A 288,358-nucleotide genomic window follows, 5' to 3' on the forward strand; every position below is an offset into this window, starting at 1 on the left:
TGAAATGTTCCAATTCCACTGTAAGAATTCAGAACTATCTTTCTTCTGGGCTATGACCTCTTAATTGCCTCTGGACTAGCTGCTTCTTAAAACCATATTCTACTGATAGATTTCATATTCATATTCTCCTAGAGCAGGAGTGATAAATCCAAATTTGCCCTGTCATCCTCTTGCTTAAAAAACTCGAATGACTCCCTCCTGCCCATTAGACTTGAGGCTCTCCTTGATTTGACCCCTCTATTTCTCCAGCTACCCCACAACTTACACTTGCTCATTCTCTTCTCTGTGCCCTGGATTATGCTGGGACCTCCCTGCCCACCTCTCTTTACCTGCAAACTCTCACTCAGCCTTTAAGATACAACTCAGCTGTTATCATGTCCAAGAACCCTCCTCTGAATCCTCAGGTGGCTTGCGGCTCTCTGTCATTTATCCTGTGACTCTGTGTCTTAGGGAGCAATTGGGAAGACCAGTACTCAGTCTCCTAAGTTCTTCCCTCGGTGAGTTTACCAGTCCAGGGTCTGGTACTCAACCTGGCAGATTCAGAATACTGATTCCATCAGCATATTGAAAATGGATCCATCTCTTAGTGGCAGACTCACTTCTTGAAAAATGTATAAAGTCAGAATATCAAAAATTAATTATACTAAGAATTATAACTTTCCTCAGGATGGTAATCCTGGAGCGTCAGAGACCAGTGCCTTCTTTCCCTGCAGAAAGACCCACCTGTAGAGGTGAATGAGAATCAGAACAATGGAAGTTAGATGAATCAAACAACTCTCGGAATCAGGCTGAAAAATCCGATGGCTCTATCTCCACATCAGGAAAGGGCTTGCCAATGGGACTGTAACATTAGAAGTCTGTTAACTAATGTTCCCTTTTCCCTGGCCGAAGCCAGGATAGTCACTGCCAATCCTAGTCTTTGTCATTCCTGTTGTATTTCCCCCGCCCCCTGGTCTGAGTGTTCCTCTCCGTCATTAATTCATTAGTGAAGTTACTGAAGAGGCTTGTTAGCTAAGGCCATCCTTTTGGCTTTTGCTTTGATCCTTTAAGTGTGGATTTCATAGTTTGAGAACTCAACCTTATTTCCAGGTTCTTGATGGCGACCTCTCTGTAGCAGCCAAATAGAAACCAGAAACTCTAACATTATCTGTCATTGTCAGAAACAGGGGGCCAAGGCCTTGGAGGGGAGGCAAGGTGAGGGGAATGGGGAGAAGTTTAAAGATTGATTCCCTCTTCTACCTCCATTCCAGTGCAGATTCCAAAAGCAGCAGGCTTTTTTAAAAAATTAATTTATTTATTTACTTACTTGTTTTTGGCTGTGTTGGGTCTTCATTGCCGCTCGCGGGCTTTCTCTAGTTGCAGCGAGCGGCGGGCTGCTCTTGGTTGTGGTGCACGGGCTTCTCATTGCGGTGGCTTCTCTCATTACAGAGCACAGGCTCCAGGCGCGCGGGCTCAGTAGTTGTGGCTCATGAGCTCAGTAGTTGTGGCACGCGGGCTCAGTAGTTGTGGTGCACGGGCTTCATTGCTCCGCGGCATGTGGGATCTTCCCAGACCAGGGCTTGAACCCGTGTCCCCTGCATTGGCAGGCGGATTCTTAACCACTGTGCCACCAGGGAAGCCCTATATTTGTTTGATTTATTAATTTTATGAGAATTACTTAAGAACTTGGGAAGGTGTGTTAATCGGAAAATTGATGTGTTTGAAAAACATAATCAAATTATTAAATGAACAAATGCAGTTTAAAATGATTAACCAAGTGGATCAGACATCAGTTAGATTTATAAATAGAATAAATGGATATACTTAATGTAAAAACTGATGCACAAATTTTGATTTTGGAAGTAATATTAATTTTAAAAACCAAAGTAACTTCTTAATAAATGTTTCAGGGTGAAAAGTCTTAATGCATTTTTAAAATCCTTTCTTTTATTTTTTTAATGCTACCATAGAGAAAGTTCACAAGGAAATATACAAATCTATAAATGTGAATTTTGCTCAATAGTGAATTGCCAAGAAAGGAGCATTTGAGGCTGTGTGAGTAGGTGGCGAGTGTGCAATTTGGGAAAGAGAGACAGAGGTTAATAAAAATGACAAAATATAAACTCGCCTTCTTTCCAGACTTGTTTCTCTGTTGTCTTCAACTAAATATCCTGCACCACCTTCAACTTTGTATTTTAAAAACTTAGCTCATTCTTCTCTATCCCTAGCTGTCTACTCTTGGCCTCAGCCAACTGCTTCCCTGTAAAAATAACGTGTTTATCGCACCACAATAAGCCCAGATCAATGGGCTGGAAACCTCGTAGCCGATTTTCACTTTTTCTCTCCTCTCCCACTCTAAATCCATCACCCAGTCCTGATGGGCCTTTCTCTGCAAGGTCCACTTTGCTTCCCATTTTCTCAGTCACCGCTGCAGTCTATGACCACGTGGCCTTACACCAGGATTACTGTACCAGCCTTGGGTCAGTCTCCTCTGCTGCAGTTAGTTCTACACAGAGCTGCCAGAGAGTCATCAAACTTTGTTTTCATCTCTAATGTTTTATCTGCCTGAGCTTCTACCAACTCCCCAATGTCTGTTGAATAAAATCTAAGCTCCCCTTGGCATCTAAGGTCTTCTGTCAACTAGAAGTGCTCCTCATCTTAGCATTCTCAGCTTTCATTATTTCTCGATGGAGCCCCTCTATTTTTGTCAGGCTAATTTGCTGACTTTGCTCTCCACACGACACTGTGCCCACAAGCGCATCTCTGCTTGGCCCATTGCCTCTGTGTGGAAGCCTGGGATCCCTCTCGTTTCTGATGCCTTGAACCTAGTTTCTTCCTCTCCTGAATCCTGTTAGGATTCACCTCTTTCTAGGCTTTATAATAGATCTCATTTAGCTGTATACAGTTCATAATCTCCTTGGTATCTGTATACATTCCAGTAATTAATTTCCATGTGTTTACATAACTCTGTAACAATGTCGTGTTTTCCACATGTATTGTTTCCTTAAAAAAACTATATAAATTCTTGAGGGAAGGAATTTTACCATCCTTGTCAATCACAAGGGTTGTAAAGAGATGAAATGAGATAGTTTATGTGGAAGTACTTTGTAAACGACCAAGTTTTATTCAAGTATAGTGTTGGAGTAGCACTGTGGGGTGGCTGAAAAAGACAAGGACTTGAACTTGGAAGTTGGAAGAGTTGAGTTCACTTACTAGCTTCCTCTTTTACCAGTTATGTTGTTTTAAGCAACATTTAATCTTTCCTGAGTTTCTAGTAACCTCACCAGTGAAATGATCATAAGATGCCTTACAGGGTAGAAGGGGTTTTGAAGCTCAAGTAAATTGATATCAGACTTTTTTACAGACTTTAAAGCACCATATAAATGTATGTTTTTCAGTAATGATGCGAGGTAAGCACGTGTACTAATAAATGTTGACATAATGACCAGTGCATGTTGACTTAGTGACTCAGAAAGATTACAAGATGAAGAGCACATACCATTATGGCATAAGCAGCATCACTTCATAGATGGCATATCATAGCAGATGCAGGTAGCTTTAATGATTCAAGCATACTGAACATCTCTGACTTACAAAAGAGGTAAATAGGACTCCAGACAAATATTAATGGAATCAAAGACCTCATACAAAAACAGTGTATTTTTTAGAGTAATTTACTGTGTTTATTAATTATGCAGGACTATTTGAAAGGCATAGCACTTGACCAAATTCTCGCAAGTTCTGGGCACTATATTTGAAATGCGTTCAATATTTGCTCATTCAACATTTTTTGTTTTAGCAAATATTAATTGTACCCCATCTGTATACCAAGCACTGCTTTAGGTCCTGGAGTTATATTAGTGAAGACAGTTCAAGTTCCTGTTCTCAGGGATCTTACATTCCAATGGAAGGGAGAGAACATGTAAATAAACTAACTATAGATTATAATAAAGGCTACAGAGAAAGTAGTAGTGAGGGGGCAGGGTGAGGGAGCACTATAGATGGCACATTCAGGAAAGACATCAAAAAGGAGGTGACATTTAAGCCGAAATTGGAGGATGAAGTAGAGAGCCACAGAAAGAGCCCAGGAAAGAGCCTGCCAGACTGAGAGAAGAGTGAGTGCAAAGGCCCTGAGGCAGGAAAGGGCTGGCTGTGTTAAGAGGCCTATGTGGTTGGAGCCTAGTGATTAAGAAATCTGGAGCCAGATCATGCAAAGCCCAGTGGGTCTTGGTGAGGAATTTGGATCTTATCCTACATGCAACAGAAAGCCACTAATGGAGGTTACATATCATTGAAATTATAATTATACTATTTTTTTAAATCATAGTCAGTTTTATAAATACCTTGGGCCATTTCACAAAGCTTAGCATGATCTGCTTCAAAATGTACATTTAAAAGAAAAAGTACTAGGCATTTTAAAATTTGGGCCTCCTCCATATGGGTGGGTGCACTGGGTAGGAGCTGTCATAGGTTCTGCCTGCTGTTACCCTTACCTGTCTTGTGAAATTAGGATTCTTCACATTCCAGATGCAAGCTATCTCATCAGCAGAGAGGTCACCTTCAGGGATCCTTTATTAGATTCTTAAAGCTATGCAGTCATAACAAAGGAGAATGCTGATGCTCTAATATGAAATATCCCTAAACTATGTTAGGAAGAAAAAGCCTTGTGCAACACAAAGGTGTGCTGTCATTCTTTGTACATGCATAAAGTATCTCTGGGATACATAAGACACTGATAACATTGGTCACACCAACGGTGAAGAGACCTGGGTAGCTGGGGAATACGGTGGGAGAGAATTCTTACTGTATACCTTGTTATATTTTTTAACGTTTTAAATAATGTAAACATATTACCTTTTCCAAAAAAATTTTTTATAGTATAGTTGAAGGATAGTTGATTCACAATGTTCTGTTAGTTTCTCAAAAAAAGATCCTTATCTTAAAAAAAAACGGACAACGTCTCAAAATTGATGAGAAGGAATTTGCATTGCTGAGTAAGCCTAAAGTTATTCTATATAATTAAAAGGAAGTTTAAAATCTAGACCTATGCTCTTCAATACCGTAGTTGTGAGCCATGTGTCTATTTAACTGTAAATTAATTTAAACAAAGTTAAATTTAAAATTCAGTCCTTTGGTCACACTAGCCACATTTCAAGGGCTTAATAGCCATTAGCTGCATGTGACTAATGGCTACCATGCTGTATAGCACAGATATATCGATGGAACATTTCCATATCATGGAAAGTTCTTTCAGATAGCCTGCTATATAGACTGATGCAAAATACCACCAGGGTTCTGATCTAGCTCTCAAGACTTAACTGATTAATACATAGAGACTCAGAAGTACAGTAATTTTAATATATTCCAATGCTAATTCCCCCAAGATGACTCACTGGACTGGTACTTTGAGGTATAATCAAAACTCCCACCACTAGATTTCTAAGGCAGGCAAGGATGTAATTTTGTCACTACAAACAAATCAGTTTGCACTAGTATAAACACTGGCAGTTTTATTTTTCTAAATGTAAACTTAGATTAAGTAAAACTAACATACTTGATATTTACTGAATTTGATATTCTGCACTGATTCAATAAATGAGTCAACAGTACTAACATGATAAGGGCGAGTAATGAGACTCAATTATATTCAACTTCTATAGTACAATTTGTCAACTCTTCTCATTTTTGCTGTCATTTATGACCACAGCTTTTCACAAATTAACACATTTTATTTATTTTTTTTAACACAATTTAACTGACCGTAGTCATCATTTTCCTTCTGATACTCAAATTGACAGAAGTTAGCCAATGAGTGTCCCTTTAAACTGGCTTCTGTGTTCTTCCACCCAACACCATTATCTTTTAAAGCTTTCTTGCTTTCTGGACTAATAAAATGTTTTAAGACTCACCTGTACCTTCCCAGACCCAGACATGAATCAGTCATTCTTCTTAGGCATGTTTTTTTTTTTTTTTTCTGGCATGTTGTTTTAAGTGAAAAGTAGCATCAGACCCCAACTTTTAGAAATTAGGATTGCATAGCGTCAGCCTCGTGATGATGGAGTAATATTGTTCCTTGGCCATTTCATTGAACAGAGCTAGAAAAGATGTATTTTATTAAATGGTGTTAGTTTATATTAATATTTCCAAATTAGTCCTCACATTACAGTATGCCTACCCCAATTTTTTATTCTTCATCCAAATTATATTTCCTTTTTTTATAATTCAATGAAACATTCAATTATCACTCTCAATAAAAATGTTGGATTCCTAACAAAGTTACCACAATCACTCATTTCTTTGATGATAAAAGCATAATACAGTAATATTTAGAAATAGTAATACTAACAGTGAAACTACTACATAACATTCAAATTTTTCTTTGCTTTTGTCTTAGAATGCATCTCACTAAGGATGTCCAGACTAACTATTTTGCCACTCAGTAAGTCTTCATTTTGCATGCTTATATTATACTTACAAGTATAGGCTCTAGTCCTTTTGTCTTGGTCCATCTGAGGGCATCAGTAGGCAGACAACTGACACCTGAGTTCTTGGATGAAGTGGCTTTCAGCTCACTTTTTCCTCTCGAGAAACTAGGATTTTGTTTTTCAAATGCAAATTATCTCATCAATAGTTAATGGCAGATAGGCTAGTTTCACCTTACATATAGATTTTTATATGGAAAGAAATGGACAATGTTCCAAAATTATTAGTGAAAAGGAAATGATATCACTGGGTAAACCTGAAGGAATTCTAACCAATTGAAAGTAGGCTTAAAATCCAAACTATACAGCTATAGTTTTGCAAGTCAGAGACATACTGGACAGGTACCTACACACATAATTTTGTCACTACAATCATTCAACATACTCCTGTGAGGACAGAGGCAGTTATCCATCATTTAGCATAAACAGATTTTCTTGCTTAACCTTTGAATGAGCTCAAAGGAAGATTTCTAAAAGGAAGTTAATCATACCTGGTTGGTTTCCTAGAAGAAAAAACAAAATAAACCAGTGAACCACAGTTACGGAGCTGCCTAATCATTAGTGATACAGAACCGGAACTGATTTTCTACATTTAATCTGGCGGGTAGGTCACTACTGACTCACGAGAGCAGCTGCAGTGCTCTGTCAGGGCCTAACCCAGAGGAGGTGGTACCATCACTGAATGCATTACTAGTGGGCTAGAGGGTAGCTCTGTGCTGACCTTCCCTGGGCCTCTCTTTGCTCCTCCCTTGAGCTGTGTATTGAGTAAAGGAGCTTGGTAAATGGTGGCTGTTATTAAATTAGAGAAACTCAGCCTGATTGCTTCTCTCATGCCCCCGGGCCCAAATGCCCAAAGCTAAGTTCAATGCACCTGCTTGTGTACCCAGAATACTCTGTGCTCACCTACTACTATACCACTTACTGTGTAGCATTGTGATTGGTGGCAATCATGTCTGTCACCCCACTCAACTATATTTCCTTCATGTAATATTTTACCATTATAGAGGTCTCCAGAAAATTTACCTTTCCAATTGGGAGTTGCTATATTCCCTCTTTATTCATATCAAATACGCTTCTTAATCTTAGACTTAAATACCTCATGAAACCCTGATTTATCTTACATAATAAAGTGTATTGTAAGTTTTTTTAGGTGTATCCTAGAGAGCAATAGCTTGAAAATTATTTACAAATCTCTAAGGAAGTCCAATAGTCAAGTTTTCTAGAGAATTTTGCAATCCATTCACTAAGATTAAATAAACATCCACACCAGAGGTGAATTAAATGGTGTTAATGTCATTATACATTCTTTAAGGTAGAGATTCTCTTGTCCATTTCTGTATCTGCAGTGTTTCAAGGTACTTAATATAACACTCAGTAAATATATATTGAATGAGTTAGGTATACATGTAAATATATATACCTCTTTTTAATCACCAATCCAGAATAGGTGTCCTTTAGTCACCTACCAGAGACCTCAGTTTGAAAGTGACTTCAATCTACCTTTTTTTAAAAAGCCCACGGATATCTGAAGTATGTTGCCTAAAGGCTACACGGCCATCATTTTCTATAGATTTGGTAAGCTTTATGTCAAATTCAGCTCTCAACAGAAGAACTTTTTCTGGATTATAACTAGCCATTACTAAAAGTTGACAATAGAAAAGCACCCACATGAAAATTGTTCCTGCATTTTTTTTTTTTGTAAAATCACTAAGACAGTTGCCCAATTTTCTAGAAAGTAAGCTCCACAAGGGTAGAGACTTCACTGGTTTTAATATTTTATATGTAGGCCCTTAAACAAGCATATACTGTAGGCCTAAATGAATATTTGATTTGTAGTGAACAAATGAATGAATTCTATACTTCAGTATCCTTCATATAAAGAGTTACATAATAATTCCTTTTTAAGATTTATTACAGGAGAAAAGTTTGTCTTCCTGAAAAAAAACTTGTGTGCTTCTTTTCACTAGACAGTTAGAACTTGTTTTCTTTGAATTCACTTCCAGGAAGAGCAAAGTGGGACCATTCTAAGAATACCTTAATTGGTCTCTGTCTCTCCTCTTTCGAACGAATACTTTTACACTGCCACCAGAATTACCTTCTGATAAAACACAGGGTCACAAGATTAGATCCTATGCCCCAATCTATTTTTTCCAGTATTAAAGCCCTAATCTATTTCTCTTTGCACTTGCCCCCCTCTTTCACACTCTCACTTACCTTTACCCCTGTTTGTCTGTCATGTTTCAGCCATATGATTTTCTCATACCCTCAACACATCTTGTTTATTCCCACCTCCATGACATTCCTGATGTTATTTCCTCCACCTTCCAATGCCCTTTCCTCTCATTATTCCAAGTATTAGCCCCCTTAATTCCCAGATCAAAGATCTCATCCTTTGATCTTGCACTGCCTGTGATTGAATCAAGCTTATTTGACTTCTTTAAGCCTTGGTTTCCTCACCGGCAGTACTGTAGTTTCCTGTCTGATAGGGTTGTTTTAAGTACTCAATAAATATTAGCTCTTAGTATTAATAAAATTTCTTCTATTTACCTGAAATATATTTTTGTTATTCCTTATACCTTAACTTATATACTTAGATTATTTGTGCCTTAGGAACTATGGTCCTAGAGTAGAATACATTTCAAAGTTCTCATGTTGACCCCCTCCCCACATAATCCACACCCTAGATAGAAATTGATGTTAGTTTTGTTATTGCTGTTGTTATTCATCTAATATTTAACACTGTCTTAATGTAGCCATTGCAATTTTCTATCCTCCAAAGCTAATGCTTAGGACAGTGACAGTTATATCTTTTGTATGTCTGTTTGTGTATGACTCTATGTAATATTTCTGCCATGAATTTGAATTTAGTATCTGCCAAATTGCCGTGTGTAGGTTATATTCACAGAAATAGGAGCTGCTCAGTAAATGGTAGCACTGTGCATTATGTAACTTATGTTTACATATAGTATCTTATTCAGGTCTCACAATAATCCTGTTAGGTAGGTGGTAATATACGTATTGTAGCAGTATCCCTCTTATCATTATGACATACACACTGATTTAACACAGATGGCTATGTCATTAGAAGAGCATCTTGTAAGAAACCTAAGTGTGCTGAGATTTCTTTGAGTTTCTTATTCTCTTCCACAGCAAAGCCATTAATTATCTTTTTCTCCCAAGATTGTTTCTCTGTCTATGAGTCTATGTTTATGACTCTAAGTGGGTCTATGTTTCAAGATCTATGTCTTCTTACTTGGCAGCCATTTTCTCAGAACTACGGTTACATCATCTGACACACAATGTCAGAACCAATTTCAAACTCTTTCATGAATCCCTTTCCTTGTTCTTTTGGTATGAGGAAAATATGTAACGTGTATGGAAGAAAACATAAAATTTGAATGGGACTCTTATAGGACATCTTTCTGATCATGAGCACGACAATTTACAAATTTGAGTAGGTGCTGTTTTCCTCACCAACCATTAAACCAATGAAGCAGATAGCTAATATTCTTAAACATTGTATAATTTGGGTCTTATCATGGACATTAATATTTTTCTATTTCAAGGATCTACAGAAAGTATATCCCTTCAGTTGGGTGGAGGCTATAATATTCCCTTATTATTCAGCTCAAATATATCTCAGGATTACCTAAGATCTTATAAGACCAGTCAACTTTATGTTGTCGTACATTACATGGAATGTTATAAATTATTCTGGATATATTTTGAATATACACTGGATATAGCCTGAAAATTATTTATAAATCTCTAGTGAGCTTCAAGTGAACAAGTTCTCTGGAGAACTTTACATTTTATTTGCTAAGATAAAAACAGGTTAATTGAATGATGTTGATGTCATTAGACATTCTTAGGCACCCACAGAGATGCTGCACATATCAAGACATTATTCTGTCCCACAGCTTGCAATCTAAAATTAGAAATACACAGGGAAGCCAGATAAACATAGACAGCACATTCTTTTAAGACCAAAAAGAAATGATGGAGGGAAAAATGAGAGTGGTGAATCAAGTCCAAGGGAATTGACACATATTCTATCTTCTGCCTTTTACTTGTAGCCTTAATTTGCTCTACAGAAGTGATCACACTGTTAAAGTCAGACAGCTAGGCTGTCTGATAGCCTCTGAAGGGTGACAGAACTCTAATGGGATTGCCATGGTATAGTGTCCTCAGCTTTGGAGGTCCAGAAACTCCTTTTGTCCGGCAGCCCTGTTTGTCCCTGCTTGCCTGACTCTGGGTACTAAAGTCTACCTCCAAGCCCAGCACTGGAAATGAGTGCCAAGCCAATATGTTAGGAAGTACCCCCTCCGGTAGCTGGTGGAGTTCGGAAGTAGTGCACTGCAGCAGTCCACGTGGTCTGGACTTGAACACAGCCCTAGCTGCCCTTGTGAACTTCAGGTTGAGATCTCCCTATTGACCCCTATTCTGTGTGGTCAGGCTACAAGCCTGGCTGGCCCTCTCCCTGAAGTTAGGTTGAAAAAGAAAAAAGCACCTGCAGTGTGCCAGGTTTCATGCTCCGTGATAGGAATACAGACAAATAGGACCTAGGCTCTGTTTTGGAGCTTACAGCTTATTTGGGGAGACAGCTCAAGTTCAGTATAATGTGGTAAATGTAGAGGCAGAGGGGTGGTGTGGGTAAAGGCCAGAGGAAGGGTACCCAGCCCAATCTGGTGGTCAGGGAAGGTGACAGGAGACAGGGGATAGCCTGAGAGCAGGACAGAACCAGGAGAGTTGCAGCCCAGAAGCCAAGGGAGTGTGTTAAAAATAAAGAGACAGAGAGAGAAAGAAGGAAGAGGAAAACAGTCAGATTCTTCAGATATTGAACAAGATGGACTTGAAGAAAGTCCATTGGATTTGACAAATAGAAGAGGGATCATTGATGCCTGTTGACAGGACAGTTATTGGGGAGGTGGGGGTATGAGATGTCAGTGTCGTGTTCATGTTGAGGAATTAATGGGAGGCGAGAAGTGGAAAATAAAATCGTGGCTGTGAAAAGAGTAAATTAGAGAGGAATATATCATTAAGGGAGTTTGTCTTGACTTCTGATCAGAAAAACAGGTTTCTAATCAGAGAGAAAGGAGCTGGTGGAAGAGAAAGAGAAAGAGGTGAATGATGGATCAAGGGAACAGGTTCTTGATTCCAGTTCCAGATCCCATTCCTGTTTCCTGCTGAGATGGGCTCTGACTCCCACTTCTGATTCTACTAGCTCCCTCCCCCCAGGGGTGGACTTTGCTTCTAGTGTCTCTTGTTCAGACTCAGCTGTACCTCCCTGAAATGTGAGAGTGACACCCACTGAATGTCAAGAATCGCAGCTGCATAGAAATCCTGACCAACTTGCTTCCCACAGTATTTATTAATCTACAAAGAGCTGATATACCTTTTCAGTGACTAGAATACTTTCGTCTGCCATCTAGAGCATCCTTCCCTGTGTCAGGGTGCCGTGGTGGTTCAACTATTAACTGAACTTATCAATTGGGAGGTTGCTTGTTCAAACTGGATTATCATAAAGAGAAATCTTTTGAGAGTGATTTAATCCAGCCTCTGGTGAAACCCGAGAGTAAGGTCTTTCTAGTGGCTGGAGTACCCAAATCCACCCTAGAGGGTGCTTGCCAAACTCCTGCTCTCTGACAAAATTTTCTAGACTCCAAGCAGACCATCTTTTCCCCAACTTTGTTATTTACAATGATGTTTTAGTGAGGTTCACCAGAAACCGCACCCTCATCTTTCTCTAACAGAGGTATATATAATCTGAGTAATTATGTATGGTTTTTGGTAGTTTTAGCTCTTGGTGTAATTTTCAAGTTATTGGAGGTGACCCCCTTTCACATTTCTTTTAATGAGTGCACCTCTTCTTTTATTTATCCCTTTTTGTTTTTTCATAGTCTCTGTTCAGCAATTTAATGAAAACACTAAAATGAAGTCAGGTTTTCTTTTAAAGTCCAATAATGGAATTTCCATCCTCTTTTTCTTTTTAAGGAAACAAATTTAGAATCTAATAGAAAATCGTCACAGCCAGATTAAACACTGGGATTGGATGTTTATTGTACTCGCTGTAATGCTTATATGATTACCAGAGAGCTCAGCAGCAGCCTCTTGAGGACAGCAATTTGTGTCTGTCATGTACTTTCCCTACATACAGATACACTTGGTAGGTACTCAATAAACATATGAATGGATTGATTTTAACCACAGAGTTCTAATAGATTGAATGGTGATTTGTCATCTAGTAATAGGTGTGTCTTCCTAATGCACAGCCCTCAGTCTTGCTTTTTTGCCTAATAAAGCACATAAGGCAACATGTTTTCCAAAATATTATCCTCTTCCTACCAAGACAGGGACCAAATAGCACTTATGTGGGATTCTGCAGGTTTAAGTTTGAATTAAATGAGAATAAAGTACCCAGTCCACACCTGGCAAGATATTTGACATGCATTAAAGTTTATTGAGTAAAAGAATGAATTGGGCAATCATTTAACTTGAGACCATTCCCTTAACAGTAAAATAAAATTATTACTACTTGCTCCACCTCCCACACAAGATTGCTGTAGGGAACAAATGATAGGATGTTTATGCAAGTGCTTTAAAAACTGTAACGTACATTACTACGTTAAAGTGGGATTTGTATGCTGACTTAATGTCATTCCTATTAACTGGTATTTTTACTATTGATTCATTACAGCTACCATTCCTATTAAAGACCCCAACTAACCACAAAATTGTTTTAAACATTTTTAATACCGCGTTTAGACTATTTCTAATTTTGCCTGGTTGCAGGTCTGTGGTGCCACGTATGTCTGTGACAGACTCATACTTTAAAGAAAAACATTTATTTTTCTGGAGTCCTGTTTTCTACCTCAAAGAAATTTCTGGCAGAAAGAGCACGAATCAGATTCCAACCTATTACCTTAAGTGAACAGCGATCACGATACTTTAAAAAGGGAAGCGGACAAAGACCCCAAGATAGTTTCCCCCAATTAAAATCACTTTGACCAACGACAGCACCCAGTGGGGAGACCGGGGAGAGTCTAGGGCTCGGAACCGAGAGGACCGGTAGTACGAGGGCCCCTCCTCCCCCTCTTCCTCTATTGGAAGCACCGCGGGGCGGCGACCAGGGTCCAGCGCCAGGACGGTTGAGGGTTCCCGAGCGGGCGGCCAGGATCCGCGGCCAGTTGGGGTCAGCGAGCGCCGCGGCCGTTGGGAACTCCAGCTCCCAGCAGGCACCGCTTCTGCGGCCGAGGCGCGTGGCGGCGCTGCCCGCTGGGACTCGTAGTGCGGTCCGGTAGGAGAACTGGGGAGTCAGTCCTGGCTCCTTTCACCCACGTTTCGGAAACTGGGCCTGGAAGGGATCATGCCGGTCCACTCGTGCCCAGCGTCCCTCAGGGGCGGGTGCGAATGGAGCAGACCTGGCTGCCGCGCGGAGGCCCGGGTGGCCGTGCACGTGGGGGGTGGTTAGAGACGAGAAACCCGAAAGCCCCTCGCGCCGCCCACCGCCTAGGTGACGGTTTAACGCTTCTCCCGGGTGGAGGTGGGGCGGGATGTGTGGGAGGAGGGGCCGTCCCACCCGACTCCTCCGAGACCAGCCTGCGAGCCGGCCCTCCCTTCCCCCACGGGCCCTACAGCGCGTGGGCCCCGCCCCCCGGCCGCGGCGCGTGCGCATAAGCCCCGCCCCAGCCCCACCCCCACCCCCGCAGCGGCCGCCGCCGCCACCTCTCCCTTCCTCTTTGCTCTTTCCTCCTCCTGTTTTCTTTTCCCTCCTCCCCCTCGCCTCCTTTTCTCCTCCTCCTCCGGCGCTGACGCTCGCGTAGGGCCCTGGCGTCAGACGCGCGGGGGCAGGGTGAGTGCGGCGCGGGGTATAAGTAGAGGGTGCAGGAGGCGGTGCTTCCCCTTCTCCCCGGCGGTTAGTGCTGAGAGTGCGGAGTGTGTGCTCCGGCCTCGGAACACACATTTATTATTAAAAAAATCCAAAAAAATCTTAAAAAATCTTTTAAAAAACCAAAAAAAAATTTACAAAAAATCCGCGTCTCCCCCGCCGGAGACTTTTATTTTTTTTTCTTCCTGTTTTATAAAATAACCCGGTGAAGCAACCGAGACCGACCCGCCCGCCCGCGGCCCCGCAGCAGCTCCAAGGAGGAACCAAGAGACCGAGGCCTTCCCGCTGCCCGGACCCGACTCCGCCACCCTCTCTCCCCAGCCGGCAGCCGGCAGCCAGCAGCCAGCAGCCAGCAGCCAGCGGCAGCGGATCGACTCCGTTCTGCGGCTGTTGAGTAGTTTTCGATTCCGGTTGATTTTTGTCCCTCTGCGCTTGCCCCCGCTCCCCTCCCCCCGGCTCCGGCCCGCGACCCCAGCACTCGCTCTTCTCTTACGGAAAGGTCGCGGCCTGTGGCCCTGCGGGCAGCCGTGCCGAGATGAACCCCAGCGCCCCCAGCTACCCCATGGCCTCGCTCTACGTGGGGGACCTACACCCCGACGTGACCGAGGCGATGCTCTATGAGAAGTTCAGCCCGGCCGGGCCCATCCTCTCCATCCGGGTCTGCAGGGACATGATCACCCGCCGCTCCTTGGGCTACGCGTATGTGAACTTCCAGCAGCCGGCAGACGGTGAGAGCCGGGCCCGACGGCGGGCGGGCGGCCATGAGGCTCAGGCGGCGGCGGCGGGCTGGTTAGGCCGGCGGCCCGGGGGGAGGGGGCAGGAGGGCATGTCACCAGCCCTCCCCGGGGCCAGCGGGGCGAGGCTTGGGCGCCAGTACCCCGGTTCCCCGTGCCCGCAGGGACCCGCGCTGCCGGCAGCCGCACGCCCCTCGTACGCCGGGCCACTTCCTCCTTTGCGACCATTTTCTCGGCCTCAGCCGCTCTCAAACTTTAGGGTGATGACGCGCCGGGAGGGTGGGTGAGAATGGGTTCTAACACGACGCTCCCGCCAGTAGCTGCGGGATTCTGGGGTGTTGAGCGCCGAGCCCCCTTTTCCGGTAATAGGTGAAGGCGCTCCCACCACCCGAGGCTCTTGCCGGCGCCCCAGGACGCCCCAGGAAGTGCATTTCGTTGCTCGAAAAATACCACGTGTTGAACCCTGTAACCTCACAGGCCCGAGGCCTGTTCCGGCTACTGGCCCAATCGCCTGGGGGAGCCACGGGGACTTAGAATAAAGTTAATATGGTGGTCTGGTGGTGGTATCAGGCTTCTGATTCCGTTCTTAATAACTTGTCAGTGACTGATGGCTCTGGAAGTATAAAACTACCAATGAGACGTGCATTGGGGTTTTTCCTTTAGTTCAGACATTTCTCACTCTTAACAGCAGGTTAGGAGGGAGGGGATGTGGAAGAGAACCCTTTTGGAGGCCATCATTTTCTCAGGCTAGTTAGGTAGTTGTGATTTTTTTAATCGAGTTAGTTTCGTAGTACTGGTCATTTATTCGGAATATTTTTTTCCCTCTGAAATAGTTTCTATGGTTTTGAGGGATTTTACTTAAAAATGCCGTCACCAATTTTGACTAGAAAATGTTACTTGTGAGTGTCGTGTGGATTGGACTATTATACTTATGTGGCATTCTAATGGTGGTTTCCTTTTTTTTAAAGTAGTCCAGAATATCCATACATCATGGGGAATGATTGAGCACTAGAGTCAGCTTGAAATTTATGGGGAAAAAGATGCAGCTAACCTTGTATTTTTAAAAAGTTAAACAGTTTGCAAAAAATCCAGAATTTGGCAAACAGATATGTGACCTGATAACTTGCCAGGATTTTTCTTTATATCTGGATCAATTGACTTGCAGAAGTCATTTTCACTTGATTTTATGGTCCACTTTTGCCCTTTTTTTCCCCTGGCTACTTGAATATATGTCAAGTGTTATGAAATATAAGGAATTTATTTTTATTTTTGTAGGAAAGGTCTTAAAGGTGGAATTGAAACTTTATTTCATTAACAGATCTGGAGTTATTTAGTGATCGGCTTTTCACTAGGTAAAGTTACTGTGGAGATTTTTGGGTAGGCAGGCTATTGAGTGACAGCAAGCCCGAAGTTGTAAAACTGCACTGCAGGTTTTCTGCCCTTTTGCTCTGTAGGCAGTAGCTCCAAATGTCACTCCATAACGGTTCTTCCCAACTCTGGGCAAGATTTATCGCTGAATGAAAGATCAGGGAAGATAATTTTGGGGCAGGTAATCACAAACTGAAGAGCTGATAGAGAAAACTTGGACAAATTCTAGACAGCATGAAATGTAAACTTCTAAATTTAACAATTTTAAATCCGAAAAAAACAATTTTTAAAATTTCTTGGGGTTAGAAAGTTGAACTTCAGGTTACCGTGGTTACAGAACACTCACTGTGTATTGCCCATCTATTGCAGTAGACCAGTATTGTAACTACTCAAAAGAAGGTAGCATTTTTCCATCTTCCATTTATTTCATTTCTATATATACAAATTATTGTTTTTCCAAATATTATTTTCAGTGGTTTCCGTTTATTTTTCCCCCTATGTATTGCTACATTGATGTATTTGTAGAATAGCTTCTGAAAGTGACCAGTTTCCAATTTAACAGGAAGAGGTGACTCATTCAAAAGAAGCTCAAGCAAAGTCAGCTAAAAAACAGGGGAGCTGAGTAGGCGTGGTCAATTGATAAATGAGCTGACAGTTGTTTGTCACTATCTTCTAGAAACTAAAACTTTCATTTATAGAAAGAAGTGGCTGGAAAATTTGTCCTCTCACTAATTTTACAGTTAACACTAGCATGGAATTTGTGAAAATTGGTGTTTCAGGACTTCAAATGGACTGTGTGTTCCCACTCTTTAGGGACTAGTCTTTTCTACTTAAGGATGTATTTTTCCATTTAGAGTCTAAACTTCTGTATAAGTGTTTCTTTAATGGTACGGGTGCACATAATTTGATCCTTCATAAATGTAATCATAGGGTAGATTTTGAAATTTTCTAGCACTATTCAGAAACAATTGGTTAATCATCAGTTATTAAGTAAATGAATGATCTAAGATAAAATTGGTTTTATATGTAAATAAAGCATTAAAAGTGAATTGTGACTATCATAGACCTGGTATTTCAAAAGTTTTGTGTTACATAGCTAAGTACGTCCAACTTCACTTTAGTTTTGAAAGCCTGATTCAAGTCTTTCTGAATGGATAAAGCCTTTTTTTTAAAACATGGCCATAGGAATTGTGCCATGAATCACTGAAATCCCCCCAATAAGTCAGGAATTTTTTTTAGAAAATGGACTAATTTTTGTACAGTACTGACAGTGATAAGCAAGAAACAATTTTGACAAGTAGTAGAGAAGTTAAAATGCTTTAAAATCCATAAACTGTTCTGCTTGTGGATAATCTACAATTGCTTACTGTCCTTTATATTGCTTTTAAGCAGATTGTGAAGGGGAATCTCGGTTTTACAGTTGACTAGGAAAAGGTGCTTTTAAATTTCATGGCAATTAAAGGAAGAGGTTGTTGCAGAAATAAGTTAGTTCTTAATGATACGTCATCCGTTAACAAATTAACGTGGGAAATTTGGGGTTTTTTGATATTTGTCTTCTCTTTTTGCGTTGTACAGTTTAAATCTAGACTGGTATGAGGCAAGATCCAGCCATCTTGAAGTTTAAAGAGGTAGAGGGACCATGTGCTCTACTGTTCCCTCCACAATAGTTTATATAATTTTAAGTGGGCTATAAAAGTTTTGAAATAATATTTATTTTGAAAATGTCCTTCCTGCAGCGGAGCGTGCTTTGGACACCATGAATTTTGATGTTATAAAGGGCAAGCCAGTACGCATTATGTGGTCTCAGCGTGATCCATCACTTCGCAAAAGTGGAGTGGGCAACATATTCATTAAAAATTTGGACAAATCCATTGATAATAAAGCACTGTATGATACATTTTCTGCTTTTGGTAACATCCTTTCATGTAAGGTAAGCAAAAATATGACAGGTAAACATACTTACAGTGTTTTAGTTACTTGTAGTTTATTCCTTAAGATAGCAACCATGCTCTCTGTTAATGGATATCTTTATTTCCCAAATGCCCAGGTTAGGTAGCTGACAAGTTATCTCTGAGTACTGGAAAAATGCTAAATCAATAGCAAGTAATGAAAAATTATTACATATTTTTCCCTAGGTGGTTTGTGATGAAAATGGTTCCAAGGGTTATGGATTTGTGCATTTTGAGACACAAGAAGCAGCTGAAAGAGCTATTGAAAAAATGAATGGGATGCTTCTAAATGATCGCAAAGTGTAAGTATACATGTTTAGTTAATCATTCTTCAAATGCTTTTAATAGTTCAATTCATGCATTTTACAAGTAATATATTTGTGCTCTTAGAAGAGATACAGCTAAAGTGAAGATTAATAAACCACATCTTGGTAGATTTTATAATTGTCTTTTCTCCACATTCAGTGTAACATACAAGTAACAGTGAATTAATACAGCTGGTCAGCATTCAAACAGAAAAGAAACAGCAGAAGATAGGTGTGCTGGAATATAAAGCTTTTTCAAAAATAAGTGCATATTAGTTGAAAAACTAGAAATCCAGGCAGAAACTTAAGCATAATTCCCAAGGTAGTAATTAGCCCCTTTTACGTTCAAAGCTGAATCTAAGATAACTTGCCTGTATTTACATGCTGGTATGACATAAACTGTGATACAAACCCAGTGGTCTAAATTCAGAGCCCAGGGTGACTCTCTGCTTGGTTTTACTCCCACAGTTTATTGATGGAGTTTAAAGATTGTCATAATTGTTGTTTCAACACCTTTTGGCTCCCTTCCCCATGTAAAGATAAATCGTAATTAAACCAGAAGTCTTCATGATTAATCTTTTCTGAAATAAACTTGTTCTTAAAAGTTGCAAACTTTTAAAATAATGACACTGATAAAACCTCTATAAGACTTTCTGCTACAAGTTGTAAAAATACAGATTTTGTGAGCCTAAAGACATTACAAATCTCAATTTTATCTTCAATGCCAGTGGATTTTGCTTAATTAGGTAAATTCAGCTGTGAGGTCACATTGTAAGTGAGCTGTGAGCTCATGTAAACTGCAGTGATGGCACGCAAATTGGGTTTGGTTCTTACAGGTCAACTGCATCACTCTTAAGGTGTGGTTCTCATAAATCTGCATTAAGTGGGATGGTCAGTCCGTACATGGAGGAGTCATGCACATGGTGTTACCTGTTTGAGTTCCATCAATTACATGATTAAGGAAAGACTTTGTAGTATGTAAAGAACCCCATACAAGTCTTAAGAAAACCGGCAACTCCTCAATGGGAACAATGTTTACAAAGGCTAATTCTTAAAAATAATACATCTTTAAATGAGAAAAATGTTCAGCATCATTAGTATTCAGAGATGAAGCTATCTTTTGCCTGTCAGCAGTGCTTTAGGGGAAAAAAAAGAATGGCTACCCCTGGTGGAGGTCTAGATTAAACAAAGAACTTGATTTATTGCTGTTTTTTGAGTATAAAATGATACAACCCTTTTTGGAAAGCAGTTTGTAGGTATAAACTTAAGATCATTTATATACCTTTCGAGCTGCCATGATTTCTGCAACTCTATCCTAAGAACAAATAACAAAGTTTCAGAACGTTGCGGCATTATTTACAAAAGAAAGTTTTGTTGTCCACAATGGAATATCATGTTCCCACTGAGAACATTTATAAAACTAATTGCATGGAGAAGCAGCACCATATGGGTGGGGGGAGGTGTGGGGTGCGGCTAAGGGAATAAAATGTAGGTGTCTCCTATGGAAAGGAATTGTGCTGGACTAACGTTCTTAAGCACAGAGAACAAAAAGGCCTACGAAAAGTCAGTCATGATTTGGGTGGGATTATGGGCGATGGTTTTTTTTCTTTTAAGATGTTGGGGGCAGGAGTTTATTAATTTATTTTTGCTGTGTTGGGTCTTTGTTTCTGTGGGAAGGCTTTCTCTAGGTGTGGCAAGCGGGGCCTCTCAGTATCACGGCCTCTCTTGTTGCGGAGCATAACCTCCAGAAGCGCAGGCTCAGTAGTTGTGGCTCACGGACCTAGTTGCTCCGCGGGATGTGGGATCCTCCCAGACCAGGGCTCGAACCTGTGTCCCCTGCATTGGCAGGCAGACTCTCAAACCACTGCACCACCAGGGAAGCCCCTGGGTGATGGTTTTGTGATGTATATTATATTGTTTAATGACACATGTACTACTTTTAGGGAAAACCTCAATTTTTAAAACACATTTTGTTGACAATGCTGCAAAGAAATTTGTTCCAGGCTGTTGTATGTTAGAGTACAGAATTCGGTAGCTTAAATTTATATTTTAGGAGATTGCAAACGAAGTGCAAGAGCCATGTTGAAACAGCAACGATAAAAGCTTTTCTGTTTTTTCACTGGCGTGGTGCAGGCATACTCCACTAGTTTGTATTGCTGGACGTAATCTTCTTAACTCTAGGTTAGCTAGAAGGAAGGGAGAGGAGTGTGTATTAAGAAAAATGTTCTTTTTCGTGATTATAGTTAAGAGGTTTGTTCTCACATTTCACTTAAGGCCCTATTTCTGTTTTATAGTTTGCTTTTTATTAGAGATTCTGAAATTATCAGTAACTATTACAGAGTCAACCGTCAGGCTTAATTAACCTGAACTTCATAAAATACAACCTAATTTTATAGTTCTTATCTATTTTATTAGATTTGTTGGACGATTTAAGTCTCGTAAGGAACGAGAAGCAGAACTCGGAGCTAGGGCAAAAGAGTTCACCAATGTTTACATCAAGAATTTTGGAGAAGACATGGATGATGAGCGCCTTAAGGATCTCTTTGGCAAGTTTGGTAATGTGTCTGAATTAAATTTTTATACTCAGTTCTGAGTAATTGTTCAATGTTAGTTTTGGCTAATATTTTATACTAAAAAAGTAAGTGGGACTTCACATATTTTAAAATATTGTAGTTACTTGGGTTAAGCGACTGATAGTCCATTATACTAGCATATAAATAGAATTCTATCCAGTTTAAAGGTTAATAGCATTGTATTAGCACTGTAAGGTGTGACTGTGTAATTGGAACAGATCTTAAAAGCTTTTGCTATGTTAAGAAATTGTGCTGGATTTATGTACTAACAGATCCCATTTCATCAGAGGCATTGCATGAGACACAGCCAACTTAGGTTGGAGTGTAGTCTTTAATTATGGGACAGGAAAGCTGGCCAGCTTTGGGATATTTGGCCAGTCTCAGCATCATGTTTGACCAATTTAAAATAATGACTTTTACAGACAAAGATCCAGATTTTCCCATGAAGTGTGTAACCGGTCTCACTTTAGATAGTTGTGTAGCTGATCAGAAAATGAACTTTAAATTGTACCCTTGAAGGTGATTTACTTGCCCCTTACCTTTGCTTTCCTTTTTGTTTAACTTAAATAGGTGTCCCTTTTTAAAAGCATCTCAAATCATAAAGAATGAGGACATCTAATACTTTACTATTGCCAAGCTGGCATGCCACATTGAACCCTCTAAACAGTTGATGTGTGCCCATACATCTTGCAGATTGCCTGTAATCAGATGTCATTTGTAATCTTTTTTCCCCACCTACCTGAGATAATACTTAGCACTTCTGTTAAGTCTGTTTTATTTGAGGGAGTGGTGGGGGAATATGTGTCTTCAGAAACATGCCACCTCCTCCAGGTGCTTCTGCTATGTCAAAGGTCAAACCCCGTGTTTCCTCTGCTCCTTGTTGAAAATCAAGTGGACCAAGGCTTAAAAATTCTTAAAGAAAAACAAATTGTTTTAAAATAATGCATCTGTTTTGTACTAATGCTAAGAATAAAACTTCATCATCATTTACATTTGTCTAAAACGTATCTCCTTAAATGGAAGGAGGAGTGTTTCAGGGAATAGAGTATTAACTTAGCTTCTTAGTAGAAATAAAGAGAATATTTAGTGCCCATGGTGGGAGAGAAGAGGGTGGTTATAGGAGGAATAAATTTCTGGAGGCTTGGAGTTTTTTTTAATCCCCATTTTTATATTTTTTTTCATGGCTTTGTTTGTGTATTGAAACTTGAAATGTATAAACTAAATGTTGTATGGAATATCTTTGAATCATTAAAAAAATTTTTTTTAGGACCTGCCTTAAGTGTGAAAGTAATGACTGATGAGAGTGGAAAATCCAAAGGTTTTGGATTTGTAAGCTTTGAAAGGCATGAAGATGCACAGAAAGTAAGACTTAAAATATACTAACCGAAGGCAGTGTGGGTTTTTCTGTATTTTATAGTAAGATGTGGGGGTATAAAGTTGAGTTGTTCTTGCATTGAAATACACATGCGTACCAACGGCTAGTCTACATGTTCATCTCCACATATATTGTTTTGAATTACTTGCATTTTATATATTTTGAGGGTATAAATTGAAAACCTCTGTTGTCTTAAAACCTCACAGTTTAGTTTTTATGGTGGGTACATCTTTAGCTTTTATAATCTAACAAATTTTCTTTATTGTTAAAAAATGAATTTATATATTGCAAGTTAGTAATTAAAATTTTGTGGTCTTTGTAAGGCTGTGGATGAGATGAACGGAAAGGAGCTCAATGGAAAACAAATTTACGTTGGTCGAGCCCAGAAAAAAGTGGAAAGACAGACGGAACTTAAGCGCAAATTTGAACAGATGAAGCAAGATAGGATCACCAGATACCAGGTTCATTATTTAACTGAACGAGCAAAAATAAGACAGGGATGAGGAAACCTATTTTATGTTCATTTCAGTTACTGACAGGTAACTGGAGGGTTTGAGAGGGGAAAAGGAGAGGAAACATGGGATAAGATAATAGGAAGTATGCTTAAGTACCACTACAGTTTTCTTTTTCTAAATTTTTTTTTCTTTATTTTATTTTTATTTTAGGGTGTAAACCTTTATGTGAAAAATCTCGATGATGGTATTGATGATGAACGTCTCCGGAAAGAGTTTTCTCCGTTCGGTACAATCACTAGTGCAAAGGTAAAGCATATGATGCACTTTTCTTTTTTTTTTTTTTTTTTTTTTTTTTTGGCGGTGCGCGGGCCTCTCACTGTTGTGGCCTCTCCCGTTGTGGAGCGCAGGCTCAGCGGCCATGGCTCATGGGCCCAGCTGCTCCGCGGCATGTGGGATCTTCCCGGACCAGGGCACGAACCCGTGTCCCCTGCATCGGCAGGTGGACTCTTAACCACTGCGCTACCAGGGAAGCCTGATGCACTTTTTTTTTTTAAGAATTGGGAAAAATCCATGCCCATGGATATATGTATATAAATTTTATATTTCATATGGAGTGGTTTTCTTTATAAATGAATGGTCAAATAGTTTTTGCTTTTCTCTAAAAAATCAGCCTTTCATTTTTCAGAAAATCATATCTTTGCTTCATTACTTCAAAAACTTATATTCAGGGCTTCCCTGGTGGCGCAGTGGTTGAGAGTCCGCCTGCCGATGCAGGGGACACGGGTTCGTGCCCCGGTCCGGGAAGATCCCACATTCCACGGAGCGGCTGGGCCCGTGAGCCATGCCCGCTGAGCCTGCGCATCCGGAGCCTGTGCTCTGCAACAGGAGAGGCCACAACAGTGAGAGACCCGCATACCGGGGAAAAAAAAAAAAACAACATATTCAGATTTGAAGTGGCTGGAAAGGCTGCATTTGATGACCATAGTGATTGATCATCACATGATATGCACTGTTCTGTACTCTGTTAAACTAGTTATTTTACTGGTTAAAGAAAGCAATTTATTAGGGAACTGTAATTGTTACTATTTGAGCTAATCTATATTTGCTTACAGAATTCACTCTGGGGAGTCAAACTTAAAGCCCCCTAACAGTAAAGGTAGAGATCATGTTTGCTTTTACTTGAAATCAGAAATTAAGAAATACAACAGTAAGATTCTAGTTTAAATTCTGGAATTTTGATATAAGAGCCTCTGCTTCAGGTGTTTTTTCTGGTGTCCATGGCCCCAAGAATCCTTCTGTATTTAAAGTTCTGTATGTATGTACCTTGAGGGGTGGGAAGAGTATCTAAAACTTTAAACAGATTCTCAAAAGAGTACAGGAAAAATGAAAACTGAGTGCTCTGGAGAACCTCTGGCTGATCTTTCTATTCTGCAACCCTATTGACCAAGGGAGCTTCTACGATAGAACGTTAAGGAGCATAGTAGAGGAATACACGTAAAAATGCAGGTGATGCAGCTTCTTCTGTTTCATTCAGCCTGTGCTTTTGTAGAAGAACCTGGAGTACGGTAGAATCTATTCCTGAGTTTGTTTATCCTCAGTATGTTCCCTGAAAATCATTTAAATTGAATATTGTGCATCAGTTTATTTTGAATGTATGAAGAAGCATGCATGTTTTACAAAGGAGGGTCTTTTTTAAGTCCTTTTCAAAAAGTCCTTTGTGGATCATATCGCTGTTAGCAAGGAGGTGAAAAGGTTTCGCAGGAATTCTGGGAGAGGAGGTCATTATGTTAATTTGATAATGCTTGCTGAAAAACAAATTGGTCAAGACAGAAGTGTAAAAAGGTGACCCCTCCATTTTTCATTTTCAGTCTTGAAAAGGAGTTTGGTTGGCCTTTCCAGATAATTTTCCATGCTTGTATACATTTTGTATACATATAAACAGTTTTTATAAAACAGGATCATAGTATACCTATTCTGCAACTTGTCTTTTTACTTAACAGATCTAGGTACATATTTATTTCCGGCATTTGCTCATTTTTTGCTAAGGGCTGAATATTCATGGTACAGATGTACCATAACTTATTCTACTGTGCCTGTATTATTGGTATTATTGGTCGTTTGGTTTGCTTTGCATGCTAACACTGTTAGACCCACCACTCTGATAAACATCTTTATACATATATTTTTGCACACACACCAGTATTTCTGGAGTTCAAGAATTGAAGTTTCTGGTTAGTGGGTGTGTGTATTTAAAATTCATACAACTGAATTGTCCCAAAAAGGCTGAACAAATTAAATTACTACTAGTCTTGTCAATTTAGTAGAAAGTGGTATGCATCTTTTTAAATGAGATGTACTTTTTATGTGTTTACTTGTTTAGCCTATTCTTTGCATATTTTTATACTGCGTTGGTTATCTTTACTGATTTAGGGGAAATTTCATGTCAGCGCTTTGTTTTATGTTGCAAGTATTTTCTCTAAGTCTTCCAGTTAGGACTTTGAGGGTCTTGTGTCATCTTAGTTTCCCTGTATTTTTGCATCTTATGTTCAGATATAGAATCTTATCTGGCAGTTTGATGTTTTTCAATGTGATGTGAATAAGAGCTGTAAGTTAATTCAGAATTATCCCTTTGTACCACGTACTAGATAGTCCAAAGTCCGTCTTTCCCCCACTGTTTTAAAATGTAAGCTTTAACATATGAAGTTCCCATAATTGCATGGGTATGTTTCTGGACTCTTTTTTGAGATATAATTGACATAAACATATTCAAGTATATAACATAATTGTTTGATATTTGTATATACTGCAAAGTCATCACAATAAGTCTAGTTAACATTCATTACGAAACATCTTTTTTCTTGTAATAGTAACTGTAAAGATCTACTCTCAGCAACTTTCAGATGTATAATACAGTATTATCTGTAGTCCCCATGCTGTACAATACGACCCCATGACTTGCTTTATACGTGGGAGTTTGTACTTTTTAGCTACTCACCCTGTACCTCTCTGGCAACCACCAGTCTGTTCTCTGTATCCTTGAGCCCAGTTGTTTGTTTTGTTGTTTTGATTCTGCATTTATGTAAGATCATTGGTCTCTGATTGCTGTTTTGTTTGTTCTGTGCCACCAGCATGCTGTTTAATGTAGCTGTATAGCACGCTTATGTATATTGCAAGGCTACTGAGAAGTTCTTTGCATCTCCTCGTTGCTTGTTTAAAAGACTTTGAGTCATTGTGAGCTTCCTGAATATTGTTTATACTCCAATGTTTATGGCCCTTATGGTCTTGAATGTGAAAGTTTAATTTTAAAATGTGGATACTGTGATATTCAACTGCTTTTTCCTCTCCTCTAACAAGTAATGAAAGCATCTTGTCAGCTCGAATTGCTAGAATAGTCAAATTTTAATTGTGCATGTTTTTAGTGGTGCTAAAATTTAGTAGGCCTTGATTGTATTTAGAAATTAAACCTTAATATTGAAAATCTAAACCTTGAACAAAGTTGCTATTGGACCTCCACCCCTTTACTTCTTTTGCTTGGCTGGGATAATGCATGCATGTAGTTTACCCTTAATATTTGGATATCAAGGGAAAAATTGTGGGAAAAAGTGATGAAAGCATTGACAGGGTTTAGTTAAATGTGAGTCGGTGGCTATAGTTGATACTCTGCTTTTTGTGCCTCATCTACCATTGCATTAATCATGTGTTTTCTTCCATTTTCTTTTAATAGGTTATGATGGAGGGTGGTCGCAGCAAAGGGTTTGGATTTGTGTGTTTCTCCTCCCCAGAAGAAGCCACTAAAGCAGTTACGGAAATGAATGGTAGAATTGTGGCCACCAAGCCATTGTATGTAGCTTTAGCTCAGCGCAAAGAAGAGCGCCAGGCTCACCTCACTAACCAGTATATGCAGAGAATGGCAAGTGTAAGAGCTGTGCCCAACCCTGTAATCAACCCCTACCAGCCAGCACCTCCTTCAGGTTACTTCATGGCAGCTATCCCACAGGTAGGTTTTAGAAGAGAACAAAAACCTCATGAAGGCTTTCCTCTTCAGTCATCTTTAATGTTTTGTGCCCCACTAAAAAATAAATAAAGCCCTAAGATGAAGAGATGTTAATTATGATTGGATCTGAAAAATGCTTAGAGTGTGAGGACCTGCTAAATGTTTTGAGTGCATAACTAGTTGCATTATTTGCTTTTTTCTTTAGCTGATACATTTGCTTGCTTTCTACAGACTCAGAACCGTGCTGCATACTATCCTCCTAGCCAAATTGCTCAACTAAGACCAAGTCCTCGCTGGACTGCTCAGGGTGCCAGACCTCATCGTAAGCTTTTTTTTTTTTAAGGTTGCAAAGTATTTGAACTAAAAACATAAATGAGGCGAATTAGCTGTTATATCCCAATGGTATATTAGCTCTTGCTTTTTATAGTTTATTTTTATGGGTGTTCATTTTGGGGATCCTAGCATTTTGTTTTTAAAACAACATTGTAAAATGTTTCACCATTCCTTAAGACAGCAATATCTATGCCGTTTTGATTTTCCTTTATGACAAGTTTGGGAATGCATCCAACTCAATTTCATATTTGGTTAGGCAGTAGTTTTAAAAGATCTTGTTCCATGTATGAGGACCAGGGTCCAGGCATTTTCAGCCTTATCCTGTGGAATAGTGCTGTATTGCAGGAACACTTAGAATCAGGTTCATGTATCATATTCAGATATTAATAAGTACTTGTTCTTGTATGAATGAAAACTTTTTATTTACTGATGCTCTGATATGATTAAGTCTGGAGAAATGGCATATAGGAGCCTAAGCTTTTAAAAATGGTTTATGTTTGGTCATCTATAGCCTTTTGTGCAAACCTCAGCTCTGAAAAAGCGTCATGAACACTTGGTGAGTTTCTCCCAGTTAATGTGTGTTCGTATCTTTAAACATAGCATTCCAAAATATGCCCGGTGCTATCCGCCCAGCCGCTCCTAGACCACCATTTAGTACTATGAGACCAGCTTCTTCACAGGTTCCACGAGTCATGTCGACACAGCGTGTTGGTGAGTCTTAACCCTTCCTGTAAAAGTTGGTCTCCAATTTTAAATAGCAAGATAAATACGAAAATCTTTTTATTTTTTTAGCTAACACATCAACACAGACAATGGGTCCACGTCCTGCAGCTGCTGCAGCTGCAGCTACTCCTGCTGTTCGCACCGTTCCACAGTATAAATACGCTGCGGGAGTTCGCAATCCTCAACAACATCTTAACGCACAGCCACAAGTTACCATGCAGCAGGTGTGGATTTAATGATTTCTTTATAAAGATGACAGTCCTTGATCTCAGTCAAAGACATTGAAGACAACTGTATGATATATGAGAGCTTAAGCTATGTAGAATATCTTGTTGAGGTGCCACTAATTGATAGTATGTAATTGATAGTATGTAAAAATGTCTTCTGTGTGCTGTACTCTAGGAACTAGATAAGCGTTCAGCAGTCCCTCATCCTGAATTAATTATGTGAGAGTTTTGTCTGGCATAGTTGTAAGAAAGGGTGAAATAAAGTTTAGTTTGTGAGATTTGGCTTACCTTTTTCTTTTTGACCCTAGGACCAAAATCGTTGTTAATCATAGAAGTATGATTCCAAAGAATACTCCAGATAAAAAAGAAAATTCAACATCCCCTGTGCTTACATTACTTGAGCACTTAGGTGTTAGTATAGCTACCTTAGGCTGTGTTTCCGAATCACTCAGCTTCTATTTATGTTTAGATTATAGTCTTTATCCAGTTAATTTCCAATGATGGCTGTATTTGTACTTGCCATTACTTCTGTACTTTTTAAACTTAGGAATTCTCCCGTTTTCTTTCTAGCCTGCTGTTCATGTACAAGGTCAGGAACCTTTGACTGCTTCCATGTTGGCATCTGCCCCTCCTCAAGAACAGAAGCAAATGTTGGGTAAGTACCTTTGTCCCACCTAGTCAGTTACAGAGACACTAGAGAATAGGAAGACATTTAGACCTCCTCTGTACCTAAAAATGACAGCCAGGGTGGCAGGATGTGCATTGGCATGAATGGTTATGATGGCACAGTTTGTCTGCCTGGAAAAGCTATTAAAATGTTGCCTTTGGTGGACAGCGTAATAGGGCATTGCTTGCCATGTACCCCGCCACATTTTTGGAAGAAGGAATTTGAACCAAATGAGTAACCACTTTGATTTTGCCTGAGTACAGATTTAACATTTTAATAGTAAACATAGCTTCAGTTCCTCTTTTTTTTTTGGCAAACTGACAGCTGCCAAGAAGTAATTGCCTTGTGGTAGATCTTAATCCGTTTTATAGCAATCTTCTCATGAAAGATACTGAAGGGGTGGGTTATGGGTTAGCATTTATTTGCTGTATACAAAAGATTCTTAAACCCCAGTTTTAATATGGTAGATGCCTTAAAAATTTTTTGTTTTTTTGATTGGAGTGTTTGTTTGAATGTTTTTGTTCCTAGGTGAACGGCTCTTTCCTCTAATTCAAGCCATGCACCCTACTCTTGCTGGTAAAATCACTGGCATGTTGTTGGAGATTGATAATTCAGAACTTCTTCATATGCTTGAGTCTCCAGAGTCTCTCCGTTCTAAAGTAATTTAAATTTTATCATTTATCTAGTAGCTTCTTATAGTACATATTCCAGGATGTTTTGTAGGAACTTAATTTTTCTAGGACATTTATAAGTGCTTTATACAAGTCGTGCACAGTTCTAAGAGTTTTATAAATATTAATTGAAAATCCTCATAATAACCTATGGTGCTGTTATCACCATTTTATACACGGGGAAACTGAAGCATAGAGAGGTTAAGTAATTTGCCCAGTGCTCACAAAGCAGCTAGGGAATGGCAGAGCTTGGTTTCAAATCCAGTCTCTGTAACTCCAGCGTTCATGGTGTCTTAACTGTGCTGCATCTTAAAGGGATGTTTGCTGATATTTCTCAACTTTGGGGGATTTTTGGTGGGGAGAGAGTTAAGAAGTGCAAGAGGTTCATAATTCTAGAACAGTGGTGGAATGGAACCCAAAAGATACGGATATAGTTGGAATGTTTTTCGATAACAGTTGTTTCCACTTTCACCTGAGGAAAGGAATTTGCCTTTGTTGGACATCTGTGTGTTGTCCATTTGAAATTATCGTCTAATTATTATTTTTCAGAGCCAGTTTCTCTTTTTTTCAGGTTGATGAAGCTGTAGCTGTACTACAAGCCCACCAAGCAAAAGAGGCTGCCCAGAAAGCAGTTAACAGTGCCACTGGGGTTCCAACTGTTTAAAGTGAGCCTGCCCCCTATGTTTGTTTCTTATTTTATTTTAACAGTTTGACCATATTTTGAAACATAGCAAAAACTCATTTTACCATTAATTCAAATGCATTTAAAATTTTTCGAAGAGAAGTAGAGATACAGAGGAATTAAAGGAAACTTTACCTGTTACCCTGGTATTGACTTGAATTTTTAAGATCAGAGCCCTTTCAAGCATTTTGTATAGTAATTTGTATTAAATGGCTGTAATAGGGGTTGGCCCTGTATAGCTGTTCTTGGAGGTCTTTTCATAGCTTAATACATTTTCTTGGGTGGCAGCGATGACGGTTGCCTTTTGGCCTCTGCTGTTGCCTTTCATTAGCCCCAGGAAATGGGCTGATGTAGCTGTGTAGCCAGAGCCAGGGATGGGCAAAGCTTTTCTGTAAAATAGGAAATAGTTGGGGCTTTGGGGGCCGTGGTACATGTTGAAGCTACTCTGCTCCACCGTTAGTGTAAGAACAGCCACAGACAACATGTAAACCAGTGGGTATGGCTGTGGTCCAGTGGAGCTTTACAGAAGCAGCCTGTAAACAGGCTGAATTTGGCCGAGGGCTTTACATAAGTGTCAGTATTGGTCCTGTTATTTTTGTTTTGTTAAAATATTTGACATATAACAGTGTGTAAATTTAAGGTGTGTAACATGTTAATTGGATACATTTATATATTGTAATATGACTGCCATTATAGCTATAGTTAGCACCTCTGTCACTTAGGTAAAGATCCTTTCTTTTTAGTGGTTGGAATCATTAAATTCTGTCTCGTAGATTTGATGATTATAACCTTTTTTCCCCCCACATTTACAGATGATCAGGGACCATGAAAAGAAACTCGTGCTTCACCGAAGAAAAATACCTAAACATCGAAAAACTTAAATATTATGGAAAAAAAACATTGCAAAATATAAAATAAATAAAAAAAGGAAAGGAAACTTTGAACCTTATGTACCGAGCAAATGCCAGGTCTAGCAACATAATGCTAGTCCTAGATTACTTATTGATTTAAAAACAACAAAAAAAAACAAAAAAATAGTAAAATATAAAAACAAATTAATGTTTTATAGACCCTGGGAAAAAGAATTTTCAGCAAAGTACAAAAATTTAAAGCATTCCTTTCTTTAATTTTGTAATTCTTTACTGTGGCATATCTCAGAATGTCACTTCTGTTTTAAATAACAGAATTGATAACTGAGCAAGGAAACGTAATTTGGATTATAAAATTCTTGCTTTAATAAAAATTCCTTAAACAGTGCACAGTGATGTTATGCTATTTTATTTCTCTTTGTAATTAATTGGCTTGGGTAAATAGGTGATAAGCTGGCATTGGTGTAAGAACCTCTTTCATGAGAAAGTACTTCAGAGGTTTCTTAGTTTTATGTAAAAGAGGCATAAGACAATGTCTGTAATGCAGTTTATGAATTTAGATTTCCATGTGAGTTCTTGAATCGAGGCATATTTTATTTGTTAAATGACCTAAACGTCTTTTGAGATGATGCCAGTATATGACTGACTACGTTAAGCGTTCTAGGCTGGCAGATAACTAGCTTAAACTCTCATTTATGTGGTATAAAACAGTAACAACTACTGTATTCGTTGGATAGGGTATAGATAACAGAAAAATTACACTGAAGACTAGACATATTAAGTGTACAAAGTTTAGGATTCGTTTTTTTAAGCCTTCTTTTTAGAAGTCCTTTAATTTGATGATTGTGACTTATCTCAATGTAATACCTTATCATCCAAAGTACTTGCGAATAACGAAGATACAGGGCTTCTACATCTAGAGAACAGATGTAGAAGATCAGGAATGGGGCCCAGGATATATGCATTAAACCAGATATTCCTGGCCATTTCAATGCACTTTAGAGAATGGCCTAGTTTTAACTCTATTCCATTCTCTACATATTGCTGCCAGAGTTAGCTTTCTAAGTTGCATATCTGATTATCTCATCACCATGCTAGAATGATCTCAACTCTAAGCTCTCTCACCTTTGGGAGCAAATAAATAAATCCAAATAAAACCTTGGCTGTGACAATGGCAGCCCTCCCTGCATGTTGAAGCATTATGATGCTTCTGTACCTGGATTGCTTTTCACCTTGGCTTCATTTGGAACTGGATATACCCACACCCCACCTCCTATCCCATGGCTTAAATCAGTGCACCTAGTAGGCATTACAGTGATGATTTTGTATTTTGCCTAGCCATTGTCCTATTCTGACAGTTTGCTGAGATGAAAACAATCTTGGAGTCATCATGAACGCGTTCCTCAGTGTTTTAGGAAGGCAGAGGAATATATACTATGTTTCTCAAAATTTGACTACAAAATGGTTCAAGCCTGTAGGTTTTAAAGGAGCAACTTCTAAGATGCCTCAAGCTAAAGTTCTCACAGTTGGAAACCATTCCAAATCTAGAGTTACAGATAGGGTTTGCACAGACAGTAGTTTGCTTTATACATTGGATAGCTGGAATTCGGTATTTCTTGTGTGATAGGAAGATAACTCATTTCTATTTTTGAAATGTCTATTTTCTTAGAGGAGGCCACAAAACTCAAGTAATTGTCTATGATCTACTTGCAGGAATTGACATCAAAAAAAGTCTTCATTATTTGATGATTTTGTATTTGCAAATTCACTAAAAGTTACTTGTAACGCCAAAAGTCTACTTGTGCAAACAATAGATTTCAGTCATTTGCAGACATGCACAGAGCATCAAATTTTGAGTCACCTGAAATGCACATGTTCCCAGCTGAGGTCAAAAAAGTCTGCCTTCTTGTTTCAGCTCTCATAAACAAGTATCCTTTTCAAGGTCATTCGTGTGTGTGTGTGTGTGTGTGTGTGTGTGTGTGTGTGTGTGTGTGTGTGTGTGTGTGTGTGTGTGTGTGTGTGTGTGTGTGTGTGTGTGTGTGTTTTAAATGACACATAAAACAAAGCTATGTATCAGTTGATGAAAGTGTGACAGGCTCACAGGTATCTAACCCTGTTATTTCCCCTAGGAGCAGTGATTCAATATTAACTAATTTCAGTGTTAGCAAGACTTCACAAAACAATTTCCACAATTAATGAGGACTAGTGTCTGATAAATGTATGGCTCATCATCGACAAGTTATTTTAAACCGCCTAACTTCATGCAGGATTTGAGGTGAAGCAGAAGAAGGCAGCTGACACTATACCATACGTAAGGCATATGTACGGCTGCTTCTGTTGGAAGGTCTGAGATAAACTGAATTGATTACGTTTTTCTGTGGGTAGTAGATATATAATGGCTATTTGGAAACTGCTTTTTTAGCCTAGAATCTCCTTTTCTCCAATTCATGTACAGTAAGACTTGCATGGATAAAACAAGCTAACGTAATGTGACTTTACAGAATGCTACCTTTGATTATACTTACTTCTCTCCTGTCAGACTAATGGTTCACAAGTGAATGGGTGACGTTTTGGAGAGTACTTTGAAATTTTCTTACTCATGACGTAAAACCATGGTCCCTATTCATTTGCAGTGAGTAAATGACTGAAGAGGAGGACCTGGATAGTTGTGCTTAATAAGTGCATTCTCCCTGTAAGACCAGTTCTCATGGAAACAAAATAAGTTTGGTTCAAGTTGGAAGCAAAGTGGGTAGAGCTGGCCACCTCTGACCAGCCGTGATGGTCTGACGCGTGCAGCTTTGCTGGAGACCAGTGCTACACTGATGAGTTCTGGCCTCCCTTTTTCTAGGCTTCACATTGACTCTCTTCTGTGAATATAACATATCTTCAATGAGACAATCTAGTTAAATTGAAGGGTTTTTTAGTTACTTTGATACATCTTGGATGTTGCTGTGTCTTCTCAGCCACCTGGTTGCAAGTACTATGTGTAAACGTGGCAGAATAAGAAGGTAACTATTTCAGATTTTACATGTTACCTTATTTACCTTTTTATCTGTCCACAATTGCAAGTTTGTGTGGGGGGGAATTGTCTTATCTGCAAAGGCAGAAAAACATGCAGTTTATTTACTGACGTTACTGACATATTCCCCAGAAAACGTGAAACAGGTTATTCATTAGCCTAAACTAACATTCCCTCTGTAGAGAAAAAGCTCTTTACATTGGAAATCAAGAATCTCTTTTAGATCCACAAAATGATAAGTTGATAAGGTAAACATGAGCAGATGGATTTGTGATTGGTGATGGGGTTCTGTTTCTGTGTACCCCCAGCCCCAAGTAAAATGTGGTACTTGGAATATTTTATTTTGATTTTCAAATTGCTAAGTAAACATGCCAGACTGACATCCAAAAAGTTAATATTTCCCAAACTACTAAGACATTTTGACCATTTTCTTGTAATAGCATAAAAAGTTATAGTGATGTAAAAAAATGACTCAGATCCTCAATTGTATACTAAAAACATCCTTTCAATTTTTAAACTTGTTAAATCTCATTTTTTGTAAGTAATCATTTGTAAATGTTGGTGATTATTTACAATACCAATTATGATACAATGATAATTTGGTGGTACCATAATTATGGGCAGCAACAAAAATCGTGAAATAAGTGTCTGAGGAATGGAGATCATGTGCACTAAGTGATGGCGGTTATGGGCACCTCTGTAGAGCAGGGATTCTTAAGATGGGTGGGTCATTGTTTGAAAATCAGAATTTCTTTAAACATTGAAAAGCTTGCTTTTGAATATTGAGCATGTGCTACATGTTCACTTATCAAGTGAACTCTTTACATGCACTATATCTAATTCCTATTACCATCCTATAAGTTTGATTCAATCATATTCTCATTCTACAGATGAGGAAACTAAAGCTCCAAGAAGTTTTGTGACTTGCCCAGAGTCACATAGTAAGTTGTAGTGAAGCTAGGATTAGAATCCAGACCTACAGTTCATGCTCTCAGGTTCTCTGTAAACTGCCTATGAACTACGAAAAAGTAAAGTTCCGTAAAATCTCAGATGCTCGGGCTACCTTCAGCCTGGGCATGGGAGATGGGATGATACAGGTATATCGGAGCACATGAGAGTAAGCCAAAACATAAAGGTGCTTTTTTGTTTTCACATTTTAGGGCAGTCAAAAAACAGGGAAAGAGAGTCATTATTTAGAAAGTTAAAAAAGAGGTCTTTGACCAAGCTGAGCCTAAAATTCTAAATCAGAATATTTTCCTTCTGAGCATGTTGGACTGCCTGAGAATAGCAGACATTTCCTTTATCAACCCTGTGATCATTTTTCTGAGCTTGTTCATATTCTCATTCTAGGTTTCCTTGGAATTGTAAATGGACTTAACCAAAACCTTTAAATTATCCAGAGTTTTTATAAAATTTGTGGAATAAACTTCTGGCTCTGTATTGTACTTCTGTGCCAGTTAGGAAGATGTCAACCTTTTCTCAACAGTTATTAGCAAATAGATAAAATGCCACTGGCTGCTGCTAAAGAAGATATTTCGAACAAATTAGGTATGTTTATTTAAGTAACGTACTGCCAGTGAGTGGCAAAGCCAAATCTAGAACTCCAGGCTTTCTGACTCGAGTCTGTGCTATTAACTTTCATTTTGTTTTGGTTTAGTTTTTATTTCTCTTGCTAATCCTTTAAGGTGAAAAAACTTTGACAGGAATTCTTTGTATTTTCTTTACCAATTATTTTAATGGATAACAACTTGTAAAGACATTTTTTTTTTTTGGTCATCATTTAAACTTAGTTTTCACCTGGTCTCAGAGATCACTGAAGTGATGTCAGAATCATGGCAGTCTTAGTCATTCTTCTTTTCTCTCTCCTTTTATAATAACAACTAACTAGACTTCCATAATAGAACAGAAGTGCCTCTGCACATTACACCAAGGGACACACCAGCCCACCTGTGCAAAAATAACAGGCCCGTAGTAACGGCTGTGGATCCATGGGGTTTGGTGAACCTGCCCTACCCACCACCACTTGCCATGATGGGGGAAAAAAGCCTGGAGAGTGCAAAACTGGGCAGATATTCACAGGTGAGAGAGAATTGGTGGAAGTCCAGCCCGCCTTGGGAGACTACAGCACACCATCAGAACAGCATAGACACAGAGATGAGTTTGGATGCAGAGAAGAGGGAAGAACTCACACAGGCAGCTGCCTTCCCCAAGAGTGCACTGCAAGGGGCTGGGCTTTTGGTGGCAGCAGTGGCAACCTCTAAGGTAGAGGAAGTGGAAAGTGGGGACCTCGCCCATGGAGAAGGTAGGTGGAGAGCAAAAGTGGTGAATGAATGCCTGACTACCACAGTTGAGCAGAGTGCCTCGAGAAACCCATCTCTGTCCAGCAGCACCAAGTTTTCTGAGAACAGACATCCATGACTGGAGAGGAAAGAGAAAGGTAAGGATATCAAAGGGCATTAAAGGAGCATTTCCTGGTGTCTGCTTCAGGACTTTAACAGAAAGTCCACCAACAAACCTCTGGGAGTATTCCACTCAAGGATCCTCCCACCAGGCTGTGGGCACCACCATTGCCTCAAGTGCCAGACTCATCTCCACCCCACTCTACTGCCAATTCCTTGTGCACACTCCTGAATGCATCCCAAGAGCTAGCTCCAGTAGACACAGAGGATGCCCAGATAACAGGTCAAGCTCGGTGAGCAAGGGAGAAAGCCACAAACTTGAGCTTTAGAACCACAGTCTGAAATACAAAAGAAAGGATTCCAATAGCCAGCCTGTTGAACTGTAAGAACCAAAGAGGACATAAAACCTTTGTTAAGGTGACTGCTGCTTCAAATGTGAAAGCAGGAGTTCATACCTACAAACATGAATAATCAAAGTATGGTGTCACAAAAAGAAAAATCTCCACCAACTGAACACAAGGCATGGTAGATTGCAATCTAACTGTTAAAGAATTCAAAATAGCTTTGATGAAGAAATTCACTGAGCTACAAGAATAAGATAATTGAATGAACTAGGGAATAGAATGAACAGAAGGAGGTTTTTGTAAAATTAATTTTTATTTTATATTGGGGTACAGTTGATCTACAATGTTGTGTTAGTTTCAGATGTACAGCAAAGTAGTTCAGTTATGGAAGGAATTCTTTAACAAAGAGATTTAAATTATGAAAAAAACAAATTCTGGAGCTGAAGAATTAAATAAATAGATGAAGAATGCAATAGAGAGCATCAGTAACAGGACAGACCAGATGGAAAAGAGAAAAAGTGACTTGGAGAATAAGAATATAGAAATAATTCAGTTAGAAGAGGAAAGAGAACTAAGATCTAAAAAGAGTGAAAAAATCTTATGAGAGTTAATTGAATTCAATATGAAAGACAAGATTAATTGGTGTACCAGAAAGAGAAGAGAGAGATAAGAAGACATTATTTAAAGAAAAGCTGAGAACTTCCCAGAACCTGGACATACATACCATAAAGCTAATAGAATAGCCTGTTACTTCAATGCAAAAAGACCTTCTCCAACACACATAATGAAACTGTTAAAAATCAATGATAAAGAATCTTAAAGGCAGACAAGGAGGAGAAAAATAACCTACAAAGGAACCCCCATTAGTCAAGCAGTGGATTTCTCAGCAAAAACTACAGGCCAGGAGTGAGTGAAATGACATATTCAAAGTGTGGAAAGATTAAAAAAATACCAGCCAAGAATACATCAGGCAAAGTTATCCTTCAGATATGAAGGAAAAATACTCTCTCAGACAAAAGCTGAGGGAATTCACCACCACTAGACCTGCCTTGCAAGAAATGCTCAAAGGAGTTTTTTCAAGTTGAAATTAACATGCTAATCAGAGACATGAAAACATGAAAGTATACAATACTCTGGGAAAGGTGAAAAATAGAAAACTAACTCAGAATGGTGTGTTAGCCATTTAACTATAGTATAAAGGTTAAAGGAAAAGAGTATTAAAAAATAGCTACTATCATTTGTTAATGAATACACAGCATAAAAGAGGTAAATTATAACATCAGAAATATAAAAGGGGAGGAACAAAAGGGTAGAGCCTTATATATAAAGACATATATGAAGACATATGAAGATAAGTTGCTATCAGCATAAAAAGGACTGTTTATGAGATGTTTTAAGTAAGCCTTATGGTAAACACAAAGCAAAAAATCTAGAGTAGATTCAGGAAACAAAAGCAGGGGAGAGGAGGCAGAGCATACCACCATGGAAAACTGACAAAGGTAGGCAGAAAGGGAGGGAAAAATAAACAATGGAGATACAAAACAACCAGAAGTCTAACAATAAGATGGCAGTAGTAGGTCCTTACATATCAATAATCACTCTAAATGTAAACGCATTGAATTCACCAATCAAAAGACCAAATGGCTGGATGGATTAAAAAAAAAAAAAAGACCCAAATATATGTACTGCCTGAAGGAGACTCATCTCAGCCCTAAAGACACATAGGCTCAAAGTTGAAGGGATGGAAAAAGATATTCCATGTAAGTGGAGACCAAAAGAAAGCAAGGGCAATCATACTTATATCAGACAAAATAGACTAAGCCAAAACCAGTAATGAGACAAAAATGGTCATTATATGATGATAAAGTCAATACATCAAGAAGATATAATAATCATAAAACTATATGCACCCAACATTGGAGCACCTTATATATATTAAGCAAATACTAACAGATCTGAAGGGAGAAATAGACAACAATACAATAATAGTAGGGGACTTCAGTACCCCACCATCAGCAATTGATAGATCATCCCCACAAATGTTAAGAAAACACTGGAACCATACTTTCAACCAAATTGATTAACAGACATATAGAACATTTCATCCAACAGCAGCAGAATACATTTTGTTATAAGTGCACACGGAACATTCTCCAGGATAGATCATATATTAGGCCACAAAACAAGTCTTTATAAACTTGAGAAGATCTAAATCATCTAACTTTTGTGATCACAACAGTAAACTAAAAACAAGAGGAAAGCTGGAAAATCAACATGTGAAAAGTAAACAACATATTTCTGAATAACCAATGAGTCAAAGAAGAAATCAAAAGGGAAATAAAAAATTATCTTAAATGAAAACACAGCATATCAAATCCTGTGCTGCAATAGTTCTGAGAGGAAGGGTTAAAGCAATAAATGCATATATTAATAAATTAGATCTCCAATAAACAACCTAACTTGACAACTTAAGGAACAACTTCAGAAGAAGACCAAATTAAGCCTGAAATAAGCAAAAGGAAGGAAATAATAATATCAGAGTGGTAATAAGTGAAATAGAGACCAGATAAAAATAGAAAGGATCAACACAACTAAGTGCTGGTTTTTCCGAAAGATAAACAAAATCAACAAATCTTCAGCTAGAATAAGAACATGAGAGCAGACTCAAATAAAATTAGAAATGAAAGAGGAGACATTACAACTGATTGCTACAGAAATACACGGGATCATAAGAGACTACTATGAAAAATTATATGCCAACAAGTTAGATAACCTAGAAGAAATGGATAAATTTCTATAAACACACAACCTACCAAGACTGAATCAGGAAGAAATAGAAAATCTGAACAGACCAATAATGAGTGAAGAGATTGAATCAGTAATCAAAACCTCCCAACACAGAAAACCCCAGAACTAGACAGCTTCAATGGCAAATTCTACCAAATATTTAAAGAAGAATTAATGCCAATCTTTTTCAAACTCTTCCAAAACATTGAAGAGGAGGGAATACTTCCAAACTCATTCTACAAGGCCAACATTACCCTGACACCAAAGCCAGATAAGGACACTACAAGAAAACTCTAGGTCAATATCCCTGATAAATATAGATGCAAAAATTCTCAACAAAATATTTTGCAAACTGAATTCAAGAACATACTAAAAGGATTACACAAGATGAGCAAGTAGGATTTATCACTGAGAAGCAAGAATGGTTCAACATAGGTAAAACAATAAGTAATACATCATATTAAAAGAATGAAAGATGAAAATCACATGTTCATCCCAAAAGATACAGAAAAAACACTTGACAAAATACAACATCCTTTGAAGACAAAAACCCTATGACCCAGCAATTCCACTTCTGAGTATATACCCAAACGAAATGAAAACAGGATATTGAAAAGATATATGCACTCGCATGTTTATTACAGCCTTGTTCACAATAGTCAAGATATGGAAACAACCTAAATGTCCATCAACAGATGGATGGATAAAGAAAATGTGGCATATATACAATGGAATATTATTCAGCCTTTTTTAGAAAAGGAAACCGTGCAATTTGTAACCACATATATGGGCCTTGAGGACATTATGCTAAGTGAGGTAAGTCAGACAGAGAAAGACAAATACTATATGATCTCACTTATATGTGGAATCTACAAAAGCCAAACTCATAGGGTTCCAGTTCAAGATGGCAATGTAGGAAGATCCTGAATTCACCTTATCCCACGGATATACCAAACCTACAGCTACAAATGGAACAATTTCCTCTGGGAAATTACCTAAAACTAGGCTGAGCAATTCCTACACATCAGGCAAATGAGAAAAAAACCCATACTGAAGCATGTAGGAGGGGTTGAGACACAATGTTACCGTAAACCCCACCCCTGGCACAGAGAACCCTGAATTGGGAGGAAACCCAAAATCTGGAGCTGCTTCTTGAAGAATGAAGGGTTTGAACCCTGTATCAGACACCTCAACTTTTAAGAGCACTTTATAGACGAGCCCCCCAAACATCTAGCTTTGAAAAACCAATGGGGTTCATATCCATAATAAATACAAGAATACAGTGAACTGAGAAATGACTCCTAAAGGGCTTGTGTGCTCAGACTCACCCACTGCAGGGACCAGCACAGAGGGAGCCAATTGAGAGGCACTGAGACGTCCTGTGATAAAGGTTTATTTGCTTACCTTAAAGCATTGACTTAAGGGGCAGGCACCTGATTTAACACACATCTAGGGACCTGCTGGGGTACCCTCTGGAGATGGCGCTCGTGGGTGCTATCTTTGCTCTCTCCCTCTGCCTCATGTCAGCTTGCTGGTATCTGGGAAAGGAGCTTGTACCCTCCTCGAACACTGATTTTTGTGGCTGCCACCAGGGATACCTTTGAGATTGACTGGCTTTGGTGACCAATCAGGCTTACACTGGCAGGTCCCATAGGCATGTAACCAATGGAGAAAGTGTTCTTAACTGGCTAACACCCCCAGAGCACAAGAAGCAACAGACTGAGGCACCCAGTTCTACTGTGAAAGAAGCCTATTGGCTTATCTTCTTAGGTGTGACCTAAAGGGCAGGCTTCTAATTAAACACACATGTGAGGGTCCACTGTACTCCTCTCCAGAGACCCCAAGTGTGGGCACTATCTTCATGCTCTCCCTCTGCTATGCTCCAGAGTGCCCATGTCTCCTGGAGAGGAGCCTGTACACATATCTGGTGCCCTGGTTTTTGTGGCTGTTGCCTAGGGGATGCCACTTGATTGCCTAGCTCTGATGGCCAGCAGGGCTTGTGTTCCTGAGTCCCATGGGATTGAAACAAATGGAGACACAGATCATGGCTGGCTACCATACCCAGGGCACTGTTCAGACAAGTGGACTGAAACACCCCCCCAACACACACACTTTCTGTGAGACAGACCGGTCTGCTTATTCTGGAGCTTCAACCTGATGGGCAGGCTTCTGGTTTGACACAACTAGGAGCCTGCTCAGCTCCAGGGATGGAAGCCAGTGGATAACATTTTCCATTCTCTTTACCTTGCTCCAGGTCACCAGTGTCTCCTGAAAGGAACTATTGGGTTGGTCAAAAAGTTCGTTTGGGTTTTTCCATCAGATGTTACAGAAAAACCCGAATGAACTTTTTGGCCAACCCAATAGTATACTCACATGTTGCCTCAATTTTTGTGACTCCCACCCAGGGGACATCTCAAGATCACCTGGATCTGGTGGCCAGCAGGACTTATGCTTGCAGTTCCACAGGTCTGTATATATCTGCATAGTTTAAAAGCTGCTGCCTGGGTCTCTAGCTTTCAATCAGCCTGAATCTAGGTACTGAATGAGGTCGTTCCCTTCGGAGTACTGACAGGTCTTGACATACCCTCAACTACTGGGAGCCACGAAAAATAAAATAGGCTCCTTGGACAATCACAAACGTTTGAGAGACAAATAAAAGATAGGGCAAGGTTGAATGATAAGGCTCATCTCCTACACAAGACTGCTTCCTCAAGACAAGAAGAGGTGGCTGTTTTATCTAATACATAGAAACTAACACAGAGTGTCAAGGAAAATGAAGAAACAGGAATATGTTCCAAAAGAAAGAACAAGACAAAACCTCAGAAAAATCCATTAATGAAATAAGAATAAGTGATTTATCTTATAAAGAGTTCAAAATAATGGTCATAAAAGTGTTCACCAAATTCTGGAGAAGAATGGATGAACACAGTGAGAATGTCAACAGAGATAAAAAATATAGCTCTTGGCCTTAGTGCCATCTTCTGAGAAACCTCCACACCATTAGGGTGAAGTGGAGGAAGAAGCAAATGCACAGGCTGAAGCGCAAAAGAAGAAAGATAAGACAGAGGGCCAAGAAAACTTGTACACCCATGGAAGCCACAGGAGCAGAAACAAGGGCAACCAGAGGCCAGGGATGCTGGTGCAAATTGTTGGACTGCATGCCTACCGTCTAGAACTTGTCTCAGTGGATCTAGAACATCTATGGCCAGTCTGGTCACCTCTCCCACCTTTGAGAGACCCACCTTGCTCACATCAAAATTGTCCCTTTGCCCCAGACCCGTGACATTCTGGACTAGTTCTGTTCTCAGTTGTGGCTGAATATAACACATATACAATAAATGAAATCTTTTGCTGTCTTAGCTGAAGAAAAAAATCATTAAAATAAAACATATGATAGTATCAAATAGAAATCATGGGGCTGAAGAATATAATAACTGGACTGAGAAATACACTAGAGGTAGAGGGGTTCAACAGCAGACTAGATGAAGAAGAAAGAATCAATAAACTCAAAGACAGGAAAGTGGAACTTACCCAAGCAAAGCAGAAAAGAAAAAAAGTTAAGATAGCTTAAGGGACTTATGGGACAATATCAATCAGACCAGTATTTACATTATAGGGGTCCCAGAAGAAAGGGAGAGAAAAGGGGGAAGAAAACTTATTTGAAGAAATAATGGCTGAAAACTTCCCACTCCTGGAAAAGGAAACAGAAATCTAGATCTAGGAAGCCCAGAGAGTTCCAAAAAAGATGAACCCAAGAGAGCAACACCAAGATGCAGTATAATTAAAGTATCAAAGTTAAACAAAGAAAGAGTCTTAAAAGCGGCAAGAGAAAAACAACTTGTTATATTCAAGGGAACCCCCGTAAGACCATCAGTAGATTTTAATAGAAACTGCAGGCCAGAAAAGAGTAGCACAATATATTCAGGTGTGAAAGAAAAAAAACTGCCAACCAGTAATACTCTACTCAGCTCCACAAAAGCAAAAGCTAAAGGAATTTATCATTACTAGACTGGCCTTATGAGTAATGTTAAAGGGACTTCATTAAGGTGAAACAAAATGGTGCTAATGAGCAACAGGAAAATCTACGAAAGTATAAATTTCACTGGTATAGGTAAATATACAGCAATATTCAGAAAATCTAATGTTGTAAAGGTGGTAGATTAGTTACTAATAAAGCTACTATGAAGGTTAAAATAGAAAATAAGATACAAAATAAAATTAAAAATACAAATAAAATAAATACAAATAAAATACAAATAAAATACAAAAATACAATACTTTTTAAAGGGAAACACAAGATAAAAAATGTAAAATGTGACATCAAAACATAAAACGATGGGGGGGGAGGGGCATAGAATCAGAATGTAGACCTCCAGAATGTGTTCAAATGTAAGTTGTTATCAGCTTAAAATGGACTGTTGTAAGTTGTTATTTATAAGCATCACAGTAGCCACAAAGCAAAAACTTATAGTAAATACACAAAAGAGGAAAGAGAATCTAAGCATACCACCACAGAAAAATCATCAAATCACAAAAGAAATCAAGAGAAGAAAGGAACAGAAACACTACAAAACAGACACACAACAATTAACAAAATGGAAATAAGTACATACCTATCAATAATTAAATGTAAATGGATTGAATTCTCCAATCATAAAACAGAGTGGCTGAATGGACAAAAAGACAAAAACAAAACAAACAAAAAACCCAAGACTCAATATATGCTGCCTATAAGAGACTCATTTCAGAAGTAAGAACACACACAGACTGAAAGTGATGAGATGAAAAAAGATATTTCATGCAATGGGAACCAAAAGAACTGGGGTAGTTATATCAGACAAAATAAAGTTTAAGACAAAGATTGTAATAAAAGACAAAAAAGGAATTACATAATGATAAAGGGATCAGTCCAACAAGAAGATATAACATTTGTAAATATTTATGCACTCAACATAGGAGCATATATTTTATATTTATTGACAGACATGAAGGGAGAAATAGATAGTAATGTAATAATAATAATAGTAGGAGATTTTAATAATTTGCTTTCATCAATGGATAGATCATCCAGACAGAAAAAAAAAAAAAAAACGGGGATTCCCTGGTGGCGCAGTGGTTGAGAGTCTGCCTCCTGATGCAGGGGACACGGGTTCGTGCCCCGGTCCGGGAAGATCCCACATGCTGTGGAGTGGCTGGGCCTGTAAGCCATGGCCCCTGAGTCTGCACATCCGGAGATTGTACTCCGCAACAGGAGAGGCCGCAGCAGTGAGAGGCCCGCATACCGCAAACAACAAAAACAACAACAACAACAACAAAAACCCACATTGCCTTAAACAACATATTAAAGCAGAAGGACTTAACAGATAAAAACTGTTACAGAATTCATTCTATCCACAAGCAACAGAATACACATTCTTCTCAAGTGCACATGCAACATTCTCTGGGTTAGATATATGTTAGGCTAGAAAATAAGTCTTAATAAATTTAAGAAGACTGAAATCATACCAAGCATCTTTTCCGGCCACAGTGGCATGAAACTAGAAATCAATTACAAGAAAAAAACTGGAAAATTCACTAATATGTGAAGATTAAACAACATGCTACTGAGCAACTAATAGGTCAAAGAAGAAATCAAAAGAGATCAAAAAATACCTTGAGGGGCTTCCCTCGTGGCGCAGTGGTTGAGAGTCTGCCTGCCGATGCAGGGGACATGGGTTTGTGCCCCAGTCTGGGAAGATCCCACATGTCGCAGAGCGGCTGGGCCCATGAGCCATGGCCGCTGAGCCTGTGCATCTGGAGCCTGTGCTCCACAATGGGAGAGGGCACAACAGTGAGAGGCCCGCGTACCGCAAAAAAAAAAAAAAAAAAAAAACCTTGAGATGAATGAAAATGGAAATACAACAAACTAAAACTTATGGGATGCAGTAAAAGCATTTCTAAGAGGGAAGTTCGCAGCAATAGATGCTTACACATCAAGAAACAAGAAAGATCTCAAATAAACAACCTAACTTTATATCTCAAGGAAGTAGAAAAAAATAAAATAGAGGTGATAAAGGAAATAGAAAAGATTAATGAAACTAAGAGCTGATTTTTTTAAAAAGAAAAAATTCACAACCTTTAGCTAGACTCACTAAGTTAAAAAGAGTGAAGACTCAAAATCAGAAGTGAAAGAGGACATGTTACAGCTGATACCACAGAGATACAAAGGATCATGAAACATGATCAATTATATATATCAACAACTTACATAACCTAGAATAAATTGATAGATTCCTAGAGACATACGACTTAGCAAGACTAAATGAAGAAGTAGGAAATCTGAACAGACTGCTTACTAGTAAGGAGATTGAATCACTAATCAAAAACCTCTCAAAAAACAAAAGTCCAGGCCACATGAGTTAACTTATGAATTATACCAAACATTTAAAGAAAAATTAACAGCAATCCTTCTCAGGCTCTTCCAAAATGAGAAGAAGAAACACTTTGAAACTCATTTACAAAGACAGCATTACCCTGATACCAAAACAAGGACGCAAGAAGAAAAAATAATTACAGGCCAATATCCCTGATGAACAAAGATGCAATAATCTTCAACAAAATATCAGTAAACCAACTTCAACAATACATTACAAGGATCATACACCATGATGAAATGGGTTTTATTCCAGGTATGCAAGGGTGGCTCAACATAATATAATCAGTGTAATACATCACATTTACAATATGAAGGATAAAAATTATATGATCATTTCAATAGATACAGAAAAACATTCGACAAAATTCAACATCTATTTATGATAAAAACTCTCAACAAAGTGGGTATAGAGGAAACATACCTAAACATAATGAAGGCCATAAATGACAAGCCCACAACTAACATCATATTCAACAGAGAAAACATGAAAGCTTTTCTTCTAAGGTCAGGGACAATATAAGAATGCCCACTATCCCCACTTTTGTTCAGCGTAGTATTGGAAGTTCTAGCCGCAGCAATTAGGGAAGAAAAAGAAATAAAAGACATCCAAATTGGAAAGGAAGAAGTTAAAGTGTCACTATTTGCAGATGACATGATATTATATATAGAAAAACTTAAAGACACCACAGAATACCTGTTGGAACTAATACAAGATTCTATACACTAATAATGAACTATAAGAGAAATTAAGAAAATAGTCCCATTTATGACTGCCATCAAAAATAATAAAATAACTAGGAATAAATTTAACTATGGAGGTGAAAAACCTGTATACTGAAAACTATAAGACATTGAGGAAAGAAACTGAAGAAGACACAAATAAATGGAAAGATATTCCACGCTCATTGATTAAGATGTCTATACTACCCAAAACAACCTACATATTCAATGCAATCCCTATAAAAATTTTAAAGGCATTTTTCACAGAAATAGAAAAAAACAATTCAAAAATTTTTATGGAACTAAAACACACACACACACACCCCAAATAGCCAAAGCAATATTGAGAAAGAAGAATAAAGCTAGAGGCATCATGTACTCTGATTTCAAACTATATCACAAAGGTCTATAATCAAAACAGTATGTGTTTCTCTTTATGCCAAAACCAGAGATCAACAGAACAGAACTGAGAGCCCAGAAATACACTCATGCATATATGACCAATTAATTTAGGACAATGGAGTCAAGAATATACAGTGGGGGAAAGGACAGTCTCTTCAATAAATAGTGTTGAGAAAACTGGACAGCTCCATGCAAAAGAATAAAACTGGACCACTATCTTACAGCATACCCCCCAAATTAACACAAAATGAGTTAAAGACTTAAATGTAAGACGGAAATCATAAAACTCCTAAAGGAAAACAAGTGGTAAGCTCCTTGACTTTAGTCTTCCTTCTGTACATCAAAGGAAATAACTAACAAAATGAAAAGGCAACCTATAAAATGAGAGAGAATATTTGCAAATCATATATCTGATAAGGGGTTAATACTCAAAATATATAAAGAACTCATACAACTCAATAGTAAAAATATAAACAATTCTATTAATTATTGGGCAGAGGATCTTAAAGACCCAAAGCAGACATATAGATGGCCAACAAGTACATGAAAAGGTGCTCATCACCAATTATGAGGGAAATGCTAGTCAAAACCACAATGAGATATCACCTCACTCCTGTTAGAATGGCTACTATCAAAAAAACAAGAAATGACAAGTGTTGACAAGGATGTAGAGAAAAGGAAAAACTTGTGCACTGTTAATGGCTGCACCAATTTACATTCCCACCACAGAAAACAGTATGGAAGTTCCTTGAAAGATTAAAAATACAACTACCATATGATCCAGCAATTCCACTTCTGGTTATTTATCCAAAAGAAATGAAAATGCTAACTTGAATAGATACATGTACCCCCATGCTCGCTGCAGCATTATTTACAGTAGCTGAGATATGGATGAATGGATAAAGAAAATATAGTACAGTCATCCCTCTTACCTGAGGGGGATTGGTTTCTGGACCCCCCCACAGATACCAAAAGCTCCAATGCTCAAGCCCCTTATATAAAATGGCATAGTATTTGCTTATAACCCATGCACATCCTCCCATATTCTTTAAATCGTCTCTAGATTACTTACAATACCTAACACAATGTAAGTGCTTTGTAAATAGCAACCAGCATGCAGCAAATTCAAGTTTTGCTTTTTTAAACCTTCTAGAATTAAAAAAAAACTTTTTTTCTGTCTCAGTTGAATTCATGCATGTGGAATCTGCAGATATGGAGGTCTGACTGTGTGTATGTGTATATATTCAATATATATATGCATATATATATATAATTTCCCACATATATAAAATGGGAAATTATTCAGCCATAAAAAAGAAGGAAATCCTGCCATTTGCAACAACGTGGATGGACCCTGAGGGCATTATGCCAAGTGAAATAAGTCAGACAGAGACAAATACCATAGGATCTCACCTTATATGTGGAATCTAAAAAACAAAAGCAAATAAAAAACCTGAGCTCACAGATTCTGAGAACATGTGGCAGGTGCCAGAGTCAGGTGTGGAGTGGGTGAAATGGATGAAGGGGATCAAAAGGTACAAACTTCCAGTTATAAAATAAATAAGTTCTGAGGATGTAATATACAGCATGGCGACTATTGTTAGTAATACTATATTGCATATTTGAACATTGCTGAGAGTAGATCTTAAAAGTTCTCATCACAAGAAAAAATTTTTTAACTATATGCGGTGATGGATATTATCTAGACTTATGATCACTTCAAAATAGATACAAATATCAAGTGATTATGTTCTCCATCTGGAACTAATATAATGTTACATGCCAATTATACATCAATATGAAATTAAATAATGTTCTTAAAAAGCCAATCTCATGTAGCCACCAACGGTGTGGTTACCAGGGGTTGGGGGTTGGGGGGATAGGACGGATATTGTTTAAGGGTAAAAACTTGCAACTAGAGGTAAGTAAGTCCTAGAGATGTAATGTACAGGGTAGCAAACGTAGTCAACAATAATGTATTATAATCATAAAACTTGCTAAGAGGCTAGAACTTAATGTTTCCAATCACTAAAAAGAAATGGTAATTATGTAATATGATAGGGGTGCTAACACAATGGCAATCATAATATATAAATGTATTAAATTAACACATTGTACACCTTAAATTTATACAATGTTATATGCCAAATAAATTTCAATTTAAAAACTTATAGATGACCAATATATATGTTTTGTGACATTTGAGTGTAAAACATAGATCTCATCCCAGCTCTCCCTATGAAGAAACAAACCAGTGGATTTATGGAGAGATGGTGTATTTATCATGTGTGAGTGTAGCCAGGAGACTTTTAGCATACTGTAAACGAGGTATCCTTGGTGTATTTCCTTCTAATAACATCTCTGATACATGGCAATTTGGGAACATTACCCCATGCCCTGCCTTGAGGGTTTTTGTTGTTTGTTTTTACTACAACCAGATTTCATTTTTACATGAATTCTGTTTTTTTATACTGAGGTATTTATATTCATTTGGGTGCAAAAATCTAAAGAGTACAGCTTTATGATTTTTAGCCAATGTTTATAATCACCGTGTAATCACCACCCACACCAGGAAACAGAACACTTTCAATACCCTAGGAGGGTCCCCTGCAACCCCACTCGGTTAATATTCACCCCCACACCCTTTCCAAAGGTAAACACTTTTCCTACCTCTCTCACCGTATATTTGTGTTAGCTGCTTTTGAACTTCATAGAAAGGAATTCACACAAAATGGACTCTTGTGCTTGGCTTCTTTTGTCCAACATTATGTCTGTGAGATTTATCCATATTGTGTGTAGCAGTAGTTTGCTTACTTTGCTGTATAGTATTCCACTGTATGAATATGCCATAATTTATTCATCCCATTGTTGATGGAAACTTGGGTTTTCAGTCTTTGGCTGTTACAAAAAAACAAGCTTGTGACCAGGCCTTTGAACTACAGAAAATCCAACAAGTGGGATATCATACACTGTAGTGACAATTGCTCTGCTAAGGCCACCAGCAAACTACAACTTGATTTAGTGCTCTAGAACAAGCCCCAAACTCCAGAGACAATATAAATTCATTGTTCATTGCAATATAATCATTGTTTACATGGTGATCCCCAAAACAAAGGGAAAAATGTCTTCAAGGTGCTGCAAAATCAAAGCAAATCTTAAAATATGTACTATTAGTGTCTTAATAAAATGAGATGTCTTGAAGTGTATATTTACTGTTATGACTTTCAAACAAACCTACATATAATTTCCTTTCTCTTTATTCCCCTTTTCTCAACTGTTGGGAAGGGCTTTTGCTCTTTGAAGAAGTGGACTGCAACAATGATGATAATAACAAAGGCAGTGATGACGATTCAGGGATTTGCATTGAAATCCGACCCTACTGCTAAGATCCTGGATGAAGGTGACTTCAGCAAAATAGATACAAGTAGATAACAGAGCTGGATTTCCCTCTCTGCTAGGGCACTTAAGGGGAGGGTCCTTACCGAGTGTTCTCTCTAGCTTTAGTGCCTGACACATAGTGGGTATTCAGTAAATACTTGCTGAATCAATGGTTCAAACATCAAATACTCTTTCTTCTTAGGTTATTACTTTCTAAAATGAGAAACTAATTACTTGAAGGATGGCATACTTTTAGTTTTTACTTTTCATTGAAATAATCCCAAACTTACAGAGAAGTTGCAAGAAGAGTATTGAGAATTTTCACATACTCATATTCACTGAAATTTAATATTTTACCTCATTTACTTTTTTTTTTTTAAAGACTTTTTGTTTTAGAGCAGTTTTAGGTTTATAACAAAATTGCTGTGGCCTCACACATGCACAGCCTCCCTCATTACCAACATTGCTCATCAGAATGGTACACTTTTTAATCAAGGATAAACCTATATTGACACATTATAATCACCTGAAGTCCACAGTTTACCTTAGGATTCACATGGTATGTTCTTGGGTTTATATTCAATGGGTTTGGGCAAATGTACAATGATGTATATCCATCATTATAATGTCATACAGAGAATTTTCACTGCCCTAAAAATCCACTGTGCTCTGCCTATTCATCTCTCCCCCCCACACACACATCCCTGGCAACCATTAATCTTGTTACTGCCTCCATAGTTTTGCCTTTTCTAGAATGTCACACAGTTGGAATCATACAGTATGTAGCCTTCTCACATTGACTTCTTTCACTTAGTAACATGCGTGTAACTTTCCTCCATGCCTTTTCATAGCTTGATAGCTCATTTCTTTTTATCACTGAATCATATTCCATTGTCTGGATGTACCACAATTCACTCATCCATTCACCTACTGAGGGACACCTTGGTTACAAGTTTTGGCAATTGTGAATAAAGCTGCTATAAACATCCGTGTGCAGGTTTTTGTGTGGACATAAGTTTACAACTCATTTGGGTAAATACCAATGAGCATGATTGCTGAATCATATGGTAAGAATATGTTTAATTTTGTAAGAAATGACCAAACTCTTCCAAAATGACCAAACTATTTTACATCCCCAATAATGTATGAGAGCTCCTGTTGCTCCGCATCTCCGTCAGCATTTGGTGGTGTCAGTGTTCTGGATTTTGGCCATTCTAATAGGTGTGTAGTGGTATCTCGTTGTTTGACTTTGCATTTCCCTGATTATATATGATGTAAGCATCTTTCCATATAATCACTTGTCATCTGTATATCTTCTTGGGTGAAGTGTCTGTTAAGATCTTTGCCCATTTTTAAATCAGACTATTTGTTTTCTTATTGTTGAGTTTAAAGAGTTATTTGTACATTTTGGTAACAGTCCTTTATCAGGTATGTCTTTTGTAAATATTTTCTCCCAGTGTGTGGCCTGTCTTCGCATTCTTTGGACAGTGTCTTTCACAGAGCAGATTTTTTAATTTTCATGAAGTCCAGCTTACCAGTTATTTTACATGGATTGTGTCTTTGGTGTCGTATCTCAAAAGGCACCACCAGGGAATTCCCTGGCAGTCCAGTGGTTAGGACTCAGTGCTTCCACTGCCAGGGGCCCATGTTCAGTCCCTGGTTGGGGAACAAAGATCCCACAAGCTGTGCAATGCAACCCAAAGAAGAAAAAAAAGAACTAAAAAAAAATTAAAGGCACCACCGTATCCAAAGTCATCTATGTTTTCTCCTATGTTCTCTCTGTTATCTCCTAGAAGTTTTATAGCTTTGCATTTTACATTTAGGACTGTGATCCATTTTTAGTTAATTTTTGTGAAGGGTGTAAGTTGTGTGTCTAGGTTCTTTTTGCTTTGTTTTGTTTTGTCTTTTGCATGAAAATATTCAGCTGTTCCAGCACCGTTTGTTGAAGAGACTATTTTGCTCCATTTTATTGCCTTTGCTTCTTTGTCAAAGAACAGCTGACCATATTTCTGGGAGTCTATTTCTGGGTACTCTATTCTGTTCCATTGATCTATTTGTTTTTTGACCAGTGCCACACTATCTCGATTACTGTAGTTTCATAGTCTTAAAGTCAGATAGCATCAGTCCTCTAACTTTGCTTTTCTCCTTCAATATTGGATTGACTATTTTGGGTCTTTGGTCTCTTCACATATCTTCACAATCATTTTGTTGTTATTCCCAAAATACTCACTGGGAATTTGATTGGGATTGCATTGAGTCTATAAGCCAAGTTGAGAAGAACAGACACCTTTGACGATATAGACAATATCATCCTATCCATAAACATGAAATTTCCATTATTTAGTTCTCTGATTTAATTCAGAGTTTTATAGTTTTCCTCATATATTTTGTACATATTTTGTTAGATTTGTACCTAAGTTTTTTGTTCTAATGTAAATGGTACTGTTTTTAATTTCAAACTCCACTTGTTAATCATTGGTGTACAGCAGAGTAATTGGTTTTTTTCTTTTTTGGCTGCATTGGGTCTTCGTTGCTGCGCATGGGCTTTCTCTAGTTGCGGCGAGCAGGGGCTACTCTGTTGCGGTGCAGGCTTCTCATTGCAGTGGCTTCTCTTGTTGCAGAGCATGGGCTCTAGGGTGCATGAGCTTCAGTAGTTGTGGTGTGTGGGCTCAGTAGCTGTGGCACATGGGCTTCGTTGCTCTGCAACACATGGGATCTTCCCACACCAGGGATCAAACGTGGGTCTCCTGCGTTGGCAGGTGGATTCTTAACCACCGTGCCACCAGGGAAGTCCCAGTAATTGTTTTTTTCTGTTAACTTTGTATCTTTAACTTTGCTATAATTAATTAGTTACAGGAGTTTGTCAATTTTCTTTTCTACATAGGTAATCATGTCATCTACAACCAAAGACAGTTTTATGTCTTCCTTTTCAGTCTGTATACCTTTTATTTCCTTTTCTTGTCTTTCTTGTGTTAGCAAGGAATTCCAGTATAATGTTGAAAAGCAGTGGTGGGACATCCTTGCCTTGTACCTGGTGGGAAAGCTTTGAGAGTCTCACCAGTAAGTATATGTTAACCACAGGGTTTTTGTAAATAAGCTTTATCAAGTTGAAGTAGTTCCCCTTTATTCCTAGTTTGCTTTGTATCAAGAATACGTGTTGGATTTTGTCAAATGTTTTTTCCGCATCTAATGATGTGATCATGTGATTTTTCTTTGGCCTATTGATGTAATGGATTACCTTAATTGAATTTTTAAGGCTATCCTTTGATTCCTAAGTATTAACCACCTACAGTCAATTATCCTATTTTACTTTTTTTTTCTCTTTCCCTTCTCTAAATTTTTATTTTCGTCATTTTGACCTTTTTGACTTTGGAAATTTGTACATGTATACAAAAATAAAGAAAATATTATAATAAATCCAATGTTCCCATCACCCACTTTCAACAATTACTAACACTTGGTCAATTTTGTTTCATCTACCTTTCCCTGAACCCACATGCCCCCAGATTATTTTGAAGCAAACTTCTAACAGCATATCACTTTATCTGTAATTATTTCAGAGGGTATCTATAAAAGAAAACTCTTAAAATAACCACAATGTCATCATTCTAGCTAAAAGAAATTAGCAATATTTCTTTAATACATAAAATATCTAGTCAGTGTTCATATTTATCCAATTGTTTCAGTTTTGTTTTTTTTTGGCAACATGTTGTCTGTTTGAATCAGGATTTAAATAAGTTCAGTTTATTGGTCTTGGTTGACTTGTCTCTGACACATCTCTTAAGTCTCTCTTGATTTAAAGCTTCCTACCTACTGAGCACTAGTGATACTAGGCACTTTTTCCTTGCTTATTGGCCACTTGTATGTATATCTTGTTTTGTGAAATATCTGTTCAACTCTTTTGCCCAAGTTTTAAAAATTGGGCTTATTTTCCTCCTTATTACTGAGATGTAGAAGTTTCCTTATATGTTCTAAGTACAGGTCCTTTGTGTGTGTGTGTGTCTCAATTATTTTTTCCCATTCTGTGATTTGCCTATTCTTTCTTTTCGTGGTATCTTTTGATGATCAGAGGTTTTAATTTTTATAAAGTTCAGTATATCAATTTTTTCTTATGTGCTTCATCCTATTTAGGTCCTCTCAGTACTCAGTAAAGGTATTATACTTAATATTGTTAAATTCCTGTATGATTGTTGGAGCAGGGTGATGAGGGACACTAAGCGGCAAAACCTTAGAGGCTAAGACAATAAGTTACGGCATTTAAAAAATCGAGATGTAATTAACATATTAGTTTCAAGTGTACAACGATTCAACATTTGTATGTACTATGAATTGATCACAATAAGTCTAGCTGACATCCATCACCACAGGTAGTTATAATTTTTCTTGTGGAGAGAACTTTTAAGAGCTCCTCGCTTAGCCCCTTTCAAATATACAATATACTGTTATTAACTGTAGTCACTATGCTGTATATTACATCCCCATGACTTATTTTATAACTGGAAATTTGTACCTTTTGATCCTATTCACTCACTTTGCCCATAGTATGTGTTTTAAAAAGTGTCTGTATTATTTTGTCCTTTGCTTATTCTAAAAGTAATAGCTCCTCTTAAAAACTATTCAAAATAAAGCAGAAAGTAAAAGCCTTTCATAACTGGGTGGAGGAGGGGTGGAGGAGTGTTGGGGATGGGGAGTTATGAAGGAAAACTTCGAAAATGTCTCTTACACCCTAAAAGAATGGTTCTAACTTTTTTTTTTTTTCCTGTACGGGCCTCTCACTGTTGTGGCCTCTCCCTTTGCGGAGCACAGGCTCCGGACGCGCAGGCTCAGCGGCCATGGCTCACGGGCCCAGCCGCTCCGCGGCACGTGGGATCTTCCCGGACCGGGGCACGAACACGTGTTCCCTGCATCGGCAAGCAGACTCTCAACCACTGCGCCACCAGGGAAGCCCTGGTTCTAACATTTTTGAGCAAGAGATTGACATGGCCAAATCAAAACACTCATGTCCGTGAAAAACCTCCAAATCAAAATATGCCCTGCAATGGAGTAGCTAGAAGGAAATGTATGCTATACTGCTGAGCATATTGTTTTTTAAATCAAATTTAAATGTTTTATACTTTGAAACAATCACAAGTTATAGAAAAGTTGGAAATATAGTACAAAGAATTTTTTTTTCTTAACCATTTGAGAGTTAGTTGCCAACCGGATGCCCCTTACCCTAAATACTTCAGTGCCTGTTTTCTTAAAAGTTTAGGACATTTTCCTGCAGAACCATAATACCACCATCCTCGAACCCCATGTAAGTTTCTCTAATTGTTTCAGTGATGTCCTTTATAGCAAAAGGGTCTAGTTTAAAAGCACGTGTTACATTTAGTTGTCATGCCTTTTTGTCTTCTTCGATTTGGGGCAATCCTCAGTCTATTCTCAGCTTCCTGAGCTGGACACTGTGGGGCATGATGGACCAGTTCTTCCGTAGCATATCCTTCAGTTTGGGTTTGTCTGATGTCTCCTCATTATGAGATTGAGAGTATACACATTTTTGGTGGGTCACGGAACGGGTGCTTTCTTCTCATCACATCCTGTCAGGTGGCCCACAGTTTCCATTTGTCCCATGACTGATGATGTTTATTTTGAACACTTGATTAAGTTGGTATCTGACCCTGTAAAGTAGCTATTTTTCCCTTTGTAATTAATAACTATTTTGTAAGGAATATTTTGAAACTATGTACATACCCAGTTTCTCCTCAAACATTCCATTTATTCATTGATTCATTTATATCTGTACGGAGTCATGGTCCTTTATTTATAACCTTTATTCAATAGGTTATAATCTGTTACTCTCATTATTAATTACTGTGTGGCAACTGTCCATGAGGTGACTAGTAGCAGTCCATCCAAGCTGACTTACGTGTCCTTTTGACATGTTCCCATTATGGTTTGAGCACTTTCTTGTTTTGGGCCACAAGATATTCCAGGCTTTTCTTATCTTTTTCCTGCTCAAGCCCTAAAATGAGCCATTTTCTCTAAGGAGCCCTGGTTTCTTTTAGTGGAAAATAGCATTTATAAACCAAGACCTGGGTGTATATATTATATATATGCCTGTATATATTAAGAGGGTCTCTGCTCCTAAGCTGTCTCAGTGAAAAGTACTAGGGAATATACCCAAGACCTACTGAATTAGAGTACACATCTTTAACAAAACCCCAGGGTGATTCACACACACATTAAAGTTTGAGACACACGGCCCACCTATAGAGTAAAGACTGCCATGTCCTAGCCAGCTGTTGGCGTGTCAGGTGTCACAGCTGCATCGAAGCCATTGGGAAGGAAGAAGAGGCAGAAGGACTCACCTCCCTGTTGCGTCACCTTCCTTTAATCCCAGAAAACCCTCACAACAGTCCTGCTCACAGCTCATTGCTTCAAACTTATTCACCTGGCTGCATGCAAATGAGGCAGGAAAATCTAGATTTTCCAGCTGCGCCCATTGCCACCCAGAGTAAAATTAGCAATCTGTTTCTAGGGGTGAAAGGGAAGGATGCATATTGGGAAGGTTACAGGAATCTGTCCCTCTGGCCTCATTTGGTAATCCCTCTGTGTCCTCTCAGCATGTAGGGAAGTTGTTGGTAGCACAAGCCGACACTGGGCAGAGCTGCCAATCACTCATATGTGGACAGCAGGGAGGTCACCAGGGCCAACCCAGAGCTGAAGCACAGAGGTAAAATCTGCCTTTCATTCGGGCTCTGGTACCATCGTGCCTGCCCACCCCACCTTCCGCCCAGCAAGGACGAGAAATCAAGGGGCAGCAGGGTAGAACTGAAAGAATGGGGGGCCTAGTTTATCACAGTGTCTTAGGCTGGAAGACTCTAGAAGCAGACCTCCAGGTTCACATCCCAGCACCATCACTTACCAGCTGTTAGGCCTCAATGGCCTCGTGTTAAAATGGGGATGAGTGTAGGCCTACCTCGCAGGTTCTTGTGAAGATGTAATGGAAATCACCCATGCAAAGCTCTTGGAGCACTTGGCCCATGTGAATTCTCCACAGACAGTAGCTACTATTACTGAGCAGAGCTACCACAGGCGAAGACATGACCTCCCTGGAGAAGGCCGCCTACCCTGACAGTGGGCTTGGGCGCAGAGACCCGTCGCACAGGAAATGTGGAAACCACCAGCTTGGAAGTGCTATCGATTTACTCAATACTTTTACTCAATATTCCCACCATCTTAGAGAAGAAGGCAACTAGGTTCATTTACTATTTAACACCTTTGTGACAAATCCCCAGGACTTTCCTGTTTGCTGTTACTTTACGGCACAGTATCTTTTCTTTCCTTGAGTTTTGTTTCCCTTCTTGACTACTTGAACTGCTCCCAAAGCATTTTTTTGGAACAACACTTAAACCAACATACTAGATAGAGCATTTGACCTTACACTCATCTTTTCCACGATAAAGCCTGCAGCCACTACTGTCCCTTCACAAGGACTTAGCGAACCCTGGCAAATCCACATTCGTCACTGGATACACGAAAAGGGACACTATCATTTTCTTAGACAAACATCCTGGGCAATCTGGTTTCTTTTACTTTCTCATTAATACATCTGGTTTTGCTGAGTATCTTAGGGGACCTGGAAAGACCAGTTCTTGTTATTTTAATCTCCTCACTGTCTTATCATTTGGGTTTGTAATTCTAACATATTTGCCAATGGCTTCCAGGTATCACTGAAAGAAATTCCTAGGATAAAAAAAGAGCATTTTTTCTTCCAAAGTCTGTGTCACCGTGATGGGGAAAGAGCTGAAGAATGCCAACAAGTGTGTGAACATGTGAGCAAGTGTTTATGCAAAACCAGAACTAAATGTCCCTGGCAGCTCTGCTTGAGCTCTTTCTGCCACTTCCCAGTTTGGCTGAAATGGTTGGAAGTAATCTCTCTGCCCTCTTAACCTGTGATTTAAACTGGGATCTAAATGACACCTGGCTGGCCACCTCAGGAACCAGAGAAGTGAGTGAGAAGAGTAACACCACCCCCTACAGGTGTGTGTCTGTGACAATGAACTTGACCATCGGAAACCTCTCCCAGGGGCTCCCTGAAGCAGCCGGATTGTGTCCCTTGGTATCTGGCCTGATGGCAAGTGCAAACTAGTGATTAATGGAGAAAATAAGCATGACACTGATTGCCAGTGTCTCAAGGAGCCCAGAGACTGGACCCTCCATGTTGTCTCTGCCGTGGGCTGTAGTAGCTACAGCTGGGGTCTCTTCGGCCGGCTTTCTCATTCCTCTTTTCCTGGTAACAGTACCCCCTTTCCTTCAGGAAATGTCCCTCCAACTCCAGGTGACTCTAGTGGGTTTGACAAGCCACTGTGTTTGATCCTGTCTACAGGGGTAGGTTATGACCCCGCCAGGCCAGTCTTGGACCTGCCCACCTTTGGACATTACTGAGCAAGCTGGAAAGCTGTATGTCATCCTTGACACCAACTGCCCCCTTGCCTGCCATATCCAAGCTGTCAAGGCCTTCCAATTTCACCACCTACATCTCTTTCCTGTCCATCTCTCCTGTCGCCCTAATCCCAGCTGTTACTGTCTCTCCCAAACAACTGTATAGCTTCCTAACAGATGTTCCCACATCCACCATGGCCACCTCCATCCAGTCTACTGCAGCTGGAGTCCTTCTTTCAAAGGACAAACATGATTGTGTCATCCCATCCATTCCCCATTTCTATCCTGGCTTCCCATGGCCTTAGGATAAAGACAAATTTTTTTAATGTCACCCACATGGCACTCCGTGGACTGCTACCTCCCCGTTTCTCCTGTCTCACATGAACTACTCTCCACAGGGTACTTTCGCTCCAGCTACTCAGGCCTTCTTGCAGCCCCAGGCCCTGGTATTAACATGCTGCTTTGTACGTGCTGTTCCTTCCACCCTAAATACCTCTACCCTAACGCTGCACCTAGGTTACTCATCCTTTTGATCTTAGCTCAAACATCATTTACTTAGGGAAGCTTTCCCTGACCTCCAAGGTCCAGTCCTCATGTACACTCTCATAACACCACCTATCTCTTTCTTAACGCACCTGCCACAGTGCAATCTTGCACTTGTGGCCATTGATTTACATTTGTCTCCCCCTACTGATTATGAGGTTCACAACTACGGTGTCATTTTGCTCATTATATTTGTTGAATGACTGACAATGAATTGGTCCAAGTGGCGGGCACCCAGCACAGGCTGGGCTGACTGGAGCCTTTCCCCAGATTTCCCAAGTCAAAGGTGAAGGAGAATTGCTCTCTTTTGTCTTGGGCTCGTGAGCTACCAAGAGGCAGGCTCTGGGTTGCAGATGACCATCTTCCCTGCCTTATGGGGCTTATCTGCCCACAAGATGAAACCTGGCAAGTGGAGGGGAGACAGGTCCTGCCAGAGTGGCATCCCTTGTTCCATCCCAAGCCCTGAGCTCGGAGCTCTCCCCCCGGTTCTCCAAGCATCCCCAAGTCATTCCCAGCTGTGAGAGCCAGTAAAACCCCAGGTTACACAATCTGGTTGGGGTTTTGTGACTTGCAACAGAAAGATTCTTGGCTAAGGCCAAGTTAACCTGGTGGCATGAGCCAAGAGAGCTAGGACTGGAGGGACATCATGTTAGGCCTTTAACAAACAATCAGCCTAAAGCCAAGTTAAAATTGTATTTGCTAAGCCAAATTTTGCCTGCTACAATTAGATGGCATGAATGCTGACGGCCATCGGCCATAGGGAAGTTGGCTGTAACCTGCCAGCAAGCATTTGGGGCACGGTTCAAGTATTTCACCCGAAGGCTGAGTCCGTTTCTGCAGCAAACAAGCAGCAGCCAATCTAACCAGCCATCCGTTCTTGCAACATACATGTATTGTGTACCTACTATGTGTACCAGAGTTTCCATAGGGAACACAGATGGATAGGATCCAGTCTCCTTGAGAGACTTACAGTATGGTTTGTTAGGGGATGGGGCACAGTTGTGGACAGGATAGAAAGTGCTCAGAACTACTGTCAGGTATTGGGCTGGCCAAAAAGTTTGTTCAGGTCTTTCCATACCGTCTGAGGGAAATAGCTAATTTCTGACAGGCTGCATGATGGGTAGGGCAGCAGCATGCTGGTAAGAGTCAGACAGCCTTGGATGTGGATTTTGCCTCTTCTGCTCACTGACACTGAGCCTTACCTTGTTTCCTCTGCTCTTAATGGGGATAATAATACCTTTGCAGGTTATCAGGAGGATTATAACAGAGAGAATATATAAAGTGCCAAGCAGAAAGGCTTTCAGCAAATTGGAGTTAATGTTATGTGTCCAGATGGTACTTTGAGAGCCACCTGGAAAGAGCCTCTGTCCAAAATTATCCTTCCACACATCAGCCGGAGCACTTGAAATCCCAGCTTTAGGGATTCAGGTTTTGAGTTTATGGTTTGATCGCTAGAAGGTCCCTGTAAAAATGCAAATGTGTTACTTGAAAGTGCTAACACAATGAGTCAGTAGAAGACATAAACACTTAACAAGGATGAATCAAACTAAATCAGCAAAGAACAGAATAGAACTTGGAGAATAAGGCAAAGGATAATGTGACCCAGCTGCACGCGGGCACTGTGGCCTGTGTTTTTCACACCCAATTTCCCTCAGATAATTGAACTAAGCCTTGGTGGCTCAGTGTCCTTGTCTGAAGACCCTAGTAATAACCGCATCTCTCTCATAGGATTGTTTTGATAGTTGATTAAGTTCATACAGGAAAAGCACCTGCCAACATGCTCAGGCACGCCAGAACTGGAGCCCGGGCCTGTCTGAATGGTTAGAAAGCATGTGGAGCCATGGTCCATCTAGTAAGAAAGGAGACAGCAAAAGGAGAGGAGGTTCATCTGCCAACAGAGGAGTTAAGATGCTGTAGTAACATGACCACGTAGTACTGCTTCACCAACTAACATCATTTCCCCTGGATATAGGCCCAGGAGTGAGATTACTGGATCATATTGTAGTTCTAGTTTTTGGGGGAACCTTCACACAGTTTTTCTATAATGGCTTTACCAATTGGCATTCCCGTTAGTGAAGTTATAAGGGTTCCCTTTTCTCCACATTCTCACCAACGTTTGTTATCACCAACTGAAAATGGCCAATGAAGGGATAAGGAAAACCTGAAGGAGCTGGATCCTTTTGTGATGGCAACAGGAAAGAATGAGATGTGACCAGATCTCTCTGACCTTGAGGAAATCTGTTCTTGAAATTCCACCAGTTCTGTGAATGTCACCTTTTAAGGTGTGTTCTCTCTTCTTGTATTTCCAAGGACTAAGATGTGCGCTGTCTCTAATATTCTAAGACAGGTGAACTGACAAGAAGATGATACCAACAGGAAAGGTTGAGTTAGATGGTTAAAATATCTGAAAGCAATGTAAACACTGAGACTTCTTGTTGCAATAGTCCACAGGGGGGCATTGCATGCCAATTCATAATTTATGGAACTTTCTGTTCCGTCACTAGACACCTGAACGTCACAAACAACTCCTACACACAAACAAATGACAACTCTGTTTTTATCTCTTGTCTTTATTAACTTATACTCCTCTTCTGATGGGAAGGGTTGATTTTTTTTTCCAAAAAAGGTCAGACAAAGGCAACAAAAGCAAAAACAAGGGGGACTACATTAAACTAAAAAGCTTCTGCACAGCAAAGGAAACCATCAACAAAATGAAAAGGCAACCTGAAAAATGGGAGAAAATATTTACACATCATGTTTCTGATAAGGGGTTAACATCTAAAATATATAAAGAACTCATACAATTCAATAGCAAACAACCAAAAAATCTGATTTTTTAAATGGGCAGAGGATCTGAATAAACATTTTTCCAAAGAAGACATACAGATGGTCAACAGGTATACGAAAAGGTGCTCAACATCAATAACCATCAGGGAAATGCAAATCAAAACAACAGTGAGGTTTCCAGTCACAATCAGATTCCCAGTGAATAATCACAACTTAGATTTTTGTGGAATCTTAAAAAACCAAACCAAACTAAACAAACAAAAAATTGAGCTCAGGGGTACAGAGAAGAGATTGGTAGTTGCCAGAGGTAGGGGGATAGGGAGTGGGCAAGATGGGTGAAGGGGTTTAAAAAGTACAAACTACTAGTTATAAGATAAATAAATCCTGGGGATGTAATGTACAGCATGGTGACTATAGTTAATAATACTGTATTGTATATCTGAAAGTTGCTAAGAGGGTAGGTCTTAAAAGTTATCTTCATAAGGAAAAAAATTTGTAGCTATGTGTGTTGACAAATGTTAACTAGACTTATGATGATCATTTCACAATATATACAAATACTGAATCATTATGTTGCATACCTGAAACTAATATAATGTGACATGTCAATTCTCTCTATATATATATATGTGTGTGTGTGTGTATATATATATATATTTATAAACAATAAAAAAATATATATTTAAAAACAGAAAAGGTTAGGGAGAGATCAAGATGGCAGAGTAGAAGAACATGGAGCTCACCTCCCCTCACAAACACATCAAAAATACATCTAACACGTGGAACAGTTCTCACAGAATACCAACTGAAACCTGGCAGAAGATCTGTTATACAACCAAAGCTGCAAGAAACATCCCCACGTAGCTGAGTAGGATGAAAAGGGGAAAAAGAAAAAGAAAGGAAAGAAATCAGGACAGGACCTGAGCCCCTGGGAGGAAGCGGTGAAAGAGGAAAGTTTCCCTCGCCCTGGAAACCTCCTTTGCAGTGGCTAGGTGCTGAAACTCAGGCTTCAGCTAACAGACCTGGGGAGAGGACTCTGTTTGGCTGTGCTGGACAGCCTGGAGGGCCTGGAGTGTGGTCTGGGCCTCCACTGTGGGTATGAGCAGGACAGAGCATGGGTCCACCAAAGAAGCACCATTATCAGTGCACAAAGAGTGGGGTGCAGGTCCACCATAAGAGACTCATTGTCAGCATGCTCATGGCAGGGCTTGGTTTGGGCCACCTCAGGCTTTGTGAGTGGGCATGTGCTGGGGGGGGAACAACCTGGGAGCCAATTATAGCCAATTATAGCCAAGACTCCCACAGCAGGTGGGGCTTCAGTGGACTTCAGAGGTAGGACTGACATCTGAGCTGAGTACCAGCACTCCTGCGGGGGGCGGGGGGGGGCGGGTCTGGGGGCAGCGCCAGCAGCAGCAAATTTTGTAGGCGTGCACACCTGGTGGTGGGTTTTGCCGCAGAGTCGCACCTCCTGGTGGACAGCCCCTGGGGGGGACACACAGTGGCTCCTTTCCCAGTGGGAGTGCTCCAGTCCTGCCTACCTCACACTGCAGCTTAGAACTGGATCTGGGGGCTTCTACTCCAACAATGGGGGAGCAGACCCTGCCCCTGAAAGGGCTGTGTCAGCCACAGAGCAGAGGAGGCCCCGCCCAATGTCCAGTGCAAGCTCTGGTCACTACAACACCAAACACACCCCCTATCAAGGGGACAATGGCCAGTATACTCTGAGGAAAGATGTGGCAGGGATTCATACCAAAAACAGCCCTTGCACCAAAAATATTAGACTCACAGAGGATAACAATAGATAACTGTTTCTCCTAAATTCATAGAGCCAGAGAAATTTAAGTTAAATGAGAAAACAGAGGAACTACTCCCAATTAAAAGAACAAGAGAAATCCCCTGAAATAACAAACAATGAAATAGACCTCACCAGTCTACTAGACTCTGAGTTCGAAAAGCAGGTTATAAAAACGTTAAAGGAATTAAGAAAGACTATCAATAGAAAGGCAGATCACTGTAACAGTGAACTAGAAACTATAAAGAGGAACCAATCAAGTCACCCAATCAGAACAGCAGATAGAAAGACAAATAAAAAAAAAAAAAATCAAAGCAACATGTGAGATCTCTGGGATAATATAAAGCCTGCCAACCTACACATAGGAGGGATTCCAGAAGGAGAAGAAAGAGAAAAGGGGATCAAAAATGCATTTGAAGACATTATGGCTGTAGACTTTCCAAACTTAAAAGAAGGAAACAGATATCCAGGTAGAGGAAACACAGAGGGCCCCAAACAAGATGAGCCCACACAGACCCACATCAAAACATAACGTAAGGGCTTCCCTGGTGGCGCAGTGGTTGAGAGTCCACCTGCCAATGCAGGGGATACATGTTCATGCCCTGGTCAGGGAAGATCCCACATGCCATGGAGCGGCTGGACCTGTTTGCCATGGTCGCTGAGCCTGCGCGTCCAGAGCCTGTGCTCCGCAACGGGGGAGGCCACAACAGTGAGAGGCCCGCGTACCGCAAAAAACAAAACAAAACAAAAATCATAACGTAAGTAAAATGGCAAAAGTTGAAGAGATACTTCTAAGGGCAGCAAGAGAAAAACAAAGTCAGTTACAAGGGAACCCCTATAAGGCTATCAGCTGATTTCTCTACAGAAACTCTGTAGGCCAGAAGGAAGTAACAAGATATATTCAAAGTCCTGAAAGGAAAAAACCTGCAACCTAGGATATCCTACCCAGCAAGATTATCATTTAGAATACAAGGAATTTCTCAGATAAACAAAAACTAAAAGAATACAGCAATATTAAACTTAAACTAAAAGAAATATTAAAAGGGCTTCTAGAAGAGAAACAAGAATCTATAGGAAAGGGAAAAATCACAACAGGAAAGGCAAATATATAAAAGGATTGAAGATCACTTACATAAGCCAGTATATAGATTAAAAAACAATTTTTCTGAAAACGATTATAACTACAATGAACAGCAAAAGGATAAACATGAAGACGTAAAATATAACATCAAAATCACAAAATGTAGGGGAAGGGAATAAGAAAATGTAGATCATTTAGAATGTGTTTGAACTTACATGACTATCAGTCTAAAAGCAAGTAGATATAGTTATGGCTTAACATACTTGAAAACCAAGGTAACCACAAATCAAAAACCTGTAATAGATTTGCGAAAACCAAAAAGAAAGGAACTCAAGCATAATACAAAAGAAAACCATCAAACCACAAAATGAAAAACAAAAAGAAGAAAGGAAAAAAGAACTACAGAATCAACTAGAAAACAAGGATCAAAATGGCAATAAATATATACTTATAATTATTTTAAATGTCAATAGACTAAGTTCACCAATTAAAAGACATAGAATGGCACACTGGATAACAGAACAAGAACCTACAGTAAATAATAAATGATGGAGAGGGTGTAGAGAAAAGGGAATCCTGATGGGAATGTAAACTGGTGCAGCCACTATGGAGAGCAGTATGGAGGTTCCTTAAAAAACTAAAAATAGAGTTACCATATGATCCTGTAATCCTGCTTTTGGACATATATCTGGAAAAGATGAAAACTCTAATTCAAAAAGATAAATGAACCCCAATGTTCATAACAGCACTATTTACAATAGCCAAGACATGGAAGCAACCTAAATGTCCATAAAGAAGATGTGGTGTGTATATATATATATATATATATATATATATATATATATATACACACATACACACACGCAAAGGAATATTACTCAGGCATATAGAAAAATGAAATATTGTCATTTGCAGGAACATGGATGGACCTAGAGATTATTATTAAGTGAAGTCAGGCAGAGAAAGACAAATATCATATGATATCACTTATATGTGGACTCTAAAAACATGATACAAATGAACTTATTTACAAAACAGAAATAGACTCAAAGACATAGAAAACAAATTTATGGGGGGGATAGCCAGGGGGAGATAAATTAGGAGTTTGGGATTAACATACATACTACTGTATTTAAAATAGATAAACAACAAGGATTTACTGTGTAGCATAGGGAACTATATTCAATATCTTGTAATAACCTATAATGGAAAAGAATCTGAAAAAGAATATATATATATATATATATATATATATATATATGGAATCACTTTGCCATACACTTGAAACTAACACAATGTTGTAAATTAACAATACTTCAATTCAAAAAAACAAAAAAAGGGAGACCAGCCTTGACAATTCCCTGATCAGACAAAACCAGTTTAGTCAAAGAAATAAAGCTTAATTTAACCTATTTTTGGAGGCTAATGTGACCTGGATCATTTCTTACATGTATCTCTGGAAATTGTGGCAAAACTTGGACTGTTTCCCTAGGTTGATATGACCTAACCACTGAAAATTCTAATACTGTAACCAACCACGGTGAAGAATAAATGGTAATGTTTTTTCACTATATAAGCTGCTTTATAACAGTATACCCCTGAGACCCATTCCATCTTTTGGTTTGAGTGCTCCTGGTTTGCAAGCTATCTTTTTCATATGTGCACAATATACTTTTACTAATTAAAGACAAACAAAAAAAAAACCCAACCAAACAAAAAAACCCAAGAACCTACAATATGCTGCCTACAAGAGACCCACTTTAGGGTGAGAGACACACATAGGTTGAAAGTGAGGGGATGGAAAAAGATATTTTATGCAAATGGAAATAAGAAAGTGGAGGTAGCAATACTCATATCAGGTACAATAGACTTTAAAAAAGTCCATAAAAAAATAAAAAGAAGGATGCTATATAATGATAAAGGGATCAATACAAGAAAATATTACTCATTAACATATATGCACCCAGTATAGGAGCACCTAAACATATAAAACAAATACTAACAGACATAAAAGGAGAAATTGATGGAAATACAATAATAGAAGGAGACTTTAACACCTCACTGACATCAATGGACCGATCTTCCAAACAGAAAAATCAGTAAGACAGAGATCCTAAATGACACAATAGAACAGTTGAACTTAATTGATATCTACAGGACACTACATCCAAAAAAACAAAAAAAAAAAACCAGAATGGAAGTGCACATGGAACATTCTCTAGGATAGACCACATACTAAGACACAAAATAAACCTCAACAAATTTTAGAAGATAGAAATTATTTCAAGCATCCTTTCTGACCACAATGGTATGAAACTAGAAATCAACTACAGAAAGAAAAACAAGAAAGTTCAAATGAATTTATTTACAAAATAGAAATAGACTCACAGGCATAGAAGACAAACTTATGGTTACCAAAGGGAATGAGGGGAGGAGAGAGATAAATTAGGAGTTTGGGGTTAACATACACACACTACTATATATAAAATAGATAAACAACAAGGACCTACTGCGTAGCACAGGGAACTATACTTAATATCTTGTAATAACCTATAATGGAAAAGAATATGAAAAAGAATATATGTATAACTGAATCACCTTGCTGTACACCTGAAACTAACACAACATTGTAAATTAACTATTCTTCAATTAAAACAAGAATTAAACTATAGCCTAAAAAAAACAGAGAGAAAAAAATGATTACATGGAGACTAAACAACATGCTACTAAAAAATACCAATATGTCAATCATGAAATCAAAGAGGAAATCAGAAGATATCTCGAGACAAATGATGATGAAAACACAACAATACAAAAGCAGCTCTAAGAGAGAAGTTCATAGCAATACAGACTTCTCAAAAAAACAAGAAAAATCTCAAATAAACAACCTAAACCACCACCTAAAAGAATTAGAAAAGAAGAACAAACAAAACCTAAAGTAAGCAGCAGGAAGGACATAAAAATCAGAGAGGAAATAAAGTAGAGATTTTAAAAATAGAAAAAAAATTAATAAAACTAAGAGCTGGTTTTTTGAAAGGATAAACAAAATCAACAAACCTCTAGCCAGGCTCACCAAGAAGAAAAGAGAGAGGACCCAAATAAAGTAAGTAAGGAAAGAGGAGAAATAATTGATACCATGATACCACAGAAATGCAAAAAAAAAAAAATCATAAGAAAATACTATGAACAGTTATATGCCAACAAATTGGACATCCTAGAAGAAATGGACAAGTTTCTAGAAACATATAGGCTGCCAAGACTGAGTCAAGAAGAAACAGATAATTTGAACAGACTAGTCTCTAGAAGTGAAATAGAGTCTGTAATAAAATAAATAAATAACCCAAAAAACCTCCCTGCAAACAAAAGTCCAGAACTTGATGGCTTCACTGGGCAATTCCACCAAACATACAAAGAAGAACATTCGCCTATCCTTCTCAAACTCTTCCAAAAAATTGAAGAGGAGGGAACACTCCCAAAGTCATTCTATGAAGCCACCATCACCCTTATACAAAAACCAGACAAAGACACTACAAAAAAAAGAAAATTATAGGCCAATATCTTTGATGAATACAGATGCAAAAATTCTCAACAAAATATTAGCAAACCTAATCCAACAACATATAAAAAGGATCATACACCATGATCAAGTTGGATTCATTCCAGGGTTGCAAGGATACACAAATCCAGGATTCAACATACACAAATCAATCAATATGATACACCACATCAACAAAAGAAAGACAAAAACCACATGATCATCTTCATAGCTGCAGAAAAAGCATTTGATAGAATTTGACATCCATTCATGATAAAAACTCTCACCAAAGTGGGTATAGAGGGAACACACTCAACATAATAAAAAACAATTTATGACAAACCCATGGTCAATATAATACTTAACGGTTAAAAGCTGAAAGATGTCCCACTAAATTCTGGGACAAGATAAGGGTGCCCACTCATGACATGATACTCTATATAGAAAACTCTAAGGACTCCACAAAAAAGCTACTAGAACTAATAAATTCAGCAAGGTAGCAAGATACAAGATTAACATATAGAAATTTGTTGCATTTCTTTACTTTCTCTTATATTTTATTGTTAGTGTAAAGAAATAATCCTATTTAAAACTGTCAAAGAAAGAAAATACCTAGGAGGTGAAAGACCTATATGCTGAGAACTATAAAACGTTAAGAAAGGAAACTGAAGATGATTCAAAGAAATGGAAAGAATTGGAATTGGAAAAAATTAATATTGCTTAAATGGTTATACTACCCAAAACAATCTACAGATTTAATGTGATCCCAATCAAATTACCATTGACATTTTTCACAGAGCTAAAATAACCCTAAAATTAATATGGAACCACAAAAGACCCAGAATTGCCAAAGCAATCTTGAGGAAAAAGAACAAAACTGGAGGCATAACCATCCCAGACTTCAGACAATACTACAAATCTACAATAATCAAAACAGCATGGTATTGGCACAAAAACAGATGTATAGATCAATGGAATGGACTAGAGAGCCTAGAGAAATAAACCCACACACCTACGGCCAATTAATCTTTGACAAAGGAGCCAAGAATCTACAATGGAGAAAAGACAGTCTCTTCAGCAAGTGGTATTGGGGAAGCTGGAGAGCCTCACGTAAATCAAAGAAGTTAGAATATTCTCTCAACACCATATACAAAAATAAACTAAAAATACTTTAACTTAAATGTAACATGACATGATAAAACTCCTAGAAGGAAACATAGGCAAAACATTCTCTGACATAAATTGTAGCGATATTTTCTTAGATCACTCTCTTAAGGCTAAATGAATAAATAAATAAAGGCAAGCAAAAATAAACAAGTGGGACTTAATCAAACTTAAAAGCTTTTGCACAGTAAAGGAAACCATCATCAAAATGCAAAGACAACCTACGGAATGGGAGGAAATATTTGCAGATGATGCAATGCAACTGACAAGGGGTTAATATCCAAAATACACAAACATCTATACAACTCAATATCAAAAAAAAAACCCCAACAACTCAATAAAAAAAAATAGGCAGAAGAGCTAAATAGATATTTCTCCAAAGAAGACATACAGATGGCCAAGAGGCACATAAGATGTTCATCATCACTATTAGAGAAATGCAAATCAAAACTACAGTGGGGTATCACCTCACACCAGTCAGAATGGCCATCATCAAAAAATCTACAAATAATAAATGCTGGAGAGGGTGTGGAGAAAAGGGAACCCTCTTGCACTGTTGGTGGGAATGTAAATTGATACAGCCGCTATGGAGAACAGTATGGAGTTCCTTAAAAAACTAAACATAGAACTACCATATGACCCAGCAATCCCTCTCCTGGGCATATATCTGCAAAAAACCATAATTCAAAAAGATACATGCACCGCAGTGTTCATTCCAGCACTATTTACAATAGCCAGGGCATGGAAGCAACTTAAATATCCATTAACAGAAGAATGGATAAAGAAGATGTGGCACGTATTTACAAGGGAATATTACTCAGCCATAAAAAGAAATGAAATTGTGCAATTTGCACAGATGTGGATGGACCTAGAGACTGTTATACATAGTGAAGTAAGTCAGAGAGAGACAAATATTGTATAATATTGCTTATATGTGGAATCTAGAAAAATGATACAGATGATCTTATTTACAAGCAGAAAGAGAGACACAGACATAGAGAATGGATGTATGGATACCAGGGGAGGAAGGAGGGGTGGGATGAATTGGGAGATTAGGATTGACATATATACACTATTATGTATAAAATAGATAACTAACGAGAACCTAGTGTATAGCACAGGGAACTCTACTCAGTGCTCTATAGTGGCCTAAATGGGAAGGAAATCTAAAAAAGAGGGGATATATGTATACGCATAGCTGATTGACTTTGCTGTACAGCAGACACTAACACAACATTGTAAAGCAACTATACTCCAATAAAAATTAATTAAAAAAATGCTTTGCTGAAACCCATTGAGGAGTTCCCAATGTTTCGAGCACTAGCTGTCTGGACTCCTCACTTTGTGCCCTGCAATAAACGCCACACTTTCCTTCACCACAGAAAACAAAAACAAAAACTACAATGAGGCATCACCTCACACTGGCCAGAATAGTCATCATCAAAAAGTCCACAAATGATAAATACTGGAGAAGGTTAGAGAAAAGGGAACCCTCCTACCCTGCTGGTGGGAATGTAAACTGGTGCAGCCACTATGGAGAACAGTATGGAGGTTCTTTAAACTAAAAATAGAGTTACCATATGATCCTGCAATCCCACTCCCAGGCATAGATCTGGAAAAAGTGAAAATTCTCATTCAAAAAGATACATGGACCCCAATATTCAAAGCAGCACTAGTTACAATAGCCAAGACATGGAAACAACCTAAGTGTCCATCAACAGATGAATGGATAAACAAGATGTGGTATATACAGACACTATGGAATATCATTACTCAGCCATAAAAAAGAATGAAATATTGCCATCTGCAGGAACATGGATGGACCCAGAGATTATCATACTGAGTGAAGTCAGACAGAGAAAGACAAATATTGTATGATATCACTTACATATGGAATCTAAAAAGTGATACAAATGAACATAGTTACAAAACAGAAACAGACTCACAGACATAGAAAACAAATTTATGGTTACTGAAGGGGAAAGGACTGGGGGAGGAGTATGGGATTAACAGATATACACTACTATATATAAAATAAACAACAAGGATTTACTGTAGAACATAGGGAACTATGTTATATATTCAATGTCTTGTAATAACCTATAATGGAAAATAATTGGAAAGGTATATATAATTATGCATAACTGAATCACTTTGCTGTACACCTGAAACTAACACAGTATTGTAAATCAACTATACTTCAATAAAAAAAAAAAAAGGTCTGTGGCTCAGCCTGAGTTTTGGAGAGAACCGTGGGGCTGGTGGAGATTCCCAAACACTGGACAGCTGGACAGCTGCATCAGGATGACATCGGAAGTTTTCAACACATGCCTGATTCTCAGGGTCTGCTCCTTATAGAACCTCACTCAATAGTTCTGGGATAGGAAGTGAGTGAGCACATGTGGCAGAGACTTCTTTTTTCTTTTGGTTAACAGCTTTATTGAGATATAATTCACATATTTTACAATTCACCCATTTAAAATGTACAATCCAGTGGTTTTTTGTATATTCACTGAGTGATGCAACCACTTCCATGACCAATTTTGGAACATTTTCATCAGCCCCTAAAAAAAACCCTGTGCCCATTCATCATCAGTCTTCAATCCTGCTATCACCCGAGCCCTAGGCATACACTAATCTACCTTCTGTCTCTATAGGTTTACCTATTCTGGACATTTTATATAAATGGAATCATAATATGTTGTATTTTGTGACTGGTTTCTTTCACTTAATATAATGTTTTCAAGGATTCATCTATACTGTAGTATATATCAATATTCAATTCCTTTTTATGGACAAATAATATTCCATGGTATGGACAGGCCACCATTTATTTATCAAGTCATCATTTGATGGATGTTTGGGTGTTTCCAGTGTTAAGCTATTGAATAATCTGCTATGAACCTTCATGTACAAGTGTTTGTGTGGACAAGAATTTTTTTTTTTTTTTTTTTTTTTGCGGTACGCGGTCCTCTTGCTGTTGTGGCCTCTCCCGTTGTGGAGCACAGGCTCCGGATGTGCAGGCTCAGTGGCCATGGCTCACGGGCCTAGCCACTCCGTGGCATGTGGGATCTTCCCGGACCGGGACACAAACCCGTGTCCCCTGCATCGGCAGGCGGACTCTCAACCACTGCGCCACCAGGGAAGCCCAACAATTATTTTTAAAGTGCTCCCCTAGATCAGTGGGAGCACCTTCTCAATCAGGGGTAATTTTGCACACCAGGGCACCAGGCAATGTGGAGAGAGATTTTTGGTTGTCACACCTGGAGGAGGAGTGCTTCTGGCATAGAGTGGATACAATTCCCTAGAGTGCCATTATTATGTGCAATTGCTTATATGCAGCCAAGGGTTACCAAAATTAGTGCTTTGCTAGTGTTTCCTAAGGACTGATTTAACATTCAATGGGGGAGCCTGGATGGCAAACCCTGTTCGCAGATGTTGCCATCTCCCGCTGTGCGTGTGCATAGCATAGCTGGAATTCCTGCCAATTTTAGGTGGAAGCTTTGTTGTTATTGCATCATCAGTGTTGCTTAGAGAGGATCATGGTTTTCTCTTGCAGTTTTTCCTGCATTTTAATGATAACTTTTTGTTTCTTTTCATCCTTGGCAATCTGGTTCATTGTGGGTTTGTGTTGTCAGCCCTGGAGGTTGTGGTAGGGAATGTTTCATTAACAGTACTCCGTCACTTAGGTTCTAAGTTGTGTGTATTTATTTTTGCGCCTAATTGTCACTTTAGCCTATCCAGCTTCTGCTTTCATGCAGAAACAGCACTCCAGTTTTACTTTGGGGACCCCTTCCCCAACCCTCGTGTGCCTAGTCGGGCTGTGTAACTTGGAGTCTTGCCTCCCCTGCCTCCCTCCTTGCCCCTGCCCCAGGGGTGTTCAGCTACCCAGGCTAGCCAAGAAGAGCACATCCTTCTTCTAGCCATAGTGAGCCTGGGTTCGGGGATGGGGTCCGACCCATTCTAGACGATCAGGGTCCTCACTATGAGTTGGCAAATGGATGCTCATTAGGAGGGAGCAGGCTGGCCTCTTCCTCTAGGACAGTGGTTCTTAAAGCCAACACTTCCTTTTTATAAATAGTTTGTTATTATCCCTTTAACACACCAAAAGGGAATTCATAGATAATACATATGCCGTTAAAAAAATGTTACTCTAATGCAAAAGAGAAAAATCGCTCATAAAAAATAACAATAAAAATAGTTTATAGAAACAGTTTATAATGGAATAATAATGCATCAATATATACATGCATGGGCATGCCTACACTAGAAGATATAAGATAATTATATGCTTGCCCCAAACATATAGAATCACTGTGAGCAGAACAGTGACAGACGGAGACATGTACAGGTGAGCTGTATGGTATCTCTAATACCATTAGTGACATTACCACTGGTGATGTGATACCTGAAATAGTGAACAGCCCTTGTTAAAATTCCAAACAAAAGAAAGTACAATTTTTCCCTCACTTTACACATGGTAGCATTCATGGACAATTCAGTGTATATTAAAACTGTACAGCAATGGGAATATATGTATACATATAGGTGATTCACTTTGTTATACAACAGAAGCTAACACAACATTGTAAAACAATTATACTCCAATAAAGCTGTTAAAAAAAAACCTGCACAGCCTATCTAGGGGCCTACCAATGTGCTCTCTCGGGACGGGGGCCAGGGTACTCTATCTTTGCTCTCTGTTCTTCTGCCTCTTTCCAGGTCACCAGTATCTCTCAGAAAGGAGCTTATATACCCTTCTGGCCTGTGATTTTGGTGGTTGCCATCCAGGGGACTTCTCTAGATCACCTGGCTCTGGTGGCCAGTGGGGTTTATGCTTGTGGGCCCCATAGAACTGTAAAAATGAAGAGTTCTTAACTGGCTACCACTCCCAGGGAGAGTAGAGCAGCAGAGACGCAACAGACTGAGGAGCCCAGTCTTTCTGTGAAAGAGGCCTATTAGCTTATCTTCATAGCTATGACCTGAGGCTCAGGCTTCTAATTAGACACACACCTAAGGCCATCCGTAATCCTCTCCAAAGGCCTCAGAGTGTGGGTGCTATCTTTGCGTTAAGTTCTCTGCCATGCCTCAGAGTGCAGGTACTCTTGGCAGTGCCCCAGTTTTTACATCTGTTACCCTGGTTTTTGTGGTTGCCACCCAGGGGACATGCCTATATCACCTGTCTGTGGTGGCCAGCAGGGCTTTTGTTCACAAGTTAAATAAGATTGTAGCAAATAAAAAAGCTATTCTTAACTGGTTATAACCCCAGGGCTCAGTGCAAAGGGAGCAGACAGAAACAGCCATCTTAGTCTTCCCCCAGAAAAAAAAATTTACATACTTTAAAAGCTGCAGCCTGAGGATCTACTCTTCAATCAGCCTGAATCTAGGTGCTGACTGAGGTCATCTCCTCTGAGACACTGACAGGTCTTTGCACACTCTCAACTACTAGGAGCCACTTAAAAAAAAAAAAAAAAAGGCTGTACAAAGGTTTGAGGACAAAAAAGAGCTAGGCAGGGTTGAACAAAAAGGCTCACCTCCAATACGAGGTTATTCCTTTAAGACTGGAAGTGGTGGTTGCTTTATCTAATGCATAGAAACCAACACAGAGAGTCAAAGCAAATGAAACAGAGGAATATGTTCCAAATGAAAGAACAAGATAAAACTTCAGAAAAAGGCCTTAATCAAATGGAGATAAGTGATTTATCTGATAAAGAGTTCAAAATAATGGTCACAAAGATGTTCACCTAGCTGAGGGGAAGAATGGATGAACAAAGTGAGAATTTCAAAAAATACATAGAAAATATAAGATATTACCAAATATAAGTCACAGTGCTGAAGATACAATAACTGGACTGAAAAATACACCAGAGGGGTTCAACAGCAAACTAGATGTAGAAGAAGAAAGGATCAGTGAGCTCAAAGAAAGGGCAGTGGAACTTACCCTATCAGGGTAGCAAAAAGAAATAAACAATGAAAAAGAATAAAGCAAGCTTATGAGACTTATGGGAAAACATCATGTGGACAAACATTCACATTATATGTGTCCCAGAAATAAAAAAGAGGGGAAGAAAACTTATTTGAAGAAATAATGGAGAAAAACTTCCCACACTGGAGAAGAAAACAGATATCCAGATTCAGGAATCCCAGAAAATTCTAAATAAGGGGAACTCAAAGAGACCTACATGAAGATACATTACAATTAACATGTCAAAAGTTAAAGACAAGGAGAGAACCTTAAAAGCAAGAGAAAACAACTTGTTAAGTATAATACAAGGAAACCCTCATAAGACCATCAGCAGATTTTCTTTTAGCAGCAACTTCACATACCAGAAGGGAGTAGAACAATATATTCATTCAAGTGCTGAAAAAAACAAAAAGCCAACCAAGAATACTCTACCAGGCAAAGTTGTCATTCAGAATTAAAGAGATAGAGTTCTCCAGAAAAGCAAAAACTAAAGGAGTTCATCACCAGTAGACTGGCCTTAGAAGTTAAAGGGACTCCTTTAAGCTAAAACAAAAGGGTGCTAATTAGTAACAAGACATGTGAAATTAAAAATCTCACTGGTGAAGGTAAATATTAGTAAAATTCAACATAATCTAATGTTGTAAAGGTGGTGGGTTAATCACTTATAAAGTGTGAAGGTTAAAAGACAAAAGTAGTGAAACTAATTATAATAATTTAAGGGATACACAAGAAAAAAAGATGTAAAATGTGAAATTAAAAGCAAAATGTAGGGGTGGGGAGTAAAAATGTAGAGCTTTAGAATGTGTTCAAACTTAAGTTATCAACTTAAAATAGATTGTTATAAGTTGTTTTCTATAAGCATCATGGTAAACACAAAGCAAAAACATAGTAAATACACAAAAGAGAGAGGGGAATCTAGCATACCACTATAGAAAATCATCAAATCACAAAAGAAGAAAGCAAGAGAAGAAGAAAGGGACAGAGGAACAACAAAACAGCCATAAAACAATTAACAAAAAGGCAATAAGTACATGCCTATCAATAATAAAATATAAATGACTTAGATTCTCCAATCAAACAACAGAGTGGCTGGAGCAGAAGCAAGAAGAACAGAAGCAAGAAGAACTACAGAAGCAAGAAGACAGCAGAAGCAAGAAGGATTACAATCCTGCAGCCTGTGGAACAAAAAACACATTCACAGAAAGGTAGACAAAATGAAAAGTCAGAGGGCTACGTACCAGATGAAGGAACAAGATAAAACCCCAGAAAAACAACTAAATGAAGTGGAGATAGGCAACCTTCCAGAAAAAGAATTCAGAATAATGGTAGTGAAGATGATCCAGGACCTCGGAAAAAGAATGGAAGCAAAGACTGAGAAGATGCAAGAAATGTTTAACAAAGACTTAAAAGAATTAAAGAACAAACAAACAGAGATTAACAATACAATAACTAAAATGAAAAATACACTAGAAGGAATCAATAGCAGAATAACTGAGGCAGAAGAACGGATAAGTGACCTGGAAGACAGAATGGTGGAATTCACTGCTGCAGAACAGAATAAAGAAAAAAGAATGAAAAGAAATGAAGACAGCCTAAGAGACCACTGGGACAACATTAAATGCAACAACGTTTGCATTATAGGGGTCCCAGAAGGAGAAGAGAGAGAGAAAGGACCTGAGAAAATATTTGAGGAGATGATAGTCAAAAACTTCCATAACATGGGAAAGAAAATAGCCACCCAAATCCAGGAAGCACAGAGAGTCCCATACAGGACAAACCCAAGGAGAAACATGCTTAGACAAATAGTAATCAAATTGGCAAAATTAGAGACAAAGAAAAATTATTGAAAGCAGCAAGGGAAATCAACAAATAACATACAAGGGAACTCCCATAAGGTTAACAGCTGATTTCTCAGCAGAAACTCTACAAGCCAGAAGGGAGTGGCATGACATACTTAAAAGTGATGAAAGGGAAGAACCTAAAACCAAGATTACTCTACCCAGCAAGGATCTCATTCAGGTTCAATGGACAAATCAAAAGCTTTACAGACAAGCAAAAGCTAAGAGAATTCAGCACCACCAAACCAGCTCTACAACAAATGCTAAAGGAACTTCTCTAAGTGGGAAACACAAGAGAAGAAAAGGACCTACAAAAACAAACCCAAAACAATTAAGAAAATGGTCATAGGAACATACATATCAATAATTACCTTAAACGTGAATGGACTAAATGCTCCAACCAGGCCTGCTCCACAGGCTTGCTGAGTGGATACAAAAAGAAGACCCATATATATGCTGTCTACAAGAGACTCACTTCAGACATAGGGACACATACACACTGAAAGTGAGGGGATGGAAAAAGATATTCCATGCAAATGGAAGTCAAAAGAAATCTGGAGTACCAATACTCATATCAGATAAAATAGACTTTAAAATAAAGAATGTTACAAGAGACAAGGAAGGACACTATGTAATGATCAATCCAAGAAGAAAATATAACAATTATAAATATATATGCACCCAACATAGGAGCACCTCAATACATAAGGCAACTGCTAACAGCTATAAAAGAGGAAATTGACAGTAACACATTAATAGTGGGGGACTTCAACACCTCACTTACACCAATGGACAGATCATCCAAACAGAAAATTAATAAGGAAACACAATTAAATGACACAATAGACCAGAAAGATTTAATTGATATTTATAGGACATTCCATCCAAAAACTGCAGCTTACACTTCCTTCTCAAGCACGCACAGAACATTCTCCAGGATAGATCACATCTTGGGTCACAAATCAAGCCTCAGTAAATTTAAGAAAATTGAAATCATATCAAGCATCTTTTCTGACCACAATGCTATGAGATTAGAAATCAATTACAGGGGAAAAAATGTAAAAAACACAAACACATGGAGGCTAAACAATACGTTACTAAATAACCAGGAGATCACTGAAGAAATCAAAGAGGAAATCAAAAAATACCTAGAGACAAATGCAATGAAAACACGATAATCCAAAATCTGTGGCATGCAGCAAAAGCAGTTCTAAGAGGGAAGTTTATAGCTATACAAGCCTACATCAAGAAACAAGAAAAATCTCAAATAAACAATCTAATGTTACGCCTAAAGGAAGTAGAGAAAGAAGAACAAACAAAACCCAAAGTTAGCAGAAGGAAAGAAATCATAAAGATCAGAGCAGAAATAAATGACATAGAAACAAAGAAAACAATAGCAATGATCAATAAAACTAAAAGCTGGTTCTTTGAGAAGCTAAACAAAATTGATAAACCATTAGCCAGACTCATCAAGAAAAAGAAGGAGAGGACTCAAATCAATAAGATTAGAAATGAAAAAGGAGAAGTTACAACAGACACTGCAGAAATCCAAAGCATCCTAAGAGACTACTACAAGAAACTCTATGCCAATAAAATGGGCAACCTGGAAGAAATGGACAGATTCTTAGAAAGTTATAACCTTCCAAGACTGAACCAGGAAGAAATAGAAAATATGAACAGACCAATCACAAGTAATGAAAATATGAACAGACCAATCACAAGTAATGAAATGTGATTAAAAATCTTCCAACAGACAAAAGCTCAGGACCAGATGGCATCACAGGTGAATTCTATCAAACATTTAGAGAAGAGCTAACACCCATCCTTCTCAAACTCTTCCAAAAAATTGCAGAGGAAGGAACACTCCCAAACTCATTCTATGAGGCTACCATCACCCTGATACCAAAACCGGACAAAGATACTCCAAAAATGAAAATTACAGACCAGTATCACTGATGAATATAGATGCAACAATCCTCAACAAAATACTAGCAAACAGAATCCAACAACACGTTCAAAGGATCATACACCATGATCAAGTGGGATTTATCCCAGGGATGCAAGGAATCTTCAGTATATGCAAATCAATCAATGTGAAACACCATATAAACAAATTGAAAAATAAAAACCATATGATCATCTCAATAGACGCAGAAAAAGCTTTAGACAAAATTCACCCATTTATGATAAAAACCCTTCAGAAAGTGGGCATAGAGGGAACCTACCTCAACATAAAAAAGACCATATATGACAAACCCACAGCAAACATCATTCTCAATGGTGAAAAATAAAGCATTTCCTCTAAGATCAGGAACAAGACAAGGATGTCCACTCTTATCACTATTATTCAACATAGTTTTGGAAGTCCTAACCACGCAATCAGAAAAGAAAAAGAAATAAATGGAATACAAATTGGAAAAGAAGAAGTAAAACTGTCACTGTTTGCAGATGCCATGATACTATACATAGAAAATCCTAAAGATCCCACCAGAAAACTACTGGATCTAATCAATGAATTTGGTAAAGTTGCAGGATACAAAATTAATGCACAGAAATCTCTGGCATTCCTATACACTAATGATGAAAAATCTGAAAGAGAAATTAAGGAAACTCTCCCATTTACCATTGCAACAAAAAGAATAAAATACCTAGGAATAAACCTACCTAGGGAGACAAAAGACCTGTATGCAGGAAACTATAAGACACTGATGAAAGAAATTAAAGATGATACCAACAGATGGAGAGATATACAATGTTCTTGGATTGGAAGAATCAATATTGTGAAAATGACTATACTACCCAAAGCAATCTACAAATTCAATGCAATCCCTATCAAATTACCAATGGCATTTATTTTTACAGAACTAGCACAAAAAAATCCTTAAAATTTGTATGGAGACACAAAAGACTCCAAATAGCCAAAGCAGTCTTGAGGGAAAAAAATTGAGCTGGAGGAATCAGACTCCCTGACTTCAGACTGCACTACAAAACTACAGTAATCAAGACAATATGGTACTGGCACAAAAACAGAAACATAGATCAATGAAACAAGATAGAAAGCCCAGAGATAAACCCACGCACCTATGGTCAAGTAATCTATGACAAAGGAGGCAAGGATATACAATGGAGAAAAGACAGTCTCTTCAATAAGTGGTGCTGGGAGAACTGGGCAGCTACATGTAAAAGAGTGAAATTAGAACACTCCCTAACACCATACACAAAAATAAACTCAAAATGAATTAGAGACCTAAATGTAAGACCGGACACTATAAAACTCTTAGAGGAAAACATAGGAAGGACACTCTTTGACATAAATCACAGCAAGTTATTTTTTGATCCACCTCAGTGGATCAAAGAGTAATGGAAATAAAAACAAAAATAAACAAATGGGACCTAATGAAACTTAAAAGCTTTTGTACAGCAAAGGAAACCATAAACAAGATGAAAAGACAACCCTCAGAATGGGAGAAAATACTTGCAAATGGATCAATGGACAAAGGATTAATCTCCAAAATATATAAACAGCTCATGCAGCTCAATATCAAAAAAACAAACAACCCAATCCAAAAATGGGCAGAAGACCTAAATAGACATTTCTCCAAAGAAGACATACAGATGGCCAAGAAGCACATGAAAAGCTGCTCAACGTCACTAATTATTAGAGAAATGCAAATCAAAACTACAATGAGGTATCACCTCACACCAGTTAGAATGGGTATCATCAGAAAATCTACAAACAACAAATGCTGGAGAGGGTGTAGACAAAAGGGAAGCCTCTTGCACTGTTGGTGGGAATGTAAATTGATACAGCCACTATGGAGAACAGTATGGAGGTTCCTTAATAAACTAAAAATAGAATTACCATATGACCCAGCAATCCCACTACTGGACATATACCCTGAGAAAACCATAATTCAAAAAGACACATACATCCCAATGTTCATTGCAGCACTATTTACAATAGCCAGGTCATGGAAGCAACCTAAATGCCCATCAACAGATGAATGGATAAAGATGTGGTACATATATGCAATGGAATATTACTCAGCCATAAAAAGGAAAGAAATTGTGTCATTTGTTGAGACGTGGATGGATCTAGCGACTGTCATACAGAGTGAAGTAAGTCAGAAAGAGAAAAACAAATATCGTATATTAACACATATATGTGGAACCTAGAAAAATGGTACAGATGAACCGGTTTGCAGGGCAGAAATTGAGACACAGATGTAGAGAACAAACGTAGGGACACCAAGGGGGGAATGCAGTGAGGGGTGGTGGTGGTGGTGTGGTGAATTGGGAGACTGGGATTGACATGTATACACTGACGTGTATAATAAAATGGATGACTAATAAGAACCTGCTGTATAAAAAAAATAAATGAAATTCAAAAATTAAAAGTTTGCCCCCCCCAAAAAGAGTGGCTGAATAGATACAAAAAAAAGACTCATTACATGCTTCCTACTAGAGCTTCACTTCAGATATAAGGATACACACATGCTAAAAGTGAAGGGATGAAAAAAGATATTCCATGCAAATGGAAACCAAAATAAAGCTGGAGTAGCTATACTTAGACAAAATAAACTTTAAGATAAAGGCTGTAATAAGAGACAAAGGGCATTACATAATGCTAAAGGTATCAATCCAATAAAAAGATATAATATTTTTAAATGTTTATGCACTCAACATAAGAGAACCTAAATATAGAATATTAACAGACCTGATGAAAGAAATAGATAGCAATACAATAATAGTAGAGAAATTTAATACTTCACGTTCATCAATGGATAGATCATCCATACAGAAAATCAATAAGGGAACATTGGTCATAAACAACACAGTAGACTAGATAAACTTAAACACTTAGAGAACATTCCATCCAAGTAACAGAATACACATTCTTCTCAAGTGGATGTGGAACATTCTCCAGGATAGATCATATGTTAGGCCACAAACAAGTCAATAATTTGAGAAGATTGAAATCATGTCAGCATCTTTTCCAACCACAATGGTATGAAACTAGAAATCAATTACAAGAAAAAAACCTGGAAAATTCAATAGTACGTGGAGATTAGACAACATGCTACTGAACAACCAACGGTCAAAGAATAAAAAAATACCTTGAGATAAATGAAAATGGAAATACAACATACCAAAACCTATGGGATGCAGCAAAAGCAGTTCTAAGTGGGAAGTTCACAACAATAAATGCCTACATAGAGAAACAAGAAAAATCTCAACTAAAACATCCCAATGTTGTATCTTAAGGAACTAGAAAAAGAACAAATGAAACCCGTAGTAGAACTAAGGAAAAAACAAGGATCAGAGTGGAAATAAATGAAATAAAGCCTAAAAAGACAATAGTAAATATAAAAAAAACCTAAGGTTTTTGAAAAGATAAAACTGACAAAACATTAGCTACGTTCATCAAGAAAAAAAGGACTCAAAATCAGAAATGAAAGAGGAGATGTTTCTACTGATACCACAAAAATATAAAGGATCATAATTACTATGAACAATCATACACCAACAAATTGGACATCCCAGAAAAAATTCCTAGAAACTTACCAAGATTGAATGATGAAGAAATAGAAAATCTGAACAGACCAGATAGTAATAAGGAGATTGAGTCAGTAATCAAAAACTTCCCAACAAAAGTCCAGGACCAGGTGGCTTAACTAGTAAGTTCAACCAAACATTTAAAGAATGCCAATCCTGGGCTTCCCTGGTGGCGCAGTGGTTGAGGGTCCGCCTGCCGACGCGGGGGACATGGGTTCGTGCCCTGGTCCGGGAAGATCCCACATGCCATGGAGCGGCTGGGCCCGTGAGCCATGGCTGCTGAGCCTGTGCGTCCAGAGCCTGTGCTCCGCAGCGGGAGAGGCCATGACAGGGAGAGGCCCGTGTACTGCAAAAAAAAAAAAAAAAAAAAAAAAAGAATGCCAATCCTTCTCAACTATTCTAAAAAATAGAATGTACACTTCCAAACTCATTTCATGAGGCCAGCATTACTGATACCAGAATGAGACAAGAACACCACAAGAAAAGGTCAATATCCCTGATGAACATAGATGCAAAAATCCTCAACAAAATATTAGCAAACTGAATTCAACAATACATTAAAAGTATCATACATGATAAAGTAGAATTTATTCCAGGGATGTAAGAATCGTTCAGTACCCACAAATCAATGTGATACCACATTGATAAAATAAAGGATAAAAACCATATAATTATCTCAGTAGATGCAGAAAAAGATTTGACAGAATTCAACATCCATTTATGATAAAAACTCTTAACAAAGAGGCTATAGAGGAAATGTACCACACATATATGGTGCATTTAATAAAGGCCATATATGACAAGCCCATAGCTAACATCATTCTCAACAGCAAAAAACAAAAACCAAAAACCAATAAACCAAAAAAAAAAAAAAAAGTGAAAAAATTTCCCCTAGAATAAGAAACAAAACTTTTCCCCTAAAATCAGGAACAAAGCAAGAATCCCCACTCTTGCCACCTCTATTCAACATAATATTGGAAGTCCTAGCTGCAGCAATTAGTCAAGAAGAAGTAAAAGTTATCCAAACTGGAAAGGAAGAAATAAATTGTCATTATTTACCAATGATACGATATTATGTACATAAAATCTTAAAGATACCATCCAAAAACTTGTTGGAACTAATAAACGAATTCAGTAAAGTTGCAACATCTATACACTAATAATGCACAGTCAGAAAGAGAAATTAAGAAAAATCCCATTTAAAATAACATCAAAAAGAATACCTAGGAATGCATTTAACTAATGAAGTAAAAGACCTCTATACTGAAAACTATCAGATATTGATGAAAGAAACTGAAGACACAACTAGTTGCAAAGATATTCCATAAGAATGGATTAGAAAAATAAATATTGTTAAAATGTCCATAGTACCCAAAGCAATCTACAGTTTCAACATAATCCCTATCAAAATTCCAAAGGCATTTTTCACAGAAATAGAAAAAATTCTAAAATTTGCATGGAACCACAAAAGGTCCTGAGAAAGAAGAACAAAGTAGGAGGCATCATGTGCTCTGATTTCAAATTATATTACAATGCTCCAGTAATCAAAACAGTTTGGCATTGACATAAAAACAGACACACAGATCAATGGAACAGAATAGAGAGCTCCAAAATAAACCCACACATATGTGGTCAATTAGTTTATGGCAAAGAAGTCAAGAATATACAATGGGGAAAGGACAGTCTCTTCAATACATGGTTCTGGGAGAACTGGACAGCCACATGCAAAAGAATGAAACTGGACCACTAATTTACACTATACCCACAATTAACTCAAAATGGATTAAAAACTTAAACATAAGACCTGAAACCATAAAACTCCCAGAAGAAAACATAGGCTGTAAGCTCCTTGACATTGGTCTTTGCAATGAATTTTTGGTTGTGACACCAAAAGCAAAGACAACAAAAGCAAAGACAAATAAGTGGGACTAAGTCAAACTAAAAAGCTTCTGCACAGCAAAGGAAACCATCAATAAAATGAAAAGGCAACTTACCGAATGGGAGAAAATAATTGCAAATCATATAATCTGATAAGAGGTTCACATCCCAAAATATATAAAGAACTCATACAACTCAAGAGCAAAAAGAAAAAAATTTGATTAAAAAATGGGCAGAGGACATTCTTTTCCAAAGAAGACATACAGATGGCCAACAGGCACATGAAGACATGTTCAACATCACTAATCATCAGGGAAATGCAAATCAAAGCCACAATGAGAGATCGCCTCACTTCTGTTAGGATGGTTATTATCAAAAAGACAAGAAATAGGGCTTCCCTGGTGGCGCAGTGGTTGAGAGTCCGCCTGCCAATGCAGCGGACACGGGTTTGTGCCCTGGTCCGGGAAGATCCCACATGCCGCGGAGTGGCTGGGCCTGTGAGCCATGGCTGCTGGGCCTGCGCGTTCGGAGCCTGTGCTCCACAGCGGGAGAGGCCACAACAGTGAGAGGCCCACGTACCGCAAAAAAAAAAAAAAAAAAAAAAGACAAGAAATAAATGTTAGTGATGGATGTGGAGAAAAGGGAAGTCTTGTGAACTTTTGGTGGGAATGTAAACTGGTTCAGACACTATGGAAAATAGTATGGTGTTTCCTCAAAAATTAAAAATAGAACTACCATATGAATCTGGCAGTTCCACTTCTGGGTATTTATCCAAAGGAAACAAAAACATTAACTTGAAAAGATATGCACTCCCATGTTCAATGCAGCATTATTTACCATAGCCAAGACATGGACGTGTCCGTCAATGGATGAATGGATAAAAAGATGTGGTGTACACACACACACACACAGAGGAATAATATTCAGCCTTAAAAAAAAGAAGGAAATCTTGCCATGTGGCAACATGGATGGGCCTCGAGGGCATTATGCCAATGAAATAAGTCAGAGAAAGACAAATACCATATGCTTTTACTTATTTACGAAATCTAAAAAAGGATAAAAGCCTGAGCTCACATATACAGAGAACAGATGGTGGTTGCCAGAGGCAAGGGTGGAGGGTGGACAAAATGTGTCAAAAGGTACAATCTTCCAGTGATAAAAAAGTCATGGGAATATAATGCGATGGTGACTATAGTTAATACTATATTGTATATTTGAAAATTGCTAAGAGCATAGATCTTAAAAGTTCTCATCACAAGGAAAAAATGTGTAACTATGTGTGGTGATAGAAATTAACTAGACTTATTGTAGTGATCATTTCACAGTATATATAGGTATTGAATCATGTTGTAATGTTATGTCATTGTTATATACATCTCAATTAAAGATAACCCCATTTTATATATAAAGTCATTTGCAGAGTCTAGACTCAGTTCATTATAGATAGGCTTTCCACTGACATGAATGTCCAGTGGGATGTTAGAAATTTGTGTAGAACATGAGAATTCTTCTTTGTATAGGAGTGCCCCGTACTCTGCAGGATGTGTAGCATGAAACTCAAGCACTAGCTCCCCACCAACTCCAACCATCCCCACAGATTTCCAAGATGACTTCTAGGGGGGTGCTGCTGCCCCCCACCCAAACTCCTCTCATTGAGTAGCACTGTTCCAAGATGGTGAACTTTACGCTAGGGCTGCCTGCGGTCCTCTCTTCCAGCTTCATGGAAGCAGCCATTTGTGGAAGCTACGTATGAAGCCAACGTGGAGAGGATGGCAGAACAGAGAGGGGGCAAGAGAGAAAGGCAGAGTCCTCAAGATATTATTTGAGCTCCTGGATCCAGCTATGCCTGAAGGCAGTCTAACATCTATACTTCCCCCTTCACATGAACATTAAATGTCCTTTTTGTTGCGTTTGGTTTCTGACATGTGCAAACAAAAATTTACTCTAACACATGCTTCAAAAGGCAGTTGTAGACCAACTTTTTTTTTTGCTTGTTCAGTTTTATTTTATCATTACTACTGACTTATTTTTTTTTCTCCTGCAAAGTAGGAATAGAAAGGGAAGGGGAACTCTAGGGTGTTACGTTCCACTAGGTCAGACTTAGTGAAGCGTGTGAGCAAGTGACTCTACCTTCACTTTTTCTCATGGAATTGATCTACACCCCGCCCCGCACCCCCCCCACACACACACATGAACTCTAGCAGGCATATTCATACACTATGGTCACGTTCTCTGGGTATAACTGATTGGACCAGGGATGCACCACTCAAATTCTCTTTCCCTGGAATTTCAACCCAGGGCCTGGTGGACTGAAGCACTGTCTCCACGGCTGGAACTCTTACCAGGTAACAATGAGCACTAGGGTCGGGGAGGGGGAGAGCTATAAAGCAGCTTTATTCTGCCAGGTGACTTCGGGAAATAGGGGAAACTGATTAGCAGATACATAGAAAGAAGAAAAGAGACAGTTTCAGGAACGTTCTAGTTCCAAGATCCACTGCTTCCCAAGATCCAACTCTAGTCTGCTCTTGGGCTCTTTAAGAAGCCCTGTATCTTAAGTGGATTCACTTAAGTGAATTTCCAGTCTTTGTTTACATCTCCAGTGGGTTTCTATTACTTGTCTCTAAAGAATTCTAATCTAACACTTTATTCTTATAGGTATTCTAAGTTCTCTCCTCACATCTAATCAGATCACCAGGAAGCCACACTGCATGGTGAGGGTAAGGGGGTGGGTCGTCCCTGCAGAACCAGGGGGTTGGGAGAGGTGGTGGGGAGCTAAGTGTTGCCCTTGGCTTTATTTTTAATTTTTTTTCAGAGTTTCTTTCATTTTTTTTAAAAACATCTTTATTGGAGTATAATTGCTTTACAATGGTGTGTTAGTTTCTGCTGTATAACAAAGTGAATCAGCTATATGTATACATATATCCCCAAATCTCCTCCCTCTTGCGTCTCCCTCCCTCCCACCCCTCTAGGTGGTCACAAAGCACCGAGCTGATCTCCCTGTGCTTTGCGGCTGCTTCCCACTAGCTATCTATTTTACATTTGGTAGTGTATATATGTCCATGCCACTCTCTCTCTTCGTCCCAGCTTACCCTTGGCTTTAATCAAAGGTCAACACAAGAAACAACCACAGGCTTTCACAATCAAATCTAGAAATCCAGGCTCTGAGCCTCATCAGCTGTCTCTTTGGGTAAGTTACTTAACTCCCCTGATCTTTAAACTTGGGCAATAATGACAACCTACCTCCCAGGGTTGCAATGGCAGCTCAGTGAGATGAAGACAGAAATGTGCTCAGCACAGTCGTCTGTGCTCAGTAAATATTTCTCCTACGTCCTCCCCTTTCCTCTTTGCCACCTTGCTCTTAGCTATTAACCAGTTCCTCAGTGTCGGCACAACAGGTAATACCTCTCTTGCACTTGAATTTTAATCTGAAATTCTGACAAAGCACAGAATGATAGAGGAGGACTGGGTCTTAAAGGTTATCTAGTCCAATCCCCACCCTGTTTAATTTAAATTTTTTTTAATTTTTAGAAGGTTAGAGTTGCATATAGGTTAGAGAGTCAACTAATTCTATAAGGCTTATGAAGGCGAACAGCAGTCTCTAGACCTCACCACCATCTTACCCTCCCTAGAGGCAATCTTTCCTTGTATCTGGCTGATAACCTCCATGCCACCAAATACCACGCTTGTAATGCCACATGTTTTTCGGGATCAGGCATCCTCTATTGACCTCTCACTATAGAAAATGAGGATCTGCTCCGTTATGTTGCAGATCAGGAAGCTGAAGTGGTTCAAGACCAGTGACTTGCCTAAGGTCTCACTTAGATAATTTGAGGTTGAGGTCAGAATTGTTTGTTTTTTTTTTAAAAGCTTCTAAGCATTGTCTCACACTCGATGCAAGTTTGAGAGTCGCTGCCAAGGCAGTGACAGCTTCGGAGGTGGAACTTCAGCATTCAAGTCTTGGCTCGGATGCCTCTGGCTATGTCCTCTTGAGAAAACATGTTCTGAGCCTCAGTTTCTCTCTAAAATGGGCACATTTTTAAGGACTTACAGGAATAAAGGGGGACGACATGGTCAAATGCTGTGTGAAGATGAGTGATGATTGCGAGTTCCAGCTACCAAAGCATAGGCACAGTAGGGGCTTCCCAGAGCCTCATTTTCCTCATCAGCACAATGGGCCTCACCTGGCCCCATCTTACCTCCTGCTCCTTCACTCCAATTCAATGGCCTTATTTCTGTTTCTCCAACCGAACTAAGGGCTTCCTCACACTTGCCCATTTTTCTACCTTAAACACTTCTCTTTCTCACTCTCTTCACAGGCTCTTCATCTGACTAATCCTGACTCACGCCTCAGGTCTCAGCTAACTGTCCGTGGTTCAGGGAAGCCCTAGCCTTTGCCCCTGACTCAGGGATGACCCCCCCCCACCCTTCCCGGACCCCATGCATGCTCTGTGCTCTATGCTTGTCCTGCATAGAACAGATCGTGCTTAGAATCTATTGTGTTTTTTTCTTGCTGAATGTCTGAGACTGTATGAGCACTGAAACAACATCTGCACGATTGCCAGGTACCCACAGCCCGGGCACAGGGCAGACACATGGTAGGTCTCCACTAAACATTCTCTCTCAGCTGAATACCAGTCCATCTTGCTGGACCAGCTCACTGCTGGAACCACCAGCTCAACCTTGCTCTTTCAACTCCCCGACTAGAGATGCAGAAAAGCTGGTTGTCCTCAAGTTCATGTTTATTTCAACAAAAGCTGAACAGGAAGACAGGCTCAGCAGGCAAGGCATACCCAGGCAGGTTATTGTTTACAGGGTGTCCTGGTCTGGCTGGTAACGCACTGCCTTCATCGCCAGCCATGGACCTGTGGCTCTCATTTCCCTTGAAGGAACCAAATCTTCTTTATATGACTCCTTAAACAATAGAGGGTCAAGTGGCAGGGAGAGCCCAGCTCTGCTGCAGAGCTGCGGGGCATCACTGCAATTCACATAGTATCCTTGCAACTGAGGAACGCGAGCCAAAAAGAATCAAAAGCAGCAACACAACTTTTCCGAAAACGCATTCCAAGAAAGCCCTGTACCCTCAGAAAAGGGTGGCTTGAGTCATTTCCAGTTGTACTGTTGGGAAAAGAGTTGTCTTTTTAAACTTTCAAATACAAAGATACTATTCAGTGGCAATCATGTGTTCCTGATTTTTGTTGATTTTCAGAAGTCAAAAGTATTCTTTTAAAAAGATAAGGCCAACCGTGTTATGATATTCTATCATTGGAACAGAAATTGCTAGTGCTAAACAAATTCATACCTAGAAATATTTTCCATTCAATGAACACCTGAAATAGATGTTGTAAGGGGACTTAAGCAGGTGGTAGGACCATTTAGATGACAAATGATGGCAGTTATTAAAAGCCTGGGCACTGGGCCTCCCTGGTGGCGCAGTGGTTGAGAGTCCGCCTGCCGATGCAGGGGACACGGGTTCGTGTCCCGGTCCGGGAAGATCCCACATGCCGCGAAGCGGCTGCGCCCATGAGCCATGGCCACTGAGGCTGCGTGTCCGGAGCCTGTGCTCCACAACGGGAGAGGCCACAACAGTGAGAGGCCCACGTACCGCAAAAGAAAAAAAAGCCTGGGCACTGAAATACAAGGTACAAGTGCCGTATCCCCACCCCGACATATGACAGAGGTGGCTAAGTTTTGGTAACAGTTAAGCAGGACAGTTGAGAATATTGGCTCTAGAATCACGCTGTCTGGGTTTGAATCCGGGCTCTGCCCTTTAACACCTGCAAGACCTTGGGCAGTTTACTCAACCACATAGAGCTTCAGTTAGCTCATCCACAAAGGAGGAGCAGAAGAGCACCTGCCTCATATTGTGTGATTGGCTGAATGACTAAGTGATTTGAGATATATATATATATATATAAAGCACTTAGAAGGGTGTTTGGCCCAAAGTAAGTACTCAAAAAATAGTAAGCTCTTAAGTCAAAAACTAGACACAACCCATGTGCCCATCAGCAAGCCAATGGATACATTGTGGTATATACATACAATGGAATACCACTCAGCAATGAAAATACAAACTATTAACACACACAAGAAGCTGGATGAATCTCCAAATAACCGTGCCGAAGGAAAGAACCTAGACCAAAAAAACTACATGATTCCATTCACACAGAACTCGTGAAAAAACGAACACATCTATAGTGACAGCACATCAGAGGTTTCTTGGGACTGGAGAGGTGGGAGGGAAGAAAAAGGGGCACAAGGGAGCTTTTGATGGTGATGGTTATGTTTACTGTCTTGACTGTGGTGATGGTTTCAGGAGTGTATGCATATGTCAATACTGATCAAATTATACACTTTAAATGTACGGCTTGTATGTCAATTATGTCTCAATAAAACTTCTTAAAAAGAAGTCAGCCATTACAATTTCCCACTAATCCCACCCTTGCTCACACAGTGCTCCAGGTGGTCACTAATGGATCAGAGCCACTCAATTCTAGTCCTATTTGTTACCCCTGGTTTAGATGAGCTTTTCTGATTCTCTCCTACTTTTGAGAATTTACGATTTTGTAACTTACTAGTGCTCTGACCTTAGACAAGTCCCAAACTCTGAGCCTCCGTGTTTTCCATCAGGAACATGGAAATTATATCTACCTGCCTGTCTGGATAGTTGTGAAGGTGGAATGTGGAAATGTTCATCAAAGTGCTCCAAAACACAGTACAGTGTTAGGCAAACACGAGGGACTGACACGTGCTGTATCCGTTTGAATATCTGATGTATTTGCCAGGACTTGCTCTGCCAGCAGAGCTGGATACTAAGCACCTCTTAAAGCAGCCCTCTTTACAAATACTACTTGGATTTATGGTGTTTGTATGAATACCATTTTAGCTCATTTTTATGTTACTCATCAGGCTGTGAAGAGGAGGGATTCAGAGGTGTCAGAGAGTCTTGAGGGACCCAGGCCAGGCCACCTGGAGAGGTATGGCCAGTGTTAGCTGGATCATCTGATACAGGAATTTTCCAGGTGGAGACTCTGCTACCTATCAAAGCTTATTCCTTCTGGCCAGGGCTCCTTGCCCTTTGATGAGTTAAAATTGGCTGCTGAGTGGTGTAGCAGGGCCTGGTTTGATCCCCTTGTGTTAGAAAAAGACGATTGTTTAGTATCACTCCAGAGAGCCTGCAGGGGTGTTTGCAAGAAACAGCACTTGTTAGAAGACCTCATTTTACGGGTGAGAGGGAGTTTATAAACCGGGAGTGAAAAACACTGGAAAGATGCAAACTAAAATTTTACCAAGTATGTGCCAAGAGGTATAAACAAAAACACTAACGGTGGTTACACTTTGACTTAGGGTTAAACTTTTTACTTTCTTCTTTCAGCTTAACTGTATTCTCTAAATTTTCTACGAGTGGACATCACTTTTTCAATAAGAAACTTAAAAAAAGAGCCAAACCAAAGTATTTCTGGTATGGAATTGCTACCTTTGTTCAGAAAAGCAAGAAACATTCTTGTTACCTCTAACCAATAAAGATAACATCAGCTGTAAACAGAAAAAGAATTAAAATGCCTAAGTGTGATCTGTCAGCTCAGACATCCGCCTCTGAAAGCTGTACCACTGGGTAGTTTCAGGAAGGTCCTGCTATGCCCCTTGACACCCAAATGAAAAAGATAATGCTGTCCCCAAGCCTCCTTATGTCCCTTAATGCTAGATCTTGCTCTGTAATCCATACGTAAATCTCAATTCATCTTGAACCCACATGTTTTCTACCTGTATGACTCAGCTTGAGACTAATCCTATTGTATCCTGAATTCCCCCAAGACTATTAGTCACTGGGTCCCACCAAGAGTGATGAAACGCTGTCACCGGTTCATGGCCATCCCTGCTCAAACCGAGACCAGAAGCCACCACAAAGAACTTTCTAAAAAGTATGGTCATCCCAGGAGCATTTCATGTGTCCACTTTGGCTATGCCCCACCATTGTCCTTTTGGTCTTACATTTCACTGCAGAGCCCAAACAGTCGAATTACAAATCCTGGGATTTACCAGCTGTGTAACTTTGGGTGAGATACTTAATTTCTCTGTATCTCAGTTTCTTTATCAGTAAAATGGGCACAATAATATCTCTTTCTTAGGACTGGTATGAGAATTAAGTGAATTGATGTTGAAAGTGCCCTGAGTAGCGCCTGGCACACGGTAAGTACTCATACATGTGAACAATTTTTGTTCCTGCCCAGAGCCTCTGCTCAGCTTTTGAGCATCCACTCACCTCCCTCAGTAGGTCCCCAGCAGCATGGGAAGCGAATCTTCACTCTGCAGATGGATGAAAAAAGACTTTGAACAAAATCCCAGGCGATGCTTCACAGACTTCAGTTTTATCTCAGCAAGCAGCTTGGGTGAAGCTCTTAATGCAGCCTCCTAGGTAGCCGTCTCTTCAAGACTAGACATCATCTTGCACAAAGCAAGTTGGAGCCAACCTCAACCTTCAGAATCCTAAAAACCTCTGAGGGGCTCTGACTGTAATGGCTTTTATTCACCCTCCCGTAACTTTCACACCTGGGAAGTTTTAAAAACCGGATGCCCACGATGTATCCTCCAATCAGGATCCCTGAAGGTGGGACTTAGGCTTCAGGATTACAAGCTCCCCAGGTGATTCTTCTAATGGGCAGTCAAGGCTGAGAAGCGCTGCCTGGGTCTAAACCAAATGTCATGGGTTTATGAATGTTTTCACAGTAGTAATGGGTCACAGGTGGTGATTAATATGTGTTGATATTTAAAGATATGCGATGCTAATAAACTGGCAAGATTGGGGGCAGAAAAGGTTCAGGAATGGAGCCCTTTAATGAGACAGGCTGGGACTTGGGAGCCTTTGCTGCAGTGCTTGCACCTGGACAGACAACTCTTTGAGCAACAAACTCCATAAGATGTTACGGATAAAACCCGAACGAACGTTTTGGCCAACCCAATACAAAGACACTATAAGGGACTAAAAATAGCTGCCTGAATGCTCAGTTAGGGCAAATTATGAACAACAGATACAAAAAGACAAAAACCCAGCTTCCACTTCTGAGGAGCTAAAGCAGGGGCTGCGCAGGATCCCTGCACACGGCACCACCTGGGGGCGGGCAGACCACCTAAGCTGCCCCTCTGGCCTGACCCACCAGTCCTCCCCCACCCCCCCAATTAAGGGACCAGCCCACCCCGCCTCGGGGGGCAAGCAAGGGCACCTGTTACTGGTTTTCCCTCCCTCGTGCTGCAGCAGGAGTCCCAATAAAGCCTCGCCTGAAATCCTCATCTGGCCCCTTAGCAATTTCTATTGATTAAAGGGTCCAAGAACCTAGATCAGTAACGTTAAGATGTCAAAGCTCCATAGTATTTGATCTCCTTTTCAAAAGATGCTTGGTTTGGGGGATCCTCAGGTAGTACTGCTTGTATTCTTGTAATTTACAGCGCTTTAGGGGAACAGTTCCCTCTTGTTTGCTAACACCTGTCCTGCTCTCAGAACCTCCTACTTGAACCCAAAGGCAGGGCTGGGCAAAGGCAAAGCTGAGCCTCGCACTTCTGACATGGCCCTCACGGAGGAGAACTGATGTATAAAGGGGAAATGACCAACCCTCCCGCACATGCTGAAGGTGCAATGGGAGCTGCGCCTGGAACATAGAGAGAGGGGGCTATGGAGAGCCTCTGAAGAGGTGAGAGGAGGCTGGAGGAGGCCATGAGGGAGGGACGAGGGGTGTGTGTCCCTAAGAAAGTTTCTCAACCACACTGTGCCTGTTTCTTCAAAGGTCAAATGGGGATAATAGCATGTATCTCAGGGTCACTGTGAAGACTGAGTTAATACCGTATATGGAAGGTAGATAGTGCTTGGCACTGAGAAAACCCTTACAGGTTTAGCTGTGCTTATTATTATCATCAATATTAAGTAGCAGCGGTTATTCAGACTCTTCTACAACCTGGATTAAGTTTTCCTTTGAGAAACTTTTGAGAGGCAGCAAACTCCTTTCCATTGTACCTTTTGGGTCATGCTTTGGATGGTCTTTGAACTCTGATGTCCAAGGTCTGTGTTTGTGTCATAATCATGGTTGCCATCTACACCACCTGTAATTTAACAGTATGCTTTCACTTGATATCCCATTTCTCTCCAAAAGGTCATTTGTTCTTTATCCCCTTCAACAAAACATCTATCTTTACCCCAAAAGCTGCGCTGCCCTTAGGGACAGTTGCCAAAGTGCGTGCTTGTGGCCTGCCCCCTCTGGACCTCACACAGTGTCATGGCAAGCGTCTCCCGTGGTCATCACGGGTGTGCCTGGTACCTAGAATTGGTCAGGCTCACAAAGGACATATGAACCAGGCTTGCAGGAGGCCGATGTACCAGCCAGGCTCTGATTTATTGAACTACCAGTGGGAGGCCACTTCTCGGTGATAGGATACTGCAGGCTGGGCTCTCCAGGGCACCGCCCCCTTGCTGGCAGCCCCAGAAACCCAAATTACTAATCAGAAGTTTGTGTGGTGACGTCAAGTCAAAGCAGAGGAAACTGGATGGTCTTGAGTGACACCTCGTCCTGTCTGTACAAAAGCCTGATAATTGTCCCCTGTCTCACAGCTCCAGCAATTAGGCTCCCCATAGGTACAGGATGTAAAAATCACTTCCTGCCCTGGACAGAACTTGAAGGAGGGACAGGAGCAGGAGGCTGGGCTTGTTGGCTGCTCTTCCACGAACCAGAGGCCTTAGGACTCTACATCCTTTTGCAGACACTCACTTCAGTACAATTGGCTAGGTTATAGCTCTAATTTCATTCATTCCAGAGCAAGTCTTCTAGGTGCCTTGACCATCCCTACCAGGCTTTTATGAAGTTTCCACGAGCCCACTTCTCACCCTCTGTGCCTTTACCAGGTGACCACATCCTCTCCTGTGGCACTGGCCTCCACCTGTATTCCCATCTGTGGTCTCATCCCCCCTCTCCAGCCTGGATATCTGAGCCCTCTAACTGGCTCTCTCTCTCCAGCACATCCAACTCAGCACATCCAAACTCGACTTGGGCTTCCCCATCCCCTATCTGCTCTTTCTCCAGATGGCGGCCCCACTGTCCATCAAGCCTCGACCGCCCAAACCCCAAGGCAGTCTTGGGTCTCCTTTACCTTCTTTTCTTCACCTCCCATGCCCCATCAGTCTGAGTCCTGCAACTTTCCCTCTTCCCCCGCTGCCCACAAATTTTTTTTTTTTTTTGCGGTACGCGGGCCTCTCACTCTTGTGGCCTCTTCTGTTGCGGAGCACAGGCTCCGGACGCGCAGGCTCAGCGGCCATGGCTCATGGGCCCAGCCGCTCCGCGGCATGTGGGATCTTCCCGGACCGGGACACGAACCCGTGTCCCCTGCATCGGCAGGCGGACTCTCAACCACTGCGCCACCAGGGAAGCCCCTGCCCACAATTTGACAGAGTATTGATTTATTGCAAGGTATGAGGTACACTGACATGCCATCCTTTTGTCTGGTGAGCATCACTAGTGAATAAAGCAAGTGTTGGATGTTTGCTCTTGTGCCTTCATTTCTTCAAAATTCAGTCTCTAGTTCATTTTTTCCATAGGCTTAGCTACCAGACTGGGACAGAGCAGGGTCACATCAGTGGATGGTTTTTAGAAGCAACCCTTATCCATGAAGAGAGGATCCAAGAGAAAGGAGATAAAAGCCTACAAATTCCTCTAAAATTTGGATCAAGTGTAACTAGCCAAACTTTGCAATATACTGTGAAAGGATGACAAAGCAGTTGAGGGTCAAATAAAAAGTTACCAGTGCCTTGAATGTATATCCCTTGGCTGCTTGAGAACAAGAGCCATTTCTAGCTAATTATATAGTTTGTGCTGTACTCCTTCATATCTTACATCTATCCCTGTGGACACTGCCCTGTCTTCTCTGGCACAATGACAGCATTTCCTGGGACATCAGCTCCTCAGCGTGCGAACAGGGAAGACCTAAAACAACTCCAGGTTCCTCTGCTGTAGACTTCTCAGAGTCCTCTCTACACTAAAGCACCATGTCAACAGCCCAGGAGGGGATTGTCACAGCCGTGTCACCCCAAACTCTTAAAGCAGGGCACCCAGGTTTCGAAGAGCACCTTACAGGACCTGAGATCTAGAATCTCTTCTCGCCAAAGACATCCTTGCTGGTCTGCCTGTAGTGGCGCAGTCACCAGAGTGATCCATCTGAAACACACCCACTGTACCCTCTCCCTGTTAACAAACCTTCAGTAGCTCTTCAGCTACAGGACAAACTCCAAGCTTCTTGGCCCGATGGCTACGCCTTTCAAATCTCGCCTGCCTCCATCTCCAATTCAACACGTACCCCTTCGAGGCTCCCCATCACAATAAATTCCTTGTTTTGTTTTGGTTTAGTTGCTTGACTTGGCTGGTTTGTTTCTCCGGATCATCCTAGGTGTTTGCTGCTCCGCCTTCCTGGGATATTCTCACCAGTTAACTTCTCCTCATCCTGAAAGGACCCTGGCAAACCTCCTCTCCTCCAGGAAGCCTCTCCTAGCGTCCCCGCTCTCTTCGTGCTGTTGCTGTGCATGGGGCGTCCCTCTGTCCTTGAACTCACCGCAGTGCTGGTATCTCAGAGTTTGTGTGTCTGTCCCCTCTGACCAGGCAGCGAGGCCTCGCAGTCAGTCCCATCCCTCCGTCCATCCCAGCCCCTGACGCAGTGCCTGCACGGAGGTACCGGAGCAGAACGGAACCTCTCAGCAGCGCGTTCACAGGCCCCCTTGAGGCGCTTAGCTCTGCAACACCTGCTTCCCAGCAGTTTCATATCCACAGGGTAATCTCTTCCTGATGTCAGTGCACGAAATCTGAAGGCCCTTGACTTTCTAGAGTTCCTTCCATTAGCAGGTCCCGACTGAAAAGTTATTTTGGTTTGGAGAAATGCTGGGGAGCAAGGGCTCTGGAGCCAGATCACCTGAGTTTCATCCTGACTCCACTCTTACAAGCAGTGTGACTTCAGACAAAGGTTAAACTCCTTGTACCTCAGTTTGGTCTCCTGTAAACAGCAGTGACAGTTGCACCAAGCTCATACAGTTGTTACAGGGGTTAAGTGAGTTTGTATGTGGAAACACGTAGAGTCACACCTGGCCCAGAGTGAGCGTCACTTAAGGGTTAGCCTGTGTTGTTATAATTTTCACAGGGAAATAGTTCCTCGCTTCTTCCAGTTTCTGGTGACCTCAGACATCCTTTGACTTGTGGCAGCAAAACTCCATTCTTTGCTTCTCTCCTCACATGGCCTTCTATGTGCATGTCTATGTGACCTTTTCCGTGCCTTGGAAGGACACTTTAATGGGATAAGCCACCCTAATCCAGAAGGATCTCATCTCAACTCTTACCGGAAATGCATCTGCACAGATCCTGTTTCCAAATAAGGTCACATTCAGAGGTTCCATGTATACGTGAATTTTGGGAGAACACTATATCCAACTGATTACAGTCAGTCTCTGGGTTTAGGTGTTCCAGCTCAGAAAAGCACCCAGGAACCATGGATATTTCATAACTACCCATCAGTAAGATTTTGCAGCTCTTATGTTTTCTCAAGTTCCAAAGGACCCAAAACACTCAACGTAGCCCAATACAGGTAGAGTCAAGACAAAGACAGACACACAGCCCAAGCTCTCCAGTTTACCTTTCTGACTCACCTGTCTGAACCTCAAAGGACTAAAGAGAATGCTGACAAATGAAGAAAAGTAGGGTGGGAAGATTTCATTCCACACCCCTTGTCTTATGCCTCTTATACCTTGGTATATTTGCTCAAAAAAGCTGCCCACCAAACCAGAAACTCTTGCATGTTTGCTCAAGTGCCTTTGTTCTCATGGCTCACGGCTTTGACTTCTGGAGCCCAAAGACTGGGCTATAAGAAAGGAGGGGGCAAAGAGCACTTATGCCCACACTGGATGGGTCCCTGCAGTGTACATGAGAGCACCAGCCATTAGGAACCACCCAGCTGGCTCTCTAGGGGACCCCACGACACTGCACATCCCAGAGGCCCAAGGGCGTGAAGGATTCAGGAGAGGCAGAAAGCTAAACCTCATTATCCACACCCTCAAAAGGGCGTGGGTACCATACAGCAAAGGACCAAAAACTTACACAACGTAGATAAGGGGCTATATGCAAATAACATTTAAAAGGCTTAAAAAGCAGTAGACGGATTGCCACAAGCATGATGCCAAAACGAAAGAAGCAGAATCAGCAGCCGTCGACGCCGTAGCAGCAGTCCCCCCACCCCTCCCCACTGCCAGAGCGGGAAGAGCCGGGAGATGAGGATGAGTCCCATTGGACCCCCCCAGCATTTTAGGCCCTCCCCCAGGGCCAGTGGAAAGACCGGTGACCCCAAGTCAGACAAATTCGACCGCCCTGTCTGCCGACACTTTGCCAAAAAGGGCCACTGTCGATACGAGGACCTCTGTGCCTTCTATCACCCAGGCGTCAATGGGCCTCCTCTGTGAGACTGTGCCTTCCCATCCACACTGGAAGGAGCTCTCTGACCTAGCGGCCATATACTTCCTTGTGGCTACCGTGAGGCTGTTCCACCCGCCGTCCTCAGTCAGTCCAACCCCACCATCATGTCCCTTACTTGGGATCCAGAATCGTGTTCCATCACTGGTGCACGGTGTGCACCCTTTCTTCCGATCCGGCCTCTAGAGACTCACCTCCCGGACTCTATCTTTGCTCCATTCAACTGCCTCCTGGATCCTCTTCCCCCTCGCCAGCTGACTGTGGAACAGGAAACCTCTTTGGCGCCATGTCTTGTGCATCTATCCACCCAGCCCTCGGTATTGCCCTGGATTCCTAGAGCCCTGGAGCATTCCTACCATTCCCTTCTTCAAGCTGCTTGTTCTAAGTCCTTTTTATGTGACACCCCCTCCCCCCGCAATGTTGTCAGCTGCTCTGTGCCACTCACCAGGTTGTCTGACCTGGGGTCAAGTTGGGATGACTGGTGCAGTTACTCCTGAGAGGCCACGCTCCCTGCTTTTGGATTTTGTGGTTTCTGTGTCAGCAGCGTGATCCCCACCACTGTGGTCTGTGATCACTGTACCTTGTGAAACTGTGCATCCCCTCAAGGCCTTTCTCCTTGTCCGCGGCATTTCTGTGACTTCCCAACACTAGAGTAAGTTTGTCTGCCAAAATGCGTGGGGCTGTTAGTGCCCTCTAAACCTTCCCCACCTCCTGACATGGGAGAAGTGTGTCCACAAGACTGCCTCCCTGGTCCTCCCCATTCTCCCGGTGTCAGTTTCTCTGGGTTTGACACAGGCCCGAGAGAGGTCCTCTAAAAGCTTGGATGGGCCTACCCTATCTCCTCTCCAACCCATTTTAGTTAGACTACATTATTGTTAGGCCACCAGCCCTTTCGTTTGAATTCAGTGAATCTCCACTTGGTCTTCCTGTGGGGGAACTTGGCGACAGTACTTTTGCCCTCTTCCAACCGTCTTCCCCTACATCCCTGGCACTGGTTATTTCCTGTGAAAATGGCAGTGAACAGCTTCAGTTTTGAGCTGGCCCTGATGAAATGTGTCGGGAGTTGTGTAGGCAAGAGGGAGGGATGAGAGCTTTTGGAGAACTGGGAATTAATTTTTTTCTTTTTAACATTTTTTATATTAGTAATAAAGGCAGTGGGAACAAAAAAAGAAGTAAATGGTGTATATGTTTGGTAATACTACGGATCACACTACAGAAATAGCCTTTAAAAAAAAAATCTATAAACTAGGCTGTAGGTTCTATGAGGTTGGGATACTGAATCTGTCACGGTAGTGCCCAGCCTACAGGAGGCATTCAATAAATAGTCCTTGACTGAAGGAATGTTAAGCTTTTTTTGAATGCCTACCATGTGCCAGACACAGAGTAAATTAAAATACCCCTTAAAAATAATATAGAGTTGGGGCTTCCCTGGTGGCACAGTGGTTGAGAGTCCACCTGCCAATGCAGGGGACACGGGTTCGAGCCCTGGTCTGGGAAGATCCCACATGCTGCAGAGCAACTAAGCCTGTGCACCACAACTACTGATCCTGCGCTCTAGAGCCTGAAAGCCACAACTACTGAAGCCCACGCACCTAGACCCCATGCTCCACAACAAGAGAAGCCACAGCAATGAGAAGCCCGAGCACTGCAACAAAGAGTAGCCCACGCTCACTGCAACTAAAGAAAGGCCTCACGCAGTAACGAAGACCCAACGCAGCCAAAAATAAAAAGTAAATAAGTTAATTAATTTTAAAAAAATGTCCATACAACTCAAAGCAATCTACATATTTAACACAATGCCTATCAAAATTCCCATGGCATTTTTCACAAAAATAGAACAAACAATCCTAAAATTTGTATGGACACACAAAAGACCCCAAAGAGCCAAAGGAATCTTGAGAAAGAACAAAGCTAGAAGCATCATGCTTCCTGATTTTAAACTATATTACAAAGCTGTAGTAATCAATACAGTATGATACTGGCACAAAACCAGACACACAGATCAATGGAACAAAATAGAGAGCCCAGAAATAAACCCACACATACAGGTGAATTGACTTACTACAAAAGAGTCATATAATGGGGAAAAAACAGTCTCTTCAATAAATAGTGCTGGGATAACTTGACCACTATCTTACACAGTACCTCCCAAATTAACTAAATATGGATTAAAGACTTGAATGTAAGACCTGAAACCTTAAAACTTCTAGAAGAAAACATAGGTGGTAAGATCCTTGACATTGGTATTGGCAATGAATTTTGGATGTGAAACCAAAAGCAAAGGCAGCAAAAGCAAAAATAAACAAGGGGGCTACATCAAGCTAAAAAGCTTCTGCACAGTGAAGGAAACCATCAATAAAATGAAAAGGCAACCTACCAAATGGGAGAGAATATTTGCAAGTCATATATCCAATAAGGGGTTAACACCCCAAATATATAAAGAATTTATACAACTCAATAGCAAAATTTAAAAATCTGATTTAAAAATGGGCAGAAGATCTTCTTTTCCAAAGAAGGTGTACAGATGGCCAACAGGTGTAAGAAAAGGAACTCAACATCACTAATCATCAGGGAAATGCAAATTAAACCACAATGAGATATCAACTCACTCCTGTTAGAATGGCTATTATTAAAAAGAGAAGAAATAACAAGTATTATTGAGGGTGTGGAGAAAAAAGAACACTTGTGCAATGTTGGCGAGAGTGCAAATTGGTGTAGCCACTGTTGAAAACAGAGAGTTTCTTCAAAAAATTAAAAATAGAACTGCCGTATAATTCAGCAATTCCACTTCTGGGTATTTATCCAAAGGAAACAAAAAACACTGACTTGAAAAGACAAATATGCCCCCATGTTCACTGCAGCATTATTTACAATAGCCAAGACATGGAATCAACCTAAGTGTCCATCAATGGATGAATGGATAAAAGAATGTGAAATGTGAAATTTGTAGTGAGTATTGGTGTTGATAGTGGTAGTTATATCATGGAATATTATTCAGCCATGAAAAAGAAGGAAATCTTGCAGGGGGTGGGGTGTTGGTGGGCACAATGGGTGAAGGTGGTCAAATGGTACAAATTACCAGTTCTAAAATAAATAAGTCATGGGGATGTAATGTACAACATGATGACTAGAGTTAATAACACCATATTGCATATATGAATGTTGCTAAGAGAATAGATCTTAAAAGTTCTCATTACAAGAAAAAATATTTTGTAACTATGTATGGTGATGAATGTTAAGTAGACTTACTGTGGTAATCATTTCACAATACATATATGCAAATATCAAATCATTATGTTGTACAACTTAAACTAATGTAATGTTATATTTCAGTTATATCTCAATAAATAGAATGGGCTTAAATAGATATTTTTCATAAGAAGATATACAAATGGCCATCAGGTACATGAAAAGGTGCTCAACATCACTAATCATTATGGAAATATAAAACAAAACCCCAATGAGATATCACCTCACACCGTTAGAATGGCCGTTATCAAAAACAAAAGAGATAACAAGTGTTGGCAATGGTGTAGAAAAAGGGAACTCTTGTGCAATGTTTGCCTGAAGGTAAAGATATAGCTACTATTGAAAACATGGAGATTCCTCAAAAAACTACAAATAGAACTATCATATGGTCCAGCAATCTCACTTCTGGGTATAAATCCAATGAAAATTAAGTCATATCTCAAAGAGATATCTGTACCTCCATGTTCATTGTAGTATTATTTACAATAGTCAAGACTCAGATACAACCTAACTGTCCATGAATACACACACACACACACACACACACACACACACACACACACACACACACACACACTCCATGGAATATTATTCAGCCATAAAAAAGGAAATCCTGCTGGTGCAAAAAACATGGATGAAACTTGAGGGCATTATGCTAAGTGAAATGAGTCAGACAGAGAAAGACAAACACTATATGATCTCACATATGTGGAATCTAAAACAAAACAAATTCATAGAAACAGAAAGTAGACTGATGGTTGCCATGGGCTGGGGCTGGAGGAATGGGTGGTGGTGCTCAAAGGTATAAATTTCCAGTTATAAGATGAAAGAGTTCTGGTGATCTAATGTACAGTATGGTGGCTGTAGTTAATAATCTGTACTATGTACTTGAAGGTTGCTAGGAGAGTAAACCTTAAATGTTCTCATGAAAAAAACAATGTAGTCCTATGAGGTGATGGATGTATTAATTAACTGTATTATGGTGATGTATATATGTGTATCAAATTACTACGTTGCACACCTTAAACTTGCACAATGTTATATGTCATTTATATCTCAAAGTTGGGAAAAAAATACTCTAGCCAAAAAATGCTCACTGGCAATGAGTGATTAAGAGCTGCCTGTCAGGGGCAGAGATTGGGGATGGAGGAGGGCAGGGACTTACACAGAGGCCAGTACTGTTTTAGTTCAGATTCAGGTGTGGCATTAGTTAAAGGAAGGAAATGGCCTTGTTTGGACATAGCCATGGGGTTGAGTCAGGGCCCAGCCCCTTCACAGGTAGAAGTAAGTTCCCAGGAGGAGGAGCCTGACCAGGATGCTCTGCTTTGCTGCCTGAAGACTGGACCAGATCCCAGAGCATACCTGATTAGCCTCTAGTCAAGGGGACACTCAGGGACACCCCTGCCTTGCTAGAGAGCGGCCCTCCAGATCAAAGATGGCCCATAGGCAAAGGATGGAATGAAAATCCTCTTGAAGTGGGTAGAGTGATTAACGTGATTTCATAGGAGGACAGTGCCGTTTAAGAATCCACTAACATGCCCGAGGCCCCTGAGCCAGAGGCTGCTGAGCTGGGATATGAATTCCTGCTGCCATTCTCTTAGCCGCTGCCTTATACAGTCTCCCTAACTCTAAGGCCCTAAGTCTCGATTCCCTTTTCTGAAAAACCAGAAGAGTCAAAGTTTCCTAGCTCAGAGTTACTGGGGAAATTAAATGGCATCATGTACATCAGAGCCTGGCACCCAGCAAGCCTGTGAGAATGAATGGGGGGCTCAGTGGTGCTGTTCTCCTTCCCTCGTCTCAGATTCCCATGTCAGGCCCTCAGCTCTCACCCAGTGGTGACCTGCATCTTTAAGGACTTTCCATGATTCTGATGAAATCCTAGAATAAACTATTCAGACCTATGAAAAAGTGATCTGTGACCTTGGAAAAGTTACTCCACTCTCTGGGCCTGTCATTGGTAGGATGTTGCTTTTACTGTTTACCTGAAAGGGTTACAGGAGGATTAAAGGGCAGGAAGCACAGAGAGAGCCCAGTGCCTGCCTATGACGGACACACATGTGACTGCTGCTTCCCTCCAGCCTCCTTCCACCCTGATGACCACCGTAAGGCGGGAGGAACGCCATCTTGGTTTAACTAAAATAACAGAAATAGGATTACTTTCCACAGCAACTAAAAATGAGAGACTGTTGAAAGAACTTGGGATGGTTAGTCCAGAGAACAAAGGGTTTATATGAGCGCAGCTAACTGGGTGCTGACACCTATTTGAAACCAGGGCTTCTTGGGGATCAAGAGTTGCCCAAACCACTTCCAGTTGATGAGGTTTCTGGTATATTAAGGGGAAAACAATTGTTGAAGTTTCTCGTATATTAAGGAAAAAAACGATTTTTTAAAAGGAAAAATATTTAGTATTTAAAAAATACTAAAGCAGGGTTATAAATGCTGCGGCATACCTTAAGTATTACATTTAACAAATGTTAACACATAAAACTGAACCTAATAGAAATGTTCTAGTCATAGGGTAATTACTAGATGTATGCATATTTTGAAAACCTTAATTCACAGTGTACTGCAGGCAGTGTTGGCAGGTAATGGGACAGAAAATTTTTTCAACCCTGTCAGGGCACTGACTTGCAGAAAATGTTAACATTTTGAGTTTGAGGGTCGGTCTGAATGTGATCTGTCTCTGTCTCTCATGCCAGACCCAATGGAAGGCAGACTGGACATTCTGCAGGGCACAGAGATCAGAACGCGGCCGTGGGGCGGGCACTTGGAGAAGAGGGGCTTCTCCTCAGCTGTGCCTCCCTCACCCCTAACCCCCAGCAAGGAGCCTGAGCCGAGATGCTGGGGCAGTGTGGGGAGTAGTTAGTGAATTACTCATCAGGCAGGGGTACGGGACATCTATGCAGCTGGAGCAAGCGATTTTTAACTTTTGTGGGTTCGAGGAACCTTCTGAATATCCGACGAAACCCTGGACCTTCTCCCCAGAAGAATTCCATCACCTCACCCATCCACGCACAACTTTCCCCAAAGAGCCTCCAGGAGTCCATAGACCCCAGGGTGAAACCCCTGGCCCGAGGGAGGCACTGGCACTTTCTAGAGTCTCTCTACCCTGAATTGCGTCTCAGGCCCCGCCTCGCACCTGGGAGCACTGCCTGGGGCGCAGGCCTGCCTGGGGTCTGTGCACGGGGCCCCGGCCCTTGGCCGTGGCCGCGCTCATCTCCCTCCCTTCCCGGGACCCGAGTGGCGCAGCCGGAGCGGGGCGGCAACCAAGAGGCCGGCCCCACCTGCGGACACTAGAGGCGAGGGGGCAGCGGGAGCCCGGCCCCGCCCCGGACCGCGGGGCCAGCCTACTGCACCCAGCGCCGCGGGGCTCAGAGCAGAGCACCGCGCCGCCGCCGCCACAGGTCCGGCTCCCCCGCCGACTGCGGAGTCCGGATTCTCTAACGGCGCCGCCGCCGCTGCCACGGGTCGGGTTCCCAGCGCCGTTCCGGAGCCCCCGCCCAAGCCATGAAGATGCATTTCTGCATCCCAGTGTCCCAGCAGCGGCACGACGCGCTGGGGGGCCGCTACGTGGTGCGCCGGGGGTCGTGGTCCGACTGGGCAGGGAGGAGGAGGCCGGTGACAAGGCGGGGGCGGGAGCTCACCTCGCCCGGCTAATCCGGACGTGATGACTCTGTTTGCAGTTGTACTCGGTGTACCTGGACGGGTTCCTGTTCTGCAAGGTGCGCTACAGCCAGCTGCATCGCTGGAACGAACAGGTGAGCGTATCCGAGGCGGGTACCAGCCCGCCCACCTGAGGCAGGTGAGGAAACGTGCGCCCAGGGGGCTCTGGGTGCTTGACTCTGGCAGGACACTGCGCCTCTTGAGGGCTTCGGGCTCTTAATCCTGGTCGTAGTAACAATTAATTGTGAATTGCTTGGCACACAGCTCAATGAATACATGATATCGCTCCTAATCACCTATAGCTGTGAAATGAGGGAATAGGGCGCAGGCAATTATCCCAACCCGTTCCAGCCCGGTGATCCCCACCAGCCCCACCTGGGCTCTGTCTCAGTGCCAGCTGCTCCCCCAGGACAATATCCCTGTTCAAAATGAGCAAACCAAGTCTAGATCAAGGCGTAGTCTTAGGAATCTTGTACATGGGTATTTAATCTCCTTTCTCCCAGAGTTTAATTTCCCCCTCTTTAAAAAGGTGTGTCTTTATTTTTGTTTTCAAACGAGGGTATTCATAGGTTTCAAACAGGGGCGGTCTGGAAACCCAGGAAACAGACGACTTATCAAGTCAGAAGGCCATTTCTCACTCTAGTTTCTCACAAGTCCTGATGGCATTTTCTTCCTGGAGGTAGACTGATTTATTAGCCTGCCCTAATGGGTTTTATTTTCCTAATAAGGAAGTGTTTTAAGTCTTTAAAGTGGGTTAGAGGAGTACGTGGGAGTTTGAAATGAACTCCGCCCTTCCCCCACACTCATGCACAGTGTTTTTTTGGTTTTTCTTTTTTTAAGATTTTGTGTACTGATTATAAAGAGCACATACCTAAAGTTGAAAGAAAGAAAGAGAGAGAGAGAGAAAAAGAAAGGAAGAAAGAGAGAGAGATGGAGGGAGGGAGGAAGGAAGAGAGGAAGGAAAAGAAGATGCTTGCCTAGGCAACAGCTATTAACATTTTTGGGAGAGTCCTTTCAGACAATCCTGGTTTCTAGTGAGTAGATACATCACGTTTCCTTTAAGACCATTTTCTGTTGATAGACAGCTCAGTTCCATTGTTCTATTAAAAACATCATTGCAGTGAGCCTCCTTGCTCATACATCATAGTGCATTGGAAAAGTCCATTTTCAAGGTATGACTAAGTTTCTTTGGAGTCAACAAAAACAGGTGTAATGTGGTTGTTAGTTAATTTTTGTGCTTGTCTTTGAATCGGTAGCACCTAACACAGTGCCTGTGACCTGGTAGGTCCTCAGGAATGATTGTCAATGGCTGAATAAAAAGGGCATGGATTCAGACTTCTGAAGGATGACAAGCTACTTGTGACCGAAACATGTCTGGGGAGTTGGGAGGACTGCACAGGAAGGCAGATGCGGATCTCGAAGGAAGAGAAAGTACAGGTCGTTTAGGCATTTGGAGGAGGAATTTGAGGGTCATATCCCGCCCTCATCTGTCTTCCTGTGTGTGAGATGTGATCAGGGAGGTGACTATCACAGGGGAAAAGCAGGAGACTGCCGGGAGGAGCAGGGTGGGCGTGGGATTGACTGACCACTCTCTGGCTGGACACTTCACCTCTTCTCTGATCTTCAATTTCCCTTTCAGAAATAATCAGGTAATTGGTTATGGATGTCAACTTCACAAGGCACTTATGAAGATTAGGGTCCAGTTTCTCCCAGAGCGTGGCACATAGTTTACGTGCTCAGTAAACATTTACTGACTCAGATGCTTGGAGAATTCCTGAATCTGGTCCTTATTAATCAACAGACACAGGAAAATGCTTGTTTTCAGGAAAATTCGGACCTATCCAATCTTAGAAGGTCCAGAAGTGGAGATATAAAGCCAGTTCTTTTGACCTTCTATTTTGGAAACCATGAACAAGAAACTGTCTGTTATTCACTGCAGTGGACTTTTTTTTGGTTTTTCTTTATTTTTTTGGCTGTGTCAGGTCTTAGTTGCGGCACGTGGGATCTTCGTTGTGGCGTGCAGGCTTCTCTCTAGTTGTCGTGTGTGGGTTTTCTCTCTCTAGTTGTGGCACGCAGGCTCCAGAGTGCTTGGACTCTGTAGTTTGCAGCACGCAGGCTCTCTAGTTGAGGCATGCGAGCTCAGTAGTTGTGGCGTGTGGGCTTAGTTGCCCTGCGGCATGTGGCATCTTAGTTCCCCAACCAGGGATCGAACGCTCGTGCCCCGCATTGGAAGGCAGATTCTTTACCACTGGACCACCAGAGGAGTCCCTGCAGTGGACTTTTACATATGGAATTGCCACAGCCCAGTGCCCTCTGTGAAGTATACAAGAGATATTGATGAATACTTCATATCTGTCCCAGGTTTTTCAAAATTCTAAAGCGGGGATTTCTTTATCCAGTTTCTAACTACCTTACACGTGTCATTGTTTCTCTTTTCTGTACGAACAACTTCATTTTAAAGAAACTATTTAGATCTTAGGAGGTGGCTATTGGTATTATTATTAATTTAAAACAATAACTAACATCAGTTACTCTGTGCTAAGGTTGGTGCCAAGAGCTTTCCATGTCATATCGTGTTTAAGTTTTACAACAGTCTTATGAGTTAGGATTATAATTAGCCCCTTTCAACAGATGAGGAAACTGAGGTACAACTTGCCCAAGGTCATACTGCTAGTAAGTGTTGGAGCCAGGATTTGATCTCTAGAACCTGCTCTAACCCATTACATTTTGTGGTTCCTTATCAAAGTTGACAAAATAAATTGCATCAGAAAAACAATTGCATCCTAAACTACCATCCTGTTAGGCATAACATAATAAAATTCCCCAATTTTATGTATTGTGTGATGAATTTTGATAAATGTTTACAATTACCACCACCATAATCAAGACAGAGAACAGTTTCCACACGCATAATGTTCCCTTGTCCCCTTGCCCTTGGTCCCCTTCCTCCACCTCTAGCCCCAGACATCTGATTTCTGTCATTAGAGTTCCAGGCACAGGATTTTATTCCACCTGTCCAGGAAGCCCCTGTAAGTTTGCTATTGCAAGATGAAGAGTCCAAGTAAGGTTGCTAGATTTAGCAAATAAAAATACAGGATCCCCAGTTAAATGTGAATTTCAGGTAAACAACAAACACTTTTTAGTATAAGAATGTCCCATGCAGTATTTGGGGTACTCTTAACTGGTCATCCTCTATTTTATCTGGCAACCCTAAGTCTGAGACTGAAGGGTTGGGTGACTTCTCCCAGCCACTTCTCAGCTAGTTTTTATTCTTCCTATTCCATGGAAGATGTGAAATGGCTCAGAATTCTTAATCTGATTTAATACAAAGCACTATAAAAAAGGGAAACAGTATAAAGGCCCCATCTGTGTTTATGTGTGTGTGTGTGTGTGTTATGTGTATGTTTGGTGAGTATAAGTTCATTTCCAATTGATTTTTTGGGAAGTTCTGCATCACAGTAGAACAGAAATTTCATCTTAATAGAATTAACTGATTTACTTAAGAATATTTACTAAGTACCTATTAAATACCAAGCACTATGTTAAATTAAGTGAAGACTCTGACTTTAGCACGTGTGATTTTTGGATTTACAAGTTGGATTTCTGTTTTGTATATTGGAGAACTCTGCAACCAAGGAGGAAGAACCTGGTCCAGTTGAAGTGGTCCCTGCTCCTCTCAGCCAAGCTGTGCGGAGGCTAATGCCCATAAGACTGACCTGAGGAGAGATGGGTGTGTTTCCCAGAGGTCAGCTGCGCCCTCTGAAGCCCTGTCCCCACTGAGGTTCCCTTAAGGTCTGGCGGCTCCCCTAGCTGCTGAGTGCTGCCCATCTCTCTGCTGTGTGAACTGCCTGACCTGACTGCTTTCTGTGCCTTTCGATGAATAAAACCAGTTTGATCTATGCCCTTGTCTGTACCACCTCCCTCAAGGGGACTTAAAGAGATCTGTAAAAGAAACCTTTGACTAGCTCATTTTGGCCATCCTGTGTGAGTGACGCTAGACTCTATGGAAAGGATGCTTGCTTCTTTGAAAACACCCTGCTAGTGCCAGACGTGGCAATGCAGACAAGCCATGGGAGCTTGTAAAGGATCCTTCAGTGGGAGAGGAGGGCTACGCACCGCCTCAGTCTTCCTCCCTGCCGAGTGCTGACTCAGCCTCGCTTCTTCCCTTCTTTCACCTAATCTCCCCTCTTTCCCCCACTCAGACCCTCTGTTCTCATCAAGCAGCCCATTGCCTCTGCCTGGCTCACTTCCCCCTTCTGGGAAGACCCCTGCTTTCTGGCCCATGGGTTAGGGACCAGCCCTTTCTCAAGGTTCACTTTAAGCCTCACCTCCTCTGGGAAGTCCCCCTTGATTGCACAAGATGCCTTTCTCTGATTCCTGTGCCACTTTATGTTTAGACCTTGTCACGTTCCTTTTGTGTGTGTGTGAAGATCTTGTTTCCCCTGTTTATTTAGTTGAAAAACCCAAGTACTTAAATGAAGGAATGAATGAAGGCTGTAGGCATAGTGTATCCAGCACAGAATCCTGCTTTAGGAGATGCCCAAGAGATTTGATGGAGGAGGAAGATGGGAGGAAAAGAGGGCAAGGAGAAGGACAAAAGAGTAAAAAGACTGTGTCCAAGTTCTGCGCTGTAGGATCTTGGTTTAAGTCACTTCAGCTGCCTGAGCTTCAGGTTACTCATATTGTCAAGTAACCTTGTTGCCAAGGTGGAAGGATGTGAGATTGCCCTCGTTGTCAAGATGGGAGGATGACAATGTTAATGGCAGCGATGATCATCTACCTCACAGGACTGTTTTGAGGAAGAAATAGAATAATATACAAGACTAGTGTTCTTTGGTACAGGATATCACAGTCCAGATTGCTTTGAGCTTGTGGCCCTTTATCTGGAGAATCTGAGATTTTTATTACCAGGGGCCTTGGAGAGGTGGGATGAATGAGTCAACAGTAGAAAAAGAGACTGTAAAAAGGACAGCATTTGTGACTGTAATTCTACTTGTCCCAGGTCACCACTGTGGGATAGGAATAGGGGGCTGTGAGTGCATGGGATGGGGAAGGAGGTGACATTTTCAATTGGCCGGTAAAGTTCTCTTCATGTTAAGAGGCAGAACTGTATGATAGAGAAATTAGAACAGGAGATTGTGCTGGGATTTAAAACATACGCTATCTGAACATGGTCTTTCAAAGCAAACAAACAAGCAAAAACACCTCATAATAAATGAACAGAAGAGGTGTGTTTTCCTTTTGATCTCTTGAAACAGTTTTTGAAAGAGTGATGGAGCTAAACTCTAATGCCAGATAATTCTTAGTATGTGAGTGCTTTTAATAGCTCAACTGTGTGCTATTTGAGACGAGTGGAAAAGACTGTATTTTGATAGAGTTGAAGAACTTGTGGAGTCGGTGATTGACTTTTGGTGGACTTAACTGCTCAGTTTATTGTGTGTTTATCTCCCCACTTAGACCAGTGCTCAAGAAAGGAGGGGAAAGATTCCTTGAGAAGTCAGCTCAGGTTGTAAAACCTGCTGGGAGAGTTTTTGCTCTGGGTTGGGTATTAGGACCTTAATCCTTGTTGACTTTTTCCCCAGCTCTTGGCCTTAGGGCTCCCCACTCCGGATGCTCCCCTGTAGATGGGTAACCCAGGCAGCCCTACTGGCTCAAGGCTGCTGTGATTCCAACCAATTTGGGAGCATCTGCTACATTTAGGAATACATGCCAAGGAAGACAATTGCCTTTTAAAGATCACTCACTCAGTTCATCAAGAAATAATTGCATGCAAAGAAGACAAATTTCTGCTTCTACTTCATGGAATTAGCAGAGATGGGGTGCATAAATTCCAGGTCGTTTGAGCAGCCCTACCTGGGATGGTGCTGTAACTGGGGGGCCTTTGGACCATCTCTGTCACAGCAGGAAAACTTCCTTGAATTTAAAAGAAACGTATCATTGCTCTAATATTTTATACTACTAGATTTAGAGGAAAGATGGCAAACTAAATGGCTACTGGGGTCAGGCAGGTAATTTAAATGAGAGGCACGGATCAGGTGAGAGGCAGTGGTGGGTGGTGGGAACAGCCTGAGAGAATAGAAACTTGGTGATTCCAGACCTTCCGATTCTTCAAGAGAAGCCGGAACATCAGTTTTTCTTTTTTTAATAAACATTATTTTTGTGGCCCAATCTTAGATTTATTTTAAAAAATCGTGAAGATAGTACAGAGAGTTCCCATCTACCCTGCACCCAGTTTCCCTTGTTGTTTTCCATGAGTATTATACTTTGGTTACAGTTAATGAAGTATTGATACCATGTTATTTATTCAGACTTCTTTAATGTTTACCCAATGTCCTATTTCTGTTCCAAGATCCCACCCAGGTCCCACATTACATTTAATTGTCATGTCTCTTTAGGCTCCTCTTGACGGTGACAGTTTCTCAGACTTTCCTTGTTTTGAATGATTTTGACAGTTTTGAGGAGCGCTGGTCAGGTAGTTTGTGGAATGTCGCTCTATTGGAGTTTGTCCAATGTTTTTCACATGACCAGACTGGGGTTATGGTTTTGAGAGGAAAACCACAGGGGCCAAGTTTACCTTGGTCACCGGGCTGAGGTAGTGTTTGTCAGGTTTCTCCATATAAAGTTACTTTTTCCCCTCCTTTTCCACAGTGTGCTCTTAGGAAGGAAGTCACCATGCACAGCCCACACTTAAAGAGTAAGGATTTATGTTCCATACTTGTAGGACAAGTATCTACGTACTTGTGGGATAAGTATCTACGTACATTATTTGGAAATTTGTCTATTCTCTCCAATTTGTTTATTTATTCAATATTTATTTTTAAAAATACATTTATTTATTTATAGCTGTGTTGGGTCTTTGTTGCTGCGCGCGGGCTTTCTCTAGTTGCGGCGAGCAGGGGCTACTCTTCGTTGCGATACATAGGCTTCTCATTGCGGTGGCCTCTCTTTGTTGCGGAGCACGGGCTCTAGGCGCGGGGGCTTCAGGAGTTGTGCCTCGCGGGCTCTAGAGTGCAGGCTCAGTAGTTGTGGCACACGGGCTTAGTTGCTCCACGGCATGTGGGATCTTCCCAAGTCGGGCATCGAACCCGTGTCCCCTGCATTGGCAGGTGGATTCTTAACCACTGTGCCACCAGGGAAGCCCCTAAAATCGTAATTTTTTATACACGGGTTTTTAAGTCTTCATGGGAGGGATCAGCCTGCATTCAGTCTTAGCTTTCAAGGTAAGTTGATCAAGTGTGGGTCCCAAGAGGGGGAGGGCAAGTTCTTGCTAATTAACAATCATCATTTTGGTGAGTTAACATTTTTCTGGAGCAGTAGGAGGAGCAGTGAGGCAATGGATCAAGGGGCTTAGGAAGAGGAGCCTTAGGGACCAGGCCACGTAGGGCCACAGTGGACATTCTTAGTCCTTACATGTCCCTCACACTGCCCAGAACAGTGAGCGGGTCAACCACATAACAGGGCAACAGGGACATCCTGAGGTGGGTATATAAAGAAGATGGACAGGACATTGGAAACAAATCACTGCATATGGCAGTGGAGCCAGTGTCAAATCTGGGGTGACACCAATGACCCAGTCCAGAGTGCCTGGCTTAGTGCTGCTGTCCCTGTGGAGAATTTCCCAAGCAGGAGGGTGTTTCCGGGAGATGTGTACTGGTAAAAATGAAGCTGGAGACCTGGTGGCGATGCAGATGTCAGGTGTGGGTAGTTCATGGTCAGGACACAGCAAATGGAGGCCCTGCTCGGATGGGCAGGAGAGAAGCCAGTGGACGTGTGCAGTGTGTAGATGAACCACTCTCATCAAAGCCCTGGCAGTAGTGACGCCTTGTGGAAGTCCCTCAACCTCTCTGAGCTGGACACCCCTCCTTTCATAAATGGCAATAATAATAACTGAATCACAGCACTGGTTTGGTTGGGTAGATAAATGGAGTCAGTCACAGGAAAGTCATCAATATTGGTTCCCAGAGAAAAGATAATCCTGTCCATCAGCACGGGGCTGGGGTATGAGCAGGGCTCCTGGTGTGGGGATCGGCTGGCAGAAGTGTCAGGATGGACAAGGTGTTCTTTCAGTCCCCAAACCTGGGTGGGGGGCAGGGAAGGAGTCAAGTGACCAGACTCCTGATATCCTGAACCAGGCAACCTGGCATTGAAGCCCAGATCCCTGTCCATTTCTGGGAGATCACAAACAGATGACACATCATCTCTGTGCCTCAGTTTCCTCTCTAGAAAGGGTCCATTAGCTGCACAGGTTCTTCTTATTCTCTTACCACCTGAAACTCCTCCAACATCACTGCCGGCCATATGTGTGATATTCATAAGGCCCTTTCTCCAGTGGGAACTCTCTGATGTTTAATCAAGTGGTACCTGTGGGTGAAAGATTTACCACATTCCTTGCACTCAAAAGGCTTTTCTCCAGGGTGGATTTTCCTATGGATGCAGAGGATCTGTCTTTGCTTAAAGGCTGTCCCGCATTCAGTGCACTCATAAGGCGTTTCTCCAGTGTGAACTCTGTGATGATCATAGAGAGAGGATCGAGTAGTAAAAGACTGCCCACATTTACTGCACTCATAAGGCCTTTCTCCACTGTGAACTCTCTGATGACGAAGAAGGCTAGAGCTACCAGTAAAACATTTCCCACATTCACTGCAGTCATAAGGCCTTTCTCCACTGTGAACTCTCTGATGATATTGGAGGCCACTCCTAGCAACAAAACATTTCCCACATTCACTGCACTCATAAGACCTTTCTCCACTGTGAACTCTCTGATGATACCAGAGGCTACTCCTGGCAACAAAAGATTTCCCACATTCACTGCACTCATAAGGCTTTTCTCCAGTGTGAACTCTCTGATGTGCAAGGAAATTGGATTTGCAGGCAAAAGATTTTCCACACTGGGTGCATCAATAAGGTTTTTCTCCAGTATGAACTCTCTGATGTTCAATTAAGATGCACTTTTGGATGAAAGATTTAGCACATTCCTTGCATTCATAAGGCTTTTCTCCACTGTGGATTTTCCTATGTGCTCTGAGGTGCTTCCTTAGGCTAAAGGATTTCCCACAGTCACTGCAGTCATAGAGCCTTCCGCCACAGTTAACTCTCTGATGTCCAAGGAGACCAGATTTGCAGCTAAAATATTTTCCACAATGGCTGCATTCATAAGGCCTTTCTCCAGTGTGAACTGGCTCATGCTGAATAAAGTTACATGTTTGGATGCAGGCTTTCCCACGTTTGCTGCACTCACAAAACCCTTTACTAGTAAGGACTCTCTCATCCTGAACAAGTATTTATGTGTGACTGGAGGCTTTCTTGCCTTCTCCCCAGCTGTGATGACCTGTTCCACTGTGAAAAACAGCTTCACACTCCTTACTGTTCTGTTTCTTCCTTGTATTAGTGGCTGTGGCTGAAGTCCCATGTTGGCCACGAGGTCGTTCCCAATCTCCATGTAAGTAGGTAGATTCCCTATTGTGTGGATTGTGCAGCTCTTCCAAAATGAGGGTCTCCCCATGTCATATCACATGGGATTCTCTCTAATATGCGGCTTCTGGTGCTCTTGAAGGTTTACAGTGAAATAGAATTGTTTCCCGCATGCCCCACATATGTATGCTTTCTGCCCCCTATTTGTTCCTTGCTCCTCAGCCAAGTGCAAAATGTCTCTCAAGACTGGGGTGCACATCTTACAGGGCTGGGTCTTCTCAGGAGACAAACCTGCCCTGGGGGTCCTCATCTGTGACACTCCTTCTGCAGATACGCTCTGTTCAGAAGGTGTCTCTTCATCCTCAACTCCAGGAAAAGAACCTGCAGGAATTCCCTGGCAGTCCAGTGGTGAGGACTCAGAGCTCTCACTGCTTTAGCCTGGGTTCAATCTCTGGTCAGGGAACCAGGACACTGCAAGCCTGAATCCTTAGCTGCAACTTTGGGGCTACTGGTGTTAGGGCACTAAGGAGTAGGGATGCACTCTGGCTAGCCATAGTAACCACAGCACATGACCAAGCAGTTGAAGAAGAAAGCAGTATCCATGGTCCAGATGTGAGAATGACACAGCAGCCCCTAGGGAAAAGGAGAAAGGCAGAACCTAGCTCAGAGGATAGGGGTGGGTGTGAGGGTCTTACCCAGCATGCATACAAGTGCAAAGCTCTCCACCATGACATCAAGGTACAGGTGTATCTGAACCTCATCAAGAAGACACCATTCCTCCCAGGAGAAGTATACGGCCACATCCTCAAAGGTCACAGTGCCCTGAGGTGGGTCGGTCAGTGCAGGCGCCGCCATCAGATCCTTTGCACGGAGCAGCAACAGTCCAGCAACTGGGTCAGACTCGGCATGGTTACTCCCCACCTATTCAATAATTTATATCTATGTAGACTCCTAGATATTTAATTTATACTTTAGGTTGTACTTCAGTAAGACTTTATTTTATTGTTCAAATTGTTCCAGCTTGTCCTATGGGAGCTCTTTCAGTTTGCTCCTGTGTTTCTTTGACATACCCCTATTGTTGACTTTTGTTTGTTTTGTCCACTTTCTTATTTTCTGGTGTACAAGATGCCCCAGGCTCACCTTGTATATTTCCTGCCTTGGTCCTAGAGTCAACCATTTCTCCCTGGAGCGCTTGTTGCTTTTTGGAGAATGATATTAGAAACCAAGATCTGGGCACCAGATGTGTTCCCTGCTACTGCAGTGTCATTGCTTCTAGCCCCTCTCAGCTGACACAGCAAGAAAATATATGTGTATATATGCATGTCTGTAAATACTTCTATGTGTAACCATCTGTATGTATATTAAGTTAAACATGAGTTCATACCAATATCTCTGACAATAATCCATTACCACATGGCTTACTCTAGCCTATTCCCTTTACTTACCTGAAAACTCTCATTCCAACAGTGAGAAACCTGACTCCCACTATCTGCCATCCATTTACTTAATTATTCCATTCTGTACACACATATAATGGTGTTAGAATTGTTAACCTGTACCTGTGTAGGAAACAACTTTATCAGCTAAAGCGCAATACTTCTGTACAGCTTCTTTTGCCTTTACTGTTACAGACTCCACTCATTTGCCAAGTGACTTAGGTCAGCACCTTTTCTCTCACCCCCTTCATTGCAGTTGTTTCATATATTTGTAATATAGTTAAGTTGTTTACTCACATTCTGCATTCCATCCTGGGTTTTTCCCCACTTCCTAAATGATTTTTTAATATATTTGGACACATTAAAGTTGTATTGTAAAGTTCAGTAGATTTGACAAATGCAGAGCCTCATGTATCCACAATGACAGTATCATACAGACTAGTTTCACTGCCCTAAACAATTCCATGTGCTTCACCAATTCAGTACCCCCATCCCAAGCTCCTGGTGATCATTGATGTTCTCACTCTCTCTATAATTTTGCTTTTTTCCAGAATATCATATAATTGAAGTCATATAGTATGTAGCTTTTTCAGACTGGCTTTTTATTTATCAATATGTATTTAAGATTCCTCCATGTCTTTTTATGGCTTGACAACTCATTTCTTTTTATTGCTGGGTAATATTCCATTGTAGGGATACACCAAAGTTTGTTTATCCATTCACATACTGAAGGACATCTTGGTTGCTTTCAGCTTTTGGTGGTTATGAATAAAGCACCATTTGTATGCCGGTTTTTATGGACATAGTTTTCAAATCTGTTGGGTAAATAACTAGGAGTGTGATTGCTGCACTATGTGGTAAAACTATGTTTACTTTGTAAGAAACTGCCAGACTATCTTCCAAAGTGGCTGGACCATTTTGTATTCTCTCCAGGACATAACTTAAAAAAAATTTTAATTGCAAAAATAAATGTTGGCATCAAATGAAAATTCTTTAGTAGTCAAACAAACAACCTAGCAGACCAAACAAAACAAATCAGGGAGCTGTATCTTCCCTACAGGTAGGCAGTTAATAACATTTCTAGGTGTTAGATCAACACTGTCCAATAGAACTTTATGTGCTGGTGGAAATGCTCTATATCCTTTGTGTCCAATTCAGTAGCAACTTGCCACATTTCCAGTGGCTATTGAGTATTTAAAATGTGGCTTGTATGACTGAGGAACTGAATTTTAAATTTTATTTTATTTTAATTTAAGTAGTCACAGGCAATTAACGGACATCTTATCGGATGGTACAGTTCTGGGCCACTCTAAGGATTTTGACTTGTACTTGAGTGAAATGGGATGCCATGAAGGATTTTGCACAGGGAAGAGGAATGATCTGACTTACATTTTTAAGTTATAACCTCAGATTCTGTATTAGGAATAGACAGAAGGGGAGCAAGGGCAGAGGCAGAGAGATCTGTTGGAAGGCTACTACAATAAACTGGAAGAGATGACAGTGGTTTGGGCCAGGGTGATGGCAGTGGGGGTGGAGAGATGTGGTCAGATTCTGGATGTATTTTGAAGTTAAGGCCTATGCAAGGTAAATATTTGCCAAACACACACTGTATTTTTGACAAAGGTCATGGAATGAAAGTTCTTATTTGTTTGCAGTCTCATTTCTATTAGATCTGCTTTCATTTTCTTTAAGCCACTGAGCCTTCCTGCTCCAGAGGTACCATGTTAAAATCTCAGTGGGTTTCTTACTGGTTTCCTTTCTCCTATTTTAAAGAGAATGTTGAGGTATCTTATCTTCAAGCTATCACTGTAAGCGTAAGGCTAGAATGAAGGAAGATGCATTTTTGGTTATCTTAATTTAAAAATTATTTTTGACGCATCCACTATGAGCTTGCATAAAAATAATTTCCGCCATGGTCTTGGGTCATATGTGGGTGGGGAGGAGGAAGGGGCCTGGTTGGGTTTCTATCAGGATCATATGTCAGCATTATAGGAATTCTAGAACCCAGCGCTGTCCACTAGAAATATAACGTGAGCCACGTATGTAATATAAAATTTTCTGTTAAAATTTTCACATGTTAAAAAGCATAAAAAGAAACAGGTGGAATTAATTTTAAGAATATATTTTATTTAATCCAACAGATCCAAAATATGATTTCAACAGGTAATCTATATAAAAAATTATTAACGAGATGTTTTGCATTCTCTTCTCTCTGTACCAAGTCTTCACAGTCTGGAGTGTATTTTACAATTACAGCACATCTCAGTTCGGACTAGCTGCATTGTCAGTGGCTACCAAATTAGATAGCACAGCTGTAAACATCTGCTGTTATGTTCAGATTGGGTGGGGGGCATGGTGGGGGAATTAAATTCCTAACTCTCATCATTGACATCACAGATACTATTGGGGAATTAATTAAATATTAATATTGTATGATGTAATATTAAGATTGTATTGTATGAATATTGTATGATGTGACTGGTGGGCAGTTTTGTAAAAACAAATGAAAAATTAAAATGTACACCATATCTATCAAACTCAGACTGGAGTTGTCAGTCCATGATATTTCTAATAGTGTTCTAGAAACCTTTCCAGAAATAAATTGCTCCTTAAGAAAATCGAGGTATCTCCTTTTGGGCACCAGGAAGGGTTCATTTTGAATAAAGTGCTGGAGAGAGACTTGCCCTAAGAGGAGGCTTTGGTATCTCACCAATCCTGAATTTCAGGCGCTTTGCCTTAACCGTGTGTTTTCTGGATCTTTCAGCTGAGGCGGGTGTTTGGAAATTGCCTGCCACCCTTTCCACCAAAGTACTATCTCGCAATGACCACATCTATGGCTGATGAGAGAAGGGACCAGTTGGAACAGTATTTGCAAAATGGTATGTATTTGGATTTTTTAAAACAGATTTATCGAGATGTGAAAGTCACCCATTTTATATATTTACTCAGTGGTTTTTAGTATATTTACACGATTGTGCAACCATCACCATAATCTAATCTGAGAACATTTTTACCGCCCTGAAAAGAAATCTTATACCTATTATCAGTCAATCCCTGTTTCTCTCCTCCACCAGTCCCTGTCTTTATATACTAATTTATGCCTTTATAAATTTGCCTGCTCTGGATATTTCATGTAAATGGAGTCATAAAATATGTGGTCTTTGTATCTGGTTTAAAAATGCTTTGTTTAGATTCACCACGCCGCAGCCCCTGCCCCCGGGGGCTCTGTGTTGGCTTTGATTGTAGAAGTCAAAGAAATATCTCTGGATTAAGACTGAACAAACGGATAAAATGAACTGCTTACGTGAAAGCTCTCAGGAGATAGCGGAGATGTTTACTGGCAGTGCCAGAGTTGGTTATTCCATCTCTGTCTTCCCCAGGAGCCATGCTAAGGCACAGGGATACTCGGAGGTCTGCTCTGGCCCTGTGAGGCTGGCAATACAGAGGTCCTGGCCCACTGCTGGGTTCCTGAAAAGTGTTGTGCACAACAGGACTGAGCTCTCACAAACAGAAGGGGATGGGGAGAAATAGAAACATTGGCATTCAAATATTTAAAGGTTTAAAAAGCGGGAAATGATATAGACATAAAATGTTTTAAAAATATAACCCGTCCAAAGAGTATAAAATGAAAGGTACATTCCCTTCCACCTCAGATCCCCAAGCCTCTAGAAAAAAACACTATTACAAGTGGCTTGTGTATTTCTCAGAAACCATCATGTGTATTCTAGTGTGTGGGTACATCCCTGCTGCTTAAACACAAATTGAAACTTACCTTATACACGTTTCTGTATCTGAGTATTTGAAACTTTTTATTCTGAAAGAATTTCTGATTTACAGAAAAGTTGCAAAATTGATGCAAAATTTTCTGTATTCTCTTTACCCAGATTTCCCAAATGTTAACATTTTATATTTGCTTTATCATTCTCTCTCACTTTCCCATGTCTCTGTTTGTATTATGAATGTGTGCATACATATATATTATATATAATTTTTTGAGATGCTTGTTTTTCATATACAAGCCAGTTTACCCTTAAATACATCTATGTGTATTTCCTAAGATCGAGGACAACTCTTCTGTAACTACTGTATAGTTATCAAAATCAGGCAATTAGCATTGATATAATAATGCTATCTAATATAGAGACCTTATTCAAACTTCACCAACTACCCCACTAATGTCCTTCATAACAAAAGAAAAAAGCTTTTTCTTCTATATGCTATTTTATTCCTTTTAAAATATTACTCTTACAGGTCATTCTAGGTGAGAGATTATAGATTTACCTCATTATTTCTCAGGGCTGCACATATTTTTTTTAAACATAGTAAATAGAAATTCTAGAAGTCATTTATTTTCCATTCATCTTTTGTAGTGGAGACTATACCTCTTTTAGACCTGTTAAATAAACGCTTTCAAGCTCAAAATGTAATATCGTTTGAATTTTCATTCCTTCTTGGTTTGTGTTCTCATATCTTCATGAAATACTCCTTTTAACAGTTGGCCTTTTCACAAATGATCACACTGCTTAAAGGGTCACTTCTCCAGGCCTGGCCTTTATCTGTAGTCAGGATGCTTTGTGAATCCTCTTGGAAGGTAAAGGAAGGAGACAGTGCAGCATAGTGCTGTGACTGTGAACACAGGCTCTATTCAGACCTAGAGTCAAGTCCCAGGTTTGCACCTCACTGGCTGTGTGACCTGGGGCAAGACACTTACCTTCTCTGAGCTTCAGTGTCTTTATCTGTAAAATGGAGATACTATTTACTTCAGGCAATCTTCTTTTGTTGTGCAGATTAAGTGAGCTAAAATATACCAAGTGCTTTGCTAGTACCTGGTACTTAACAGTTGTACAGTAAATACTAGTTGGATGAACACTTTTTCAATAGCTTTCCCCATCCCCAATGATTATATTGATTAGTTTGCATACATGGCACACATATTCCAGAAAATATATATTTTCTGGAAATTATATATTGACAATTTGACAAAAAGACACTCAATCCTTTGTCAATTATATATATATATTTTCTGGAAATTATATATTCCCCATCCCCAATGATTATATATCCCCATCCCCAATGATTATAATGATTAGTTTGCATACATGGCACACATATTCCAGAAAATAAGACAAGAGCTTCTTCCCCCTTTAGAAAAGAGGGAGTACCTTTTATAAAAAACAGTTTCTCCTGTTACAGAGACACTCTCTCTCTTAGTTACTTTATTTTGAAAAACATGGCATCGTTTGGGAAGCACTACCTCAAATGACCTCAGTCAGTGCTAGTTTTGAATGCTGGTAGAAGTTGTTTGACAAAATCAGTAAAACAGCACCAAAAAGAAAGACATTTAATACAGATTTAGAAATTGGATAAGTTTAGCTCAAGTGCAGGGTCCAGGAGAGGACTTGTGGGGAGGAAGATAAGAAGTGAGGAAGCCGCTGAGAAGCACTTCACGTGTGAGTGTGAGGTCCTCAGGGGAGAGCCTTGGCCCATCTGCTCGGGCCACAGCGCTGGGTATTGGTATCTGGAGCTTTAAAACTAAGGGGCAAATTGCTCTTATAAGTATAGAAGAATGAAATTTTAAATATCTGACAGCCTTATAATTGCTTTTTTTTTGGTAACCTCTTGAGAGCTCCCATCGTGAAAAGAGGTCCTCTTAATCAGTGTTTCTTGGTTGATTTAAAATTTTCAAATTACCAAGCATCCTGCTAAAGTGGGAGTCTAGGTCCAAGTTTTTAGATCTTATTGCTACCTCGTATTAACCCCATCATCCTTCTAGTAGGGGCAGCTAGATAGATATTGGGCCAGGGGTGTGCATGAACAAAGTAGGATTCCTGGAAACAGTCAGCTGGATTGGTGTGATGGGTTCATGCTGCCTGCGAGGCTGCCTGGAGGAGGCGGGCTTTGTAGATTTTCTTGAATTTGAGAAGTCACAGGCTCCATCGCCTTCAAGGAGGCAGCGGTGCACTGGCAAGGCCTGGAAGGCTTCCTGGAGGACAGAGCAGTTTAACAGAGCAGTCAACCCAGCCCAGTGGTAACCTGGCTCGCTGTCCCTGTTTTTCAGTAACCATGGACCCAAACATGTTGAGAAGTGATGTCTTCGTTGATTTTTTGAAACTGGTGCAGCTGGTAAGCTTGCTTTTCTTGACTAAGGTCATTATTTCACTGCAGAATATGTCTCCATGTGTGCTTTTCTGGTCATCAGCCCTACAGAGCCTGGATTCAGATAAAATACATTCGTTTGGAGTAACAGGAAAATGGTTCCTATTTTGTTGCTTTGGAAGTTGAGATTCTAGATGGAAAATTAAGTGTGTCACTTGACCTTTTGCCCACTTTGTTTAAGCAGATACCTTTTTTCCTGTAGCTTAAGCATTGTGCATCTCAAAACTGGCCGTGGAGGAGAGAACGTTTTACCATTAAGGGCCCCCATGACAATTGTGGGACCCTACTTTTGTAGCTGGGACTTCCAAGTGTGCCACAGTGAAGACCTCAGGACAGCAGTAATAGCCATGCCAGCTATCACTTGTATATTCTCTGCTCCTGACTTTATCGTAAACGGATCATGGAGAAAATTCAGTCTCAACAGAATGACAGACAGCACCTCCCTTTCCTTTGTTGGTCTAAAGAACAACTGTCCTCTTGTCCCCTAGAGGCTGGAACTTGGCCAAGTACATTTGTTCAGCACGGCACCCATTCAGGTGGTACACATAGGAACATTTTTATGCCTGCATGTACATTCTTTTTTTTTAATATGTAGATTTAATTAATTAATTAATTTTTGGCTGCGTTGGGTCTTCGTTGCTGCGCGTGGGCTTTCTCTAGTTGCGGCGAGCGGGGGCTACTCTTCGCTGTGGTGCACAGGCTTCCCATTATGGTGGCTTCTCTTGTTGCGGAGCATGGGCTCTAGGCGTGCGGGCTCAGTAGTTGTGGCACGCGGGCTTCAGTAGCTGTGGCTCGTGGGCTCTAGAGTGCAGGCTCAGTAGTTGTGGTGCACGGGCTTAACTGCTCTGCAGCATGTGGGATCTTCCCGAACCAGGGCTCGAACCCATGTCCCCTGCATTGGCAGGTGGATTCTTAACCACTGCGCCACCAGGGAAGCCCTGCGTGTACATTCTTGACTGAATGCAAGAGCTTCAAAAGGATTGAAATTGCACAATGACGTGATATTACTGAACTGGCTCCTTAGGTCAGGGAGGAATGATACCTTGATCAGACGTGTAAAAACTGGGAGCAAATTTGCATTTACTCAGTTGTTCAAGTGTGTTGACAAACTTACTGGTCCAGCCAACTGAGAAATGCCCCTAGAGTCTCCCCTCCCATTGTATAATTGCTCGTACTTTCACATACACTTAATGGTATGTGTGTATATATATATGTACATGTATATATACTTTTCTTTTCTTTGAAAAGGTTGTTTTTGAGGCAGTGCTAGTGGTAACATTCCAACAGCACAAAAGGGTCTATGATGAAAGTAACCTCGCTTCCACCATGGGTCTCCAGGGCCCCCCCTCAGAGACAACTGTTGTTTACAGTTTAATGTATGTCCCTTCCATGCATTTCCATGCACATGCAAGCATTCCTATGTATGCATATCCTTTTTTGCTTTGCAGAGAAGCACACACTCTACCCACTTTCGGAACCTTGTTTTTCAAAGTTTACATCTTGCAAATCATTCTATGCGAATGCATGGAGGTACAGTCAGCCGTGGTTCTGTCATCTTTGTGTGCATTATGGTTTTTACTTTCAATGCTTTCTAAAAATCATTCAGAGGGTGGCAGTGTTTTGGAGCTTTGTTTTGAGTGTCTTTTTTTCCTGATAATTTAAAGGGGTTTTTTTTTTTTTAATGTGTTTTTCTTTCCTCCTTTCTTTTTAATTGTGATATAGTTGTTTTACAATGTTGTGTTAGTTTCTACTGTACAGCGAATTGAAGTAGAGTTCCCTGTGCTATACAGCAGTTTCTCATTAGTTATCTATTTTATACATATTAGCGTATATATGTCAATCCCCATCTCCCAATCCATCCCACCCCACCTTTCCCCACTTGGTGTCCATACATTTGTTCTCTACATCTGTTTTATTTGATTTTAGTGCTCTCAGTATTTTTGTATCTGTATAACTGCACAGAAACCTTTTGCCCCCGCTGCATTTTGCAGCGTCTCTTCCTGCTTCTTCTGATGAGATTTTCACTTTTGCAATGGCTTTATTTTTCGCTCCTGTTGCTTCCGTGAACTTGGCCAGCTTCCTTTCACGTCTATTCGCTTACCTCTTTTTGGAGACCTTGATCTGTTCTTTGAGGCCGGAGTTCAGAGAAGCCTTATTTTGATTAACACAGCCATTGTTTTCATCTCCTTGGTGGCCTCACTTTTGGGGGGGATATATTTTTCACCCTTAGTTGGTCATGTTTCTTTCCTCCTTTCTTGCGGGATTTTTGTCTCTCGTTCTCCCAGGTGATCCATCAACTTTGAAAGGGGTGCATTCAGTAAGCCAGCTGGCCCACGGTGTTGGAAGTTGCTGGAGCTGAGCTGGTAGAACCTGTCTGCCGTACTTCTGGATCTTGCCTCTCCATCTCTGAGGACTTTCCCACTAACACTTTGCCCCAGACCAGAGCGGCATGTCTGCAGTGAAACCCAAACCACAGTTTCTCTTATCAAGATCACATCTTCAACCATCCTGCTGACTAATCAGCCTCAGAACTGGCTTAGTGGTTAGGAGTGCAGGCTCAAAGTGAGATGGCCAAGGTTTAAATTTTGGCTGCCCTACTTTGGATTTGTGTTTACTTGGTCTCTTTGTATGTCAGTCTCCCCTTCTCTAAAATGGGGAGAATGACTCCTCTCTTAGTGCTGTTGGGAGGATTAAGTGAGCCAGTGCTCTTAAGGCACTTAAATGTAATCTGGCCAATGTTATAACACTTATGTGGTCCTCCTGCTATTACCAATGCCAGTCCTTTTTCCTCTTCCCAGCCTGCTGAGAGATTGCTTCCGGCAAAGATGGCGGGCCAGCACATCTCTCCCCAGACACTAGGTGGTGTCAACTGGGCCCAGAGTTGTGCTCCCAGACCTGCCTAGTGCTTCCTGATGAACTGCTTTAACACAGCTTCTATGTGGCTTGAGTCCTGCCCGCTGCATCTTTGTACCTCTGCTTCCCTTCTCCCTGACCAGACCCAATTTTCACCAGAGACAGCCCCTCTGAAAACCCAGTTGTCCAGGCTTGGGACCATTTTCAACTTCTTCAAAGATGGCGAGGTGTGGGTCTGCCAGACCATTCAAGTAGCCCAAGGAGCAGGGATTGGGAAGTTTCCCCACCTCAATATTATACAGACCCCACCTAAATATTTTCACTGCCTTTGATAAGTGCCTGGCCTGCAGTTTCCCAGTGGTTATTGCCAAATAATCACACGCTCACGGGCGTGGCTCTCCAGGGCTCAGCAAGTACAAGCAGATCTTCCTGTCTCTGGGCAAGGACACACTGTGTGAGAAACGTGAATACATGTGACCGCGTAGGAGCCTTCCGAGGAGCCTCTATCAAGGATGGCCAAAGGCAAGCTGCAGTCATCAGAGGGGGTTGCCTCTACAGGGCATTCAGTCTGGGCCAGACCCAGTGCTTTCTGTGTGGTATCTCATTTATCCCTCACAACTTGTTGAGGACGGTGCTGTTAGTGTCTCTTTTTCAGGTTAAGTAATTTGTCCAAGGACCCACATCTTCATAAGTGGAAGCCCAGCGAGCCTGGATCCACTGACGTCATGAGATATTTCTAGAGTGGTGGCAGCCCCCCAGCCCCGCCCCCTGCCAGGTACCCCTTGTTGTGTGTGTCTAGCCTCCACCCCCCGCCCCTGTCCCCGACTTACCATGCTCTGTGCTTTTGCCCTGCAATTGCCTCTGAGATGAAGGGACTTTTGAAAAGGCAAAACCAAAGTCTTTAGACTAAAGACTTTTTATGTTCCTGGTTCTTAATCTAAAGTGTGGAAAGCATGTTTGAGAAAAAGGAGACTAAGAAGGTATTTGGAATGGCTTTTGTATACTTGGGAAGTTAGGGGCAATTTATGTATCTGGGAAGTGTCGCCCACCATAGCTCTGGGGGCTCTAGGAAATGACTGTTTCCCCATTTCCTCTTAAGAATGTTTTCCGTGTCCCTTGGAGTGGAATGATTAGGACCGATTATTAAGTATGATAGAAATTTAGAGGTTGGCGAGTCCAAATATGGATTTTCTTGGATAATAAAGCTCAGGATAAGCACCGTGGCTACCAGACATTCTTCTGCCTCAGAGCAGAATATCAGTAAAGCACACTGATGGAGCTTCTTCGATAAATTAAACAATTTCTCAGGGTGTTAAACATTCGATTTGAAAAGAATTAGCACATTTCAAAATGTGTTAAAGCAGCCCATGGTATTGGAGGATTTCGAGGTTTCTTAAAAATAAATGCATTCCGTTTACTACTGTGAATTGTGTGTTTTAATTCCTGATCTGCCCTAGATCAAGATGAGTTAAGTTTTGTTTTCCTACAATCCGAACCCACCACTTTGGTTTTTTTCCTCTCATTGCGTTTTTGTATGGCTTTTACATTTTATAAATTATATATGTACAAGTAAAATTCAAGTATCGCAAATAGAGCCACATTCCTCCTTGATCACCACTCCAAATGTTTTATCTGTTGTTCACTTGCTTTTATTTCATAGTACAAAGGTTTTTCAATGGTTTATTTCTCCTATTTACCATATTGTTCTAAAAATGTTTATTTATTTTTATTTTTTTGCGGTACGCGGGCCTCTCACTGTTGTGGCCTCTCCCGTTGCAGAGCACAGGCTCCGGACGTGCAGGCTCAGCAGCCATGGCTCACGGGCCCAGCCACTCCGCGGCATGTGGGATCTTCCCAGACCGGGGCACAAACCCGCGTCCCCTGCATCGGCAGGTGGACCCTGAACCACTGCGCCACCAGGGAAGCCCCCTTTTGCCTTTTTAAATAAAATCCTCAAGTGTCTGATTTCAGGGCCATCTATAATCTGACCCACTCTACCAATGCAATCTGCTTCCTCACTTTTCTTTTGCAGAAGAATTTAATATGGATATGCGTTTCTATTATTTTAACTGTTTATATAATTTAGATATCTATTGGTCTGCAATATAGTTTGAGTTGGGAGTTGCAGTGAAGTAACAAATTAATGGTAATTTTTCCTTAAATCATCTCCAAAGGCAATGACATCTTTCCGTTCATTTCAAGAGTGTTTTTCCTCAGAGGTAAGAAGTGTTTTTGAGGCCAGATACCTTTAAGAACCTAAGACCTAGGCAAAGGTATACCTAGAAAGGGACTATTTGCAACAGTTGCTCTGGGGAAACCCCTGACCCTTGACTACTCTGCTAGATATGGGGTCTTGGGAGCCCTACTGTTAGCAGTTATCATAACTGCGGGGAAGTGGGGAAATCTGCCAGAATTCCCCCAGGAAGGTAAAAGTGAAGAAAGTGTGGCTGAGGTTGTGTAGGGAGAGCTCAGGGCCTGTGCTATGGAGGCGGGAAACCAGTGCCCCTGACATGCTCTGGGAGGGCTTGGAGTGATTTTCACAGGATCCCAGGAGGTGGGTTGTCCCAGCACTGGATGCTTGAAGGGAAAACCTGGCAGGTGGTTGGTTTAGCATCTGCTGATTTGGAGGCTAGTACTGACAGGGAGAAGCCACAGGACTGTTTGAAAAGTGACCAACACAGTGATCAATAAGTGGCAGATTGACTCAGGCAGACAGACACTTACTGTACATGGAGGGGGCAGCATAACATGGTCCCTTATGCTGGTACTATGGTAGTAACGTGGCAGCCATATAACTTATCCAAACTCGGACACTTTTGAGAGTGGAGGCGGCACTCTGAGTGTTATGATACGTTAGTCTGCTCGGGCTGCCATAACTGGGAATCTTAAAGAACAGAAATTCCTAAAACTGTGAGAAATAAATTTCTTCTTTGTGCGTGTGTGCAGAGAGAGCAAGCTCTGTGGTGTCTCTTCCTACAAGGAAACTAATCCCATCATGAGGGACACTTAACCCTAATCACTTCCCAAAGGCTCCATCTGCAAACACCATCACATTGGAGGTTAGGGCACGAACCTGAATGGGGGAGGAGGGACACAAACATTCACTCCAAGGCAATGCTGGACCAGCCAGGAGATGAGTCCAACCTAGTTGAGCCCAGGCTGTAGAGTCTCGAGGAGCTGGCCTTGAATCCTGCCTCTGCCACCAACTAGCAGTGTGTCCTGGAGGAGTAATTTAACCTTCGTAGACTTGTACTTCATCTGAAAAAGGGGGCTTAATGAGTGTATATCCCTCATGTAGTTGTTATGAGAATTACATGCGCTACCCTCAATATATGTGAAGCAGTTAGCACAGAGCCCAATTATCAGTATCGTGATCTAACAATATATTTGTATGTAATAAATAGTATATTTACTCATAAATGAGATGCTATCTCTACAAGTTGCCTGTATGTGTGGATATAACACCTTCACAAACTGCTGCTTTTGTGGACGAACCCTTTGAATTTGGGAAGCAGCAGCATTTCTCTTCTAAAGTACTTAGGTTCAGAATCCTAGACATTTAGTGATTGTAAGTAAGTGGGTTCAGGGCAGGCGTGGTTAAGACGTAAAGTCAAAGCTTGCCCTTGGATAACAAAATTAGGAAAAAATAAGCCTGTTACTAACATGATGGACCTTTTGAGGTACTTGGGCAGTGCGATTGGGTTGTTGGATTTCCCGGTTCCCTACAAAGCCTGGTGCCTAATCCTCTGTGTCTGTGAATGGCAGGGGGTGGTCAGGAGGACTAAGGAGGGCGAGGTGCTGCCTGTTGAGGGGAAAGGGGTCTCACCCGGTCAGCTGACCTGAGCCCCAACCCCGTGATCTCCCAATAATCTTCTGATCAGTCATCAGGATCTTCCCTCCCCCAAACCGATACCAGGAAGGAGGTGACCTGGATGTAAATTTTCTGGTCACTAAAAATAGATACTGCCTCTCCCCCCATCCCCCCCGCCCCCATCCCCACACACTGTGTTGCTAATTACTAATATTCTGGCTTATATAGCAGGCTCAGAACACAGAAAATGATCTGAATGGCTCTTTTCTCATTTCTCCCAAGGATGACACATCACTAGTGCCGTTCTAAATGCCTAGGAGAGAAGGGAACGCACTGCACGCAGAGGCTGCGTCAGGGTTTAGTCCATCGTGGAACCTGAGATGAGAACGCCGTGACCGGGATCCGCCTCCCAGAGACAAGCAGCTCTGTAGACTGACAGGGTCCCATTCAGAGGCACTGAGAACAGCCACCCCCAGATGCAGCTGCCCTGGAGGCCCGTGTGGGCAGCCACTGGCCCTGCCTCCCCGTCAGGGTCACTCTCTCTGAGGAAACTGAGTGCCGACCTCAGCCTCGTGCTTTCCTGAGCTCGGACGGGCTTCCCCTGTCTGTAGCATGTCTCTGACATCCTAGAATGCTCTATCCGAGAGCTTCACAGGTCCCCGGATTCGCAGTCCCCTCTGGCACACACGCATCCCCTCACAGAAGGCCAGAATGCGAGAGTGCGGGCAGGGCTGTGCTGAGCTGGGGTGTTGGCCCCTTAGCTGGGTGCCCATTCACCAGATAGAGACCTGATCCCCACACAGGCCTCAAAGTTTGCAGCTTCAGAGTTTTGCTGCAGCAGAACCATAAATTAGCGCATATTACAAATTTTTAGGGACGCCTGGTAATGTTGAACATAAGAGTTAAAATCTGGGATGGCCAAGAGTCACGTGGATGGTTTTCTCAAAAGCTTTTTCCCTAAAGCAGGTGCCTTGTTTATTGGGAAATTATTCAAGCTGCATGTCATTGCTTTGCCTGAGCTCCTCTCCACCCTCTCCTCACCCCCACCCCACCCCCAAAACCAGTCCCCCAAATCTCTGCACTTGGCTTGCATTTGCTTTGGATACTGTATGCCCCAAGGGCCCACCGAGAGGAAGATGACTGTCTCCTGCGTCCATGTGCCCCACGGAAGGGCGCCACAGCTCATTGTGCTTCCTTTTGCTTTTATAGGACACATTTAGCATCACTACCGAGAAAGCGTCTCTGGATATATTTCTGCCCGATGGAAGGAGCATTAAAGTCGAAATTCTAACATCAGATACTGCTGAAAGAGTCCTGGAGGTAAATTCTATCCAAATTCCAGCCCCAGAACTGAATTTAGGAATCATTCTGTTTGAAGGCAGGGACTAGGATACGGTTACCTTCCAGAAGCTTCCTGCCTATCCTTTTACTCTGGATGACTTATCTGTAGAGATGCTGGCTTCTGCTGACAGACTGGTGGAGGAATCTCAGCTACAGCCGATCCCCAGGGTCTCTTTGGGTTTTTTTCCCCCTCTGTGGGCATCAACTTTCCAGGTCCTTGCTAAGGCTGTTGTTGGTTCTCTGGAACTCAGCCAGGGATGTGTCCTGCACATATGCCAAGTGCTTTATTACGGGATATCCCTACTCGGGAGCAGGAAGGAGGGTGGAGCCCAGATGAGACTACCCAGGTGGGCTGGTGACAACTTCTGGCAGACAGTGACAGTGGGGTTGTCAAAGCCAGAAAGAGTGGTCCCTCCTCCCTCACAGGGGAAAACCCCTGAAACCAATGCCCAGCACTTCTAATCCTGGGTCCACAGGACCAGAACCGAGTTCTGGTCAGTTCTCTGAGGACTCAGAGGACGAGACCCAGAAAGCATCCTTCCTTCTCCAGATGCAGCCATTACCAGCTCTGTCCCTGAGGCCTTTCCTTCCTCGAGCTGGGCTTCAGAGAGGACTCCGTCTTCTCTCGCCCACACACTGCTGTAGGGCCAGCTCCCAGGTCCCTTGCCTTTGGAGGGTTTTAGTTTGTCAACTTAAATAAAAAGGTAAAATGAGGCAGCTCAAAATTGTCAAGAAGATGAGCGTGTTCAGGAATAGCAGAGGAATTGCAGCTGGGGACGCGAAAGCTGGAAAGGCTGCCGGCGTGTCCGCTGAGGGCTTGGGGGAGGCTTTATTTATGGGCTGGGAATGTAAAGAAGGGAGAGTTCAGTTAGAGTCTACTAAAATCAAAACAAATGGAGACCAGATTTGAAAATTCCCCCAGCAGACAAAACCGGTCTGGTCACACAAACAAAGCTGAATTCCACTTATTTTGTGAGACCAACCTGACCTGGGTCATATCTTGTTTGGGTCTCTGGAAACCAGGAGCAAAATTTCCCAAGGCTGATATGAGGCAACCCCGGACTAACTCTCTATCATTTAAGAAAATTGCAATATTATCTGTTTTCTGTGAATTAGGCATTTACGGGAAATCAGCCTCTCAGTCCTTAAGTCTTGTCTTCCTGAGGCACACTTGTGGGGCTTTCCATCTTATATCCTCCAGTTCCATTTAGATTGAATTTCTTTCACAAATTCTAATCCTCCAGAGAAACATTCAAGGGAGAATAAGAAGTTATAAACAGGAGGAAGTCGGAAAGTTTCTAGGACCTTTCCAAGGACGGAAATCTCTTGTGCTAGGGTCCCGGTGTCTGCCGCCTTCTGAGCCAATGACCGGAAGTACTCCCTGCTGGGCGCCCAGCTCTTGATCCCGCCTCTACCTGAGACTGTGGGACCTTCCTCCTGCATTATGGCTCCCCTTCCCAGCCTGGAGATCTGAGCCCACCTACGCCCTCCTGGTTGAGTCCCCAGATTAGGAAATACTCCTTCTCTAGATCTTGCTCTGCTCGAGAGTGATTATTTTGCACCTTTCTTCCTACTAAAGTCACTACATACACCCTTTTCTTGGCTCCAGGATTGTGACCTGGTTGCCAGGTATCAGCAGCCACCTGGTTGCTGAGGCCATCCGTTGAGAAGTTACCCTGGGTCCTCCTCCTTCACCTCCCAAATCCGACTGACACTACATCCCAAGTCTCTCTCCTCTTCATCCCCACGCCCCTAGCCGCTCCCAAACTAATCTCCCTGCTTCCAGTCTTGCTAAGCTGTACTGATTTCTAGAATGATCTTTCTAGAAATTATCAAGGGCCCTTGATGCTTAACACTTGAGTGGATTTATACCAAGAGACCCCAAAACACAAAACACAGTTCCCTAAATTGCCCTCCCAGGACTTACAAAGTGGGAGATAGACACATAATAGAAAGAGGAGACAGTAATAGTGAGGGTAGGGACCACAAACTCAGGTACTCAGTGGCCAGGCAGGTAAGTCAGAGGTGCAGCTGTAGGATATAAGCTCATTTGGAAATGGTTGGGCCTACAGAGAACCGGAGAGCAGCTGCCCTGCCCAAGGACACCATTATTGACATGTTTTACACACACTGGGCTCGCCGGCCAAACTAGACATAACTGTAGCTGAAGTTGGCTGCTGGTGGGAGTATGGGGTCTCCTGTCTGCTGGGGTTAGGACAAGTCCCAGGTTCAAATTACAGAGCTGCTCCATGTGAGTTTGGGTAAGTTATTTAATTTTTTGAAATGATGTCTAAGTAATTATAGCAATAGCTCACAATCCATCAGCAGTGGCGAGTATGGTTCTTATCATTATTAGTATGATGTTAGAGGGAGTGCTGAATAAGTATTGAGTAGGGCAGTAAGTCTAGGGTTCCACAGTGCCACTTGTTTTGTCCAGTTCCCCTTGTAACTGATAGCAGAAGTTGAATGAGGTTCATTAACCTCAGAAAAATGTACTTCCCCTCTTCCATCACATTGGCTCGTGAGAAATTCAAATCCATAGCATGGACATCATTAGCACTGGAGGTAAAATGAGGTAAAGGAGTTTCTGTATAAGGTAAAGCGAGCACTTGGCCAGGCACAGATGTGAATTCTCTTCCAGGGGCTGGGAAATTCTCTAGCTGACATAAAAATGTAACGTACATTTTGTAATTAAAAATTATTGTCCGTATCTTCTCAAGCATACTTGTCACCACGCTCACTTTGCTTCTCCAGCCATCCTGATGGGCCCTTTAAGGACCAGCAACAAACTAAAATCTCGTTTTTGCTTTCTGTGCATTTGTGCTAATGTAGTTGTATCGGTGGTGTTCGTGTTTTGAAGTATCATTAACATTTGCTAAGAAGGAAATACTACCGTGTCTCTTTTTGTACTGCTTTCTCGTCCTCGAAAGGTGTCTGTATTTATGTCTTTATAAATTATAGAAAGTGTCTCCGTTCCCACTCCTCTCTCTTCCTTGGCATGTAAGCTTGCTGTTTTCACTGAATGAGTCAGAGAAGAGAGAAATCTAATTTGAGTGGGCATGGGTTCATATTTACTCTAGGAGAAGATGACTTTGCAATCTGTTACCCCTGGGGCACACTCAGCCCCACACACAGAGGTGCCCTGTGTTTTGGTTCAGGGTTTGCTTTGTTTTGTTTTTGTTTTTATTTCGCAAGGGCACGGGGAAGAGAGTAAGGTAGAAAGGAGAATGGGGATAAACATCGAGGAAAAGTTGTGAAAAGTTCCCAGGCTCTTCTTTATTTTCAGAGCTATACTGAGAACACCTACTCATACCATCCACCTAATCAGACTGTCTCCCAAGGTAATTTACAGACCTCGGACAAGAAAGTGCCCTTTTCAGCCTTGTACAACTGCCACCTTGAGAACTTGGAGCCATGGTCAAAGGGTCAGCTCACGCACAGAGCCATACAGGTGGACCCCCGCGCAGAGGGTTGCAGAGGTGATCTAGCGAATTCAGACTAGGCATGCAAAGAAGTCACAGAAACCCAGCCTTAAAGAGGGGGTGGGCTGGCCGAGCGGAGAGGGAAAGAGCCTGTGGAAGCATGAATGTTCCTACTAAGGGAGGGTGAATGGATGTGAAATGTTCCGAGATTACAGCCTCATGACCAGTTGGTAAAAACGAAAACACTGGTGTTGAAATGAAAGCTGTTTGAGGTAAAGGTCAACGAGGAATATGAAATGAGGGCAGCCTGTGCCCGGGATCTGAGGTTTCACTGAGCAAAAGCCACACCAATTAGACTTGAGCATCACAGCAGACATCAGAGAGAAGCAGGCCTGGAGTGTCATAGGCGGACATTAGCCTGTACACTTTTATATGCCAGCCAATGGTGGGGAACATCCCTTTTCCCAATATCTGGTAATCCAGCCCCCAGGGAAGGTAGATTGGAGTGTGGGCCCCAGGGGCAGGTATTACAGAAGGGCTGATGATCCTGGAGAATGGCTACTGCCCTCCAGTGGACAATAGAGACCAAACCAATCTGGGAGACGAGTCCTTATCCCAGATGGGACAAACCAGTCTCAGCTGGGGCCAGTTCATGTCTATTGTTGGGGGGACTGATTATTATTTTTTTCACTGTAATTTTTTAAAATTTCTAAATTTTCTAAAATGAGTATATACCTTTTTTAGATTCGGGAAAGATTTCTCTTACTCTCCACTGGCCCCTTAAAGCTCTTTTTATTGATATTTACAGGCGGACACTCCTAACTTTTCCCTCCTTTTTCTCATCTTCGGTTAAAGGTGGTATCACACAAAATTGGACTGTGTCAGGAGCTGCTGGGATACTTTGGACTGTTTCTCATTCGGTCTTACAAAGAGGGCAAGCTGTCTGGTAAGGAGAGCAGGAAATGCAGGCAGCCTGAGATGGGGTGGGCAGGTGTGGGCAGGCACTCAGCCAGGAGGTGCGGGGTTGCAGCTGAGGGGCCAGTCACCCCCCAGGGGAACGCCCCAGTGTGTGGTCTCTACTACGACTCTCGGCCCCCGAACCGGACATTTGGGGATGCGGGCTGTGCCTTTGTTCAAGGTGAGCTGGGGCTGAGCAGCTCTAGAGGGGCAGCGTGGTCAGGAAGAAGACATCAGTTCTCTCCAGTAACCACACTTCCTCTTGTGCCTCCTGAGCCCCAGCGCTGCTGTCCGGTGCACCTTTATCCCTGCACGCTGGGGGCTGCTCTCCAGTCACGCCACAACCCCCTTGTGGATGGAGTGCTGGACTCCGGGCATCAGCAGATCCCATCAGACCTTGTTAAGGAATATCTCCTTGTTAAGGAATATTTGCTATGAAATGTGGATGATATAAATAAGTTCTTAGGTTCTTTAAAAATACATACATGCAGCGAGATAGTGACCAATGACATTGTTTCGTATAGCTTTTGCTTTTCTCTACAGTGCATTTCTAGATATTACAAGTTTTTTTGTTGTGAGATGGCATCAGTTGTCTTCAGGTAGTTTACATATGTCCTCAGAAGCTGTGGGGAGGTGATCTGGAGGTGGAAGTTAGCTTGGCCACCAGGAGCTGTGCTGTGCTGGTGATGGCACTGGACCTCTCTGAATCCCAGTTTCTTCATCTGTATCACAGTGAAAATGTCCCCTACTCAAGCCATTGGTCTTTTATGAGGATCAAATGCTACTTATTTTTTAAATGAACTTCAGAAAGTTAAAAATCACATATAAATGCAAGACAGTATTAATTATTCTTCCAATAGTAATGCTTATTTTATCATTTTAAAGCACTGCACTGTATGAAAACTATCTGTGCTGTTTCAACCAATAAGACTCTTTTCCCTTTCTCTAGTCATTAAAAAATTGGTGGACTTTGAACTCCCTTATGTTAGCCTTCGCAGTTCTGAAGTGGAAAACTTCAAGGTTGGACTCAGGAAGTGGTGAGTAAGCTTTTACTGTGACAGAAGTTTTCTCAGGATATCTTAGCTTTGCAGATCAGCGCTTGTCAGAATCTCCCACATCCAGCTCACAGCCTGACAGCTCCAGGGAGCTCAGGAGCTTGGGGAAGGTCCAGGAAAGCAATGAAGAGGAGAAAGGAGCGAATGAACCAGAACATTTGTCCTAAAGAACAGGATGTTGAGGATGACTTTCACTGGTCTCAAGTTAAAAGCTTGAAGGATATTATCATGAGGGTGGCAGCCATGAAGGTAAGGCTGTGGGTAGGGGGATTGGGGATTGAAGCTGGTAATGGTGAGGAATTATAGGTCGTGTGTTTGCTTTGGAATAGATGACTGACTGTATTTAATTGAAGGACTTTGTTGATGATTACAAGCAGGTCTGATTTATCTGTTGAACTGTGGTATTCCCTGAAGGCAAAGAGTGAGTGGACTCAGCTGATTTGCAGTGAATTTTTTTTTTTTTTTTGCCATGCCGCACAGCTCGTGGGATCCTAGTTCCCCGACCAAGGATTGAACCTAGCCCCCCTCGGCGGTGAAAATGCAGAGTCTAAACACTGGACCCCCAGGGAATTCCCCCACAGTGAATTTGAACTCTACGTATTTGGTTTATATTCCTAAAGGATTCCAGCAATACATGCTTATTTACTAGAGCCAGACATATTTTCTTCGGTTGATAGGACACAATCTAGGGAAAAAATCTGCAGTATCTTTGCAGAAAATACTTTTATTTCTCTCGGAAAAAAGGGGTCCTCTGAAGAACAAACAAAATAACAATGGGGGAATGGGGGAATGAATCTGTAATTCCCAATGTTTATTACTGTGGCTGTATTGGATTGTTTCTTTGGCTCACTCTTTGCCCAGCCCAGTTAATCTGTAATCTGAACACAGAGGTTTTTAAAGAAAGACATTTTGACATCGAGGAATAGTAGATATCTTGACCTTGTGATGCCTTGCTAGAGCTCCAGGCTGTGGCTTTGAATTTTGGAAGAAGATTCCCAGCAAGGCTAGAAGTTCATATACTGCTATTCAAAAGTGTTCTGAGAAATGGTCAAAACCTGTGGCATGGAGCCCTGAGAAGGGGAAAAGTTTGCAGTTCTGTCTGAGAGTTTAGAGAGTAGTTATTCTTCTGGAAGCTGCCCATAATAACAGGTGACTAAGCATAGTTGTTCCTGGGATCTGAGTATGTGAACTGCAGGGTTTAGCTGAACTTTAGTCAAGTTATTCAAGCTCTCTAAGCCTCAGTTTCTTTATCTGTAAAATGGGAAATAATAATAATAGGGTCTATCTCATAGGATTATAGTGAGAGTTAAATGAAGTAATCCTATATGCTCAATAACTTTTGGTCATGTTTATTACTGTTATATTGATGATAATTATGATGATAATAGTAACCACCACCACCTCCCAAATCCCTGGGGCTTAGACTGTTTTGTCCATGGGCTCTCCAGAGAACTTGAGATCAAAGAAGAGATGAGGATTCTGTCCCTCACCTCGAAGCTTGAATTGGAAATTGGGCTTTGCCTATGTCTTCATTAGATAGATAACTTCTGGATCATAAGTGCAAGACAAAATGTCTACCCCATCACCAGCCTGTATCTCAGATCCGGGCAGGTTGCCTTTGCTCCTGGGGACTGGGAGGAAAGGAGGTCCCACTTCAGCTGTTAGAGCTGAAGATGAGGTCACTGGAAGGGGAGAGCCTGGAGGAAGGATCGCGCAGGTGCCTGGCCCTCTGTCCAGAGTGAGGTCTTATTGGGTTGGAGCAGGGAGGCTCGCTTGACTGACACTAGCTGTGGGATTCCCAGCTGGAGAGGCCTCGCAGTGAGACCTAGTCAAGTTTTAGGGATTTTTCTCTGTCTGTGAATTCCCTGGTGCATCTCTCCAAAGATGCTATAGTTCCTTCCAGACCAGAGGGTACCTGCCCTGGCCTCGCAGGGCTGCAGTCTGGGGTGGGTCTGGGAGTTCTCCAACTCTGGTGCAACAGTGGCTATTCTCTGCCACATAGGGCACCTGGGGAGAAGGGGTGAAATAGGTAAGTGGAATACAGGGAGGAATACTTCAGCTTCTCCTCCCCAGTCCCTAGAATGAAGCTGATCTTCAAGCGACATTTTCATCCTTTTCCTGGTCTGTGCCAATCCCACTGTCTCTGCCCCCTCCACTGCTGAGTGCCCTGATTCTGCTCACCTGTGCCTTCATACTGGTGATAGAGCAGCCCCGGCACACCCTCTCTTGGTTGTTTCTGTCGGTTCTTAGCATGCCACTGGGCTCACACAGTACTTGTAACTTCACTTCATGCTGACGACTCTAGAGCTGTTAGACAGACATGAGGCCCTGCTATTTGCAAGTCCCTTTGCCACGGTCCAGAGGGGCAAGTCTGAATAGGACCCAGCACTGATCTAAGGGGTCTTCACACCTGGTGTCAAGATCAGCTTGATCAGAGCAGCAATCAGGATAAACTCAGCGTGCTGAGGAAGCACGGGGCTGGGGGGGGTGGGGCGGGGTTTGCTAACACAGACTTGAGGAGGAGGGACCAGAGGAGGGCACATGAGGATGAAGCTTGTGGGAGAGGCGGGTAAGGCCGGGAAGCAGGCTGCTGAGGCGGGTGGTCTTCGGGGTGGAGGGAGAGAAGAGAAAACAGGGTTGGAATGTAGAGTGTGGGGGAGGGGAGAGAGGCCAGAGATGTAACTGGAAATGACATTGGGGTCTTGGGAGCAACCAGGATAAATGCTCTAACTCCTGGGACTATGAGAGTCTGAAAAATTACTTGGGAAAGACCACTCCAGTTAGAATGTGGAGTGTGGGACTGAGGGAACACAACCAAGGCAGAAAGTCTGGTGAGGAGGTCACCGGAGCAGCTCAGGCAAGAGATGAGGTGGCCTGGGTACCGAGCAGTGATATAGATGTGGGTACAGGGCAGATCGTTATGCCAGGAATTGCAGGTGGGGAGAGGGCGTGAAGACTTGGTGGCCAAGAGGGGAGCTGGGTGTGAACAGTGATGTGCACCATTCCCTTCAAGATTTTTTTTTTTTTTTTTTTTTGCATTTCTATTCTCAGAGCCCACCAGGTAAGCTTACAATATGAGGACAATAGGAAACAGAAGAGATGGGAGGACAGTTGAAGACTAGGCAAGCAGAGGGTTGTGGCTCTGCTAGAAGAGGGGGCCTTGGTTCAAGGCGTCGAGGACCACCACTTCAGAGAGCATGTACTCCCAGGTGTGCCCATTAGCCGTGTCATGAATTAACTGAACGCTCCTGAATCATGCAGGTACCTGGACCCATCCCTCGACTCCAGGCTGATGGACTGCAGAGCAGCTGTAGATTTGATCTACATGCAGGTGAGGCGAACCAAGAGCTATCAGAACACCAGATACTATAGGCCTTTTGAGTTTGAAAACATTACAGAACCCGTGTGGCAGTTCAGAATTCTACCTCCATACCTAGAAGAGGCAAATTCATATAAACAGAAAGTAGAATAGAGGTTACATGGGGCTGGGAGGAGGGGAGGTGTTATTGTTTAATGGGTATAGAATTTTTGCTGGGGATGATGAAAAAGTTTTAGGTATAGAGAGTGGTGATGGTTACACAGCATTGTCAGTGTTTTTAGTGCCACTGAACTGTATACCTATAGATGGTTAGAATGATAAATGTTATGTATATTTTAACCACAGTAACTGAATAAATGGAATATAAATAGATGAATATTCTTAAAGGAGTAGAGTTTAGAGGGAAAAGAATTCTACCCCATTCTAACAATCTCTCCGAAGCGGCAGCTGATACTCCATCACCTAGGCTAATTTACATGAGAAGGGAAAGGATATCCCTGCTAATTTAAAGTCACGCATGGTCCCTAAATCTCACTTTAGCATAATCTTCTTTTTCCCTAAACCAACAAGTAGCGTACCCGCCCCCGGGGCCAGCCTCATGGGCAAGTGGCCTGTGGGGCTGCACTGCCCCTGCCCTCCGTGCTCAGACGGCCCCAGGCTTGTTGAATGCTCTGCTGTCACATCTTGAAATTCTTAATTTTTTAACAAGGGACCCTGCATTTTCATTTCGTACTAGGCCCTGCAAATTATGTAGTCGGTCCTGCCTTACCCCTGCCCCTCAGTCTCCAGAAAAGTAAATTTAGAGTTTGGCCTCCTTTCCTTGCCCGACTTAATGTGGTGAAGGCTCTGCTCAGCCGTGCTCAGCAGAGGCTGCCTCTGTGATGCACCCCTGGTTACCCCCATCTCGGCTCCTGCCTGCTTCCTCAGCTCCCCGCCACTCTTCACCCTCATGAGGCAGCATCTTCGGAGGCCTGATTCTTTCCCAGGCCTGGCTAGCCAGTTGTGGGAGGGAGGTTTGGAAACTTCTTTTAAGGTGTTCCATGAGGTCATCCCTCAGTTTGTTCTCAAGCAGCAGAATGGTGGGTCGAACTCCTGGCCTGTTCAAACCCTCCCACGGTTTTCTATTCCCTCAGACTAAACCCCACATCCTGACGTACTTGCTTTATCTTCTCCTTAGCATTTCCACCATTCCACTATATGTAACATTTTTGTTTACTGTCTCTGTCCCTACTAGAATGATTTCTCCATGAAATTGGGAATTTATTTTGTTCACTGCTGTATCTCCAGAAACTAGAACTATTCCCAACATGACCTTAGCATTAAGCCTCCTGGGGGGCCCCTCATAGTACTAACTGTTCTAAATGCATTGTTTCATTTAAGCTTCATAATAATTCTGTCAGGCAGTTGGTACCATCTGCATTTTTAAGAAAAAGAAAAAATAACGTTTGCTGACAAAGGATTGAGTAGGCTTAGACGTGGAGGATTTAGAAAAGGGATTTAACACATTTGCAGGTGGCTTTTATGTAGTGCCGTTCTAAGCTGCTGTAGTCTGTGGCTTTTCACAAACTAAGGAGGTAAAATTGAAGAGAGGGGAGAAGTGTCGGGTCAGACATTACTTTTAATGAGCTTTGCAAGGGGACAAGGAAACATTGATAGAACCTCCTGCAGTACTTTGGTTGTAGCAAAAAAGTGAAAGGGTGGATTTTGATGCTTTGGTTTATGAAAGAGCATAGAAGAGGAAAAGTACATACTTCCTTAGGTGACTTCTGGTTTTGTTTTAAGCAATTACATTGCTTTAATTGGATTATTTTAAGCAAGTCTTCATTTTGGAGTTGTTTGTTAGGCAGCAATAGCTAACTGATACATAGCTGTTCATACTGTTTTCCCTTTAGTTGGATTAGGTGTGTTGTTGACATATGTGTTGAGTCTAATTGTCATTTAAACTTACTTCGTAGAGTATGATTCTGCATGGAATGGGAGTTATTGCTTACACAGAGAGGCAAAGAGTGGGTGGCAGTGTTCCCTTTTATACTGGAAAAGCAAATGTTCATCTTTGAAGAAATGACCGCAGTTCCATGTTTCACATTTTCTTGCAAAGCAACAACCAGGTGCTTTTTGTTCCCAGAGAGAGGAAACTGATCCGTTTTATACCAAGATTAAGCAAAAGGACTGCCTAGCACAGGCTGAGTAGTGCTGCTGAAGGGGAGAGAATTTGCCACATGCCTCAGAAGAAATGAAAGCAATTACCAGCTGGGAGAGACTGGCATGAGCAGTTCATGCACTGCACAGGACTGCCACATGGCACTGTGTTATAATTCAATTGGCAGTGTTTTTTCTTAGCGTCACACAAGACCATTGTATTGTAAAATCAACGGAATCGTCAGCTTGACAAAATAGAGCATGATTTGTGTATATATCTCCCCCACTAGACCACCAACTCCACACAGGGACCCTGGCTTTTTCAGCACAGGGCAGAGAACCTGGGAGTATGACTGAACAGACACAGCAGACCCCAGCAGCCAGAATGTCACAGGACTCACAACCTTAACACACATTTCTCCTTAGGTGAGTTTTTAAGAGACCAAGACCATCTAGTAAATGATTTCCACAAAACTCTTCTAAATTCTAAGAAGGCAAATCAAAATATCACTTATGAAATAGTTAATGTTCACTATGGTCTTTTTTATGGCTAGGATATAGTTTTGAGCTCGTTTCATATCCCACTTTGATCCATGTATACCCATGTTCAGTGTACTTACACCCCTGTTACATGAGCTGGAACATAATTTACCATTTTAAATGTTTACTGAGGCTCTGCGCCACTGTATTCTTGCTGTTATTATGATACATTATTAGTGTCTGGTTTATTTGCCAGCACATCCTTCATTGAGAATGCATCACCTAATTCTAATATTGTTTCTGTGGCATGGTTTCCAGGGATACAGAGTAGTGAGAATTAGAACTGCTAGCATCATAATACGATATTTACCTGTCTTCATTAAGGAGTTGTAAACCAGAGAGATATCGATGGTGTCTCCTCCTCTCATAGCTGGGGGAAAGATGGCTTCATGGAAAGCACACTGAATTGTAGTTTCAAAAACGCATTCTATCCCTTGCTCTGTCACTGGCTCTCTCTCTCTCTGGGTGACCTGTCACTGGCTCTCTCTCTCTGGGTGACCTTGGTACAGTCACTTCATCCTTCTAGAACTGGAACTACAATTTCTCCCTGTGAAGCGATGAGGCTGAACTAATAGTCTCTAAGTAAGTTTTCTTCCAGCTTTAACAGACTGACATTCAAACCTTAGCTCTTTGCCTGGCAAAATCTTCAAAAAACTGTAGTTGATGTCATAATAACCTGTGCCATTATCATTCCTTGAATTCGAGCAGAGCCACTGAGAAATGGAAAGGGGGCCCCAGGCCAGCAGGAGGGAGGGAACCACAGTGCTGCCTCCTTTGGGAAGCCTACTTGCCTTCCCCCTCCCCACGCCCATGGTATTTTGTTCTGCCCTCCATTATGGTGCCTGCACCTGGTATTGTGAATACTGGTTCACATAGTTATCTCCCTAGCTAGACTCTGAATGGCCAAGGGCACAGACTGTGTCCTGGGTGCTTAGGATATGTGAGTGAGAAGCAATCATCCTTTTAAAAAGTTAATGGAGGGCTTCCCTGGTGGCGCAGTGGTTGAGAGTCCGCCTGCCGATGCAGGAGACACGGTTCGTGCCCCGGTCCGGGAAGATCCCACATGCCGCGGAGCGGCTGGGCCCGCGAGCCATGGCCGCTGAGCCTGCGCGTCCGGAGCATGTGCTCCGCAGCGGAAGAGACCACAGCAGTGAGAAGCCCGCATACCGCAAAAAAAAAAATAAAAAGTTAACGGAAAAATTTCTGAGGAGTTCTGATAAATAACAGTGCCATCATAATTAACCATTAAGGAATACTCTCAATATTTTTTAAAGCAAGCGTGTCCAGTGATGTCCCACAAGCCAAGTGGGCTCGCGCAAGGTGTTCCCTTCCTCCTTCTTTATAAAAAAAATTTTTTTTAATTAATTAATTTATTTATTTTTGGCTGTGTTGGGTCTTCGTTTCTGTGCGAGGGCTTTCTCTAGTTGCGGCGAGCGGGGACCACTCTTCATCGCGGTGCGCGGGCCTCTCACTGTCGTGGCCTCTCGTTGCGGAGCACAGGCTCCAGACGCGCAGGCTCAGTAGTTGTGGCTCACAGGCCCAGTTGCTCCGCAGCATGTGGGATCCTCCGAGAGCAGGGCTCGAACCCGTGTCCCCTGCATTGGCAGGCAGATTCTCAACCACTGCGCCACCAGGAAAGCCCCTCTCTTTTAAAATTTGACATTTTAAACAAAATGGAAGATTGCGTATAAAAGTATAAGTTTCTGGATTTTCTAAAAAATACTGAAGGCTCAGTCAATTCTGGGCCTACATTCAGCAGGGCCACCACTGGCCCATTTACAATTTGTGCACATTAGGAAAAGGTGCCCCTTCCCCCAGGCAGGCCCAGCCCTGCATCAGGGCCCATGGTACGATACGGGGAGTGTGGGCTGACCACTAGCCTCCCAATACCCCCATGGCTCAGTGCCCTTGTATGGGCCCAATCTGCTCCCACATCCCTGGCCTTGCTCTGCTCAGCCTCAAACACCCAGAGCCAAGTGGCTGATGCCTTGTTTAAAAAGGCCTGCGCTCTCCACTTCTCACTACAAAAGCCTCTGCAGAGGGCACTAGCGTATGTGTGATTGAAGCTCATGAAAACCTTGACTTACGTGATTTCATGCAATTTTAAAAATTAGGTTCCGCATGAGTCTCCATCAGCCAGTCTTCGGGGAACCATCTAACTGAATAGAGACATTTATCTAACCTTGACTCTCTCATTGCCTGGAGTGAGGTACTGTATATAATACATCTGAGTGATGACTTCTGAAGTCATAATCAGGGGCAAAGGTTTTCAAAGGTATAAAACAAAAACAGTTATGTTACCTCTCCTGTAGGACATGTAAATCTCTGTGTTTGAGACTCCCAGATCTTCTAATGATGAATGATGTATCTTTGGTTAGTACTTACATACTAACCGCCATGATTGCTATTTGCCTTGTATTTTTAGCCATGTTTCTCTTTGACATCGTTGCCCTGTTCTAACAGTCCTTACAGGGCTCTAAGATCAAGTAGAATTCTGGAAAGAAAAAGGTGTTTTCTTCTTCATACCCATGCTGATTCCATTCTGGTGTGGTATCTAGGTTCAGTTTTGAGAATAGTTGGCAATGAGGAGAAAGCCTTGGGGTGTGTAGCTGCCTACGTGGTCAGAATTCAGTGTCTTGGGCAATAGGAGAAGGGATTGGTGGAGTGGTCAGATCTGGGTTTTAATCCAACCCTTGCCACTTACTTACTGGGTTGTCTTGAAAGTCATAACCTCTCTGGACCTTGATTTTACCCATTTGTAAAATGGGGGTAAATGTTCCTAACCCACAGAACAGTTTGGAAAAAGTCAATGAGAAAACTTATGTAAAACAGGTTCTCAACAAATAGTAGTTATTCTTCTTCTCCTCTCTAAATCCATCTCCTTTCCTCCAACCTAAAGAACAACATCAAAAATTTATTCAGCTTTTCTTTCTCCTCTTGGAGATAAGGCATAACCTGTCCTTCATTGATACAAGGGACATAACACATAGACTTACATTCAGACTAAGATATAAATAAGTGCTGATAATTGGCAAAGAATTGTCTGCAGTTTTGCTGTATGTAAGACACTGGACAAGATACACTGAGGTAAAGGACTCAGGCTCTTTCCTTGAGGTGTTAACAGCCTGAGGACCACTGGAAAACTCTTTTAAAGCATGATGGCAGCATAGCACAGGCTAAGTGTATGCAGCTGATGAGATGGAAAGCTGATCTCAGAGCCTGCCCTGGGGCCAGGCGGGATAAAGGGGTAAGGGAGGCTGGGTGCCAGGAAAAGAAGGGAAGAGTACAGAAGAAATTGCTGAGGGCTTAAGTTGTCTTCAGGTGATTTCTCTCTTTAAGACCAGTGTTGTTCTGCTTAAATCATCAGTGCAGATTAGGAAACAGAACTGAACAGCCCATCAGGGAGGTGGAGTTTGGGAACACTAGCTGGTGGCAGTTACCCAAAGCTGAGCAAAAAGGGCCTAACAGTATATTCATTTTTAATTGTTTTTCAATTGTAAGATTGTTTTCATCTTATAAAAATATGCAAATATGGAAGAGCTCAAAAACAAAAGTAAACATCATCCCAAATCTTAAATCGATCATACGTATAAACTCAACTTTTTTGATGTGTTTATTTCATATACTACATTTCGCTCATATGTACATCCATTTTCTTGACTCCTAAGTGTGGATGCAAGGTCTTTTGGCTTTTGTTTTATATATACTTTTTGTTTTATAAAAATCAGGATCTGGGCTTCCCTGGTGGCGCAGTGGTTGAGAGTCCGCCTGCTGATGCAGGGGACACGGGTTCGTGCCCCGGTCTGGGAAGATCCCACATGCCGCGGAGTGGCTAGGCCCGTGAGCCATGGCCGCTGAGCCTGCGCGTCCAGAGCCTGTGCTCCGCAACGGGAGAGGCCACAACAGTGAGAGGCCTCCGTACTGAAAAAAAAAAAAAAAATCACGATCTACTACTATGCCCTTATTTTGTAACTTGACATTTTTTCATGTATCAATGCATCACAGACTTTCCTCATGTTGTTAAATATTCTATATAGTTTTAAATGACAGCATAAGCTATTATTTGGTTGTACCTAAACTCAATCACCTATTTTTGGGCATTTCATAATAGTACCTATTTCATAGGGTGGCTGTAAGGGTTGACATTTTTCTTTATGCAGGGGGGGCGGGGAGGAGCACTAAAATAATAGAAATTTATTCTATCACATTTCCATAGGCCAGAAGTCTGAAATCAAGGTGCTGGCAGGACCATGCTCCCCCTCAGGGTGCTGAAGAAGTTTCTGTTCCTTGCCTCTTCCATCTTCTGGTGGCTCTGAGCATTCCTTGGCTGGAATACTACTCAGCCATGAAAAAGATGAAATCCTGCCATTTGTGACAACATGGATGGACATGTTGTATTTCACTCAGTATTTTGCTGAGTGAAATAAGTCAGATGGAGAAAGACAAATGCCATATGATTTCACTGAAATATAAATGAAATAATCAATAAATAATATGATAAAATAAATGAACAAACCAAACCAAACAAAAACACATGCATAGATACCGAGAACAAATTAGTAGTTACCAGAGGGGAAGGGGGTGGGATTGACTTTTGTTTTAGAGCAATTAGAACATTGCCTGACACATAGTAAGCACTATACATGTGTTTGCCACTATTAATAGCTGGAAAATTTTCAGTATTACAAACAATAGTAGTAATAGCCTTATCAGTACATTTTCCCCACATCTATGTTTGTCATGCCTATAGGTGGTTTTAGATTTATATGCCAAGTCACCTCCATAAAATGTTACCAGTTTAAATTGCATCAGATCTATATGAAACTTCCTGTTTCTCCAAACCCTTGCCAACTCTGAATATTATATATATGTTTTGTCTTTGCCAATTTGAGAGGCAAACAGATTCTTTGACTACTAGTGAGGTTCAAGCTATATTTGTCATTTGGAATTCCTTTTTATTAATTGCTGATACGTATCCTTTGTCCATTTTCCTATTAGGGATGTTTACATTTTTACTGTGGGTTTACATAAATAAGATCAAGTTTTTGCCACATATGATGTAGTCATTTCCCTTGGTTTACCATTTGCTTCTTAGTTTTGTTCTTGGTGGTTTTAGATACAGAAGTTTTTATATTTTTATGTAATTATACATTCATTTATATGACATTTTATCTTTGTATCTTAGAAAGGTATTTCCTAGCACAAGATCAGATAAAAATACCTTTTATTTTCTTCTGGTTCTTCTATGGTTTTTACATTCGAATCTTTAACCTATCTGTGTTTATTGGATTGGGTGGTGTGGGGAAAGAGCAAATTTTATTTTCTTTCCTAAGTGCTACCACTTGTCCCCAAACCATTGAGAAATTGCTTCCCATATCCAACTAATTTAAAAAGTAACCTTTATAACATGCTAAATCCTTATATGTGTCCACTTGGGTCTGTTTTTATAGCCTTTCATACACGAGTATGTTTTTGTCAGATTAATTCATTTCTGTTAATTTTGCTAATTTTACAACTTATATTGTTTTAAGGCAATACAGGACATTGAAAAAGAATGGGCCAAACCCACAGAGGTGCAGAGGCGGAAATTAGAGGCTCTCCAGAAAGAAGACAACCAAACTAAGGTGAATGAAATATTGCTCCAAGAGAAATCTCTTGGAAGGTAGTTAAAGAAACAGACTGAAATTGAGCTGTTTCTGTAATTTATAAACCCGTGAAGCACTAAAAATGGGGCCTTTTTAAAAACGAGAATACCTTCATTGATTTTTCTTTTCATAAAATTAATAAAGGCTTATTGTTTAAAGATTCTAAAAAATACAGAAAATATATTGTGAGTCCTTTGCCAGGTTCATTAATATAGACCTTTAATATCATTTTTAATGACACAGAGTATTCCATTTTATAGTTATGTTATCATTTAGCCAACCGATTTCCTATTATCGGAAGTCAGGTTGTTTCCAGGATTTGCTGCTATAAATCACGTTGGCAGCGAACATCATGAGGCCCAGGGCTGAGTCTAATTTATACATACTCTGTGTGTTCCCAACACCTGGTACGGTTCCTGGCTGAAAGTCCCTGAACACAGCAGCCAACATCCTCTGTCTTTGAATACATGTTCTATTATTCTTTAGGATGTATTTCTAAATGTCCATTTTAAAAACTTCCATAAATATGGTACCAACTCACATTCCCCCAAGCAGTGTATACAAGTCTGACAAGTTATATTTTAACAGAAGAAATGGCCTTTGCTTCATTGTGTTGTCTTTTTTTTTTTTATCCTTTATACTTAACCAGTGTTCACCACCAAAGCACTGATTTTGAAGAAAATGCCAACAAATTTAGAGGACTCATTTATACTTAGGTTGATATAGAAAGTAATTCTTCAAAATCTACCATGAGAATTTTAATGATGAGCTGCAAAAAAGAAAAAGCATATACTGCCATGATTTAGTATTTCCCCCCTTAGTATTCCACCCCAGCTTTGTCTGAGAAATTTTGAAGTTCAGTTTCTCTGTGTATTTGTAAATTTTTATAATTACAGCTTCTATTTTGATGGACAGCATATTGCTACTACTTTGGATACAGTTACCAATTCTAAGGACATTTCTGCTCTATAAACTTCTTAATTTAGTAAGAATGCCGTTTTTAAGCATGCTCCTTTGCTCTACCAAAATTTGTATTTTTGCCACAAAACAAATTTTCTTTTCTTTAAAAATGTTTTACTTATTTATTTATTTGGCTGCGTTGGGTCTTCATTGCTGTGCGTGGGCTTTCTTCTGGTTGTGAGTGGGGCCTGCTCTTCCTTGCGGTGCGCAGGCTTCTCATTACGGTGGCTTCTCTTGCTGCGGAGCATGGGCTCTGCTGCAGGCTTCAGTAGTTGTGGCTCGTGGGCTCTAGAGCGCAGGCTCAGTAGTTGCAGCACACGGGCTTAGTTGCTCCGTGGCATGTGGGATCTTCCCGGACCAGGGCTCGAACCCGTGTCCCCTGCATTGGCAGGCGGATTCTTAACCATGGCGCTACCAGGGAAGCCCTAAATTTTATTTTCTATGTTGAATGTTTTACCTGATTTTATCATAATATTTTGATAGTGGTCTTTTAAAAACCTCACTTTGAGTGTATGAATTTAGTCCTCTAAATTTTCTTTGCATTTTGTTCAAAATCAATGCTTTAGTGGTTGGCCAAATATAAAGAATAAAAAAAGATAACACAATGAAGCAGAGGCCATTTCTTTTGTTAAAATACGTCTTGTTTGTCAGACTCGTCTATACTGCTTTGGGACAGGGTATGTGTGGGGTTTTTTTTCATTTGAAAAAATATTGAACCATTATTCAAGTTAACAAATGATTTTCTCTTGAAGCATCTGAGAATACTGCTATAAAACCAGCATTATTTAAGTGTTTGTGAAGTTCTGCTAATGGAGTGAACACATTAACAACTATTGCTTAATTTTATGCACATGTACAAGAAAACTTGGAATTGAAAATGAGTGAAATTAATCTAAAGGAGCAGTCATTTGCTCTAAACCAGAGAGAGGCTAACTATGGCCCATGGGCCACTGTTTGTGTAAATGAAGTGCATGGGCACACAGCCACGCTCATTCATGCATGTATCGTCAAAGGCTGCCTTTGTGCTAGAGTGGAGGAGGTTAGTAGCTGTGATAGAGATCATATGCCCCACAATTGAAAATATTTACTACGTGGCTCTGCAGAAAAGTTTACCAGGGCTTCCCTGGTGGCACAGTGGTTAAGAATCCACCTGCCAATTCTGGGGACATGGGTTCAAACCCTGGTCCGAGAAGATCCTGCATGCCGCCAAGCAACTAAACTCTGTGCCACAACTACTGAGCCTGAGCTCTAGAGCCTGTGAGCCACAACTACTGAGCCCATGTGCCACAGCTACTGAAGCCCGGGCACCTAGAGCCTGTGCTCCACAATAAGAGAAGCCACTGCAATGAGAAGCCGGCACCACAATGAAGAGCAGCCCCCGCTCGCCACAACTAGAGAAAGCCTGTGTGCAGCAATGAACACCCCATGCAGCCAAAAATAAATAAATAAATAAACTTTTTAAAAAAAAATAGTTTGCCAAACCCTGATCTAAATGAAAATACATAACCATACCTTCAGCAGTTACACATGTTAAATTATCTTTTTAAGGCTTTTTTTTTTTTTTTTTTTTTTTAGGCCACGCCATGCAATATGCGGGATCTCAGTTCCCAGACCAGGGATCAAACCCATACCCCCTGCACTAGGAGCACAGAGTCTTAACCACTGGACCGCCAGGGAAGTCCCTTTAAAGTACTTCTTAAAACAACTAATTTTCAGGAATTCCCTGGCGGTCCAGTGGGTAGGACTCTATGCTTTCACTGCCGTGGCCCATGTTCAACCCCTGGTTGGGGAACTAAGATCCTGCAAGCTGTGTGCCACAGCCAAAAACAAAAACAGAACTAATTTTCAAATAGGTCATCCTTTTAGATTTCTGTCCTCTGGTTTTCACACAGTCAGTAATATCAGTGCACCTCCTTTGAATGGCAAATGCCAGCCAGCATTTTGAGCATAGTACTTATTCATCAACAACTTTCTTGAGTTGTTAATTTAATTTAGTTTATTCTTTTTAGTTTATAAAAAGAATAAACTAAATTAAATTTATTTTAATTTAAATTAATTAAATTAAAGATTTATACCACATAATAAAAAAGAGCTTTTGTAGTAAAAGCCATGAAACTATTCTAAATGCTCTGCGGCAAGATTGCTCAGCCCCGGTCCCCACCCACACAGGTAGGTAGCATCTACTTACAACCTGTCATTTCTGTTGTTGCCCACTGACCCAAAGGGAGGCCCGGCAGCTTAACGCATCTCCTAAGCTGAATGCATGGGCTTCAGCACAATGAGCTGGTCCAACATGTGGCCGGGAGGGACAGTAGCCTGGAATCCTCTGCCACCTAGTAGCAAGAGTCAGCTGTCCCTCACCGCATATGTCTCAGCAGGTTTCCCTTTATCAGAGAGCGCTCACGTAGTCCTTGAAAGGGAGGTGTAAGTTACCTTGCTTCAGGGAAGGATTGGGAGAAAGCCAGGTTGTCCCTGGGTGGTCCTTCTGACTTAACCATGTGGTAAAGTGAGAACTACCTATTCATTCGATTTCCTTCTACTCTTTTCTTCCTTCTTCATTCACACATCGAATATTTTTATTTCCACTATGTCTGAGCACTGTAACAGGAGCAGGGAGACAGTGGTCAACGAGGCAGGACACACCATGAACATGGGCAGCGTTTGTTGTCAGCACAAGGGGCATTGTCTTCATTTGTATCGTCCAGAAGAAAAAGGTGCTTTCACTGTGACTCCATTCCATGCGTTACATTAGAATGGTAGTAGCTTCTGACATGAGATTTTCATCTGCTTCAAGCAGTCTTTTGCTTCCTCCATCCCCCACCCCCGCTTTGGAGCAGTTTTTGGAGCTATCCCAAGAGGTGTGGCACTATGGATACGTGCAGCTGGATCCCTGTACCTGTGACTACCCAGAACCCGGCTGTGGGACTGTTCTTTCTGTTGGCAATAATGAGATCAGCTGCTGCATAACCCTGCCTGATAACCAGACCCAGGATGTCACTTTCCAGATGAGCAGAGTGAAGTGCTGGCAGGTCACTTTCCTTGTGAGTATCTTGGCAGCTTGCCTTACCCATGATTTAAAGCCTCCACCCACGATTTTAAAATCCTAGTGTTCTCGATGACAACAGTGGTATTGGGGACACAGATTTGCCATTCGAATCAGTACCTTGAGTGGACTGGCATCTAAGCCACAGTAAACATCACCTAGTGGTAAAAACCTGTCTATTGTCTGGTACAAGTTCCCCACCCTTGCTGTAGAGACAACCATCTTCCCACCTTCCACCTTCAGGCTTCTTTACTGCTTGAAGGGTGTTTAAAGTAATAACGAGTAGCAATAACAGGTACCATTTATTGAGCACTCAGTACGTTCTCAGTACCGACAAGATCTCTATGCTTGGAAACTGAGCGCTGCCCATCAGAGCTATTTTTAAGGAGCCCTGGCATCATACCTACCTTGCCATCTCCTCCCAAGAGAAACCCTTTTGATCAGACTTATTGAGTGCCTACTTTGTACCAGGTGCTGTGCTGGGCAGTGCCACATCTGATATTTAATTAAGTTCTTAAAAATAACCCAGTGAGCTAAGAGGGATTATCCCCTTTACACAGGCAATGGAGGTTAACTAGTAGAGGATGGATGCTACTAGAGCAACCATGATACCCAGTTGCTAAATCCATGAAACCCACAGGGATTTTTTAGCTGGCTTGGTACTAGGCCTGTCTGTGGCATTTGATACAGTCAACCACGTCTTCCTTTTCAAAACTTCCCCTGCTTCCTCCCCTAATTTTGTGGGCTGCCTCTCCCTCTGACTACTCCTGAAATGCTGGTGATTCCTGGGGTTCCATTTCTAGCATCTTTCCTCTACATATTCCCTGAAATCAATTACAGATGACTGGTTAAAAGTCCAGTATTTCCTACTGCATTCTTGACATCTTCACCAAGTGTTTCATAGACACCTCAAACTCAACCTTTCCCCAAACCAGACTCATCTTTTCCCTCTCATGCCCATCCTGAGGTTCTTCCTCCTGTGTTCCCTATCTTGATAAAGGGAACCTCTACCACCACTCCTTAATTGCCAAACCAGCAATCTTGAAATAATCTCTGGCTTTTCTCTTACCTTACATGTTTTTTTTAAAAAAAAAATTTTATTGACGTATAGTTGATTTACAATGTTTCAGGTGTACAGCAAAGTGATACAGTTTCACATATATATATGTATATATTCTTTTTCAGATTCTATTCCATTATAGGTTATTATAAGATATTGAATATACTTCCCTGTGCTATACAGTAGGTCCTTGTTGTTTATTTTACATATAGTAGTGTGTATCTGTTAATCCCAAATTCCTAATTTATCCTCCCCCCACCTTATATCTGATATAGAGACCTATCTATTCTATGACCCTGCTTTCCCTCAAAACTCTCCCTTTCTCTCTGCCCTCACAGCTTGGTCTCAACATTTCCTGCCTGGATGAAATCCACAGCCTCCTAACCCTTCTTTCTGCGCCACTCTTTCCCTCTGGGGGTCAGAAAAAAATATATCATATGATTTCAGTCTTTTTGAACTATGGGAACTTGTTTTGCGGCCCAAAGTTTGGTCTATCTTGAAATGTCCAATGTGCACTTGAAAAGAATGTAAATATATGCTGCCAGTATTGGGTAGAAGAGTCTATAAATGTCAATTATGTCAAGCAGTTGATGGTGTTCAAATAACCTCTGTCCTTACACATTTCTCTCTACTTGTTCTGTCAGTTATTGTGAGGAGTGTTAAAATCTTCAACTATAATTGTAGATTTGTCCATTTCTTTGAGTTTTATCAGTTTCTTCCTTCTTTTCCTGCCTTCTTTTGACCGAGTGACTATTTTATGATTCTACTCATTTGCACCATTGGTTTTTTTTTTTTAGCTATACCTTTTAAATTTATGGTGATTTAAGGGTTTGTTTTTTTTTTTTTTTTTTTTTTTTTTTTTTGCGTTACGCGGGCCTCTCACCATTGTGGCCTCTCCTGCTGCGGAGCACAGGCTCCGAACGCGCAGGCTCAGTGGCTGTGGCTCATGGGCCTAGCCGCTCCGTGGCATGTGGGATCCTCCTGGACTGGGACACGAACCCATGTCCCCTGCATCGGCAGGCAGACTCCCAACCACTGTCCCACCAGGGAAGCCCATAGAGATTTTAATATATATCTTTAACTTATTACAGTCTACTTTCAAATGTTACACTATTTCACAAAAAGGGTAAAAACCTTACAAGAGTGTACCTCTATTTGTCCCTTCTGTCCTTTGTGGTATTTGTTGCTATACTTTATTTCTACATATAAGCCTCATGCTATGTTATAATTATTTTTGCTTTAAACAGTTAATTATTTTTTAGGTAAACTTTTAATTTTGATGTAATTGTAGATTCACATGCAGTTGAAAGAAATGGTACAGAGATCCTGCATACGCTTGACCCACTTTTCTCCAATTATTACATCTTACAAAACTATAGTACGACATCCCCACCTAGGGTATTGACATTGATACAATGAAGAGTCAAGACATTTCCATCATCACAGGGATCTCTCATGTTGGCTTTTTATAGCTGCATCCACTTTCTCCCACCCCCATCCCTCCTTAAACCCTTGCAACCACTAATCTATTTGACATTTTCATATTGTATCATTTCAAGAATATTATATAAAACTTTTGGAGGTAATGGATATATTTATTACTTGATTGTGGTGATGATTTCATGTATATGTGCATATGTCCAAACTCTTCACATTGTGTCCATTAAATATGTGCAGTTTTTTGCATATCAATTATACCTCAACTGAAAAAACAAACACACATAAAACAAGGTTATGTATTGATCGGTTGATGAAAATGTTGTGACCAGAGGTTCACAGGAACCTAAACCTATATTTCCCCTTAGGCTGTTTTTCAGTACCCACTAATTTAGTGCTTATGGTATCATTATAGAACACGACTACTGTGAATAATAAGAATGGACTGTGTTTAGGAGGTAAAAATATAAATAAAAGCAAGGAATTGATTACCTTAAAAAATAAAATAATATTACATGAATATAATCAAACATTATGTAGCTTTTTGGGATTTCCTTTACTTAGCATAATTCTTTGGAAATTCATTCAGCTTGTTGTGTATTTCAGTAGTTTGTTTCTTTTTGTTGCTGAGCAGTATTCCATGGTAGTGAATGACTAAAATTTGTTTAACCACTATCTGGTCGTTTCCAGTTTTTAGCTATTATGAATAATGCTTCTATAAATATTCATGTATAAGCTTTTGTCTGAGCACAGGTCTTCATTTTTCTAGGATAAATGCCCAGGAGTACAATTGCTGGGTCATGTGGAAGTTACATATTTAATTTTTTAGGAAACTGCTAAACTGATTTCAAGGGAGCTGTGCCAGTTTACATTCCCACCGGTGATCTATGAGCAATCCAGTCTCTCTGAATCCTCCTCAGCAATTGGGTGTTTTCACCATTTTTTATTTTATCCACCCTGATAAGTGTTTAATGGTATTTAATGATTTGATTTGATTTGATTTTCTCTCATGGCTAATGATGTTGAACATCTTTTCATGTGCTTATTTACCATCTGTGTATCTTCTTAGGTGAAATGTCTTCATATCTTTCACCCATTTTCCAATTGGACTGTTTGTTTACTGTTGAGTTTTGAGAGTACTTAAATTTATTCTAGATACTAGTCCTTTGTTGGATATGCGGTTTGCAAATATTTTCTTTCACTTTGCAGTTTTTCATTTTCTTAATAGGGCCTTTTGCAGAGCAAAAGATTTTAATTTTGATGAAGTCTAATTCATCTGTTTTTTTATTGTGTTTCTGGTGTCAAGTCAGAATTCTCTGCCAAACCCTAAATCCTGAAGAATTTTTCCCCGGGTTTTTTTGTTGGGTTTTTTTTCCTAAAAGTTGTATAGTTATAGGTTATACATTTAAGTCCATGACCCATTTTGAGTTAATTTGCATATAGGGTGTGAAATTGAGAACATGGTTCCCTTTTTTTGCCTATGGAAATCCAATTGCCCCAGCACCACTTGTTGAAAAGGCTATCTTTTCTCAATTGAACTGCTTTTGCACCTTTGTCAAAAATCAGTTATGCACATTTGTGTGGGTATATTTCTGGATTCTCTGCTCTGTTCCACTGATCTTTGTGTCTATCCTTCCACCAACACCACACAATCATTCTCTTCCTTTGTAACAGTTTTAGTGAGATATAATTCATAAAGCATGCAATACATGTGCCACCCTCCAGGAGGGCAGCATTTCCTGACAGTCCTACCTAGAGAGCCACAGCGAAGATGGAAAGTTTTCGCAAGGGAATTTGAAACTCCAGTACTAGAAGAGAAAGGGATAGATGCTGTATAGCAAAAACCACAGGGGCTTTCTCCAGGCTTTCAGATCTGGCCCTACCCTGCTTCTCTAAGCCCCTTTTCTCACCACCCCCCATGCCTCACAGGCTGTGCTTCAGCCACGCTCCAGTGTGCCAGGTTCCCTCAGGCCTCAGTGCATTTGCACTTGTTTTTTCTTCTACCAGGAACCACTTGTCACCATCACCCCCCTTCCCCCCAAAAAAACATACAACAAACTTGGATAATTTCTACTTCTGCTCAAATAACACCGCCCCCTCCCCCCACCCCCCACCCCACCCCCCCACAGCCTCTGCCAGCCTTCCTTTACATCCTAGTCTGGATTAGGTGTCCATCCTATTTACTTCCATAGACCTGTATTCATTTCCCTTATAATATTGATACTTATTATATCACACTATGATGATTTGCTTTAATGGCTCCCAAATAGATTGAATTTATAGTTTCTTGAGAACAGGAATAGTCTCACTTGTTTTGATATTTTGCCCAGCACATAATAGCCACTTACATTCCTACTGAATATCAAATAATATCTTTTCCTTTATAGGGGACTCTGCTGGATACGGATGGGCCCCAGCAAACTCTCAACCAGAACTTAGAGCTCAGGTTTCAGTATAGTGAGGAGAGTCACTGGCAGTGGTTTGTTCTTTACACCAAACAGGTAAGTTCTTAGGGCAGAGCAGGAAAACCTTCTGTGCTAAAATGCTCTCTTGCACTCCGGGGTGGACAAAGCCCTAACCCAACTGGAGCAGAGTACTAGAGTGTGCTACACATGCTCCTTTGAGCCTGTAATGTCATTTATTTTGTTTTATTTTACTAGTCACCAAAGCTTTCATATCACTTAGAAATGAATTTAGTTACCAAGTAGCAGAAGACTTGACAAACAGTGACTTAGACCATGGGTCATTAAACTTTTTCTCAAAGAACCAGTTGGTAAATATTTTAGGTTTTGAGGTTCATATGGCCTCTGTTTCAACTACTCAACTCTATTGTAGCACAAAAGCAGCCACAGACAATACATGAATGAATGGGTGTTTCAATAAAACTTTATTTATAACTAGAGGTGGGGTGGCTAGATTTGTTTGCCAACCCATGGCTTAGACAATACAGATATTTGTCATCTCATTTAATAAGAATACTGGAGGCAAATGATTGGCATCTCTATAATTCTTTTGGCATTTTCCAAGTAGATAAAAACTATCCCTTTTATCTGGAAAGCAAAAGCCTTACCCCAGAAGCCCCCCAGTAGACTTTCCATTTTGTCTCATTGGCTGGAACTGGGTCACATGAGCACTCCTAGCTGCAAGGGAGTCTGGGAATCAAGCATTTGGCATAGAGGAACTGGATTCATGATCAGTTTAGAATAAGCATCACTGCCTAGAGCTGGGTACTTCCAAAATCAGTGTTCTGTTACGAGGGAAGAGGGAACAATGGCTGTTGGGTAGCAGTAATTAAATTTGAAGTAAATTTGAAATAATTGAAATAAAAAATCCATTAAAAAATCTAATTTTCTAAATGCCAAATCCAATTGAAAATTCTTTTTACCGAGATAAACTATTTCAATTTGGAGTCAAAATTACAAAAGTTCTAAAATGAAACCAAAATATCAAAGTAATCTTTGCATCAACATTATATTCAACTTGAGTCCCTGGCGATCATACTCACTTCTGTGTTCCATGGAGCATTCTGGTCTCAGGCACAAAGCTCCCTTTCAACTCCCTACTGGTACAGTGCTGATCAGGAGATAATAGACATCAATGTCCTCTGAAAAACACAAAGTACTAAACCAACATCCTAGGTTAAAGAAATGTCTACCCAGGTTCACCTTAAATAGAAAACATTCTTAGGGAAATGATAGTATGGTTTGCCAAGGCGAGATCTGCAGTCACTTGGACAGACACAGAGAGATTTTGGCAGTGAAAGCACGCCCTTCCGCTAGAATGTTATGTGCAGTAGTTAAATTTTATTATGGTCTTTTAATCTAGTTTGAGGCAAATGAGTTTAAGCCACTATAGAGAGGTGCAATAAACATTCTTTTAAAGGATTCCTGGTAAGGTCTTATTTCCTTTGGAGTGTGGGTTTTTTGATATGCACCCAAGGGCTACTTCTGCAAAATACAGAAATGTGGCTTGTGTGCCTTGCAAATACAAATGAGGGCTGGGGCCCAAATCGTTCCCGATCCCTTTAAACGGAAGCTCAGTCCCTTCATATTTAATAAACCTTACCTGGCTTATAGCAGAATCCTAACCTACATATTTCTGTAACTTTGTATAGGAGTTCAGTGACCATCCTTGAGCACAAATTTATACTAAAGTTCTATAGCCTCAAGCTTTGAGCTTCAGTTGTCTCAAACCTCAGTCGGGCTGAATAAGAAAAGAACAAGCCAAGAGTTGAGAGCAGAAAAAAGAGGGGAAAAAAAGGATTTGTGGGAAAGGAGCAAATGGGAAAATCACAGGGAACCTTAAATTTGGCACATGGGGTGAAGTTCCTGGAAAAAGGAAGCCCCGGTTTTTGTGCAGCAAGATGGATGACACGTGTGTCTTAGCACTAACAGTGATGAGTCAGCAATAAGCTACAGGTGATGTTGGCGGAAACTGACAGTCTTGACAGTGAATGATTAAAAATACCAGAAAATTTAAAAATGAAGAGAAACAACTAATTTTGTCTTTAGTTCAGTAAAAGCCATAAGGTACTAATATATTCTTTCAAACAGGTTAGTATGTATGCCTAATAATAGGTCTCTCGGTCATTATGCATACAGTTAAATATAAGGTTGACCATCATCAGTTGATTTATTGCAATTATAAGCAGTTTTTATTATTTGTTGCTCATAGACATGAGCTGTTTACAAAGTAATAGAAAAAAAATGGGATGTAAGGGGAGAGTTTTGAAAGGGAAAAAGATTGATAATGAGATTCTGGTCATTTTTAATCTACCTTTTAAAAAATTACTGCAAATATATCCATGTAATTGAGAAAATTTATGGTTATTTGCTAATTATATCTTATGCAAATTAACAAAAGTTAAAGAAGAACTCTAAATTCTTAAAAGCATACTGTTGTAGGTCAGAGCACAAAATCTGCTTTGCTGTATGAAGAGGGAAGGAAGAGAATAAGGATCTCTTCAATTGAGAGAGTTCTTTATTTCTTAGGCTTTTTTGCTGAGTAGCTGCTTGAAAAAGATGATCTCAGAAAAGATGGTAAAGCAAGCTGCAGAGAATCCAGAAATGGTAAGTGCTCTTATCTGTGTATATGTTTCACTTGATTTCCACCATCAGCTGACACTAAACTACACTGATGAATTCCCTGGGCCAGCAAGTCTGGTCCTCAAGGGAAGAACCCAACTGCCCAGAAGTGAGCTTCCCTGCCTTCTGGGAGCTCAGTCTTCAGAATGCAAGCCATGTTTTCCAAGGAGAAGTCGTCCTTGGATTGCTGAGAACTCTCTAATCCTACACTCTGTATCCTTGTATTTCTGCCTTCCCCCAAACGGAAGACTCCAGATTTACCACAAAAGCAGCATCATAAAGACAGCATCTTAAGAGGTCTTTAACACAGCAGCGATGAGCTTACATAAGCTCTGCAGTTTTGTCTCTAGAAAGAACTCACAGCCTCTTAAAACTTCCACTGTGCCAAATGAAAATGCCTTTAGCAGTTTGGAGAAGCCATTGAGTAAAAGAAGCTCTCAAGGCTATAATTTTTCCTCAATGTAAAATTTACTTTGTTTTTCTAGTCTTCATCTCTTCAATAAAGGCCTAATTACTCACTGAAAGTGTTGGTGCTATAAAGAGAGTTCCTGAGATTTTAAACTTTCTACTTGCCTTGTCATCATCATTAAAAAGCTTGTCCCAAATAAGATAGTACAGTTTGGTTTTAAATAAAAAAATGATTACAAATACTAATGCTTGGTTGATATTTATAAACATAATTCTCTTGCAGAATAGTACACTGGTCTTTAAAAATACAACAGAGGGGCTTCCCTGGTGGCTCAGTGGTTGAGAGTCTGCCTGCCGATGCAGGGGACACGGGTTCGTGCCCCGGTCCGGGAAGATCCCACATGCCGCGGAGCGGCTGGGCCCGTGAGCCATGGCTGCTGAGCCTGCGCGTCCGGAGCCTGTGCTCTGCAACGGGAGAAGAAAATATTTGAAAACTTTCCCTAATGTTTTCATTTAATTTTAGTGTTTTATAAAAGGGTGGATAATACCATTAGTTTAACATTGATCTTTACTTGACTTAGCAGCTTTTTTCTAAGAAAAAACGTGCATTTTATACTTACTTCTCTTTCTTCTAGAACTGAAAATATTTTCCCAGGGAAGATAAAATTCACTGCCCCTTGGTGTTCGAACGCTTCAAAATGTACTAGAAAGTAGCAAATCAAAGCAATGAAAGAATCAAGGATGCTTTTTTATTTTTTAATTAAGCACGTGTCTTTTTTTGGCTGTGTTTTCTTTTTTTGGCTGTTTTTTTCTTTTAAGTAAGCACGTGTCTTTTTTTTTTCTTTTTTTGCACATGGGCTTTCTCCAGTTGTGGCTAGCGGGGGCTACTCTTCATTGTGGTGCGCGGGCTTCTCATTGTGGTGGCTTTTCTTGTTGCAGAGCACAGGCTGTAGACACGCGAGCTTCAGTAGTTGCAGCACACTGGCTCAGTAGTTGTGGCACACAGGCCCTAGAGCGCACAGGCTTCAGTAGTTGCGGTGCACGGGCTCAGTAGTTGTGGCTTGTGGGCTCTAGAGCACAGGCTCAGTAGTTGTGGCACATGGGCTTAGTTGCTCCACGGTGTGTGCGATCTTCCTGGACAAGGGATTGAACCTGAGTCCCCTGCATTGGCAGCGGATTCTTAACCACTGTGCCACGAGGGAAGTCCCAAGGATGCTCTTTTTAAAAGAGTAATAAAATCTAACCTCCTAGGCAGGATGGACCCTCTTAGGCTCCAATTTACATATTTACATATATATATGATAAATATGTATAAACATAAATATATCATGTCATTATACATATGTGTGTGTATATATATGTAGGGAGAGAGAGAGACAGATACAGAGAGACAGAGAGAGAAAAGTAATTAAAGTAGCCCCATTAAAAGGGAGAACTACTCTCAAACGTGGTTCAGTAAAGTGTAAGCTATTTGATGCAGGAAATACTTGTACAGTGAATAGCAAAAGAGTTTGCTCTATAATAGGAGAAGGTAGTAGTCTATTTAAAGTTTTAAAGAAAAACAAGCACACTACCACATTCCTTGGATTTACACGCAAATTAAAATCTATAGTTATCCCAGTGGCTGACAGCAAAATCAGCATGGTAGTCGATAAAACTTGTACTGCTTTATCCAAATATTCAAGTTTTATTTCCACGAAGTCTTTATTTCTTCCCTTATTTTGGTTCTTAGAAAGAAAAGTTAAGACCCTTCCTCTTGAAAATTGGATGTTGTAGGAATAGTCCACATTTTAGTCTGGAATTTCATGTACAAACCCCTGGGTAGAATGAGACCCTGGAAGGGAAATAGAACAGACAGATCAGCTGTTTGAACTTCGACTAAGTTCTAGACCTCCTCACAAAGCACAATTGATGAGAACAAGTCATTTTATGGAGCTTAAAGTAGCCATATAAATATTTGACTGTGACATTCACTCATTTTCTAGGTAAACACATAACGTCTGAACTGACACCTATCGCTTATAGAAGGCTTGTATGGACTAAGAAACAGAGGTCTCTAATTTGCAAGGCAGAATAAATTCTATAATTTGCAAGGCAGAATAAATTCTAAGATTTTGATAATTGTGAAGAATTGGGGGAAGGAAAGAGAAATTAAGAAAACTGTAACCAAATGAGCTCCATAAATAAAGCAGATGGTCCCTAGGGAGATTAAATAGTACTGTTTTATCCTGGTAAGAAGGAAGGAGTGAAAGAAGAAATTTAGTGCTAACAAAGTTAATTAGCTTAGTTAGCTTTAAGCAATGCTTTCAAAGGTAAGACTTGAACAATTTATGAAGAGATCATTAAAATTTGAAGTCAAAAAATGCACTAAAGAAAAATGTAAACACCCAACAAAAAACATGTTAAATTCTTCAGACAGTATTAATTGAAAACCAGAAAGGGAAAAAGAAGTGTAACATTCTTCTTAGAGCTATGCTCCTACAGAAAAACCTAAATTATTTTTTTTAATATTTGCTACTTGTAACTAGAACAGAATTAAAGGATTATTTTATTTGAAAATAAAGTCTATTAGTTAGGAGTAGATTTGGCTTCCTGTAACAAAAAACAAGACAAAATAAGTGTCTTGGAGAAAATAAAAGTTTGTTTCTCTCTCATGTAAAAGAAGCCAAGAAGTAGACAGTCTGGGGCTGGGATGGTGACTCCATGATGTCACCAGAGACCTTTCTGGTCTACCGTCTTCAGTGGGTCTGAATCTCTAAATTGGTTTTCCGAAAAATGGCAAAGAACGGGTAGCATTCTGATTCCAGCTTGCCTCATACCTCCCATCCCCTCCCCAACTACCATTGCCATAAATATTTCTCTCTCCACTCCTCTTTCATTTGGGGCAGGATCAGACTATGTAAAAGGCCATTGGATTCAGAGATGGGTGCTTTGAAGTGTGCTTCTGCTATGTGATGAGAATGGGAAACACCAAGGGCAGTGCTATCTGATGTCCCAAGAATGGTAGCCTTTGCATAGCTGGTCCAGTTCAGAAAACGGAAAATGTACTGACATTACAGTCATCACAAGAATGGTCTGAGCACAGCAGGAGGACAGAGTTTTAGAGAGCCAGGGGGAAGTTACTGTGCAGGAATGAAGGGTTATATTATTAACAGAAATTCTGTTGTTGAGAGAGAGAGTGCAGGAATACTGCATTATGAAAAAAGGATTACCTTTTTCCTCCAACTTTATTACCCCAGTATATAAAATATATAAAGCCTATTGAAATAAGTCAAGGAAACTGATTATATCAGAAATTGCTTAACATTTGTAGTGGGTTCTATTTTATTTCATTTCTACATGGGGAGGGGGAGGGGAAGGAGACTAGGAGAGAGAAAAATTCTGGGAGGTTTCTCCTAACTTCTGTATTTCGTCACACAAGTCTACTTACAAACTATAATGTAATATTGTAAAATAATAATAATGAAGCACATAAGATATCAGAACATTAATTTCTCATTTACCAAGACCTAATAATGATTTTTTGAAACTATTGAAATAGGCTTCAACTATATAACTATCTCTGTTGAGAATATTAACCTAAAGGAAGTCCTACGTATCCTTCAAAGCAATGTATTTTATGGCAAAATTAAGTTAAAAGATAATGCTCTTTTGCAGTGTCATGTTATTTATCCCACTTATCTTGTAATGTCCCACTCTATAGTCTCACGAATAATAAGCAATAATAAACAACTTAGTTAATTCAGCCCCTCATTCTGTCATTTACCAATGCCTATGTTTACCATACAGTGGCTAGAAACTGAGAATCCAGTGTTAAGAAGTTTATTTGTGGAAGGAGAAAGGCAATTAGTACAGAAACATTCAGGATTACAGAGTGATAAGATGAGATACGCACATAATGCATAGTTGTTTAATAGCTGTTCTTTTCTTTTTCTATAAGGAGAGTCTAAGAGCACTTTCCCCTAAACCCTGGCTAGGAGACTGACCTTTGTGTGCTGTGGCCTTGCCCTCTGACCTCCAGCCTCCGACCGACCGGTGTCACCCAGGGGGAAACCCAGTGAGGTTGGAGAGTGGGAGAAAATGGAGACTGGGGTATTTATTTCTCCAACTCTGTCCCAGCTGGGTCTCTGGGGTTGGCCCGGCCCTCTATTGAGGGCCACAGCTCCTGTAGGTGACCTCTCCTCCCTGCTGCAGCGGCCACTCTGGTTCCAGTACCAGCTGCTGCCCTCGCCCCTTCAGACCTAGAAGCGGTAAGAATTACTCCCACCCTCCCTAGCCCCTCACTGCTAGCCTCTGAGGGCTCCCACACCCCGTCACTGATTCACTTGAATCTTCCCCACACCTCCATCAGGCAGTTCCTTTTAGAAACTCCCCTCAGCTGCCCCAGGAGTGGGCCATCTGTTTTCTGCCGGGCCCCTGGCCGTTATAGTAAGTTTACCTTATGTGCATGAGATATATTCAAGTATTTTAAACTTTGGTTTGATTAATGATGCTTTTTGATTAATCAAAGCCCCATCTGGCTTTGGTTCAGCATATGGATTGGAGCTCTGTGGCTTATTTGTGGATTTAGGAGTTCATTTCGTGTGAAGTCCTTTTAAAAGCTGTGTTAAATCACAAAATCCACAGGCAGCCACCAATGTTAAACATTAAGCTTCACTTCACTTTTGGGGACTCAATTTCCGCAACGCTGAGATACTGGCAAACGAAGGGGGCCTGTGCAGACGATGAGCAGGTGTCCTGCTGACTGGCAGCCTTCGGGACCATTAAGAGGATTATTGTGGAAGGAGAAATGTGCTGGTTAAATAGATTATTTGTGTGCTCGCTTCTCCGGCTGTGCTGACTGACATTTCACTAATCTGTTTAGCAGATTGAAGTTCCAGAACAAGGCAAAAGTAAAAAACACCACAGTCAACAAAGCCAGGTCTGTGAGTAAAATTATGTAATGGATATATTATAATTCTGATAAATCTGCCCGTTTTTCCCCTTTAAGTAACCAGTCATTCTACTTTTAAAGTTAAGCCAGAATTGCCTTTCACAGAAGCTCCTCCATATACGCTGGTCCAGTTGGACAACCATCATAGAAATAGTATTTTTTACCGTGGCACCCAGTTGGGCGAGGAGAAATACTTTCCTGAATTAATATATAGAAAACTTCCAAGAAGCATACAAAATTCTTCAGTAATTTTCTTCCACACTCCATACATTTTTTAAAAATCCTCTTTCTAGTTTGTATATTTTAGTTTCATCGACTTTCTGTGGTGAACTCTGTATAAAAGAACTTTTAAGTTTATAAACTACTTTTTCAAGCATTTGGGTCTGCTGTGCAGATAGCAATAACAATAAATATCATAATAGAAAGCATTAATAGACACTCATTGCCAGGCACTGTTCGAAGCACTTTTCTGTGGATTAATGCATTTATCCTTACCGTGATCCTGTAAATCAGCTGAGGAAATTGGGGCACAGAGAGTTAGGTGACTTGCTCCAGGCTGTATCAATGTATCAATGTATCAATGTATCAATGGCAGGAGGAAGCAGGCAATCTGATTCCAGAGCCGTGCCCTTAACTAACTCTTCCTTTCAAGGTTCAAATCCTAGTGTGGGTGAACAAAATAAAGGTAGCCTCTAAGTAGCGTTTGAATGGGATTTATTATTGGTCCAGCTCCTGTCACAGAGTCTGCTGTGTATATAAAGATAGTATATAAGTACAGTATTTATAAATATATAAGGTCCTTCCTTGAGTGAATGAGCTCAGAGAAAAATTTAAAAAACAGATTAAATGCAGAGCTGTCCCTCCTACATAATAACAGCATTTCTGGCTGCTTACATCAGAGACGGGAGGTGAGAACTCCACCAATTCCTGGCTGTGTGTCTTCAGGCAGATCAAAAAACTAAATGTGTATAAGGGACTCTTGGGGTACTTACTGAAATGCAAATTCCTGGGCCTCACCCCAAAAGATGGATTCAGTAAATCAGCATTTATAGCAAGAACTCCAGTGGGAAACACTGCACCAAGCTTCAGCTTCTTTAACTGTAAAATCACTCCGTCACTTAAATTCATCCATTTCGGCAGCATAGTGACGGCATAGAGCTGTGGTTCTCAACCCTGGCTGCATATTGTCTCCTGGAGAGCTCGAAACACTAATGATGGCTGGGCTGCACCCTCAAAGATTCTGATTTAACTGATCTGAGGGGCGTGGCAGCAGAATTTTTTAAAGCTCCCCACGTGGTCTAAAGTACAGCCAGGATTGGAACTATTATCCTAAAACAGTGGTTCTCAGAGTGGAGTCCCTAGACCGGAAGGGTCACCATCCCTCGGGAACTTACTAGAAATTCAAATTCTCAGGCCCCCAACTTACTGGATCAGAAACTCTGGGGTTGGAGGCCAGCAATCAGTATTTAGCAAGCCCTCCAGTTGAGTCTGATGCATGTTTGAGTTTGAGAGCCACTATCCTAGAACAACAGACAACACAATAGTCAGCATGGGTGAGCAGCAATGCTAAAGGAGGCAAACCTCCCTCATGCTCTGAGCAGGGCCAGCATGTCGGAAGGGGGCCTGGTGTCCAATTATATTGAATTCCAACTTATTTTAGCCAACCTTTATAGAGAGCTTATCCTGAGCTAGGCACTGTTATAGTTGCTTTCCACATATAACTCATTTAATCTTCACAGCAACCCAAGTATTATTATTATCCTTGGTTTGTAGCCAAGGGAACTGAAAACACAGAAAGGTTAAGTAACTTGCCCAAGGTCACACAGCTCGTAAATGATGGAGTTAGTATCCGTACCCAAGCAGTCTTTATTTGTTACTTAACAAATAAAGTTTATTTGTTCCTTTAACCACTCTGCCATGGGGCCTCTCTATCAAGACAAATATCTCAGAGAAAAAAAAAATTTAGCTGCTCTGCCTGGTGAGCTGCCACACATTTATCTCACCAGGGCCAAAGCCCACTCTCCATGGCCCTGTCTTAGAGATTTTATAAACACTGAAAGCCAACTGTTCACTTACTGAAGGTTTGCAGCAACCGTAACTTCTTAAAATATTTTAAAATAACTATAATACTTTTTAAAACTTTGTGTGCACTAAAGGTTTTGGGTGAAGTTAACAATTGAAAGTCACATGTCTTTAAGAGAGGGGAAAAAGACAAGAGAGGCAGAGTTCAAGTGTTACCTGGAGAGATCCCAGTGCCTGGAAAGGAGCTCTGGACATGCATACCCCTCCATACCTGTAGAAAGCACTCTCAGCACTAACAGATGTATAGCTACTTCGGAAACAAAGCTTCTACACGATAAAGCCATTTAAAACAACCAGTGCTTAACAGATACAACCTTTTAGTTGCCTTTTTTATATTATTTTAAACTTTGGCTTTTTAACTATTATTGTTGTTATGGAAATTATTTCCTCTCATATATATTTCTAACCTCTCTGTTTACTTCGTAACAGAAAGACTATTCTAGTTTTCTGCCAAGAAAAAGCAAGATTAAGACAGCTGAAGTTGAGTGTGGTTTGGGGACCATAAAGGAAGAAGGTCTTTGAAGAGAAAGTCTAACTTTTTAAAATGTTCTCAAAGGCTGTCTTGACCATGAGAGAGCTTGGGGGTTGAAAGTAGGCTTCCTACCACCAGTGGAAGAAATGTGACTCCATCCCATTTTTTTTCACATTAAGATGGACCATATTCATCAAGACTACTTCAGAACTCTGCTCATCTCAAGATTAAAGGGAAATGCAAAACGAAGTTATATAGTTTGTTTTCAGTGACTTATATGTGACAAATGGCAAATCTGAACCAATTAGTACAAAGCTCGTTGGGGTTTTTTCCCCAAGATAGATATTTACCTGGCTTCATGAAACCTTTTATATGTTCTGATATTGCATGAATGAAAGGCTTAATATAAAACACTAAAAATGCATTTTGGTTAAGATCTGAAGGCATGACTCATCAGCTGTGGCTCTAAGAAATGGAACCATTGAAAAAGAAACCTGGACTTCACTAATCCATCACCAGAGCAAGGAGTTGATGAAATACCGATTTGTTTCCTTATATAATTCTGAGCCTACCAATATGGATGTGCTCCAAGTAATAGGCTGCCCAGTTCTCTGTTTCTCCACTGTTGTAGTTGTATTCTGTTCTTAGAATACTGAATTCAGCTCAATAGTCATGACACTATTTTGAATATTTTTATTTTGGAAACCAATGGGGCCCTGCAGTTGATATCAGATACCTTAGCTTTAAAACTATGTATACCTTTTCTCTAGACTTTTTCTTATCCAGTTTCAGTTCATCATTAATTAATAGAATTATATATAGAACTAAGATTGCAGTAAGGGAGAGGGACAGAGGAATCAATATAATTAGGTAAAGTGTGATATTATAATGTTCTTTTCTAACTGGGCTGTGTAACTATATAATAAATATGAAATATATTCTAGTGAACATAGAATTTATTGATGAAGACTCTGTGAATCATTTTTTGAAGTGTAGAATCTGTTAAAGCCCTATAATATTTATAAAGCAATGTCTCTAGCCATAACTTCTAGCGCCGTAAAGTTTTATATTTATATTTTAGGCTGTAGTGGGACATTTTTGCAAGGGGGAATCATAAACATCCCAGATCACCCGTGGTGAGTGTATTAATGGGCTAGGATACATGTTCAGATTAAAATAGAAGCTTATCCTCTATTTCGCCAGTTTAGCAATAGTCAAGGTCTATTTAATAGCAAATGCCTACACTGTGTAAGAATCTATTGAAGACCCTAGGAATGCAAAGAGAATTTGTATTTGGGGTGAGAAGATGCATATATTAGATTGAACCATATGTAACTGCTGTTTTGTAGGTCAAAAATAGTTGAATGTTACCCATTTCATATGTTGCAACTTGACACATAATTGCGAGTAATCCAAGACAGCATGGAGTAGGTGTCCAATGTGTAGTGTGGACCTGTGTGTCATAGGAAGTTGGTGGGTGGGGTGAGTCAGGAAGGCCTGAGGGGAAGAGGGACTTTGAAGAAAGAGTAGAGACAAGTAGAGGCAGAGATGGGGGCACACATGTAAAAGGAAAGGATAGACACTGATGGGACAGTGAGTACAGTATTTAGGGAAGGATAGGCAACTGTGCTAGCAAAGTTTGAGATTAAGGGAGTGATTAGGAGATAAGAGGAAAGAGGGATCAGTATATATGCGTACACGACTGCAGCATCCCTATAATATAATAGAGCGATTTAGCCCCATTTGAAGATGGCCAAAATTGAAACGTTGAATTTAATAGTTCTTTTTCAAGACATTGAGATTATCATCAATATCAGAATAATACAAGTGAAGAAAAATACAAGGGATGAAGTACATTCCACAGTATATAACATGAAGAATAAAGGAACTGAGATAGCAGAAAATAAAATTCCTCAGCAGCTATGCAAGAGAAGAAGGGGCTGTTAGCCCCTTTGGGGGTTACTGGGCCTATCTTTCTCTAGATGGCGTTGGGAGTTTCAATCACTTGTGGATTGAAGCACTTCCATCGTTGAGTAAAAAGCCTAAGTTCCACCTGTCAGAGCGTCCTGCCCTGCTGCAGCCTCTGAGAGAAGATGGAGAGTGAGACCCCGTCTCTGCTGGGGGTGATGCCTTCACTCTTCAGGTGCTGTTGCTGGGTCGGGACCTTCCCAACAGCACAGCCATCCAGCAGGGGAGAAGACATCATGCAGGGCGTGAGTTATAAAGGTAGGCAACGGTTGAATTCCTTCAAGTAACTCCTAAGGGGTGCGACATGGCTTTGCAAATTAGCATATGGTTTAATCTGTAGATTCACCCCTCATGGTCCCCACTCAGCCAGATTTTCTCCTGCTACATCTACATTCACCAACATCACTTCTCTCCACGTGTAGACATACGTATTCGTTTCTGCTGAGGTTTAAACTCCTAAAATAACTGTCATAAGCACTCTGCCTGCGGGCAAACACACTTGGGTTTCAAAATTTCACAAAAATAATTATGAGAAAAAAAGGACACAGATAATTAAATTGTAGTCAGGCCCAGAGGTCCGAGCCCCTTTGCGTCCCATGGAGGGAAGCACGCGCGGGCTTTGTTTGAAGGGCTGACGTGCTTGCCAAAGCCACCAGTATGTGGTGAGCTTATGGCTTGCACAGGTCCCCATGTGGACAATCGGGAAGCAAATTTCATGTGAAATATGTAAACTAGAAATTATCTTACGTTCCCCCTCAGAGTGATTTTAAGAAGAGCTAAGGGATCTTAATTTGCAGAAAACCAAATAGGTTACCCAGACAACTGCTCTACAGACCCCATCAAATATGTGCTCATGTGGACAGATGGAAAACCCATTAGGAAGTACAGCCAACTCTGTGTTCCCACATTTCCAGGAGAGAAACCACATTTGGTGCAAGAGCAGTGCAAAACCACTAGGGTCAGTGCCTTTAAATCAACTGAATGTCTAACCTCTTCTAAAATATTACACAAGCAAAGCCCATATGGTTAGCTAGAGACGACCCTACAAAACGTACATGTGCTGGGCTTCCCTGCTGGCGCAGTGGTTGAGAGTCCGCCTGCCGATGCAAGGGACACGGCTTCGTGCCCCGGTCCGGGAAGATCCCACATGCCGCGGAGCGGCTGGGCCCGTGGGTCATGGCCGCTGAGCCTGTGCGTCCGGAGCCTGTGCTCCGCAACGGGAGAGGCCACAACAGTGAGAGGCCCGCATATCGCAAAAAAAAAATTTTGTGAAGATGAAAATGAAACCACAGGATCAGTGTTTTGAGAGAAAGAGAGTGGAATTGAGGCCAGTTCTGATAAAATTCACTTCCTGGAGTATATTTCAAGACTAAAAAGATGTGCTTTGCTTCTGTTTGAATGATCACCAGGAGTTTGTTGTGAGACTGAGATGAGAGTTAAGATCCCTCAGCCTAAAATTTCAGTTTGGTTTGAGCCTCTGGGGTGAGCTAAGTGTCATTCTAGGGCTGAAGCGGACCCTTTAACAACACAGATTGCTGGAATCTTCTAAACTGCTTGTTATCTGGACCAAGAAGACATCTCAGAGCCTTCTGGGATCAGTCTGAGCCCTTCCTTGGCTTTTCTTTGGCCAGATGTAACAATCCCTGAACTAGCGTGGTTTCTAAGGAGTGAGAATATTAAAGGGTTAGAAAGGAAACCCAGCGCCAGAAAGGAATAGAAAAAGGCAAAGCTAGCCTGGACTTTCCCATGTTATCTCCTTTTACCCTTCCTTGTCCGTTTCCGAAAAAATTTACAAACCTTTGACTTGATGAGTTTCTGGTGCTTGTTTTGAAGTATAAAGGAAATGATCAAATATATGGACATCATAATTTCTTAGGCACCTTGCAGAGTTTTTATGGATGTTTTCTATGATACGCAACAGTGCTGTCTGGGCAATCAATTCTTAGGTGGTTTGGAATCCAAGTTCTCACATAATCCTACACCCCAAGTAAGATGACCCATCACATGCCTAATAGCTCGTATCTCATCACTCAATGATCTTGAGATCTGGTGGACACAGGCATAACTTCTTATCAAAGAGCCCCTGTAACCCAGATGCCCAGACATAGTCTCGGCAAGATAGTCTGATTTATGCCTAGTGATGGTACACTGGCTACTCAAAGACTCTTAGCCTATTGAGGGAACTCAGAAGTGATGCATGAAATTTTTCTACCGTTTTCTTGAAATACTTAAGTACCACAGAGGATGAGAGGCATGATAGTGGAGTGGAAGATTACCCCTCTGACTTGAATTCTGAGTTTGCTTCTGCTTTGAGATAGTAATGTGAGTTTAGGCAATTTACCTATGTGGCCCTTAGTTTTCTCATCTGCAAAATTAGTTGTTAAGAGCCTACATGTGTGCTGCTTTCTTGTTTTGTTTTGTTTTGTTTTGTTGGTCAACTTGGTTAATGTGGGAACTATGTCTCCCAGTGCCCCCTCTCCGGTATGATTCCAGTTTAAAATTAGCACAAGGAGGACTTTCCAGGAGAATTGGGAGACAGAGCAAGGCAAAGGCCGTTATCTTCTGACAGTCTTTTCACAATCAGATACAGTGACATGGAAAGGCAAGTTCCTGGCAGTTTCTGGCATGTCCTTGTCCCCCTCCACTTCATGTCCAGTCCTTCTTGCCTTCTAGCCCCGCTGAGCAACACAGCACAGGCCCACCACCAGATGCTTGGTGGGGGACTCACACAGCAGTAGCTGGCTGCACAGAGGCAGCAGGTCCTAAAGATCCCCTTTGTGGTCCCACTTCAGCGGGCCCCCTCAGGCAGACTAGTTTGTAACTTTTTATATAAGCCTCCAGCATCTCCTTCCAAACCTTCACTTCCTGGACTCCTCCCCCAGTTGTGTGAGACGGAATGCCTGCAATAAATCCACTATCCTGTCACACAGATGTTCTCCCTCCCTGACTGAACCCACCTCTCACCAGTCACATTTAAAGGCTTTGCAAAGCAATGCATTTGCTTAAACCTTTGCAAAAGGTTTTCCCTTGCTAACGATCAGTTACTTTACTTTTGGAAGGGAAGGTTAATTAGAGCTAGGCACTATATACATTCCCATCACATACATTATTTCATCTAACGTATGTGTGAAACCCTGTGTGGTTCTGCCATGTGTGGGTAAATGCAAAGAAAAATAACAATTGGGTTTTCAGCAAGTAGCCAAACTCGTTCCTTATTCCCGAGGGGTCTAGCTGTTATTTTTTTTTTTTTTTTTTCAGTACACGGGCCTCTCACTGTTGTGGCCTCTCCCGTTGCAGAGCACAGGCTCTGGACGCGCAGGCTCAGTGGCCATGGCTCACGGGCCCAGCCGCTCCGTGGCACGTGGGATCCTCCTGGACCGGGGCACGAACCTGTGTCTCCTGCATCGGCAGGCGGACTCCCAACCACTGCGCCACCAGGGAAGCCCCTAGCTGTTATTTTAACTCCAGAAATTCAAGGAGACCTATGATGTTTTCTTTGCAATTAACAAAAGACAAGAGATGTCTTTCCGAAAGATTTGCTTGATACTTCATTTCCAATTGTACTGTCTGCTGAAGGAAAATTTTCCTTAGTTTTGCAAATACAATGCCTGAAACACATACATGATTCATTTTTTTTTTTTGGTGGTTTAAATGCTTAAACTGTTGGAGAACTGAAATGAACCTAACTCTGGCATAGATAAATATATGCTACCTATCTCTAATCCTGTGACATGCTCACTCCATGGTTATGCCTTGAGAGCGCTCAGTGTCGTTAAAAACACCTGATACTTGTTAGCCTGGTGTAGACTAGAGACTGGGGGAAGCCAAGCTTTCTGGGAGCATGTCTCCCTCTGATGGTCATTCGTTAGTACTACCAAAAACTGGAATGCCTTCTGGGAAACAGAGCTCAAAACCAAGAAATGCCCTTTCCTTTGTAGATAATGGTGTGTTTTTTAAACACCTCTCCATTCCAACACATCTCTTTCTACTGAGACAACTGGTTACACTGGGGTGGTTGCTAGATCACTCTGAGTCTCTTCTGATAAGCGTTCTATTACAAAGTGGGTTTTTTTCTGTTTAAAAAATTGAGGTATAGTAGATATATAAGTTACAGATGTACAACACAGTGATTCACAAATTTTAAAGGTTATACTCCATTTATATTACAAACGTTATTTATCAAATATTGGCTATATTCCCATGTTGTACAATATATCCTTGTAGCTTATTTATTTTAACAATGTTTTTGAAAGACTTTTCTGCATTTTCTAAGACTGAAAAGGAATGTATAATCAAGATGGCCCAAACCCTTCTTTTCTTTAAACAGAAGAAAACCTCCTTAGAGAAAATCCTATGCCAAGCAAATATTTTCTGTCATTCTTACATTCTTTACTCCTGTGGTTGTATCTGACACGGTGGCTCTTAACCCTGACTGCACATTAGAATTCTCTGAGCACCTTTAAAAACTATGGATGTTGGGCCACACTTCTAAACAATTCTGACTTGGTCTCGGCTAGGGTGTTGGTATTTTTAAAGTCCTGTAGTGACTGTAATGTGCTGCCAGGGCTAAGAACTGCTAAGCTAGTAATCTTGAGTACCAACCATGTGCCACTCATTGTGGTGGTGCTGAGGATTTGATGGCAGGGACACAATTCAGCCACACTGACCTTCTGACATCACTATTCCCAGGCCACACATGCTGTCCCCTCTGTCTGAAACACTCCCCCTGTTTGTTGTATAATTAATTCCTCATCCTGTGTATCTCAGTTAAATATCACTTATTCAAAGGCATTGCTGCCCTTCCATCTAAATTAGGTCCTGGACAGTTTGCCCTCATATAACATCTCTCTTCTTTTACTTCATAACACTTATCCCAGTTATAATTACAGGTATTCCTCCCTGTTGGAACTCTCAAAATCAGAACTCAGGACCAAACAGATTTTGGTAATGAGGAAGAAAAGGTAGATTTACCTGAAGGAAATGGAGTTTAATCTTCAGGGCCCTTGTGGTGGGCTGAATAACATTCCCCTGAAGGTGTCCATGGCCTAATCCCCAGAATCTGTGACTATGTTAACTTGCATGGTAAAAAGGACTTTGCAGATGTGATTAAAATTAAAGACCTTGAAATGGAGGGACTGTTCTGGATTATCCAGATGTGCCCAACATAATCCAAGGGTCCTTATAAAGAGGCAGGAGGGTCAAAGTTAGAGAAGATGCAAGGTTGGAAGCAGAGGTCAGAGAGCTGAAAAGATGCTAAGCTGCTGATTTTGAACATGGAGGAAGGGGCCATGAGCCAAGGATTGTAGGTGGCCTCTAGAAGCTAGAGAAGGCAAGGAAACGGATTCTCAGAGCCTCCAGAAGGAAAGCAGCACTGCTTACACTTAACGGTCTCTATATTTTTTCAGATCAAACAAAAGCAGTAGTTCATGAAGGTGGAGAGATTCATTTGAACAGAAGTAACAGAACAGGCTCTTGGATTGTTTGATAAACCAATTAATGAAAAGGAGGTAACTGTATGAACACACTAGGAGAAGGCTGAAATTCTTTGCTGATTTGACACAATTTACAGGCATCAATGAAGATATAATAAACTTAACACAGAACCTCAAGGAGGACATCAATGACAAATTGGTTAATAAATGTCATCAATTCAAAGAGTATTTAATATTTATGATTAGTCACTGCACAAGAAAATGTGAAATGCCTGAAATCTTTTTTTTTAATTAATTAATTTTTGGCTGCGTTGGGTCTTCATTGCTGCGCATGGGCTTTCTCTATTTGCAGCGAGCAGGGGCTACTCTTTGTTGTGGTGCGCGGGCTTCAGTAGTTGTGGCTCACAGCCTCTAGAGCACAGGCTCAGTAGTTGTGGCACATGGGCTTAGTTGCTCTGCGGCATGCGGGATCTTCCCGGACCAGGGCTCGAACCCGTGTCCCCTGAATTGGCAGGCAGATTCTTAACCACTGTGCCACCAGGGAAGTCCCTGAAATCTTATTCTTATGTGAAAGAGATGTGATAGAGGTTTTCTCAAATTTGACAATAATCCTAAACATTTACATGACATTTCCAGGAGCAAACTGTTAGACTGAGTAGTAGCCATTGAATGGAAGGACTTGAGACCCCCTAGAGGGTGGCTTGGCTGAGCGAGTATGCTAGAATTCAGGGGAGGGAGGACCACTGTGCAGGTCAAGTCTTCTTGGCTGTAGGACTGGAGTTGTTGGTTAAGCCGAAAAAAAAAAAAAGTTTCCAGTAAATGAACTTCCCACGACCTGCCACCTTTTTAGTTCGGGCTGGACGCATGTTGCATTTCGTCTGGGAATTCTAAAAAGTGGGATGTAAGTATTCAAACCCTTTTAGAAAAAAGCTCAGGGTCATATTTTAGAATTAGAGCAGCCAGTCGGTAGTTGCTATTACTAATACATCAATTTGGATTATAGAGAAGACTTACCTAAATTAGGCCAGCAACTATTAATTGATGCCTACAGCTCTTGGTAAAACTGTCCTTGCCTTTGAAGCCTGCATTTAGCTTAGGGGTGGGATGTTTCTTTAGAAAAAGACGTGAAAAATGCAAAATGATCCTGGACTCAAATCGATGAAACCTCTTTCAGTTGTCTTTCTCTTCTCCCCCGTCGCAGTTTTGGTACTTTGCCTAGTTCACCGCGGAATCACTGAGTTTCTGATTCAGAGCCGGCAGAGCCGCCGTGCGGGCTGCCCGCCTCCAGGGGGAGCACCAGCCGCGGCGTAGTGAGGCCGCTCTGGCCAGCTGGGGCCCCGACTCGTCTCAGTGGTCAGCCCTTCCCCTCCGCCCGCCGCCGCAGGCGCCGCCGCCGCTGGGACGGTGCTGCCGCTGTTACCGCTGCTCGGCCGACTTGAAGGTACCTGGGCCTCGGCCCGCGAGCGGCCTCCGGACGGAAGCCACTGACACCTCTCCCGCCAGCCCCGAAGCACTGGAAAGCATCGGCCCGGGGCCTGGCTGCAGGGAACCAGACCCGTGGTGGTGCGACGGGTGGCTTCCTGGTGGGTCTGTGCCGCTCGCGAGAGCTGGGAGGGCCTGCGAGGGTTCTGGGGGTTTTGTGGGTAAAGGCTGCGCGGTCGGCCGCGGCGGGCGGAGCTGGGGCGGGCGTGCTCGCGGGGCTTCGCAAGGTCGGAGGTCCGAGCCGAAGCCCGCGGCCGGCTTCTAGGCGCCGGTCCCGAGAAGGTGCGCTGTGTCTTGCGTTGGCACAGATAGTACGTGGCCGTTTACTAGGCGCCCGTAGTCTAGGCGTAAACAGAAGCTGCTGAGAGGTGAGTGGACTGTCCCGATGGCACACGACCCCGGGTGTCCGGGTTAAAAGACAGCATTGCCTCTTATTCGCATGCAATGCTGGAAGCAGATTGTCTTCCAGTACAGTGCTCTGCCTCGAGAAAAACACGTTTATTCTTCAGAACGGTCCACAGTGTTCAGAATTGGCTACAGAACATAACGAGGTAAAAAAAATATACCATTGAATAGTAACCCTTCTCACTCTTTAAAAAATGACGGTGGTACCAAGGAGCTCCTAGCTTAAAGAGCTGTATTATCAGTGATGTAGAAATTATAGTAATAGCTCTCTTCAGTGCTTACTATATGTCATTGTGCTGGGTGCTTTAAAACCTAGTACCTTTATTTAATCCTTGTAGCAACCGTAGGAAGTACCATTTACATTTTACAGGTAAGGAAACTGAGGAACAGAGTCTGAATTTACTTGTCCGAGGTCAGACAGCTAGTAAAGGGTGAGATGGGATTTGCACCTCATTCATCTCCCTTACTCCAGTGCTTCTGCTTGTTACCTATCCAAACACGTTCCCTAAGACTTTTATTTGTTTATTAATTTGACTTGAACCAGCTTGAACTGATTTCTCTCAGGTTTAATTTTCATGGCTAAATGCAAGAGTCCTGTACCAACTTATTTTTAGTTTAAAAGGAGTTTAGGGCTTCCCTGGTGGCGCAGTGGTTGAGATTCCGCCTGCCGATGCAGGGGACACGGGTTCGTACCCCAGTCCAGGAAGATGCCACATGCCACGGAGCGGCTGGGCCCGTGAGCCGTGGCCGCTGAGCCTGTGCGTCCGGAGCCCGTGCTCCGCAACGGGAGAGGCCACAACAGTGAGAGGCCCATGTACCGCAAAAAAAAAAAAAAAAAAGGAGTTTAATGAGAAAAATGTTTACTCATTAAGGAGAATAGTGATAATAAAGTTAAGCATGAACTAGGGCCCTCACTGCTCTGATGCACTTTGATTTGAAGTAGAGTTGGATTTATTTGGTTGTTAATGAGCTTCATTACTTTTCTTCATTATTTGCATTTTGATACCATTTGTAGTGAGTTCACTTTGCCTTTGCAATATTAGGTACAGTAGTGTTGAAGGGAAATGAAAGATTTTTCGATGACAGAAAGTTAATATTTTAGAGGATGTAGGAAAGACTGAAGTAAAAAGGAATTAAGAGGTTTGGGGCATGTTATTTAGAGCAGATTGTGTTACTATATGGAAGAGAAAGATTTCCAGTTTCTGTCAATGTCAGAAGGGAAATGGTATTTCCGTTTGTGGAAAGAAGTTAGATACTGTAGTGTCCTAAACACTTAGCCTTATCAGGATTTAAGAGTTTGCATATTAAGCATTCCCGTAGCAAATGTACACTGAGTGCCTCCCAGGGCCAAGCACTGTTCTAAGCATTGGGGATGCAAGAGGAACAAAAGAAAACAGCATTCTTGTCCTCCGGGAGGTAACATTCCACTGGAGGAAGGTGGGGATGGAGACAGTAAATAAAATACTTTATAAAAATTAAAATATATCCAGTCAGATGGTAACAGTTGCTTAGAAAAAAAATAAAGCAGTGAAGAGGGATAGGGAGCACCAGAGAAGGAGCAGAAGCAGTTTTTTTTGTTTGTTTGTTTTTGTTTTTAACATCTTTATTGGAGTATAATTGCTTTACCATAGTGCGTTAGTTTCTGCTTTATAACAAAGTGAATCAGTTATAAATATACATATGTCCCCATATCTCTTCCCTCTTGCATCTCCCTCCCTCCCACCCTCCCTATCCCACCTCCTAGGTGGTCACAAAGCACGGAGCTGATCTCCCTGTACTATGCAGCTGCCTCCCACTAGCTATCTGTTTTACGTTTGGTAGTGTATATATGTCCATGCCACTCTCTCACTTTGTCACAGCTTACCCTTCCCCCTCCCCATATCCTCAAGTCCATTCTCTAGTAGGTCTGTGTCTTTATTCCCGTCTTACCACTAGGTTCTTCATGACATTTTTTTTTTCTTAGATTCCGTATATATGTGTTAGCATGCAGTATTTGTCTTTCTCTTTCTGACTTCCTTCACACTGTGTGACAGACTCTAGGTCCATCCACCTCACTACAAGTAACTCAATTTCATTTCTTTTTATGGCTGAGTAATATTCCATTGTATACATGTGCCACAACTTCCTTATCCATTCATCCGATGATGGACACTTAGGTTGCTTCCATCTCCTGGCTTTTGTAAATAGAGCTGCAGTGAACATTTTGGTACATGACTCTTTTTGAATTATGGTTTTCTCAGTGTATATGCCCAGTAGTGGGATTGCTGGGTCATATGGTAATTCTATTTGTAGTTTTTTAAGGAACCTCCATACTGTTCTCCATAATGGCTGTACCAATTCACATTCCCACCAACAGTGCAAGAGTGTTCCCTTTTCTCCACACCCTCTCCAGCATTTATTGTTTCTAGATTTTTTGATGATGGCCATTCTGACCAGTGTGAGATGATATCTCATTGTAGTTTTGATTTGCATTTCTCTAATGATTAATGATGTTGAGCATTCTTTCATGTGTTTGTTGGCAATCTGTATATCTTCTTGGGAGAAATGTCTATTTAGGTCTTCTGCCCATTTTTGGATTGGGTTGTTTGTTTTTTTGATATTGAGCTGCTTGTAAATTTTGGAGATAAATCCTTTGTCAGTTGCTTCATTTGCAAATATTTTCTCCCATTCTGAGGGTTGTCTTTTGGTCTTGTTTATGGTTTCCTTGCTGTGCAAAAGCTTTGAAGTTTCATTGGTCCCATTTGTTTATTTTTGTTTTTCTTTCCATTTCTCTAGGAGGTGGGTCAAAAAGGATCTTGCTGTGATTTATGTCAGAGTGTTCTGCCTATGTTTTCCTCTAAGAGTTTGATAGTGTCTGGCCTTACATTTAGGTCTTTAATCCATTTTGAGTTTATTTTTGTGTATGGTGTTAGGGAGTGTTCTAATCTCATACTTGCACCTGGCCAGTTTTCCCGGCACCACTTATTGAAGAGGCTGTCCTTTCTCCACTGTACATTTCTGCCTCCTTTATCAAAGATAAAGTGACCATATGTGCATGGGTTTATCTCTGGGCTTTCTGTTCTGTTCCATTGATCTATATTTCTGTTTTTGTGCCAGTACCATACTGTCTTGATTACTGTAGCTTTGTAATATAGTCTGAAGTCAGGGAACCTGATTCTTCTAGCTCCATGTTTTGTTCTCAAGATTGCTTTGGCTATTCGGGGTCTTTTGTGTTTCCATACAAATTGTGAAATTTTTTGTTCTAGCTCTGTGAAAAATGCCAGTAGTAGTTTGATAGGGATTGCATTGAATCTGTAGATTGCTTTGGGTAGTAGAGTCATTTTCACAATGTTGTTAAACCAAATAAAGAAAAAGAAAAAGTCTTTTCTTATGCAACAATTAAACTAAAGCGGATGTCTCCTAGCAATAATGGATTCCAGGAAGCAGTGGAGTGATAGCCTCAAAGTGCTGAGGGAAAGTAAGCGTCAGCTACAATCTTGTAATCACATGAACTATCATTCAAAAATAAACTCAAAGTCACTTTAAAATTTCCAAAGACTGAAAGAGTTTACTACTCATGGATCCTCATTAAAGGACTGAAGGATGAACTTCAGTCAGAAGAGTGAATCTACAGGCATGGGATTTTTTTAAAAAGAGTGGTCTGATTGATAAAATGTTGATAATTTAGTTAACCATTCTTTTAAAAATTGGGTTTTTTTTTTTAAAGGTAAAAGTAAACGCTAGACAACAATCATGAAATGGAATGTTCTGTAGTGGTTATAGTGGACTCAGAATAAAATTTCTGGATAATTTTAGAATTTGAGAATAAGAAAAATTATTAGCATGTATGTCAAAATAACATTTGTTAGTAATCCTACATTCAGGTGGAATAGGGAATGGCAAATAATTGTTACTATGAAGACTAAATTTCGGAGACTTGCCATACAAGATACCAAAAACTATTATAAAGCCAGAGTAATTAAGACAGTGTGGTATTGACACATATATGTTCCATAGACTGTGGGAACAGAATAGAGATACACATAAACAGAAATTTGTTATATGTTAGAGCCACATTGTCCAGTAGCTACGACTACATAAGGCTTATTTAAAATTTAAATGTATGGTACCTAGCATTAATAACTGCAACACTGGCTCTCAGCAGTCTGGTGTTCTCATATTTAGTGCTATTTTAAAGTATTTTTGAAGATATATCTTTGTGGGGTTTGGGGATATTTTTTAAAACCTTATGTATATATGCCTTGGGACATAGCCAGGGAATTATATTTTCTAATTTCAAACTGAATGCTGCTACATGTGTTTTAAAAAAACTTCTCTTCTGTATTTCCCTTATCTCGAGAGGAGAAAGAAAATTGTCACATCAAATCTGTTGTAAAAATAATCCTAACTAATTCAGAAACTTTCCAAATAAGCAAAATTTAAAATTGAGAGTACTGAAATTGATTGAGCTATCCCTGATGAAATTAAGAGATGGCAAATTGGAAATGTTTTCTCTGACACAGCTAAAAGCTCATGAGCAATAATAAGATTGCAGTTTCTGCAAAAATAAAGAAGTAATTAAAAGAAGAGAGGGACCTCAAAGAAGAGATCAAACGATTTGAAGATGGAGTCAGAAGATGTGGAATTATATTACCATTATGTTGCCTCAAGTTAATATAGAGAGATTTTTCAGCAGCTGGAAAAATTTGCACAAAAATATGCTCACAACTCATTTGCAGTGCTAGTAATGCATTTGTAAAATTATGCTGTCAGAAAAAATCAAATTCATTTTTCGTTTTCAATTTTTTGGGATTCTTGCCATTTTTATTACTTCATGTGGTTTATTTTTAGATAATATTTCACTTTATTTTTCTGCTGCATTGTATTAGGATGATAGTGTATGCCCACTTATATTTTTACCAGTTTATATTTTTATTTGATGCTCTGAAATGTTATTAATGTTTTTGAGGTGTATTGAACATTTAATTTTACTTGTTAAAACATGAATTCTGAATTAAAAAAATAAAATAACCAGTATTTATGCTAATGTTTCCGTATTATATAAAATAAGTATTGAAATATCCATACTTTCATTTTGCTTTAATATTTCATTTCTAGCTAACATGTGCCTGCTATGGAAGGAGGTAACAAATATTGGTTTATTATTTCTAAGTAATTCCTACTTCTTAGACATCAAAAGACTTTCAAGAAGTAGTCATATGAACATGGTTTCCCTTTTTTTGTGTGTGTGAGGTTTTTTTTTGAAAGTTTTTCAGCTTTATTTGAAATCAGTAGTAGACAAAGTAAAACAACATTTTATTATTTTCACCTAGAAGATTAACAAAGGTCAGTCTCACCATGTTGATGAAGAGTCACTATCTCTCTCTTTTTTTTTTTTTGGTGTTTCATGTAACTTTTTAAGAAATTTTATTTTATTGAAGTATAGTTGATTACAATGTGTTAGTTTCTGGTGTACAGCAGAGTGATTCAGAGTGATTATACACATATATATACATTCTTTTTCATATTCTTTTCCATTATGATTTATCATAGTATACTGAATATAGTTCCCTGTGCTATACAGTAGGACCTTGTTATTTATCTTTTTAGTGTAGTTATGGTCTGTGGCCACCTTCAGTGGGTGTCTTCATTCCTAAACGGTTGTCACCATTTAGACCTTACGTATGCTAATTTCCAGACTCCACTGAACGTATGTTTGAATGCATACTTTACATTACATTTGTACCATACATTCATTTAACCATAAAAGTATGAAATGAGCACTTAGTTTGCAGTAGGCACTGCTAGACACTGTGGATCATGTTATCAAGACAGGCAAGCTCCTGCCCTCAAAGAACTTATTTTCAAATGGAGATATACAGGAAATGATTAACCAAATAAGCAAATAGTAAAATTATAGATTGTGGTAAGAACAGGAATGAAGTAAACCGGGTGATGTGAAAAGTAAGTTGTGGGGATAAGTACCTTTGAGCTGAGACCTGAGTGCTGAGAATGAGCCAGTTAAGTGAAGATCTATCTTCACTTAAGAGGAAGTACATTCCCGTAGAGGGGAGAGTAAGTGCAAAGGCCCTAAGGTAGAAAAGAGCTTCAGGGAGCATGAAGGAGGCAGGCGGGGCTAGAGCATAGAGAGCAAGAAGCGGGGATGGTGAAAGCTAAAATTGGGGAGGTAGGCAGGAGCGAAATCATGCAGGGCTTTTGTAGGCCATGGTAAGGGTTTTAAATGTTATCTTAAATGTGTTGGGTTGCCATCGACTTATTTAAAGCAGAGGAATGACATGAAGTGATTTGTGTTTTTGAAAGATTTTGTTTACATGTGGAAAATGAATTGTACAGGGGTGAAGGTATAAGTGGAGAATGGTTAGGAGTTTATTGGAGTAGGCTAGATAAAAGGTCATACTTGGACCATGGGAATCACTAAAAAGTTTTTTTTAGCTTGGAAGTGATGTTCACAAAGAATGAAATGAGAAAATGAACATGGCAACCTAGTGTAGATTGACTGGGATGGGGGTGATAGGGGAGAGAACGAGACTGAGAGACCAATTGGGAAAGCATTGGAAAACTTCTCATATAAGGTTGTTTGTCAGAATGCAAAGTAAGAGTTGAAATAGTATAAATGGAAAGGAAAAAATTTGAGAGACAACGAAAGAAGAGTTGACAGGACTTTGTGTCTGATTCAGTGTCAGGAGAAAAGAAGGCATCAAGGATGGTGATTAGAAACGTGGTTTACTAGAGTCCCATCTGTATATCTTGCCTTCACCTCAACATCATATCTGCGTACACACACACACACACACCAACAAAAACTCTGTACCACTGACAGAAATTTGGAAGTGTTTCTGTTGGGGGGGGAGCAGTGTGGAGTGTTGGGTGTTAGATGTGATGCGGAAGTGGAAGCAAGATATCCAGATGGGTCTGTGTATAGAACTGCCTTGTGTACTCACATTCCAGTGTACAGTACTGTTACTATCTCTTTCGATTTCTCTGCTCACACTGCCCTTTCAGAGCACCAGATTCTTAAGAATTGCCTCTGAGTTCCTGCAGGGCAGAAATCTTTTTACCTGTTGTTACCAAGATGGGGAAATACTTTTGCCCTTAATTCAGGCTGAATTTCTTTAAGGGGAACTTTCACTAGGAAACTAAGCAAAAAATCTAGCATTTTATATTTATATATTGCATTATAGTTTTCAAAGTCCTTTTGTAGATAGGGCAGATATTATTATCCCAATTTTACAAATGAGGAAACCAAGGCTCTTAGAGACTGACTGCTTAAGATCGTACCGTAGAAAATGGCAGTTAGGACCTAAGATGCAAATCTTTTGATTAATATGTAGCCCTCAGTGCCTATCATAAAGAATAGTTCTTGATAAATTCACAGAGCAAAAATCTCTTGATTCAAGTCTTTAGGTCTGCCTTTACTGTTTATAGCTTATGATCACCTAACTGGTTAGGTTTCTAGCTTCAATCTTACCTAGATTGAGAGGGAAGTGGTACCTTTAGGTTAGCAGAACCCTGACACTGAAATTTGATAGAATTCTTCATTTTTTCTGGAAGTTTTTTTTAGTCTTTTATCCAGTTGTCAGTCCCCTTAGGCCTTCCCCTCTGACCTTACACTTACACACATTGTCTTTGCTTCTATATGTCATGGTCCTCTGGATGGGGAAGGCACCTTCTTCCCTGGTGGAAATGGGAGTGAGCCTTAGAAGTGAGTGAGCCTTAGAAGGAACCAGAAGCTGGCTGAAGAGATGGACAGTTGTACAGACAGATTTCTTCCTGCTCGAGGTAGCCAAAAGGGGGCTAAAGAAGAGGTTGAGAGATGTAAATGGGAGACATTTTATAAGGCGTGATAGAGTAGAAAGGGTAAAAGATAATCCAGAAATAGTTGTGCTAAGAGAGAGTTCAGGGTTAGGATCTGGGTGGTGGAACCAAGTTCCAGAGGACAAAGTCCAAGGAAGGGAGCCTGAAGTGAAGTGGAGATAAAGATATTTGACATTGAGAAATTTGAGGAACTCTTGGGTTAAATCTTTTTTAAGTGATAAGTTACACACAGGAAACCATCCAATAAAATATAATTAAAAACTAAAATTTGGGCCAGAGAAGTTAGAAGGCAAGTGGTATGAAAAGGCAGTATATACTGTAAAAAATTTTAGGTTCATTTGTATTTGTATTACTGGGGGGGATGGTGGGGATGTGCTAGAATATCAATAAATTTAACAGTTACTTTGAACTCAAAAGTTTGCCTCTAGTTTGTTTTTGTATCTGTTCTTATGCTTTTCTGTAGTTTTAAATGCTAAACATTTCATTTCCTAGATCATTTTCCCAAATCCAAAGCTTGTGAATTCTGAGAATGTAATTTGCTTCATTTATCTAAATATAAGAAATTTATCCTCCCATCTATTGTTTGAAGACCATGAAGTAATCATCTTTTCATAGTATTTTAAAGAATAATTTTCCTATCATAATTATCTTTGCTTGACAATGCAGTTCTCTTGAGTACAAGGACAAATGTTCAAAGTAGCAATTGTTCAAACTTAAAAAAAAAAGACTCTTCCTAACAGTTTTATAGTACGTCATGACACTATCTACAGTTCATACAGAAAAAAAAATTTGAAATGAAGACATTTACCATATTATTCCCAGTTTCTTTAGTATTTGTCACAGACCAAATGACAAAATACTAAATCATTTTAAGAGACTGAAAATAAGGACCAGAAGGAAAATGAGGTTTGTATTTGCTAAACCTAACAAACAATTTTAATTGACAATGTTAAGAAAATCACTCTGCTGAGAAGACATTTCAGTGCATCTGGAAGAGCCATGTATCTATTAAAACTTGAGACCTTAATCACTGACCACTCTTTCCCATATTGGTCACAATGGCCTGGTAGGTCTTTGGGCAGTCTATAAAAATAGTTCCATGGGAAACTGATACAGGGATTTGCCAGCCCCTATTCCTGTTTCTGAAAGATACCCTAGAACCTGATTACACCAGACCTAAGTAAACTGAGCCAACTCACAGATCCAATGTGTGGGAGCCAGGTCTCAGTCAGGAAGAGGATTGCTGTGATGCATTGTCCCTCTATTCAGAATTGCTGTTCTACTGAAGAAGCTACCAGGACTGCTGATTCAGTTCCACTTTACAATACTGGCATTTCCCACTTCTTGCCCCACATCTTAGGATCGTAAGTGGCAGCATGAGGAAGACTCCAGCCAAAAATTACAGCTTCTGCTTGTAATCCTATACTTATTTTTATCCTCATAAGCTGGGCTAAAAAACCAGAAAAAACCTAGTGGGAAAAAAAAAATCCCTATTTCTCTTTCTTGAACCTAGAGCCATTTCTAAGCATATAACTCACTACTTTCTTTTCTCAGGGTATCAAAAGATGCCTCCCGAAATAGGTTACCCACAGTCCAAAGGAGAGACAGCAGGAAAAGAACCAAAGGCTCCCTTTAAAGCCTCAGACGCTCCTCAACTTTCTTATTAGAACTCTGTACTCACTTCCTACCAAAGGTCTCATCCTTAATTCTTATTTCCAGTGGGGAGAAAGAGGAAATTACTACCCCATATGGTATCTATACAAATAAACATGCCATTTTTGAAGGTTCGGCTACGTGAGCCCCTTAGGCCTGTCTTTAGTCACTTTTTCATTGCGCATTCTTATTATTTACCAGGGTCCCTAGAGGTTGGAATGAGTGGAGTAGGATGTGGGTCTAATGATGATGTGTAAGGAGTTCCCGATTTTTAAGGGTCTACCTAGGCCATAAGTGTAAGCATCATGGAGCTCTAGACTAGAGTGATTTGCATAGCCTTACCAGCAGTCAGACCACACCTCAAAGTCCACTAGGTCCTCTCTTGGGTTGTATAGCTTAGGGAGGGTCCTGTGTCACTAGAACGGGTGTTTTATATTAAGGATGCAATACATGCTAGCTTCCATTTAGCACATAATTCAGAGCATGAATGGAAACAGATTATAGGAGAACTGTGAAAGCCTATTATGTTGAAGATGATGTACCTTATATTTCTACCATAGATGATGAATAGGGCTAGAACCTTAGAGGTGAGGGTTGGCATGTAAAGTTACAGCCTCTCTGGTTCTCAGTATCCTTATTTGTAAAACAGGGAGATTGGGTTCGATGATCTAGGTTAGATGATCCTGGATGGCCCTTCAGCTGTAAAAATTTCATAGAAATACTTAAGTTTCTCCTAAGAACACAGTCTTGTGCTTTCAGATTATTTGAGGTGAAGTCTGGTTAAATTTTGTGAACTATTTAGGAAATAAGGAATAATTTACAAAAGTTGTAATTCCTATATTTTAAAATAACACCAAAGAAATGAATAAGAAAGTCATTTTTGTAGCACTTTAACAATTCTGTATAAATGAAGTCTGATAAGGTGGGTTTAATGAGGTTTAGATTTTTTTAAAGGCCTGGAATCATATTTATGCTATTTATTTGCTTGGTAAACTGGTCTTTTTTTTTTTTTTTTTTTTTTTTTGTCTGTGTTGCACGGCTTGCGGGATCTTAGTTCCCCAGCCAGGGATTGAACCTGGGCCAAGGCACTGAAAGCGCTGAGTCCTAACCAGTGGACTGCCAGGGAATATTCTCTTCTCTTTTCTTTTCTTTCTTCATTGAGATATGATTGGCATACAACATTATATTAGGTAAACTTTTCTTTTTTAAGGAAAATTGAACTTCATCCCAATTCTGAACAGTTTCAAAATTAGTGAGAATTATAATAAGTGACTGTGAAATGGGACAAAGGGAAACTTCAAAGGCCCTCACTCCTCTTGGTTGTTCTAGATGCTCACATTGCTCTTGAAGCCCAGGTAGGCCACATGGTGGCACCATTAGTTCATGTAAATAAAATACAGCTGTGTCTAGGAAAAAACTGATTTTTAAAAAAATCAGATAACTTTATTACAGAAGTACCACATGTGCATGAAAGACTTCACGTTGCAGTGGGCCCACAACTGGAACAAGCCACCAACCAGGATGGGCCACCAACCGGGATGGGCCACCAACCAGGATGGGCCACCAACCGGGATGGGCCACCAACCGGGATGGGCCACCAACCGGGATGGGTCACCAACTGGGATGGGCCCACCGTACCCCAGCGGCTGCCTCCTTGAGAATGGATGGTGGTCCACTGTCTCCATGGAGCTGGAAACAAGACATGGCCACAGCCTGAAGTAGGACTGTGGGCAGCTTCCAGTCCATGCCTAAGATGGCCTTCGTCTCATTTCCCCCTCAGTGGAGATATGATCTGCTGCCACAACTGCTTTTCCCTCCTCCCCTGAGACGTAACGTCAGTGAGGTCAGAGGCCCAGGAATTGTGTCACCTTCACCGCAGGACTGAGGGGTCACTCTAGGCAGGTAACATCAACCTGCTGCTTCCTTTCCAGAACCTCTGACTGCCTCGGGCGGGACATCTGACTTTCTGATTCGCCAGGTTGTAATCCTTCCATTAAGGTGCCTCTTAATTAATGACACCCGTTTGCTGGTTTGAAAATAAATTAAATATTGACAGATTCAAAAAAAAAAGACTTCACATTGACCTCTCAGTGCTTATTTAATGTCTTTATTATATAATTACAGATTATAAATTGGAAACTTCTATGGGAGGAGGTTCCTTGCTAAGAATTTTAAACACGGTAAACAGTAAAACTTTTGGAAAATACTGAAAGGCATTAGAGTAAAATAAAATATCCAGGGCTTCCCTAGTGGCGCAGTGGTTGAGAGTCCGCCTGCCGATGCAGGGGACACGGGTTCGTGGCCCTGTCCGGGAAGATCCCACATGCCGCGGAGCGGCTGGGCCCGTAAGCCATGGCCGCTGAGCCTGCCCGTCCGGAGCCTGTGCTCCGCAACGGGAGAGGCCACAACAGTGAGAGGCCTGCGTACCGCAAAAAGATAAAAAAATAAAATATCCAAGATAAACAATGTTCTCTTTGTGAAAAGTTAATTTTTATTTATTTTAAACCAGTATCTTTCTGAAATTTGAATTGTAACTAAATTTAAATAATGCAAGAAATAATAAGTAATATAAATATTGCAGGAAATATATATCAGAAACTCTTGTTTGGTGTGTTTTGATTTCCTGATAGAGAAATAAAAACTTAGGCAAGTGTTTTCTCACTATCCCAACAAGTAAGAAATAGTTGAGAATAACAAGTCCAGGAATGTAGTCACTCCCTGTAAAGTGGAAAGTATTTCCAAATATTTTTATTTTTCTCACACTTAAAAAAGTTTACTTTGTGTGAAATGACTGCAAAGAATTAATCAGAATATATGTGTTAGACTGATGCTTCCTGTAAAGTAAAAAACATTTCCAGGTATGTTTTTGTCTGTTTTTCCGCAGTTTAAAAAGTTTACTTTTAATGAAATAATTCTGAGTTAATTCGGAGAGTGTGGGCTAGTCTGATGTTTCCCTTTATATAACCTTTGATGAAAAGATTTGCTAAACTACTTCATTATGTAAAAAGAATCTTACAAAAACAAACTTAGGGACTTAGTTTTTTCACCCATAAAATGAGGATAACAATAGTACTTACCGTATAGGTTTTTTTCATGAGGACTAAATTAGTTATTACAGGAAAAACCCTTAAACAGTACCTGGAGTAATAATAACTTAATAAATGTTAAACATGTTGCTAAGCAGTTGTTTGCAGAGTAATAGCAAACATACAAATAAATCATTTTTCCTTTTTAATTATAAATAATAAACATAGCAATAAATATTTATAAACATAAATAAATCCTTTGTTCCCTAAGAGCACCACCTAAGTAATACCCGATTAGCCTACTTTTAATTATTATATGAACTTAAACACAACTGGCCTTTCTTAAGGTAGCATCTGTAATTCACACATTTGAAATTAACCTCCCCTTTAGTGCATTAAAACATTTTTAATTATGAAGTAATTGATAGCTTGGCATTGAAGAAATCACAAGATTAAAAATTTTACCAGATTCGACTTGGAAATACCATAAAACATGTGTTCTCCACAGATTTAAATATAAAGTAAACATGTTTCTGTGGTGGGTCCAGATTTATCTAAAAATTACTCTTTTTGAACTTCTGTTAATTATTTTTGAGCCTTGGAAGTAAAATTCAGAAGGTTCTACTTATAAACTTTCTCCTTTAAATGTTCTTCATGGTACTGCGATAGCCTGAAAGGATAGTATTCTCAATTCTTTTTTTTGTTTACTTACTACCATGCTTTCAAAAGGGGGGCTACCCTTTTCCTTTTTTTAAGAACTCAAATATTTACATATTTTTTGCCTTTGTTTTGGTAGATACCTCAAAGGTTGAAATATGGAATCCTACCCGTAAGATTTATGTGAATCTCAGACCCAAGACAATCTTCAAAAAAACAGATAAATAAGGATCCTAAATCCAACTTAGTTTAAGATGAACTGTAAACCAGGATGTTGGAAGTTTTATAGTGAGCAAAACGAGCATTGCATCAAGATTGCTATCACAGTAAAACCATTTGCCAATAAAAAAATGAAATTGGTTCCCCAGCCTTACATTATAGTCAGATCCATCTGTGTCACATCTTTTAAATACATTGCCTGAAAACCCATTGTGATAGTCAAATTTTGACCAAAAATATTATTTTAAAATTCTCTTAGGCATCTACATTTTGATTGGCTTAAAATGTCAGTGAATTTGAATTTGTGTAATAATTAGAAAAGTATAGGGAAAATTCTTTTTTAGTGTGCTAAGAAATTCAGTAAGAAAATTATGGTACATGCATACAATATAACATGACCATTAAAAATTGTAATAGAAGACTGGTAACATGGAAGCATGTTCACAGTATAATTTTAAAAGTTTAACATTAGTAAGTATATTATGAATTTAAAAAATATAGAGAGAAAAAAGCTGTGAGACCATAGCACCAAAATGTTAATGATAGTTATTTCTAGTTGGTAGGATTATGAGTAACTTATTTTCTTCTCTTTGTTCATATTTATTTTAAGAATTTCACAATGAACTGTAGAATTAGTCATAAGAAAAAAAATGTTACTTTAAAATCCTGTTACAATGAACTTAATTGAGTGTACATTCAGCAAAGAATTATTGGATTCTCTCACGTCTAGATTTCAAGAAATAACACGTCAGGCACTGTGTAATCTGCCAGGGTGCACAGACAGGTCAGACCCATTTTTTATCTTCTGGAGGAAGACTGTCAGGAATTTTAGAAAACGGTTCTGCACAAGTAACAAAGCTTTGTATGAACTGTTTTCTCCTGGTTATCTTCATAACTGTATAGAAGCTGCATGACATATTGCAAATATTATAGACTAAATTTGAAGTCCACTCTGCCACGTACAGTAATATGGCCTTAAACACATTAAGGCCATATTAAGGCCACTTTTCTGAGCCTTGCAAATTATTAAGACCACTCTATTAGAGAAGTATAGCTGCTGAAGATAAACAGACTGAAGAAATATATTATCGATATTTTGGGAAGGGGTTTAAATTATTGTTAAAATGTTTACTTGCTCACAGCTAAATTTCTTTTAGGTTGAGCTTTTTTTTTTACCCTTTCCTAATATCTGTGGAATCTGTGCAGTGCTTAGGTTTTAAGAACAGTAATTGTAAAGTGCAAGCAGTTAGGATTTAATGAATTCATTGGATGTTCTTGTTTTATGGTTCTTTGAGGTTATTTTATATTTTAAAAACAACTGTATCCTTTTAAAAGGGTAAGAATAACTAAGTGAGGTATAGTGAATCCAGATTTGGGGGTTCCATTTACTGTATGTCATTCTCAGATTTAGTACTTTGACATTAGAATATGCAGGCATTGAGATCTGATAGCACATCTCTTCAGGTGTGCCATTTTTCCCTTGAATTTTGTTGAAGTGTCTGGTGCTTTGATCTCTGACCAAAGTTGCTATATAGGCATAAGGCTGTCAGTCCATTTGAACCATTTGTAGCACTTAGTCTTGCCTTTCCCAGTGACCTTTCAAAATGAAAAATAAATCAATACATTCTGTATGGTTGGTGATATTTGGTATGGAAGACCAATTTAAAGTTATGTTATAATAAGTATATGTTAAAATAGAACACGGTTTCTCCATTTGTTCTTTTTTTTCCCATTTTTTTAAACATCTTTATTGGAGTATAATTGCTTTACAATGGTGTGTTAGTTTCTGCTTTATAACAAAGTGAATCAGTTATACATATACATATGTTCCCATATCTCTTCCCTCTTGCATCTCCCTCCTTCCCACCCTCCCTATCCCACCCCTCTAGGTGGTCACAAAGCACCTAGCTGATCTCCCTGTGCTATGCGGCTGCTTCCCACTAGCTATCCATTTTACTTTTGGTAGTGTATATATGTCCATGCCACTCTCTCGCTTTGTCACAGCTTACACTTCCCCCTCCCCATATCCTCAAGTCCAATCTCTAGTAGATCTGTGTCTTTATTCCCGTCTTGCCCCTAGGTTCTTCATGACCTTTTTTTTTTTTCTTAAATTCCATATATATGTGTTAGCATATGGTATTTCTTTTTCTCTTTCTGACTTACATCACTCTGTATGACAGATTCTAGGTCCATCCACCTCACTACAAATAACTCAATTTCGTTTCTTTTTATGGCTGAGTAATATTCCATTGTATATATGTGCCACATCTTCTTTATCCATTCATCTGTTGATGGACACTTAGGTTGCTTCCATGTCCTGGCTATTGTAAATAGAGCTGCAATGAACATTTTGGTACATGACTCTTTTTGAATTATGGTTTTCTCAGTGTATATGCCCAGTAGTGGGATTGCTGGGTCGTATGGTAGTTCTATATGTAGTTTTTTAAGGAACCTCCATACTGTTCTCCATAGTGGCTGTATCAATTTACATTCCCACCAACAGTGCAAGAGTGTTCCCTTTTCTCCACACCCTCTCCAGCATTTATTGTTTCTAGATTTTTTGATGATGGCCATTCTGACCAGTGTGAGATGATATCTCATTGTAGTTTTGATTTGCATTTCTCTAATGATTAATGATGTTGAGCATTCTTTCGTGTGTTTGTTGGCAATCTGTATATCTTCTTGGGAGAAATGTCTATTTAGGTCTTCTGCCCATTTTTGGATTGGGTTGTTTGTTTTTTTGATATTGAGCTGCGTGAGCTGCTTGTAAGTTTTGGAGATTAATCCTTTGTCAGTTGCTTCATTTGCAAATATGTTCTCCCATTCTGAGGGTTGTCTTTTGATCTTGTTTATGGTTTCCTTTGCTGTGCAAAAGCTTTGAAGTTTCATTGGGTCCCATTTGTTTATTTTTGTTTTTCTTTCCGTTTCTCTAGGAGGTGGGTCAAAAAGGATCTTGCTGTGATTTATGTCATAGAGTGTTCTGCCTATGTTTTCCTCTTAAGAGTTTGATAGTGTCTGGCCTTACATTTAGGTCTTTAATCCATTTTGAGTTTATTTTTGTGTATGGTGTTAGGGAGTGTTCTAATTTCATACTTTTACATGTACCTGGCCAGTTTTCCCAGCACCACTTATTGAAGAGGCTGTCTTTTCTCCACTGTGTATTCTTGCCTCCTTTATCAAAGATAAGGTGACCATATGTGCATGGGTTCATCTCTGGGCTTTCTATCCTGTTCCATTGATCTATATTTCTGTTTTTGTGCCAGTACCATACTGTCTTGATTACTGTAGCTTTGTAATATAGTCTGAAGTCAGGGAGCCTGATTCCTCCAGCTCCATTTTTCGTTCTCAAGATTGCTTTGGCTATTCGGGGTCTTTTGTGTTTCCATACAAATTGTGAAATTTTTTGTTCTAGTTCTGTGAAAAATGCCAGTGGTAGTTTGATAGGGATTGCATTGAATCTGTAGATTGCTTTGGGTAGTAGAGTCATTTTCACAGTGTTGATTCTTCCAATCCAAGAACATGGTATATCTCTCCATCTATTTGTATCATCTTTAATTTCTTTCATCAGTGTCTTATAATTTTCTGCATACAGGTCTTTTGTCTCCTTAGGTAGGTTTACTCTTAGATATTTTATTCTTTTTGTTGCATTGGTAAATGGGAGGGTTTTCTTAATTTCACTTTCAGATTTTTCATCATTAGTGTATAGGAATGCCAGAGATTTCTGTGCATTAATTTTGTATCCTGCTACTTTATCAAATTCATTGATTAGCTCTAGTAGTTTTCCAGTAGCATCTTTAGGATTCTCTATGTATAGTATCATGTCATCTGCAAACAGTGACAGCTTTACTTCTTCTTTTCCAGTTTGGATTCCTTTTATTTCTTGTTCTTCTCTGATTGTTCTGGCTAAAACTTCCCAAACTATGTTGAATAATAGTGGTGAGAGTGGGCAACCTTGCCTTGTTCCTGATCTTAGTGGAAATGGTTTCAGTTTTTCACCATTGAGGATGATGTTGGCTGTGGGTTTGTCATATATGGCCTTTATTATGTTGAGGCAAGTTCCCTCTATGCCTACTTTCTGCAGGGTTTTTATCATAAATGGGTGTTGAATTTTGTCGAAAGCTTTCTCTGCATCGATTGAGATGATCGTATGGTTTTTGTCTTTTTTTTTTTTTGCGGTACGCGGGCCCCTCACTGCTGTGGCCTCTCCCGTTGCGGAGCACAGGTTCAGCAGCCACGGCTCACGGGCCCAGCCGCTCCGCGGCATGTGGGATCTTCCCAGATCGGGGCACAAACCCGTGTCCCCTGCATCGGCAGGCGGACTCTCAACCACTGCGCCACCAGGGAAGCCCAAGATGATTGTATGGTTTTTCTCCTTCAATTTGTTAATATGGTGTATCACATTGATTGATTTGCGTATATAGAAGAATCCTTGCATTCCTGGAATAAACCCCACTTGATCGTGGTGTATGATCCTTTTAATGTGCTGTTGGATTCTGTTTGCTAGTGTTTTGTTGAGGATTTTTGCATCTATGTTCATCAATGATATTGGCCTGTAGTTTTCTTTCTTTGTGACATCTTTGTCTGGTTTTGGTATCAGGGTGATGGTGGCCTCGTACAATGAGTTTGGGAGAGTTCCTCCCTCTGCTATATTTTGGAAGAGTTTGAGAAGGATAGGTGTTAGCTCTTCTCTAAATGTTTGATAGAATTCTCCTGTGAAGCCATGTGGTCCTGGGCTTTTGTTTGTTGGAAGATTTTTAATCACAGTTTCAATTTCAGTGCTTGTGATTGGTCTGTTCATATTTTCTATTTCTTCCTGGTTCAGTCTCAGCATTTCTAAGAATGCCCAGTGCATTTCTAAGAATTTGTCCATTTCTTCCAGGTTGTCCATTTTATTGGCATAGAGTTGCTTGTAGTAATCTCTCGTGATCCGTTGTATTTCTGCAGTGTCAGTTGTTACTTCTCCTTTTTCATTTCTAATTCTATTGATTTTAGTCTTCTCCCTTTTTTTCTTGATGAGTCTGGCTAATGGTTTATCAATTTTGTTTATTTTCTCAAAGAACCAGCTTTTAGTTTTATTGATCTTTGCTATTGTTTCCTTCATTTCTTTTTCATTTATTTCTGATCTGATCTTTATGATTTCTTTCCTTCTGCTAACTTTGGGGTTTTTTTGTTCTTTCTCTGATTGCTTTAGGTTCAAGTTTAGGTTGTTTATTTGAGATGTTTCCTGTTTCTTAAGGTAGGATTGTATTGCTATAAACTTCCCTCTTAGAACTGCTTTTGCTGCATACCATAGGTGTTGAGTCGTTGTGTCTCCATTGTCATTTGTTTTTAGGTATTTTTTGATTACCTCTTTGATTTCTTCAGTGATCTCTTGGTTATTAAGTAGTGTATTGTTTAGCCTCCATGTGTTTGTATTTTTTACAGATCTTTTCCTGTAATTGATATCTAGTCTCATAACGTTGTGGTCGGAAAAGATACTTGATGCGATTTCAATTTCCTTAAATTTACCAAGGCTTGATTTGTGACCCAAGATGTGATCTATCCTGGAGAATGTTCCATGAGCACTTGAGAAGAATGTGTGTTCTGTTGTTTTTGGATGGAATGTCCTATAAATATCAATTAAGTCCATCTTGTTTAATGTATCATTTAAAGCTTGTGTTTCCTTATTTATTTTCATTTTGGATGATCTGTCCATGGGTGAAAATGGGGTGTTAAAGTCCCCTACTATGATTGTGTTACTGTCGTTTTCCCCTTATATGGCTGTTAGTATTTGCCTTATGTATTGAGGTGCTCCTATGTTGGGTGCATAAATATTTACAATTGTTATATCTTCTTCTTGGATCGATCCCTTGATCATTATGTAGTGTCCTTTTTTGTCTCTTGTAATAGTCTTTATTTTAACGTCTATTTTGTCTGATATGAGAATTGCTACTCCAGCTTTCTTTTGATTTCCATTTTCATGGAATATCTTTTTCCGTCCCCTCACTTTCAGTCTGTATGTGTCCCTAGGTCTGAAGTGGGTCTCTTGTAGACAGCATATATACAGGTCTTGTTTTTGTATCCATTCAGCGAGTCTGTGTCTTTTGGTGGGAGCATTTAATCCATTTACATTTAAGGTAATTATCAATATGTATGTTCCTATTCCCATTTCCTTAATTGTTTCGGGTTTGTTAATGTAGGTCTTTTCCTTCTCTTGTGTTTCCTGCCTAGAGAAGTTCCTTTAGCATTTGTTGTAAAGCTGGTTTGGTGGTGCTGAACTCTCTCAGCTTTTGCTTGTCTGTAAAGGTTTTAATTTCTCCATCAAATCTGAATGAGATCCTAGCTGGGTAGAGTAATCTTGGTTGTAGGTTTTTCTCCTTCATCACTTTAAATATGTCCTGCCACTCCTGTCCTGCAGAGTTTCTGCTGAAAGATCAGCTGTTAACCTTATGGGGATTCCCTTGTGTGTTATTTGTTGTTTTTCCCTTGCTGCTTTTAATATGTTTTCTTTGTATTTAATTTTTGATAGTTTGATTAATATGTGTCTTGGAGTGTTTCTCCTGGGATTTATCCTGTATGGGACTCTCTGTGCTTCCTGAACTTGATTAACTATTTCCTTTCCCATGTTAGGGAAGTTTTCAACTTCCCTAATCTCTTCAAATATTTTCTCATTCCCTTTCTTTTTCTCTTCTTCTTCTGGAACCCCTATAATTCGAATGTTGGTGTGTTTAATGTTGTCCCACAGGTCTCTGAGACTCTCCTCAGTTCTTTTCATTCTTTTTTCTTTATTCTGCTCTGCACAATATTTTATCTTCCAGGTCACTTATCCGTTCTTCTCCCTCAGTTATTCTGCTCTTGATCCCTTCTAGAGAATTTTTAATTTCATTTATTGTGTTGTTCATCACTGTTTGCTCTTTAGTTCTTCTAGGTCCTTGTTAAACGTTTCTTGTATTTTGTCTATTCTATTTCCAAGATTTTGGATCATCTTTACTATCATTATTCTGAATTCTTTTTCAGGTAGACTGCCTATTTCCTCTTCATTTATTAGGTCTGGTGGGTTTTTACCTTGCTCCTTTATCTGCTGTGTGTTTTTCTGTTTTTTCATTTTGCTTAACTTACTGTATGTTTCTCTGTCTTCTCATTTTGCTTAACTTACTGTGTTTGGGGTCTCCTTTTCGCAGGCTGCAGGTTCGCAGTTCCCTTTGTTTTTGGTGTCTGTCCCCAGTGGCTAAGGTTGGTTCAGTGGGTTGTGTAGGCTTCCTGGTGGAGGGGACTGGTGCCTGTGTTCTGGTGGATGAGTCTGGATCTTGTCTTTCTGGTGGGCACGTCCACGTCTGGTGGTGTGTTTTGGGGTGTCTGTGGCCTTATTATGATTTTAGGCAGCCTCTCTGCTAATGGATGGGGCTGTGTTCCTGTCTTGCTAGTTGTTTGGCATAGGGTGTCCAGCACTGTAGCTTGCTGGTCGTTGAGTAAAGCTGGGTTTTGGCGTTGAGATGGAGATCTCTGGGAGATTTTCGCTGTTTGATATTACGTGGAGCTGGGAGGCCTCTTGTGGACCAGTGTCCTGAAGTTGGCTCTCCCAGCTCAGAGGCACAGCACTGACTCCTGGCTGGAGCACCAAGAGCCTTTCATCCACACGGCTGGCACAAGGTGGCCATCCATGGTTTCATGTCAGCATCATCTCAGGCACAAACCTCCTTGTTTTTCCATTTTGTCTTTAAGTTACTTGTTGAAACAACTGGCCCGCGGTCCCAGGACTGTTGCGGCTTCGGCCACCGGGGCCCCTCCGGAGCTGGCATCCTCAGTGAGGCCTCCCTCCCCTTGGGCTCCGGGGCAGTTCCGTGACGGCGGAGGGAAGAGACCCTGAGCCGGGAGTTCCAGCTCTGCAGAAACGCGGGCTCCGTTCTCTCCATTAGTTCTTAATACTTATCTTAAAGTTCTGTAGATTGACCTACGATTAACATAAAATAAAATATAAAGGAAAGAGAGTATTAACTAGAACTTTCTTATCAAGTTGGGGACTCACAAGCTTTCACTAAAACCTCCTTATTGTTATGTGGGTTGAGACAAGTGCTGTTTGGCGTTCGGAGCTCTTGTTACTGAGATCTGGGTGACTGCCTTGTCCCAAAGGATGAGTGCCTGCATCCTCATGACGTTTCCTGGGCAGTGCCACAGAGCGTGGAGTTGGAGTTTTAAATACTAAGCTGTGCCAGCCCTCTAAGATCTGACCCCCAAAGTCCTGCTTTTAACAATCCCAGGGAATTAGCCTCTGAGCCAGTCATTGGACACTGTCCCTTATGGACACTGTCCCTTAGGAATCAGAACCAGGCCATGGTGAACAACCAGAGGACTTTCTGGGGCTTGACTATTCCCATTATTGGCTGTTCTTGTGGTTTTTCTTCTGCCAGGAGGAACCAGGTCTCTTTTTCTTTCCTGGAGGTCTTTACTCCCCACTAGAGGTTACCCAGTTGTTAGTAACTGCTGTGTTACCAGAGGATCAGTGCTCTATGCAAGCTAGAGCACAGTTGAGGACTATACCCAGCCCCAGGAGAGTAATAACTGTTATTTTTTGGGTGCTTAAGTCATACAGCTAGTAAGTAGCTGAATTGGGATTCTGACCCAGGCATTCCAGCTCCAGATACATTCTGGGTGGAGTAGCCACACTCTTTGAACATCTGACAGTAGAGAAACTGCCTCTCTAGAGTGCTGTTCACTCCTGAAAGTAGCGCCTCTCAGGACAGTCAGACTGTATCACGTCTCTCTCCCTTCTGCTTTCCCCACCTCTAAAGCAGCCTCCAGTATGCCCATATCCGTTCACAAGGTGACAGGCTCAGCCTTCTGTGAATCTTGAAAGATATCACACATTAGTGCCTCTAACTCTGCTTGTGGAATGGTTCTTATGACACATTCCCTTTGGTAAATACCAGGGCTTCTACCTGAGCCCTTCCAAATGGTAGGTCCTACAAACTCTTCCATAAATAATCTCTTACTCTCCTAGCACCCAGAGAAATGACTTCAAAGAAGACCTTTCTTCCTTCCTTCCTTCCTTCCTTCCTTCCTTCCTTCCTTCCTTCCTTCCTTCCTCCCTCCCTCCCTCCCTCCCTCCCTCCCTCCCTCCCTCCCTCCCTTCCTTCCTTCCTTCCTTCCTTCCTTCCTGGAGAAGATGAGCACATTTAGACTCAATAATCTTTTCATCAGAATCTTTAGGCCTCTCTATGACCCAGACATTGCACTCCTGGCCGTTTATCCCAGAGAAATGAAGACTTAATATAAAAATATGTACCTGAATGTTTTTAGAAGCCTTAACATAATGCCCCAAAACTGGAGATAATCAGATGTCCTTCAGTAGGTAGACAGTTAAACTGTGGTACATCCATACGTTGGAATACTACTCAGCAGTAGAAAAGAAACAAACTGTTGATACAGGTAACAACCCAGATAAATCTCCAGAGAATTATGTTGAGTGAAAAAAAAAGATCCTCAAAGGTTACATACTGTATGGCTCTATTTATGTAACACTCTAGAAATGACAGAATTATAGTAATGGAAGACAGTAGTGGTTTCCAGGGGTTAAGGAGAGGTAGGGGCAGGAGGGGAGTAGGTGTGGCTGTAAGAGGGCAAAGATCCTGGTGGGGCTGGAAATATTCTGTATCCTGACAGTATCAATGTCAATATCCTGGTTGTAATATGGTGCTACTATTGTTTTACTCTGTGTTACCATCAGGGGAAACTGGGTGAAAGGTACACAGGATCTCTCTGTATTGTTTCTTACAACTGAATTTGAATGTACAATTATCTCAAAATAAAAGGTTTAATTTAAAAAAATCTTTAGTCCTCTTCACCCTTTGGACAATAGTTAACGTGTCCCGATTTTTATTCATTTCTATTATTTCTTGGGGAATCTATCAATAGCTTTCTAGTGGTTTATTTAGGGTCTTCAGCATTTTCTTGGCAGGTTTCTAGTAATTAGGTCTAATGCATTTATATAGCATTAAGTTTGAAATCACATAAATTTGTAATTTGATCGTTTATTTTCTTATGTGACCTTGTCATATCAAAAGAAACTGGCAGAAAATGGTCTTTCTTATGGATTTAAGGAAACATTAGGATTACTTTGGGGGCACATAACTATATAATCGATAATTCTATCTCCAAATAAACAGCTACACTTGTCCTTTTCATAATATAAATCCTACTATCTTCAGAATAACCCCTGTACCATTTTAACAGTGAAAAAGCCACATCTTAAATTAATATATTAGACTTTAGTCATGAAGACTCAGCTCTAGTGGGCAGGACATAAAAGGAAAATAGTAGGCTTGGGTGAACGCAGACTATTTGTTCAGGGAAATCAATTAAGTGGCTCAGTGATAATGAAATCTGTCTAAACTGGTATTACAGACTTGCAGAAATATAAGGGAACAGTTGAAGAGGGTTGGATGTTTTGCATATTATCATGTCATCTTGATATTTGCTGAACTGTTGTGGGACTGGTCCTCACATGTAGTTTGTCTTCACTTCCAACCTCACACTGATAGCCCTTATGATACAACCCGACTTACATATGGTAAATGGAGCTTTATAAAATGCCATTGATTATTCCCTATAAGTTTATTTAAAGGGACTTGATGACAGCGTAAATGACTAGTAAAAGTCATGAATTTCAGCTGGAACTATAAATTTGGGATTTAGACTTTATATCCCAAATTTACCACTTAGCATATTATCTGGAACATTTTGGGCACACAGTAAATGTTTGCCTAACAAATTACTATTGATTTTTTGTGGTCCATGCTGCCTGTCCGTGACCCCCTTGCTTCCACGTTTCCTCAAGAAAAGAGTGCAGTGGAACTGATGGGGGACTCTTCAAATGTCTGTCAGTGCCCTAAGGGGAAACCTGAGGGGGGTCCCAGTGAAAGTGTGAGTGTGGGGCTGCAGCGAGATGCAGGAGGGGTGGGGTCAGGCATGTGGAAAAGACTGCAGATAGATTTGAGCCAGTTTTCTTTCACACTGAAAAGAAAAGGTAGTTGGACAATCTCAGGAGGAGATTTAAGTACCAGTATTCAAGACAGATTAGACATTTTTTTTCTTAAATGTACCTGTTTGGTTTAAACACAAGTATTGGTTGTTTTTAATTTTTTCCCCCACTGCAAATAGCATTTGATTTCTAAAATTGCTTTAGTGGGCTAACCTGAGATGTAGCCACCATTTATAATGGGAAAAATATGCATTCCAAATTCTGGTAAGTTAGAGTGAATTTTCAGAGCGCAGTTTCTCCTCTATTGATGGTAACATAATCTGACTCTCTTTCTTTCATCTTTCTGACCGTGCTTTCTTGTTAGTGGGCAACAGAGCTTCTCCTTATTAAGCCCTTCTTTCCTCCTTTTCACCACTTTATTACTCGTCATTGACTTTAGTAGCCTCATAAGTTGATGCCTTACCCATAGATTTTCTGGAAAATATCTACAGGTCCCTGTACCTTGCCTGTGTTTAGTAGAATAGCAAGTCCTTTTTCACACCACATCTTTGTTATAACTGAATTTTCTATTTATTATAGATCCTTGCTTGCACATTTCTGGATAGTCTGTTGAACCTTCTTAAGAATTCAGAGAAACTGCCGTGGGACCACGGAGAGAAAGATCTAATCTTAAGGCTTACGTGAGTATTTTCTACTGTGGACTCCCTCACAACATGTGAAAGCTTCAGTGAACTGTGGCCTTGCTTTGGGGCAGATTCAGTTCTATAGTCAAGATGAAAAATGTTATCTATCATTGGGCTTATTAAATTTGGAGGTTAGTAGCTTCTCAAGGGCACAAAGAAATCACAAAATAAACCATGCTTATTCTCACTTAAAAAATAGACAAGAAAGACTTGTCCTTTTTACTGAGCTGATGTTCGAAAGAATCCCAGTCTGCAAACCACAAGAATTCTTAACTGTTTGAACCAAAAATACCAAGTAGATTGTTTTTCATTATCTATACTTAGAGAATTTAACCGAAACACGGTACCTCGTGAAAAGCACTTGATATGTGGTATTTTAATTTTTTAAAAGCTTGTGATACCTCTGTCTTTTTTATGATCCAATCCAATGACTACTGTAGGGGAAAATAGGGAGATTACCCTTGAAAGAGAATTCTTGACTGTTTTTTTGAGAAACATCTTCCCATTCGGTTAATTTCTTTAAAAAGCATTATATAGTATCATAATCTGAGGTTTATCTTATCTTGATCCCTGTAATTCTTAATCATAAACATATTTTCCCGTTATTTAGAATTATCCTTAACAGCTCCTTCTCACCCTTTATATCCAACAGGTCATTGAGTTGTGTTCATTCTATCTAGTGTATCCCTCTCCAGTATGCCCCCTTCTCTCTGCCACTGCCTTAGATCAGGCTATCATCATTTCTTGCCTGGATCTCTACAATGACACCAATTGATCTCCCTGTCTCCAATCTTGACCCCCTCCAAACTAACCTCTCTGTATTGCCAGAAAGTCATCTTTCTGAAAGACTAATATACTAAGACCATGCCATTTCCTTGACTTAAAATCCTTCAATGACTCCTTATTAAAATTCAGGTATAATAAATCTTACTATGGACTTGTTAGGAAGATTAAACAAAATTCATTAAGACCCCTTAATGCAGTGCCTGGCTCGGAACAGGCTCTCAGTCTGTGTTAATGTTTCCCCCTTGCACGCATGGCAGCAGCAGAGCTTAAGGTGGCCCAGGAATAGAGGGACAGTGGCTCTGCTGGAAACCAGGCCAAAAGGAGTGGGGGCCAAGAATCTCACCGAACTCCAGAGCCAGGCTTTCCTAAATCCCTGGGAGGTTAGGCACAATAGATTGATCTAGCATCCAGTTCCATCTGTGTTCCAGGAAGACTTTGCCTGATAAATTATAAGCCAAGCTCATCTGTGACTAAGCTTTTTTAACCTTAGAGTAAGGGAGCCATCTTAACAAACACATCGGTCTCTGCCTTTGTGTTTTCTTGTTTGGGTTTGTTTTCTCTTTAACTTCTTAGTAAAGTTTCTTTTGTCAGGCTTTAACTTTTTCTTAAATGAACCAAGGAAGGGACAATTGCAGGTGGGGTGGAGACACACCCACACACGCACGCATGCACGCGCACGCACGCATGCACTGAGAGACCAAGAAATTGCTGAGGGCAGGGAAGTATCAATGAAGGATGTGTGGAAACACCTACTGGTGAACCGAGGCTACTCAGATGGGTGAAGTATTAGCATGGACACAGCTGGGATAGCTGCCTTTGTCCTGCCTCTGCATCCCCACAGAGACCTGTTTTTCCTCATCTCTCCATCTTCAGACAGGGGGAGTTTGGCAAAATCAGATATTTAGATAACCACAGAACAAAGCAGAATAGGATCAATACTGTAAAAAGGACAGAATTCTTAATTTCATGATACTTCCAGTTTTTAAATTTAGTTTGTTGCCTTCCTTAGCTTTTCTCTTTCTATGAAATATTTGAAGTTTGTGCTCTAAACACATTTAGCAGGTCCTTATTGAGTGTGAATTAAGTTATTGTTTTTTTCATGCTGATTTAGTTAACTTTTGAGCTGATAATTCTGTTTTACCATATAGAATATCTCAAATACAATAAAAAGCAAATATATGAAAGAGAATTACTTTGTTTTAAATAAGAATCTCTACCAGTAGTAGCGTTTGTGTGTGTGTATGTGCGTGTATAGGTAGTTTTATGAAGTTTAAGGAACATACTGTCTTTGTCTTCTGATGATGTACTAAACTTAAATCTAAGCACTTCTGTCTTTTTTTTTTTTTTTTTTTTTTTGCTGTACGCGGGCCTCTCACTGTTGTGGCCTCTCCCGTTGCGGAGCACAGGCTCTGGACGCGCAGGCTCAGCAGCCATGGCTCACGGGCCCAGCCGCTCCGTGGCATGTGGGATCTTCCCGGACCAGGCCATGAACCCATGTCCCCTGCATCTGCAGGCGGACTCTCAACCACTGCGCCACCAGGGAAGCCCTAAGCACTTATATTTTGCTCCACTTTAAAAATATCTCAATCCAGGGACTTCCCTGGCCGTCCAGTGGTTAAGACTCCATGCTTCCAATGCAGGGGATGCAGGTTTGATCCCTGGTTGGGGAACTAAGACCCATGTGCCGCGTGGCGCGGCCAAAAAATAAAATCTCAGTCTTTTTATATGATGAAAAGTGAAATATGGCTTTATGGTAATTTAATTGCAATTTTGATTCAACAGATATGAAAAAAATGAGATATTTTAATGGAAAATAAAATATAATAATTGATAACTGTTGTTGTTTCTGTTTGGTGAGGTAATTTATTAGAGGCAGGAGGCCAAGAAGAAAAAGAAATAGCGCTTTTCTAAACGACTTCATTGTCTTGATTTAGTTGGCTTCTCTGAATCTTGTTCACCTCGTATTTCATTACAGGCACATTCCGTCACCACATCTGAACAATGTCCTACGTTTTTGTGAATGATTCCTCTCAGACTAATGTGCCCCTGCTACAAGCCTGTATTGATGGAGACTTTAACTACTCCAAGAGGCTTTTGGAAAGTGGCTTTGACCCAAATATTCGTGACACCAGGGGCAGAACAGGCCTTCACCTCGCAGCAGCCCGAGGGAATGTAGACATCTGCCAGTTATTACATAAATTTGGTGCTGATCTCCTGGCCACAGATTATCAGGGAAACACAGCTCTTCATCTCTGTGGCCATGTGGATACTATTCAATTCTTAGTTTCCAATGGACTCAAAATTGATATTTGGTAAGTTGTGTGGTTTTTGAAGTCTTGTCACTTCTTCCCATTAGTCTGTCAACCAATGATCTAATCTTGGAGTCCATTGATTTTGTTTCCTCACTGATTGAGCACAGCAAGTTCAGAAGGGTATTGAGGACAATGAGTAAGGGAACAAGAGGCTGACTTCTAGATTTATGCTGAAGCAGTGTATGTTTTTCTATGAAGATAGTGGCTAGGTTCTGCTACTAATTAATTGTGTATTGTAAGACAAGGGCACTTGTCAACAATCTGTTGCAGCCTGGGCACTGCACATACTGTGTTTAGCTCATTTAATCCTCAGAATGAATAACTCTTAAGGTAGGTATTCATTTTATAGATGAAATAATTGAGACAAGCATTCTGAGTTAAATGACTTAACAAAGGTCACACAGCTGGAATCTGAACCTAGTTCCACCTGATTCCAAAGCTTGTTTGCCTTCTGTCGTATAATATACCATGCTAGCTTCATAATCTCTCTGGGGCGCTCACAGTCCTTTTGATACTGAACAATTTGAAGAAGTAGTGGTTTTTTTGGTTTGTTTTAGTGATTCCGTCTCTTGAGTGGGAAAGATCAGGCCACTTTAAAAAGTGACCTTGACCTTTAAGCCACAGTTTCATGTTGCCCTAATTTATTGGTGCTCTAGTGTCCCTAAATTTGAATAAGACAGTAAATGGTTCTGCTGCTACAGAACAAGATGTGGTGGGAATTAACTATAGGATTCAGTGTTACTTGGGCTCTCTCCTGTTGTTAAATAACTAGGTGAACCAAAGCAGCTTATTTGATTGCTTTTGAGTGTGGGTGGTTTTTTTTGTTGTTTGTTTAATTCTTAGACATTTAAAAAATATATACACCCTTCTCATGAACTATATAAATGTCAGATAAGGGTGAATCTAGAATTTTCCAATTAATTTCTAGGAAGATGCCCTCCTTTTCTTTTATTTATTCTCATTTATCTACTCTTGCCTGTATTTTTTTTTTTTTCCTTTTTCTCTAAAAGGAAAAAAAAAAAAGGTTAACTCAAAATTCAGGTTCCACCTCAACCGCTGGTTCTGCTCTGAGTTTTAATTTCGAGTTAATGGGGCCCATGCCTTCCTCACTGAGATCTACACAAATGGCTACTAACAGTATAATATAACCTCTTTATTTTTATGAACTTTTTAGCAATCATCAAGGTGCTACACCCCTGGTTCTGGCAAAGCGCAGGGGAGTGAATAAAGATGTCATCCGATTGCTGGAATCTTTGGAAGAGCAGGAAGTAAAAGGATTTAACAGAGGAACTCACTCAAAACTGGAGACTATGCAGACAGCTGAGAGTGAAAGGTACTTTGCTTTGATACTTTCAAGTAAAGTGCTTTGATACTTTCTTTGAACTTATATTAGTCCTTATGGCTCCAGATTACAATTGAAAAGCTATTAACGGAAGTAAAGTACTATGTGCCCACATGCACAGAATGTTCTGTTAGCCACTGGGCAAGGGCAGCCTGCTGTATTGGTAGTACAAGTGAAAAGAGCTGAATAAGAGGGAGGGAAACAGGAGTCTGAGAATTTAAGTACAGATCACAAAAAGAATGGAATTTCGAAAAAGGAGGAGAAAGATAAGTCAGGACAAGAACTTGGACAGTATTAGAAAAAACCAAAAAGCTACCTTTCAAAGGTAGGGAATTAAAGTGCTGAGGAAAAGTAAAACAGGAGGAGAGTAAGACAAGACTTAACACATACACAGTTCAGTGATGTGAAAGTGGCTTTTACGTGAGACGGAACAAATGAAATTTGGGCTCCTGTAAGTAATTGAAGCTAAGATGTAGTGACTGACAGGGTCTCAAATATCTCATCATTTCTCATCTAGAAGCAGTTTAGAACGTAGTTCAGGGAGCTCTGGAAAGGTGACCAGGCATCTTTTCTCTGGCATTACGGGCTCAACAGGTAAAGTCTCTAGGCCAGACTTAGTTGAACTAGCATGTAGTTTGGTTGACCACCATGGAGTTTAAGCTTTCCAGGTATTACAGGGGAGGAAGGATGATGAGCTTTATAGTCTCCTCCCACAATTTTCAGTGGACTAGGGCCCTCAGTAGCTATTGACTCAGTAGCAGATTGACCAAGACTTGGAATTAGGAGTATATGGTCCACTTAGACTGTTGGGATCATTGTTTCTGTGAGTTCCAGATGAAATCCTCTGTTTTTCAGAGTTCACCCTTAATTTGATTCTTCTGTGCCCGTGACTCCTTTCCTCCCTCTTCGTGGACTGCCTGGTGTACTCCTTGGGGACCATTAATTCTACTCTCAAGTTTAGGATTATTTTGTTTGTTATAAATACTTATTATTGTCCAAAGAAATTAAACAGTTTTACTTCTAGAACAGTGCATGCTCCTTATGAGTTATCACTGAAGGCTGGCAAGTACATAAAATGAGAAGCCAGAGGTGCATTGCAAGCCCTTCTTTCATCTGTGTGCTCTGGATTGGCAGTCAGGATGCTATAAGCAATTCAATAACATTGAGTTATCTGTTTTTTATTAAAGATCATGTTCTTGCAAAATAACTTAAAATTTATTTTCAAAGCTACTTTAAGCTTCTTTACTGTGAAAAATGTCCGAGGATGTGCATTTTCTTGGTATATATTCAGGACTTTGCTTGGTATATTTTGTTAATAGCCAATCTCTTGGCATCTCTTTATTAGAAATGTACTTCATTTTGCCTCAGGTGTGATTACTTATTAACTAAGAAGTGATTAGTCATTTGCGCAATGCAACATGAAGTATTTATTCCTACTTCTTTCACGTACCTGCCATTGCACTTCAGCATGAGAATTTGCATTATTTACGGCATTATGTAAAGCCTGTTCTTTAAAAATTGAATTATTAATACTTGTACTACCTAGTTGTCCTATCTTACTCCTGCCCTTCAGTGTCATCGTAGGAAGGTGTGGTTGAAGCTTAAATTAAAAAGCTTAAAGCAGCATCATTGGTTATTAGGGAAAATGCAGATCAAAACCACAGTGAAATACCACTTTATACCCAATAGGATGGCTACGATCAAAAAGATGGACAACAACAAGTACTGGCAATGATGTGAAAAAATTCGAGCCGTCATACATTGCTGGTGGGAATGTAAAATAGCATAGCTGCTGTGGAAGACAGTCTGGCAGCTCCTCAAAAAGTTACACAGAATTACCATACGACCCAACAATTCTACTTTTAGGTATACACCCAAGAAAATTGAAAACACATGTTCACACAAAAACTTGTACATGAATTTCATAGAAGCATTATTTATAATAACCAAAAGGTGGAAACCACCCAAAAGTCCATCGATGATGAGTGGATAAGCAAACTGTCATCTATCCATCTAGTGAAACATTATTCCACCATAAAAAGGAATGTAATACTGATATGTGCTACAACGCGGATGAGCTTTGAAAACATGCTACATGAGAGAAGCCAGGCACAAAAGGCCAAATATCATATGATTCCATTTATATGAAGTGTCCATAATCAGCAAATAGAAAGTAGTGGTTGCCAGGAGCAGGGGAAGGGGCAGTGGGAAGTGGCTGCTGAAGGTACAGAGTTTATTATAGAGGCGACCAAATGTTCTAAAATTAGATAGTGGAGATGGTTCTACAACTTTGCGAATTTACTAAAAACCACTGAATCATGTACTTTAATTTTTTAAATTTTACTTGTTGCTGTGTGCAGGCTTTCTCTAGTTGCAGCGAGCAGGGGCTACTCTTCATTGTGGCACGCGGGCTTCTCATCATGGTGGCTTCTCTTGTTGCGGAGCATGGGCTTGAGGCACACGGGCTTCAGTAGTTGCAGCATGCGGGCTCAGTAGTTGTGGCACGTGGGCCCTAGAGCAAGTGGGCTTCAGTAGTTGCAGCACACGGGCTCAGTAATTGTGGTGCGTGGGCTCTAGGGCACGTGGGCTCTAGGGCGCACTGGCTTTAGTAGTTGTGACGTGTGGGCTCAGAAGTTGTGGCTTGCGGGCTCTAGAGCACAGGCTCAGTAGTTGTGGCGCATGGGCTTAGTTGCTCCGTGGCATATGGGATCTTCCTGGACCAGGGATGGAAACTGTGTCCCCTGCATTAGCAGGTAGATTCTTAACCACTGCACCATCAGGGAAGCCCCTGAATCACATACTTTAAAAAGATGAATTTTATAGTACATGAATTACATCAATTTAAAAAAAGTGAGGGAGGGACTTCCCTGCTGGCACAGTGGATATGACTCCATGCTTCCAGTGCAGGGGGCCTGGGTTTGATCCCTGGTTAAGGAACCAGATCCCACATGCATGATGCAACTATGGAGCTGGTGAGCTGCAACTAAGGAGCCTGCGAGCCACAACTAAGGAGCCCGCCTGCCACAACTAAGACCCTGTGCAACCAAATAAATAAATATTTTTTTAAAAAATAAAGTGAGGGAAAAGTTTAAAGGGATTGGCTAGTACATGGCATTGTGGCATAGCTGTGTAATGATTAGCCTTTTCTAGAACAGGAGATAAAGCAAGATTTTGAATGTGTTTAGTATTTTCCAGTCCCCTTATGATTCCCTGAAACATAGCATAACTTCTTAAGGGCCTATCAGTCAAGTTGATGAAAAACATTTCCCCACACCCCCTTATATCCTAAGTTTAATTTAGTTCCTTTTTACTCTGTAGGTATGGGATGACAGAGACAGTGTAGGTGACACATGTACAAAAAAGATTACACACGCACACACAGACCATCATGCTAGAATCAGGTATTTCCTAGACAGTAGAAAACATTTCATTGGATCAGGTTGCTATAGACAGTTCTGATTGGCAAAACTTCATGGGCTCCTAGAGAACGTGCAACTGAATTCTCATTTTACAGATCCCTACCCCACCCGCCACTATCCAAAAGTAGAGTGTTTCCTTAAGCCGAGATGGCATAAAGCAATTGCCTTAGGACTCATCTTACTAATGGATGCACAAAATAAATCGAGATAAAGCACAGATGCTCACAGACACAGTTCAAAGATATTGCAGCTGGATGCTGAGATGCTGAGTGTAGTTCCTGGGGAAGGAGCTTGGTGGTGCCACTCTTCCTGCAAAATAAACATTAAACACTGTTTTTGCTTTTCGCCTTTTTTCGTATAAAAGCAAAAATCCTCTTGGGATTACTTTCAGTTAGCAAATACTGGTAGTTTTGTAGATGTTTCTTAAAAGTGAGGAGGCATAAAGCAAACTTTCAAAAAATGGGGGATACCTGTATATCTAACACTTTTAAGTATGAGAGCATGTTGACTCAGACGTAGTCAATAAATTTCATGTAAGTCAAAATTAACCTCTCCTGAACTTCTTAAAGTTCTAATCTTATTTTTGAACTTGCTTGAGTTTTCTTTAAATTTTTGTGTTGTTGTAGATTCCCATTGAAAATGTCTTCTCCTATTCAGAAGATAAATATAAAAAAAAGTTTGGATGTCAAACAGATTGGCCCATTAAGAAATCACCTTCCCATGATTAGAGAAGACTCTAAATGCCAGTAAACGAAGTGCCTTTGTTTAACAGTGTCAAGAAGTAAAATAAAGTTGTAGGTTACCAAAAAAAAACACTGTCAATTTTGCATGATGAACCAGGCTCTTAAGACATTGTTTTGTGCTGTTTCCATTGTTCTGCCCCAAGATGGTTGGAAGAATATGAAGAGAAGGAGTTTAGGAAGGATAATAACAGCAGTAGATAGTTGATACCAGTGATTATGGTCATTGTGGCTTTAATCTAAATGATACCCTGTTGTTGGTCCTGCATGTTGTGACGTAATTGTGGGTGCTAATCCCTTAGAGCTTCAAATTCATCACTGTGCAGCCTTCCAAATACCAGTGTCAGATATACTCTATTTGTAGTGGTCATATTTCTCGCTTATATAGTTACAAAAACCTGAATCAGTGTTTTTATGGTATTTGTGCTACCTTATTTTCAACTAGACTCAGCCTTTATATAGAAGAGAAATAAACGTATATTATGTTATTGTACAAGATGGAACTAAAACCAGTAGGAGGAACCTATTAAGAGGAATTCCTAATGGTTAGCCCTGTCCAAGTGTACAACAGACTGAAGAGTAAGCATCCATTACTAGAGTATTACAGTTTAAAGAAGGAATTCCTTCATTGGTCAGATTATTGAACTAAATTAATAAAAATTCCTTTTTCACTTTAAGATTCACGTACTTTATAGAACAGTTTTTTAGACTTGCCCATCTTTGCTTATTTCCATTAACATGAGTTCTTAAATTTTGAATCATCATGTTGAATTCTAAATTTCAAATAACCAAAATGTGTTTTGCTTTAGTACCTGGTGGAAACAATTCATTTGACCTACTTCAAGACTTCTGCTTGGGACGTTTTTATTAGAAAAGGATTTTTAACTGACTCTTCTAGATACTAAACCAAGAAACATAATCATTACTGTTTAGCAGTTTATAGTTAAAGTTAGATTGTCCAGATACCTGCACGTATATAAATCAGTACACAGATGGGTGAGAATATATATATATATGTCAGTTTTCTTCTTGTAAATATTGTATTTTAAGGTTGGTCTTTTCTAAACGATGCAGTTCCTATGGTTTTATGTTTTTGAAATGTGTTATTTCATGCCCTTTCTTTTCCCTTTGCTTCTCTCACAGTGCCATGGAAAGCCATTCCCTCCTCAATCCCAACCTGCAGCAAGGTGAGGGGGTCCTGTCCAGCTTCCGAACCACGTGGCAGGAGTTTGTAGAGGATCTGGGCTTCTGGAGGGTGTTGCTCTTGATCTTTGTCATTGCTCTGCTGTCTCTTGGCATCGCCTACTATGTGAGTGGGGTGCTACCCTTTGTGGAAAACCAGCCTGAACTGGTGCATTAGAAGAGCCCATGGGAGAGGAGGCAGATGCCAGTGTCCTGGCTTCCGTTGTTTGTTCTCAGTTTCTCAAAGTTTTCTCTCGGTGCAAGGCAGTGAGGGCTGTACATTTTTTCTTTTTGCAGTTTTACACATCGTAATCCTTGTAGGAGAACTAACTACATACTGTAGTCAAGTATACTGTCCTAAAGCTACCTCCACCTCAGCCTGACTTCTTAGGAAAGGCTCTGCGTAGCCTTGTTTGATAAAAACATGGAAGTGACTAAAGAATGAGAGATAGAGGATGAGACTAGGAAATCCTTGCTCCAGAAATCTTACCCTAACATAAGACCAACTAAAGTGAAGTGTTTGAAGGTTGTCTTATATGATTAGTTTTCGTTGGTAGTTTTGTTTTTGTTTATTTTTGCAAGAGTTGCTTTTCTCTTTTTATTTACTCTCTCTGGGGAATATCGGGGGCGGGGGCTAGGGGAGAATGAAGCATTCAGCTTAAAACTTGAAGTGCTTTTTTCAAATCCTGTGTAGAGGAAATCAGTATTTTTGGAATGCTTGGTTTGTTTTAATATTTTCAAGTCTAGTCACATACCAAACAGAACTTTTGAAAATGAGCTGTAGTTTCCTCAAAAATGACTGATTTGATCTTATATTTATTTGTTTTTAGGATAATTTTAATTTTTTTCTAAGCTGCTTTGCTTGTTGTTGATATCTGTGACAAATGAACTTGAGAAGTTCATTTTGTTCATTTGTCAATTTCCCCTAGTGTTTATTTCAGAGATATTCTATTCGTCAAAAATGCAGTCAGAAAACTTTCTCTACTCAGTAGTTAGCAGGGGAAAATAATTCTGATGTTTAAACGTCACTGTAATTCTGTAGTACTATTATTATGGTGAAAAATTCAGTTCTATAAGCTAGCTGTGTTGTCACAATTGTATCATAGTTCATAATTTTTTCATTTTATGTGCAATCCTGTTTAGAGGCCCTGTTAGAATTGTGGTGACAATCCCATACATGTCAGTTGTTCTCTGATGGCAAGAATGGATGGTGTATTTCTGAATTAACAGTGTTGAACTCTATTGTACTAGGTGTCATAAACTCTTTCTGAATGCTAATATTATGTAAATTGAAATATGGCCCCCAAACTGTATTGCAGCTTTTAGCAGTTGTTTGAAGGCCTCTTTTGTTAATGATTCTGCTATGTTTAAGTCATATTCTTGGGTTATTAAAAAAAGGATATGAAGACTTGAGAATTAATTCATTGGGTGTAGTCAGAAAATTATAGTGAAAGAACTAACGGTTTTATTTTTTAGAACATAAGTCATCTAAGCTACCGCTAATTGAATTGTTGCTAGAATTAGAAATTATAATTTAAAGCAGAATTGGTATTTCTGTGATTCTTTTCGCTTCTTAATATTTTCTCTTTTGCATTTATATATCTAGGATTGAGGCATTTTTCTTTCATGTGACTTTATCCTGTCTTAAAGAGCTGTTCTAAAATTCCTGATTTACCTGGCTGCCTCAGGATCAGCTCATAGCATCTTGCTTTTAGGTTAGATACAAACAAAATTAATCATACTTGGTGTAAATACAGCAAACCGTGGATGTTAGAATGGAGAACACTAGAACTCAAAATCAAAGTATATTCAGATTAAAAGCTTTGGAATTAGCTTTGCTTTTGTTTGTAACTCTAAACAGATGTGCAAAATTGGTTAACATGTATGTAAATATATTGCATTTTTTAAAGATTTATGTTTCCTTTTAAGTGCTGATTTCTTTGTATTCTATTCTCTGCATTCAGTATTCAGTAATACTACCAATAAACGTATTTATAATCTCTTAATCACAATCTGTTTGCTTAGGTATCATTGTTTTTCTTTTAATTTAGGATTTTTTTAAATGGGTTCCAATTGGCTGTTCATAAAAACAAAGTTTTTTTTTCAAACCTGATGTAATAGGTATATCACGTTTCACGTATGTTAGCCTTATAAATGTTCTGACACTAATTTGGGTGAATTGCTTTTGGATTTAAGCGTGATAATAACTACCATGATTAAGCACCTCCCAATTTTATAGGTCAGTTCACGTGCCTCATCTCATTTCATCCTTGTGTTCACCCCACCCCTGCTGTATTTTCCCTATTTTATAAGATGAGGAAACTGATACTAGGAGGTTTAAGTAACTTGTCCAATATCAGACAGCTAGGACATAGTGGAATAGGGATTCCGCATTCAGGCTCTATCCCCAATTATAAGTTTGCTTCTTCCTCCTGCCCTGCTGTCTGTCATGAGTCTGGCAGTGGAACCATCTAGAATCTTGCCTACTGCCATCTCAGCAACACCTGTTACTAAAATTTTCACTCCTGTTTCTAAATACTTATCTTTTCCTTCTCCTATAATGCACCATTTTTCCACATCCTCCCAGGATTACTAACCCTTCATATTGAAGCTCAATTCCTGGCATGTTCAGAAAACCTAACATAGTTAAACGTATCTGACTGCCCACTTCTCTCCCTCTCATTCCTCATCACTTACCGTACTCAGTAAACAGGTACAGTTGACCCTTGAACACTGCAGGGGTTACTAGCAAGTAGGGGCACTGACCACCGCACAGCTGAAAATCAGCGAGTAACTTGACAGGGGGCCCTTGGTATCTATGGTTCTGCGTCTGCAGATTCAGCCAACAGTTGATGATCTTGCAGTACTGCACTACGTATCTTTTTTTAAGATTTATTTATTATTTATTTATTTATTTTTGGCTGCGGCTGGGTCTTAATTGCGGCACTCGGGATCTTTGTTGAGGCGTGCAGGATCTTTCATTGTGGCGTGCAGGCCCTTTGTTGTGCTGCACGGGTTCCTCTTCTCTAGCTGTGGCGTACAGGCTCCAGGGTGCGTGGGCTCTGTAGTTTGCAGCATGTGTGCTCTAGTTGAGGCACAGGCTCAGTAGTTGTGACGCATTGGCTGCAGCATGTGTACTCTAGTTGAGGCACAGGCTCAGTAGTTGTGACGCATGGGCTTAGTTGCCCTGCGGCATGTGGGATCTTAATTCCCCGACCAGGGATCAAACCCACATCCCCTGCATTGTAAGGCAGATTCTTTACCACTGGACGACCAGGGAAGTCCCTGTACTACGTATTTAACAAAAAAAATCTGGGTATAAGTGGACCCATGCATTTAAAACCCTTGTTCAAGGGTCAACTGAATTTTTCTTTTTTTAAAGCCTGGTGGGATTTTTTTTTTTTTTTGGCTGCGTTGGGTCTTCGTTGCTGCACGCAGGCTTTCTCTAGTTGTGGTGAGCGGGGGCTGCTCTTCGTTGCGGTGCATGGGCTTCCCATTGTGGTGGCTTCTCGTTGCAGAGCACGGGCAATAGACATGCGGGCTTCCGTAGTTGTGGCTCACGGGCTCTAGAGCGCAGGCTCTGTAGTTGTGGCGCACGGGCTTAGTTGTTCTGCGGCATGTGGGATCTTCCTGGACCAGGGCTCGAACCCATGGCCCCTGCATTGGCAGGCGGATTCTTAACCACTGCACCACCAGGGAAGTCCTCAACTGAATTTTTTTTTTTTGGTCTTTTTGATGATAAGTTTCATGAGAGCAGGGACTTCGTCTGTGTTTCCTTTCCTATTTGTTCACAGTGCACCCTGTACAACTCTTTGAACACAAAGACTTTTTTTTTTACAATAACTGTATTTTTTCTTTTCAGATTTAAACGTGCTTTTCACACATTTCCTCCAACAGGCTGCATGTGTGAATGTGCTGACCATTCTTCTTCCGCAGTATGCCTGCCACTGGATGGAAGGGCTAGAGTCTTGTGCCCCTGGCTTCTTTATGTAAGAGCATGCAGGCTTTCCACTAGGATAGCCTGCCTCACATTTACCGCAGGTTTTTTAAAAAAAGCATAGTTGCTCTCTATTTTACCACATGGTATTAGAAGTCCAGAAACAATAGTCACCTTTTGTTGTTGTTGTTGTTTTATTTTAACCAGACCTTAGTCTTTGACTTGTGAAATTGTTTATGAATGTTTCAAAGTGCTTTCAGCTGCAAGAAGCCAAAATCCAAATTCAAAGTGGCTTAAACCATAGGAAATGTATTGACTTATGTAACTGGAAGCCCAGAGGTAGAGTAGACCCCAAGGGTGACATAATCCAAATCTAGCTCAGTTACCCTCTGCTTTTCGCACTGTCCTCCCATTTGTTGGTTTCATCCTCCAGTTGGATCTGAGATGAGTCCAGAATTTTCAGGCCTGACATGCATTTGTGACCATGTAGAGAAGAAGAAAGAAACCATCTTTCCTCTGGTGTTCTCCTAGGAAGCTTTCCTGCCGAGTCCCCAGCCGACTTCCTCTTGGTTTCGTTGGCCAACATTACATTGTGTACCCTATTCTCAAACCAGCCAATGCCATGCACTGATTTACTAGGCCTAGCTTGATGGATCAGTCATCGGGGAGGGTGGGGTTGGTAGGATTAATGTGATTGGCTTGGACCAATTGTTTTAGAAATGATGGGAGGTGCTTCTGGCAGTAAGTGGGCAGGGCCCGTAGATGTTTTATGTCTTACAGAACATGGGGCAGTTTAGCACAACAAAGAATCATTCCACATCCCACATGATTCTTGAATGTTCTACTGGTCATCGATATGGGTGGTGGTTTTTTTTTTTTTTAAGTTTGTTATCTGAGCCTAAACCCTAACTCCATTTTACATTTTAAAGTATTTTTTCATACGGTTTTAATATACCCTGAATTTTCTAAGAATACAACCACAAGATAATTGCGGGGAGATTCTACTCTATTTTGTTCAAAGCTTGACCAGGAATTATACCTCTTCCAAGAAATCTTGTTATTGAAGGCGGTGTTACTGATGATAATTGAGTCCCCCATATAATTCTCTGTGTGGCTACTGATGACGTCACTGTTTCTTCTAGTGTAGCTGTGCCTGGGTCTTCACATATTGAAATGCACACTTTGTTATCAATTACTTTCCCTTTAATTTTCCTTTATACTACATGATTTATATTAAATCATTTTATTTCAGCAGTTGTTACTCACTTTTATCTGGGATGTATACTAGAGCTTCTTTTAGTCATCTTGGTATACCTTTTCCTAGTAGTTTATCTTGGAGGGTACACTAGGAAGTAGCATTTCTCAAAGTTAATAGAACACTGGGGAGAAGAAAAGAAGCCAGCATCTGGTTAAACCTTTTAAAATTGTTCAAGCTGAAATAATCCCAGCTGTGCTAGATGAAGTAGGACTTTGGGATCAGGCCCATTCCTTTGAGCTCTGAAGTCGATTCAAAACAGTTTTCTAGGGAGGATCTTGGCCTTGCTATGGGTACCTCCTTGGCTTCCCTCAAAGTACAGATAGGCTGGCACTCTGCTCAGTCGCTCATGTGTTCATTCTGTTCATTTTACATCACAAACGGACAGCTCCCCATAAGGCATAGGGGTCTATGCTCATTAGGCAACAGAGGTTTGGTCATGCTCCAGTTAGATGTCAAGGAATAATACAATCTGGAGTTCTTGTTGCCTAATACTCCTCAAAAACTTAGCTGATAACAGTATTAAGAGAGTATTCCTTGGAAGCTCTTTTAGGTCAGCACTGTCCAAATTTTCTGCAGTGATGGAGATTTTCTGTTTCTGTGCTGTCTGGTGTGGTAGCCACTCATCACTGTGGCTACTCAAATTAATTTAAATTAAATTAGAAATTCAGTTCTTCTTTAGCACAGTTATCTGAGCCTGAAACCCAACTCCATTTTACATTTAACAAAACTAGCCACATTTCTAGTGTTCAGTAGCCACAAGAGGCTGTTGTATTGGACAGCATTTTTGCAGAAACTTCTTTTGGACAGCACTGTTCTCAAATCTGCCTTGGGCTCGTCGGGTCGGGGTAGTGCTAGCTGCGGAACTGTATTAAGGCAGTTTCCACTGCATTTGCTTTTACTGAGCTCTTTGTTATCAAGTGGTAACATTGTAACAGTGCTTATTAACTCACTTAATCCTCAGCAAATTGCTGTTGTATCCCCACCTCACAGGGCAAATGAGGTCACCCTAAGGCAGGTTGGAAAAACGCCCCAGGTCACACAGCTATTAAGTGGCAGAGCTGGGGTTTGAAGTCTGACAGGATAGGACTGGAGTCTCTTCTAACCGTTGCGCTGTGATGCCTCCGTCTGCTTAGTTGTGGTGCCACTCTCTTGAAGTACGAATTGTCTCGAGGACTAGCCCAGTGTGTTAACCACTGCATCTATTCTAAGGAAAGTTACTGAGCATGCTGTTGGCACAGCTCTTCAGTATGAAGACCCCGATTGCTTTTTACAACCACAGATAACTGCATTTCTGCTGAGCTTTACTTCCATCTTATGTTCTCTATGAATTATGTAGTTGATCAGGTAGAATCTCTTTCACATCAGATGCTGAAAAGCTTAATGCCAAATTTGGATTCCACCAGAAGCAATTGTAATCCTGGTCATTATGGTGATTTATTAGAACCTCATTCCTGGTTTATTTTATATCTTCATCTTTAGTTTTATTTTCCTATTCTAAATGTTCACTCTGAATTTATGCTATTCTGTATTATTTAAGCCCCCTTAAATCATTTTTGGATCATGATGGGGGGATGGATAGTTAATTAGACAGTTATGAGTTTGGACTGAAAGAACTACCACAAAACTACCTGTCAGTTTCTGGAAACTAATGACAGAAAATGCATTGACCTTTTGCAGTTGGAAAAAATAGTTTGTGGCCTCCTATTCAAAATGCAGTTATGGTTTTTGGCATGGCTGCAGTTGTTAGTTTACCTCATTTATATGTCTCTCCTTGTTCCAAAAAGGATTTGAGTTCAGCTGAATAAGCAGGTATTAGTCTAAACTTTGGAAATCAAATGTCCTAGTTCTATTCTAGCATTTTGGTGAATCATTTGAGTGAAGCCTGAAAAATCAACATTAACAAGTACTATAATCATAGAATTTTAGAGATAGGGGGCCATTAGAAATCACCTGGAGAGGGTAGAGGACCAAGAAGAACTCAATGACTGTGGTCCCTCAAGTAAGAAAGGGGCAGAAATGTTAGGTGAATCCACTCTATTACTCTTACCTCAACTACACTGCCCCTTACTCACATGGTCTCCATCCCTCCAACCCCCACATGCTATTCTAAATGTTATTTTAAAATGTGAGTATCTGGCGTTAGATACATAAAGATAAACCTTGCATTGTGTTCTGTGTATTTTAATAATTAACCAAAATACTGACCTGTTTAGTAAGCTGTTGCTGTCATAAGCCAAGGATGTATTTTCCTGTCACCCAAGTCTCCTTTTTTTTATGAACAGGAGAATCACCATAAACTATCATCTTCTCTTGATAAACATTTTAAGTGAGAAATCTTTTCAGTTCTCAAAAAAAAAAAAAAAAACCTGCAGCAAATAATGGACTTCTCTATAAAGTACCTTACACTGTGGAAATGCTGTGAGAAAGCTAAGTAGAAAGTTCCAGAGTACCACTGTGTCCCTGGTAAGTCACAGTACTTCTTCTTTTGTTGTTGTTTTTTTGTTTTGGCCACACCACATCGCTTGCGAGATCCTAGTTCCCAGACCAGGGATTGAACCTGGGCCTTTGGCAGTGAAAGCGCAGCGTCTCAACCTCTGGACCACCAGGGAATTCCCCACAGTACTTCTTAGTAGAACAACTATTTCTTCAATACTACTGTCTGCTACATGCTTTTCATTCAAGTTAGGAGATTGATGGTTACATTTGTACATTGAATGTACATTTGTACATTGATGGACCATTTGTAAACTCAAGCCCTAGAGTTATAACATGCCCTGCCTGATGGTGTTTAACAAGGCCATTCACTGCCTGGTTCCCTAGTGTGTCAGGGATGCCTTGTGGGTGTTAATTGAGCTGTTCAATAAGTGTTCCTGTGTGTCCTTTCCCACATCTTTGGAAGCATCTCTAAAGAGAGAAATATGTGAAGATAGGAAAATAACCCACACCAGGATAATACTATCACTGTATCTGCTTAGGAATCACTCATTTTAGGGGTATTCACTAGACTCTTCTCCCCCCTTTCTTTTCCCAAAGGTTTTGTTTTGTTTTACTTCCGGGTTACTTTTTTCACGTCCAGTTAGTCTGAGGATCAACTTAATGATAAGCTCTGACCAAGGATAATTCCAACTTGAAATGTGCAATAGTAAATCTATTCCTGAGATTTAAAAAAATAATAATAAATGGATAATTTTTTATTTGCTGGAATCATTACAAATTAATGTATACGTATATTATTTTATGAATAATATATTTCAGCAAATTTTAGTTGTTTTCTTTTTCTCTTTTTTTACAGTACCCCTTGATGGGCTTTTAAAATTATATGGTATGCAGTGTTAGCACTACAGAATGCTTACGTTTTGTGTGTGTCCATAAGCCAAATTCCTTTTTTTGGAGGTTCAAGGATAATTGCTAGCCTAATTCTCTTGCATCTTCATGCTATAAATTGCAAGTATTTAGAAGTGCGGCATTGCAGAGATAGTTGTTTCTTCCTGTAATTGGGCTATGAGAAGGTTATTCTTTGTGACAATAAAAATTAATATTCCCTTTCTTTGGGGATTAATTTCTAAATTTGAAGACTCTGGGTCGGAGTTGGCCGGACTGTTGCACTGAAATTTCAGCCCCTAAGAAACAAAAATAGGTTTTGAAATAGTTTCTAGGTTACTGGCACAGAAAGCTGGCTAAAAGCTGTAACTTACTTCGGGTAAGTCCTAGTTAGTACAATTCCATCAGCACAGGCTGTGCTTTCTGACTCTGACTCAAATTTAGGAGAAAATAAAATGTAAGGTTCCTTAAATTCTTATTCTGTAAGTTTAGGCTTGGGTGATTCTCCTTTATTTTAGTAGAGCCCCTGATTTGGGGAGGGGAGACATTTAATCAGTTCTGTATTTCACCTTACTGAACTATCCACATTCATTTGTTATTTTAGTTTAAGTTATAGTTTGGATCAGATGGTGCAGGCTGTAGTTATACTGGAAAACATAACTGCTTTAATAATTGCTTTATTAATTACAACCCTCATCCATTATTTTTCATACCAGTGGCCTTATAGAACCTTCCATGCATCATCTCATTAGCTCTGTGAACTCCCTCCTCAGTAAAGGAGCCTCTCAGCCATCAGTAGAGCCCAGAGACCTCTCCAATGATAGGGAGAAGGGAAATGCCCCCGCTCATAACCTCTGAACTGTCCCATCTCAGGTATACATTGGGAAGGGAAGTACCTTTATAAACACCTGTGACATTTAAAAATTCCAAATGCGCACCTTGTAAGACTCAAGAGGGTGATTTCCACTGAGTTCCATGAGAAAAGATCCAGATGTTAGTGGCCACATTTGCTAAATTCTTTTTGAAGGGATTCCTCTAATAGAAGTGCTCTTGTTGCTAACTTGGAAATGAGAATTATGGAAGCTTCTATTTTCTTTCTAACTGAGCTTGTTTTCTGTTTAGGAAGCATGAAACTTTTCTCTCCTGGTTTTTGTATCTGTGATTATGTTGGTGCTGTCATGACATCATCTTGCCTAACTACAAAAATGTTTTCTTGGCTGAGCTTAGAAACCCACTATACTTCTACGATCTTCAAAATATATGTGCTGGTCCATGGTAGGGGAACACACTAGGTCCTCAGTCAGCAAACCTTCAGTCATTCTGGAATTCCCATTCTGGAAAGTGGCAGCCCCGGCCTCCAACACAGAGAAGCAATGCCCCTTCTTATTTCTCCTTTGACAAACCCTGTACCTTTCCAAGGCCTGCCCTGCCCTAGTCTCGAGCTGTAGTTAGAGGAAAGAGAGATTGAGACTTGGAAGGCAAGCAATTATCTTGTTCTCTGGTCCTGACTCAGATAATGCTATGAGTAGAAGGGGCCCGGAGCTTCCACTCCCCTAAATTACAATTCTCTTTCTACAAACTAAACGTCTGCCCCTGCTTAGAATACAACTTCTATTAAATCAAGAGGCTTATTCTTTTTTTTTTAATAGTGTTTTATTTGTTTTTACTTGTTGACAGTTTGCTTCATTTATTTATTTATGGCTGTGTTGGGTCTTCGTTTCTATGCGAAGGCTTTCTCTACTTGTGGCAAGCGAGGGCCACTCTTCATCGCGGTACGCGGGCCTCTCACTATCGTGGCCTCTCTTGTTGCGGAGCACAGGCTCCAGACGTGCAGGCTCAATAACTGTGGCTCACGGGCCCAGTTGCTCCGCGGCATGTGGGATCTTCCCAAACCAGGGCTCGAACCCGTGTCCCCTGCATTGGCAGGCAGATTCTCAACCACTGCGCCACCAGGGAAGCCCGAGGCTTATTCTTATTAGAAAGAAATTATTCCAATTCCAAAGTTACGTGGCTGTACCCTTTTTCTCCTGCTGGTTGAAATTCTTTATTGTCTTTAATGGAGTCCTAATGACCCAGACAGTGGTCCAGTTTTGGTTCCCTGGCTTACAGCTGCTCAAGTAACGTTCTCAGCTGTGGAATAAATGTGGACTGTCAACTTATTTTAAATGTCATCCTTTTAAAATATGTATGGATATATGATATTTCTTGATCATTTAATTCAGATAAAATAAGTTGTAACAGAGAGTCGATCGACATGGTGCTTCCAAGTGGCAACAATGGATATGAAAGGAGATGAGGTGCCCCACCTTCAGCACCCAAGGGAGACACACACACACACACACACACACACACACACACACACGTCTCCCTGCCCTACCATTTATCAGATTCATATGAAAACAAAATAAACAAGGCACACCTTTGCACAGTCAGCTTCTTTTTGTGACCAGTAGGCAAAATGGTGTGATGGTGAAACACCTGGGCCTTGGGGTCAGGCAGACCTGGTTTGGATCCCAAGCCCACCGTTAGAACTGGGTGGCCTTGGGCGGGTTACGCACCCCCTCTCCCCAGCCTCAGGGTCATCGACTGTTAGCTGACAATAGTAACAGTAACTGGAGGCTGAAGGACACAACGCACGTCAGAGGCTCAGAGTGGGGCCTGGTGAGCAGTGACTCTCAATTGTAAGCATAATTATGCAACTGCTTCCCCTTTAGGCCAACTGCTACCTAGAACTACCTCCACTTTAAAAAGCTTTTATTTGCAGAAGGAGAGGACAGCTTCTGTTCTCTTGTGATTGGTCAGGCCCTCAGGTGCTGGCCGATTGGGTTCGCAGATGACCGGATGGCTTCCCCTCTTCTTTGAGCTTTCATTAAATAATACCTTCCTTATTAGCTCAAGAGGATGTGCATCACAGTCGCTGCCAATCCCCCCAGAACCCTCCTGTAGGTTTCTGTAAGGAAGCCGAGGGTCTTGTAGCTGAGAAGCTGCACAACACTTCCCTCTGAGTGTTGAGAGATCTGAGGGCAAGAACAAAATAGGCCTTGTGCTTTCCAGGTCCACACACTTATTCTCTTGTTTGGTCCAAGAGCATCTCTGTAAGGTAGCAGAACTGGGTTTTTTTTTTCCCTCCCCACCTTTACAGAGGGGGAAACTGAGGCTTAGAAGTTCTGCAAGGCAAAACGGAAGCTGAATCTAGGCCACCTAACCCTCCAGGTCAGCTCTCTCTGCACCTGGCTGCCATCACCAGAGCATTGGAGGCTGAGAGAGGAGGGACACAGGGGCTAGTATCCCTGGCAGGTGGGGCTGTCCCCGGCACAACTTACGGAGCAGCATCTCTGCAGTTAGAGAGACCTCCCCACCGGGCTCTCCCTGTCCAGGCCCGCCCGGCAGGCTGCTCAGCACACCTGCCACCCTCCTCCCTCCCAGTTCCTCAAGGTGAGCTCAGGGGACCATCCCCTCCTCTGCCAGGGCAGGATGTGAAGACCTCCACCAGAAAAATCACATCCATTTGATATTGAATAAAAGGCTGCTACGGTGTCTGAAGTGACAGCTCCCTGGTGGGTGATGTCATGCTGTTTTGTTTGTCTCCATGAACTGTGGGGATCCGATTTCAGTTGTGAAGAAAATAGTCTGGGAAAAAAAGTTACTTCATTTGGAAAATTCCAAGAAGCCATAAATATAGTTTGCAGCTGATGAAAGTGTAGTCACAGGTGGACAATGGCTTTGGGATAGAAGAAGAGCTCCCAAGAGGCTGGGTCCTTCACCCCGCCACTGCCATCAGCAGCCCTGCTTCCCTGGTGCTTCTGGCAAAATCCCCAGCAATCCCCTCTCTGCTGAGCAGACCCCATAACCCAGCGGCGAGCTGCCTGGGGACATGCTTTCCCTGGTCTCCATCCTAAATTGCCTCCTGCCCAGTCCATCCCTGGAGTATCTGGCACAATGGGGCCTGCTTCCCTCTCGTAAATGGTTGACCTGCATTTCTGAGTTGCTGTTAAAGCAAATGAAAAATAATATCTTATTTTGTTGTTTTCCTTTCTTATACACTTTCTGGCCTTGCAATCTCTTGCGAATCCTTTTTGCTTTTCATATTCTTCTTTTTTTCCCCTACAGTTGGCACAGTGAGTGAGAGAGAGAAAACAGAGGATGAAATTCTATTTTGCTTTTCATGAGAAACTAAAGAGTGTAATTTCCAGTCCAGATCCCCAGCCCTGAGTCAGGAAGGAATAACCACTTAATAGCCAGGCAAGACCAGAGGCAGATTGCTTACATCCAGGGGCAAGTTTTCAAGAAATGCATCTTTCTCTCTCTCTTCAATTATATAAAAACAATATGGCAAGATTACAGAATTATGGAAGACAGAAGAGTCTCCCCAACTCAACCCCTCCTTCCATCCTTGTGTCTACCTGGCGCCAGGTCCCTAGGTCACTGAGCCACTCATACTGTCTTCCCTGTCACCCCAGCCTCTAGTTTTGGGGCATTCTCCGCCTGGGACCTGGCCTCCACGATATTCCCAGGCTCTGGGAGCTAGTCTTTCCTGACCCTTGCTCACAGCCTCACATCTCCATCCCTGAATCAGTTAGCAGCACCCGGCCCCTTGTGCTCGTGCTGATTACAGGAGCCCTTCCCTTTGGCCTAAGGTCCCAGCAGCACAGGTCTGCCAGCCTGGGTGCCCACAGTGGCGGCCTACCACTGCCATCCTGTAGGTGTGAGCTGGGGGCCACCCCAGCTTTGACACTGCCCCAGGCACAGCAGGCGCCTGCCAGGCCACAGGGTCAGGGCAGGGGCTCTGGGACAGGGCATGGAGCCAGCCCTCCTCTACCTCCCAATACCCTCCTGTTCCACCCGGTTCCTGGACACGTGGGACTTCAGTAAACATCTGAGGAACCACGGGGGAGACCATGTGTCTCTGGGAGGGCTTACAGCCCCTCAGGCAAAGCATAGCCAGATGATAGAAAAATAAAAACAAAGCCAAGCTTCTTTAAAAGTCCCCATTAACCCAATTAGTCAAATCCTGAAGGGGCCTTTGTCTTAATGGAATTCTACTATATCTCAATATGACTTGAAATAAAGGAGCCGTCAGTTTGCATTTAGGAAGTGTGGATTTTCAAGCTCATGGGATTTGACCTCTAGACACGAGCAGTTTTTCCTCATAGATCAGGCTGTCCCGTAGAAATACAATGCAAGCCACTGAAGGAATTTTAAATCTTCTAGTAGCCACATTTCTAAAAGGTAATAAGAAATGGGTGAGCTTAATTTTTAAAGTATATTTAACCCAATACATCTAAAATAGTAAGATGGAATCAATATTAAAAAGCATGAATGAGTTATGTTACATTCTTTTTTGTACCAAGTCTTTGAAATTTTACCCTTCCAGCACGCCTCGGTCTGGACCGGCCACGTTTCACGTGCTCAGTACCCACATGGGGCTAGTGGCTCCTATTACTTGAACAGTGCAGTTATAGACAAATGTCACCCATCCGGGGAAGGTTCCCTTGAGATATGACCCTAGGAAGTGAGAACACAGCTGCAGCCCAGCAAACCAGAGGCCCTACTCTGAGACCTTAGGACACAACCAAAATCAGCAGGAGTCCAAAGCCTCCCCCAGTTTTCGCAGTCCTGACATGGGGTGGGATCCCCCCAGATTCATCTTTTCTCTGTAGTCTCTTGTTCCAGCCTCGTCAAATATGGGTTGATAGGCCAGGAGTGGGATGTTTTCTCCTTCTGGAGAAACTTCATTAATTTACTCAACAAGTCCTTACTGGGCAGCTTCTATGTGCCAGGCACTGTTCTAGGACTTGGGATACAGCAGTGAACAAAACAGATTCCTGCCCTTGAGTAGACAGACAATAAAAAGTAAACAAAATAAGCAGATCGAAGTGTCTATTAGAAAGTCATAAGTGCTATGGAAACAAAGGAAAAAATAGAGCAAGGTAAGGAAATAAGTGCCGGGATGGGGCAGGTTGAAGTATTCAATTTCACGGTCAGAGTAGGTCTCCGTGAGAAGGTCAGTTTTGAGCAAGTCTGTATGCAGAGATTTGAAGGAGGCAAGGAAGTTGGCCACTAGAGCATCCAGGCAGAACAACTAGAGCAAAGACCCTCAGGTGGGCAGGAATATACCTGACACTATTGTTCGGGAAACAGCAAAAAGACCAGTGTGTCTGGGGAGGAATGGCAAGAGGGAGAGTATGAGGAGATGAAATCACAGGGACAAGGTGGTGAGGGGCTAGATCACGTAGGGCCTTGCAGATCATTGCAAGGACATTGGCTTTTCTGAGAAAATCATTATAGAGTTTTGAATAGCATTGCTCTGACTTAAATTTCAACAGGGCCACTCTGGTTGCTGTGTTGGGAATAGAGTGGAGGAGGGCAAGAGCAGAGGCAGGAGGGCTAGTTAGGAGTCTGTTTCAACAATCCAGGTGAAAGATGATGGTGCTTGGACCAGGGTAGTAGCAATGAAGATAATGAAGAATAATGTTTTCAAGGTAGAGCCGATGGGAGAAAGAATAGTCAAGGATGACTCCTGGGTTGTGGTTTTTTTTTTTTTTTTTTTTTGGTTGCACTGGGTCTTAGTTGCAGCAGGCAGGCTCCTTAGTTGCTGCTCACCGGCTCCTTAGTTGTGGCACGCGGGCTCCTTAGTTGTGGCATGAGAACTCTTAGTTGTGGCATGCATGTGGGATCTAGTTCCCTGACCAGGGATCAAACGTAGGCCCCCTGCATTGCGAGCATGGAGTTTTATCCACTGTGCCACCAGGGAAGTCCCGACTCCTGGGACTTTTTTTTTTTTTTTTTTTTGTGGTACGCGGGCCTCTCACTGTTGTGGCCTCTCCTGTTGCGGAGCACAGGCTCCGGACGCGCAGGCTCAGCGGCCATGGCTCACGGGCCCAGCCGCTCCGCGGCATGTGGGATCTTCCCGGACCGGGGCACGAACCCGTGTCCCCTGCATCAGCAGGCGGACTCTCAGGCACTGCGCCACCAGGGAAGCCCTCCTGGGACTTCTGACTTGAGCAGATGGCAAGATGTCAGGGCCATCGACAGAGATAAGAAAGGCTGAACATGGGCAGGTTTGTGGGAGAAGACCAGAAGTTCAATTTTGAACGTGTTGAATTTGACATGTCTGTTCAACATCCAAACAGAAATATCAAGTAGGCAGTTGGAATTATGAGTCAAGAATTTGGGAAAGAGATCAGGGCTGGAGATACAGATTTGAGAGTTTCCAGCATATGGGTGGAATTTAAAGCCTTGACTCAATGAAGTCATCTGAGAAGTGAGTACAAAAAAGAGTATTCCGAGGCACTCCAACATTAAGATGTTGGGAAGGTAAGGAGAACCAGCAAAGGGGATTGAGGAGTAGTGAGTTAGGAGGAAAACCAAGAGACTATTGTGTCCTGGAAGCCAAAGGAAGAAAGTGCTTCAAGGAAGAAGGTGAGAACTGTATAGAATGCTCCTGACAGGTCAAGTAAGATGTGACTGAGAAATGGGATTTGGCCATTGGATTTAGCAACATGGAGGTCACTGCATTCTTGATGAGAGCAGTTTCCAAGGCATGACGGGAACAAAAGCCTGACTGCTGTAGACTTAAGATAGAATATGTGGGACAGAATTGGAGACAGTGAGTACAGACAGCTCCCTCAGGAGTCTTGCAGAAGGGTAGCTGGCAGGGTAAGTGAGGTCAAGACAAAGCTGCTTTTAAAAATCAACTTTAGGCAAATTCCCTGGCGGTCCACTGGTTAGGACTCGGTGCCTTCACTGCTGGGGCCCGGGCCCAGGTTCAGTGTCTGGTCGGGGAACTAAGATCTGCGAGCCATGCAGCATGGCCAAAAAATAAATATTGAGGCATAATTTACATGTAACACATTTGAAGTATACAGTTCAATGAGTTTTGACAAATATATACACCCATGTGACCACCACAACAAACAAGGTATATAACACTTTGATCATCCCCCCCAAAATTCCCTCGTGCCCCTTCATGGTCCTTGTCACCGTAACTACCCCCGTCCCCAGCACCACTGATCTGCTTTTTGTCACTGAGATTAGTTCTGCCTTTTCTAGAATTTCATATGTTAAATCATACGTGAGGTACTCCTGTGTCTACCTTCATATGCTCAACATATTTTTGAGACATAGCTCCATCTTTTATATTGTTAAGTGGTATTCCATTGTATGGATATATCACACTTGATTACCATTCACTCGTTGGACATCTGAATTGTTTCCAGTTTTGGGCTATTATGATTGTTTTGGCTATGAACATTTGTATACAAGTCTTAGTTTAGACATAAATTTCACTTTTCTTGGATAGATATCTAGGAGTAGAATTTCTGGGTCATAATGTATGTTTAATTTTATTAAAAAATTACCAAAATGTTTTCCAAAATGACTACATAATTTTACAGCTTAACCAGCGATGTATGAGTTCTAGTTGCTCTAGAGAGTTACCAAACACTTGATACTGTCAGTCTTTAAATTGTAGACGAGGTGTGGTTTGTTTGTTTACAGAGAGCTCTGGTATACTGTTGGCCCAGCTTCCCCTAATGTTACCATCTTACAAAGCCGTGGTATATTTGTCAAAACTAAGAAATTAACACTGGTATGATCCTAATAGCCCAACTACAAACTCTAATCGGATTTCACCAATTTTATCACCCATGTCCTTTTCTCTTCGACACCACATTGCATTTAGTCAGCATGTCTCAGTCTTCTCCCATCTGTGATCATTTCTCTGTCTTCTCTTATTTTTCATGACCCTGACAGTTTTAAAGAGTACCGGTCAGGTATTTTATAGAGGGTCCCTCATTTTGAGTTTGTCTAAGGTTTTCTTATGATTCAACTGGGGTTATGGGTTTTCGGGAAGAACACCCCAGGGTGAAGTGCTCTTTTCATTAGCTCATACCGGGGGGTACATGGTAACCACGTGGTGATGTTACCTTCATCACTTGGTGAAGATGGTGTCCACCAGGTTTCTTTCCTATAAAGTTACTGTTTTCCCCTTTCCATATTCTACTCTTTGGAAGCCAGTCACTAAATGCAGCCCGCCCTCAAGGAGAGGGGATTTAAGCTCCACCTCCTGGAGGGGGGAGTAGCTACAGGTATTATTTGGAATTCTTTTGTAGAAGAGACTTTCCTTTCTAAATTAATTTATTATTTATTATCAGTTACCAATATTTAATAATTTGTTGAATCATTTATTTAAAGAGAAAGCTTTCTTTATAAAAGATGGGGAAAATAACAGCCTATCTGTATGCTGCTAGAAATGATCCTGTAGTGAGCAAAATATTGTAAGAGTATCTTTGGCTTCTTCAGTAAGCATTGAAAAATTTTTTCACTCTTAGAGTCTCTGCCATTGCTCATAATAATTTCACTTTTACCCATAGTTAATTTCCTTAGGCTCTATTGGAGGTCAGGCGACCTGAAATCAGGGCAGTTTGCCCAGATGACCCCTCGCTTGCTGAGAACTCCACGGGACCAGGCGTCAGGTCTGGTCATCCAGCAGAAGCCCTTGGTGCCTGTGGGAGCGGGTGGCCTCTCTCCCAGGCTCCTGAGCCGACAGGAGCGCAGTGCAGCAGGGAATTCCAGGGCTGGGGAAGAGCCCGTGTTTTCCTTTGGGTAGGAAAGAGCGGGACACCTGCCATGGGGAGCTGTAGCAGCTGGAGCCCTCTGGAGGGGACTGTGAGGGAGAATTCTAGGAGAAGGAAACAGCAGATGGAGCCCCTTGGCTCCAACTCAGAATCCAGAACAGTGGGCCCTGTGTGTCTTCTTTTCCCTCATTGGAAGGATGGAGCTCTGGGAACAATGGCCAGGGCTCCGAGCTCTGGCTGGGGGCTCAGGGAAAAGGGAAATCTGAGCACCCCAGGGCAGGGGATGAGAGGGGCATGAGCTTGGAGGCTCAGGTTAGAAACTCAGTGAGGGAAGAGACAGCCCGGGAGAGAGAGGCCCGGGACAGGCCCTTGGTCTGTCCAAGGGACAGCCAGCTTACCAGCCCCGCCTCTGCAATCCCTGCCCTCAGAGAGCTCTCCTCTGGTTCCAACTGGGGAGCTCCAGGCCCACACGCCTGGCACCGCAGGGTGCAGGGGTGGTGGAGAGAGTGCTGGGGACAAAGGTGACATATCCTGGGCGGCAGAAATGACCTCCAGGCATGTGTTTTGCAGAGTCTAGCAGTATGGTGTCTGCATAGACGCGTGTATCTGTAGATGAATCAGTCCACACCCTGCCATGACACCAGCACTGTCACCATTGAAAGAAAGGTGGTACATTCCCTCTCATTCAGAGAATACCTCTCTTTTCAACCAGTGGCCCACGGGTTTCTCATCAAGATAGTAATTCATTGTGCAGGGAAGGGAACTTACCATGTGGAAATTCCCACTTCCTCCCGAGAACAGCGAATGCAGTGTGAACCTCGGTAAGAATCCACCCCACTGCCCCCGTGCCTCCGAGGGCAGCTGTGCTTTTTGGAAGACTGCAGCCACTCTAGGTCTTATCCAAAGTCTCAGCCCAAGTCTGAAAAATGCCTGGGACATACCTAGGAGCCAGTCTCCCAAGCACCAATAACCTGGCTGATTGGAGCAGGTACCTAAGGTGCTTCTGCTCTGCATCTCCTTCTTCTGACAGCAGCGCTTCGGCTTTCCGTGGGGAGCAGCGCTCTTCAACCTTCTCTGTTCCTGTGCTTCTGTAGCAGTGCATGGCCCAGGCCCCAGGGGTGGACACAGAGCCCAGGCTGGGCCAGTCAGAGGCAACTTCGGCAGGCACTGCTAGACTCGAGTTAGGGCACAGCCTGCCCGAGAGTGGAGCTGATGCTGAGGGAAGGGAGGCCGAGAGGAGGGCAGAGTCCTGAGAGCATCCTCGGAGCTCCGGCTGCAGCTGGTCTTTTCATTAGAGAACCAAGCAAGTTCCTCTCCATCTTCCCCTCCCTCCCTCCTTTCCTTCCCTCCCTCCCTTCCTTCCTCGTCCTCCTCATTCTTCTTCTTCTCTCTCTCTCCTACTTATTTTGGCACAGTCCAGTTTGAGTTTGGCTTTTGTCTCTTGCACTAAAATTGTTCCAAAAAATACTCTAATGGCATTTCCACCTCCTGTGCCCGCAGAAGCCCCTCTCCCACCTTCGACACTGAGAAAGGCTTACGCTCAGGTGCCATGAGGCTACTGAACCATCACCAGCCCACAGCCCCTTTTGTCCCCTACAGTGGGAAGTGAGAACATGTTTTTAAATTGAATACACGTATCTTTCCATTATACAAATAATACAAAAATTTATTTTTTTAGTTACAGAAGAGGGGGAGAATTACTCATAATCCAGCTACTGTGAGCATTTTAGTTTATTTCCTTACAAAGGTTTCCCCAGACACACTTACATAGTTACAGCCCCAGCACACACACAGTATATGCTGCTGTTACCATTGTCATCATCATCATCATCATACAGGTATTGTCATTAGCATTTCTCTCTGTGGTTTTTCAAAGTCTATTTTTATCCGCTTCCCTTCAGTTGTTGTAAGATTGGAAAGTAAGTCAATCACAATGTAAACCCACTTGTTTAGGTGAGAGCTATTAACTCTAATTAACCATCCTTTTATTGTTCCCAGGAACGTGGGTTTCATCACCTGGAGTTTTATCCCGATGCCTCGGTCGCACCCCTAGAGATTCTGATTCGGAAGGACCCAGGGTGGGTTCCAAGAATTTGTATTTCCGAGCAGCTGCCAGGTGATGCCACTGCTGAGGTCTCAGCGTGTGAAACTCACCTGGGGCTAAAGTGCATTTGCTGTTCAGTTGATTCATAAGCAGATTCAAGCATGAGAAGCCCAGACGTAGATGAGTCCCAACTTCCAGGCTGAGTCATTTACTAAACCACTAGCTCATGCACCTGTGGTCTCTCAGAAGCCTACGATTTCTTGGGGGCCAAGTTTCCAAGGGGGGTATGACCTAGAGCTTCACGCCTAAAGCCTCTGGGATCCCCCAGTTTCACAGAAGCTGAAAAGGGGAAACATTAGTGAAGGGTTTCTTTCATTGCTCTTTTCTAACCTTCGCCCAGTCGGTTAGAGGTTAAGGGGCAGGCTGTGGGAGATCGGAGCCTTCAGTTCACTTTCATATTTATTTAGTGTTGGGGACTATTCAGGGGATGCGATGATGAATAAGACATGGTTCCGGCCTGTAGGAGCTGATGACCAATGGAAAGATGAACACAAAATAAATAAATGCCATGTAACCTGAGAAAGTGAGGGTCGAGCGAGGCAGGGTTCCCTGGCAGCACAGAGGAAGGCACTCGGGCTGCCTCAGGGGGTCGGGAGGCTGAGCTGAGTAAGAGTTAGCAGTTGACCACGTGAAGGGAGGGGGAAGGGCACCGTGGCTGGTGGAACAGCAAAGCCAAAGAGGTAGGAAGCATCGTGGTGCTGTTAGGTGAGGGGTGTGAGAAATGGGGCTGGAGGACAAGGTGGGGCGAGGCCCAGACAACCTCAGCTGGAGGGCGGTTTGGAACCTGTCGTGTTTCTGGTCCTTGAGCCCAAGAGCCCAACGTGGAGCTAGCACGGGACCGTTTGAGGATTTTCAACCAGTCCACTAAGTGGAATGACGTGTTCTCCGCTCAGAATTTCACCTCGAAGGCAACACATTTGTCAGCCGTTCCCTGAGCTCCTGCACACACCCAGCCACCACAAGGCCCCGTCAATAGCTTCTGTAGCGGGAACCACATGTCCGTCTAAGGACCAGGTATTGGATTGGCTTGCTAGTAATAGAGAACCAAATAGCAGTGGCTTAATTGAAATACAGGCATATTTTCTCTAGAAAGCAGTCCAGGGTTCACAGAGGGGCCCTGTGGTCAAACTCAAGTACTTCTGCCATTAGAATCCACTGTCCTTGACTGCGTTGCTACTCAAAGCATGGCCTGATGCCCAACAGCGTCGGCATTGCTGGGAACGGGTTAGAAACACAGATGTGGCCTCCTCTATAGCTCGGAACCACAGTCTGCCTTGTAACTAATCCCCAAGTGATTTACTTGAATAGCTGTAGTTGAACAGGTTGGCCTAATCACTTACTGCAGCCCAAGTCCCCAGATGGCTCACCCTGGGAACTTGGGCTTTGGTTAGGGGAATTTGGGGTGGGTCCAAGAGAGCAGAGGTTTGCTCTGGATTGGGTGCTGTCAGGAAACAGGGCAATTCTATGGTCAAGTATCTTAGTTTTATCTGTAAGGAGGGCAGACCAGATCAAAGCTAAAGTTACAAGTGGCAAAGAAGCAGCTGTCATTCATATTAGCCAGGAGAGGGAGATGTTCAGTATTTAGTGGTTGTTTCTGTCTGTGTTTGGATAAAATTATGAAGTGGTCCATTTGACTCACTTTATTACAGTCACAGGATGACCTTGTCTGACATTGGTGTTCTGTGAGATGGTTTATATCTAACAAGAGACATCTAGGGACTTCCCTGGTGGTGCAGTGGCTAAGAATCTGCCTGACAATGCAGGGGACACAGGTTCAAGCTCTGGTCCGGGAAGATCCCACATGCCACGGAGCAACTAAGCCCATACGCCACAGCTACTGAGCCTACACTCTAGAACCCGCAAGCCACAACTACTGAGCCCACGTGCCACAACTAGTGAAGCCCGCATGCCTAGAGCCTGTGCTCCGCAATAAGAGAAGCCACTGCAATGAAAAGCCCACATGCTGCAACGAAGAGTAGCCCTTGCTTGCCGCAACTAGAGAAAGCCTGCGCACAGCAATGAAAGCCCAACACAGCCAAAGATAAATAAATAAAATAAATAATTTTTTTTTTAAAAAACATCTAGACCAGGTTCTAACAAAACTAAGGCCTAGCTGAAAGTGTCAGACCAGTTTTCAGATGTCAGGGGCTGCTTTTTTCTTTCTCGACTTCAGAGACTGAGAGCCAGTGTTTTTGTTTGTGGCTTCCTTTTTCAAAGTTGCCTCATAGTCCAATATGGTTGCTAGAGCTCCAGCTATCACATTAGTGTTCTGGGGCAGAAACAGGGGAGGGGAGGGTGGGGAGACATTTCCCATCTCCCTTAAAGAGGTTTTTAGGAAGCCCCACCCAACCCCTTGCATTTATACCTCATTGGCTGTCCCTAGTTTCAAGAGAATTGGGAAATATAGTATTTTAGCTGGGTGTGTGGCTGCCCCTCCCCAGTCAGGAACTTTCAGTAAGGCAAAAGGGGAAATTGGGTATAGAGTTGGCACTGGCAGTCACTCTCTCAGAAAGGGAAGCCTGGGCTCTGGAATGGGGAAATTCTAGGGCCTGGAGGGTGACGAGATTTTATCTTCTCCTCCTTATCAATATTTAACATTCCTGCTACTGGTTGGCCAGAATCTTCACATTGAAGAAGAATAAACCTGTCTCCAGGGTCAGCAAGAAATTCTTGCAAAGTAGAATTTGCTTCTCAGGTTTTCCATACCACTCGCCGGAAGAGCGGGAGGGGTGTAAATATACAAGTTGCAACTCCCCCCGCCGCCACAGGTGGGAGAGCTGTTGGAACCGGAAAGGAGATCTAGGGGAAGAGTTGTTCTGCTCTAGCCCATCCTTAGGGAGGATGAGCAGTGGGAAGAAGACAGCTGGAAACAAGGTATCGGAGCTGAGGAGAAGGAAGCATGCCTTCTTTTTTATTTCATAAACCAGCATAAGAGTGGGCATCCCGAAGGTCAGCCGTCTACATACACAGTGGTGTCCTAGTAATGCCCACTCACAGTGACGCACCCCACCTCTACCACACATGTTACCACCAGCTCAGGTAGAACTCCACTCCCTTCAGAGTGTCCCCAGTCATTTTCCGGAAGCCCAGAAAGGGACTCCTCACCCGTGTCCCTTTGTAGTGCCAGTTGCCAGGTTTATTGCCTCATTTAACAGAAGTTTACTGAATGCCTTCGAGACACCGTGCTCATGATGTCATATGAATGATTCAGGTGTCAACAAGAGAGACACATCACAGACGGTAGAGGGCTGACAGCTTACTGAGGGAGACCCAGAATAATCTAAAAAATATACCCTCGTAAATTACGGAAACGCTGTGATTAAAATAATCTGACAGTGACCAACAGGAGATGGGGTGTTCCTTAAAAATACCCCAAGCATCCGTGTGTGTTCCCGCTTTGGGGCACAACTTCTTTCTGCAGGAAGGAGTTTCCGCCTACACATGCCCGTGACTCAGTCCTCACTTCCTTCAGGTCTTTGTCCAAATGTCACCTTCTCGATGCCGCCTTCCCCGGCACCCACCCGCAGCCCCTGACTCCCTAGTTCCTGTCCCTGCGCTATATCCCCGCTCTAAAACTTCCTTCTAAGAGATGAGGGGTTTTGTCTATTTTGTCACTGCCCCCAAGGTCTAAAAACAGTACGTGATGGGCCTTCAGTGAGCGTGTCTTGGATGAATGAATGAGAGAGTGAATGAATGCATAGCACAGGAAGGGGCCGCCAGGGAGGATCCCCGGGGCCACATGGGGAGTTTGTCTTTCCCTCCTTGGGAAGCTGGTGAAGCAAGGGCCAAAGTGATTTGGTTTGTGTTTATCACTCCTCCTCTAGCTCTTTTGGGCAGAATGGCTTGGAAAAAGCCAAGGTGGAAATGGGGGCGTGGGTCAAGGTGGGCAGCCATGGCAGTGGCCGAGGCAAAGAAAACGGCCCTTGGATAAGACCACTGGACGTGGCGCTGGAGGAAACCGGGTAGATCAAGGGACCGTTTGGAGGCGGGTGGGACAAGATTGTGCTGAATGGGACGGGTATGGGAGAGGAGTGGAACCTGACCCCTAGAATTATGGCCCCGGCTGCTTGAGACACGCAGATGGGAGGGAGAACAGGTGGGGGCAAGTCAGGAGTCTCCCTTGAGAGGTGTTTTCCCTCTCCTGCTCTGCAACACCCCCCCCCCAACATCTGCAGCCTGCGAAGGGGCGTGGCCAGAGCCTCAGCGCAGCCGCCAGGATGGTGTCCACGGCGGGGTAGGGGGTGGGGGGTCCTACAACCGTTCAGGTGTGTGTGAAAATGTTGCCTTGTCACATCCGCCAGCCGCCCCCAGCTGTGCACCCTGAGGGGATTCACGATGGAGAAAAGCAGGATACCGGCCCTAGATCGCTAAGGTGCACATCAAAGGCACGATTTCAGTGAGCCCAGACTCTTGCAGCTTCGCATACATTAGGAAAGCGCTACATTCATTAACTTGAGATGTCTGGTTTTCTCTAATTAACAGTAATCTCTTGGTGTTCTGACTACCTAGTTTTTGTTGCAAAAACTCTGCAAAAACTCCTGTATACCCTGGCCCCTCCCTTACCCTTGGGAGCAGTTCCTCGGGGCTATCCAGAGAGGCTGTCTTCCAGGCTTAAGTCCTCAGTTGTGTCTGCCAAATAAAACATAATTCTCAACTTTTAGGTTGTGCTTTTGCTTTCAGGCTGGGCCTTGACCCCTGCTGAGGCAGCCATGCTAGGTTCCGCGCAGGTCGGGGCTCTGCCCATCCCCCCACCTCTCTGACCCTCACCCCTCTAAGGTCCAGGGCTTCACCCCAAACCCTGTCCCCCTCCCTCTTTCCTCTGCAGCGTCCCTGCTCCAACCCAACCTACCTGGCTCCACTGACGAGAAAGACCTGCTTTACACGCCAGTGTCCCGGGGACAGACGCCTGGCCCATCCGCTTGGGAGCTGTCCAGATAACACTCGGCCCCCAAGGCGACCGCCAGCCAACACTGAAGACGGTGCAGGAGTCAGAAGGAGCAGAGAGAACTTGCCAGAGCATCAGGGCCTCCCCAGAGCCAGGAACCCACAGGTGACACACACTCCAAGGGCCCAGCCTCCTCCCAGGGCTCTGTCCTCCGTTCCAGGGGGACCAGAAGAGGCCTCTGATGAGGCCCCGTGCCGCAGGGCAGAGTCCAGTCTCAAGGTGTGCACGCTCTCACTTTCTCCACCTTCCTTCCTGGCCCTGCCTTCTATTCCCCAGAGACGCTCCCATCCCATCCCCACTCCACCTCCTCCTTGTCCTTTGTGTTCTCCTCTGGGCTCTTTGGCCTCTGTATCCTTATTTCAGAGTTTGGGGCTGTGTGTTTCATCTCCTGCTTCTTAATTCCTACAGGCTGGAGGGTGTGTGTTACACTACTACACAGTGGAGCTGGCGAGCACAGACTGCAGCTGACAGGCCTGTGTTCAAGTCCAACCTGCTGCAGTGTGGCCTTGGGCAAGGAAATTAACTTCCCTGTGCCTGTGCCTCCCTGAGAAGTGAGGACACTAATGCCTACTTGAGAGGCTCCTGGGAGGGTTAAATGAAACCCCGTTTGCGAAGCACCCAGCCCGGTATCTGGTGTGCAGTAAGGACACAGCTGTTATTCTAGGGTGACAGTGCTCGACAGCACACCAGGCATTCAGCAGGTGCACAGTGAGTGCTCTGTGGCCGATGGGCTGAATCTGGGTCTTTGGTTGCCTCACGGGGGTTAGGCACTAGAGCATTTGTTTCCATTTTTCTCTGGACCTGTCTCATATCTGCAGGTGTGGAGAAGTACAGGCTGACCTCTCATTTCCTCAGAGCCTGAGCCGGCAAAGACACAGCAGGTCAAGTTCACGGATAAGTGTAAAAACCGACACTGGCCCCTCTCAAGGGGTGGAGAGAATCTTTCTCACAAAATTTTTCACTATTCCTCCCACGCTTTTTCTCCCTAAAAGCATCCCTAAAGCAAGAGCAGGCTTCGAGGCAAACTTCTGCCTCAAAGACAGATTTTAGAGACATTCTTTGAAGATCTTTCTGGTCCCATGTGACCTGTTGCAGTGACTGAGTCCCTAATAAAGAGCAATGGGCGGGCTTCCCTGGTGGCGCAGTGGTTGAGAGTCTGCCTGCCGATGCAGGGGACACGGGTTCGTGCCCTGGTCCGGGAAGATCCCACATGCCGCAGAGCAGCTGGGCCCGTGAGCCATGGCCGCTGGGCCTGCGCGTCCAGAGCCTGTGCTCCGCAACGGGAGAGGCAACAACAGTGAGAGGCCTGCGTACCGAAAAAACAAAAAAAAAGAGCAATGGGCATCTCCATAGCAGGTCGTCATCATGACACCTCCCTGATCGACCCTGACCTGGGCACCAGGTCCCGGACCAGCCCCAGGCATATTTTATATCCATATGCGTCCTGTCATCCCCATGATAACCCCATTCTACAGGTGAGGAAACTGAGGCTTCGCAAGGTCACACAGCTGGTCAATAGCAGAACCAAGTAGTGCAGTCTGTTTGACCTGCCCCAGCCCACACTCCCGCCATGGGGCCACTCCCTTTTGTACTGGGGTGAGCACTGGCCTAGAGCCTGAGGATCCAGCTCTGAGCCAGGGACACACGCTCTCCCTGGAACCTCAGCTTCATTACTTTCTAAACGGGGGGGAGGAAAGGCCACCCTCCCACTGCCCAGGTGAGGGTTCTGGGTGGGGGCAGGAAGAGAGTAGAGTGAAAATAAATTTCTTTTTAATTTATAGCTAACCAGATTTTCTCTTGCAGCAATTTATATCTGTTTCCCCTAATTCAGGCAACTGTGAGTATGAGAAAAGCATTCAGCCGTTTGAAGAGTGCTATTTAACTCAGTACAAAGAACAAATCTTTTGAATCTCTGAAAATTTTCTGGAAGTCACATGTCATTTTCACTTTCACCTATTAAAACTGAAGCTTACATTCAGCGTTTTAAAAAGCGTCCCGGTGCAGAGGCAGCCAGCAGCTGGCGGCACAGGCTGCGTCTCGGGCCTGAGTCAGAGGTCATCCCTCCCTGGGAGCACAGACCATCTCAGCAAGTTGCCGTCTTAGGCTCAGACCTGAACTTATTTTGAGAGAAAGAAAGACCTGAAAAAGATCACAATGAACCAACAGAAAATCTTCAACCTCTGTCATTATCTTGACTCACTGTGGGCTTGGGAGTGGGCTGCACACATTCCAGGAGCCCAGCAGGAAAAAGCTGGGCCGTGAGGAAACGGAGTTCCTGGGCTGGAGTGGAGCCCAAAGCCTGTATGAGATCCCTTCACACATCTGCTTCCCTCATAAGGGATCCCTAACTCCCAGGCTCTGCCAGGTAGAAACCAAGCTAGCACTGGGCCAGGAGCCAGAGCAAGGGCTTACCTGGTAGGAACATCTGCTAAGCTCTGAACAAAATGCAAAAGCTGCTATTTTAATGATCATAAATTCCTACAGCAGGTTCCCCCAGTACCCTGGCTACCATGTTAATGGAATCATTTTTCAATTTACTGGGTACAGAGGAGACCCAGTGCACAGGGCCGAGCAGAGGGTCTGTGTGTGTGTGTGTGTGTGTGTGTGTACACGCCTGCATTTTTCAGGAGTAAGCATATTTGCATAACACAGATATCGTTGCAGATACCAGATAAACAGGAAGTTTCAGAACCGATGCTGTTTCCTTTCGCTGTGAATCAGCAGCCTCTTTCTTCGCATACAGAAATGGTGAAAATCACAGGGTATGGCTCTGGAATGTGCAGTACAGGAGAAAGAGCACAAAGGTTTCCAGTCCCCTTTTTTGGTGGAGGGCTTCCCTGGACACCCAGCCCTGCGCATGCTCCTCAGGCCGGCACTCTCCACCAGCCTGGCTTCCTACAGCGCTTCAGGAGATGCTTGGGTGCCAGCCCTAAACACATTAGCCAAACAGTGTCCAGCCGCACAACATTCGTTTCACCAGTGCTTGGAAGAAGCCCAGCCAGGAGGGTGAGGGAGCCCCTACCTCCTGGTTCCTGGCCCCAGGTTTGTGTCACAGAGAGGCCATGCGGAGTAAGGAGCACGCCCTGGACTTGGCACCAGAATCCCTGGGTTCAGACCCCTGCTCCAGCCAGAGAGACCTTGGGCCACCCGCTTTCCCCTCTGAGGCTGGGTTTCCCTATCAGTTCCGTGGGGCTGATAATGGCCCCCTGCAGGTTGGGGGCTGTAATACATGTGAAAAGCAGGGAATATAAAGCAGCAAATAAAAAGCACACGCTTTGGAGTCAGATGTCTGAGTTCAAAACCCAGCTCCATTGTGTTCTGGCTGTGAGACTTGGGGCAAAGTACTGAACTTTTCCAAGTCCATTTGCTCATCTATGAAATGGAGACAATAAGAATAGTCTAACGGAACCCTCATACACTGTTGGTAGGAATGTAAATTGGTGCAGCCACTATGGAAAACAGTGTGGAAGTTCCTGAACAAACTAAATATAGAACTAGCATATGATCCAGCAATCCCACTCCTAGATACGTATCTGGAAAAAACAAAAACACTAATTCGAAACATTACACGCACCCCAATGTTCATAGCAGCACTGTTTACGATAACCAAGACATGGAAGCAACCCAAGTGCGCATCAACAGATGATTGGATTCAGAAGCTGTGGTATATATATATACACAATGGAATAATACTCAGCCAGAAAAAAAAGAAGAAATACTGCCATTTGCAGCAACGTGGATATACCTAGAGAATATTATGCTTAGTGAAATGTCAGAGAAAACAAATACTGCATGATATCACTTACATGTAGAATCTAAAAAAAGATAGAAACGAATGTATATGCAAAGCAGAACAGACTCACAGATACAGAAAACAAACTTGTGGTTACCAAAGGGGAGAGGGAAGGTGAGAGGGACAAATTAGGGGTATGGGATTAACAGATACAAACTACTATGTATAAAATAGGTAAGAAACAAAGATGTACTGTACAGCACAAGGAACTATAGCCATTATCTATCTTGTAATAACTTATAAGGGAGTTTGATCTGCAAAACTACTGAATCACTGTGCTGTACACCTGAAACTAACAATATTGTAAATCAACTATAATTCAATGGAAAAAAAAAAGAATAATCTACCCGACAGTCTACTGAGAGGGTGAAATGACATATCACTTAGCACCCAGCACAGTGTCTGGCTCACGGGAAACTCTCAACTGTGTGAACCAGTTTTCCCACTGCCTTCTCCCCCTTCCTCCGCCCTCCTTCCACCTGCCTCATCCAACACTGAAAGACCTGTGAGGTAGGGACCACTGCTGAGCTTCACAAGTGACTGCCCAGTACCTGGCTTGGCATGTAATAAGGCTTAACAAATCAGTTGAATAAAAGAACAGATGTTCCTGGTTCATAGCAGGTGCCGAGGAAATGTAGAATATGTATGTATGAAAGCAACAGACCGCGTCATGCTCTAGTTTTGAAATCCCTAAAAGGGGGCCAGTATAGAATAATGATTACAGGCATCGTGGGCTTATACAGCAGTCAGATCTGGTGTGTCCTTTAACGTCTCTCAGCCTCACTTTCCTGATCTGTAAAATGGGCACAGTAGTAGTAAGTCACCCATGCTGAGTTGTTTTAGGGTTAAATGAGATAATACATGCAAAATACTTAACATAGCGCTCTGCACATAATAAGCATGTAGAGGAATGTGTCGGAGAAATCCCAGCTTCAAGACCCTAGAGGAAGATGATTCAAAGACTTGACTTTTTTCCCAAGAGGACAAGCCTTGGGCCTGGCAACCCTCTTGCCTCATTTCACTTGGTTCCCTCCTTCCCAGAAGTATCTCTCTTCCTCCTTAGGCCTGGTGGTCTTTTCTTGTTGAAGAGTTGGTGCTTCTGAAGCCCTGCTCCCACCACCCCTGTGGGATTTCTGCACAGGACAGTGAGCTGCGCCTCACTGACCCCACTCTGCTGCTCCGTGCATGGGTGCAGGGGTTTGGGAGGCTTGTCTCTGCAAGGAACACAGCACGCTGATCCAGGTATTTACTCTGGGGCTTGGAAGCAGTGGACACAAGGGCGAAGCACCAAGGTCTGTACTCAGATAGTCTGACTTTGCATCAGAGCTCTGCATGGACAAGCTGTCTGATCTCAAGTCTGCTACCCTCTGTCCACCTCAATTTCCTAATCTGTAAAATGGGGACCAGTGCTAGTACCCAGGGCTGCTTGTGAAAACACTTAATAGCCAGCTTTGGCACTAACCTATTAAATGAATGCCAGTCAGTACAGGCACACCTGCTAAATATTAACTCTGCTAATCTCTACTGCAGAAGTTGCTGTGGCTCCTGGCACGTTATAAACACCCTAAACTTTAGGCATGACTTTTATGTTTAGCTCATGTCACACAGTTCCCAGAACAGTCCCCAGGGGAGGGACATTCAGAGAAGTGGTGCCTCTAAACAGACCTGGTCTTTGTCCTCTCCCAGGCCAACTAAGAACCCCTTGCTTCTCTTTGCTCACCAGAGAGTCACAAAAGTGCTGGGGATGGGAAAGGACCTTGGTATTATCTGCACAATGCAAATCAGTGTACCCCTGTGTTCCCCTTGGGTGGGAGCTGTTTTCCCCATGAGAGTTCTTTGCAAATCTTCATCACGGCCACAGAAGTGCAAAGTACATGGTGGACCAGTCACAGAGTTTGTTCACAGTACAAGCCAAGCCAGTGCGTGGCTCGCAGATCACACACTGGGGCCCCCTGCATTGCCCGGATGGAAAAATCCAGAGATGTTTATTGTGCATGTACCACTGGACAGCTTCTGTCTGAGGCCAGAGTCTCTCTCCCTCCTGTTATCACTCTTGGACCAGGTTTTTGAAAAGGGCCCCAGGGCATGCAGGCAGCCCTCCACAGCAGCAGGAAGTTATTCTCGGGCAACCCCCATTCTGCTTCCTGCACCCCAACAGTCCATAGCCAGAAATATCGAGGACACCGGGCCCAGCTGCCCAGAGGCTAGAGGTCACTTCTGCTCCCAGCAAGAGTCTGCAGGAGGCCATGTCTGCTAAGGGCCAGGACAGCTGGTCACCCTGGAGGCCCTGCCTGGGCTTTGACGGCCTGCCGGGCCCCTGTCGTGAAGACTAAAAGCAGCCACCTCTCTCCCGCAGACCCGGCAGTGCATCTATGTTTGGGGCTGCGTATCTATGAAGTCCTGTTCTGTCGCCTCATAAAAGATGCTCCCACTGGAGCGAGTGTGGAAGCGGGCCGGGGAGGGAGGTGACTGTACCTCAGGGCACTGGCTCTGGAAATGTAACCTGGTTGCCCATCAGGGCCAAATAATAGAATGCAAAGCCAAATGGAATTTTCTAGTAAGTGTTTTAACGGAGGACATTTTTTCTTTTTAGAACTGCATCGTTCATGATTAGAGCTCAGCAGGAATTTACCCATGGGTTTTTCGAGCATCTGTATTTGTCCTTTGCTATGTCACAACTGTCAACAAAATAACATTGTAATCATAAAGCTGCCGTTTCTTGTATGTAAAGCCTGCTCCAACCTCTAGCAGGTATTTATAGTGTACATATTCTGTTCTTTGATGTATTTCTTGCCAAAACCCATGAGGAAGGAAGTATAATAACAATACTAATTATTATAATAATTATGCTTTTGATTATAATTATTATAATCAATACTAAAATAAAATTTTAATAAATAAAACATGCATTAAACTTTTTTTAACATGCCAGGCTTTGTGCTTATTGTCCTATAACTAACATCTCACTTGTTCCCTCCATGAGCCCCATAAAGTAAGTACTATTATTGCCCCATTTCACAGATGAGTAAGAGGAGACCTGGGACTCCAGCCCAGGTCGGCTGCCCCCGGAGCCTGTGAGCTTCCCCACTGCACCATCCAGCCTCCCTTGTCAGCCCTGCTTCTCTTCACTCGTCTCCTACCGGGGGAGGCAAGGGCCAGGGGGCTGAGGAACCCACGGCCAGGGTGCAGGCCACTGAGTGGGCCAAGCTCCAGGATGCAAACCCTCCTGGCTCTCCTGGCAGGTCAGAATTCCGGGGCTGGCTTCCCACTGCCTCCCTGCCAGTCAGTGCCGACTAGGGATAACTCCCCCTCAGCTCAAATGAAATAATCAGGATGACTGCTGTCAGCTGCACTGACAGCCATGGATTAGCCACTCGAACTATTAGATGGACACCTTGGAAGCTGAAATTAGAGGACCGAGGACTAAACAACCTTAGCAGCAGATACAGAGCTCTGCCGTATCCTTCCGCCTTGCCCTAGTTTCCCCTATCATTAGCACCTTGCATTAGTGTGCCACATTCGTTATAAATGATGAAACAGTATTGATACATTATTTATTTTTTTTTTTTGGCCATGCCACACAGCTTGTGGGATCTTAGTTCCCTGACCAGGAATCGAGCCCAGGCCCTCGGCAGTGAAAGTGTGGTGTCCTAACCACTGGACCGCCAGGGAATTCCCAATATTGATACATTACTATTAACTAAAGTCCAGAGTTTACATTAAGGTTCACTCTTGATGTAGTACATTCTATGGCATGGACAAATGCATAATGATATGTATCCATCGCTACAGTACTGTACAGAATAGTTGCACTGCCCCCCCAAATCCCCTGTGTTCTAGCTGTTTATCCCTCCCTCTCCTCCAGTCCCCCACCTCTCACCTCCTGCCCCAATCCCTGGCAACCACTGATCTTTTTATTGTCTCCATAATTTCACTTTTTCTAGAATGTCACCTGTAATAGTTGGAATTATACAACATGTAGCCTTTTTAGATTGGCTTCTTTCACTTAGTAATATGCATTTAAGGTTCCTCCATGTCTTTTCATGGTTGGATAGCTCATTTCTTTTATCACCGAATACTATTCCTTTGTCTAGAGGTACCACAGTTTATCCACCTACTGCAGGACATATTGGCTGCTTCCAGGTTTGGGCAATTATAAATAAAGCTGTTATAAACATCAGTGTACAGGTTTTTATATGAAAGTTAAGTTTTCAAGGAGAACAATTGCTGGGTTGTATGGTAAGAGTATGTTTAGCTTTGTAAATAGTATTTTAAACTTAATTTTACTTTGGATATTATGTGTTTTAATGGGAGTCCTTAAGTTGTTCTGGGGATTTGCAATTCTTTCAGTAGGAGCAGGAGATTTCTCACGTACAAAGGTATAGCTCTCCATCCTCTCTCCTGTCCCCACCTCTCAGACTCTCTGTCCTTCCCCACTCTCCGGGGACACAGACAAATCTGCTCTCAGACCCACCAAGCTGGGGTTCCATGCCAAGGCCTGGTTCGCACCTTCTCCAGGACAGGGAAGGAATTGTACGGCTTTTACAAGCAGTTAAAATTCAGCTTCTGCTGAGTGTACACAAAGATGCCATTTATGTCAAGCTAAATCGTTTAGAAAGTCAATAGGATTTACAGTAAAGTTTTGGCATAATTCTGGAATATAACTGAACTCATTGTACACACATTATTAGGTTCTTGAATTTTAATATATTTCATTTCTTTCTCTTTCCTGAATGCTGTTTTCTTATTGAATTGTTCCTTCGTCTTCTTGATACACATACCTCTACTTTGGAAAATCACACTCGTTTTTTACTAGCTCAACGGGGCAGGAGGTAGGCCTTGTTTGTCTTTGTAATGCCTAAGTAAATATTTATTGAATGAATATTTTGGAGAAAACTATCTTGTTTTTTCCTCCAGTTTGAAAATGTCTTTCCAGGGGAGTCAGTCTTTACAGATATATGTACGCATGAGCATCATTGCAACGTCATTCACATACTGATTTAACATGTTTTTAAATGTCCTCTTTACTTCCCCGGCTCACAGTCTTAGAGGAGACAATCAAGGGCATGATCAACGGCATGAGTTCAACCTCAAGGGCATGTCTCTCGGATTTCCGAGCCCCTGAGTCTCAGGCCTTTCTCACGAGGTTCTGCTACTGTCAGGGTCCTTTACACACGGTCCCTTGGGGCTCCACTGGGGCCAGCTGCTCCTGACCCATTGAGGGTCTCTGTGTTCTCGTTCTCCAGTGGTGCCCTTGGGGGACCAATTTATAGAGGAGCCCCTGGCACATTGAGCCATTGATACTGCAGTCACTGTAAGCTGACAGCTCTTCCTCGGGTTTTCATTCTTACTAAACTCCTCAAAGGAAGCCAGCTGCGTTTAATTTGTTTGGCTGGTTTGTTTAACCTCTGGGTCCTTCCAATGAAGAAATGGACCCTAATTTCCAGAGAGCATTTTGAATGACTGTCACACTCAAAGTTTCTCCTCCTACTGCCCCAGGTGTGGCCCAAGAAGAGCCCTGCTCACTGAGACCCTCCTGCCCGCTCAGGAGAGGGACAGCCCACCATCCCCTGCTTTGCTCAGGGGTCCTGCTTCTGGCGTCCCGGGTCTTGATCCTCAGCCCCAGTGTCCCCTACGTCTTTTCCCCGGAAGCCCTAGGAGTGAGCTCTCATGAAAAGCAACATTTCTGTGACCCTCCCTCCCATTGCAGAATTCCTGTGGTGGGCATGCTGATTGGCCCTGCTTTAGTTAGGGGAGGCTGAACCGCCCAACAACTAGATGACCAAATGCATTGACTCAAATATGACAGAAGTGTATTTCTAGATCAAATAGCATCCCAGAGCTATATTCCAGGTCAACAGGTGGCTCTAAGCCACATGGCGATTCAGTGACCCAGGGTCCTTCCAGCTGCGGCTCCATCATCCCCAAGGGCCCTTGAGCCCGTGAAAGGGAAACAAGAACATAAAGGAATCATGCTGCTGTCTCAAAAGCTCCGCACACTGCATTGCCTGGAAGTCAGTCTTATGGCCGCCCCACCTGCAGGAGGGGCTGGGAAATATTGCCTGGCTCTCACCCAGCAAGAGGGAGAGAGAGATGGGTTTTGGTGGAAAGCCCACAGCCCCGCCACAGACACCGTTCCTCTTCCCCCATTCCAATCCACCCTCCCTTGCCTTCCTGCTCTCGCCCCATGTGCCACCCTTGCAATGTGACACATTGAAAATTTTACAACCTAGGAACTAAGACAATGAAGAGTTGGCCACCTACGGCTTCTAAGGAGCAGATAATAGAATCTGCTCACTCACCATTGCTGTCTCAGTAACACACGCCATATCACAGCACTGGTCCGCATTAGCATTCTTGGAGTTTTTACTTTGTTTGCTTTAAAATTTATTGTCTGTGCTGTTATTCATTATCCCCAGGCCTCACTGATGTGTACCAGCTCCAGGGGAAATAAAAACCAAACATCTGCAAACATCTTCCCTGAGCACAAATGCATTTCACAGCTTCGAGCTCAGCATCAGTCTTGTGATATTAACCTTTGGATAAGTTCTCAGGCTCCCATTCAGACACATTTGCCTTACACATTTGCCTTAACGATACTGTTAATGGAAAACTGGACCAGACTTGGGGTTACAGGCCTTGACACCTCCACCCCCATTCCAGCTGAGGCTGGTTCCTCCTCTACCAAGGTACCAGAGAAGTCAATTTAGGGGAGCACTGGATATTTATTGGGTGTCCTGTGGAATAATGTGCACTTTTGGCTTAGAGGTGGGGGAGGAGCGAAGGGAGGATCCAATGTGGGGCCTCCAGAAACTATAGTGGTCCATGGGAATTTGTCCAGCTGGAGGTAGCCATCTGCCTTAGGCGACACTCACCAATTTTTTTTGTCACCTTAGGCTCCCTTTTCTCTTTCTCTTTTTTTCTTTTTTCTTTTTGTTTTTGTGATACGCAGGCCTCTCACTGTTGTGGCCTCTCCCGTTGCGGAGCACAGGCTCCGGACGCGCAGGCCCAGCGGCCATGGCTCACGGGCCCAGCCGCTCCGCGGCATGTGGGATCTTCCCGGACCGGGGCACGAACCCGTGTCCCCTGCATCGGCAGGCGGACTCTCAACCACTGCGCCACCAGGGAAGCCCCCTTTTCTCTTTCTAATTGTTCCAAGTGTGAGTGCATCCCAGCCGGGGCCTGCCTTTGCCGCTAATCCGCTGACTGACCTCTGCTCGTCCTGACACCCATCCCTCACTGTCTCAGGGCTTAAGAACTTGCTGGCACTCTTCGGTGCGTGACTTTGGTAACCACACCCCACCTTTCCAGGTTCCGCCCTCTCCACCTCGACTGACTGCCGCCTGCGTGTATCTGTGCCTGAATTCCCCGTGAGAACCTCCCGATGCTGCCCCTCCCCCAGGCCGGCCCTCAGGGGAGCCAGCGCCAGGACTGCAAGCGGACACCTGAGGGCGTGGACATCGCTAGAAGCCACCCTCCTCCCCCTCCTCAGTCTGCAGGGGGATTAGTTCTAGCCCCAAACCGCCTGTTACTGTCCTCTTCCTGCCCCACAGCCAGGGGCCTCCTGTGTGTGCTGCCTGACCTTGGAGCCTGCACAGGTAATGAGGGTCACTCCCACCTCAGAATCCTCTTTCGTGCTGTTTTTCCCAGCCTGGAATTCCTGATCTGTCCCTTTCTGCCCGCCTCCTCCAGAGAGCCCCCTTTGATGAGCTCACCGAGATTTCTACCTCCGCTCGGGTAGCTATTGCTGAAACCACACAACTCAGATGGCACTCGAACCCAGCCAAAACCCAGACTGGGACTTGAACCCATGGGCTGGGACTTGAACACACTGTCTTTTTTGTTTTTTTTTAATTTGTTAACATCTTTATTGGAGTGTAATTGCTTTACAATGGTGTGTTAGTTTCTGCTGTATAACAAAGTGAATCAGCTATACATATACATATATCCCCATATCCCCTCCCTCTTGCGTCTCCCTCCCACGCTCCCTATCCCACTCCTCTAGGTGGTCACAAAGCACGGAGCTGATCTCCCTGGAACACACTGTCTTTTCATTGAAATCGCACACCTGGTCTCAGGAGTTAATGAGGCTCAGGTTCTTTATGTCTCAGTGCAGAAGGAATTCAGTGAGAGGCAAAGTGATAGGTAAGAAGAGGATTTATTTAGAGAGATACGCAGTCCATAGACAGAATGCAGTCTGCTTCAAAAGGCAAGACCAGCCCTGAAATATGGCGTGTTTCGTTTTAACGGGCTGGGTAATTTCATAGGTTAATGAGTGGGAGGATTATTCCAACTATTTCAGGGAAGGGACGGGGATTTCCAGGAATCAGGCCTCTGCCCATTTTTTGGCCTTTATGGTCGACCTCTGAACTGTCGTGCTGCTGGTGGGTGTGTCGTTCAGCATAAGCTAATGAGGGTATAATGAGGCTCAAGGTCCACAGGAAGTTGAACCTTCTGCCATCTTCGGGCTAATTGGTTCTAACCAGTTTATGTCGTATCCACAATGGCTTGTTTTAAAAGTTCTGCCCTGGGGCTTCCCTGGTGGCGCAGTGGTTGAGAGTCCGCCTGCCGATGCAGGGGACACGGGTTCATGCCCCGGTCTGGGAAGATCCCACATGCCTCGGAGCCGCTGGGCCTGTGAGCCATGGCCGCTGGGCCTGCACTTCCGGAGCCCGTGCTCCGCAACGGGAGAGGCCACAGCAGCGAGAGGCCCGCGTATCGCGAGAGAAAAAAAAAAAAAAAGTTCTGCCCTGCCCCCTTCCCTCCTGTTTCATTACCAGGCCCAGGTGAGCAGGCCTTTAGCAGAATCCTCTACTGGGGCAAAAACTCTAGATTTTCTGCAGGAAGAAACTACTGGAATTATATCAGAGACAATCAACTGCCCCTCCCTGTTAGTTAACAGAAGCTTTTAGCCACAAAAGGGTGGAAAGCACACCTTGCAGTGGTGGAGACGGTAGAAATACCAGGTGAATCCACTCTCTAGTGACTGTAGTCAAAAAGGAGTAATCCCTCCCTTTGTTTTGTGGCTGTGGTTGCAGCCTCAGTGAAAGCTGCGCTGCAAATGGGACTCGAACACAGTCTTCCGACTGAAACCGCACAACTTGTCGCAGGACTTAATGAAGCTCAGGTTCTTTATGGCTCGGCACAGAAGGAATTCAGCAAGACGCAAAGTGATAGGTAAGAAGTAAATTTATTAGTATCATATGCTTTGTAAAGAGGTTGTGGGAAAATGGTGCCTGAGAGTGAGACAGGAAGGGGGCAGGGCACAACCTTTAAAAGAATGACATAGCCAGACGACACAACATAAGCTGGTTGGAACGAACTAGGTCCAAAATGGCGGACAAGTCGACCTCCACTAGACGTTGAGCCTCAGTATACGCCCATTGTAATACGTCAGCACGCTAAATGACACACCTGCAGGCACCGTGACAGTTCTGAGGCCAACCAGGGAAGGCCAACAAATGGGTGGGGCCCAATTCCCAGAAATCCCCAACCCTCCAAACCTCCTACGCATAAGCCTAATTAGGGTAAATTACCCGGCCCTATAAAAACCGACAACCCCCATACCCCCGGTTTCTTGGCTTCTTGCCTCTCTCACCTTCTGAGATGGCCCACGCTCTGTCTGTGGAGTGTGTTTCTCCCTGAATAAACCTTCTTTCTCTTTCCTATGGCTCACCCTCGAATGCTTTCCTGTGCAAAGCCAAGAACCCAGACTCGAAGGCCATCCCGGGGACTTGGACCTGACCTGGGATGTGCCCATCCTTCCCACCCCACTCTCTCTCCTGCAACAAGAGAATGGTCATGTCCCAGGTCTCAGGCGAGTTCCTGGGACGGACGCCAAGTGAGGGGCCTTGGCTTCGAGCGGGAGAGAATTCAAGAGTGAGCCATAGTAAAGTGAAAGCAGAGATCCACATTCCACGGGCAGAATGCAGCCCATTTCAAAAGGCGAGAGCGGCCCTGAAATATGGAGCGGTTAGTTTTTATGGGCTGGGGAATGTCATAGGCTGAGTGGGAGGATTATTCCAACTATTTTGGGGAAGGGGCAGGGAGTTCCAGGAATCAGGCCACTGCCCACTTTTTGGCCTTTTATGGTTGGCCAGTGGATGTGTCATTTAGCATATGCTAATGTATTACAATAAGCGTATAATGAGGCTCAAGGTCTACTGGAAGTCGAATCTTCCACCACTTTGGAGCTATTGGTTTTAACCAGTTTATGTTGTATCCTCAATAGCTATGTCATTCTTTTCTTTTTTAAGAAATTTTATTGAAGTGTAGTTGATTTACAGTGTTGTATTAATTTCTGCTGTACAGCAAAGCATTCAGTTATACATGTACATATTCTTTTTCATATTCTTTTCCACTATGGTTTATCACAGGATATTGAATGTAGTTCCCTGTGCTATACAGTAGGATCTTGTTGTTTATCCATTGCGTATATACTAGTTTGCATCTGCTAATCCCAAACTCCCAATCCTTCCCGCCCCCCCATGGCAACCACAAGCCTGTTCTCTACACAGTAAGTCCCCTACCTATGAACAAGTTCCATTCTGAGAGTGCATTCATAAGTCCAATTTGTTCATAAGCCCAACAAAGTTCTCCTAGGTACCCAACTAACACAATCGGCTATATAGTACTGTAGCATTTTTAACCTTACAGTACTGTACCTTGAAAACTACAGTAGTACAGTACAACAGCTGGCATACAGGGGCTGGCATGAGGGGACAGGTAAGAAGAGTTACTGACTGGAGGAGGGAGGGGAGGTGGGAGATGGTAGAGCTGAAGGATCCTCAGCAATGGGAGACAGAGGGCAGGCTGCAGTTTCACTCACGCCTGACGCTGATGGCACAGGTTCTGGTTCCTTGCTGGAACAAGATGCATGTTTGCATCTTTGAAAGTTCGCAACTTGAAGGTTCGTATGTAGGGGACTTACCGTATCTGTGAGTCTGTTTCTGTTTTGTAGATATGTTCCTTTGCGTCATATTTAAGATTACACGAATAAGGGATATCATATGGTATTTGTCTTTTTCTTACTTACTTCGCTTAGTATGATAATCTCTAGGTCCATCCATGTTGCTGCAAACGGCATTATTTCATTCTTTTTTATGGCTGAGTAATGTTCCATTGTATGTATATACACCACATCTTCTTTATCCATTTATCTGTTGATGGACATTTAGGTTGTTTCCATGTTTTAGGTATTGTAAATAGTGCTGCTATGAACATAAGGGTGCACGTATCTTTCTGAATTATAGTTTTGTCTGGATATGCGCCCAGGAGTGGGATTGCTGGATCATATGGCAACTCTATTTTTAGTTACGTTATTCTTTTAAATGTTGTGCCCTGCCCCCTTCCCTCCTGTCTCATTAAGAGGTTTGGGTGAAATTTTTATTCCAGTTGCCTCCAGAGGTGAAAGTGTCTCTGGGTGTGGTCCTTGGACCACCTGCCTCAGAACCACCAGTGGCTCTAGTTAAAATGCAGATTCCTGGTTTCCTTCCCTAAGACCTGGTGAACCAGAACCTCTGAAGGTGCGGCCCTGGGAATCTGCATCTGTATCAGACATTGTCTTAGCTTGGCTGTAGCTAGCTGTTTGACACAGGATACTGTCACCTTGGCCCTTCCACCCCAAGTAACTTGCAGCATCCCCTGGGATCCTAGGGCCTCCTGTTTCAGTAGCTGAGAACTGGTAGACCCACCTTAAAGCTCCAGGCCAAGATTCACCTCTGGCTTTGGCATATCATCCTACACCATCTTGCCTAAGCGAGCAATCTATAAATATTTGCTGAACTGACCTAGGACCCTTGAGGGCAGGGTCTTGTCTCCTCTATTTCTTTGGGGCCACCTCCTGGCACATAGTAAGTCCTCACTCTATCCCTGACGGTAGGTTGATTGATGAGGTCACAGATCCAGGACACACCTGCAAAAAGACATGGAAGAGGAGACAGTAGCTTTAATTAATGCTGCCCTCTCCACTCCTCGGGATCTTTCTAGAGGAAGAGGAAGCTGTGTTGTTCATGCTCACAATCCACAGATTTGCAACTGGGCAGAGACTCTTGGTATGAGTCAGGAAAGGCAGACGTCAGCACAGGTGTGTTTTCTAAGAAAGAGCCGATACTGGTGAGTGAATGAAGTTGACCTCGAGTGTCTTGACAATGGCTTGGCCAGACTGAACTTGTGTACACAGTTTTGGGTTTTGTTCTCTGGGATCAGGGCCATGTTGACATTCCTTGGTGTGCTTCCTGGGTCTCAGCTTAAAGGGAGAAGACAGAGCCTTGAGATATGCAGGGAGGGAGCCTACCAGTCATGGACATGGCTGCAAGAACGCTTGAACTTTTATGGGTAAAACAAGTTTGCTCTTAAGCTAAAGACCAAAAGGAAGTTGGAGAAAGCTTAAGTGAGCCCTCAGACAACAAGCTAAGAGATAACCAAAGGTGAATGGACTCTTGTTGTAGCTAGAAAATGCACATAAACACACATGGGAACAAGTGGGAATTATTGGCTCATAAGGATTGTTCAGCCTTGTGGAAAGCAAATTACCTTTATTAGCAAGTATTTACAGAGCAATATTACAGACTAGCCTCTCTGCTGGGGTACAAGAGGTATTCAGAACAGCCCCTACCTCAAGGGATTTACAATCTGGATGGAGAGCTAAACTCTCTGGAGAGAACTACACAAAGGACCTCAAAAGTAAGCATGCCTGCCTAAATGGCCAGGAAAATTCTTGAAGGGACAGATTCTGGGTCTTACGTTGAATCCTGAATCTTTAATTTTTTAGTATCTTAAATGCTTATATAGATCACCTCTACTTGTCTTAGGCTACATAATTGCAAGCAACAGAAACAAACTCTAGTTCAAGAAGAAAAGAAATGTAGAAAAGTATAGTTGGGGACTAGGCTGATAAAATCGGCAGAAACCACAAGAGGCTGGAGAGTGGGAAGTACAACTGTGTAACCCTATGGGAACAACCTGGTAAGGACACCACTGTCACCACTGCAAGGCTAGGATTCTAGGGCTTCCAATTCTAAGTCATGCCCACATTCTAGCTGCAAGGGAGGCTGCAAGGTTCTGATTTTTAGTGGGAGGGGGGTACTCATGCATGAGATGGGGAATTCCCCAAACATTGGAAGGGGGTTCAGCTGCAGGGCAGCCAAAACAAATGACAGATGCTCACACACCTTCCATATCTAGTACAGGAACAGAAAGAAGTATGAATGTGAAAGAATAAACATTTCCAGTTTTAAAAAAAGGAATACTACAGAACAGGAATCGTGCAGGTTACCAATGCAATGAGATTCTGCTCAGCGGGAGTTGGGAAAGTCTTAGTAGGAAGGGGAACCTTAAAGAGTTTGGAGGAATGGAATAAATGGAGAAGAGGTAGGGAGGGTTCCCAGGCTGGGAAACCATCCAGAGGTCAAAATTAGCTACATGGGTGTGGGGGTAGGGAGGAGAAAGCCCAACCTCCCTACCAAGCCAGCCTTCTCCAGGCTCAAGGTCTGACATGGGAAGACCCATCTCATCCAACATCTGTTGATTCTTCAGCATCACCCAGAAGTCCTATTTATCATATTTATATCATTTATTGAATAACATCAGGATATTAATTATCATGAGAGTGGCATCACCAGTACTCTGACAATCTTTCACTTTTAAGTAAATGTTTAGTCAATTTATATTTAATGTAATTAATGTATTGATGTGGTTGTTTGTTATTTGCTTTTAGTTTGTCCACTCTATTTTTTATTCCTCTGTTCCTTTGCCCTCCTTTCTTTGGAGTTAATTGAATTTTTTTGAATTATATTTTAATTTATCTACTGGCTTTTTAGCTATCCCTATTTGCATTCGTTTTTTTTCTCTCTCTTTTTTTTTTTTGGCTGCATTGGGTCTTCGTTGCTGCATGTGGGCTTTCTCTAGTTGCGGCGATAGGGGGCTACGCTTCGTTGCGGTACACGTGCTTCTCATTGGGGTGGCTTCTCTTGTTGCGGAGTACAGGCTCTAGGTGTGCAGGCTTCAGTAGTTGTGGTGTGTGGGCTTCAGTAGTTGTGGCTTGTGGGCTCTAGAGTGCAGGCTCAGTAGTTGTGGCGCACGGGCTTAATTGCGCTGCAACATGTGGAGTCTTCCTGGACCAGGTCTCGAACCCGGGTCCCGTGCACTGGCAGGCGGATTCTTTTTTTTTTTTTTTTGGTGTTACGTGGGCCTCTCACTGTTGTGGCCTCTCCCCCTGCGGAGCACAGGCTCCGGACGTGCAGGCTCAGCAGCCATGGCTCACGGGCCCAGCCACTCCGCAGCATGTGGGATCCTCCCAGACCGGGGCACGAACCCGCGTCCCCTGCATCGGCAGGCGGACTCTCAACCACTGCGCCACCAGGGAAGCCTGGCAGGCGGATTCTTAATCACTGTGCCACCAGGGAAGCCTCTGCATTTGCTTTTCTTTTTTTTTTTTTAAGTAGGTGCTCTAAGGATTATAATAAATATCCGTAACTTTCCATAATTTACTTAGAGTCAATACTGAACCACTTCACAAAAATGTAAGAATTTTGCAACCATATAGTGTCATTCACTGCCTTTTCTACGAGCTATAGTTGTCATATGTATTATATCTACATATGTTGTATACTTTACAATACAGTGCTATACATTTTGTTAAGAGAAAAATAGACTCTTACATGTACCCACATATTTAACGTTTCTAGTGTCCTTCATTACTGATGATCTGAGGTTTTATCTGATCTCATTTCCCTTCAGCATGAAAGAACTCTCTTTAACATTTCTTGTAGTTCAGGTCTGCCGGTGATTAGTTATTTTATCGATAGTTTTCATTTATATGAAATTGTCTATTTAGCCTTCATTTCTTTAAGTGTATTTTCTCTGAATATAGAATTCTTTTTTTTTTTTTTTTCCTTCCAGTACTTGATACACAGGGTTTGGGGCAAAGTTAATTATCACCATTTTACAAAGACTGAAGATGCCAAAACTATAACCAGAAGTCAGAAATTATGGCTCCAGGCCTCTTGTTCTTTGCTAATTTACTCAGTTGTCATCTTCCCGTCGCCACCCATCACCCTACTCCTTCAATGAAATGAGCTTGCCTAAAAAAGTTTATTATGAGTTACATATACTGGCCTGGGAGGCCCCCCCCCACACCAGACCTCTTGTTAAATAAGGACATCCTGTTATGAAACTTTTTTTTGTCTTTTATTTATATTTGAAGGGCTACAACATTCCCGTTGCCTAAGAGGTTTGGTTTATCATTAGCAATGTTCTTTAAACTTTATCTACATCTTGGCTGGCGCAGCTGGAGGTGGCAAGGAGTTAGAGCTGGTGTTGTCGACTCCTCAAGCCTATATACATCAGGAAGCTCCTGGCACCTGCTCCACTCAGATTTTCCCTCTCCAGCGCCTTCCATACCAACTTTTTAAAAAGCCACAGTGGTGGGTTCTCCTTAAAAAAAACCCTCCTGCCTCCTGATGAAACTGTGAGAGAAGGTTGATTTTGAAAAGAGCTTAGTTTCATCAGGGTTATAAAGTTGGCCTGAAGGCTGCATGGGATGTACTTTTTAAACATTTGAATTCAAATGCTTTTAGAAAGGACAGGCACCACCCATCTCTATTAGGTTTTGACTGGCTCCTGCAGGCATTTAGGTTTGTAACCCTTGTAGCAGGTTCTATCTGGGGGCATCTAGAAGAGGACAAGGCACCCGAGATTTTGGCTCAGCCGTTGGCACCTGAGTAAAGGGTCCAAAGACCAGAGAGATCAGCAGTAGTAGGTTCATATCTGAATATAATCATCAAAGCCATAGAAACACACTCCCTAGGCCCCAAGTACCAGATCACCAGTTCCAGGCCCAGCTGCTATCTCAAGTTATTTAGGTTCCTCTTTATGGTTACACAAGATAGAGTTGGAAAAATCTACCTGCACAGCCTAATTTTATATCTCAAAACTCAAGCCTAACACAGTCACATTTGTAGTCAATTATGAAGAACAAACTTGGGTACTCCTATACAAGTCAGGAATGTATTTAACTGAGTATTCAGTATTTACTTGAATGAAGTGAAACTGAGCTGAGTCCTTGGAACTTCAGAGGAGATCTTTGAATTCCAACAGGAGCTGCTAGAGCCAGAGACCCAGGGTTGAATGCTGGCTTTTTCAGCTTCTAGGGGCCACCTGTATTCCATGGCTTGTGGTCCCCTCTTCCATCTTCAAAGCACATCACTCCAGTCTCTGCTTCTGTGGTCAACCTACTTTCTCCTCTGCTGAAGTCAAATCTCCCTCTTGAAGGACACTTGTGATTATATTTAGGGCCACCCAGGATAACCTCTCATCTCAAGATCCTTAGTTTTATCGCATCTGCGAAGTCCCTTTTGCCATATAAGGTAACATTCACAGGTTCTGGTGATCAGGATGTAGACGTATCTTTGAGGACCCACCAACCCGGCAAATGCCCATCAGCCCTCTGGGTTCTGCTCAGACTTTCTTTTTCTCTTCTGAGAGGCCTCCCCCGTGTTCAGGGGTCAGGCTCCCTAGTGTAACATGTCACACACCAGCTTGTAACTGTCTTTTTGTCATTCTTCTCTCTCTTCTGCTTGAGAGATGGGATCTCACCCATCTTCTTCCTCTTGGTACCCCTAAGGTCTGGCACATAATATGTGCTCAAGATATGTTTGCAGGAATGAAAGTGCCCTCTGCCTGAGAACTCCAGGATGAACAGCCCTGGTGAAGTAGGTGCAGAGTTCCCCTGGTCAGGGTGATAAGCTGGGTGTGCTGGCTGGACAGGTCACGTTATGCTCTGGAGGGCCACCCCTTTTGTTTGGAGCTGAGAACTCTGCATAAGGTGTACAACAGTTCACCAGCGGTAGAGCCCTGGGCTTCTCAAGCCACGTGTGCTGCTCACTGCAGCTTTCCTGTTGCCCTGACCCCAGGAACACAGACCCTGGGAACAAGCGCTCGGAGGCCAACTTCACCGTGCGTCCATGGTGGTCTGTGACTGGCTCCTTTAGTCATTGATTAGCTTTCCAGGAAAATACAGTCATTAGGCAAATTCCACCCACCTATCAGGGAAGATATAAACATAAATAAACATTAACCTAGACACATGTGTTTACAACCAACCGCTGCCCGTGGGTACATGGGCGGTGCCAGCTGGCCCTGGCTCCCCGAGCTGCGTGGTTGAATGAAGGGAAGCTGACCGTATCATGCTTTCAATTTACTCCAGCAGATACGGGAATGTGACCCCTGGAATGTGGATTTATACATCACCAAGGTTTACCTATCTGCGAGAAACACAAACACATGTACCCCCCAAAGCTACAGGGTAGCACAGCTGCACATGTTTATTTCTGACAAGGCTAACCGAGCTTTCGTTATTTACGCCAAAACTTATAAGCCAATAAAAACGTCCTGCAGAATGGGGGTGCAAAGGGAAAGAAGTCTTGGTAAGCCGAGACCTTGCTACAGCAGACATCCTGCCCTTAACTCTTGCCGGCAGCAAGCTGGGGTGTTTACTGGTGCCTTCTTCTGCTGTGTGGTTGAGATCAAGTGGGTGTGAGTTTCTCCTTTGGGTGGTTAAGAGTGGAAACAGGGCTGGGGAGTCTGGTCAACCCCCAAGAAGCATACAGCTTTTAGAGACCACAAATGCCAAGATGGTGTAGGACTGACCACCCACTTCCGTGAAGCCCACGAGGAAGCCATCCTCGGCCCCTTTGATGTCTGGGTGCTGGTGCCGGGACATTCTGGAACAGACAGTCAAAATCCTGGTCCTCTTGGAAGCGCAAAATCATCATTCCAGGATGACCCCTCAGCTGACCCTTTCTAGACAGTTCAGAGAACGTTCTCTCTCCTTGCTTCCCCAAGAAGCTCCTTTCCACCCTCGACTTTCCTCCCTCCCTTCCCTCTGCTCCATCTTTAAACTACTTCTTCACTCTGTCACATCCTCCATTTGGAGTCCTGTGCTTGCTGGCATCCTGGGCAAGGAAGAAGGACGACCATGAGAGAGGGACCTTGGAATGAACCAGAGCTGTGTACTTGCTTCTGACATGTCACACAACTAGCATCAGTGATAACATTGAGATTTCTTTTCTCTTTCATCAACCCTGACTTGATAGGCAGTTTAAAGTCATGATTAAGGTCATGGATTTTCAAGTCAGAAATACCTCGGTTAGTGGTGGTTCTGGCATTTATAAGTTGTATGCCCTTGAACAAGCTAGTTTGCCTTACTACTCCTTAGTTTCCCCATCTGAAAAATGGAATAACAGTGATACTTACCTCATGGGGTTGTTATGAGAACTAGATGAGATTGTGCATGCAAAGAGCTGAACAATTCCTTGCATATATAGCAAGTTATCAATAAACATTAGCTATTGTTATTATTGGCAATTATAAGATTGTGGGTAGCCTATGAGCCACATATAGAAACTTTGGTTAGACAGTGCTGGTGAATCAACCACTGTGGCATCTCTATCTTATATTCAGGACAAATGGTGGTATGTATGGCAGGTGGAAAGCTTTTCCAAGGGGTCAGGTCAGGTAGGATGGAATTCTAAGTGTATGCTCTCAAATGCTGCCTGGATCTCTAAGCTAACGAGGAGAATCCTATCTTGACCCTGCAGTGTTTTTGTTGAGAATCTGGCCCAAAGAAAAGTATTTCAACAGAAACTGTCACAAGTAGGGTTAGCACCAGAGGAAGCACGCTGAGCCACCCTCTAGGCAGGAGCTGGGCCATACAGCTTTGTATAATAGGTCAGAGAAAAGAAGAAAATGATTCAGGGATAGCTTTACCTCACTGAGCCAGCAGCCTGATGGGGTCAAAAGCTACTTCCCACAGGTACCAGGCCAGAATCTTGAAAGAAGGAATTTCTAAGGGCTGAAGTAACCACAAACAGATCCAACTGGTTTTTGTGGCAGGTAATGTTTGTTTAACATTACATCCAGATGTCTAGATTGTGAGACACAGACATTGGCATCAGAAAGTGTTTATAAAATTCTTTGTTGAACTCCATACTGGGTTAGATACTGGGACAAATCAAACTGAAACCAAACTGCAAGCCCCACGCTTATGAGGAAGTGCTGGAACTGGTCCCAGGTTTCAAAAAAGCGGACAAGAAACCAAAAGACGGGAATCATATGAGCAAGTAGGACTTGCCCGGCATTCTTAGCTGTTTTCCAATTCCAGGAAGAATGCTAAGTCGTGAACATGGCAAAGTAATCAGGGGCTGCCTTAGGATCTGGTTTCCTAGGTGAGCCCAGGACAGTGAGAAAGCCCCCTCCCTGGGACCACGTGGCTTCTTCCCATTGCCCGGCAGCTAATGAGCTACTCTCCTTAGCAACCTCCCCGAGAGGGTGGGAAGCGACTACTCGGCCCCACCCTCACCCCCAAAACTGGCTTAACTGTGCTGGGTTCCTTTTTCTTGGTCTTTCTACCAAACTCTTTGTTGTTGTTGTTAATATGTCCAAGTAAAAGTTTATTCCAAAGATGCAAAAATTGTTTCGGGCTTCCCTGGTGGCGCAGTGGTTGAGAGTCCGCCTGCCAATGCAGGGGACACGGGTTCGTGCCCCGGTCTGGGAGGATCCCACATGCCGCGGAGCGGCTGGGCCCGTGAGCCATGGCCGCTGAGCCTGCGCGTCCGGAGCCTGTGCTCCGCAGCGGGAGAGGCCACAACAGTGAGAGGCCCGCGTACGGCCAAAAAAAAAAAAAAAATTGTTTCAACATTAAAAAATCAATCAGTGTCATTCAGTTTCTACCAAACTTAAGCATCAACATCCTCTATTGGGTGATGACTTCCTGTTCTGGCAAAGAAGTAGAAATGGTTTTAATAGTTGTTTTTTCTGTTTGTTTTTACCCTGGTGTTGGCTACAAACTTGGGGTTTGTATTTGAATAGCAGGAGAGAAAACAGTGAGACCAGGCCAAGAGCTCCAGCACAGAATCACCTCAGGCCAACATTCACCTGACTTCTGGGGGATGTTCCCAGTGCACTGTCCTAATAAGGGAAATGTCCATAAATGTCCTTCCTGTGAAAAAAGAAGAGGTATAGATAAGAGATTTCAGATAGGGGTCTCCATCAACTTAATCTCCACGGAGTCCAGCTTACATCTGGGCCTCAGAACAACGACAAAACCTTTCTCCACAAACATACTATGTTTGAAGCATCTGAAAAATCATTTCGTTGTAGCTTACTATCAAAGAGCTCTATGACTGAGAGGCTGTTATCTTTAAAATAGTCTATACATTTCATTCTTCCTTTGGTGGTTATGGGGTGAAGCGATTGGAAAACAGAGGAATCAACCTCACCCTACACTACTCCACTTCCCACCAATGTTTAAACTATTCAGGCAGACTTTCTTAGGCAAACTTTCTTTGGCAAACTGAAGATAAGTCTGAAATAACTGGAGTAACTGAGACAAAGTTTTTCTCCTGGCAAATTAAAGCAAATACTTTTGCTGTCAAATCTTTACGACTGAAGTCACATGGCAAATCCGGAGTGATTTTCCATCAAAGAAATTGGAAAAGTGGGTCCAATGTGCTTAGAGTGAGGTTAGAAAACAGAATATTTGACTGAAAAGATAAGATAGAAAATCGAGTCTTTGCATTCTGTTGAATGAGCACACAGAGAATTTTCTAGATAATTGGTGTTTAAAGATTGCGTTTGTGTGAATGGGGCATGCCAGGGTATAAGACTAGAGTAATAGCCTAGAAACAGTGAGTCTCGCTGGGATATATAAGTTCTCATGGTGCCTCCCATTGGGTCTCAAATAGGTGCTGTGAGACTCAGAGTGAAGACTGGATATTTGGGGTGACAATAATATTTGAGTATTTGTTCTCATACACAGATATTAGAGGGGCCCCAGAAACCCTCCTGTCTACCAGATGCAGAGCACTCAACCGTTAGGGCTGCAGGCTCTGGTGTCAGCTGGACCGGGTTACAATCTGGGTACTACCATCCACTAGCCAATAATTTAATGCCTCACTTTCTTCATCTGTTCAAGTGGAGATTATTATATGACTAATATCCTTCAAGGGCCTTGGAGGATAAACGAGGCTATGCATGCGAACATTTTCGTGTGAAATCAGCCACACACTAAAAGGGAATTTGACATGAGACTCTCCACAATCTCCTGAAGGCCATGTGCAAGGGGAGGATGCCACGGGAGGCCTGTGTTTAATTCACAAGGGCATTAAAGACCAGTTTCAAGCAGGCTTGAGACCCAAGATGTCAATATGCAGGGTTGCCCCTCCATTTTTTTTTAAAAAATGAGGTGATTTGCAGACAGTAGAGTTTTGGGGGATCTGCCTAGAATAATAATATCTTAAGTGTCAACAAATTTTTATTAGGGGTGGTACCAAAATTATCATGAAGGGGTGACCCATTCTTCTTCCCTATGGCCTTATATTGGGCCTCCCTCACATGGCTATAGGCTTCTAGAATAGACGGGTAGAAAAGTTTTGTGTGTGTGAAACTCTCAAGACATGACAAATTTCCAAAGTCATATTGCTTATTCCTACCACTGTATGTTTTAGACTATTATCCGGCAGAAGGTTTGCAGTATAAATAAATTCATTCATTTATTCATCATTTATTCAGCTGTGATGTATTCAGCACCGCGTGTGTGCCAGGAACGGTTCTAGGCACTGGATTAATCCATCAGGGAACACTTCCCTGTCCTCGTGGAGTTTATATTGTGTTCATACTTCTAATCAGAGGCAAGCAGAAATCACCTAAGTCAGTGGGCATTTCTTTGGATTGTCTCATGGGCTAGTGGTGAATTAACTAAACAAGAAGAACTCAAATGCTCTGTGAATGGAATGAAGGCCAGGCATTCGGAAGCTGAGTGGAAACCCCAAAGTGGCTTCCTTTAGGGAGCCATTCTAGAGGAGCACCAGGCCTCTCTCTCCAGGAGCGAGGGACTTGAGTCTCTCTAAGGACGGGCTGGCTCTTTGGAAACAGGCTGAGGACAACTCCTGTGGTCACATGGGGTTTAGAGACCACTTCTGCCCCAGTGTGTTTCCCCATAGCATGGCTGTTAGCTTGGCAATGTGAGAAGACAGGTCCAAAAGGAAAGTATGGGAGGCATGGATCTTACAGGCAGAAAAGAAATTTGCAGAGGGAAAGATGTGAGGAGGGAGACTCCCGAAGGTCTGGCTGAGATTCCCGCTCCTTCTGTGGCTGGAGATCTCGGGGCCAGAGCGTCTGCGAAGAAGAGGAGTAGACTTAGTAGTTGGCTGCTGAATCCTTTGGGGCCCTCACAGAGGCTGATTCTGGTCATCAAGCAGAAGGAGTTTATGAAAAGGAAATCAGCTAGCTCACAGAATCGGTGGGAGCCTGGAGAACCAATCTCATGGAACAACCTCCAGATCTACACTACAGAACTGCCCTGCTGAAGAGGCTGCTGCCTTGTGGCTGCCCCACCAAGAGGCGACAAATACTGCCAGTCGACTGACACTATTTCTATCCCATTTCTTCTAAAAAAGAAAAACAAAAAAACCCTGGCCGCCCCATTCCAGCAAAATGATTTCCACCCAGAGCCTTTTTCCTTAAAGTCCTCACTTCCAAGTCAAATGTAACTCTGATTGGTGGAACCCAGTTCATATGTCCGCACTCTAATTGCAGAGGAGTTGGGGAACTGATTTTTTGGTTTCTTCCTAATGGAAGTAGGACTCATAAAGCTGGAATTTCCCCCAAGAGCAAAGATGGGTTAAAATGTTGCCAGACAGCCAGGGAACATTGCAGTTGTCTATTTCACTCAACCCCTTAGCCAACGGAGGCCAGCATACACCACCCACCAATGTCATGCACAAGATCAACTACAACAAAATTCCCTGCCTAACGCAGTTCAGCATTCCTACATGCAAGCTAAAACAACTCCTCTGCCTGAAATGGGTATAACTCAAACTCTAACAGTAGTGGGCCCTCAGAAGTAAAAAAGCAAAAAAATAACGGGAGCTATCTCACCTTTTATTGGAGAAAACTGGCAAGCAGTGATTACGGTGTAAAACCTTCAGGGGGAGTTTTTGTGTGTGATTAGGGAGCTATCAAGTACTCACTGGGTACCTCTCCTTTCCAGCTACATTATTCCATAGTCTCATGCCGGAGAGAGGAGTATCCCAGAATCCTCTCTCCTCTAAGCCTCATGTGAGCGCCGACTTTTCTGTGTTGGGCAGCCCCGAGCCAGATAGTAAAGGTCCCTTTCAGGGCTCACAGTTTCCCAATTCCTCGTCGCACCCATTTCCCCCTAAGCTGCACTCTGGAAAAGGACCACAGTCAAGTGTGAGGGTCATTCATTCTTATCTGTTTACCTTGGAATTCTGGCCGCCCCTGAAGGTCCCTCAGGGAGGTGTCCTGTGACCAGTTTGAGGAGGCTGTCCACAGTCTCTCAGGAACTGGCCGCAGAACTGGTACCAGAATCCAGTTCTTCACTCTCCCATGATGGTGCCTCTTGCTCCAGGATATTTGCGTTTTATAGAGGACAGAGGCTGAAGCCAAAGGGCTGAGTTTCCTCTTGTAAAATATCGGTGACCTTTGAGCCCTCGTGCTAAGGATCACTGAATGATAGCACAGTGTTGCCCAGGAAGCCACCCGGAGGGAGGGATGGTGCAGTGAGCAGAGTGGGCAGTCCCGTGGCACCTGGATGAACGCCTGATGCCCTCGGCTCACAGGCGATTAAGAGCACGGGGCTGGAGGAGGAAGTGAGCCCATCTGGAACTTCACTTGTTCTCACTCTTCACACTCAGGGAAACGCTGGCCTCCGTCCCGCCAGCCCAGTTCAGATTCTGTTACCATCTCAGCTTAGCAAAGCATGTGCCGGAGAAGGAGAATCCACAGTTTTTCAAGTTCCCTTCTGTCTAAAATGAGGGAGTTGCACTTTATGATCTTTGGAGCCCTCTGGGCCAGGCTCACAACCCTGTGAAAATGTGGGCAAAGGAGGGGTCCTCGACGAGGAGCTGTGAAGAAAGTTTCCGTCAGGGCTTAGACACCTGCGGGCTGTGAGCGCATCTGGATTCTAATCAGAACCTGAAATGGGACCAGCAATCAAAGCACCGATGCCAACAGCCCAGATGTTCAGACGATAGTGACAGTTTATTCAGCACAACAGGAGGGGAACGATCTCAGACTCTTGGGCTTGGGGACGTCTGTCTTTGTGCTGTCTGCACTGATCTCTGCTCATTCAATATTTAGAGCTAAGAGCAAGGCACAGGCCTGTCACCTCCTTGGAAACCTGCAGCTTTTCTCACTATATTTCTATACCTGTCGCCCCAGCCGTACCCCTTGATCCCGTTACTCAGCTGAACAAATCTGCAAATTTAATTTTAACTTAAATCTTCAAATAAGCTTCTTAATCGGAATCTAAAACTAATGTCAATCTGTTAAGCACATTATACATCATGCAAAAATGTATAATGACCCTATTTAAGCTGTGGCCCACACGGTCCAGTTTCAGAGTGAAATCATGATGCATGACTGACAGTCAGCCACCAGAAAGCAGTTCTATGTAACTTGCAGTCCTTTGCTCTTCCACCTGCTTCCTTCTTACCTCACACGTGCTCTAGCTTCTTTTTCCTCTGAAATCTTGGGGGAAACTCTCTCCAATACCAGTCTGGCTACTTCTTTTCCTTCTGCCCCCTTTGCTTTCCACATTACAGAAGCTCCTGAGAGCTGGTCTGGCAACACAGTACCCTGGGTAAGGCGAGGGAGGGCAGTGCTTATACAAGAGGACAGTGCTTGCACAGGATCCAACCTACCAAAGCGGATCATGATCGTTCAATGCACGCGGGGGCCCACTTCCTTAGGATCTGCCTACTTTCTCATTCTGCAAAATACTTTTTTCTAAATTTGTCGTAGCACCTCAGGTGAGGAGCAGAAGGTGGGGTGACACCTGTGGAACAGAGGTAGAAGAAATAGCAATGCCCAGGAAAGAAAATTGTTGTGAATTATTGGCAGAAGTTATCAGTGTGAAGTGAAAACAGGAGGAGAGAGGAGAGTCGCGGTGGTGCTGATTGGCGGCAGCCCGCGTGCGTGTGATGCCAGAACAGGCTCAGGAAATAATGACAGTAGTGTTCGTCTTTACTGGGTTGAGTATGTGTCAGGTACTTTACACAGAATGTTCCATTTATTCCGCGTGACTCTGCAAGGGAATATCTCTCTGTTGTGGAAGGGGAACTTAAAGCTCAGAGAGGTTAAACCATTTGCTCCCGTGTTAGGAAGTGGTGGAGCTGGGATTTGAACCTGGGCAGTATGACTCAGAGACCATGCTTTCACTTCTACTCGGGCTTTACTGTTTCCTCACAAAGGAAGGTTCCATTTGGGAGCATGGAAAGAGAGAGACACAGAGACTCAAACAAGGCCACCGGCATGTGGGCAGGACTGGTGTTTTCGGCACTAAGCAAGATAGGAGCTGGGGAAAATCCCGCTCATCACAAGACACGTTGCTTTAGGAAATGCTGCGTCGGCATGATCTCAGTGCAGGCCAACGGCTGCAACAAACAACCCGGTAGAGGAACAGCTGAACACAAAAGTTGACTGCTCACATCACCTTTTATCAGACAGTCCAGATCAGGCAGCCCTCCCGGGCCCAGGCCCCTGCCCCTTAGTGATAGAGGTGAGAAGAGAGTGAGAGGGACAAACCAGCTACTTAACTACCAGAAAGTGCCGCATCCCTTGGGCTCATATTTCACTAGCCAGAATCAATCCCCCGGGTGGGCTGGAGGGAACGTAGTCCCTGGCTGGTCAGCTGCTTCTCAACAGCAACTCTACACTCTGGGAGAATGACCCTTCAGGGATCAACCAGCCATTCCGCTCCCAGGCACACTTGACAGACGGAGTGGAGAGTGACACGATGACCTGGCGAATGACACTGGTGGAGGGCACTGGTGAATGGCACTGGAATTTCGGCAGAGTATGGGCTGCATTGGAAGTGGGGTGCTCCAGGAACCTACATGGGGGCTTCTCTCAAGGAGTGGATCTTGGAGGTCAAGCCCATTCTGCAAGCATCTGTGGCTGCTGAATCTTGGCCAAGCCTCTTAGATTGGGGTCTGCACCGGCTTGTGGCCCAGTGTCCCTGAATCTGACCCCCAAGTTCTGCCAGAGAACTGATTTCTGAGAGCAAGACCATCCTTCCTGTGGGTTTAACTAGTATCTGTTACGTCTGGTCACACGACTTAGGTTTGTTTTTTTTTAAATAAGTTCCTATTGACAGGCCACTCTGGGAGTCCAGGCAAGAAATCTTAAATCCCAGGATCTAAATCTGCAGACTAAAGACATTTACAGAATGAATGTGAATAAACGCAGCTGTCAGAAGGGAAAGGGGCCAGAAAAAAGGGTGGACAGATTCTAAGCAAAAAAAAAAAAAGACAAAACAAAAAAAACCCCAAAACACCAGACTGTTCTTAGAGTCATATTTCAAATCCAAGTTTTTATGTCTTTTTTCCCCCAAATTGTCATTAATTATGGATTGTGTGTCCCTTGGAAGTTTGTTAATATTATTAGTTTTGGAAAGGCGTTTCCTGCTTCTTTTCCATATGCAACTGTTTATTTAAGCAGCTGGTTCTCATTTCTGAGTGTAATTTCAGCAGTCCAGCTACAAGATAATGGGCTGAAATGTCTCAAACAAAGCTTGAATAAATAACTAACTTTGATATTGTTTTTCAGGAGTGGTTGAATACACTATTGAGTCTATTGGTATGAACCTGGCCCCTCTTTAGGAAAATGTCCCTAGATGGAAATAATAGTGGATTTGAAAATTTCTGAGTTGCATATTTTCTGAAACGCCAGCACTCTTTTTGTACATCTGACACTTTGTACTTGGAAAATGGTCTGTAACTACTCTTCAAAATACTCCTCAGAGGAAAACTGCAAAATTTCCCTTAGTTTCCAGATGAGGAAACAGGCTCTGGAAAGGCAGGCATTTCTCCCAATGTCACAGGGAGAGCATTGAGCTTGGAGACGCCGAGTCCCAGTTTCTCACCCAGTTTGTCACTCCACTCGTCCATCCCACTGTCGGGAGACTGCTTTTCCTACCAAACAGCCAAAAAGACTGTAGGGTGAACTCAGACCTAGTGAGGTGCTAGGAGAACAATTCCAGAACAATTGTAGGAATTTGCACTTGAAATGAGTGCTTGGTGCCCCAAGCACTGAAGGATAAGGAGCAGGGTGCACAGACAGTCCACATGGGGGCCTGCATTTGACCCAGGCCCAAGGTCTCAGCTTAGCTGTCACTTCTTCCAGGAAGCCTTCCCTGATCTTGCATGACTGAATTAGGGGCCCCTCTTCTCTAGCGTATCCTCCGGCATGGGGACGAGGCCTCTGTGGCAGCGCTTGCGTCCTGCACTGTCATCACTCAAATTTGCTTCTTCTCCCCACTGTGGGCTCAGCAGTGACTTTGGCCCGCTCACCTGTGTGCCCCAGGGCTGGACATCCAACCTGACACATAGCAGGTCTCGAGCGCTCTACTTGGATAAATGAATGAATGAACAAATCGATACAGAGGGTCCCAGGGCAAGCAGCCTGGCAAAAATGTTCCTGCTTTCATCCAAGCATTTAGATTCTCACAGCCACAAGTCCCACAGAGCAGCCCGCCCTGCCTTCCTTCCTGCCCCAGGGGTGGCTGCTCGGGGTGGTGGACTGCTGCTAAGAGCTGGGCTACCTTGTGGCCGAAGGAGGACCTGTGAGCAGGCCCCCTCACCCTTTCAGGGTCCCCAAGGCTTTCCCAAGGGAGTTTGCATACCATCTGGAACGAGGGTACCACAGAAATGCTCCTCTCAGCAGAACGTGTAAGGAGCGGCTTTTCTTACCGAGGCCTGTCCTCAACGAGGCAGGCACTGGGGTCACCCACCCGGCTCCAGCCTGGCCCCTCTGGCCCCTCCTTCCTCACTGACACAGGATCTTCCTGCCCCTTCCAGGCCTGGGGGTGGGGAACTCTCTCGGGAGTCTCCATGGGAAACTCTAGGGGAATTCCAAGCCCTGAAGAGTGCTGCCATCTGAATTTGGCTTCTGTCACGGTTGCTCAAGAATACTGGCACACAGATTGGGAGGCTCAGCGCAAAATGCCTTGGTTTTCTTTCCCCAGCACCGTCGCGCCGGCCAACCCCCAGGACTCAGAAACGCCTTATTGTGTAAGCTGGAAGCAAGCAGGCCAAGCTGTAATCGGTTTTGGCACAAAGTGTAAAATCAATATATAATCACCTAACGGGCCCAAGGTCAATTTCTATGAGTTTCACACTGCGGTTTCCATCAGGCCAAGCCGTTTCTGTGAAGCAAGGCAGGCAAAACCGTAGTCACCAGGGCACTGGGCACAATTTCAAGACTCAGCCCTTCCCAGTTGCGGAAAATCTGGGCGTGGGACATGTACCTCCAACCTGTACTCTTTGCATCTCCTTTTCTGGATGCGAGATAGAGCAGGAAACACTGGTCAAAGCAGTTACAGTGCCGAGAGAGCCGGGCGACTCTTGTTGGCAGAGATAAAGGGCTTTGTGCTAATCTATTCTCTGGAAAACGCAGGTCAGGGAATGTTCCGGGCAGCCCTCAGATGTCCCACAATAATAAAAGTTCACCGTAAATGACACTGTTGGTGTGAGATACAAGAAACAATGCAGCCAGAGGCTGACTGAGGCTGCCGGGTTCAGGCTGTGTTGGGACCCATCTCCTTATTGCCCTTGACTGAGAACGGCCAGGCTGCAGATCAGCCGGGGAGGCTGCTGCCTCGTAGGCACGGTCTGAGTGTCATGAAAGTACGAAGACTTAGAGCCTAGCCCCGGTTCTTCTCCCAAGACCTGTACAAGTCAGTGACCTGAGTAAATGGAGAAAATAGTATCTGCTCTACCTCTCAGGATGGTCATGAGGTCTCAGGATGGTCACAAGGTTTAAACCAAGTGACGGAGCGTATGTGACGGTGCCAGCTGTTAAATGCTCTTGTTTCTCATTTCTAACTCACCCAGGGTCTATGGTGCTTGGACTCTACAAACCACGTTTCTCCCTTGCCGGCTGCTCCCTGTTCATCCTGCCAAGGGCGAGGAGCAGCTACAGGCCTGGAGCGAGGCAAGCAAGTCACCTGGGATGCGAAGCTGAAGGCAGCACTGATCTCAGCTGTGGATCCTGCACCTGCACGACCCCCCGAAAGGCTCTCAGAGCTTCGGACTAAAGGCCGTTTCTTACCGCCTCAGTTTACAAACACATGCCTCGGCGTCACTGATGGAGCGCCAACCTCCTGAACTCGCCCGGGTAGTTGTTTTAATGAGTTTGGTTTCTTTGTTCCCTCCGATGACAATAGACAAGTTGCTTTTAATCAGCCAGGGAGGATTCAGGGCTTCAGTTTGACTGCAGAGATTCCTGAAGGTGGTGGGAATGGGGAAGTCCAGCTCCTCAAGGGAGTTGGGCCTGGGCTGAATGAAAGGAGGACAAGATGACTCAAGTGACCTGGATTCTGCTGCTGTCAGTCATCCACGTGCCCACACATGGCCTAGCTGGCCTGCCAGAGGAGGGAAAGCAGAGAGAAGGACAAGGACGAGCTTGGAAGAAGGAATCCAATCCTTGGAAAAGGACTCAGAATTACTAAGAAGGAAAAAGCCTGTAACATGTACTAGTGATGAGAATTACATAAATAGTTAACACTGCTTGAATGGTTACTAAATGTTTGGAATTATACTGCACAGTCAACTTGAATTTAATCCTTAAAAACAATTTCATATGGTAGTTGCATCATTCTTCTCATTTTAAATATTAGTGATGAAGGCTTTAGGAGTCTAAGTGACTTGCCCAAGGTTATATTACTAGGAAGTATAGAACAGGAAGTGTAAAGTATAACATAATGTGAACCCAGGTCTGTCCAGCTCCAAAGAGGTCCAAGTTTCAGAAGATCCTGCAACTATTTCCCTCTGGCAAATCAATGAAAACAACTTTCTAACCCTTAGTAATTACACAATGAAGAGAATAAGGTGAAATATCTTTGAAAGAGAAATAATGTCTTGGGTATTTCAAATTTTAAAGGAAGAATATAATATATGCCATTTCTGGATGAGAACCAGTTTCACAACTGAGAAGCATTTTAAAGAATAAGCTAAAGAAAAAGAAAAGAAAAGCTAAAGAAAAAGAAAAGCAATGAATAATTAAACTTTATTTGTTGAAGTTCTTGGCATTGCATTAGAAAATAAATGATGATTATCCATTTTGGAGAAAACCCCAGATCTCAAGAACATACTTTGTACCATGAAATTTGAACCTTACACAAAGATAGGAACAAGAGCTAAATTGAGTAGGTAAGAAACATCTATATTTATTTTTCTCTACTTTAATTATAAAATCATGTGGTTTTATTGTTTGGCTAGACCTATTGCAAGATTATCTGGTTTAACTCTTTCATTAGCCTGACCTGTCTCAAGATTCCTATTTATTGTAATTTATTCAGAACAGTTTATCAGTGATCCAACTGTGTCACTTTTAATGTAATATCTATTTTATCTGTTTCTTTGCTCTCTGCCCCTGCTATCTGACCCATCCTAGCTAGATATTAGCCAGCTAATCTTAACAGGAAGTAAAATGAGTAAATATGATCTGAAATGATTCTTGAACTGAATATTTCAGACATTCCAGATAAACCTAAATTGGGATTCAAAATGTTAGGAATACTCAGCAAATGTGGCGGGTATTTGAATTAACTAGTTAATGTCAGCCATAGTTCTGTAATTAGCAGCAATGACTATGCGATTATCATTACAAAAAGTATACATTCAACATCTGTATATGATTTTTCAAAGTTACTATAAAAAGCAAGATGGAAAGATTTAGTTTATACCCTTAAAGAGTCAATAGAGGCAGTATTTTTTAAAATAAATTTATTTTATTTCTTTATTTTTGGCTGCGTTGGGTCTTCGTTGCTGTACGTGGGCTTTCTCTAGTTGCGGTGAGCAGGGGCCACTCTTCCTTGTGGTGCACGGGTTTCCCATTGCGGTGGCCTGTCCTGTTGCGGAGCATGGGCTCTAGGCACGCGGGCTTCAGTAGTTGTGGCATGTGGGCTCAGTAGTTGTGGCTCGCCAGCTCTAGAGCACAGCCTCGGTAGTTGTGGTGCTCTGGCTTAGCTGCTCCACAGCATGTGGGATCTTTGCAGACCAGGGATCGAACCCGTGTCCCCTGCATTGGCAGGTGGAGTCCCAACCACTGTGCCACGAGGGAAGCCCTAGAGGCAGTATTTTAAGATCAATAAAGTGCCTTGTATATATTCTGGTTAAAGATCCAAATTGGCATAAATTGATACTAACCTGCTAACCTTGAATTTATCCACAAAGAGTGTCTCAAGCTGAAACAGAGAGGAAAACAAAACATAATTCCTAACTGAAATCTTCAGTGTGATCTGAACATAAATCCACTTAATGCTAAGTTCCTAAATACATAATCCAAATTGATATTAACCTGCTAACCTTGAATTTATCCACAAAGAGTGTCTAAAGACTGAAACAGAGAGAAAAAGAAACCTAATTCCTAACCGAAATCTTCAATGTGATCTGAACATAAATCCACTTAATGCTAAGTTCCTAAATACATAATGCACAGTAGCTAATAAAAACATTTGATAGAAGGATTAAGTGACCAGAGTCAGTAGTGGCTACATTAGGACTTTAATTGCCACAAATGTTAATCTACAAAACTCTCCGAGGAGAAATAGTCCCTTTATGAGAGAATCAATATTGCTTTTTAAAATCATAAATAATGCAACGTAGGGTCAATGTCTCCGAGGAGAAATAGTCCCTTTATGAGAGAATCAATATTGCTTTTTAAAATCATAAATAATGCAACGTAGGGTCAATGTCAACATCAATTTTACCACAAAGATACACACAGACACAGTTTCACAATTTTACACAACAAAAATACCATTCTGTTCCCGGTTTCTACTGGTCGGGAAGGGAGTATGTCGCAGTTGGCTCTATTTGCGGGAGTAGCTCGGAGGTGTACTGCATACCCCATTCTCACCCCCGGCATGGAGAACCCCCCTCCTCAAGCACATTCTAATGTCCAGACCCCTTCTCCCTTCCTTTAACTACTCCCACTACACCGTATAATTCCCAAACACTTCTATTTTTCTCTACCACATGTGGGGTTATTATCTTCTTCTTGCTACACTATAAGGTCTAGGAAGGCAGTTGGAAATTGTTCTGTTAACTTTTCTAGCTGCCCAGAACTAGTAGTCTTTCCATAAATGTTTGTTTAATAAATGAATAAATTAGTGTCTTTTTTATCACATCCAATCTCTCCAATCTGTTGTTGGAAGCATATACCTTTACACCAATATATGATTTATTTCCCTGGTAATAACATTTCTAATGACAAAGTATATTTTAAAAATGCATCTTCTTTGTTGATAGAATGATCACTGTACACATTCAACTACTTTGCTGAATATTAAGCTGGCTTATCAGAATAAGATTCAATTAAACTAAAATTAGATTTTTTTCAATAATCTAGCGTGACTAAGTCTCTCTAGTATTTAAAGAAATGGACTCAGCAAACAAACATTCTTTTTAATTTTTCCAAGAAGAAAACTTTGGGGGACACAATAATTACTCTTGCATCTTGCTATGTTACTCAGATTTTAGGAGCAATATGACAGAGTGGGAGTAAAACTGTGGGAAATCCCCCCAAATTGTACTTGTGGTCCAGCCCATTGTGAAATTCTGTGGCATGGCATAGACCTGTTGCTAGGCAGCCCTGATGATGAGACCATGACTCTCTGCCTCAACAAAGCTGTGCTCCAGCCCAAGTAAACAACCCTGCTGCTTTAAGCAGGCAAAGGGCTGTCAACAGAATATTTTCACTCAGCTCTGAAAACCTACCAGTTCCAGGCTTGGAGGGTACACAGTGCTCTCTTACTAAGAGGAATCTGCTACTTAAAATAAGAGGAGACATATTTAAAAGCTAGGAGGTCACAGACCATATGACTCTCAGGGCCAAATGTTCAGAAAACAGGATTACCATTTTGTGCTTGAGTAGTTGTTCTTCTGTTGAGCCCAAGTGAGGAATATTGAATGCAGGTGTCCACATTTGCATATGTACCTCGCATGTTGCAATTCTGTTTGCCAATGGCATTGGCCTGTTGGGTCGTTTCTAGTAAGCAAGGGAACTGTTTGCATTGACCAAAGCTAACTGGGACGCTCTGCTCAAATCGCCTGCTTTTAATGCAGAGTCCTCCCCAGGACTTGAAATCCTAACTTATGGCAGAAACTTCTGAGGGCAAGAGAGTGAAGGGGGCAAAATCAGACCCATTTTATGCCCTCCTCTCTCTGTCAGTATCCTAGGAGATAGATTTTAGATGTAGCACTCCTTGAGTTAGGGAATTGTTATATTATTGGAGTTCCCTTAAGCTGTTTTTGAGTAATTCTCCAAAAAACCAGGAAGCTCCCTTTCTTCCTATTCTATTGCACACACACACATACACAACATATGTATTCTCTACCTTTGATTCTGCACAATATTTTTCTTTTTTTTATAAAATAAGTCAGTACTTCGTGTGACTCAGATAATTTTAGGGTTCAGGGGGGTATTTTGAAGTAGGCACAGTGCTATGTGGTGGTTTTAAAACATATTCACAAATTCTTTGGCATGCCTCCCTTCAAAAGGTAAAACCTAATTTCTCTTCTCTTGAGTATGGGCCAGATTTAGTGACTTGCTTCAAAGGAACAGAATGTGGCAGAAATGATGCTATGTGACTGAGTTTTGGTCCAAAAAACAGTAGCTTCCGCCTGGCACACTCTTGGATTGCTTTCTTTGGTGGAAACCAGTTACCATGTTCTAAGGACACTTAAGTGGCCCTATGGAAGGGGCCAGGAAGAGAAGGGCTGAAACTCATGCTAATAGCCAGCATCAACTTGCTAGCTGTGTAAGTGAGCTTTCTTGGAAATGAATCCTCCAGCCTGCCAAGGCTTCAGGTGGTTACAATCCCAGCTGACACCTTGACTGCAACTTCATCTGAGATTTTAGAGCGAAAAACACCCAGTCAAGCTACTCCCATTTTCCTGACCCATAGAAATTGTGAGAGTTGGTAATTGTCTATTGTTGATTTAAGCCACTAAATTTGTAGGTAATTCTTTACACAGCAACAGATACACACACTGACACTCCTTCCTCCTATGCCCAGGACAAATAATACCAATTGATTATGGAACTCTTGTCCCCTGAGCCTGGACATAGCTTTGTAACCCTTCACAATTGCATCAGGCAGCCACCAACAAAAGAGATTAAATTTATTTGCCAACATGTGTCTAGGGGACCAACTAGAACTGATGACCATTCAAGCTAACATTTTAGAAAGTGTCATTTTACTATTAATTGTAAATGAAGACAAACTTTAGCAACCCTTCTCTTGCAATGTAGATACTGTTACATAGTATTTACAACCGTGCACAGGTAAAAAGTATGGCCTGTAGAGACTGATTTTTAAAATTTATTTCTGGTCTGTTTCGCATGGCCTTTTTAACTTACTCTACAAAAAGATGGTGTCATACACCAGTTCAAGGATTTGGTCAAAGTGGATTTTGTGAGTATAACCCAGTTCCTCAGGCCACAGTAGTATAGAGGTAAAAATAAAATCACTATCAAAAATGTAGCTGGGGAGTGATGTCAGCAAAATGATGGAGTGGGTAGTCGCAAGCTCTTGTTTCCCCACAGAAACACCAAAAAACAAGCTGAAACTCTCAGAACCAACTTTGTTAGAACTCCAGAAAACAGTCAAAGTTTACAGCGACCAAGAAAATGCTGAATAGAGAAAAAAGCAACTTGAAAATGGAAAGTTGGTGGCATTTTTACTTGCCCTTGCCCTGTTCCCTCCCCAGTGTGAAGGTAATTTTGAAGAGATGGCTGCCTGTGTTCCCAGTGTGGGCTACTGCTCCTTGGTTCCAGAAGGAGTAGAGCAAATCTTGTTCACACATTATTTTGTATGCCTGTTCTAACCTCTCTGGGGGTTACCTGAAGACGCTTGTCTCAGTTTTGCCTAGCTCAGACCTCAAGCCAGAAAAGCGTTGGACATTGCTTGAAAATGTTGGTAGGTAAACTAACAATCTGTAGAAGTCTAGGGCAAAAGATTATGGTCCAGAGATACAATAGATTATCTAAGGCCCAGGAGGAAAAACTGGGGAAAATTCTTTGGGAAATAGGGACATCCCCAAAGCACCTGGGTATACAGAGGAATTTAGAAAGCCATGCATAAGCTCAAGGCAAGATTCATGCTCAGAAAAGACCGGAGAAGATCCTAAGCTTTCACCTTGTGCCAATCCCTAGGCTCAGCATAAGTCTGACTGAGTTGGAACAACCCAGCAGAAAGCCAGTCTGTGAAGAATGGGAGAGATGTTTGCTCTTTTGTGTTTATCTTTTTCATGATTTGTGTTTTATTTTTGTTTTGCATTAACTTCTGGCATTTAAGGAAACTTTGTCAAACATTAGCTGAACGTAAGCAAATGGAACAGTGACCACACATGCCAAGGAATATTATTTGCAAAAATAGTTTGGAAAGTCACTAAACAAACAGGCAATCATAGCCTTCAACAATCAGCAAAAAAAATGCAACAACAAAAACAAATCTTGGGGAAGGGGAAGATTCTGATTTTCAGAGTTATGACAGTATAATATTCAAATGTCCAGTTTTCCAAAACAAAAAAACACAAAGCATGCAAAAAACAGGAAGGTTTGGCAAATTCAAAGGAACAAAATAAATGGGCAGAAACCATCCCTGAGGAAGCCCAGACATCAGACTTATGAGACAAAGACTTTAAAACAACTGTCTTAAATATGCTCAAAGAGCTAAAGGAAAATGTGCCCATAGAACTGAAGGAAATCAGGAAAACGATATATGAAAAAAAATGAGACCGTTGTAGAAAGGAACCATTCTGTAGCTGAAAAATATAATACCTATAATGAAAAATTCACTACAAGGGTTCAATAGTAAATTTGAAGATGCAGAAGAAAGAATCAGCAAATTTGAAGATAGGACCATAAAGAAGTATCCAGTCTGAGGAGCAGGAACAAGGAAAAGAAAAAAAAAAAAACAGAGCCTAAGGGACCTGTGGGACATCATTAAGTGGACCAACATATGCTTTATAGGAGTCCCAGAAGAAGAGAGAGAAAGGAGTATAGAGAATATTTGTAGATTAATAGCCACAAACTTTCCAAATTTTATTAAATACATGAATCTACATATCTAAGAGAAAAAGAGAGCATCCCAAAAGCAGCAGGAGAGAAGTGACTCATCATATGCAATGGATCCTTTATAAGATTAATTGTTGATTTCTCATCAGGAACTGTGGAGGGCAGAAGGTGGTGGGATGATACACCTAAAGGGCTGAAATTTAAAAAAAAAAAGTCAACTGAGAATTCTATATAAAGCAAAACTGTTCTTCAAAAATGAGGTAAAAATTAAGACATTCTCTGATAAAAAGTAGAGTTATCAGTGTGATAAAGCCCACAGCTAATAGCATAGTCAATAATGAAGGACTGAAAACTTTCTCTCTAAGATCAGGAACAAGACAAGGATGGCTGGTTTCACTGCTGCTATTCAACATTGTGTTGGAAGTTCTAGTCAGAGATACTAGGCAAAAAAGAAATAAAAGGTATTCAGATTGGAAAGGAAGAGGTAAAACTATCTTATTTGCAGGTTACGTTATCCTATATGTAGAAAATTCCAAAGCATGCACAAGGAGGAAACATACTAGAGCTAATAAGCAAATTTAGCAAAGTTGCAGGGTACAAATCAACACATGATATCAGACCCTTACCTTACACCACAAAAATTAACTCAAAATGGATCAAAGACTTACACTTAGGAGCTAAAACTGTAAAACATTAGGGAAGACATTAGGGAAAATCTTCATGATTTAATGCCACTGAATTGTATACTGAAAAGTGGTTAAAATGGCAAATTTTATATTATATATACAGTTGACTCCTGAACAACATGGAGGTGAGGGGCACCAACCCCCTGCATAGTTGAAAATCTTCTAATCTTTGTGTAATTTTACAGTTGGCCCTCCGAATCCATGGTTCCACACCTGCAAATTCAACCAACAGTGGATCGTGTAGTACCATAGTATGTATTTATTGAAGAAAATCTGCATGTAAGTGGACCCATGCAGTTCAAACCTGTGTTGTTCAAGGGTCAACAGTATATATTTTACCACGATTGTTTAAAATGAACTTTAAAGAAGTATAGCTGAGATAGAGGAAGAGGATCTTTTGCGCTCCCTGAGCACATTTCCCTAACGCACTGCTTTGGCAGCGTTCTTTTAAAGGGTGGCTGTTGACATAGCAATTGTTAAAGCCACAAGGAAAACCCAGTAGAGGAAAACAAGACAGGTCTGCTTGCTTACCCACCGACCAACGGGGCAGGCCTCAGTTCCTTGGGAGAACCCCCATTCTCATGGCCCAGCTTCCAGGCTATGCCTCAGGTGGCCACTCAGTAACACTCCGAGGTCTTCAATAAATGTTTCCTAAAGAGATCTAACATCCCTAGAAAAATGTCCCAGGTGTGCCTAGGTGATCCTCTCAAGTACACATGGCTGCTGTTTTCCTCCTCTCCTTCTCTCCCTATGGGAAAGCCTGCCTTGTAGGTACTGCACCAAGACACCTTCTCAGTTCCTGGTGCCCCGTTCTCCAGACTCCAGCAGACACCCTCAGGGGGGCGGGGAAGGGAAGTCCCCTTTGTTCCCCTGGTGCACAGCAGGTTAAAAGGTTACAAACCAGACTGCCTAAAGCTCTCAAAGTCTAACAGAGATTTTAGGAAATGGAGTTTTAGTTTTGTCACTCCCTCCCCTAGTGCTCAGGCAGGAATCCCCTAGGACTAGGCAGAGGTCAGTCTATGTGACAGACACAGGGCTGTGCTTAGAAGCCTACTTTGACCTACTGCCGCTGATCTAATTTGGGAACTTCAAGTCTCTTCCTTTAGCACAAATTCTCTCTCAGGAGTAGCCTCAGGTCTCCTGCAAATATAGCCCAAGTGGGCCACCCTTCCCGATCCCCGAACTTGCTTGGACATGCCTGCATCCTAGGGGGCGTCCACTTATTATTAATAGTTAAGGTTCACGCTGGCTTTCTCTGTGCCAGGCACAGTAGTAAAAGCTTTAGACACACTAATCTTCTTACATTTTTTTTTAATTAAAAAAAAATCCGATTATGTTTTTGATATCTACATGTTTTGGAAAATGTGCAGTGTATCAAAAAATATATAAGATCATTAAAACTTGCCCTCAATCTTGTTGCTTATTATTTCATTGAATCTCCACAAAAATGCAATGAGGAAGATCTAATTGTTTCTATTGTCCAGGCAAGGAAATCTAAGCTTGAGGAGATGTTAGGGCCCTGGCCTGAGGTCACACCTAGGAAATGGATTTGCACTGGGAGAGCCAGAGCTCCTTCCCATGGACCACACTTCCTTCTCAAGCTGAGACTGCAGCTCCATAAGTTAGTGCAGAGATTCCCTCATGCTCAGAGGTTCCTTTTACAATATTCTATACCTGGTCCTTGCTGAAAAAAAATGGAAGGTAACCCCAACTGTTGCTAGTCACAGAAGCAGCTGCTAACTATGGACTTTAGGCAAGATGACTTCCTAAACTTTTTTTAACTGCAAAATGATTACCCCCATAGTGTTAGCTAACACCTCCATAATGTCATGTAATTACTATTTCTTTTCTATGGTTTAATTTAATAAACCATTTAATATCTACTCTCTTAGCAACTTTCAAGTATAAAGTACAGTATTATTAATGAATACTTCCTAATCTTAACTGCAAGAGTTGCAATAGTCCAAGGACCATTAGAGATAACATGTAACAGGCCTAAAGAATTGCTTGGTATTAATACATTCTTAGAAATTTTGGTTGCATGAATAAATGAATGTCCATTACAGGACAAACATTCAATGACTGTTCCACATTTTGGTGTCTGAACAGCAATTCTACCTGGATCACTGATATTAGGGTCAAATTGAAATGGGAAACATCCCATCCACACAGTCTGACATCCTGACAATTATAGGGGAACATCCCCCCCGGGCCATAGTTAAGGTAGGAGAGGTAATTCCAAGAAGAGCAGTTATTTTGCTTCTTCTAACTTCTACAATGGTTCCTTTTTTTTTTTTTTTTTTTTTTTTTACTGTTTTGCTATCTATCTCACCAAAGCCAGTTTCAGGTTTCTTTCAACTCTATTGCACTCAAGGGGTTTGGGAGTTCTCTCTGAATCATAGGCATAAAGATTTGCCAGAAAGTCCCTGAGTTAGCTTGGTGATGAATTCCTCCCGCAACTAGTTTTAAATCTTCTCCAGGTGCTGTTTAGTGATTGTGTGACCAGCCCACAGAATGGAGTGCCAGATTTCTTCTGCGGGTAAGACATCCTGGCTTTGGCCATATCTGGTCAAGGACTTCATAAATTCTCGAAAGTGGATCTTTCTTCCACAATCCTCAACGTCACCTGCAAGCATTAGTGAAGATGTTTTTCCACTTAAAAGTCACCTCCCCCCCCACAAAGTTGGCTTGGCTTCCCTGCTTCATGCTGTCACCATAAGAGAAAAAAACCCAGCTTCAGGTTGAGTCCACACCCGGCCCACTGCTTCCGTAACAATGTAGCTGGCCTCTGACTCATCCTCGCCTTGTGAATGATTCATGCACACGAACAAGCTCCGTGCATTCCCCCACCCCCGGCACTGGAACTCTCCTCAATAATACTCTACCACAGCCAGAGCCACCAGCGCCCTGTCCCCCATCCCCTTTCCTCCTCCCCACACTTCTTAGGGCTCAGAGGACCTAAATCTTGGAGACGTCCTCCCCAGGCTCTCTCAGCAAAAGTCACTGATACCAAAAGGCAGTAGGCGAAAGTTTTCTGAACAAGGGTTTTGCATTCAGGCAGGTCATGGTTCAAGTTTGAATTCCTTCAATTGTTGGCTGCATGGCTTTAGATACAACCATTTATGCCTCTAATCCTTGTTTTCCTCGTCGTAGTCAGAACACTGGGAAGATATCTGTACTAATTCCTCAGGGGGATTATGAGGATTGAATAATATGAGGCATGGAAAGCATGTAGCACATTGGAAGTGCCTCATAAGACGTAGGTATTATTATCGTCATTACTACCCAAAGACTCAGCTCCATGCAGAGACACTGGTGGTTCAGTCCACGGTGAACAGCCCTAGGCTTGCACTCAGTGATCTGCTCCTACTGTCTCACATCTCATCCCACTTGCTCACTCTCTCCAGCAATTTCCCAGAACAAGCCATCCTCCTTCCTGCCTTAGTGACATGGCACTGCTGCTTCCCTCTGTCTATAACATTCTTCCTCTTCTCATCTCCTTTGTCCCTTTTCCCAGGCTGACTTCTCGTCACTTCCCTGGGAAGCCTTGTTGAGCTCCCCCAACACCCCTAAACAGATCTGATGAAGTTCCCTCTTAATGCTGTTAAATGCTACACCTCTGTGCAACACTGTCTACAATGATAATTATTTCATTACAAATGTAACCGTTGTTGTGTGTCTATCTCCCCGCCCCCCGCACACACACACATTCACCTAGGAAATGGCTTGACACAGAATGCAAACGAATGAGAGAAAGAACGAGAGGGAGAGAGAGAGAAGGGAAAAAAGGAAAGGAGGAAGGAAGGAGGAAGAGAGGGAAGGAGGTGATAGATTCTTGGCCACAATGTGAACCACCCAAGTCATACCATTCTAGATCCTAGCCACACTGGCTCAGCTCACAAGACTGGGATTCTGTATCAACTTGCCTAGACAGCCTGAGGCCCAGTTTCTGGATCTCAGCCATCACTGTGGAGCCTAACACCAAACCAAGCTCTTCCAGACCCTTCCTTGGAGTATTAGATGCTGCTTTCAAAAGCACAAGGCAGTGCCTGAGGTTGTGCGGGGGATAAGATAAACCCCTTGAAGCATACCCCAGCCACCTGCCTGCCTTTGCGTATTTCCTTCCACCTGATCCTCACTGTGGTGCCCTACCCCCTGGTTAGCCATAGCCATGATGGCCGCCTGGACCTCGGCTAAGTTCCCACGCATTAAAGACATTAGACGCACCCCCATCCCCATCCTGCAGTGAAACCGCAGGTCTCTCTTCCACCACCGTGTGGCTGAAGCCCCAGCAGGCCTCATGCTTCTGGTTCTGGACTCTGGGGGAGACAGGGTTCAGGGTTACCGTTAGTACTTCTAGGACAGTTGGGGAGCCTAACTCTCAGTGTAACATCCAGGGAGCATTGCTCACCAACTTCCCATGGAATATTGTAGAAACTTGACATTTCTATGAATTTTTAAAATAACTCATTTGAAAAACATTATTTTTTTCAAAACAAAAATAATGTAACCACCTAAATGGGAAAAGAATTTGAAAAAGAATAGATACATGTGTATGTATAACTGATTCACTTTGCTGTACACCTGAAACTATCAGAACATTGTTAATCAACTCTACTCCAATATAAAATAAAAAGTTAAAAAAAAAGGAAAAATCGTATTTTTTCAAGAAGCTTCTAACTTTCTTAGGGTTTCCCTACCACAACTGCGTTAAAAGAACCCATGTACCAGCCTGACCCCAGCTCAACACACCCATATTTTAGTCGTATTCTATGCTAACCCCCATGTCTAGCTTTGTTTCTATGGGAAAACGCATGCTCAGAGCCAATCAACCAATCTGAATACCAGTCTTGGAACCTCAGTCCTTGGCAAGTGGAGGGTTGGCTGCCTGTCCACCAGAGCACAGGCCTCCCTACAGGTGGGAATGGGAGAAGGTCCAGGAGGGGTGTAGTTCATGTTCAACTTTAAAGTAATGAGACTGGTTGAGGTACATGTCTGGGGAAATGGATCATTCGCCAAGTGGCCCTTCTTTCTCTTCCCCACCATGTGGCACCATCCACCCACCCCCACCCCCAGTCTTTGTTCACACTGATGCTTCTCAACGGGATTCCTTCTACCTTCCCCTCCACCTGGTTAGACTCAGCCCATCTTCTAGGTCTACCTTGAAGCTTCCTGAGACTTCTCCAGACTGTACCCACCTGCCCTTCTGAACTCTTAGGCCCTTAGCACACATCCCCGTCTCAACTTGTTCTAGAATTGTCTCATATACATTTCTCCCAATCACATTATAAACTCCTCAAGGGCAGTGCCATGTCTGATGCATCTCTACAGGGTGAGCTCATATTGATTCTCATGAACCCTCAATCCTTTCATGGAATTGGAGCTGAAGTCCTGGACATCTCCTACCCCCTCTCTACCACACATTTTCTAGCTCTCTAACCTCACAGGAAACGGGGAGGATGAACTATGACCACCCAGAACACCCCGGTGTCATGTATGTCAACTAAAGGTGTGGTTGTTTATATCCCCCAAAGATTTCTGTTGTGAGTGGGAAACCACATGCTTTCCAGGAAGGAAGGACATCCTATCAGTTCAACAGGCTCAGCTATTGTGTTGTGTGGGGTCATGGGTACAGAGGACAATCAGAGGGGCCAAATGATTCTGTGTAAGAGAAGCTGAGGGAGCTACCCAGGTGAAGGAATCTTCTAGGGAGAGGCTGGAAAGAGGAGGGAGCTGGAAGGAGAGCCTGTGTGGCTGCAAGTTTGAGGAGAGAGACAGGACCTGGAAGATAGAGATGGAGAAGGCAGCCGGAGAAGCCAGTGCAAGGGGTGAAGCTGTGGGGTAAAGAAAGATATGTTAAAGGACAATTTTAAAGAAGGTCATGCTGTGTGACATAGTATATATACCCCCACTTCCCTCTCTTGGAAACCTTCAGTAAAAATCGACATCATTCCTTGAAATTTTTAGAATCAGATATATGGAGTTTGGGGTTCATTTTTTCAATAAGGCCACAGGAGTTCTCGTGGTGGGAGAGGGTGAACGCAAAGACTTCCAACAAAGCCCAGCTTGGGACAAATGGATAATGTATTCTTTCTTTCTTTCTTTTTCTTTCTTTTTTTTTGAGAGTGTCAGAGTCATCCTTCATTGGTACAAAGACTAAATAAGAAAAGTACAATTTGTGAGAATAAAAAAGAAAAAGTTACCCTGAGTCCCACCAGGTTAAGAAAATTTTTCCTTATTTTTTTTTTCAAATCCTAATTGAACCTTTAAGAAATGCGTTCTTAACCCAGGTCCTGGGGAGAACTCTGAGACAAAGGAGGAGCTCCATCTTTGGCAGCCTATGTTGTACCCATGGACAGCGGATTGCTGGTTATGGCTCAATTAGCAGGAACCCCCCCCAAATCCAACAGTTCTGAAGAACGCTTGGCTGTCCCTTCTCGGGGAAGCCCCAGGGCTGAGCAGGAGCTCCCCACCTTTGGGGGAGAGCATTTGGCCCCAGCATCCGTACGCTGTGGGCCACAGAGCACGCTCACGCCTATCATTTTAATTCCAGAAGCAGGAGCAAGCCAATAGCAACAGCCTGTGACCTGTGGGTGTCAAACACACCAGACAGTGGTCAGCATGTAGGTAACAGATGGGAGGGGAGGTGTTCCTTGGCTGTGTTGGGGGAAGGCTGAGGGCCTCTTCCATTTCAAAGCCTGTGGTTTTCTCTGTCAAGGACAGCTGGCCACACAGGGGCGGCCCTTGGGAAAGTCTGCCCCTCAGGCCTCTGATCCTATAGGTCAGGCGTGGTTACTTTAAAAATAAACTCTGGTGACTGTAACCCTGGCTCAGCTCATGAGTTTGTGTTCTTGGACTCAAGACATGGGCTGCAGCTATGATTTGCATTCACCAACATTAGTCATTTCAGCATGTGAGAGTGAGTTCAGGAGGAAAGAGCCAGTTCAACTGCTGACTCTTGCTCTGCTGCTTTTCTCTGTGGAACCAAACAAAACACCTCAGTCCTCCCTCGTCCCTCTTGCTTCAGTCACCCCTGCTCAGGCTTAGCTACCTTCACTCGACAAAAGTTTATTCTGGACCATTTCACCACACCAGACACTGCTAGACACTGGGAATTCAGAGGTGAACAAAATAGACATGGCTCCTGCCCTCAAGGGCTTTAGAGTCTTATTGGATGTGTATTAGTTTTCTGTGGCTGCTGTAACAAAGACCATTCTTGCGGTGACTTAAAACAATAGAAATGTATTGTCTCACAGTTCTGGAGGCCGGAAGTCCAAAATCAAGGTGTTGGCAGGGCTGAGCTTCTTCCAAAGTCTCTACTGAAGAATCCTGCCTTGTCTCTTCCTAGCTTCTAGGGGTTGCTGGCAACCCTTGGCGTTCCTTGGCGTGTAGATGCCTCATTCCAATCTCTGCCTCTGTCTTCATGTGGTCTTCTCCCCTGTGTGCCTCTGTGTCTGTGTCTAAATGTCCTTCCTCGTATAAGGACACCAGTCATACTGGATTTAGAGCCCACCCTAAACCAATATGACCTCATCTTGACTCATTACATCTGTAAAGACACTCTTTCCCCATAAAGGTCACATTCTGAGGTTCCAGGTGGATATGAATTTGGGGGGAGGCTGGCGGACACTGTTCAACCCAGTACAGGGTATTGAATGGTAAATCAATAAACATAGAGATAAAAAGATATGGGGCACTATTATATGGTAAGTATTAACCTGGTGGTTTTCTGTATATTTCTCTCCATCCTCCTTCTCACTAGTACACCTCGTCATTATACAGCAACGCAGGAAGATGCTTGGATGCATGATGCTTGTAGAGTCTGTTTTCCTCTCCTGGATAAGAACCTGGATAAGCCAGGGCCTGGAGAGAGGACAGTGAGGAGACAGCATGGCAACAAAGAACAGGGGCAGTGGGGGGAAGCGGAGTAGGGCAGTCTTCACATGGAGAGGAATGGCTGCCTTCTGTGGGGAGGACTAGGGAAGGGAGTGGCTGGGCTGTCCTTGAGGGCCAGTCCCCCACCACACACACACACACACACACACACACTCACACACACACACACACACACACACACACACACACACACACACACACACACACACACACACACACACACACACACACACAACTCCTCACGCATCCCAGGCACTTGGAGGTCCATCTAAACCAAGGGGATGAGACTTGGACACCTGTGTGGAAATGGAGTAGTAGGAGATGCTGAATAGAACCAGCTGGATTTTCTGTCTGAGCTGAGGCCACGGTGGACACAGCACCACTGTCTAAGTAATTGCAGACGGCAATAGGAAGGCGACAGGTCCACGGACAGAATAACAGAGGGGGCTGCTCTCAACGGAGGGCCAGAGAGTTGCTCTCTGAGGAAGTGGCTGCTAAGATGGAACACAGGATAGGAGGAAGTTCATGGGCAGAGGGGCAGGGGTGGGGGCTTGTCTGGCAGAAGGAACAGCTGTGTGCAGGTCCCAAGGAAGGAAAGAGATGGGTCCTCTCAGTCTTCTGGATGGAGGCCCTGAGCTGGCGGGAAGCAAGCAAGGGAGAGAGACACTAAGTGGGGTGAAGAGGGAGGCCCGGGCTGGAGCCTCAGGCCTGGCAGGTCATGGTAAGAAATCTGGAGGTAAAATCAACCACAAATAGAAAAGTAATATATTTACCTCATGGACTACTGTGATGACTTTATGATTTTATATGTAAAATATATTAAAATTTTTAATATATAAAATTTATATATATATATATAAAATCTCATAAAATATACATATCTGTCTGTATGTATGTATATAAAGTACTTAGTTCAAGGCGTGGCGTAAAGGGAATGACTGTTACTGTTACTGTTACTGTTTGTTAGCAAATAGCCCTGGAATGCCTGTCTGACTGACACACAGAACAGACACCCGAGCCCCACCCTGGTGATTCAGGAATCTTGGCATGAGGAGGAAAACTGTAGCCTTTAGGGGTCACACAAGTGATGCTGACCAAGCCAGGACCTGGAACCATGCCTCTGAGCCCCAAATTATAAACTCATGGCCAGTAGCACCACCCATCCCCTGACCCCTCGGTCCCCCTGTCCTTGCCCCGTCTCAGGTTGCCCCAGTCACCTGACAAGGAGCCAAGGCCTAAAATAGCCACCATATGCCTTGGTCCGAAAACGCTTTCCTGCCCATTTGATATTTTTGTCACTGTGAATGCCTCCTAGTCTGCATTTAAAACGTGAAGACAGGGCTTCCCTGGTGGCGCAGTGGTTGAGAGTCCGCCTGCCGATGCAGGGGACATGGGTTTGTGACCTGGTCCCGGAGGATCCCACATGCCGCGGAGCGGCTGGGCCCGTGAGCCATGGCCAATGAGCCTGCGCATCCGGAGCCTGTGCTCCGCAACGGGAGAGGCCACAGCAGTGAGAGGCCCGCGTATCGCAAAAAAAACAAAAACAAAAAAAAGTGAAGACACTTATTCAGGCATCATCAATGTACTAGGCCATGTTCTCAAGGTGGGGTCCCTGGACCAGCAGCAACAGCAGCACCTGGAGCTTGCTAGAAATATAAATTCTCCCCTTCCACCCAGACCTATTGAATCAGAGACTCCAGGGGTGGGACGCAGCCATCTGCTTTAACAAGGCGTCCAGGTGATCCTGATGCGTGATACGGTTGAGAACACCTGCAGCGCTGCACTGGGCGTTGTACCAGAGGCCAAATGCAGGCTACCCTCACCAGGTGGATCGCAGGGCTCATTGGGAATGAGCTTACTACCCCGTCTCTTCCTCCCACTTTCTGTGTGGTCAGTCACACAGGATATAAGACTTATTAATTAATTAAACAAATACTGAGTGCCTATTCTATGCCAGGGACTGAGCCAAAAAGTGGGGTATAGTGGGGAACAAGCCACTTGGGGCCTGGCCTCACGAAGCTAAGAGAAGACTTTCAACAGATCATCACCTAGTAAGTAATAGCTTACAAGACCTGCAGAGTGTTTTTTTTTTTAAAATCAGGGCTTCTCAAACTTTGATTTGCATACGAGTCACCTGGGATCTTGTTAAAATGCAGATTCTGCTTTGGTAGGTCTGTGGCAGGGCCTGAGAGTCTGCATTTCTGGGTTTTTTTTAATTTTTATTTTATATCGGAGTAGAGTTGATTAACAATGTTGTGTTGGTTTCAGGTGTACAGCAGAGTGATTCAGTTATACGTATACATGTATCTATTCTTTTTCAAATTCCTTTCCCATTTAGGTTATTACAGAGTATTGAGCAGAGTTCCCTGTGCTATACAGTAGGTCCTTGTTGGTTAG

General features: G+C 42.0%; 3 protein-coding genes and 1 pseudogene across 7 annotated transcripts; all 4 read left to right on the forward strand.

Annotated features, from left to right (window-relative positions):
- Positions 1 to 14,357: 14,357 nt before the first annotated feature.
- PABPC1 (poly(A) binding protein cytoplasmic 1) lies at positions 14,358 to 31,662 on the forward strand. 2 transcript variants are annotated; one of them, XM_082674979.1, is made up of 15 exons: positions 14,358 to 15,077; positions 18,188 to 18,381; positions 18,587 to 18,702; positions 21,121 to 21,260; positions 22,546 to 22,640; positions 22,977 to 23,114; positions 23,319 to 23,414; positions 26,833 to 27,105; positions 27,334 to 27,424; positions 28,036 to 28,146; positions 28,228 to 28,382; positions 28,956 to 29,040; positions 29,581 to 29,711; positions 30,295 to 30,388; positions 31,218 to 31,662. In XM_082674979.1, exons 1-14 carry the CDS (start codon positions 14,885 to 14,887, stop codon positions 30,385 to 30,387), a joined length of 1,911 nt encoding a protein of 636 aa, XP_082531105.1. In that variant the 5' UTR covers positions 14,358 to 14,884; the 3' UTR covers position 30,388; positions 31,218 to 31,662. The 2 variants fall into 2 exon arrangements, with proteins under 2 accessions (XP_082531105.1, XP_082531106.1); XM_082674980.1 differs by having other exon boundaries at positions 21,121 to 21,251.
- Positions 31,663 to 99,488: 67,826 nt separating this feature from the next.
- On the forward strand, positions 99,489 to 99,771 carry LOC309835457 (proline-rich protein 3-like; annotated as a pseudogene). Its single transcript has one exon. The product of its transcript is annotated as a proline-rich protein 3-like (transcript).
- A 6,766-nt stretch (positions 99,772 to 106,537) lies between these two features.
- On the forward strand, positions 106,538 to 168,307 carry SNX31 (sorting nexin 31; the record flags this gene model as incomplete). Its single annotated transcript, XM_082674705.1, has 14 exons — positions 106,538 to 106,603; positions 106,714 to 106,788; positions 120,305 to 120,419; positions 123,599 to 123,663; positions 131,570 to 131,680; positions 135,979 to 136,069; positions 137,030 to 137,117; positions 140,397 to 140,466; positions 148,665 to 148,757; positions 152,576 to 152,779; positions 157,666 to 157,779; positions 160,270 to 160,347; positions 165,635 to 165,691; positions 168,215 to 168,307. 14 exons carry the CDS (start codon positions 106,538 to 106,540, stop codon positions 168,305 to 168,307), a joined length of 1,320 nt encoding a protein of 439 aa, XP_082530831.1.
- Positions 168,308 to 177,012: 8,705 nt separating this feature from the next.
- ANKRD46 (ankyrin repeat domain 46) lies at positions 177,013 to 214,337 on the forward strand. Of its 3 annotated transcripts, none has more exons than XM_082675138.1 (5): positions 177,013 to 177,098; positions 202,451 to 202,551; positions 205,316 to 205,652; positions 206,827 to 206,985; positions 212,297 to 214,337. In XM_082675138.1, exons 3-5 carry the CDS (start codon positions 205,342 to 205,344, stop codon positions 212,511 to 212,513), a joined length of 687 nt encoding a protein of 228 aa, XP_082531264.1. In that variant the 5' UTR covers positions 177,013 to 177,098; positions 202,451 to 202,551; positions 205,316 to 205,341; the 3' UTR covers positions 212,514 to 214,337. The 3 variants fall into 3 exon arrangements, with proteins under 3 accessions (XP_082531264.1, XP_082531266.1, XP_082531265.1); XM_082675140.1 differs by having other exon boundaries at positions 177,091 to 177,220; XM_082675139.1 differs by lacking the exon at positions 177,013 to 177,098 and adding an exon at positions 177,108 to 177,244.
- Positions 214,338 to 288,358: the final 74,021 nt, after the last annotated feature.

The sequence above is a fragment of the Grampus griseus genome, assembly GCF_964374135.1.
Source record: "Grampus griseus genome assembly, chromosome: 17".
Lineage (NCBI taxonomy): Eukaryota > Metazoa > Chordata > Mammalia > Artiodactyla > Delphinidae > Grampus > Grampus griseus.

Excerpts from the sequence above, each read along its gene's own strand:
- PABPC1 (XM_082674979.1), top strand. The coding sequence starts at position 14,885 with ATGAACCCCAGCGCCCCCAGCTACCCCATGGCCTCGCTCTACGTGGGG. Across the intron at positions 18,382-18,586 it reads GTAACATCCTTTCATGTAAG|GTGGTTTGTGATGAAAATGG; the intron begins GTAAGCAAAAAT and ends ATTTTTCCCTAG. Across the intron at positions 23,415-26,832 it reads GTACAATCACTAGTGCAAAG|GTTATGATGGAGGGTGGTCG; the intron begins GTAAAGCATATG and ends TTCTTTTAATAG.
- ANKRD46 (XM_082675138.1), top strand. The coding sequence starts at position 205,342 with ATGTCCTACGTTTTTGTGAATGATTCCTCTCAGACTAATGTGCCCCTG. Across the intron at positions 205,653-206,826 it reads GGACTCAAAATTGATATTTG|CAATCATCAAGGTGCTACAC; the intron begins GTAAGTTGTGTG and ends TGAACTTTTTAG. Across the intron at positions 206,986-212,296 it reads CAGACAGCTGAGAGTGAAAG|TGCCATGGAAAGCCATTCCC; the intron begins GTACTTTGCTTT and ends CTTCTCTCACAG.